Source organism: Phascolarctos cinereus, unplaced genomic scaffold (genome assembly GCF_003287225.1).
Source record: "Phascolarctos cinereus isolate Bilbo 61053 unplaced genomic scaffold, phaCin_HiC Scaffold_3;HRSCAF=262, whole genome shotgun sequence".
Taxonomy (NCBI): Eukaryota; Metazoa; Chordata; class Mammalia; order Diprotodontia; family Phascolarctidae; genus Phascolarctos; species Phascolarctos cinereus.
Genome location: NW_027555736.1, coordinates 232,952,395 through 233,207,727, shown reverse-complemented (window position 1 = coordinate 233,207,727; position 255,333 = coordinate 232,952,395). Strand labels below are relative to the sequence as shown.

General features: G+C 39.5%; 1 protein-coding gene across 6 annotated transcripts; it reads right to left on the bottom strand.

Annotated features, from left to right (window-relative positions):
• Positions 1–14,559: 14,559 nt before the first annotated feature.
• SMOC1 (SPARC related modular calcium binding 1) lies at positions 14,560–220,616 on the bottom strand. 6 transcript variants are annotated; one of them, XM_078151493.1, is made up of 13 exons: positions 220,206–220,616; positions 115,498–115,663; positions 112,069–112,223; positions 87,937–88,036; positions 86,130–86,177; positions 68,958–69,047; positions 66,785–66,865; positions 33,893–34,085; positions 33,088–33,170; positions 30,298–30,403; positions 19,751–19,998; positions 15,434–15,487; positions 14,560–14,721 (listed from the first exon to the last, which is right to left on the bottom strand). In XM_078151493.1, exons 1-13 carry the CDS (start codon positions 220,302–220,304, stop codon positions 14,645–14,647), a joined length of 1,500 nt encoding a protein of 499 aa, XP_078007619.1. In that variant the 5' UTR covers positions 220,305–220,616; the 3' UTR covers positions 14,560–14,644. The 6 variants fall into 6 exon arrangements, with proteins under 6 accessions (XP_078007619.1, XP_020842044.1, XP_020842045.1 ...); XM_020986385.2 differs by having other exon boundaries at positions 14,560–14,945; positions 220,206–220,615; XM_020986386.2 differs by having other exon boundaries at positions 14,560–14,942; positions 220,206–220,615.
• Between the last annotated feature and the right edge of the window lie 34,717 nt (positions 220,617–255,333).

Below are 255,333 nucleotides of genomic sequence, written 5' to 3'. Positions count from 1 at the left end.
ATAGGATGTAGAGTTGGAAGGGAATTCATCAAGTCATCTAGTTCACCACCTTTATGTTACATGAGGAAACTGAGGCCCAGAGAACGGAAGGGACACACAGGTACCATGTGATAGAGCAAGGCTCCATCAGACTCTAAATCTGGGATTTTTCCCACTGGACTATTCTGCCTTCCTAAAATCAACCACCACCAAGATTCCTATTCAACTCAGGCATGGCCAAGACCTAAATTTGGTGCTCAGCCACCTTGGCAGCTCCATAATGTTATAGTCTTTGAACATGTATATCCCAATGAAACTTACAGTCCATACAACTCCTACATAAACTTATTTCAGGACTGGATATACGGAACACCCCATTGTACCTTTCATTTGTGTCTTTTACACATTCTTCTTCAAACGTTATCTCATTTCTAAACTTTGTTTTGTTCTTCTAGCAGATGCATTTTTTATGCCTTCCTATTACCCCCCCTAAAGTGTGTACATGGAATCACAGAATTGGAAGGAACCTTAGGTCATTTAGTCCAAATTCCTTTCCAGTTCATTCATACTTTCACTTAACAAGCATTTTCCCCCTTTTAACAATTCTCTTTTTAAACATGAACTTGACACACAATAAACATGAACGTTCAATAAATAAGCAAAGAAAAATGGTTGTATTCGAAACTATAAACTTCTATAATGTACATTTTTAAAGAATGTATATTAAATTTAACATGATAGTAACAAAATTGACCTGCTTGTCTGTGTCCCCTTCTGAATTTCATTTGGCTCTCTTCTGTGTATTTTTAAACATTTCCATTGATGTTCATCCATTTCTCTCCCTCCCTCCACCCTCTCCCCCATCCCTACCTATACCCACTAATTTCCCTACCCCCATCTTTATCCATACCCCTGAGCAATAGATGGCCTCCCTTTTAATAAATTAGTATAGTCAAGCAAATGAATCCACATATTGGCCATGTCTGAAGAAGAATGTATCATTCTGCACCGACAATCCATCACCTCGATGCCAAGAGGCAGGAAGTATGTTTCATTATGAGTGTTCTGAATTCATGATTGATTGGTTATTACATTGATCAGAATTCTTGTCCTTAAGAATTGTTTTCTTTTACATTACATAAATACATTAATTACATTACATAAATTACATAATTACATGGTAACATAAATACATAAATAAATTACATTACACAAATACAATTGTATTTATTATATACATTTTTTTCCTGGTTCTACCCATTTCACTCCATATCAATTCAGAGAAATCTTAGATTTCTCTGAATCCATTTCTTTTATTATTTCATATAGTACAATAATATTACATGATGCTACTACACCATAATTTGTTCAACCGATCCCCACCTGATTGGCACCTCCTCCCCTTTGCTGCAACACAAAGGGCTGCTATCAATATTTTTGTACGTATGGGTCTTTTCTTTCTTTGACTTCTTTGGATTTATCTCTGGTCAGTAGGAGTGTCTATTTCCAAATTGCTTTCCAGAGTGTTTTGACTAATTCTTGGCTCCACCAAAAGCACATCAGTATATCAAGCATTTATTAATAACCTACTGTCTTCCAGACTGGACACTGGGATACAAAGATAAAACTGAAATATGAAATAGTTCCTGCCCTTCTTAAATTCGAATGAGAGCAAAAAACATAGACACAAAAGGAAATACAAAAGATGTAGAGAGTTAATATGGGGGGGGGCTACTAACAACTAGGGAGTTTAGGAAATGGGAGACAGGCACTGCAGTATGAATCGACCCAATGCAAGAATCTCTCCTGTAGTGTGAACGAATGAATGAAAAAGTATTTATTAAGCTCCTACTGTGTGTTGGGTACTATGCTAAACAAAAGTGAAATAATTCCTGCCCTGAAGGAACTTATATTCTAATAGGGGAGATAGCATATGCAGGAAAGACATGGCTAGGAAAAGTTTGATCTGGGCAATCACAGGAATATTGAGTGGAACTACAGGGTAATTAATAGTCAGACTCTTTCCAGAAGCAATTTTGTTTTGATTACTACTGCAGAAGAAAGTAGGGGGAAAAGATTGAAAGGAGGGAATGTGCATGCAGGGCAGGTGGAAAGATGTTCTGGGTAGATGGATGTGAAGGATGGTCTTGGGCTGGCTAGATATAAGGGGTGATGTGGGCATCCCTGACAGATGGTCATCCAGTTTATGCTTATACAGCCCCCAAAACAGGAAATTTCTGTCCCATTGTTGGACAACTCTAATTAAAAGGCTCTTCTTTCAACTGAACTCTTCCTCCCTGTGCTTCTCACTCACGGCTCTCAGTTCTGTTCTCTGGGACCACACCAAATTAAGACTAAATCTCCTTCCACGTATCAGTCCTCAAAATATTTAAAGATGACTTACATTTGCCCCACACTTTCTCTTTTCTAGGCTTAAATATTCCCAGTTCCTTCAACTCTTCCTTATGTTGAGGGGGTTTACAGTCCCATACTCCCTTGGTTGGCTCCCCTTGGGTAGGTTCCAATTGTCCATTTCTCTCTTAAAATGTGGTAACCAGTACTAAACCCAATACTCCCCAAATGGTCTAACTAAAGTAGAGTAAAGCAGGAATAGTACCTCCCACATTCTAGACGCATACTTTATTCATGCAGCCTTGAATTATGTTCCTTTTTTTGGTTTTGATGTCAAAAAGCTGACATTTATATAGGGTTTTAATGTCCCCAGATATCAGAATACTCACCTGGCTAGCTGTTCACATAATTTTCTCTAGGTGTCTCATTATATCTGCCCACTTACACATTTGTCACATCATCTCATTCTCAGGCATTATTCTCCCCAAATGCACTTTTCTGTAAATGCTACTAACCATTTTCTGTACTAGGATTCAAAAAACCTGGATTCTCGACCTGATTCTGGCACTAACCAGCTATTGACTTTGACACATTACTCAGATCATAGATTATGGAAAGAATTGTAGCTAGCGCCAAATTTAACCCTCTCATTCTATCAATGAGGAAATTGAGGCCCAGAGAGGACCTGCCCAAGATTGCAAAAGGTTTAAGTGGCAAAGCTGGGATTCAAACTAAGGTCCTCTGAGCCTATATCCAGCATTCTTTGGGCCTCAGTGTGCTGATAAATGTTTAACAAGCAGCTCTTCAAAATATAAATGCAAGACATACTTTTAAGTTTAATCAGCATTATTAGCATTTTCTCCATCATTCTCTCAAGTCTAGACAACCAACAACACAATCGATCAAGCCCTGATGTGTTGCATTTGCCAATGTTCAAGGTGCAGACTCTCACACTGAAAATATCCTCATCTTTAAGTGAAGGAGCTAGACCAGATATTCTCAAAGGACCTCAGATCAAGAGCGGGAAGGGACCTCAGAAGACATCTAGTCCAATCCCCTCATTTTACAGAGGAGGAAACTGAGATCCAGAGATGTTAATTGACTTGACTTTGTTGTTCAGTTGTGTCTGACTCTTCGTGACCCCATTTGGGGTTTTCTTGGCAAAGATACTGGAGTGGTTTGCCATTTCCTTCTACAGCTCATTTTACAGATGAGGAAACTGAGGCAAACAGGGTGAAATGACTTGCCCAGGGTCACATAGCTAGAAAGTATCTGAGGCTGGATTTGAACTTGGGTCTTCCTGACTCCAGGTCTGGCACTTTATCCACTGTGCCACCAAGCTGCCCAATTGACCTGACTAAAGCCACACAAATACTAAGTGGCAGGGTCAGAATTCAAAACCCGATCCTCTCAATCTAAATCCATCACTCTATCAGCTTTCATTTTTCCATCTACTCAAGCAGGAGACTGTCATTACAGCTCTGTAAATTGGCCCTTTGAGGCATTTCTTGCCATTTACTATTTCATTTCCTATTTCACTCTAACTTTCTATACCCCTGTGCAGTTCATGATGTCACTGAATCATTCATCTCTTTCCTCAGAATACAGCATCAGACATTTAGAGCTGAAAGGGACCTTAATGGTTATCTAGTTTATGAGTGGGGAACCTGTGATCTCGAGGTCCTCACGTGTGGCCCTTTGACTGAATCTAAACTTCAGAGAACAAATCCCCTTAATAAAAGGATTTGTTCTGTAAAACTTGGACTCCGTCAAAAGGCCATACCCAAGGACCCAGAAGGCCACATGTGGCCTCCAGGCCTCAGGTTCCCTACCCCTGATAGTTCAAATTCCTTATTTCATAGATACTCAACCCTCTCACCTTGCAGGTGAGGCAGCAAAGTCCCAGAGAGAGAGACAATGTCCTTAAGGAGCTTAGGGAGGTTAAATAAATTCACGTTGATCAGTGTGCCACAATCAATTGGTCTGTGTGTGGATACAGCCTTGGTGCCTCTCACTCATACGTGAGTCCCCTGAAATCTGCACCTGGGTTCAAAGCCTATTTTGCGTAAGCATCGATCTCTAAATGAGCCCCCACTGATGTTTGTTTTAAACACTCCAACCAGAGGACATTAGTTCAAAACAAAAGACATTAAACAGCATAGAAAATAAGGGACATGGAAAATATACCACACCCAACTAAAGGGTATGTTCTCCATGGTTGGTGGAAGGACACCTGGACTAGGACAATTCATGCCCTTCAGGCTGCATCTCCCTTGGAACCACTCTCTGGCCCAGAGATGCAGCTTGCTTCCCGGATAGCCAGCAATGTCATCGGGCCAGTCTGGCAATGTCATCAAGGCTGCTTTCTCCATTGCTTCAGATTGCCAGAGGTCTCAGTTGGAATATTCTTTTTGCTATTGTGACATCTACTGGTGGCTTTGCTGAGTTCTCTGAGGGTTCTTCACTGAATTGGAACTTCTACTTAGCCTTGTCCTGTGGGGGGAACAGGCTCAGCTATTTTAGTGGATCACCCAGGTTCTATCAGTTCTTTTGTGACTCAGACCCCCGTAGTTAGCTAGCTAGGTAGCCACCCAGCCATTTAGAGAAACCCTGGAATGTTAAGCCTGGCTTTTTAACTGCTTGTCTTCTGCCTAATCTACTGTTCTTTGAATTAAGTCTAATCTCTAAGGGTGAGAAAATTCTTTTTGTCTTCCATCATGCCCGTGGTCACTAACTTGAGTCCATACGGTCAGTGCACCTTTGCCCTGCTTTCTTACCAGCAGTGAAATCACTGCTGTCCCTACAAAGACATCAATGGATATGTGATCTCATCAGCATGGGCATTCTCTGCGGAAGTACAGACAGGTACTCACCAACACTAGTTCAGGCAATAGAATCTTGTCTAGTACTCTCACAAGTCTTTTATACGGATCTATCCAGCGTACCAAAGGCCTTTCTCTGGGCTTAACGCTTCATAGAGACCATTGCTGATGTAAAGTGCAAAGAGTTATAGCTTCAGTGGGATTGGGTTCAGATCCTTTCTCTAGCACTTCCTGTGTGACCATGGGCAGACCCATCTGGGTCCAAGTTTCCTCATATGTAAAATCTTATGACCTAGATGACCTTTGATGTCCCTTCCAGCTCTAGATCACATTCTTATCCCTCACTCTGGCTATTTTCTAATCATAAATGTCCTGGATGATGCCATTTTTTAGCACACTAATAGTCATTAGTAACAGGTTGCAGCCTGGTTAAACCCACTACATTCTCTTCCATTGTGCTTGGGTCACTTGCCTCAGTCATGGGCCTAAATGTAAACTTTAAGTGTTAGTTAATAAACATTTATTAAGTGCCTACTATGTGCTAGGCACTGTGCTAATTTCTGGGGATATAAAAAGAGGCAAAAGACAGTCCCAGCTCTCGAGCTCCCAATCTAATGCGAGAGACAATGAGCGAACAAGTGTGTACAAACACGCTATATACAAGATAAATAGGAAATAGAAGAGGGAAGGCATGATAATTAAGAGGGGTTGATAGCAACTTCCGGAAGAAAATGAGATTTTAGTTGGGACTTCATTGTAGTTGTTCATCTTTCATTCTCAAAGAGGACCAATGACATCAGAAGGTGATGTCTTGACTTGCAAGTGAATTGGATTGAAATGAGGCAGGGATGTGCAAAGTCATCAGCCTCCAACTCTCCTCCAGAGTCATTGGAGTCCAGTTGTAAGAGATAGAGACATAGGTCAAGACGACTGGTGATGGCCTTGGATGCAGTGGGAGACCTTGGCCTTTTTTAAACTAAGGTCTTTCCAAGGTCTCAGTTTGTATGAGGGAATACCCATTCAGTAATTAAAGGCTAGGTAAGAATGGAGGCAAAAGATGGCCTATCAGCTGAGAGGGGAAGACCCTCAGAGTTTGTGGCCAGAATAGAAACAATTGCTATTTACATTCACTCAGCCATCAAAATCCATTTATTGCCACAGGGGAGGTTTGGGCTGGGATCTATTATTGGCCAATCAGTGAGAGCCAGAGTGATTTGAGTTCAAAGGCATAGTCAAGTAGCTCCATTTGAACCCCAATGGGCTTTTATGATTTCTTGAGATATAGCTCTGGAAGCGACTTAAAGAAAGCCAGGGGAGGCAGTAGGTGGAGCTTAGGAGGAAGAGCATTCCAGGCATGGGGGAATAGCTAAAGAAAATGCTTGGAGCTGAGAGATGGAGTGTCTCACTCATGGTCCAGCAAGGAAGCCAATGTCCCCAGATCAAAGAGAAGGGGGGAGTAAGGTATAAGAAAAGGAGAAAAGGTGGTGGTAGGATGGCTCAATGGGAGATTACTTGAAAATACAAGATCCTTATTCTGCTTTTGGCCTTGATGTTCTGGGTTGCTTGAGAGATTTGGTTTCAATAAGTTGGGGGCACTCTTTGAAATCTCCTCTAAAAGCTTACAATCCAATTCATAGAGAACAGGAGGCCTCAGAATGAGCTGCCCCTGTGGGAAGGAGATCTGGACATTGTGATGATGATGTAGGGGAGAGCAAAGCCTAAGAGGGATTAGAAACAGGAGTAGTGGCTGCCCTGTTTTCCTTGGGTCCCGGGGTGAAGTAGACAAGATAGTTGCAGAGAGGTCTAGAAAGTGTTTAATGTACACTTTTAAGTTTAATTTGCATTTTAAACATTTTCTCCATCAACTTTCTTAAGTCTACCAGGGGTGGGGAACCTAAATCAGTCAAAAGGATTCAGTCAAAACTCTGTACTTAAGGATTTAGAAGGCTACAGTTTCCCTACCCCTGGTAGACAATCAACAAAATAATAAATCAAGCTATAATTGTTAGCTTTTGCTGAATTCTGAAGTGTAGGTACTCACAAAGAAAATTTAACAATGGGTTAGCTTGAAAGAGCTGGCTCCAGCACACCCCTGGATGGCTGTGTGCAACTCCCAGGGAAGTGTGCTTTCTAATACAGCTTCTTTGGGACCCAAACACTCAGGGAATTGGTGATGCTAGTTGAAGCAATTCAGGTGACTCTAACAAAGACCAGCTGGCTGACTAGTTCCAGGCACAGGGCATAAAAGAAAGATGAATGTGCAGGTTGGTTTCTTCTAGGTCTCCACCAATGTTCCTACACAACAAAGGATTTCATTCCAAAATTCGATGCCACTTTTAGATATGTCTTTTGGGGGAAGAAGAAGGGAGGTCTATACTAGACCACATCAGCGTGTTGCTAGACTCTCTGTTTGTTTATCCTGTAATATCTTACTGGATTTGGTCTTTACCTTCTGAAGGGTAGTAGGAGGCCTTCCATAGAGGATGCTTCTAGTAGGTCTTGTCACACCTAGTAAGGTCCAATAGGGACTCTTGAATTTGGGATCTGGGGGTAGGGGTTGATGAGTGAGAGACACTAAAGACCAATGAATGAGAGCAAAAGCCAACACAATTGCACTTTTGGCTTCCATGCCCTTGTTTACTCACTGAAAACAACAAACTAGTTCCTCTGAGTCTGTTGTTTTATAAAGGGGCTGGGGAAGGGTCAAGGGGTTCTTCAGACCAAGAGACTATACCACTGGGAGCACATTCCCTAGAAATCCTAGGATGACAATATCAAGGTAGGATGACCTTTTTTCTCTGACTTGCAGAAATGATAGATACCATTAGATGATTCCCAAATTATTTCAAACTGAACTAAAAATAATGCAGTATTGAATAGTGTTTAAAATCAGGGGGCTACCAGTTAGAGTTTAGAACTTTTTTTTATAAAAGGATTGTAGTCCATCACGGTCCATCATAATAGGATTTGACCTGTGAAAAGAGATTTGGTTAATGAATTAGCAACAGAGGAGTGGGACCAGAGTTAGGCACCAGAGGCTGTTGAATCCTGGGAGTGGTATCTGGAAGGGTTCCGTTCATATGTCATTGTCTCCAGGAAAGCCTGACAGTCACTTTCTCCATACCCACAATATTTGTTCATCTAAACTTCACAGAACAAATCCCCTTAATAAAAGAATTTGTCCTATAAAACCTGGACTCAGTCAAAGGGCCTCCCTCAAGGAACTAGAAGGCCTCGAGGCCACAGGTTCCCCACCCCTTGCCCTAATCCCTTACTAGCTCTAGTTTTCCAAGTGAGAATGATGGTATGTAGAGTTGCAACATCACAGCAGCAGGCTTGTGGGCTACCCTAGTTTGGTGTGAAAACTTAGGGATGTATATATGGTGGGGGAGGTAGAGAAGTACCAGCATTCAGAACCATAGTTGGGAGACCAAGGATATGGCCTAGAGAGAGGCTCTCAGGAATAGGAATAGAATGGGGGCTGGAGGGAGATTTGTGGTGAAACTATTCCTGCCCCAACAAATTTATTTTTTAAAAAATTATTTTTTTCAATGAACAAAACTCTTTTTTTTTTTCCTGCAAATGTACCTAAAGCCTTCATTTTTGTAAGAGAAACAAAACTGGTCCCATAAACCAGGAGAAAGGGGTTGGGAAAATCCTGGGGCATCATATTAGAGGGGATTTTCATTGCTTCCAAAATTCCACTTTTCCCAAGAAAGTTGACTAAATAGAGCCTGTATTACTTTTCTCCTTCCTTGCCCCTATTTACTGGTGTCAAATGCATGGATGGGGGAGGGGAAGGATGGGCATTGTGCTTCCTTGGCTCCATTGAAGAAAGAGGGACTAATTTATTAACAATAGCTAATGTTTACATAACACTTCGAGGTTTGCAAAGCACTTTACAAATATGATCACATTGGATCCTCAAAACAACCCTGGAAGGTTGTGCTTTTATGATTTTCATTCTGCAGTTGAGGAAATTGAGGCAGACAGAGAAAGAATGACTTATCTAGGGTCACATAGCTAGTGTCTAATGCCCGATTTTAACTCAGGTTTTCCTGACTCTGGGACTAGCTATGTTCTGTAGCTGACTAGAGTGATAATGGGGGACAGGGATAGAAGGAACTAGATAATGTTAAGCCAGGGTAGGTTAGTAGATTTGGGGGAATTAGACTGGAGTCTTTTTGATTCTAAGGAGTCACCTAGGTAAAGATAAAAATCCAGGGGATGAGATCTCCACATTTTTATCAGTGGCTTGGATAAATGCATAGATGTCCTGTTTATCTCATTTGTAAGTGCCATAGAAGTGGGTAGGATAGCTACCAGAATGAATGAAGGGTATAGCTCATACTAGATGGGGCCTCTGAGGTCACTTCCAATTCTGAAATTCTGTGATTGACTCCTCGAAGTAGTGTTACAATTCCAATTGGAACAAATGGAGAGCAGAGAGGAAAGGCTATGGCTAGGAAAGACAGTAAGCTTCTTGGGTGTGGGTGTCATGGGTAATGTCATATTATGGATAAGATAAGCCTGCCAAAGCTTGTTGGCAAGAGCCATAGCTTTGAACCTAAGGGTCAATTATCTGATTCTCTTCCCCCAAGAAGTCCCTCTGGTTGCCAAGTGGAAAGCAGAGGTGCACATTCCATCCCTATCCCCTCCCCCCTCAGGATGTTCTGAAAATGTGTTTTCCACGTAGTATATTCAATGGTAACAAACCTCTTGGGGGAAAGGCAAGCAAAAAATTCAGGAATTCCTCCAGCTACTAGTAGCTCCTCCTCTCAAAATGACCTTGTATTTATTTTGTGTATACTTATACATGTTGTCTCTCCCTATAGAATGCAATCTCCTTGAGAATAGGGGCTTTCAGCCTTGGTATTTGACTCTTCAGTGTCTAATGCATAGGAATTTAATAAATATCTGTTGACTGATATAAAGCTCAGACTGCGGACCTGGGCTTCTTTCATTAAAAAGCTATAGTTAAGTGGAGATGAATGGGGTGGGGAGCGTAGAAGAAACTTTACCAGTATGGTTTTTAGAAGACCAGCTCTTCCTCATCAGCGAGGGGATGGAAGGTTAGTGGACAACCTGGGTATTCAGGCTGAATGCCTACCATGGATCTGCTAGCTTCACAGGTGACTGAAAACTAAAGAAGGCAGGAAAAGATCTTAGCATCATAGATTCAGAACTGAAAGGAACTTTACAGGTTATCTATCTATCTACCCTAACGCCACCTCTCTCCCTTTTATAAATGGGGAAATAGAGGCTTGGCAGAGCCAGGAGTTCAAACCTAGGCCCTCCAAATGCAAATTCAGTGTCCTACAAATGTATTATACTGCCTTCCTTAGAAAAGGAGTTAAATTTTAAAAAAGAGAGAAAAGGAGTTAAATTAAAAGATGTCAGCAGCAAATACTTAATTCTTTGGTAATGGCACTTTGGCTAGAAGTCTAGCCATGAGGGTCATAGTGCAGTGGGGAGGGCAGCTGGCAAGAGGAGATACATAACAAATGGAGAATCCTGGAGGTGTTGATCAGGTTGGCCTTCCTTGCCACATATCTCTCATAGATGACAGCAGGAGAACAGGATGCAGACATCCCTTCCAACCCGCAGGCTGGAGGTGAATCTGTTCTCCAGAGAAGACCCAGCTTCTTGGTGCTTGCACACTAAATGATTTTCAGGTCTGTTGGTTGTAACTTAACGTGCATACTTGGAATTTGCAAGTGTGAATTATATGGAGATAAGTATACTTAAATATAGCTCAATTACATCAGGAGGACTTTTTCGTTGACTTGCCGGCAAACATTGCCATCTTGTGGCCATATCTTGGTTTTCTTGCCAGTTCGTCACAGAAACAGAAAGAGAAGCAGGACAGAATCCCAAGGCTCCAAGGTCACAGTTGGGAAATTTCAAGCCAGCCTAGAAAGATGGACTTTCTAGGAAATAGGAGGGACACAGAGACAAAGAACGCAGACACTGAGATTTATCCATTTCTTTATTTTAAAAAGTGACCAAACCCCTCTTTCCAATACACAAATCACTCAAACCATTGCTGAGTGTAAAGCTCTGAAGTGCTGTCTGTATCCTGCCTTCAGTCCACAACCGTGATTCCAGGGAAAAGTGCAGTCTAAAAGTCAGAGCAGGGCGTCATTTAGATAAGGAGGGAGCCTGTTATTAACCTGGCCCCTTGAACTCATCTTGGAATACACATCCTCCCTCCAGTCAGCCTCTCCAGGGAGGCCAGAGGCACTTTGGGTTTAAATCAGCATCTTCACAGCTCCATCACTCCCAAGTCATTCTACCCAGGTCTAACAGCACACTTTTGCCACACTACAGGCTGCTCTATCTTTGTTCTAAGGTGAGAGATGAGTGGTACATGGGGTCCCCTCAATCCAAAGTGGCTTGGGCTTTACAAGAAACAACTATGGTAAATCTTTAAGCTGGGTGTTCTTAATCTAGGGTGCTTGGATAGATTTCAGGGAGTCTGTGAACTTGGATGGGGGAAAATTATATCTTTCTTTTCACTAATCTGTAACTGAAACTTACCATTTCCTTCAATTACTTTTTTAAAAAAGCATTATTCTGAGCAGGGGTCTGTAGCTTTTACCAGGTTACCCAAGAGTTTCATGACACAAAAAAGGTTTGTTACTGTTCAGTTGTTTTCAGGTGTATCTGACTCTTGGTGACCCCGTTTGAGGTTTTCTTGGCAAGGATGCTGGAGTGGTTTGCCATTTCCTTCTCCAGCTCATTTGACAGATGAGGAAACTAAGAACCCCTATTCTAAGCCCCCTTATCTGGATAGTGGATGAACTTTCTCTAGGCTTTATCAGTGTTGTTACTAGAAGATCAAGGGGGAAAAAAAAGGAGGGCTAATGGACAAACTGGCTAATTCACTCTGAAGTAGGACATAGTTTGACCATTTCTTACCCAGAAATTAAATGCAACAAAAGCCCACCTGACCTAAGTAAAGGGAAGCCAAGCTTTGGATGGTTCTCTTGGGCTGGGAGAGGAAGATGGTAATGAAACACCTCAAAGGCAAGTGTGTCATACCCTATGAACACGTATAGGACTCTGTAATTCTGGCTTCATCTCTACATTTCTGGGAGAGTCAGGAATGATCTAGTGGGAGGACAGGGGCTAGAATGTGAATTAACTTTATGTGAGAGGTAGGCTTTCTTGTTCCCTAAATCCTAGCCTAAAATAAACATAGCCGTTTGAATGACAAATTAAGGCCCTCTCCTTTAAGACCTTGAGAACTAGCATGGCATGATTGAGGACTGGACTGAAGTCAGGAAGAGCTGGGTTCAAACTTGCCTCAGCTACTTACTGTTGTGACCCTCAGCAAGTCACTAATACCTCTGAACCACAGTTTCCTCATTGCCTACCTCATGGCATTGTTGTTAGGATCAAATGAGACTACGAAAAATTTTTCAAAATTTTTTTGTGTTAGTATTGGGAATTCCCTGGGAAGAAGCTCTTTTTTACCAATGCATATTTTGCATTTGCTATGCAACTTATGGGTGGCTGAGTGGCACAGTGGATAAACTGGAAAGACTCTTCTTCATGAGTTCAAATCTGGCTTCAGATACTTACTAGCTGTGTGACCCTGGGCAAGTCACTTAACCATATTTGCCCCAGTTCTTTATCTATAAAATGAACTAGAGAAGGAAATGTCAAACAACTCCAGTATCACTGCCAAGAAAACATCCAAAATGGGGTCATGGAGAGATGGACACAATTGAAAAATGACTTAATAAATGCAACCTATAGTCTTAGAGAGGTTCCTGGGGCACTGATAGTTTAAGTGATTTGCCCATGGTCACACAGCCAGTATGTGTCATAGGCAGGACTTGAACTCTACACCATGCTGCCTTTGGCTAATTATACAGAGCTTCATAAGTGTAGACTATTATTATTGGTCATTGTGTAGAGGTGATCCTGGAGGGGCACAGACTATGCCGATGGAGTACAAAGACTGGATGGTTTGACCATGGGCTTGGAGATGAACTTTGTCATTCCAAGCTCAGCCTACACAGAGACTCATCATCAGAGGGTTGGCTACCCTGTAATTAATTATTTTGACCATAGCAACTCAAGAAAAGTTGTCAGACTCATTGCCATCTGTGTATACCCACATCCACGGAAGATATAGGAGATAGGAGACATACCCACATCCATGGAATCCCCTATCTCCTACAGAAGTTCAGACAACCTGTAAATTAGGCAGCTCCTGCAAGGATGGCTAGCTGAAGCCACCCATTAATTCTTCACTTTCACTTGGGACAACACTGCATTTAGTGAGTATGTAATCTAAAATTTCCTAGATTGACACTCATTTTAGAAGACCATATCAATGGACTGAGATTATTAATATATTGATGACTAAGGGTTTCCTAAGTTTGTAGATATAGGAGTAGTTCTCACAATTCCTTATGTTTTCCTCTTGGTGATTAAACACACACAAAACCTTATATTGGTTATTAACCCCCTTGCAAGAAATTCGTTGTGGGTGACTAAGGCCATGACAGTAGGGGCAGTCACTTTCTGCTTTGACCCAATAACCACTTTTCCCATCTGTGCCTATTCTCCAAAACTAGGAAGAGGAAGGAGGAGACTTTTAAATCCCATCCCTGTTGCGAAATGCTGCTGCCACCAGTACCCTCCTGTCTTATGCATTGGAAACCTACCCCATACATAAATTTCTATCACTATTTCCAGTTCCCTGAACCACAAGATGTACTAGTCCTGGAGAAAGTTGGCATGTTCTTTCTCTCTCTATCCCTCTCCCCCATTCTCTTTATATCCACTCCTCCAATCAATTGCATTCAGCTCTTCCTCAGTCCCAATTGGCTAAAAAATTGGTCTTACAGAAATATAAATAAAGCCTATTTAAAAATACCTTCCCCCCAATTAGGAAGTGCTAAATCTCCTTCCCAGAGGATTCTAGAATGCTAAAGAACTAGACTGCAGTGAATTTATTTCCCAGAGAAAGGAGGAAATGTTTTCACCCAGGTGCTTGCTAAACACTTCTACCCTCCATAACCTGATAAAGATTTTAGGGTCCTCTCCCCTCCCTGTGTTCCAAGTTGAAACCCAAACAACCTTCTAAGGAGGAAACACTAAGAGCCCAAAGAACTTGCCCTAAGAGCTACCAGGTTAGGCACTGTTTCCATTGGGTCAATAGGGACACCTGCCTCCTCTAGTAAGATAATCAGCAATCCCATCAGGGCTACTACAATAGAAAAGGTAAGACTCAAGTCTCCATATACATTATCTAGGAGAATAATGAAGAAAATAAAGAGGGAGAGTCAGTCTCCAAGCAGAAAGAGGAGAGATTATGAATCATTGGCTTCCCCAAAGGCTTTAGTAGGGCGAAGGAAAGAAAACATCAACTCTGAAGCTTGTACAAAAGAACTGTACAATTCACATATATATTTATATACAGTATATAAATCTCTTTCTTTTCAAGGCTGAACAAACTCCAACAAAACAAAACTCTAAAAGTTGTCAGTAGCTGATTCAAAAAAGAGAGAAAAGTTTTCCTTTTTTTTTCTTTTCCTCTTCTCTTCTCCCACTGTGGTATTCAATAACAGTGTTTAAAAAAAAAAACAGGACCCAAAACAAAACAACACACACACACACACACACACAAATGAGAGAATGATTTAAAAGTGCAAACATTTTGGGCACCTCTCCTGTTAGGCGGGATGTGACTGGTCAGGGTCAAAGGTCTCTGATGATCCATTCTCTCTGCATGAACTCCCCACCTGCCCTTCTGCTCTTAGACCAGCTGTCCTACTGGAAATATGGATGGGTGAGTACAGAAAGAAGGAAGAAAATACAAATAAAAGGCAAATGGAACTTCAAATAAGGTGGTTGCTGGGGGCAGGGTTTATGGGGGAGGGAGAGTAGAGGGCTGAGTCAAGAATGACCTTTTAACCTAGGCTTGCAAATAAACACAATTTACTAGCCCACTCTTGCCTCTGGAGGAATCACTTTGTAGATTAGAATGTGGGACTTCAGTGTTCTTCTCTGCTCATTCCTTCCCCTGGGAAAATGTTTGCCATCTGATAGGCACAGGGTGGTTATGTATGAGTCCTAAACTCAACTATTGAACTGCTTATACTCTCTTTTTTGGGACAAGGTGGGGAGGAAGGAAATAATAGCATTGGCCTACAATTTCCTTCGCACCCTCTCATTGAGAAATAAGAGAGGGCTAGAATAAGTTTTCAGAGAGGATTTTGAAATAGCCAAGGGAAAATGAGGGAAGGAGGGAAGTGACTTACTGAATGGGTTAATGCCTTGTCTTTTTCCATGAGGAAAGCTGCCCATGCTGCTACCTGCAAGGAACAAGAACATGAAGGCGATCTGTCACCAAAGGAGAGGGAGGGGGCAGCTGTTACTGTATCTGGTCTTTTGTTCCCTAATCCCCAAATGTGGGTGTGGGAAACAGGTAGAAATTGAGTGGCCATGTTTCTTTTCCATGAGTATTCACAGCTCTTGGGTGCCTGGTTGAGAAATATCTTGGACTTGGAGTCAGGAAAAGCTGGGTTGGAATCTGTTGGAACATTTAGGAACTGTGTGATTCAGTGTGAGTCTCTTGGAGTTTGTTTCATCTGAAAAATGGGAATATTAGAACCTCTCTCTCTGGGTTGTTGTGAGGATTCTTATTTGAAATGCAGAGGGCTTTTGATTTGCAGAATGGTCCAGGGGCCAAGTCTAACTTGGACTAAACTTACAACCCTAGTCAGTACCTTCTGCATGCCCTCTCCCACCCTGCCACCCACCCAGTCTGCTTACTGAGCCTGGGGTGCAAGAGATCTGGCTGGCTCCAATGCCCCCATCAATCAACTGGATGGCCTTGGGACAAATATGATATTGGATAAGTCATTTCTCTGGGCCTCAGTTTCCTCATCTATATAATGGGATTGGATTAAATGATCTCAAGAAGTCCTTTTCACCTTTAAAACCTGTGACCTCACCTCTGTTTCATTCATCTCATCTGGAAAATATTATCTGTCTTACCTATTTAACAGGAGGCTCTAGCAACACCTGGGATTTATATAATACTTAAAAATTTTGCAAAGTACTGTGTGTGTTCTCAAGAAGCCTATAACAAAGATATAATTAAGTGGGCCTAAAATAATTCCTATTTTATGGATGAAAAAGGTGAGGCCCAGAAGGATTGATTTATCAGCTCATAGTTAGAAATGGAAGGGACTTTGGGAGAGAAGAGAAAGGGAATAAGCATTTATTAAGTGCCTGCTATTTGCCAGGCACTGTGTTAAGGTGCTTTATAAATATACAAAGTCAAAAGTGTAATGGACACTGCCCATAAGAAGCTTTACATTTTAATACAGAAGAGGTAGGAACAATATTTATTTTGGGTAGGCTGGGCTGTTTTGCTTTTAAGGAGATGGAGGCCATATTTGGGATTTGATCATTGGATTGACCCAAGTTAGGCCTGGTTCAGAATAAGGTAAAGTCAGGGTCTTCATATAACTATATTCAAATTATAAACAAGATAAATATAAGGTAGCTTTGAGAGGGAAGCCACTAGCTGCTGGAGGGACCAGGAAAGGATTCATGTAGTACGTAGCACTTGAACAGAATGCTGAAGGAAACTATTCTGAGAGACAGAGATGAAAAAGAAGTGCAATCCAGGTATGAGATCAGCTGATGAAGAAAAGCTCTAGAGGTGAGAGATGAAGTATTTTGGGTGAGGTAAAGCAAGAGGGTCAGTAGGTCTAGACTGTAGAGTGCATGGAAGAGAGTAACATGTAAGAAACTCAGAAAGGTAGGATAAATAAAGCCAGGTTGTGAATAGTTTTAAATGCCAAATAGAGGAGCTTCTACTGGATTCTGCAGGTAATAGGCAGCTACTGAAACTTACTGAATAGGGAAGAAAACAAGGTCAGACCCACCCTTTAGAAAGTCACTGAAGACTGTATGGAGAATGGTTTGAAGTGGGAAAAGATTTGAAGCAGGGAGACTAACTAGGAAAATATGGTAATAGTCCAGGTAAAAGGGCATAAGGACCTGAAGTTAGGAAGCATGGTATGGACATTGACTCAGGAAAGGAGACTGAGAAATACCCATTAGACAGGTGGACAGCATGCTCAATGATATAAAATGCTGCAGAGAGGACATGAAGTATGAGGATTGAGAAAAGGCCATTAGGTTTTTTTGGTAATTAAGAGGTTACAACTAACTTTGGAAATAGCAGTTTCAGTTGTTTTGAAATTAGAAGTCAGATTGCAGAAGGTTTTTTTTTTTTTTTAAAGAGAGTGAGAGGAGAGGAAACCTAGTATAGGCTGCTTTTTTTCCAGAGTTTGGCTGAGAATGGGAGAGATAGAGGTGGATGGCTAGAGGATGGCAGACCTTATCTCTTCTTCACTTCTAACACATATGTAGAAATACCTGAGCAAAAACACTGTCTTTAAAATGGGGTAAAAGAAAAAGTAACAATCATTTGTCTGAAGTGGCTTTTTTGTTTTTCCTAAAAATAAAGGGATAAACCTCTGAAAACATCTACCAGCTCCTGGAGTCCAGAGTATGGACAATAAGAGGATTAAGTAAAAAAACAGGAGTCAAGAACAGAATCGATGCCATCTTTTAGCACCAAAACCCAAACTGCTACCAAAGTAGAAAATGAAAAGGCATGTGGGTGGGAGTGAGGGGGAAAGAATTGAAAACTCCCAGCTGGAAGGGACGATAGAAGCGAGCTAGTCCAGCTCCTCATTTTATAGATGGGGAAACTGAGGTTCAGATACAGTGACTTGACCGGAGCTAGGAAATAGAGCCGGACTGCAAAGTTCTGTGACTTCAAAGCTGTACTGTTTCTGACATCCCAAGATACCTCCAAGAAGACAGGCACTGAGAGAAGGAAAGGGGGAAGAGGAGAAAGTCACCAGGAGAAAGAAGGGGGTAAGAAGGTTAAGGAGCAAAGGGAGTGGTAAAGACAGATGGAATGAAGAAAAGATGATCTATCTCTATGTGTACACACATACATACATATACACACATATAAATATATACATATGTATCTGTCTCTGACTATCAATCTCTCTGTCTCTTGACATCTGTCTGTCTGTCTTAGAAACTAGAGGAAAAATAAACTAGATATGAGAGTCATATGAAAACTGAAACCAAATGTGGGGGTCTTCTGATAAACACAAGGACGAAGTCTTGAATGTCACCTAGGAAGCCATTTCATTGTATCATGAAGGGCCAAGGACTCAAATTCTAAGAAAATTAAAGGAAGGGTTTACTTTTAAAGCATCAGTTTGTAGATATTGTACCACTAAAACCTCTGATTTCCTCTCTCACCGTTCCTTATTTGCCTTTCCACCCACATATTCGCTCTTTCAGAGATCCCAACAGTTAGGATCATAGCTCCAATTCAGACTCCACTTATATCTGGTGTACAAGCCCCAAGAAGTCCACCAGAGGGAGATATAACCTCCACTTGGGATGGCCATGGCCATTACAATGTCTCTGTGTTTCCCAGACTTTGCTGTTTTGTTTTGTTTTTTAAGCAGTCAGAGGCAATAGTTCATTGTGCTGCTCCCCTTACTTCACCTAGCCTTTTGCACTATCTTTCTTCCCCCGTAATACAGGTCCCCGGCCCTTCCCCCTGTCTTTGGCACCAAGGGTTTGGGCTTTTACTTTCCACTAGATAAACTTTCCATCTTGGTGGGTGTTTTTTTCAATCACTCATCAGGTCACTATAGAAATTATGTTTTATAGATTCAACAGGAGTGCTTGCTTATTACTATTATTATTTATTATTAGCAGAAGGGGCTCTAAATTTAATAGGAGCAATAAGTTTCGCAGATTCAAAGCATAATAGAAAGGAGGCAGCCCAGATGGTAAAGTAGATAGAGTGCTGGGCCTGGAGTCAGAAAGACTCCTTTTCCTTAGTTCAAATCTGGCCTCAGACACTTACTAGCTGTGTGACCCTAGGCAAGTCACTTAACCTTATTTGCCTCAGTTTCCTCAACTGAAAAATGAGCTGGAGAAGGAAATGGCAAACTACTCTAATATCTTTGCCAAGAAAACCCTAAATAGAGTCACAAAGAGTCAGGCATGACTGAAATGACTCAATGACAACAGACATAAGAAGAACCTTAGAAATCTAGTCCAATACTCTCACGTTACAGATGAGGATACCGAGGTTCAGAAAAGAGAAGGGAAAGCATACAAATACATCTTTTCTGCTGACAAGGATATTTTTCTGGTTAGTGACATGATACCCCATGGAAGCCAGTACTCTGTACTGTACAAACTGCTGAACCCCTGCCCCTTGTCTGCTTTCTACAAGAGAATGCCTGGTATCCAGCTGAGCTCATATTATCCTTTAGTCTGGTCACCAAAGTTAGATAGTCATCTAGAGAGTGAAGACATTCTCAGGCCGTGAGGATGCCCCATTGTTATTTGTCCCTCTTTAAATGGAGCTATTCTGGATTATAAAAGAAAATCAAGGTAAAGCAAGCCAAGAGCACTTGAGACTTGAAGCAGCAACCTGAAGAGGCTCAGGCTGTCAGGCTGCCATGCCCAGCGACCCCATTAGTAAGGTAGACAGGAAGAGAATAGCCACTTACCTCCTTCCTTTCTCACTCCCAGGCAGCCTTTCAGCTCTTGCAATGAGATGGATTTGTCCTTGTTCAGGTCACAGTAGTCTGTAAAACGCCGGGCACATTTCTTGGGTTTGGCCTTCTTCTTCACGTATCTTTTGAAGGGCTTCATCTCCCTCTTGCTGATGTCAGTGCTGCCGTTGTTATCAAGCTGACTAAAGTACCAGTGCACCACCCGCTCCTCCAGAGTGTGGCTTGGATCTGGCTCAGAGAACCTAGGCCCAAAGAATACCCATCCCACCGCTCAGATCCCTCAGAAAGTCTCCCAAGAGCATAAGTCAGAATCATATAGGATCATTTCTGGAGAGCCAACGACTCACAAGGAGCTGGATTAAGTAAGGCCGTGGCATTGCTCCTGTCCCAAATCAGACCACTGAAGACTTCTAATCCACCCCTCCCCAGTATGAATCTAAAAAGTAGAGGATTTGTTCCCTCAAGAACCCAAAAACTGAGAACCTTGAACAGAACAACCTGTCTGACCCTGAGCTAGACAGGCCTGGAGATTCCTCGCTGAGGCTCCACAGGAAAAGTGGGAAAGTAAAGATAGAGGAAAGATTACACCTCCTTCCAGAACAGGGATTTTAGCCTTCTTTGTGTCATGGGCTCTTTTGGCAGTCTGGTGATGCCTGCGGACTTCTCAGAATAGTATTTTTAAATGCAAAAAATAAAACTCAAAGGATTACAAAGGAAACTAAATATGTTGAAATATAGTCATCCAACTATATTTTTAAAAATTGAGTTCACGGACTTTAGGTTAAGAGTCCTTGTTCTAGTTCAATGCTTATTACTAGATGTATGTGTATGTTTGTATGTGGACACATGTGTATATATAGGTATGCATACATATATAGTATGTGTGTATATGTATATACACAAACTCTTCCACAACTGTGTAATCACTCCTAAATATCTGAGTGGCTACTACGTGCCAGCTTCTGTGTTGGGTATTGTGGGGGATACAAATATATAAGACGTGGCTCTTCCCCTCAAAGACCTTGCAATCTACCTGAGGAGACACGTTTCTAACACATATAACAAAGTTAAATGCTAGCTGTTTTAATTATCTTGCATTGCTGGGAGTGTGGGAAGGGGAGGGTTGGTAAGGTAATGAGGCACAGTGGAAAAGCACAGGGTGAGAAGTCAGACAACCTGAGTCCAGGTCCCCACTCAGCTGCTTGGTGTCTTCCCCTGTGAAATAGCATTAACTATACTTGCATTGCCTGTCCCTCAAGGTTGTTACAGGGAAAGCATTTTGTACAAAGGAAGGTGCCATATAAGTGTGTTTATCGTGTAGTAAAAAGTGTTGAAAAGTAGTAAAAAACCAAAAGTTCAGGGAGGGGAGAGATGGTCATGGGCTAGAAGAGTGAAAGGAGGCTTTATAGAGGAGTTAGATCCTTGGGTGTCATAGAACTGCACACATCCCCATGACCATGGCTCTAGGCTCCCTCATACACGCAGCTCATGGAAATTATTCTTGGCTTTAGAGGCACCTCATATAACTTATTAAATAACTGCAAAAGAAGGGACCAAAGATATCACCACCCTTGCATGCATCCAATTGAATAGATGGACTTAGATGGACTTCACTTAGATATATATAGACTGTGCTGATAAGCTGAGCACGAGGCTTCCATTGGATTAGTTAGGAAAGGGTATGAGTATGGTTTCCTGATGGAGTCTGACAAAACCCAGTAACTTCTAATCCCAGCTGTGGTCACCAACTCATTAAATGACCCTAATATCATCACTTGCAGCTAGGTGGCTCAGTGAGCCTGGAATCAGGAAGACTCCTCTTCATGAGTTCAAATCTGACCTCAGACACTTACTAGCTGTGTGACCCAAAGCAAGTCACATAACCCTGTTTGCCTCAGTTTCCTCATCTGTAAAACGTCCTGGAGAAGGAAATGGCAAACCACTCCAGTATCTTTGCCGAGGTACTTGAGATTTCTCCCAAAGAGTCAGACATGACTGAAACAACTCGGCAACTGTAGTCATCACTGTCTTTGATGTTACTGGGCTAGTGTCTTCTGAAAAGAAGTGTGAGGAGAAGTCTACAATGATTGGCCGACAGTTTCCAAAGCACTAGGACAGAAGATTATCATAGGTAAACATTTGACTAAGAAGGAGAGGAGGCCTTATGAGATCTGGTACTCTAGTAGAGTTTCACTATTGAATCAGAATCATAAACTTGAAAAGGACCACCTTGATAAGTTATCATCCAGTTTTTACTAGAAGATCTTCAGTAATAGAAATATTATTACCCTTCCCCCCACAGTTCCCAATTCCACTTTTGGTCAGCTCTATTAAGAAGTTTTCCCCCTATATCAAGCCTAAATCTATCTCTACGCAACTTCTAATTAATGCTTCTAGTTCTGCTTTCCACAGCCAAATTAAAAAAAAAAAGTTTAATCTACTTTTCATATCACAGAACTTCAAATGTGTGAAGACAATGACATCTTTCCTTCTCTTGGCTAAACAACGCCAGTTCTTTCACTTCATAATTTATAGTTTGGTTTCTAGCTTTCTAACCTTCTTTCTTCTCATCTTCCCACAGATGTGTTCTAGGCTGTCAAAATCTTTCTTTTGATGTGGCACCCTAAATTGAACACCACACTCTGAGCTGTGACCACCATCCAGACCAGGGCAGTTCCATCATATGGTGGAACTATATGGGCTTACAGTTTTTTAAAAAAAATTTTGGGCATTATGCTCTTATTAGTGAAATTTTTTTTTTGGTGGATTACAGCACTAAGCTTATAATTCATGAAGATCCCCAGGCTTTGTTTTTTTTCACCTAACTTGTTATTTGGTCATTACTTTTCCATGCTGTATTTCTGTTTTTAATCCAAGATAACACTATTAACTCATTTTATTAGATTCATCTACAAATTTAACAGGTATCTTTTGGAATCCCAAATTTGTTGCCAGATGTGTTAGCTGTCCTTTCTCTGCTTTGGGTTATCTACATATTTGATAAGCACAACAGATATCAAGGGCATTCATCTACAAGCCTTCCTCTAGGGATTATTTACCCACAGATAAGGATCAACTGGTGGATGGGAAATTTGATCTGATAGATCTCCAAGCCAGGAAGAGTGACTAGAAAAAGGATCCCTCCCCAGGGTCAAAAGAAAGAATAGAATAAATGGGAGGGCAGAATAGGATTAAGGTAAATAGTTAGTTTTTCACATGTCTACTATGGACGTGTTTTGCATAACTGCACATGTACAACCTCTATTGAGTCGCTTGCCTTTTCAGTGAGGGTGGGTGGGGAGGGAGGAAGACAGAAAATTTGAAAACTGAAGTTTTAAAAACATATGTTTTAAAAAAAATGTTTTCACATGCTACTGGGAAATAAGAAATATAGGAAATGGGGTACAGAAGTCTGTCCTGCCCTACAGGAAAATAGAAGGGGAAGGGGAGAGAGATAGAAGAGAAGACAGACTAGGGGAAGGGACATTCAGAATGCATGCCATCTTGGGGTGGGGGGAGATGGGGTGAAAATTTGGAACTCAAAAACTTGTGGAAGCGAATGTTGAAAACCAAAAATAAATAAATTTATGTTAAAAAAAAAAAAAGGATCCCTCCGTTCTCTTTGGTTTGCTCACATGCCCAACAAAGGGCACTATGCTGGTGGCAGTGGCCCCTCTCCTGCTCAGAAATTTTTCTATGGCTATCTAGGTTTGTTTCTATTGATCCTTTTAACAAATTAGAGGAATAAAAAAGAACATCTCACAGAAAGGTTGGGGTATCTTTGCTCTATAATTTAACTCATAACTGTGTAATTCAAAGCCTACTCTGAATAGAATCCAAAAGGGATTAATATTTAAATGCCAGTAAGACCTCATTAAAGTTGTCCTTTGGGATCCTAAAATGATTCCATAGTGACACTTGGGTTTATTATCTGTACAGGCTTTATACAGTCCTGAAACATGGAAGTTTTCTAGGAGAGATAAAAAGTTTGAAAATTAGGTGAAGGCAGACTTTTGTCTTTAGCGTATACAGTGATCAATTTTTAAGTATTCTACTGCCTTTGTTACAGGAATAAATGGCATGGTTGGTTCCTGGCACCTGACTGTACCAGGTGGGCCCTTGAAAATAATTTCTATTGAGATTACAGCATGTGGAGCTTCTTGTGGAGGGAAAGAGAAAGACTGTAGTCTAAGTTACGGCTCCAAAAATGACCCAGCCAACTGGCCTAGAATCTCCCTACACACCCAATGAGGAGAGGACACTGAGGAGGGAAGACAGAAAGAGTGGTTAGATGCAACAAGAGAGTCTGACACCTTCTTACTCATCAGAAGCATTTCTAAGAAGGAGGGAGAGAAAGGCTGCTGACCCTGAAGCAGTGAGGTTTACTGTCTGTCCCTCCCTTGCTAGGGGGAGGTCATGGGATCCCCAGGCAAAATGAAGCTTTTCCTTTAACCTTTAGGATTAGCATAACGTAATGTCTCACCTAGAGGATGGAATAATAAAGCCTCAGTCGGGGAAGATGGAAAAGAGTGGGTCATCCAACCCACTGATCCTGCCAAGGAATGATTGCTCCCTCCAGCATGTGCTCCCAGGGCTCCGTCCTGTCCAGTTTCAGCTGCTCAGTCGACAGAGGCTTTCCCTACCTTCTCTTAGGGCTTTTCCACAAGAATAAGTCATCTCTCTCTTTCCATCAATCGGCAACTCTTCTATACCTCTCCCATATCCTTAGGAGTTAACATTTCTCAAACCTTAACAACCTACCATCCTCAAATTGAGTCTAGCTTCTCAGTCATAATTTAGCTTCACTCAGATTCTTTTACTTGATTTAATCGCTGCTCTTCCCTCCCACACCTCCCTTTTCTGCAATTTGTTGGTGAAGGGCCCTGCCCCCACATAGTCTCACTAGGAGCCTATACTCCAAATCATGAAACCGCTATGACTTCTATTTGCAAGAATTCCAGCACCCAGCCCCAACCTTTAGGCAAGTCACTTCCCCCAGCCCTAGTTAGTATGAGCAATACACACTTGGATGTTTTTCCACTGCTTATAAATTAATGCCTTATTAGATCCTTATAATGTCCCCTTAACAGATGGTATGAAGGCGTGGTGCCCTGCTTGACTAGTCCCAAAAGAGATTAAGACTCATCTTAGGCTCATACAGAATGTGGAACTCAAGCGTCCTCACCACCATAATCAACCAAACCAGATACAATGGTGCCTTTTTACTGTCCTTCTGCCCCCAAGAGCAAATGTAATCCTAGGATAAGGAAAATTACTTCTAAGTGATAAGGCTCCTGTTATTGTTGAGAGAAGAGATTAAAAGCAGGTGTCCTATCTAAGGACCTAATAATCTGGCAGTCAAGACTATTAGCGCTGTCAGAAGGAAAGAAACCTCATGGGGTAGGGAAGGGGAAGGAAACCCAGAGCAATATTTAAGGATAAAAATAGTTCCCAAGGAAGTTGGGGGAAGGCAGAGTCTGGGGAGAGTAATTGTTATACCTCTGTTGTTGTTGAGTCACTATTCAGTTTTTGTCCAACTCTTTGTGACCCCATTTGGGGTTTTCTTGGTAAAGATACTGGAGTGGTTTGCCATTTCCTTCTCCAGCTCATTTTACAGATGAGGGAACTGAGGTAAAACAGGGTTAAGCGACTTGGCCAGGGTCACACAGCTACTAAGTTTCTGAGGCTGGATTTGAACTCATGAAGATGAGTTTCCCTGACTCCAGGCCCAGCCTCTATCCACTGTGCCACTTAGCTGCCCTGTCATACCTCTAAGTAAAGCATAAAGAAGGGAGAGTCATAAAAGTAATTTGAGTGAACAAATGAAAAGGCATTTATTAAGTGCATACAGCTAGGCACACATCTACAAAAACAAAGACAGTCCCTTCCCTCAAGGACCTTATATTCCACTGGGGAAGACAATACAAAAAGAGGAGTGGTAGCTAGGGAGGGGCACTTTTATTAGAAGAGTTAGAGGAATAGTGAGTAGGACCTCAGGGGAAAAGAGTGATATTGTTAGACTGTTGGCAGGGGAGGTCCTAAAATCCAAGGAGAGGTACTTACTCAGCACAGCTTATGCAAAATCTGATCAAGGTTGAAACCTATCAGGGTGGTGGTTAAGTTCTCCCAAGCCAAATCATGAGAGTTAGATGTGCGCCCTTCAAATGGAACACACATATAGATCTAACACTCCAGGAAGAGTCGGCTAGTGGGAAGAAAAGATTTTAGAGCCAGAGGACTTGGGTTAAAATCTCACTTATGATGCCTACTACCTGTGTGACCTTGGACAAGTCACTCACCTGGGGGCTCAGTTGGTGGTGTCTCTTCGCTTTGTCTATGATCTTAAGTGAGAGGCTGGGGGCAGGCCACTCCCCAAAGGAACACGGTAGAGGGAAGGTCAAGGAAAACATCACCAGTACCTTCCAGGAAACCTCCCATGCTGCCATAGACCAGAATCCCTTTTATCTTACCACCAGCTCTTAGATCGATGCTTTCCAATTTGTTAAGAGTTGTGATTCATTGATTTCAAATCTTGATCTTGTTCAGTCCCTCTTTTCTCAATGACCCCTTGCCATTAGACAAATATGATTGGCAGCCGCTTCTCCACAAAAGAAGCCATCACCTTGTACTCCTCTGATGACTGATACCAATCGGCAAACAAAAGACTTTAAGGATGTTACAAAATTGATTTTCTTTATTAAAAAGTTAGGGATTCCTGTCTGAAAGCTATGGAAGTATCCTGGAGGTCACTATAGTATCCTCTATAGCATTCATGCCAAAGGAGAAGTGAGGAAGAAAACAAACATTTGTTAAGCATCTACTATGTGCTAAGTACTGTTACAAATATCTCATCTGATCCTCACAATAATCCAATGAGACAGGTGTTAATATTATTCCCATTTTACAGTTAAGGAAACTGAGGCAGATAGAAGTTAATTGACTGGCTCAGGATCACACAGCTAGTGTCTGTGGCTGCACTGAATTCAGGTTTTCCTGACTCCTAGCTCATCACTCTATCTACTGTGCCACTTAGCTAATTAGTAGGAGAAACCATGAGGTCTTTCTGATATTCCAGAAGACTAAACCCATTTGGATAGGGTCTACTCTCGATATTAAATTTCAGGTTTTAATTAGTTGTATTATAGTCAAATGATAATTTTCTTTGTGTCTGTGGTTGAGCAACCTTCAGGGAGTTCTTGTCTACTTATGATGGGGAATCTAAGCAAAGACTAGTGAAGCCCCTTTCTAGAGGCTTTCTCTGAATTCTGAAAGAGGCAAAATGTCACCCCTCTCTTCTTATGTTTCCATCTTTAATTGCTGCCATAGCCTTTGCAAACTCTAGTTGGAGTAAGTAACATGAATGCCAGGAACTCTTACTTCAAAGCAACCTGCTTCGGCCAACATCTCAGGGCCATTTCTGCTGCCCCAAGCACTTTTCAGGAAGGTGTAAAGGGTCAGCCTGAATGTTTTAGCCTAGCTAAGCCAATCTTCTAAATCTCCAGAGACTTACCCAACTCAGCTAACTGTGAAGTCAGTGGCACCAGACACTTGAGAAACACCACATCAACCACATTCCCTGTCTTACTGATGCCTTCCTTCAACCCACCATTACATATGATCACAGTCTCAGACCAGATACTTGACACTTACTAGCTGTGTGACCCTGGGCAAGTCACTTAACTCCAATTGCCTCACAACCCCCCCCAAAAAAAACCCCAAAACAAAAAACAAAAAAAAACTGCCCAGGTTTCATAGAAGCAGAGGGCAAAGTTAAAAAAAAAAATCCGTGAGTCACTTCTTGAAAACTCTTGGAAACATTATAGTCAAAATCCAGAGCAATATCCCAGTACTAGGCATGGAAGTTTTGATCTGCCTTATTTCTTACCTGGACTAGTTTGATCCTCCTTAGCGAGCCTTGTGGCCCCTGCTCTGGCCCTTGCCAGACTTAGTACAGACACCAAATCAGCTTTAGCTCTATGGAGAATTCTGGGGCCCTGTGATCCGCCAGCCTCACCATCTCTAGCAGCAGGGATTACCGGCATGCACCACTGTACCCTACTCCATGAAACCTTTTCTGATACCTTCAACCAAATCCTTGGTTTGAGGGTATCAGAATCTGCCTCCAAATCCTTTGTAATGCTCTTATATATTATAGTTACATAAACCTTTCTACTAGGTCTTAAATTAATTGAGGGCAGGAACCATGTCCTACTTATCTTGACTCCCACACCACTCAGTACAGCACTTTTCTCAAAGTGCTGTCTCTCTCTCTGTCTCTCATACATGTATATATACTGTACACACACATATGTGTGTTTATGTGTATGTATGTGTTTAGTTTAATTGAACTCAACCTCATGCCGTGTTCCCTTTTTTAATTCTAGGTACCAGACCAAAACCCTGAAACCATTGAATTATAGAGCTTGAGGCAGATGGCATGAGATTAACTGAAGACAGAAGGCAGACCAATTTGAATTCTATGCTGGGGATCCTAAGACTTTTGTCTTCCCTAGCAAAGAAAATGCTTTGCACAGGGTGAAACAGATATGGTTAAGAAGAGCATGAGGCAGTAATAGAAGCACCTGGCAAGTCTAAATGAGTTTGTCTTTAAGCCCATGTATGGGTTTATCCCAGAACACTGAAACATACAGATGAAGTCTCTAATTGCTATTCATAACCACTGAGGAATTGTGGAGAATGATAGAAGTACGGGAGACAGACAAGGCCCCAATTTTCAAAAAAGCAGTAGAAAGGTAGATTCCGCAATCCACAGACCAATGAGAGCAATTCTCCAGGAGACTAAGTAAATGACTTGTTAGCATTCAGAAAGAGAAAATAGGAATCATCATGGATTTACTAAGAAATCAAAACGGATGGACTTCTACATTCTGCCTAAGCCGCTGGGTAGAGAAGTGTTTTCAGGGCATCACATATCCTCTGTTCAGTCTCTCATTTTCCATCCTGGTACTTCTGAGGTAGCCCCCACAGACTCTGATTGCCGAATGCAGGAGTGGGGAGCCTGTGTCCTCTAGGCCACATGTGGCCTTCTACATCATCAAGTGCGGATTCAGTCAAAGGGCCGCCCTTGAGGACCTAGAGGGCCACATGTGGCCTCAAGGCCCAGGGTCCCACCCCTGGCCTAGTGCCCTTTGCTTTCTTATCCACCACCTCCACAGAGCCAGGACAACCTGATATACTTGAGACTCAAAATGGGAGCAGTTCCAAGGGAATCTAAAGAAGGCAAAGAACCCTGGGGTTTTAGTCATTAGTAGTCAGGCCCCAAGCCCCAATATCACATCCTCTTATGCTAAGGGGAATGTGTTTCTGAGCCATGTTACACAATAAAACAAGGCCAAAATGAAAACCTCTCTATATAAGCTACAGGATTTGGGAATTGCTTTTAAAGATCTGAAAACTGTCCTTTTTCTTTTCCCAATAGCCCCTGACTGAGAATTTAAAATCAGTGAGATCTTTGCTTTAGGGACTTGGAGTTTTAGTACACCACTATAGTACTCAGCTGCTATCTTTCGGTCTGGGATTCTGACCCACTCCCCAAATTTAAACAATATAGATGACTCAATGATAAACTCACTTGAACTTAGAACAACTCATTTCTCAACTAGAAAAGAAAAAATAACTGGGGGCAGCTAGGTGGTACAGTGGATAGAGCACCAGCCCTGGAGTCAGGAAGACCCGAGTTCAAATCTGACCTCAGACACATGATGTTCACTAGCTGTGTGACCCTGGGCAAGGCAATTAACTCTGATTGCCTCGCCAAAAAAAAAAAAAAAAGCTTTCACGGCAGTGGACATACAGGAAGGGATTTTCTCATGCTCAGTGTGAAGGCAGAGAAGATATCTAGTACTTGGCCATGTGGGGCACATCTCGTAAACTAGCATGCTATGAACTGTGCAATCCTGAAGTCCAACTATATGTGGAGGGCAGAAGCTGTTGCTTGAACTGATGCACATAAAAGGCAGATAGATCCTGGCTTGCGGAGTGGGAGCTCCACATTCCTGTGCAAAGACAGTTTTAGATACCATGTCAAAGAGGTAGCAGACTTTGGGTCTGGCTATGAAAGTATCAGACGCTGAGGTCCAGAGTCCTGATTCACTGACTGGTCCTTTGCTGTTTCTGATGTAAAAAGTCACACCAATATGCTGGACATATACTTAAAATTGTACCCCATACCCTTTTCTCCCATAGTTCTACATAGCATCTCCCTGCTCTCACTAATTACATCCTTTCCACCATGTGCCCTTCACTTCCATTTGGCGCTCCCCATGCCTTAATGCAACTATTCTCATTCTATACTGTTTTACCAATGAGCAAGGAGATATTTGGCCTACAAAAAGAATACTAAAAAGCTACAGAGCAACACATTCTGATAAGTCAGGAGGAGAGAGAAAAAGGAAAGTTTTCAACATTATATAGTCATATAATGAAAGGGAAAAAAAGATTTACTCTATCCCTAAGCCTTTTCCTCCCCAAGCCTCTCTTACACTCTCCTAAGGTTCCCTGGTTGAAAAAACCATGCTCACCTCCCTCCTCCAGTGGGTGCTGCCGAATTAATGGCCTGAACCATGTCTGTGGTGAGGGCATCTAGCAAGCTGGTGATAAATTCCATTTTCTTTCCTTCTGGACAGCCTACAAGAGGGAATGAGAAGGGAAAACAGATGATAGATATCAGCTAGACAAGGAAACTTCCTCTCCCAACTAGCATGGAAGAATGTTTGCATTAGAGGAGCATTAGAAATCAGCTGGTCCGACCTGTGATCCTATGAAGGAGACCCTACTACAATATTCCTAACAAGTGGATGGGATGTGGCAAATATCTCTAATGACTGGGAACCTTTCTGTAGAGGCGGTACATTTCATTTCTGGAAAGCTGACTATTTGGGAGGTCTTCCTTAAATTGAAACAAATCTGCTCATCCCTGTTAGTCATGGTTCTTGCCTACCAGGAACAAAATGAATGTCTTCCCTTCAGATATTTGAAGAGAGTGATCATGTCCCCCTTAAGTATTCTCTTTGGCAGCTAGGTGCTGCAGTGGATAAGAGTGCCTGTCCTGCAGTCAGGAAGACTCATTTTCCTGAGTTCAAATCTGGCCTCAGACGTTTACTAGCTGGATGACCCTGGAAGGGTCACTTAACCCTGTTTGCCTTAGTTTCCTCATCTATAAAGTGAGTTGGAGAATGAAATGGCAAACCACTCTAGTTTCTTTGCCTAGAAAACCCCAAATGGGGTCACAAAGAGTCAGGTACAACAACAGTGAGTGTTCTCTTACTCAGGTTAAACGTTTCCAATTCCTGCAACTGATGTTTGTCTGCCATGATATGATTTCATGGCCTCTCACCAGCTTAGTATCTCTCCCTTAGATGGACCCCAGTTTGTCAGTATTCTTTATGAAATGTGGCACCCAGAAATAAACACGTCCTTTAGATGAGGTCTGTCCAGGGCAGAAGAGAATGGAACAATCTCCAGGTATACTATGCCTATCATATTACCACATCTCTCCCTACCCTTCCTTGGTCAGACAGTTTTGCTTCTAGGATTTTTCCTATCTTCAAATGATTTTGTGCCATTATAACGTTCTTTTGTCCTCCATGGGTGAGTAGGCCAAGTTGGGACCCCAAAACTCTGGTGTTCCTGCCAAATTAGCAATGTCAGGCTTTGTTTTCCCCTCAATTCACAATGCCAGGAGCATAGGGTGATTCCTATATCCTTCCTTTGGAGATGCTAAGTATAAACGCAAGCTATTGATAACTCTATGAAAGAATGTTCCAACTTATTACTAGTAAGAGAAATGAAAATTAAAATAACACTGAGGTTTCTGTCATCAGTTTGGCAAAGATAACAAACGAGGAAAATAATAAATGTTGAGGAGGACTTTGAGAAGACTGGGACATTAATGCACTATTGGTAGACCTGGGAACTAGTCTGATTATTCTGGAAAACAATTTGGAATTATTTTAAAAAATCATTAAGATGTATATTATCCCCTGACTCAGTGAAATCAGTACTAGGCACATACTCCAAGGAGGTTAAAGATAAAGGGAAAGGAATAATATATACATACATATACATATATATACACATATATACACACACACAATATATTTATAGTAGTACATTTTGTAGTTGCAAAAAGTTGTAAGGAAAGTAAGGAAACCTATTGATTGAGGAATGGAAGAGCAAATTGTCGTAAGTGAATGTAATAGAATATCATTTTGCCTTAAGAAATGATGAACGTGAAGAATGTGGAAAACTTTGGACTATTTGTTGTAGGAACTGATACAGCATTTTACTGATCAGCAGATGGACAATTTATACATTGATCACCATAATGCAAAGGAAAATAAGCATTGAAAGATATCAGAATTCTGATCAGTGTGGTAACCAATGGCAAGTTCAGTATAGTGAAGCATGCCTCCCCAGAAGGGGGTTGGTGGACTAGCAGTGTGGAATGAAGCATACACTGTCAGATATGGCAATGTGTCTCTTTTACGAATTGTAGTACTTTCTTATTTGGCGTGGGGTGGAGATAAGGGATTGGAGTATGTGTGTGTGTATGTGTGTGTGTGTGTGTGTGTGTGTGTATGTACGTAAAGAAAAAGGGGAATAAGGGGCAGGGAATCTCATGTTACCTTTTCTACATTCAGATTGACTCTGTGTTGCCTATCATGAAAATCTTTCTAACACTGTACCAAAAAGCCAATTCTAAAAGGGGCTCATCTTATGATATACATTTCTGCAGTCTTTGCCTGGATCCAAGAGTCACTGATACTAAGGAAAATATGCTTTGTGTACAGCTTAGAGCCTGCAGGGCTGGTACCATTAGTATTCCAAACCACATGTTTCTGACCTTGTTGCAAGACTGGAATGCAAAAAGAGTCAGGTGAAAAACTGGACAACTACCACCTCTGGAAGCTGCTGCACTTGCCAGGATATGCACATCTGAGTCCAATCCCACTTTATTTGACATAGGGAGAGTCAACTTGTTACCTACATAGTAGGTGGCACGTCCATAAAATGAGAGGCTCCTCCTAACCTAAGTCTGACTGATATATTTCGTGCAAGCCATGTGACCTATTTAAAAGAGGACTTATTTCAAACTGAATGAGTCACTGCCACTTTTGCATTAATAGACCTCCTTTCTCCATTGGGGTCCCAAAGCACTCTCAGTCATCCATCCTGAGGTAGGTCAGTGGATAGGTAAGTAGTCAGCATCCATACTTGTGAAAACTGGGGCACAGAAAAGAGGAGAGGTTTTTCCAGTGAAAGCAAAAGGAAGGAAAAAACATCCAGTTAAGAGACAGGTTCCATCCCACCTGGTAGTTCTCTCTCCTTAAATGGATCATCCATCTCTGAACTCTTCGACCTGGCATCACTCTCACATACAGGAGTCTCGTACCTGTAGAAGACAAAGATGTGCTTCTGTTAAGACTGATTAACAATCCACAGCTTTGCTGTTATGGTTTAGCATTCATAACAGAGTATCCACTTGTTATTTTTATAATCATATGTAGAGTTGTGAACTAGCCTGATTATTTTAGAAAACAATTTGGAATTACAAAAAAAAATCACTAAACTGTATGTTATCCCCTGACTCAGTAAACTCATTATTAGGCACATACTCCAAGGAGGTCAAAGATAGAGGGGAAGGAGTCATACATACAAAAATATTTATAGGAGTACATTTTATAGTTGAAAAGATCTGTAAGGAAAGTGGGTGCCCATTGATGGGGGGATAAGAAAGGATGAATATAAAGAATTTTGAAAAGCTGGGAATATTTGTAGGAACCAATTCAGCATTTTACCAATTATAAGCTAATCACAATAATCTCCAGGAAACCACAAACTAAACAAATATCATTAGAAATTATTCCAATTGTATCATTTTCATTGTCCTTTTTCAATGGGATCACAAAAGCACTTTTTAAAAGATTATTATCCTCATTTAGACAATTTAACCATCAATAAAGCACCCACAAAACCCAGGTAGCAACACTTGTGGATACCCATTATAAAAGGAAAGCTGGTTTTGGGGTAATATGAACAGATCTCTCATCCTTAGCCTTTTTCTAGTCCAAGTTTCTAGTTCAAGACCTATAGCAAGCAGCTTGCCAGTCTTACCGAGTGGAAGTGCCAGGAAGTGGGCGTCCTGTGTCAACCAGGACACACCAACAATAGCCAGTGGACTGGTGGCACTGTACTGGCTTATAGAGCCCTCCAGGGGCACATTCTGGGATAACGATGCCCTCCCGGGGGTTCTGACGAGCCTCTTCTAGCGCACTCTGTCTTTCCTGGTCACACGAATGGACTTTCTCTAGAAGAATCAATAGAAACAGATATCTTAACACTTCAAGGATCTACCTACCAGGCCAATACTCCAAACTAAAAGAGGATCTGGCCCAGACACATGAAAAGGATACATTTATCAAAGAAGTACCATGGACATCTTCAACATGGGATCTGGTTTTTCTTTCTTTTGCTAACAACAGTGGCGCCTACAAGCACGCTGTTCTAATATCTGCCAACTTAGCAATTATTTTGTTTTTAAATTTTTAATTAGATCTCCCTATTTCACCCACCCTGGAAGTACCATGGCCATTAATGGGCCAGATCCCAACAACAATAACGAAGGCAGTTTAATCTGCTTGATTTCTTCCAACCTAATGAGCCCCTCATTAGGCAGCCTGGTGGCCCTGTTCTTCTGGGGGCCCACCATAGTAGTGGTAATAATAATAATAGCTACCATTTATATAGTGTCTACTATGTGCCAGGCACTGTGCCCAGTGTTTTACAAATATTATCTTGTTTTGTCCTCACAACAAGCCTGAGAGGTAGATGCTGTTTTACAGATGAGGAAACTGAGGCAAATGGTGTTTAAGTGACTTGCCCAGGGTTATACAACTAGTTATGTTTCTGAGGCTGAATTTGACTCAAGTCTGACTCCAGGCCTAGCACTCCCAGTCTTAATGTGGACCCCTCATCAGCTTTAACCCTACTGCAGACCAGAACTCCCAAGCCCAAGCGATCCACCAGTCTCAGCCTCCCCAGAAGCAAGAACTACAGAATGCACTCCCATTCATGGTGGTCTCTGTATTTTTTCCCCATTTAATAGTATTTTATTTTTTCCAATTACACGTAAAGATCGTTTTCAACATTTACTTTTATAAGATTTTGAGTTCCAAATTTTTTTCTCTCTCCCTCTCCAAGACAGCAAGCAATCTGATATAGGCTATACATGTACAATCATATTAAACATTTCTAAACATAACTAAACATTAGTCATGTTGTGAAAGAAGAATCAGAACAAAAGGGAAAAACCATGAGAAAGAAAAAGCAAAAAGAGAAAGAAGAGAGAGAGAGAGAGAGAGAGAGAGAGAAGAGAGAGAAGAGAGAGAGAGAGAGAGAGAGAGAGAGAGAAAGAAAGAAAATAGTATGCTTCAGTCTGTGTTCAGACTCCATAGTTCTTTCTCTGGATGTGGATAACATTTCCCATGATGAGTCTTTTGGAATTGTCTTAGACCATGTGTATTGCCGAGAAGAGCTAAGTCTATCAAAGTTCATCATCGCATAATGTTGTTATTCAGTATTGTTTTTAAAGCCATAGAGTGTGATTCAGGAAAGCGTATGCTGTAGCCTACTGAGGAATTTTGTCATGACAACTTATTTCTCTACCTTACCTGTAAGACTATGGTCCACCCTTTTTTTAATGCTAAAAGTATACATCTAAATCCAAAAACTAGTGTTATTTGCAATGGGGAAACACTAGAAAATTTCCCAATACATATGTAGGTATAAAGCAAGGATGTCTCTATCCCCACTATCATTTGACATATTTGTAGAAATGCTAGACATAACAATACGAAAAGGAAGCTAAAGGCACTAACATCAACAAAGAGCAGAAAATAATTATCCTTATTGTTTGAAGACATGATGACTTGCCAGAGAATCAGTAAAGAAACTGACAGCAAAGAAACTTCATTAAAATAGCAGAATATGAAATAAGTCCACAAAAATCATCAGCATTTCCATATAGCAATAACAAAATGTAGGAGAAAATAATAGAAAGGGAAATTCCGTTTTTAAAAAGCCCACAAGATGCATAAGACATCTGAAAGTCAATCTAGACTTAAGACACATTTAAGACATTTAAATGCAATTACAGAGAACTCTTTAAAGACTGTGGCCTGTCAACTTGCATGACCTTCTTAAAGATGGTGATTGTGATAATGGTCTTGAGAATCTTGTAGAATTCTTAGCCTGCCATATAAAATACACTTTATCATAATAAGAATATGAAGATTACTGTAAGGTATACAACAAAAATGAACTAATGATGGAATTTTATTCAAACCTGTTTCAGTCTATGGCAACTAGTAGAAACCCCTAAGACACCACTATTAACCTTCTTTCTTTGGGCAAAAAAGCCCTTGGTTACCAAATCAGTGTTATTTCCAGTCTTCAAGATCTCCTATCCATATTTATCTTACTCTTTCTAGACTGAAGAACATTTTTCTTTAACAGAGAAAAATGAGAGCAAAGTGCCTAGGCATCCTAGAAATGCTGACTCTAGGTATAAAACCACCACCCATCAGTTCCTATGATGCTTGAGAAGAATGGCAAAAAAGAGTAGGTGGAAAGTCAGCAAAATTGACTGGGGTCTTGATTTCTAAACTTAAGTCTCCAGCTAAGAAATCTTCGTGTTACCTTAAAAAGAAACCTTGAATACTTTCCAAGGTTACCTAAATCCAAAGATATTTTTTTAAACTTATTTTCCTGACTCACATTTTATGACACAAAAAATGAAACACAAAAAGAGAGCACTGACCACCCCCCACAACAACAGCTTTTTGTTAACACCATATACATGGAATATATCATCACTGACATTCTCTAATGTCTCCTTGTGGTGAGAAGGTGATGTTGGGCTCTCCAGTGTTATGCCAGTAGAGTATAAACTTTGGCAGGTCTTTTTCCAAGCAAAGAAGGCTTCAAGTACAAGCCTTGCAATAAATGGAGTGACTATTTGCCTAGGACCAGTCTAGCTAAATTGCAAGAGGCTTATCGCCAGAAGATTGGTCACCAGGTGATAATTATTTTTGGCTACAGCAGCCCATAAAGAATGTCTAGTGCACAAAAGGGCTCTATCTACATCAGTGGAGGTGGCGTTAACACTGATGATATCATAGGTATTTTTAAGTGTTGAAGTTTATGTAATATAACTCTTTGACTGGAGCTTTAAATTAATGTATTATATAGGCCACATTCTTAAGTAATAAATATGACTGAAAGAAAAACCAGAAACTGGAAGTTAGAGCTTTTCAGACAGAATAAAATATGAGGGATATAAATTTCCACCATCACAGTCCACCATCACTGTCCACCAGCTCTTGTGGACGTGTGGAATAAAGAATAAACCACCTTACTAAAAGATAAGAAGAACAATGGCTTTACAGTTTGGACCCTTATTGGGAGATTTCTAGAAATTATTTACAGTGATTCTCAAATGTTTACAGAGAGCTTGGTGACTCACAAGTCAGTCAAAATGTCATATACTCAAAAAGTAGTATAGAAACTGAAAATATAAGAACAGAAGACTTAGTTCATTTAGCCTAGAAGCTCAATCTGAATTAGTAAAAAATGTAAACTGTAGAATGCTTTTAAAGAAATTTAAGGTTCATTGCTTTCAACTCATTCAAACTTGGTTTATAGCACTTTCAAGAAGAGACCCCTCTTTAAGAATACCTAAGCATGATTTGTATAATTTGCAATATTAGCTCTTTAAAATAATAAAGTTTTTTAAATATATAGACTAAAAGGTCCCTTTTAAGTTTTTTTATTACTGTTATTTTGCTCTGAAAAATTTGTTTTTTCCTTTATGAAATGGAAACAATTTAATCTCAGTCCAAATTAAATTATTCTATATTACTTAGATCCAGATTAGGAAGGGGAAAGGAATATGCATTTATATAGTGCCTACTATATGCCAGGCACTGTGCTAAGTGCTTTTATAAATATTACCTCATTTGGTAGAGAGGCAATGAGGTGCAATAGAAGGGGTCCAGGAATTAGAAGCAGAGGAACTGAGTTCAATTCTGACTCTAACACTTGTGTGACCCTGAACTTTCTCTCTTTGGGTCTCAGTTTCCTTACCAGTCAAAGGAAGGCATCCAGGCCAGATAATTCTGAAGTCCCTTTCAGTTTTAAATTTATGATCCTATGGAGCTCTACTATAAAGAGAAATTAAATGCTTCCAAAAATTCATTTGCTAGTTCTTGTCTAAAGGTTATGCAATGATAAATATCTTATTTATAAAATGAGATAATATTGGTAAAGCACTTAGCACAGTACCTAGCATGTGGTAGTGACTATATAAATGCTTATTACTTCCCCTTCCCCACTACTCCTATTTACAACTATCCCAGTTACCAGATAGAGATGATAATTTAGCTTAACTCCTTTCTGTGCAGATAGAACGTTCCCTTTCTTTCTAAAACTACCTGAAAAAACTGGATTTGATCTGTCCTATACCTAAAGACCTCAATCCTAGCTACTTTTGGATTTTCCATAATTGAACTGTCACATTCCATCCTCACTCTGTCCTCCACAAAAGGACATACGTATCCTTTACCTGTCCATACCTGTCACTTTCCTAAGGATAATGAAGTTGGTTCCAAATGCCATGAAGATATCTACCCACTTTGAAGGTCTATGAATCACTTGTGGCTTGAAAAAGCTCTCTAGAAGTAGGTACTATTTTTGAAGGCCTGCTTTTTCTTGGAAGGGTTCAGAAAAGGGCAGGTATGTCTCATAGTGGGAATCAGGACCGTAAGTGACACTAAGGGTAAGTGTTTGATATAGGAATAAGGATTCAAAGCAAATCACTTTCTTCTCTTGGGGACTTTTTTTCTAGTCAAACAAAAGGCATACAGTGAGTACCCACTATGTTCCATCACTGTACCAGGTAATACAGGTGATAGAAATGATACAGAAGAGGTCAAACAACAATAATAAAAACAAAAACACATCTTTTTTTTTTAAAAGGAATTTACCATGTAGCTGGACCAGAGGAAATCACAGAATAAATCACATAACAAAGGAAATAGTATATAATCCTATTCATAACAAGTGTAAAGGATGTACCAGACTTGGGTTCAAATTCAATCTCTGATACTTACCAGCTGTGTGACCTTCGACAAGCCATTGAATTTCACCAAGACTCAGGCAACTTTCTGCAAGGGTCTGCAAACTATGACCAGAGGGCTAGGTAGAAGGAGGGGGGCTTGCAGGGCTATACAAAAACAGGCATTTTGGCAAATTTAGCCCTCGGGTGGTAATTGGCCAGCCCTTGTCCCAAGGCTATATAAGTTTATGAAGTATCCTTGATGTTTTGTCTTTTAAAATTCAGCTCAAGTCTCACTTTCTGACCACTTCCTACCCCATCTCTCCTCTGAAATCCTAAGGCCTGTATCATCGTCAAATATCTGATATTTGTCATAGGCTACCTTCTGCAGGACATCTCTCCCCTGTGGATCTTTCTGAGATTAGCTTCTATCTACTCTTATAAAGCTTTTCTGAATATAGTTGTTTGTATGCTATCTCCTCTATTAGAATGTGAATTCCTTGAGAGCAGGGACTTTGCTTTGGGTTTTTGCTTTTTTTTTTGTCCATAAGGAAGCTTAACCCAGAGTTTAGCACAAAGTAAGCACTTAATGAATGCTTGTTGACCATTGTCAGTTAATTCATTTACATATGTCATATATATACACTAAAATATACAGATACACATTTATTTTTGTTTGTTCTCCCAACTCGAGAGACATCAGGCAGCTAAGTAGTTGCAATGTATAGAGTAGTAGGCCTGCAATCACGAAGACCTGAGTTTAAATTAGCTGTGAGACCCTGGGCAAGTCACTTAACCTCTGTTAGCCTCAGTTTCCTCAATTGGAAAATGAGGATAATAATAGCAACTGCCTCACAGGGTTTTTGTGAGGATCAAATGAAATATTATTTGTAAAATGCTTAGTGTAGTGCCTAGCACACAGTAGGAGCTATATAATTGCTCATTTCCTTCCCTTCCCAACTAGATTGTAAGCTCAAAAAGGGCAAGAACTGTTCTCATATCATGTGTTCGCACATCATGTAGATATGCCCTGTAACAGTTAGCAAGTACATAGATCATTTGTTGGCCAATTACCAAGCACTCAATTGTTTGAGTCATATTCCAAGAGCTCAGGGAGCAGGAAGATTACCTGCTGCTGCAGAGATTTTCCTAAAGCATAGGTCTGACCAGGCAGTCATTTTAATGAAGTTGGAAAGGTACGCAGGGGCTAGATGGTGAAGGGCTTTAAATACAAAGCAGAGATCTTAAGAAGTGATAGAGAACCACCACAGTTTAAGTCTCTACAGTCAGATTTGAACTTCAGGAAAGTCATTTGGGAAGATAGACTGAAGTGGGGAGACATTGAAGGCAGGGACGCCGACAAAGAAGCTATTAAAATTAGCCAAGAGAAAGAGGTTATGTGCTGCTGAATGAAGCTGGAGAAAATAACAAAACTGCCAACTGGATCCACTACAGATTTATGTTATATAGTCTCAGCTGGGCCCTCACTGCAGCAAGGCAATCCCTTTACATCTGTTTAATTAACTTACTATTCCACTCTGCGCGGTGGTTCTTCTAAACCTTTTTATCCCTATTCAAAGCTCCCATGGACTTCATTCTGCCATCCCTTTAGCTGGTAACCTTGCCTCACATTTTACTGAAAAAACAATTGGGGTCATTTGCTGAGAGCTCTTTCTTCCCTCCTATCTATCTCAAATTGCCCAGATACCTTCTGTCACTATATCCTTTTCCACTTGTCTCACAAGAAGAGATAGTCCTTCTCCTTGCCAAGGCAAACACCTCTACATGCATATGATCCTATTTTATCCTTCTTCTCCATAAGTTTGCACCCTTTATTATCCCTCTCTTTCACTTGTCTTCAATCTCTCCCCACCTACTGGCTGCTACTTCCTGACCACCTAAAAAACTTGCTTATATCTCCGCCATCCACAAAAAAACCCATTTGATCCAACCATCCTCATTAGCTATCATTCCATATCTTTCTTGCCTTTTGGGGCTAAACAACCTTGAAAAGACCATCTATAATAAATGCTTCCACTTCCTTTCTTCTCACTCTTTTTTTTTTTTAACATCTAAAGTCCAACCTCATCATTCAACTGAAACTGCTCTCTTCAAAGTTACTAATGAACTCTTGTCTTATCTAATGGCCTTTCCTTAATTTTCATCTTTCTGACTTCTCTGCAGCCTCTGACACTGATGATCATTCGTTTCTCTTTGATACCCTCTTCCTTCTAGATTTTCATTGATGCTACCCTGTTTTAGTTCTCCTCCTTAATCTCCCCTGTTTGCTCTTCATCCAGGTCATTCCCACACTAACCATAGGTGGGCCCTCTTCTCTCCTCCCTCTGTACCGTTTCACGCAGTAATTTCATTAGCTCCCATGGATTTAATTATTAGCTCTATACTGATGAAATTTCACACCTACTTATCCAGCCCTAACCTCTCTACTGACCTCCAATCTCCCATCTCCAACTACTCATTAGACATTTCACACCGGATATCCTGTTGACATCTTAAACTCAATATGTCCCAAACTGAACTCATCTTTTCCTTCTCTCTTACTGGGAAGGGTATCACCCTCTCCCCAGTCATCCAGGTTTATAACCCAGGTGTCATTCTAAACTCCTTCCTCCATCTCACCCTCTACATCCAATCTATTGCCAAGGCCTGTATATTTTATCTTCTTCACATCGCTCATATATGGCCCCTTCTCTCATCTGACACTAATACTACCTTGAAATATGGCAGTAGCCCTGGCTGTTCTTACCTCAAATTTTTCCTCCCTCCAAACCATCCTCTACTCAGCTGTGAAAATGATCTTTCTAAAGCAGACTATGTCATCCCCTCACTCAATAAGCTCCCGAACATCTCCAGGATCACATATAAAATCCTGGTTAATGTTCAAAGCCCTTTATAATCTGCCCCACTTAACTAATTAGCCTACACTTTACACTCCCCACTTCATACGCTAATCCAGTCACATTCGTCTCCTTTCTGTTCCTTGAAAAAGACACTTCACCTTCTCACTCTGGACATTTTCACTAATTGTTCCTCATGTTATAGAGTACTCCCCTTCTTCATCTCTGCCTCCTGGCTGCCTTCAAGACCCAGCTAAAGTCCCACCTTCTACAGGTAGCCTTTCCTAATCCTTCTTAGTCCCAGTGCCTTACCTCTGCTTATTATTTCCCTTTTATCTTGTTTGTACATGGTTGTTTACATATTGTCTCCCTTATTATATTGTAATCTATTTGGGGACAGGGACTGTATTTGGCCTTACTTTGTAACCCCAGGGCTTTGGCACAGTGCCTGGAGCATACTAGGTACTTAAAAATATTTATTGACTGACTGACTGAATTAGGGTGGTGATGGGGTAAGTAGAGAGAAAGGCACAAATATTTAGAGATGCCTCTGAGGCAGAACTGACAACATTGGCAACTTATGGGCAAGGGAATGTTGGAGAATTAAGAGTGACGCCGAGACTATAAATCTGAGTAAATGTCATCCGTGACAGAAGTAGGGAAGTTCAGAAGATGGGTAGATATAGGGAGAGAAATAATGACTTGTTTTTGACATATTGAGTTTGAGATGTCTATGGAATATCCAAGTTTGGAGTGTCTAATAATCAATTGGCAATGCTGAACTGAAGTTAAAAACAGATACCACAGCTAGATATACCATCAGCAAGGCCATGACACACTGAAATAGAGGGAGCAGAAGGAAAAGAAGACCCAAGACAGAACTTTGGGGTACACCCACAGGTAGGAGGTAGGTTTATGAATATGGTCTTAAGAAAATAAAGGAAACATTTAAGCTATGTCCCCTGCAATTAGTCCTAACCTCATCCGCTAATCTAATCCCCCTAGACTCCTGGCAAAAATGAACAAAATATTGAAGGCAAACCCAAAGTAAAGACTTTTACAGGTTCTTTTTACAACTTTTGGGATTTCTGGTGACATGAAAGTTCATAAAGGAATCTAGCAGAGAAAAAATTAGAAAGGTTATAATATTTGAACACTTAGAAGGGGCTAAATGATTATTAAGTGCTTATATTCCAATATAGGAGAATAAAGAAGTGTCTCTTCAGAATTTCAGGCTCTTCAAGGGTCACAGAGGAAGTCTGGAAAGACAAATATAGGGCTGAGGTGTGGTTTTGGTCTGTTATGCTGTTTTTAAAAGAGGAAAGAAAAGGGAGGGAAGAGGAGTATACTAGGGAAGAAATGAGGAAGAAGAGGAAGTTACTATTTTTTCAAAATTGGAATGTGCCAAAAGAAGACTACACAAACATGGAGGAAAGGTTACTCACAAACTTCACTCTTATTTAAATCTGATGAAGAAAAGACGAATACACAAGATATACATCGATATAGGGTTTTGGGTAGAGACATTAAAAACTCAATAGGGAAAACATATAGAGAGGGGGAGATGTTGGTTTTAAAAGGAGGGTAGAATTGGGAAGGCTATAATCACTGACAGTAAAAACTTCAACTTCAGAGAGTAGATCATAAGTTGGGGGGGGTGTCAGTGAGAGGAGGTTAAAAAGAGACAAATCATAAGAAGCAGAGACCAGGGTCTGGGCTAAGTGAAATGAGGAACAGCACGGGGGTAGGAATGAACCATTTCAGTTGTAAATAATAATTTGATGATATTCCTTCCCTTTCTCTACCTCCTTCTTCTTTCTAAAAGGGTCAGGGCAGAAAGGAAAGTGAGGAAAAAGGATAAGAGGATATGAATAGGTATAGGAATAGGAAATGGCACTTCTGATTTCACTAATATGGGGAATACTAAGAAGATGAAACTCTATCTATCAACATAATCACCTTCTCTGCTGTTTATACTTTATACTTTATAGAGTTGTCTAGAGTAGTAACAGGTTAGTGAATTGCCCAGGGTCACAGTCGATATGTGTCAAAGGAAAGACATGAACTCAAGTCTTCTTGGCTTCTAAGACCAACTTTCTATTCACTACATCACTGCCGCCTAAACAGTATATTTTGGGTGGTAGGTGGGATTAGAGAAATGCACAATTAATGATCATAACCATGAACATAAATGGAACGAACTCACCTTTAAGACAGAAAAGTGTAGTAGAATCTAACCAAATAGTGTCTAAAAGGAAGACACTTGAATCATAAAAGATTCACATAGAATTAAAATAAGGGTATGGAAGAGTATTTATTATGCCTCAGGTGAATCCTCAGAAAGAAGGAATGACAATCATGATCTGAGACAAGGCAATAGTAAAATGAGCATAGTTAAAAGAATTAAGTACGGAAATTGTATAGTACTTAAATACACCATAGCTATTGAAATAAGTACAATGCTTTATATATGTATATATGTGTGCATGTATACATATGTGTGTATCTAGAATGATATGGCATCTAAGTACCTAAAAGAAAAGCTAATCAAATAGTAGAGGAAAATAAAAGGAAAAACTGTAATATTTAGGGACCTAAGTGTGTCCCTTTCATAATTAAATAAATCTAACAAAAAGATAAAGATGTGAATAGAATTTTAGAAGAGCTAGATATGATAGATATTTGGTGATTACTGAATGGGAACTAAAAGAAGCATGTGCATGACATATTTATAAAAATTGACATAAAAATTAAATATAACTATAAAACACTCTTTCTAAAAATAAAGACTTCACTGCATAGATGTGCATATATATATATATATATGTATATATTCATTGTTGTGACAAGTCAATATAAGAAAAATGACAACAAAAATGAAATTAATTGACCAATTCAATATCATCTCAAATTACTCAAGGGTTATTTTGAAGAACTAGACAAATAAAATAATTTATCTGGAGGAAGCTCAAGATGGATAATGAAAAAAACTAGGAAAGAAGGGATGCTAGCAGTTTTACATCTCAAAATATACTGTAAAGCAGTAATCATCAAAACCAGTTGGTACTGGTAAAAAAATTAGAAAACATATTCAGTAAAACAGATTATATGCATAAAGATACAAGTCAACAAAACATAGTAACACAGAATGATAAATTCAAGAATTCTACCAAGATAAGTATTTACTAAGTGACTAAAATTTCTGGGAAAACTGGAAAACCATCTGTCAGAAATTATGTCCAGATTAACATATTATATTATATATGGCAATAAACTCTAAATGTTTATATGGCCTAGTTATGAAATGTTCTATCATAAACATATTAGTACAGGGAAGGGAGCATTTCTTGGAGATGGATGGGAAAAGAGTTCTTGACCAAGAAAGATTTTATGATTACATAAAATTGAATTTTTCACTCAAAATCAAAGGAAAATAATCAATTAGGAACATTTTTTTTTACAATGGACTTCTCTGATTAAGGTCTGATATCCAAGATACATGGGAATCTATACAACATATACAAGTAGAATAGTCAAAGGCATGCTATCAATAACCATGTAAAATACTTAAAAATCACTAATAATAAGAGAATTGCAAATTAAAATAACTCTGTAGTTCTGCCTCATGCCCATTAGATTGGCCAAGATGATGAACAATTAAAAGAACAATTGCAAAGGAGTTACAGAAGAATAAATACAATACATGCACTGTTGGTAGAGCAATGAATTGATCCAAATATTCTGGAGAACATTTTAACTATATGTAAAAAGTCAGTAAACTTCATATGTTTGGACCCAGCAACACCACTACTCAGCTTACACCTAAAAGGAACCAAGAAAAGAAGAAAAGGATCTACATGAACAAAAATATCCACAGCAGTACTTTTTGTTGTAGCAAAGAACTGGAAACAAAGGAGGTGCCAATATAATAAGACGAATGGCTGAACAAATTATGGGTTGTTACTATGCCATAAGAAATGATATAAGTTATAGATTCAGAGGAAACTTGGAAGACTTGTATTAACTGATGAAGAATAAAGTGAGCAGAGCTTGGAAACCAATTTATGTAGTGATTAGAACACTCTGAAGGAGAACAATTTTGAAAGATAATAACTCTTGGTCAAGTGGATTGACTACCCATGAATCTAGAAGATTGAATGAATTTTTCTTTTTTTTAAATAGTATTTTATTTTCCCCCCAATTACGTCAAGATGGTTTTTAGCATTCATTTTTACAAGATTTTGAGTTCTAAATTTTTCTCTCTCTCTCTTCCCTCCCCTGTTCCGAAAGTGGTAGGTAATTTGATATGTTATACATGTGCTATCATGTAAAATATATTTCCATATTAATCACAGTTGTGAAAGAAAAAAAAACAGATTTAAAGGGGAAAAAAATACAGGAAAAAGAATAAAGTGAAAAAAATATGCTTTGATCTGCATTCAGGGTCCATTAGCTCTTTATCTGAACATGGATAGCATTTTCCTCTGTGAGTCTTTTGTACTTGTCTTGGATCATTGTGTTGTTACAAAGGGCTGAGTCATTCTCAGCTGATTATAACACAGTGTTTTCCTGGTTCTGCTCATTTCACTTTGCATCAGTTTGTTCAAGGTTTTTCTGAAATCTGCTTGTTCATTATTTCTCAAGGGCCACACTTGTGGACCTAGAGGGCCACATGTGGCCTTGAGGCCATAGGTTCCCCACCCCTGTTCTTGACCTTTTGTTCTTTCAGATGAATTTTCTTATTATTTTTTCTAGCTCTATCAAATAATTTTTTGGTAGTTTGATTGGTATGGCACTGAATAAGTAAAGTAGTTTGGTCAGAATTGTCATTTTTGTTATATTGGCTTAGCCTACCCATGAGCAATTGATATTTTTCCAGTTGTTTAGATCTGACTTTACTTGTGTGAGGTGTTTTGTAATTGTGTTCATATCGTTCCTAGGTTTGTCTTGGCAGGTAGACTCCCAAGTATTTTATATTGTTTATGAATCACACTTTCTTACTCTTGGCAGTGAGGTGATAGGCTAGAGGAAGAGAATGAGACATGTTTTCATATATATGGATTTGTTTTACCTGACTATGCTTCTTATAAAGAAAGGGCTTTGGAGGGGATGAGGAGGTAGATAGCTGTGATGTAAAGTGGAGAGGAGAGTGATGCAAAAGAAAAGAATGGAAAAGAAAAGGGAATCAATGAAAAAATTAGTACTCAAAAGAAAGCAGAAGTGAGTCTAAAAAGGGATAGAAACAAGCAGGATAATGTTGGAATTGCCATTTAGTTTTACTTTAATATAGTTTTTAGAGATTTAGCATAATTTTAAAAAACCCTGTTTGTATATAATAGAGATTGATATTTTCATAGACAATCCTTTTTATATTCTTTGTTTATGGAAATGTTCATGTTTGTTGATTTCTGTCAAGTTCAAAATAATAAAAGAAGGTTAAAAATAAAATCAATTGCCTGAAACTGAAAGAGGGGTTGTTGCAGCACCAACAAGATGGTAGACTAGACATTTTCACCAGACCCCATTCATTCTTTAAAAAAACCCAAACCTATAAATGAGTAATTATGCACCAGAAGTAAAACAATTATAGCTGAATCAACAGGACAAAAAAGAGATAACCTCAACATGGTAAAGTCTATATGAATTAACTCACTCAATACCCCCCTCCCCACCAGCATTCATGCCTGGAATTCAGATGCACAAAATGACCTGAGTACTTGTGCCAATGGCCCATATTGGGATGCCATCTTGTTACAAAGAGTTTTTCAGAACATCTTTCTCATTATATTCTCCTCCTCCTGAACAAGCAGGAGATCCTGACTATTCCTAGAAGCATGAAGAGGAAGCAGGAGAGAAAGTATATTGCCTTCTGCCTAGGGCTGCCCTCAAATTAGGGATTCTCAAGGCTGAAGACACTCTTCCCAGAACACATTCCTTGCCTTAACCCAATCCTTAAAAAAGAGGCATATGCTGATTCAGTCCAAAAAGGAAAGGAAGGAGAAAAGCCAAGAGAACTGAGGCAGGGAGGCAATGTGTATAGCTGCTCCTAGCCTGAAGAAATGAAAGCCCAGCTGTGGTCAGTCTTGTCATCCTAAGGGAAACTCAAAGTAGGGACCTAGGTCAGTTAACCCTCTAAACCCTAACTCAGGAGGTGGATGAAGTAATCTGACTCTGGGGTATAGCAACAATGCAAAGGTGAAGAAGTCAGAGAGCTAATAATAGGAAAATATAAGGCTAAAGCACTAAAAACTTCAAGAGGAAGAAAACTCAATAAAAACCTAAAACCTAAATAGACAAATCAACAGAGATCATGTTAAAATCAGAAAACAGCATGAGTATTAAATCTTCAAAGAGATTACAAAAGTATCATTAAAAAAAATAAATCCAAACTTTATTTTAAACTTAAATACCAAATATAATGCTCATTATGAGCATTTCTATATACTAAGTAGAGCAGAAATTGAGGGAGAACAAACATGAAACCATGACTCTCTAGCATGTACATTTTGCCTTTTCTTTTTAAATATATAATAAATTCAGTGTTACTTTCAAAGCCATCCTGCTTATCTATTTCCTTCTAATTTTTTTTCCCTTCTCTGCATTAAAAAAAAATTCTTCAATGACCTGCATTACTTTATTTTTTTCTCTTTTGACGTTATTAATGCTAATGCCCCTTCCAACCTCTTCGATTAAAATAAAAAGGGAAAAAAAATCCTTGTAACAAATATGCATAATCAATCAAAAGAGACACACAAAGTGGACATAACAAAAATGTACGTCTCATTCAGTACCTTAAGACAATCACCTTCCTGTCAGGAAGTGGGTAAACATACATCATTATTGTTCCTCTGAAGACATGGTGGGTCATTTCATCAAATTTCTTATGTCTTTTAAAGTTGTTTTTCCTTATGATATTATTATAAAAATAATTCTCATGGTTCTCCTCATTTCATTCTATATCAGTTCATACAAGTCTACCATAATTTGTTCCAACTCTCCCCAAATAATCATTCCCTTAGTTCTCAATAATTTGCTAAAACATATAAATCTGCTATAAATATTTTTGGGCAGATTGTTCTTTCCTTTTTTTTTTTTTTTGTTTTGGTCTCTCTGAAATATAAATCTATTAATTGCTGGGTCAGAGGGAATGGATAGTTTGTTACTTTTGGTATATTCCAAATTGCTTTCCAGGAAAGCTGAACTAATTCAGAGCTCTACCAACAGTTCATTAGTGTGCCTGACCTCCCATAACCTCTCCAACAACTGTCATTTTCCCTTTTTTTGTCATCAGTGCTAATCGGATGGTTATGAAGTGGAATCTGATGGTTATTTTAATTTATATTTTCTCTAATAAATATTCATGATTTGGAACATTTCTACATGACTACTGGTAGCCTTAGTTTTTGTTTTATTTTCTTTTGAGAATTGCCTGTTCATATTCTTTGACATCTCCTTATATATCTTGGACATGAGACTTTTATCAGAGAAATTTGATGCAAAGTTATTTCCTATTTTTCTTTTCCAGTTTTGACTGTATTGATTTTACGTGAGTGAATACTTTTTAATTTTGTTCTTGAGACAGCACAGTAGATAAAACACTGGAGTTGGAGTCAAGAAAACCCAAATTCAAATTCTGCTGCAGGCATTTAGTAGCTATATGACCCTGTCACTTAATCTCTCTCAGTTTCAGTTCCTTCATTTGTAAAATGGGGGGGGGTACTAATAGTTTTTGCCTGAGAGGGTTTATGTGAGAATCAAATGAAATAATGTATGTAAAACATTTTGCAAATTTTAAAGCATTATATGAATGTTAGCTATTATTATTACTATTATATAATTTTCTGAACCTCTCTATTCCTTGTTTGGTCACAAATTCCCTAACTCATAATTGCAAAAACGATTTTCTTCCATGATTTTCTCATTTGTTTATGATATGACATTTTATATCTATTAGGTATCTATTTGGAGATTATTTTGGCATATGGTGTGAAATATTGTTCTAAACCTAATTTCTGGCAGATTGATTTCTAGTTTTCCTACAAGATTTTGCACATAATGAGTATTGACCCCAGCAATTGGAGTCTTGGGTTTTATCAAACATTATGCTATTACATTCTGTTGATTCTGGCTCTAGTGTATTGCATTGTATGTTCCAATGTGTTCCACTGATCAACTTTTTTTATTTTTTAATCAATACCAACTAGATGATTTCTATTTTGCAGCATAGTCTGAGATGTGGAACTGCAAGGCCCCTGTCCTTACCTTTTTATTACTTTGCTTCCCTTGAGATTCTCTGCCTTTTGTCCCTCCATGTGAATTTTATTATTTTTTTCTAGTTCTACAAAGTAAACCTTTGGTAGATTGATTGGTAAAGTGCCGGTAAATATTTTACAAGTGGTTCTCATAGGACAAACTTAAGTTTAATCCACAATATTTAACTTTTTTTCTATCACTTTTTTAAAGTCTAGACAACCAACAAAACAACAAATTAAGCCCTGATTTGTAGTTTTTACCAATATCTGAGGTGTAAATACTCAAACTGAAAATCCAACAATTGGCTGTTGTGAGTCATTAACAGCTGGCTCTAATATACCCCTGTGTATCACTGAATAAGTGAATTTGTTTTGGTTTTATCTAATTATCTAAGTATGGCCTAACCATTAGCAATTAATACTTTAAAAAATTCTTTAGTTTTATCTTTATTCTTAAGAGAGTTTTGTAGCTGTATCCATTTATTTCCTCTGTGTGTGTGTGTGTGTTTTGGTTGTTAGACTCTCAAATACTTTATTCATGCTGCAGTAATTTTGAATGGAATTTTTCTTTATATTCCATATGATTGGTTTTATTAACTGTATATAGAGAAGCTGATGATTTATGCGGGCTTATTTTATATCCTGCTACTTTGCTAATGTTATTCATTATTTTGATTAATTTTTCGTTGAATCTTTAGAGTTCTTTAAAATAGACAATATTAACATGTGCAAAAAAGCAATGGTCTTATTTTCTTTTTCCTCCTTACTTGTTCTTTAATTTTCTTTTTCTTCTCTTATAGCTTTTATTTTTACAACTATATGAAATAAAAATGCCAGTAATTAATATTCTTGTTTTTTTATTTTAATTTTTTAAATTTATTTTATATATATTTATTTTATTTTTTAATTTATTTTTATTTTTATTTATCTTTAGAAAGGCCTCTAAGCACTTTTCTTTTCCATATAATGTTGGTTTCAAGTTTTAGATGGCTACCATCTACCTCATTAGAGGAAAAGTCTTCTTTATTCCTATGTTTATAGTATTTTCCTAAATAGAAATCAGTGCTTTATTTTGTCAAAAAGTATTTTCAATAGCTACTGATACAGTCATGTAATTTTTCTTATTATTAATATGGTTTACTAATATGTATTAAATAAGGAATAAATAAGGATATGAACTACAAACAGAATACTATTTCAAATAGACTAGAAGGAAAAAGAATTAATGAAGAGAAAAAATCAAAGAAAAATTTCTTTCTTTTTTTTCTTTTTTTAGGCAATTGGGGTTAAGTGACTTGCCCAGGGTCACACAGCTAGTACATGTTAAGACTTTGGGGCCAGTGCTCTATCCACTGTGACATCTAGCTGCCTCTCAAAGAAAAATTTCTTAAAAATACATTCAGCAAAACTACTTAACTGAGAAGTGGAAAAGAGGAAAAACAATTAAACAAAAGAAGGAAAAATAAATCACCAACATAAGTAAAAGCCCTAAACTAAGCCCAGGATTACCAAATAGGAGCAACAGATGCGAGAAAGAAGATACCTTGTAGGAGAAGGGTTGCATCAGACTAGTTTAAGCAAACTAATCATAGTTTAAGTATAACTAACCAAAAAATCAAAGTATTGACTTAAAGAGGAAGATCATTTTTTTTTAAACGACAACTGCACAATGTTGAAAATCCAATGGAGGAAACATAAACCCAACTTTCATAACTTTAAATGTGAATAGATGAAACATTCCCATAGAATGAAAGAAGGTAGCAAAATGAATAAGAAAACAAAACTGCATAACATTGTTTACAAGAAACATATTTAAAAAAAGCAAAGATGCCCAAAATCAAAATGAAAGGTTGGAATAAAATGTGCTATGAATAACGTGAATAAAAATTTTAGGCATCCCAATTATGCTATAAAACAAAGCAAAAATAAAAGTTCACATCAATAGAGACAAATGACCATGTTACATGAGACCTAGAAGAACAATAGACAATGAACTGACATCAATATTAAATATACGTGCCAACTGGCATAGCACCTAAATTTATGAAGGAAAAATTAACTGAATTTAAAAAATAGTAGCACAACAATAACAGATGATTTCAATGTTTCTTTCTCAAAGATGGAAAAAGCTAAATGAAATATTTAGGAAAGGTCATATATAGAATTGAATATACTATTAGAAAATTTAGAACCAAATGATTTATGACGCTTTCTGGATGAACCCATTTGTGTGTGTATACACATTACATATACACATTTTTTGGTCTATTTTTGTTGCTTATTATTTTCCTTGATTTTTTAAGTAATAATAATCTAATAGCTAGTATTTACATAGCATTTTAAGATTTGCAAATGTTATCTCATTTAATCCTCACAATAACCCTGTGAAATATGTGCTGTTATTGCCCGCATTTTATAGATGGGGAAACTAAGGCAGATCGCCATTAAGTGTCTTGTCCAGGCTCACATAACTTATAAGTATGTGAAGCAAGATGGCAATTCCAGTCTTCCCAACTCTAAGTTGAATGCTCTTACCAGTGTGTTAGCTATGTGAGATTTCTCCATGTCCATACTTCTCAATATCATATGGGACTTTTATAAAACAGATCGTGTATTAGGGCATGGAGAAATTCAAAACAAATATAAAAAAGCAGAACAACTAAATATGTCACTTACAGACCATAATACAATAAAAATACAAAGCACAAGCAAAAATATAAACCAAAATGAAGACATATACTAAACAATGAGTGGGCCCAGAGAACAAACCGTCAAAATGACTGATAACGACTTGAAAGAAAAACAATGATAATAACAAGACAACGTACCAAAATTTCTGGGATGCAGCTAAAGCAGTCCTCAGAGGAAAAATTATATCCCTAAAAACATATGTTAACAAAATAGAAAAAGAGAGGATTAATGAACTGACTATGAAATTTTAAAAATAGACACCCCCAAAACAAACCCAAAATAAGCAGAAGAGAGAAAAATGTAAAAATTAAAGGAGAAATAAGTTGGAAACCAAGACCACTGAACTGATAAAGAAGAAAATCTTGTTCTTTAAAAAGACTAACAAAATTGATAAACCTTTAGCCAAACTAAATAGAGAAATGATATTAACAAAACAAAAAAAAATCATCCAGATAAAATTAGAATGAAAAGAAACAAAAAAATTATTAGAAGCTAATATACACACGTATGTGTGTGTGTGTGTGTGTGTATCCTCAAATTAACAAAGCACTTTTAAATACAGATCTTAAATAATCTAATCTTAGAAAAGGAAATTAATGTAACTGCAAAGCAACTACCAAAGAAAGAAATTCTTGGTTCAGATGGATTTATAGAAAAATTCTATTAAACTTTTAAGGGAAAATTATAATTAACGCATACTAAAATATTATTCTCAAAAACTGAGAAAGAAAGTGCTCTATATTCACCTATATGAGGTGAATATAGTCCTAATGCCTAAGCCAAGGAAAGATGAAGCAAAGATTATAATCTAAATTAATGAATATTGATAAATTTTTAAATTTTAAAATAAAATCCTAACAATACTACAGCAATTTATTTGAAAAAAAAAATCAGTGACTGAAGTTATACCAGAGGTGAAAGGATGGCTCAGTATTAGGAAAATAATTATCATAATAATTTATTAAAAACTAAAATATTTTATACATGTTTCTATCAATAAATTTTTTTAAAAGTACCTTTCTTTCATAGAAAGGTCTTTCTACAAGAGGTACTTTTTTAATATGATAAAAAATACTACCTAAACCCAAAAGCTAGCATTATATGCTAGGGAAACATTAGAAGCCTTCAAAATAAATATAGGGTTAAAGCAAAGATATCTTCTTTCCCTGATGTTATTTGAAAAAAGTCTAGAAATTCTAGCAATCGCAACAATATAAGGAAAGAAATGAAGATGTACAGGTAGTACTGAGAAGAATCCCATTTATTTGTTTAGCTAAACATGGTTTGTTTGTTTGTTTTTTACACCTATGGTTTTAGGCTATGCTATATTGTGTTACTTGAGTTCTTCACACGTTTAACAGTAGGGATTAGCTAGCTTCCAGTGGCTTCACTATCTTCTAGCTAGAAGAGAAGGCCAAGGTTTTTCTGTTCCTAAGCTGTCCTTCACCCGCTCCTACCATATCTATCACTCTGGTTCTTACTTAGCTGGCTTGTTATCTCCAAATTTCAAAATCCAAACAGCTGAAAGTCATTTGGGCGTCAGGATTGGAAGTAAACCAGTTGGACCACAGCTTCAATGTTCTATGTCAAAATAAAGTTGACAGGGGCAGCTAGGTGGTGCAGTGAATAGAGCTCTGGCCTTAGAGTCAGGAGGACCTGGGTTCAAATCCAGCCTCAGACACTTAACACTTAATAGCTGTGTGACCCTGGGCAAGTCACTTAACCCGATTGCCTCACCAAAAAGCAAAAAAAAAAAAATTAAAGTAAAGTTGAGAAAATATTCCTAGAGGTCAAAGGCAGAAAGGTACCTACATACGTGGAGATTCTTACAGCAGCATTATTTACAGTAGCAAAAAACTGGTAGGAAAGTAAGTGAATGCCCATCAACTGGGGAATGGCAAAACAAATTGGGACACATGAATGAAATGGGATATTATTGTGTCATAAGAAATAGAGAATTAGGAGCAGCTAGGTGGTGCAGTGGACAGAGCACTGGCCCTGGAGTCAGGAGCATCTGAGTTCAAATCTGGCCTCCGAAACTTACTAGCTGTGTGACCTTGGGCAAGTCACTTAACCCCATTGCCTAGTAAAAAACAAAAGCAAAAAAGAAAAAAAAAACAAAGAAATAGAGAATGTGAGAAATTCAGAGAAAGTTGGGAATAGTCATATGAAAGAATGTAGAGCAAAGAAAACAGAACCAGGAGAATATTTTACACAATGACATCAGTAAGGTAAAGGAAGACAAGACTAGAAGACTTCCATACTCTGATTGATGCAGGGACCAGTTATGACTTCAGAAGGCTTGATGGTGAAGCATGCCAACTGCTGAATGGTGGTAGACCATAAGATGAGCCAATGATTGGATTTATTTTGCTTGACTGTATTCATCTGTTACAGGAGAAGGTTCTATTGGAGGCAGGGGGAACTAATGGGAAGTAACAATTTCATATGTACATATATAGATGAATGTATGTATGTCTATGTCCATAAATATTTAATATGAAAAACAGAAAGATTACATCTCAGACATGTATTCAAGAGAGAATACCAAAGATAATCATTAGTCAACCTCCAAGATACAGTGAAGGTAGAAATCCACAACGAATACACTATCAGAAGTGGTGGCCAGATGCATGTCTGTGTGGTAGTAGATAGAGAATGGGGAGGGATATCCAAGTGGTAGTGGGGGGAGGGTGATGGTAGTTACCTTTGTACAAAAGTTATCCCCTTGAAGCATATACACTACCCCCAGAAGATACCAATTATGTGCTAAATGACTTGGGAAAAAGGGAAAGGGGGGAGAGGTAAATCTGACCTTTTCTGGCTAGGAATAAATAGGCAGGAATAACAGTGCCCTATAACTCATTAAAAAAAAAACTTTTCCTTTTAGTTTGGCATTATGGAAATTCTCCTCACCAATTTTATGGAGAGTTATCTCTTATTAGTCTGCTGGCTACATATTCTCAGGAAAGTCACTGACCAACATTTGAATTGTGATTTCAGTTCAAAGCAATCATAATTACCCTTTTTCTTCTACCTTTTTCATAAGGTGTCTTAGTGCACTCAGTCTTAGAATAGGAATGCAGAAATTTTAGTAAAGGTCCCTGTACAAAAGTACATGAAGCTGATTTGGAAGATTGAGAATGGAAGAACCATGATATGTAAACTACACTGCTCTATGAAGAGAATGGCCATCTTAGTCTGGGTAGAGAACTCCCGACTCTCCCTCCCCATGTCCTAATCTCTCATTTCCATCGCTCTCCTGTACATTGCCGTCTGATTGTCACTGAAGAACCTTAATCTCAGTACATCCAAACTGACGTCATCTTTTCCCCAAAATCAGATCCTCCTTCCCTCTTCATTACTTGTGCTACTATTCTGCCTTGGGAGGGGGAGAGGAGAGAATAAATTAAAAACCCCAACAGTTTAAGACGAATAGTAACAAAAAAAGCCAAGCAGTCTTACCAAAAACTTGCATGAATTTTGAGAACAAGTCTGAGGATAAGAAAAGATTACAGTTATACCTTTCATATCATGATTTTCCCTATCATGGATTCAATTTATCACAGGTCAGCATCAGAGATTAAATGGAAATTTTGGGGGAGTTTTGTGGAAGCAGCAGACAGCACTCTGAAGGCCAGCAGATGACACAGAACCTGTGACCAAATACTTAACCTGAATGGGCATTGTAAATCCCCCATAAAAGAAGAAGAAAAATTCAGACTGCTCTGGTATGGAGAGGGCCAAACAATTTTTACTCAGATTTTCAAGATCCCAGGGGACGGTGCCCCTAACCCTTGAGATGTGGAACGGATAACTGTATCCTTACTGATAGATAGTATTAAAGTCATAGACTACTAGGTTTGGAGTCAGAAGACTTAACTAGATTCATCTCCTGATGCTTGGCTGGCTGTGTGACCTTGGGCAATTTACTTATCTGCTTGGATCCCAAGGCAGATGGGTGCTTGGAGCAAGATCCCACACTGACAGAATCACAGTTCTTTGACACTAACTGGTAATAATTCTAGAACTTGAAGAAGCTAGAATTTAGTTATTATCATTTCCCCTCCCTCACAGCCTCCTGTCTAACTCCTCTAATAGGGAAGTTTGGACTTTCCTATTATTATTGATGGCACCACCACCCTTCTGGTCACCCAGGCTCAAAAACATTGGTATCATCCTAAACTCCTCACTCTGTCTCATCCCCCATATACAATCAGTTGACCAATCGTCTTGTTTCTACTTTTTATTTGGCTTGACATTGATATAGGGCTACAAAGTCTGAAAAGTATTTTATTTACATTATCTCATTTGACCCTTGCAACAATGGAGTGAGAGAGATGCTACAGATATTATTATCCCCATTTTATGGATTAGAAAACTGAGGCTGGTCTTGAGGCTCCTGTTAGCATGCTAAGGTCTGTGAGGGCAGAGACTACATCTTATTTGTTTTTAAATTCTCTATCTTCCCCTTCCCCTTCTTGTCTTCTATGCAGATTAAGGCATGTAGAAGGAACAATTTATGTGTACACTTTTAGGATTTATGCCCCACCTACCTAAAAGGTGTCATAAATGTTATGGTTGTTCAATGATGATTTGAGACTAAAACAGAACCAGGAGCAGACCAGCTAAAGTAAACTGAAGAAATACATTTGTTTTTTCAGCTTTCTAGCAGATGAGACAACAAGGAAACAGTGGATTTTGTAGTTTGCATTTTTTTTCTGAGAGTAGGAATTGTACAAATTAATCTGCAAAAACCAAATTTTTTTCCCTAGAGAAACAAGTTAATGAGGCTGGAGCATGTGCCTCCCCCATCAGCCCTGTCCCACCACTCATCCATGGATAGGATCAGGGAAAGGAGGTAGCAAAATCAACTAGGAAGCCTAATTTTAAAACAGGGTAAAAATGGAATGAGAGAAATAACCACACTGGTGCCTCTAGCCTTGTTTACTGCTCTATTCTGCAGAGGGAAAACTTAAGAGAGCAAAAGGGGCTTAGTGGTTCTGAAGAAAGCTACAGCCAGGATGGCCTCTGGATTATTCTTCACACTCTTCTACCATGTTTCTTCTTGCCATTCTCCCTCCAACCATTGTGGAACATAACTGGATCAAGTCACCTGCATAGGGTAGGCAGGCAGCAGTCCAGAAATCTGATTCAAGAAATAAACATTTTTTTTTTCAAAGTACATGCACCCAACTGGTCCTCAGCTGCTAACGTTCATGGATTACTCATTCTTCCTTCCAATCACGTCATGTGCAAGTCTCCAGGTGGCTGCGGGGTATTTGCTTACGGTGACTACCACTGGTTTCCCTGAGAGCTGTTTATTTTTCCAGACCTCAACTTATTACATCACTCTGTGGTTTTCCTGCAAGCAGTCAATGCAGACCAACGGAGTTTAGGGGGTGAGGGAGCACAAGGGTTACACTCAGCAGTCTTTGAACCATCGAAACCCAAAGACAACAGATTCCCTGTCAGAGGGAAGAGAGGTCTATAGTCTTGAAGATCTGATACCATCGTCAGAGATTATATAAGGAGAGTCCCAAATCCCAATGTGCTTATGCTAAACAAAAAAAAATTATATAACCCTTAACACATATAGATCTAGATAAAATTAAGCATTGTCATGTCTATAAACAAGTGAGAAACGTTCTCAAGATTTCTTACAACTTGGGAAGAACTACGCTTATACTTATTGGTAATTACAATATCACTAAGGAAAGGCATGAGGAACTTAGGACTCTTTCTGTACATGAAGACCAAGGGACAGTGGAAGTCAAACTGGTGAAGAAAGAAGTCACGACCCTCTTTGATTTAACCCGTAGAGTCTAGTTCCAGAAATCCTTGTGCTAAAGAGTGTCTGTATTTTACCCTATAAGGGATGGGGATTCACTGAAATGAATGGCATGTGTAAGCACTTCTGTTCCTCTATGACCTTTCCTATTTCCTCTATTCCACTTTCTCTCTCTTTATACTAAAAGATATTAGTTTATGGCATCACCCTATAAAGAGGCCATATCCCTTGGAAAGCTGAGCCAGGTGTACATCAAACCAAAGGTAGAGAAAATGAAAAAACGACTCAAGCTAAAGAGATGAAAGCCAAGCAACCTTACCAAAACCAAAGAGTTCAAAGGAAAAGTCTGGGAGTAAGAACAGAGTAATAACTGACATCATTATGACATAATACAACATGACATGACATAATGATTTAAAGTTAAAAAAAACATTTTACATATATTATTTCATTTGACCCCAACAACAATGAAATGAGATAGATATTGCCAACATTATTTTACTGAAGAGAAAACTGAGGTTCAGAGAGATTATTAAGTGACCTGCCCTTGTAACATGGTTAGTAAATGTCAGAGTCAGGATTCAAACACAGATCTTCTTGACTCCAAGACAGGAATTATATCTACTATACCCTGCTACCTTTCTCCATGGCAACTGTTTAGTGCTTCAAACACTCATATTCTATTTAGTAGACACAGGAGGATTCATGTGAACATGTCTTCCATTGTCAGGCCACTTCCCAAAGATAAGTGGAGATAAACGCTACCATTTAGGATATACAGGAGGAAAAAAGGACATTGAAAAACAGCCCCTAGGGACTTATCCTGGCACAACGGGGTCTGGGAAGGGTGAATAAATGTGTGTCAGGGAGCAGAATGAGCTCTAGGGAAGTAGAAGCAAAAGAATGTGAGTTCTAATCTAGACTTTGTTATTAAATCATTGTGTCATTGATGTGACTCTAAACCACTCACCTAATTACTTTCTCCTTCTATAAAACAAGGTCCCCAAATTTTGTGAAAAATGATAAAATTCTTCAAAAAAACTCAAAAGATTAAAAGTAAGAGATAAGAGACCTAGGTCAAAACTTGGCTGTGGGAGAAGCCAAATCCCAAGTTATAAAGCATTATCTAATTGGATGCATCACTTTTCTTAAAAACAAAGACACCTCTTGAGGGACAGGGTTAAGGAGGCTCATGGGAACACTGATCTAGAGCCCTAAGATACCACAAAGGTAATCGAGTTCAGGGCTTCTTAAAACTTTTTCCACTCACGACCCCTTCAGCACTTCTTAAACTGTGGCTTGCCACTTCATATTGTACTTAGTACAATCCTCTTATTTTACACATGAAGAAGCTGAGGCCCAGAGGCAGGATTCACACTTAAGTCTTTTGACTCCAGATTTAGGACTCTTTCCATTTCACCAAGCTGCTTTCCATAGTAAATGAGGGAGAAAAAAGAGTATTTTTTTTAAAGGGAAGAAATCTGTCAAACACCCAAAAGATGATACAGAGCATGGTGAGTATATGACAAAGCCTTGAGGATTTGAAAGACCAAGGTACCTGGGAGGGAAGAAAAGCGCGTGAGTGTCGGGGAAGGGTAGTACATGGGGGATGGCAGGCTAAGTCTGTCTGAACATGTGTCATGCCTTCCAAAACCTTTAGCCACTTTACAAAGCATTTCCAATACCAACAATTCCCAGTCCAACAAGAAAAAAAACAGGAACATAGGGTCTGAGCATGGAAAAAAATAAAGGATGTTTGGGTGAAAGTGAAGCTGGGATGTTCGTTTGGTCTCTTGTAGAGGGAAGAGAGAAATCACTCCCAAGGAGATCATACTCAGAGTTTATCACCAACAGGTAACTTCTCTTATTCCCACTGTGAGCTTCCCAGGATGGAAGGATCAGAGATACCTGAGAGCTAAAAGGATTTCTACAATCAAATCTTCACTAAAAATGAAACAAAACACACTTTTACCAGGTACCTGGCTGTACAAGACAGCCAGTATCAACTTCTAGCTACTTCACTAAGTGGCTTCTCTCTTTTACCCCAAGAGGGTATCACTGATGTCACCCTCGCCGTCAGGATGGAAGTTAAACCTCTAGGTTCCCACCAAACTTTGCAGACTACTTCTGAGAGGCTATCATAGGCATACAACTGAGAAACAAAAGAATCATAGGGTGGTTTTTTTGTGTGTGTGGTCTCCTTTTTGCAGGGCACTGGTTTCCCTGGGTTAAACTAAGAAGCATTTCATATTTGGAAGAGAATGCTTAGTCTTTTACTAAGACTTCAGTAAGTATCTAAATGTCTACTGTGTGCAAGATGCTAGGAATACAAAATTAAAAACTGACCGGCTTTGCCCTTCAAAAAGTTTACAACCTTTTTTTTTTTTACTGTCTTTGTACTACTTGACCTTTCTGTGGTTTTGGACAGTGCTTTTTGATACTTACCCCCTAGCTTGATTTCTTAGTCTTACTCTGTCCTGGCTCCTCACTTACCAGGTTGGTCATTTTTCCCCCACAGTCTTCTTTTTTGAGCCATCACTCAATTAAGTGTGGGTATCCATCCAATCGTCTATGCTGGAAATTTCATCTATTCCAAAGGGTTTTATTACAGTGCCCAAACCTATGTATCTGATTCTTTCTCCTTAACTCTAGCCCCATATTACTCACTGACATCCATTCATTCATTCTACTTAGGTAGTCCATTAGTAACTCAAACCCACATGGTCCACGACAAAATTCATCACCTTCCCCCTGCTCCCCATACCAACTGCTTCTCCAGAATTTCCTATTTCTATTGAAGATGTCAACATTTTCCCCATTACTCATTTTCATAATTTCAGTCATCTTTGATTCTTCATCCTCTCTTACCCCTCCCCCCACATCCAATTGGGTCACCAAGTTGTATCAGTACTGCCTCCATGACATCTTTTGTTTCCTTCTCTCTATTTAACAGGGCCTCAACCCTAGTTACCTGAACTACTATAAAAGCTTCCTAATTAACTTCACCTGCTCACCTCTACCCTCTACAACTTCTCCCTCATGCAACTATCCAAATAATTTTCCTAAAGCTGGCCATGTGATTTCCTCTACTCAAAAGCCTTTAATGGTCCCCACCCCTCAGCCTTTAGTGTAGAATAAAATACAAACTCCTGAACTTGGCATTCACGGCCTTCCATGATCTGTCGCCATGTTACCTACCCAGATTTGCTTTCTCTATCTCTCTTTCACACTCTTTACATTCCAGCCAAACTGGACAGCTGGCTCTTGCCTACACTTACCTCTATGCAATTTCAAAACCCCCGCCTTGTACCAGGAATGCACTCTCTCCCCTGCACTTTTTTTTCTTCCTTTTCAGATCAGTTGAAGTGCCACAAGCAGCTGTGGGGCAGTTGGAAAGAGTGCTAGACTCAGAGGAAGGAAAACCTGAATTTGAATCCTGCCTCGGTCACTTATGGGCATTTTACCTAACCTGGAGAAAGGCGATTGGTTTGGTGGACACCACACTGGACTTAGGGGTCAGGAGGATCTGAGTTCATACACATACAGTTTGTATGACGCTGGGCAAATCACTTCACTGCTCTGTGCCTCAGTTACGTCATCTGTAAAATGATGGAGTCACATTCCATGGCTTCTGAGGTCTCTTCAGGATTCAAAATCTGTGGTACTCCAAACATATACAAAACTTGTTCTACAGGGATACACCTCTCTTACTCGTACTTTTCTCAAGTTTTCCTAATTAAATAACAGCTAATGTTTATATAGCACTTACCACGTGCTAGACACTGTGCTAAATGCTTTACAATTATTATCTCATTTGGTCCTTACAACAGGTGTTATCCCCATTTTACAATGAGGAAACTGAGGCAAACAGAGGTTAAGTGACTTGCCTGGGGTCACACAGCTACCAAGAATCTGAGGCCAGATTTGAACTCAGGTCTTCCTGACTCCAGGCTCAGTGTTCTATCTATTGCACTACTTAAATACTTTGTCTAATTGCCCCTTTGTCCAATTCACTCCCTAACTTGTATTATGTTTATCTGAGTACCTGTTTTTATTCCTTCGGTAGAGTGTAAGGTCCTTGTGAGCAGGTCTGTTTTGTTCTGTTTTTCTGTCCTCAACAATGAGGACTGGGCTTTGCAAATAATATGTGTTCAATACATATTTATGAAACTGAGTTGTTGATTTGAAGCAGTGGCACCTGAGCTAGCTAGCCTTCAAGGAAAGAGAGAGAGAAGGAGAGAGGGAGAGAGGGGGAGAGAAGAAGGGGAAGACAGAGGGAGAGGGAGGGAGAGGGAGAAAGTAAGGGAAAGGGGGGAGGGAGGGGAGAAGGGGAGAGAGGAGGGAGAGAGAAAGAGGAGAGAGAGAGAAGAGAGAGGAGAGAGAAGGAGAAAGAAGGAGAGAGGGAGGAGAGGGGGAGAGGGAGGAAGAGGGGGAGAAAGGGAGAGAGGAGGGAGGGAGGGAGAGAGGGAGAGAGGGAGAGAGGGAGAGAGGGAGAGAGGGAGAGAGGGAGAGAGAGAGAGAGAGAGAGAGAGGGAGAGAGAGAGGGAGGGAGGGAGAGAGAGAGAGAGAGAGAGAAGAGAGAGAGAGAGAGAGAGAGAGAGAGAGAGAGAGAGAGAGAGAGAGAATGAGAATGAGAATGAGAATGAGAATGAGAATGAATTCCTTAAGGAGAAGGAATGTGAAATTAGTGCTTTCTAGACAAAGGGGCTAGCCTGTGCTAGAATTCAGGGAAAAGAAAACAATTTTCACTGGCAAATCCCCAGAACACCCACCCACCCTTGAAAATCAGCGCTGGTTTCAATTCCATTGGGGGAAACACCATTTCAGCCCTCCCCTAAAGCTCTTTGCCACATCCCAAAGCAGTCAGCATAGTGACCTCATTTATACTTCTTTCAGACACAACCTCAGGTCAACTGAAGCAATGCAAAGGGACATGGGAGCCAGCAGCAAGGGCTTAGCTCTTTCTAGAAAGAATCTTTGTACCTTCCTTAAAGAAGGGCGGTAAGGGAGATCTAACTGCCACGCTACCTGGAAAAGAGCAAGGCCGCCCACCCTGCTCCTTTGCTCAAGAACCTATGAGGGCCTCTGTGACAAAGTACAAACTCCTCAGCTTGGCATCTCAGGTTTTCACAATCTGGTTACAATGGAATCTTCTGAGATTATTGCATATTACTGCCTTTTCTCACATTCTGCATTCCGGCAACATTCCCCACTTGTGTGTTTGCCCTCAGGCTTTCCTCCTTTCCTGGAATATGTTGTTGTTCAGTGGTCCCCAACTCTTTGTGACCCCCATCTGGGGTTTTCTTGGCAAAGATCCTGGAGGGGTCTGCCATTTCCTTCTCCAGCTCATTTTACAGATGAGGAAACTGAGGCAAACAGGGTAAAGTGACTTGCCCAGGGTCACACAGCTAGTAAGTGTGTGAGGCCAGATTTGAACTCAGGTTTTCCTGACTCCAGTTCCAGTGCTCTCCTGGCTAACTGCAGTATACTCCCTCCTTAGAATTCCTAGCTCAGCTTATGTGTAACTTCCTATAGAAAGTCTGTGCTGATCCCCTTAAGTGTTAGTGCTCTTCCTCTTCCTCAAATTATCCCATGTAAACTTATCTGTTGACAAGTTATACATCCCCACTCCTACCCCCTAGCAGAATACAAACCCTGGAGGACAGGGATGTTTTTGAGTTTTTCTTTGTATTCCTAGGAAAGTGTCCATACATTCTGAGGCAGAACCTCATTAAATGCTGCTTGGCTTGGCTTGGAATGGAATGGGCCCAATTACCTGGGCCATGGGATAAAGGCCTTTCCAGCATTAAGGGTAAAGTGATTTTCTCCAGAGGTTACCTCTGGGCACTCACAAGATGAATATTCCCTCAACATTTCACCACCATAAGAGGTGACACAGAAAACCAAACTAAGAAATTGGCTTTGAGGTCATAAAAACTTGAATCTTTCCCTGAATAAAGAAATCCAATTCTGCCTGACTCACTATCCTCCTCCTCCTCCTCCTCCTCCTCCTCCCTAATTCTTCCCCCCCTATCAACAATATAAACTACACTGGGGCAGCTAGGTGGCACAGTGAATAGAGCACTGGCCCTGAAATCGGGAGGATCTGAGTTCAAATCTGGCCTCAGACCAAACACTTGACACTTACTAGCTGTGTGACCCGGGGCAAGTCACTTAACCCCAATTGCCTAAAAGAAAAACAAACAAACAAAAAAACAAACCAGAAAAAACCAATATAAACTACACACACAAGTAAATTTCTTACAATTTCATCATGGTCACACATAAACCATAATTATTTGTTTCCCCGTTTGTAAGCATTGACATACTTGGATTTCAGAAGTATATATGAATTGCACGCATTTTACACTTCCTCTGACATTCTCCACCTTTAGTTAATTTTCACAAAATCACACATGTCAAAGCGATCTTCCTAAAGCATAGGTCTAACCATGTCAGCCCCCCAACTCAGTAAACTTTCAGTGACCCCCAAATATAAGATCCTCTGTTGGGTTTACAAAACCTATTAAACCTTTCCTCCATTTCATCTTTCTAGTCTTCTTAGATCTCACTCACCCCCACACGCTGTATGATTCAGTGACATCAACCTCCTTGCTGTCTCTCGAATGTGACAATCTATTTCCTGACTCCAAACATTCTTCCACTGGCTGGTCCCCAAACCGGGAATGCTTTCCCTTCTTATCTCCACCTTCTGGCTCCCCTGGCTTCCTTTTCACCTTTTACAGAAAGGTTTCCCAATTCCCTCCTAATTCTAGTGTCTTCTCTCTCTTATTTCCAATTTATCCCACATACAGCTTGTTTGTACAAAGTTGTCTACATGTTGTCTCCCTCATTTGGCTGTGAACTTCTCAAGAGCAGGGGGCTACCATTTGCCTTTCCTTGTAGCTCGGAACACAGTAGGCACTTAATAAATGCTTATTGACTGACACTTTCGAGAAGGATAAACTAACAAATGATTACACTTCATAATAGAACTACAATGAATTAATTTGCTAATTAATTTCCTAATTAATGATTTTGCTAGTAGCTATTCCCATTTAGAGGCTATATGGATAGTGATTAAAGAGCTGACTTCAGAACCAAGAAGACCTGGGGTTCAAGTTTCTACCTCTGACACATACTGGAATGCTGTGTGACTCTCAGTGTTCTAGTCAACTCTGTAGGACAAGGATTCTTAACCTAAGGTCTATGAGCTTTAAAAAAAAATTGATAACTGAATTTCAATATGATCAGTTTCCTTTGTCATCCTATATGCTTTGTTTTATGCATTTTAAAACATTATTTTGAGAAGGGGCCCATAGGTTTTACCAGACTCCCAGAGGGGTCCATGACACAAATATGATTAAGAATCCCTGTTCTAAGTTTGTAAGTTACAGAGAAGGTGGTGACTTGAATTAGTAGAGTTTCCTCAATTCCTTATATCAGAGAAATCATAGTTCTAGCTTTTACCTCTATCCCAGTGGTTCTTAAAGTGTGGCCCAGAGAGTCCTGGGGATCCCTGAGACTTTTTAGTGAGTTCCCAAAGTAGATACTATTTTGATCATCATAATAAATAATCTGATGTTTTAATTTCTAATATGCAAATACTAGAAATTTCTAATATCCAAAGACATAAGTCATATAAACAAAAACTCTTCGGGTCCTCAATAATTTTTAACAGTGTAGAGAAGTCCCAAGACCAAAAAATTCTGAGAACTGTTCTTATCCTATTCCCCATTTATGGACGATGGCCCAAGGTTAGTCTTCAGGTTAAGGAAAGTAGACAAAGAGATTTTCCCCAAACCAATTAACCTTCAAAGATTCACATTTGTCCCACCAAGTTCCTAATCATGGAAGATTCAACCAGTGCCAAACAGAGTCCAAACTGACCAGAAATAATATACACTGTCAGCATCCAAAGACTTCAGTGAACAGTTTTAAGCTGGTTGTAGCTTAAAATGGGTCCAGGATTAGGGTTTTAAGAGTCCAATGGCTGATATCTTTATGAATAGCTTTGCTTCTTTCAGATTCTGGGCTATTTGGTATGGCAGCTAGAAGGTAAATAAAATTAAAACATGAAGTTAAACCACACATATCATAGAATGTTCAATTTGGAATAGGCTTACAGGTCATCTCACACATGCCTGTCACATAGTAGAAGCTCATTGACAAGTTAGTCAAACTTCTCATTTTAAAAATGAGGAAACTGAGGTCCAGGGTGGTAAGGTCACACAGCTAGTTAGTAGCAAAAGATAGCAAAGGATATGGGATAAAGAATACTCTCCCCAAAGGATCATTTACCTGAATTTCTTACATTAGAGTTGTTTAGTTTGGAGTCTTTGATTACCAGGTGCTTAATCCACAGAGTGGGGGCTGTGATTTCTAAAGGAAAAAAAAAGACAAAAATAAAGGGTTAGAGGTTAAATGAAGAGGAGAAAATTACCACATTCATGAAGTCAGACTCTGACCTTTCACTCCTTGATTCTGACCTGGGTACCTGTTCTAAGAGCCTGTGGTATTTCCTAAAACCTATGAGGTGATACCTCCTTCTCTTCCAAACCTGCCGTCATCTCTTGCTTTCTCCCTTTCTTTTCTTCTCTAAATCAGCTCAAAGGCTCTGATTCAGGATAACAAGTCTAACTCCCTCCCCACCCTTCAGTGATTCCATGGGGAGACATCTGCACTGGACAGTGGGGACCCATCCACAAAGTGGTCAGAGGCCAGGGGCCCTAAGCCATTCTGACCAGAAATCAAAATATTATCCCAGGAGTTGAAGAAGGCTGGGCCAAGCCCACTTCCTCTCAGCTGCTTCCTTGGGAGAAGATTTAAAGGGGATAAGTCAACAAAATGAGATCCAAACAAGCCGCAGAGACCACTTTAACTGGGAACTGCTGAGACTTTACCCAACAAGGAATAGAAAGTGAAAGAGTCATATAAGTTCTCTCTTGTTGTCCTTCCAATCAACCAAACTCTCAAGGCAGGCCTGATCCAGACTGGCCTTGAACGATTCCTTTGTCTTACAGGCTCCAAGGAAACAAGGTTGGTTCCAGGGCCCCTAGTTATTTGGGTCTCTCAATTGACAGTCCAGAGGTTTGGAATTCATTCCTTTCCAGGGGCATCTTGAACCTACTACAGGGTCATCTGAATTCTCAAGTTGTCCCCCACCCCACCCCAAACTCGATTGGTACTCACAGGGAATTTAAGACTGCCAAAGATCTAGGACTCTTTGGAGTTCTCAAGGTGCTGAGCCCAGGAAAGCCTCAGCTGAAACTCAGAGAACTTTGCTAGCCAGTTATTCCCAAACACCAAATCTAATAGGTTAATCAATACTAGCTCATTCCCATTTAAAGATGGCATATATAGGTTTGAACATCTGCTTTAAGAATCAGAGGTCTCTCCCATCTATTGCTATTTATTAAAAAAAATCTCATACTATTATTTAACTTTTCACGTGCACTTCTTGTCTTATTTATTAGGCTATTATTAATTCTTTGAGGCAAAGAACTATGTGCTCTACTTCCCCTTGCTCCCTATGGTAATTAATCTAGTGTATTACCTGAGAGGTGCTTAAATAAATCAAACCTTTATTAACTACTTGTTATATTTAAGATACTTTGCTAGGTGCTAGGAGAGACAAAAAGGTCAATGAGACATAATCCTAGTTCACAAGTAGCTCATGATCTAATAAGGGAGGTGAGACATGCACAAAAATATAATATAAATAGAATATGCAGTAGAATGAGTGAATGAGAAGGGTATGAGCAACCTTCCATGCATCTTGACTGGAAGAGGAGGTGGCTTCCAGCCCTGAGAAGATTATAGGGTGGGTGGAGAGAAATATCAGCTAAGGCTTCATAAAGAAGGTAGCATTTGAGCTGGACCTTGCAGGAAATTGCGCCCAGAGGCAGCAACCTAGACAGATGCCAAGGTCCCTAGGGATGTGGTTGGTGGATTCTAAGAATCTATTGTGCCTGGAGAATAAGTACATTAAAGAGAGGTATGTGAGATAAGACTTAGGTATTAGGTTGGAGCCAGATTGTAGACAGCCTTGAATAACAGGGTAAAGAGTTTAGACTAAGTCAAAAATCAGTGAGGATTGACATGGAACTTATAGGAACATTGAGGAAAAATGCTTACCTACCGATAGCAGTACGGAAGATAAATTGGAATAGTAGAGACTGGAGGCAGATTAGGGGGTTGGTTTGATAAATTACTTCAGTCAAGTAGGAGCCATCTCTTCATCAGTAGATTATAATGCTCATTTTTATTTCAATAATAACCAAGATCCAGAAGAGGAAGATGCCGAATAGGGTCTCACAGCAATCAAAACTAAAACTCAGGTGAAGGGGTTACCTGCTTCTTAGAATTAACTCTTTTTAAGTTTAAAAACTAATATTTAACTCTATGCAAAAAGGAAAGATCATTCTCCAAATCTAAGGTTCTAAGTAGAATGAAAAGAAGGAACAGCTCTTACCATCTCCATCAAACACCAACTGTGTCTCCATCGTGGGCGTCGGCTTAGACCCATCATCTGAATTGAGGGTTAAAAAGAAACGAAAAGACACTACCATTATTGAGGTAAATTACTATCTACTCTCCAGAACTGTTGAATGGTTGGGGTTTGCACATGGCCTGGCCAAGTCCAGAACGAGGGCAAGGAGAAGGAAAGCATAGGTGAGAAGACAAAAGGGGCAAAGTGAGAAAGACATCCATCAAAACAAATTCCTGTACTTGCTGTTTCAAGGGGAGTGGGGGTGAGTGAGAAAAGGGAAGTGGGCCTTCATTTCTTGAGAGACTTCTACTCCCAAGTAAATTATGGCATGGGAAAGAATTCCCTCACTTGCTGTCATGTCTCCCCATTTCAGACACTAGAAAGAATAGTAGGCATGGTAGACAAAATTTAATTAGAGCTAAGTGTGCCCCGTGATATCTATTTTTTGCTCTCATAGAGAACAAAGGAATAGTATCATCAGGATAAAGGCCTCACTCCCTTGTGGCTTCGCCAATCTTCTTGTGACACTTACCAACACAAAACCTGCCCCAGTGGTTTCGTAGCTGTGGACAAATAAAGGATTAAAACAGTTCCTGATAGTTCTGCCCTCATGGTCCTTGGCTACAGCCTCCATTTCTGGTGCTCAGCATTTTGAGAAAACAGAAAGGTCCATCTTGCCATCATCTAAGCCCTCTATAGTATTCTTATGACTTGGAGATAGTGGAGAACTGGACGTTTTTTGTTGTTTGTTTAGCTGTTTTCAGTTGTGTCCAACTCTTTGTGACCCCATTTGGGGTTTTCTTGGCAAAGATACTGGAGGGGTTTGCCATTTCCTTCTTGAGCTCATTTTATAGATGAGGAACCTGAGGTAAACAGGGTTAAGTGACTTGCCCAGGGTTATCCAGCCAGTAAGTGTCTGAGGTCAGATTTGAACTCAGGACTTCCTAACTCCAGGCCTGGTGCTCTATCCATTGTACTACCTAAACATATTTTACTTTGACCTCTAAAGCATCCATCTCAGCATGGACTACAATGTTAAAGAAAAAAAAAGATTTCATTTTGTTTATGTCCTTAACATGGAAATGGGAACAAAGATTTTTGTCATTCTAACCCTAGTCTTGGGGTAAATGTTTGTTCTCTTTACAGAAGTGGTGTCAAAATCAAATTAGGAGTCAATAATCCGTACATAAGGACCCCCGTGACTTTATATCGACTTAGTTTTAAAATGTAATGTTATCTGTTTTATTGTATTTTTAAATTTATTTTGTTAACTATTTCCCAATTACATTTTCATCTGGTTCCGCAGCACTTGGGGAGTGTGGTGAGCTGCATACTGGTTGGTATGTTGGACATCTCTGCTCTATAGGACAGGAAACCACTTGTTTGAAGTGTCAACAATTGCAGGTGATTGGGGCTGGAAGACAGAGGTAGGGAATAATACGTTGATCCTAGACATCTGTGTTATCTCCTTCTCTTCAAAAGCCTAGCTCATAAAAAAAGAAAATTACTTTGATGTAATACCATATTAGATACCAAACAGCTCTGTGATCTCATTGATTTGAGAAGTCCTGACAGTGACACAGACTGCAGTTCATCCATGCCTAGCAAATGAGATATCTGTAGAGAACTAAGTGCAGTGCCTAGCACAAGGTAGGTGCTTCCGAAATGCTTTTCCCTTCCCTCCTTACCCTGTCCATCCTGGACAGCTCCGAAAAGTTCACCACTGGGGGTTCACCCAACATGCTGGAAACCTTCCTTGCTTTCTCCTTATCATGAGGGTACCAGAGGAGCACTGGAAATATCCTATTATACATATATATATATATATATATATATATATATATATATATATATATATATATATATATATATGTATATATATACACACACACACACACACACACACACACACACACATATACATATATATATACACACATACATAATATATACACACATATCTATATATAGATATAGATATATATATACACACACATATCTATATATATATATACACACACACACAGATATATGTATATATATATATATATATATATATATATATATATATATACACATATATATGTAATACTATAATACCATATAGTAATGTTAAACAAGTTGGGATAGAGAACACTGCTTTTCAAATGTTGCTTAGAATAGCAGTGAATTCATTAATAATAAAAGTCAACAATTGGAACTTTCAGATCCTTTGACCTAACTAGAGCTGAAACTAGGAATTCTTGCAAACAGAGTAAATTCAAGGGTTACAAACAGTATAGAGAACAATTGGTCTTGGACATCAGGTGCCACAGAGGAGTCAGTGTGTGACTCATCCCCCAGAGAGTCTAGTCAGCACTCCCATGACAATGCTAAATAACCCCTGACCTCTTAACCCCTGAAATCAGTCAAAGAAGATGTGGCAAATTGAAAAGGATGCAACAGTGGGGAAAGATGGAGCCTTGAAAGAATGGTAGTACAGTGAGAGGATCCTTAGAGTGGTGGCCTACCAGTCAGGTGAGGAAAAACAAAATTGGTCAGCCCCTCACTATAGGGCTTAGTGGAAGAGCATAAAGAATGGGGACAGCAGGACAGGGGATTAGGACAGGTAGGACACATTCGCCAGATATTGGTGCCCTGGGGCAAACAGGACTCTACCCTAAGCCTAACATTTGATCAAAGTAAAAGGAGGGAATCTGATTACTGATTACATTCTTAATACCCCAGATTACTTAAGGCTATCTACCCTTCTAGAAAAAAAAATCAGCTGTTTAATTCTATTGCTGGGCTGATCCCTATAGAGGTGAAGGCCAGTCCTATTGATATGAAATAAAAACCCAAATCCTTTATTTGCTGACACAAATAAGCTCTCACTCCTACTTGACTCACAGGAGTCAAAGGGATACAGAGTTGTCTATGGTAACCAGTCAGATTCAGACTCCCAGGCAGTATATGTGTGTGGAGAAGTCGGGGTGATATTGGAAGTTGGAGGAGAGGAGGGTCAAATGCCAGAGCAGTAAAAAAAATAAGAAATCCAGCTGCATTTGCATGTTTTAAGCAGACTCCTGAAACAAAGATCTTTTGACTCCCAAGCTGCCCAAGGTTGATCTGGAAGTCATTGAGGGAAAATAAACACAGCCCAGAGCCATACAATGTCATTTTTATAGCATCACTTCCCCTGACTCTATTAACACCTCTTTCCATTCAATTCAATAAACCACTGGCTGCGCCAGCATACATCTGATTGCTTTTGCTGGATATGAAGATATAAATACCTCTGTACAGTCACCCTGTCTGCCAGTCAGGGTTTATTGTCCTAGCCCACATCTATCCCCATGTAACGAAGGGCGTGGTAGGGAAAGGAGAGTTTCAAAAGCAATAGGGTATATAAGTAGAATGAGCACTGGATCTGCACTTTTTAAGAACCTTGGTTCCAATCCTAGCTCTGCCCTTATTCTACTTATTTGCCCCTAGGCAAGTCACTTAATTTGTCTGGCCTCAGTTTACTCAGCTGTACAATGAAAGAATTGTACAACACGATTCCTACTTTAAAGCTATGATCTTATCATATTACAGAAAGACCACTGCATATGACGTCAGAAGACCTGGATTAGAATCCTATCTTTTTTTTTTTTTTGGAAGGAGGTTGGGGTTAAGTGACTTTCCCAGAGTCACACAGCTAGTGCTATGTCTCTGAAGCTGGGTTTGAACTGAGGTCCTCCTGCCTCCAGGGCCAGTGCTCTATCCACTGTGCCACCTAACTGCCCCCATGAATCCCGTCTTCTTTACTAATTATGTGACCTTAGACAAATCTCTCTGGATCCCTGTGTCCCAAACATTAAAAAAAAAAAAAAGGAATGTGTTGGGGAGAACTAACTCAGATCTCTACAAAGTTCCTTTCAGTTTTAAATCCTTTGGTCCTTTATCAAGCAGAAAATAAACATCCCCAAAGGAACTGTGAACAGTGACATACAAAACACTTCAGGTGACTGACCGTTTTGAAACAGAGTGTCCCACCTGGGCTTATTCAGAAATGTGACTTCTTGTGCCTAATCACCACTACCTGGTGGCTTTAAGCATTGATTCACAGCACAGCCTCTGTTACCAGGCTCTGGTCACCCAAGAATCTTCATGCCCTGTTACCATGTTAAGGTCATATAGATTGAAAACCGGGACCAGTCTGCAAGCTCTGAAGGACTTGGGGGATGAGGATGAATGTTCTGGCTATCCATTTCTCCAGGAATTTTCATCAACTTCATACTGGGGGTAGGATGACTCAGGGCATTTTCAAGATGCCCAGGGAACCCATAAGAAAACCCTTTTCTCTTTCATGACTTAAATCTAGATTGCTCAGGGCAGCTTTAGGCTTTTGGAACCTAACTAGGACAAAATATGAAAACACATTTCTAATAATAATGGCTGGTTTATCAGCTCTTGGCAAGTAGCGAGAAATCCCTAAGGGGATTTGACTCAGTGTCATCTCATACACACAAACATTAAAACATATGTACTCAAATTGAATGAAATAAAATAAACCCACTTAGAAAAAAAAAGAAAGAGGATATCCCAAGTCTTAGTGCAGTTGTAAGCTTTTAACAATTTTTTTTGGGGGGCTAGGCAATGGGGTTAAGTGACTTGCCCAGGGTCATACAACTAGTAAATATTATGTGTCTGGGGCCACATTTGAACTCAGGGACTCCTAACTTCAGGGCCAGTTCCACCTACCTGCCCCACTTTTAACAATTCTTAAAAGTTTACAACTGTAGTAAGACTTCTGGGACACAGTGTATGCCCCTTATTGTCAAAGGTGCTGATAAGAAGTGTAGTTTTTCTCAAGTGGAAAGAGAGACTAAGAGATCATAGGAGGCAGAAGCCACAAAGGATAGGGAAGCTACAAACATTTGAGTCCCACAGGATGGCTTGAGGAATATGCAGAAGAATGTCAGTGAAAGGACCATCAGCCTGCTGATTGTAGGAAAAGGGGCTGCTACCCTGTACTGAACATAATTATGAGCAGTTGAAGCTTTGTCTGGCTCACTGACCCACTTAAAGAATGACCTTTCTGGACAGAAGTTGCTGCCAAACTGGGTGAGTGAATTTATCTCCTCTTTCTCCACTTCTCTCTCCCTCACTACTGCCTAGTGAATTGACATTTACTCTGAAATCTTGTATATTTGATGTTTATACTTTTATCATGTTTTTTTCCCTCAAAAGATAAGCTACTGAAAATTTTTTTCATTCTAAGAGATTGATTATTATAAAGGAGAGGACCATACTCTGGGCAAAGGACAAAGGGGAACCTCTGGTCAAATATCCCTACACTTAACCATGAGCTTCTCCTCTCTCTCTCTCTCCTCTCTCTCTCTCTCTCTCTCTCTCTCTCTCTCTCTCTCTCTCTCTCTCTCTGTCTCTTCTCTCTCTCTCTGTCTCTGTCTGTCTGTCTCTCTCTCTCCCTCCCTCCCTCCCTCCTCTCCTCTCCTCTCCTCTCCTCTCCTCTCCTCTCCTCTTCTCTCTCTCTCCGGATTTTTACATAGTCAAGATCATAAAATTGCAGAATTTAGAATTAAGAAAGACTTTTGCAGTTGTCTAGTTTCTAGACCCCTTGTTTTGCAGATGAGGATACAGAGGAGGGCTGAAGTGATTTGTCCAGAGGCTTACATCTAGTAAGCAGCCAACCTGAGATTTGAATCCTGATCTTCTAAATCCAGTGCTCATTGCACTAAGCCAGGCTGTCCCTATCAATGTTAGTTCTTACTGACTCATACTGCAACCCAGGGTCACCACCTTGTTGTTCAGTCATTTCAGTTGTGTCTGACTCTTTGTGACCCCATTTAGGGTCTCTTCTTGGCAAAGATACTGGAGTCATTTGCCATGTCCTTCTGCAGCTCATTTTACAAATGAGGAAACTGAGGCAAATAGGGTTAAGTGACTTGACCAGGGTCACACCGATATCGGTCTGAGGCTAGATTTGAATTCACAAAGTTTTCCTGACTCCAGGCTTGGTGCTGTATCCACTGCACCATCTAGCTGCCCTTTGAGAGACAGAGAGATAGAGGAATGGATGGATAGAAAGATAGATCGATCTTAAATATTATACAAATGTGATTGGGAAAATATAGCTTCTATATAAACTGCTTATTTTAACTTAGTAAAATTAAAACTTTTTTCAAATGACTTTGTTTTAAAAAAGGAAAGTCAATCTGGAAGAATTTCATCTGGAGGTTAAGAATAGCAATATTAAAACTACCACTTAGGATAGATCTTGTTCCTTTTTCCCCATTCTCAATGTACTTGAGGCACAGTTTTATCCATTCATTCTCCTAACCACCTGGGGAAAGAGGCAAAGGACAAACATGGGCAGAACTGAAGTACAGAGAATTTGAATGATTTGTCCAAAATCCTATAGTAGGTCAGCAGCTTCAGAAACTCAGAAGTAATTTCTTTTTTAGACAATTACGTGGCTGGTCTTCCAAAATTCAATGTCTAGTTCTCTCTCCTTTCAAAGCCTTGTAATTCCCTTGCAGGTGTTTCCCAGAGGAAATCGTAGCCCCCAAAGGGCTCTGTGGGCCAATACAGACAGGGGGTTTATGTAATAGCTCAATTCCTAGCCTTACAGGAAAGCCTGGCCCACACTCAGACAGCTGGAAGTCACTTCGACCCCGATGACACTATTCAAAGCCTTCTCTGTTTGGCTTTTTGATTCCTGATTGACATTCAGTGGCAGGTGGAGATAAATGTCAGGCAGAGGGACAATGTTGATCTGCTCTGACTATTCTCGGGAAAGACTTTTCAGAATAAAACAAAACAAAACAAAAACCAAAAAAAAAGAGATGTGCTTAAGAGGCTGAATAGAGTCTAAGAGGTCCAGAGAAGCAGGGCTGGGGTTTTCAAGGCACTGGCAAGTCAATTGAAGAGTTAATTGTTTGGGTGTACAATGAGTTTATTCTGACTACATACAAAGAGCTTTCTCTTCCAGGTCCTTCAAAAGCAAATGTGTCAAAGGGGCTGGAATAGCATTCTATACTAATGGCACCTCTTGAGGTCTCTAAGATCACACAGCCTTGGAAAAGGAGGAAAGAAAAGAAAACCACTGCCCCTTCCAAGATTCACACACATACACACAAAGGCTTCTCGGTGATCCAAAGTTCCCCTTTACATCTCTTCTTAAACCACTTCTTTCTGTAGACACCTTTCTCCTGGAGTCCATTATGACTATTACTATCCCCTAATAAATACATACATCGATATGTGCTTATGTATACAATCAAGTTAAGAACTCCTGTCCTGTATGGGGGTAAATAGTAGACTAATTCTCCCTTGGGAGGAGGGAGAGAAAGTTCCTGCTTTTCACAGACAGAGGGCTGGGACTTCCAATAAGTTATGGTCCCAAGGTGTGCAGTGTTGGAATGATTTTTCTCAAGCTTCTCTTTGACAAGGAATTGATAGCACCTGTGTGCAAAAGTCCTTTGTGAATCTGGGAAATATACCGCAGAAAGGTAGTTATGGAAGATTAAATCTTAGCCTACTTCTCTATCTACCATGCTGGGCTGGATTTTGTTCAGGTCACCTTTACCTTGAACATTCTCACTCCACTTAGACCCATAAATGCCATCATTCTGATCCCTTCATTTGAAAGTGTAAGTGTTTTGGAGAGGGGAAGAATGGAAAATAAGGGAAGTTATTTTCTAATCCTCTATACTGATCCTGTATGGATATTCCCACTCTCTTAAAAAAAGGCACGAAAACAGATTGAGATCAGTCATTCACATTCTCAGATGTGCATCTCCTAGCTCCATAAAAAAGGAGGCTGGGATAGTGCTTCTGAGTCAGATTAGGGATACCAGAGAAAGAGCCAAAACTCTAAAACTAGGCCCAGATAAAGGACCTAGAAGGAAAAAAGAGCAAAAACTTTTTGCTGTGTCTCAAGGCTGGGGTGCAGTACTTTAGGGGTCCTAAGATCTTTCCACCATTAGGTTCATGATCCCGGCTACTCTTTACCTCTCCCTGGAACAGTATGCAGATCTAAATCCACATCTAGATTTAGAGGTAACGTCAGGCACAATGGCCGGTTTTCATTGGTTTTTCTGAAACCAATCTCCCTCATCTGTTCCCCTGCTGTCCCATTAGGAATATGGAGCTGAATGTTCAAGCTGGTTTGGATATTGACATGCCAGGCTATGAGGGTGGAAAGAAAAGGAAATACTGTCCAGTCCAGTGATGGGTTTCACATGTGGATCTGTGCCTATGCAATTTCTGCTAATCTCAAATTCAATTCAATTTAACAAATATATATGTAGCAACTGCTATGTGCATCATCATAGGCATTAGAATACAAAAGTAAAAATGAAAAACTTTCTGCCCTCCAGAAGTGTGCCAGTCCTTCCTTCAGAGATAGGTTCCTTCTTTAGGGATAGGCCTTGTTCTGAGACATGAAAGCCAATTAGACAATTGTAATCTCTCTTGTCTCCTTCATTCTTTCTACCTACTAAAAGAAACTCCCATTTTGGTAACACTTTACTCTTTGTAAAGCACTTTCTTCACATCACCCCTCTCTGGTGTTGGCAAATGGTCTCCTGCATTAGAATGTGAGCTCCTTGGGGGCAGGAACTAGCTTTGCTTTTCTTTATGTCTCTCAGCTTAGGACAGGGCCTGGTACATAGTAAGTACCTGTTGACTCACTGGTAGAGAGCATTAGTTATGGTTGTACCCATTTCACAGAGGAAGTTAAAAAAAACTCAAGTGAATTTAAGTTATTCAGTCACATAGTTAATAAGAGGATGAGCTGGGATTTCAATCCAGATCTGACTCCGAGTCCCACACCCGTACACATACACATTGGGATTCACTCTGATCAGCAGACACCCTTAAGTCACTTCTAAAGTTGAGACAATGGTTAAAAAAAAAGACATGTCATAGGAGTTCAGAGGAACCACTTACTTGCCGTCTTTTTCCCCCAAAGAGAACCACATTTGGTACAACTAGAAAAATTTTCTACTGCTTCAAGAGTATTTATTTCCCATCTGCATCTGAAGATGAACCATCACCAAAAAGAGGAAAAGAACAAGGTGCCAAATTTCAATTTCTATCACAACTCAGGGACTCCATAGTCCCCAAGATCCAAGAGCCTTACCTTGACTCCCCATCTTAGGCATTTGAGTCCTACTTCCTATGCTTGGGACGTAGGCATTTGAAAATGCTCTTCCCCTCTTGGAACGGGAGAGATAATTGGGATAGAAGAGAAGAGGACCCCTTATCTATAGTTCTCCCAAGGGCAGGGGAACCTGAGGCCTCAAACTTTCAGGTTCCCCACCCCTACAACATAAACCATAATGCCTGTCTTTCTAAATTAACTTACCAGGCTCTGAAGTTGGGAAAAGACAGGAAGAGCCAATATTTTGACAGAAGCTGCAAGATAAGAGCCAGGATAGGCCTTGGTTCATATCCCATCTCCAGTAATCGCTCTGTGGCCCTGGGCACAAGTCACCTAATTTCCTGGAGTCTCAGTTTTCCTTTATCCATTCTAATCAAACAAGCATTTATTAAGCACCTACTATGTACAATGCCTTATGCTAAGTTTTGAAACACAAAGACAAAATGAAAAACAGTCCATGCCCTCAAGGAACTGAGAAGTAAATGAATGTAACACAGGTAAGTACCTACATGATCATTTGACAAGGAGGGGAGAAAAAGCACTCACAATTAAAAGGCTCTGGAAAGGATTCCTATAGGAGATGATGAATAACATAAAGCTTGAAGGAAGTTAGGCATTCTAAGAGGCAGAGGTGAAGAGCAACTGCATGCCAGGCATGGATTGCACAAGGAGACGGGGAATGGAATACCGACTTCAAGGAAAAGCTAATAGGCCAGATTGGATGGAATGCAAAGTGTGTGGAGTTATTTGCAACAAATAGGAAAGGTAAGTAGGGGCCAGATTGTGAAGGGATTTAAATGTCAAGCTGTTGAATTTGCACTTTATCCCAGAGGCAACAGGGAACCATTGAGGTTTCAAGAGGAGAGGAGTATCCTAGTCAGATTTATGCTGTATTAGAGGAGGCAGAGGGGGAGAGGGGAAGAGAGGAAGCTTGAAGGCCAAATAAGTGACTATTGAAATTGTCTAGGTGAGAAAAGATGAGGGACTGAACTGGAGTGCTAGCCATTTGACCACTGGGAAGGGGAAAGGTGCCAGAAATGTTGCAGAGGTAGAATAAGACAATAACTGATTGACAAATGAGGCTAATTAATAATACAGTACCTATGTTAGAGGTCTATGGTCCTTTTGAAAGTGCTCTAAATGGAAATTACAGCTGTTGGCATTTTGTCAGTCTTTTTTGGAGGATTAAATGCCTCCAGAAGGGCCACTTCCTGTGAGGAGGAGAGGGTCAGTGACCTTACTGACTCCCTCCATGTCCTATAACAGGACTTGTGGGAAGGTGGGAACAAAGAGAAAGGGGCAGAAGAAATAGCTTGGAAACTGACAGCATTTCAAAGACCATCCATTTGGCTCTCTCCAGCAGAGTGTCCTCCACCATCCCGGTATCACAGAAAGTCAAAACTACCATGGAGTCAAGCTCTACTATTTCTTAAATTCGGGTCTAGAGAACCAAGAAATCCATGCTCCAGGGTCTGTATTCTCACATGGCCACTGCCATGGACTCTTTGCCAGATCCTCTTAGCTTCAAGAAATCTTCTAAAATGTTCCCAATTGTGGCTTCCATTTCTCTTCTGAGGCAAATATGGTTAGGCTGTTGGAGAAAAGAGTCTTCCCCTCTCAACTCCTCTGTTTCCCCTCACCCTCCCAAAATGAGAATAAGTAACTAAATATAGTTGACAAGGCAGACACGAGGGGCCTGATCAGAGGAATGATATTAGCCAGAATGGACAGTATTTAACTCTAAACCAGCTGTAAACCACATTTCCCTCTGGCATAATTGAAACAATACCGATGACAGTTTATATTCATTCACGTAGCTCTTTGAGGTTAACAAAGACAGAAGATCTTCCATGACAATACTAATCTAAAGATGGTGATTTAAAGACAGTCAACTTTATATCACCCATTTGAGCCTAGTCTGGGGTAATAATGTTAGAAGCCCTATCAAATAACAAAATGGAAAGGGGGGGCGGTATGAACTACTAATTCCAACTCTGTCTGGTAACCAGGGGAAGACACTGAGCAAATTGCTTTTCATTTTGGGAGTCTCAGATTTCCTACCAAATGAATATGAACTGCTCTTCCTTCAGAAAGAGACTATTAAAGGTAAGGACCCTATCAAGAGGTGAAGCAGCCATGAAAACAAAAGGAAACATTGCTTTACTGTGGCTGTGGATGATACTGACATCAGTGAGACATGGTACAGCTGCCCCAGTCCTATCATATGAGCTTTTCTCAGTTGCTAGCATAACCATCCCTTTGTCAAATGCAGTATGGCTACATGGAGAGAATATGGGATATGGAGTCAGGAAGACAGATTCAAATCCTGCCACTGATACCAGCCATCTGTGACCTCTTTAAGCCTCATTTTTCTTATCTACAAAATGAGGGTGGAAATACCTATGAGGTAAGTACTGTAGTATTGTTGCAAAGAGCAAATAAGTTGAAGGATGGCAAAGCTATTACAAATTCAATCATTTTAGTCCCGTCCTGCTCTTTTGGACTCGATTTGGGGTTTTCTCGGCAAAGATTAACTAGAGTGGTTTTCCATTTTCTTCTCCAGTTCATTTTACGGGTAAGGAACTGAGGGAAACAGGGTTAAGTAACTTGCCCAGGACCACTCAGCTAGTAAGTGTCTGAAGCTGGATTTGAACTCAGGAAGATAAGTCTTCCTGACTTCAGGCCCAGCACTCTATCCACTAGCTACCCACACATATTAATGCGCCACATGTTAACTACTGTTATTATCCAGTTTACCAACTACTCATCCTTCTCTCCCCATTCCAACTGAGAACACAGGGCCACCCCTCCTGAGCACCGTTACAACTGGAATTTGAGTGAAGAGGTATCGGATCTGACATTAGTCAGTGTTCTAGGTCCTAAAAATAAAGAAGAAAAAAGGGACTTTGAGAAAAAAGTTCTCACAGCCCTTCACACTTGAAGCTATATTGAAAGCCTGTGTTTATATTGCAGTCCCATCCTGTGCTCAGGATGAGAAAGCTGTGAGGATGCAGGAAAGCCTCTCAAAACAAAATGGTTCTCTTGGTCTAAAAGATCTTTTCTCCTCTGATACTCAGCATCATTTGCCTAGAAAAGATAAAAACTTCTACATAGAATTCTGATGGAGTTTTGATTTTTTCCCCTTAAAATTTTCTCATCTGCCAGTTATCTTATGGAAAACATGCCAAAAAGTAAATTGAAGTAAAGTTTCCAAGAGTCGCATAATTTGCTCCCATCTATTTTGTCACAGCAGGAATGAATGATTTGAGCTCCTCGGTTTTTGGAAAAGATCATTCATCTTGCATTATTATCGCTTTTCTTCTTAGATATTTCATAGTCTTGTGCCCACCTGTCATGTGATTCCCTATAGAAGACACTAACTCCACAGCATTGTGGGATAATTGAAATAATACTGACAACAATATATTTTTATTTAATTATTTAAGGTTAACAAAGTTTACTGCCCCCCCCAAAAAAAAACCTCTCTCCATAACAAATTTATGAATGTAAGTATTTTCTCTATCAGGGTAGCTAGGTGGTGCAGTAGATAGAACCCTGGGCCTGGAATTAGGAAGACCGAGTTCAAATCCGGCCTCAGACACCTATTAGCTGGGTGACCCTGGGCATATCACTTAACCTTGCTTGCCTCAGTTTCCTCATCTATAAAATGAGCTGCAGAAGGAAATGGCAAACCACTCCAGTATCATTGCCAAGAAAACCTCAAATGGGGTCACAAGGAGTTGGACACAAGTGAAATGACTGAACAATGACATTTTCTCTGTATTACAGATAAAGAGACTGAACTCAGAGAGACTATTCCATATCCATGGTCCCATAGCCAGTTAGTGTCAGCGCCAGGATATGAAAACGACTCCAGTCCAATGCTGTGGTTGCAAAGAGAGAGACATAAGCTGGAATCACAGCTCTGACACTGACTCACTGTGTTACTGGGCTGATCACAACTTCTGTGAGATGCAGTTTCTTCATCTGTAAAATGAGGATATCACCTTAGAGGAATGTTTGGGGGATCAAATGAGAAAATGCATGAGAAACAGGGGTCATAAGCCATAAACTGCTATACAAATGTCAGGTGGCACTGCTAAAATTAACTAGAGAGTGTGTGAACGAACACACACACACACCCACCCACACACCCACACCCACACACACACACCCTTGAAGCAACAGGCCCTAAAGGGAAGAAAGGCAGGCAAGTATGTGATCTTTCCAGATCAATTGTTGTTTGAAATTCAAACATATGGTACAAGACCTAATATAGCTTGTGTTAATTACCACACATGTGCCCCATAAAAGAGTCTGTTAAATCCTCAGAGCACAAAGAACAGAGAGGGAAAAGCTATTCTGAGAGATTAAGTAAACAGTCTGTAGTTTTCACCCTTCTCTCTTCCCGCAGGTGTCTCTGTATAAGATAACACTGCTGGTGCCCCCCCCCCTTCCTTCCTTCCCTCAGGCCTCACACCTGGGAGCGAGGGGACCCTGGGGGCACTTGGAGATTCCCTCCTGGGGCCACAGCACATCAAACTGCTATGACCTTGTAAGTGATTGTCCTTCTCTCTCTCTCCCTATTTCCATGGGCCTCTTCTACTTGTCATTCCCCTCCTTTCCCTTAAAGGACTAATTCCTGGTTGGCAACCAGACTCTGGTCTACAATACAACTTTTCATTCCTCTCAACCAAAGAGAAAGAATCCTTTTCTGGTCCTGTCAAGAAGTCATACTCACAGGGGTAAGTGGGAGGAAGGAAAGTTATATTGGATCTGAATCCAATCTACCCCCCTGCACATACCACACAGACTTTAGACAAGCCCTCCTCTTAACCTTCTTCCTATACCTCTCCACTCTTTCCATCCTCCATGCTCCTGATGCATTTTTGAGGCTGACTACAAAAACAACCAACTGGATCAGGAAGGAGACATGTCCTATGATTACACTAGGCTCTGGTATAGGAAAAGCAGACCCCATGTGTGGGCACTGACTCTAACAAGGAGTCTTTTGTCTTTTTCCCACCTGCTGCCCTCCAGAACACATTCCATTCTTAAGTGGCAGCTGAAAGAGGAACCTTGGCAGGTTGATTCAGGATATTACAAATGCCCTCTCCCACCTTTAGGGCACCAGTTCAAATTCAGTTTTCCTGGACAGGTGTGCCTGAGGGTGGTCATTTCCACCAGGTGGTCAGGGAGGGAGACACCGGGGAGGGAGACTTTACATTCCAAGGACACCAGCTCCTATCTCAAATCTACCCAGACAGGCAGAGGAATACATTACCTCCTTATAGTGGTTTTCTCATCAGAGGCCAAATAATCCCCCAGATTCTCCACTGCTATTGTTCTGCCAAAGACACAATCCTCTCTGGTATTACCAGGAAAATCCATGGAAATTAGCACTGGAGGGTGCACCAGAAAGGAAATTGCTAACAATTCCCTCTTCAGAAGCTTTGATAGTCACCAGCAGATTTCATTTTCCGTGCCGCTCCAAATCCCCCAACCAGGGCAGGACCAATTGCTGAAACACCTATTAATGCTAATGAAATACACAGGAACCATGGCTCACCTCAGACACCCTCCATAGCTTTATCAACAGCTTAGTGAGGCGACATTTCTGCCATTTGTTTTTCCTAGGGTGAAGGTATCCTAATTAACCTGGAAACCTACTGGGTGGTCTCTTCGTTAGTTCATTTTAAAAAATAGATAAGCAAACCCTACGACCCATCTTTATTCCTTTTATGTGGACTGCTCATGGGTTTCCACTTTGCTCCCTTTTAGTGGACGGGTAAAAAAAAAGCCAAAGTAACTTGTTTTACGTTGTTGTCGGTCAGTTTCACTTGTAGGACCTATTCTGAAGAAACAACGTGTATTTTTATAAGGATTTCTAATGCTTTAAGGAAATCGAAAAACTCCCCCACAACCTCAATTTCCCCAAAGTTCCTCATAAACCACCCCAAACCACATCAACATAATAAAGTTGTTTGTGCTGTTTGTTTTAAATTATCGATTATTTCTTGTTCTCATTCTCTCACCAAAATAACCAGGACAGGGCAATTAAGACTTTGCTTCAGTGCACTGAAGTTTAGAGTACACCCGTGACTCCTTTTGCAGCAGTTTAGAAGAGCTAAGCTTATGATTTAGTTAGCAAGAAGAATTTGTTGAAATAAAGAGCTGCTAGATGGGACTTTCTCTTCTCCTGCTGCCACACTTCACTTCAAATCCTCTGATCCTCTGCTCCACCAACATCCGAAGCAGTTTTCTCCAGGAAGTGGCTTCTCCCACCAGGCTCATCTAATCAGCTATCCACTAGAAGTGATTCTCAACAGGGGCAGCTAGGTGGCCCAGAGAATAGAGTGACAGGTCTTGAATCAGGAAGACTCATCTTCCTGAGTTCAAATCTGGCCTCAGATATTTACTAGGGTGTGACCTTGGGCAAGTCACTTAACTCTGTTTGCCTCAGTTTCCTCATCTGTAAAATGAGCCGGAGAAGGAAATGGCATACTATTCTAGTATCTTTGCAAAAAAAACCACACAGAGTCAGAAATGACTGAACAACAATTCACAGGATGATTCTGAGCAGGGCACTTGAACTCATGTTCCTTGATGAGGGTCCATTTATTTCTACAGTACCTCTCTCGGACAGTCTTCTAGGCTCTAACCCCAAAGGCATGAGATAGGGGAAAACTAGAAGCCATCACTGAGATGGCCTCAAGAATACCTGGTGTCCTTGGTTATATTGGGATGTATAATGGGTGATATAGAATAAGGGATATTCAGAGAGACACCAACAGCAGTGTAACCATCTCTGATATCTCTTAACCTCCCTGGAGATTTCCTTTTCCGTAAAAAATTAGGAAATTAGACAAGATAGCCTCCGAGTTCCCTTCCAGTTCCAGAGCTATGATCTTATCTATTACATTCATCTGTCCCCTGCTTCAGTGCTGGACGTATACACATACAGGAGATACTGAACACTGCATTCTTATTGAATGAAAGACCGAATCATCCCACAGTGGGTGTCCTGTATTGCTCTGTCCTTGCATTCACGGTGTGTTTATTATATGACTGACAATCAAGGCTCTTGTCTGGGGATTCCAGGTGTTTGCCCTCATACGCCTGGGCCTGACCAAGATTTCTGTGAATAATTATTTGCTTTAAAAAGGAGGGGCTGGGGAGAGTGGCAAGGCCTCTCCAGGGGATAGCTCTAGGTTTCACCAGAGGCTGTTTTCAGCTTGACTGTTTAGGAATGGCTTAGGAACCAGGACTCACATTTTTATCATGTAAGGAACTCCTTCCACCAAAGTAGATGACAAGCTGTTGATGACTTAGTGGGTCTACAGAGTTGCTAAAGATGTGTCAAGGTTAAGCAGACTGTTGAGGGCCAGTTAAATGTCAGAGGTTTACCTACTCTCAAACCCAGCACTCCGTTTGCTGCACCAGGGGTTCTCAAACTTTTTGGTCTCAGGACCCCTTTACACTCTTAAAAATTATTGAGGACCTACCCCAAAGAGCTTTTGTTTATGTTACTGTTGTTGTTGTTCAGTCATTTCAGTTGTGTCTGAATCTTCATGACCCCATTTGGGGTTTTCTTGGCAAACACACTAGAGTGGCTTGCCCATGTTCTCCTCCAGCTCGTTTTACAGGCAAGGAAACAGGTAAGCAAGGTTAAGTGACTTGCCCAGGATCACCCAGCTAGTACCTGAGGCCAGATTTGAACTCAGGAAGATGAGTCTTCCTGACTCGAGGCCTAGCACTTTATCCACTGTCACCTAGCTGCCCTTTCGTTCATGTTCATAATATTTACTGTATTAGAAATGGAAACATTTAGTATTATTACCAAAATAGTTTTGGCCTCATAAATCTCTTGAAAGGGTCTCAGGGACACACAGGGGTTCCCAGACCACCCTTTTGAGAACCACTGCACTTATACCATATTACCATTATACCACAATACCTCTTAGTGGAGATAAACACTGAATAAATCACAAAACTTCACTCACCTTTCCTTCCTGAGTTACCATGGCCTGAGGGTTTATCTGTGACTGAACCTTTGTTGGGGAAGGGAAAAAAAATAAACACATCAGGATGTATTCTGGGTAGACTTCTTTTAAAGTCTTTGTAAAACTTGATGGTATAAGCCCATGGAATGTAAATGTTTTCTTTATACACAGGATAATCATATATAATTTTAGTACACAGTCCCATATGAGAGATTTTGCTTCATGCCAATATTCTCAATATCCAAGTGCTATTGAAACGTTCCATGGTTTTCTCATTTCCCTAATTCAAAGTATCGCTTCCACATTACTATCCCTATTCGATGCAGTTCCCTCCCTTAGTTACCCCTACTGTGTGCTAAGTAGCATCCCAATCTGGACTAGGTTATTTCTTCAGCAAAACCAGCTAAAAAGAAAACACTTCTGTCATCCCAGCTGCAATAACTGACATCTTATTGGTTAGGGCAGGAAATCAGTGATTTTCCAATTGCATTAACTGGAAAATAGTTGGTCCAATCATACTGAATGGGCAAAAATGGCCCCAGGCATGGAAACAATTTTCCACTGAGTGGGCTTGTCCCTTGAGGGAATGGACATCAAGCACACTTGGCTAAACATGCTGCTATATTCATCTGGATGTCTCACACAGACCTGTTCTCCCACTGAGGCACCTGTAAGCTCTAGGCAAGCCATATCTATAAAATGACAGAGTGATAGAAAGACAGACACTATCATTAACTCATCTCAAAATGGCATTCAGGGAAATATATTCCTTTAGATATACCACTAGATCCTCTTGAAAAAGATAATAACATATTTTATATTATATATTATATCACACGGAACTGCGAATCCTGCAATATCATTTTGCTCCAAATATGAGATTTAGGGGAGAATTCACTTAGTTTGGGCCTATTTTGTTTTACAGAAAGCTGTCCAGGATAGTTTATAAGATGTCCAAAGCCAAAGAAGTCTTGGTTTCTCTCTAAGTAAAAGTTTCCAATTTCCCTTTAAAGCTATACAAAAGCAAACTTTCCTATTTGCCTTATGGATTTAGGTATTCTATTGCTTATATCCCTTTCTATTCACTTTCTCTCTCCCCTTCTATCTACAGGGACCATGAAAAAGGTGAACAATCCAAAGTGTTTAGAGAAAAATTCACTACAACAGTGGTATTGGAATGCATTAAATCCTGGTCAAAGAAAAAAAATCCAGCCAGGGTGGCATTCAATCGCTTCTGTTTGAAATTTCCTTGGGAATGGGGGAAGAAGTATTAATAAAATGGAGGGGAAGTAGGTTATTCATTTCTGGGTGACAATAAGCTCTTACATCAACCTTACAAGGCCTCTATCTTTAGTTTTAGTGTGGAAATAAAACGTATTGATTTTGTCACTTCCACTGCATCCCACCCCAACTATCTAAAACTAACCCAAGCAGAATTTTTGCCCACAAAATTGGAAACAGAAAAATAGAAACAGGTACCTCTGTCACAGATCACCCAAAGGGTATGGTTTTTACAATCCCATATATTCATCTGCCCTGAATAATGTGGCATTTACAAGATAAGAAACAAGGGGCTGGACTAGAACCAAAGCCCATCGATTCTAGTCACTTGGCATCATTTCTACCCAGGCTGAGGCATGACCTATTTGAGCTGGATCTTCCTCTGTTAGGACCAGTAAAAAGCTCACAATCCCCACCAACACTCCCAAGCATCTCAACTCCCCCCATCCTTGTCCAGCCGGTATCAGACCTAGTGGGATTTCTCTTTCCACCCACTGATTCCTCCCATATCTCCACCCCACAGTACCTGAACATACAGGAGTTTTGTTCTGCACAGAAGAGCCACTTATGGGCTTTCCGTCAGTAGTGACACACCAGCAGTACCCAGTATAAGTATGACACTGCACCTGTTTAGAGAAATAAGCAAAGGCCATTAGACTCAGATATTGCTTCAGTAGGGATGGGTCAAGTTGGCTTGTGAAGGTAGATATTGCACCTGGTACCTGCTGTCAATCCCCTCCATTCCCGCACCTGACTTCAAAGTGTATTCACATGAAGAGATCGGTCATTCAATACCATTTATTAAAAGCCTGTTACAGTATGTCACATTGCATCCTGGGAATAATTATGGATACTGAAAAAAATAGTAGAGACATCTGCTTTCAAATGTAATTCACCTAAAATAAGGCTTAAAGAAACTTCATGTAATATTAACATCATCCTAATTGAGGATCTTCATGTTGAAGGAATACAGAGAAATGGGATTTACTGTCAGATTGGGTCAATCAGGAAGATTCCTGGAGGAGAAGGACTTAGAGCATTGAGGATAGCAACAAAAGGCTTTGCTTTTGGGAGGATGGCATTCACGGATCAAAGAGGTTACTACTTTTACTCTCCTCGGGTGAAAATAAGATAAATTAATTAATTAATATAAATCATAGGATCAGAGGCATAGAGCTGGAAGGGGCCTCAGAGGAAATCAAGTCCAACCTTTTCATTTTTACAGATACAGAAATTGAAGTCCAGGAGGAAGAGAAAGTGATTTCCCAAAGTCACACAGGTAGTGAGCTTCAAAGGTGAGATTCAAAGTCTGGTCCTTTGACTCAAGAGCTAAATTTACATTCTAGCTTCATTTCATTTATTTGTAACCTTATGTATTAGGTTAAATAACTTGCTGAAGACCACCGAGATAGTAATCACCAGATCACATCAATGATTCCTCCATGACAGACACAAGCCAGAAGGCATTCTATGTAATTAGCAAAATGATCACCACATAATAAGCAGTAGAAGGACTATGGGAACAGTGGAGCATGTGGTTCGTATTGGAGAACTAATAATAATAACTAGCATTTATATAGTGGTTTAAGCAAAGCACTTTTCAAACAGCTCATTTTATCCTCATAACAACCCTGAGTATGGTATTATTATTATATATATACTATTATATATAATATATAGCATTACGTATATTTATAGTATTATTATCCCTATTTTACATATGAGGACTGAGGCAGACCAGGGTTAAGTGACTTGCCCAGGGGTCACACTGCTAGTGTCTACAGAAGGATTTGAACTCAGGTCATCTTAAGTCTAAGTCCAGTACGCTATCCTCTGTACCACCCACATCCAAAGCTCGTAAAAGCAAAAAGGCCCGTTTGATTACTCCAGTGATTTTTGTCTTCCCCTCATATCCTAGGTGAGAAAGTACATCATCTTATCTCCTTAACTATCCTGTGCAGGATGATATGAGGAAGTTTCTACAAGTCAAGAAGCTGTCAGCCCTCTACAGAGGCTAATGCATGGCCCTGCCATCCCCCTTCCATCACTGCCTCACAAGCGATGCAGCTAAATGATCATCTATCCTCAAACAGAGCTTGGTACCTTGAACCAACAGCAATGCTGAGAAGCTCATTGTATACAAACCCTAACACTGAACAAAGGCTTCAGATGGGAGCTCAACGTGCCCAGCTGAGCTGAAGTCCCATAGTGCCATACTGGGCACTGACCCAGTTCTGTTCACTTTCAGCTGGGTAAAGAAACATCTCTTAGACTAAGAGTGGCAAACAGCCAGAGCTTCTCTAAATCCCTAGACGTCTCCAGCCACACTTCTTGGGTGGGAAGGATGGCTGGAAACTTGGAGGGGACCCCTCTAGATTTTGTCAGTACCAAAGGAATAAGCTCATGCAGAAATCATCCTTCTCTGACAGCTGAGATTTTAATGAGATCTGGCTGTTAACTTTCCCCTCCTCTGCCACTAATTATCTTTATAGAAAGATGTGTCTGGGAGACCATGCCAACCCATTTGACTCCATCTGAAGCTCTTGGACTCCTACTGCTCCATGAAGCAGTCTCTTACCAAGAAGGCAGTGCCAACCAAGCCTAGTACCCTGGGGTTGTTCAAGTTTCCTTTCCAAAGGAATTTACTGTTGAATTTAGAGAATAGATTTGAAAAAAATGGGATAAAAGAATAGATGCCAAACCAACTCTAAAGGTTCATGTCAGATTCATGCTACTTATGGAAGAATTTGCCTCCACCCAGACACACAGTGAATAGCCAAAGTCAATACTATCTCCTGGTGCTGAGGGACAGAATGGGGCATCTATATTAGCGTTCAACAATGTAATACCAGACTTCCATTGAGTTATGGTTTAGGGGACTTGATCTGACACATGGTCTCCCCAAGTCTGTATAGGGGAAAGTTAGTGTATTGGGGTTAGAGTGCTAGAGTTGGAGTCAGCAAGGCTTGGATTTGAATTTCATCTTACTAGCTGCATGAATATGGACAAGTCAGTTAAAATCTCAGTTTTCTCATCTGTAAAAGGGGGGTGGTGGGGAATGACACCTTTGGTCCTTACCTCACAAGGCCAATATATGGTTCTAATGAAGTCACATGTCCAAAGCAGTTTATGAACTTTTTTTTTCTTTTTAGGCGATTGAGGTTAAGTGACTTGCCCAGGGTCACACAGCTAGTAAATGTCATGTTTGGTTTGAGGCCGGATTTGAACTCAGGTTCTCCTGACTTCAGGGCCGGTGCTTTATCCACCAAGCCACCTAGCTGCCCCAGTTTACGAACTTTTAAAAGGGGTTATATAAACGTCAGTTAGACCAGATGCCTTTAGAAATCTCTTTCCACTCAGAGAGTTGCTGACTCTCTATATAAGCCTATTGTATAAAACCCAGGTTGGTATGCCAGGATCTTCTCCCATGGATGGGAGGAGTCAAGCAGCACACAAGACTCAAAATTAGCATTGGATTTTGCTGCTAAACAGAGCACCTTAGATTGGAGTACTATAGTACAGCTAAAAGCTAATGAGAGACTGATTCCTAGTCCAATGAAATAGAAATAAGAAGGGGGGAGAAAGAGGAGAGAAGAGAGGAGAGAGAGGGAGAGAGAAGGAGATGGGGGAGGAAGGGAGGGAGGGGGATAGGGAGGGAGAGAGGGAAAGAGGGAGGGAAAGGGAAGGGGAAAGGGAGGGAGAGGGGGAGGGAGAGAGAGAGATTGTCTATCATTTTCTTTGGAGCATGTAAAAATAAAACTCACACCCTCTTATAGCATTTAGATGTACAGAATCACTCCACAGCAGAATTCCTTAGGCAAAGAACAAAACTGAAGTAAACCTGGGTCAGACCAAGTTCAAGGGGCAGGTAGAATTATTTAAATGAATTTCTTTTTCTGTGAGCATTGCCTTTAAACATGAACAGCATCTAACTTAAAAAGCTAGACTTTTTTAAAAAAAGTGCTTTTTAAAATTTGTTGTTGTTTCTGTGAAATAAAGGATATGCCAGAAAATGTATGATTTATTTTCCAGGGTGTTTTTTTTTTTAGCAAACTGGCAGAAAGATGTTTTTGCCTAAAAGATACAGCAAATAATAACTGGCATTTATATAGCTCTTGAGAGCAAAGACTTCACATACATCATTGAAACCTCACAAGAACCTTTGATGTAGCAACGATTAGCATTATTATCTCCATTTGAGAAATAAGGAAACAGTCTGATTGTAGCTGTGTGACTAGCCCAGATTCACACCACAAGTAGGTATCTGAGATAAGATTTAAACTCATATCTTCCTAGAACAACATCAAACATTCTATCCTTTATGTCATGTTTTTTTCTTAGCAAATTGCTTGCGTACTGATATGCAATAGATCCTCAACGCTCTGATGGGGATGGGGAGGACCAGTTTAAACTAGTAAAAATCTTATCTAGCTTTCTTTTAAAAATTAAATTCATGAAATTTCATGTCATCCACTTATATTTTCCTGTGTAGATGGTAAGGCTTCATTCTTTATTGTGGATATTATCTAGCAGTTTAATGACTATCATTCAGATGACGTGCAGTCCTGAGAGTTTGTTCATCATTACATGTATCTTGGACAAATGCTACAAATGGACAGTGAGCTGGATATAGAATTAAAGAGGAGGAGGAGGGCGGATGAATTTATTGTAGGAAATGGCAAAGCTCCTTTAATGGAGCCAACTTCTCTCTGAATCAAAGCTCCATCTTTTTAACAGCAATAATCTATTGCAGGTTATGTATATCTACAAATGTTAAAAGACTCCAATCTTCAGAAGAATTCATGGGGTCTTGCTCTAAAGTTCGGGACCTTGGAAGTCATCAAATCTGACCCCTCTCATTTCATAGATAAAGAAACGGAGGCTTATAGATTTAAAGTGACTTATTCAGGGTCCCAGACCTAGATTTTCACTACTCCAAATGCAATACTCCATCCTCTCTCTCTCCACCCCCCCATATATATATACACACACACACCATATACCATATATATGTGTGTGTGTGTATATATATATATACATATATGTACATATACATACATATATACATACATATATACGTACACACACACACACTATACGTTGCCTAAATTAAAAATATCACTCCAAGGGCAACGGAGAGGGACATGCTGGGTATGAGCTGTAAAACATAACAAATGTACAACTATGGAGAACTGGAATAAAGAATTAGTCACTAGGCATAATTAAGCACCTCCTATGTGCCGGACACTTTGCTAGGTAAGGCTAAGAAAGGCAAAAACCAAAACAAAACAAAAACCAAACCAACAAACAAAAAACCCCCAACATACAGTCCCTGTCATCAAGAAGCTCATATTCTAATGGAGGAGACAACATGCAAATAACTATGTATATCTAAGATAGGAACAGTGGAGAAGGAAGGTCATCTCAGAACAAAAACCCTATGGAAAATTGTGAGGTAGGGTGGGGGAAGGAAAGGAGGGATTTGAGTTGAATCCTGAAGGAAGGCAGAAAAGTGAGGAGGCAGAGGTAGATGGGGGAGAGTAAGTACAAAGGCATGAAATTAGGAGTTGGAGTGTTATGTGAGGAACAGTAAGTAGGATAGTGCAGGGGAGATAGAGTATAAGAATACTGGAAAGGTAGAACTAGAAAATGCACAGACAGGCAATTCATGAATACTTGTGATATTCAAGCAGTACTCTCTCATAAGCAATAGGAATAATAAATTAAATCTTCAATAAAAATATTTTAATCGATAATTGAAGTATAAACATAACTACAATAAGATTGCTAATGGCTATTCCCTGATATGGACATGAGTAGAATACATAAACAGCACCACAATATCTAGTACAATTATAGAAGTTTAGAGAGATAAATATATTTTTATATAGTAGATAGGGCAAATATGCCTAAAATGGGTATATTTCGGGGTTTGGAATAGGGAGGGAAAAGACAGGTGATAAAGAAGAAAAGTAAAGGTTTGGAAGTTAAGGAACCAACTGGAGTTGTCTAAAAAAAATGGAAGTGCAGTCACCTGAATTTTAAAGAAGATGTTGATTTGGCAACAGTAACATGGAGACACTGAAGGGAGTGGGAGGAAAGGGGGCGCCAGGAAATACCCATAAAAGGGGAGGCTGGAGAGGAGGGAAACTTAGCCTAAGGCCAGGAAGTATGTTTATCTGTCTTGAGTAAGAAATAGTCAAGATGTGGTGAAAGAGAAAAAAAACAAAACAAAACAATTTCTGTCCCCAAGAACTCCACAATAGACTAATCCAGGAAAAAAAAAAAACACAACCCAAAGACAACTATGCTATCCATAGGGTAAAATGCCCCAAACAGGTAAGCAAGTTGGTGCTGGAGTGTAAGCAGCTTGATAATCAGTTAAAACTGCATCTAAGGCAAATTATTTTTTGGGAGGAGGAGAAAGAAAGGGACAGAGAGTGTGGCACTGTTCTGTACTGTTCCATAAGGGGTGCAGTTACATCTGGAGGGGGCAGCCCATTTCCCAGAGATTCCCAAAGGGGTGAGTGTATGCCTCACCCACCTCCAGGGAACCATGAGGCTAAGTGCCAGAATGACAGATATTTCAGGGTGCTCTCTAGAAAGCATGTATTGCCCATCTTGAAGCACTAAAACCCTATTCACCCTGTACTAGATTATGGTTTAGAACATGAAAAAAGGCTTTGGGGAAGATAAAGAATCTAGTCTTCTACAGAAGGGGGAAAACTATATTCTCATAACTGAGGTGTGAGAAGTATAGAAACATGGAGTGGTGGGGGGGAGGAAAGTGAGCATCTCTGAAAGAATATGTGAGGCATCTACTATTAAAAACAAGTTGCCTGTAAAATAGGCTAAGGAGAGAGAATTTTAAAACCATCAAACTCTTTAAAACCATAATAAATTAAAAAAAAAGTGGATACCATATTTCAAGAAAGCATAAAATAAAACTACCTAGATCTGTTAGAACAAACAGAAAATAGAGACTCTACCAGTCACCTCCTATAAGAAATCCCAAATCAAAAATACCCAGGAATGTCACAGACCAAAATCCAGTACATCTAGGTCAAGAAAATTACTAAAGTGTCCAGAAAGATAAAATTCAAGTGCCAAGAAACCAGACAGATCACACTAGATTATACCGCAACTCCTAAAATTGTGGGAAAATATTAGAACACAAAATACCAAAGGACAAAAGAAAAAAAGAGGCTTACAACAAAGAATAAATTGTACTGCAAAATTGGGTATCATTTTAAAGAGGAAAAATGAAACATTAATAGGATAGAACTTTAAAGAATCCCTGATGAAAAGATGAGAGCTGAGTGGACTCACTGCCTCCTTTGCTGATGAAAGTATTTAGAAATACAAATTTTACCTTAATAACTGCTTTGGTTATACACCAAAAGTTTTGATATTGTGTCTTATTATTGTCATTTTGTTAAATAAAATTCTTTTGTTTCTATGATTTGTTCTTTGATTCACATATATTCTTTGGGATATTAATTCTCATTTAGGTTTGAATCCTTTCTTCAAAGACCTTAATTGATTGAAATTTTATTGTATTTTGTTAAGTAAAGGAAATGTTTAATGTTTCTGCTTGTCTGCCTCTATTTTTATGCTCTAGTACATGGTCAATTTTTGTAAAGGTGACATGAAAACTTAAGAAACATGTGCAGACTTCGGGAAGCTAAGATGGCAGAGAAAGCAGTAAATCATTGTAAGTACTATATTCACTTGCAAACAACCATAAAATAGCATCCTAAAACAAATCCTAGAACAGCAGAATCAGTAAAAAGATGAGGTGAAACAATCTTGTAGCCTGAAAAACTTGAAAGATTGACAGGAAAGGTCTGTCTCACTCAGGTAAAAGGGGAGCATAGTCCAGGAAAGGAAACACCCCAGCAAGCCCCAGCAAGCTCCACTTTAGCAAGCCTGTGGGAGATCCTGAGCCCCCATATGGTGGAGCAGGCAAATGCCAACACCAGGACCACCCATGAGCCTTACCATAGCCAGGGGAATGGGCAGACTCCAGCTTAGAGAACCACCACTTGCTTCAGCATAGCCCTGGTCAAACAGGTAAACATCAGCCTTATGGGGTAAAGGACCTACATGTGCAAAAGTATTTATAGTAGTACTTTTCATGGTGGCAAAATATTAGAAACTGATTGGGAAATGGCTGAACAAGCTGTGGCATATGAATGTAATGAAGTACTATTATGGAATAAAAAATGATAAACAGCCAGATTTCAGAAAAACCTGGAAAGATTTGTATGAAATGATGCAAAGTGAAATGAGCAGAACAAGGAAAACATTGTACACAGTATCAGCAGCACTGTGTGACGATCAGCCATGACTGACTCAGCTTTTCTCAGCAATGCAATGATCCGAGACAAGTACAAAAGATTCACAAAGGAAAATGCTATCCACGTGCAGATAAAGAACTGAGGGACCCAAGCAGGGCTTGCCTTTGGACCTATTGCTGGCCAATCAATGAAAGCCAGACTGGGCTTAAGGCATGGGTTTTTTTTTTTGGCTAGGCAATGGGGTTAAGTGACTTGCCCAGGGTCACACAGCTACTGAGTGTTATGTGTCTGAGCCCGGATTTGCACTCAAGTCCTCCTGAATCCAGGGCTGGTGCACTATCCACTGTGCAACCTGGCTGCCCCTTAAGGCATGGTTCTTAAAGAAATGTAGCCGACAAACCCCAAGACATGAGGTTTCAGTGATCAAAATTTATATTCCTTTGGGCAGAGTACCTGCAGGTAAGGGTATGATACCCTATGTGGACAGAGGGAGGGGAGGAGAGGGGAGGGAGGAAGGAAGGAAGAGCTTTGTTGCCCAACTGAGCAGTTCCAGTTGGGTCCCCAGTGGGGAAGCTCCTAGTACTGCTCATAAAGGTTGTTGTTTGTCCTTCTTTCTCTTAGAAGACCATGACATCAGGGAGGTGATGCCATGACATGCAAGTGAAGTGGATTTAAATGAGGGAGGGTTGCACAAAGTCACCAGCCTCACTTTCTTCTCCAGAACCTTCTGGGTCCAATGGTAAGATATAGATCAGGATGACTTGAGATAACCCTGGATGCAGTGGGAGACCTTGGCTTTTTTAAGCTAAGGTCTTTTACCTAGTTAAAAAGAAAAACAATCTGGGAAACAAAAAAAAATCAATCTGGGAGGGAAAGACCATCAGAATTTCTGGCTAGAGGGGAAGCAGTTGACAGGCAGAGATTGAAAATAAGTGAGATAATGAGGATGAAAGAGATGTCAGTCTTTTGGAGAACATGAGATGGAATGTGAGAGGAAGGAGAAACACTACCTTCTCATGAGATAGCATGGAAGAGGAAATAGTGGTAGAAGGCTTCTAGGTGATGTGTGATAAGGAGGATCATAGAAGAGGGAGCTCTTGCCAAATGACTTCAATTTTTTTTTAAGTAAAATATGAAGCAAGATTTTTAGCTGAGAGGGTCACAGTGGGGGGATATGGAAAGTATAAGGAGGGCTGAAAGGGTTTGAGGGAGCTGCTGTGTGGTGAGATAGTGAAATAATTAGGGAGGTGTTGAAGGTTTGCCTAGCAGCAATGATAGCCCAACCAGGTTATTATCTTTGTAGTGGACTCAGTCAGGATGGTTGTATAATTTTTCTCCACTCTCATTCAGCAGCACATGTATAAAAGCAAAAGCAGCAGATGGTGGGAGTGGCAGGAAGGATATAACAACATATTTTTTAAAAAAAGATTATACATGATAACCAAGTTGGATTTGTGGATTCAGTGTTGCGTTGATTCAATATTAGAAAAACTATAAATACGATAGACCTTACTAATAACAAAATCAATTAAATATATATATATATATATATATATATCAATAGATACAGAAAAGCTTTTGACAAACTATAGTATTCTTTTTGTAAAAATAAAACAAAATTAGAAAGCATAGAAATTAGTAAAACTTTCCCTAATGTGGTAAACAGCATCTATGAGCAATATTCTTTGTAATAGAGAAATACTTGAGGCTTTTCTAATAAGATCAGGGGTAAAGCAAGGTTGCCCATCGTCACTATTATTGGATACAGTTGTAGAAATACTAGATCCAGCAGTAAGATAAGAAAAAAAAACCAAGAGAAATAAACATGGGCAAAGAAACAAAACAATCACTTTTTGCAGTTAACATGATGTTTTACTTAGGAATCCTAGTGGTCAACTAAGATTTAATAGAAACAATCATTTCATTAAAAGAACAGGATATAAAATAAGCCCAAATAAATCATTAGCCTTTCTGTATATTAAAAAACAAAAGGGAGGAAAAATTCCATTCAGAATTACTACAGAATTGCATATCTGGGATTCACTGTATCAACACACACAAAACAACCAAGTCTTATGGAAAGCTTAAATTGTAAAGAATGTATCTGCTCATGGCAAATATAACAAATAGTGACAATACTACCTAAATTAATTTATAGATTCAATGGCTGAACAAATTATGAAAGTAGTAAAATATCATTGTAAGCAAAGAAATGATGAAAAGGATAGATTTAGAGAAGCCTGGAAAAACTTATATTAGCAAATACAGAATGAAATTTGTGGAACAAGTAAAAGTATTTATACAATGACTGCAACATTGTAAAGGAAAATATCTTTGAAAGACTTAAAAACTTGGACCAATCACATCCAGAAGATTGTTAATGGCTCCCTCCTCTTGGTGAGAGGTGATTGACTACAGCTACTGAATGAGATACACCTTTCAAGACAAGACCATTGCAACATCGTTGCAACATTGCATATTTATTTTGTTTGACTATATGTTCATTACAAAGGAGGTCTTTCATTTAGGAGAATTAAGAGGAGAGTTAAGGGGATAGGGATAGTGGGGGGAAAAGGAATCAAAACAGCATCAATGAGACATATTTTAAAAACACAGACAATGACATAGTTGTGAGGGGAACACAAACAGGTAGTACTGGAACTATCACACCAAATACAAATGTATGCTTTTTTAAAAAAAGCTCTATAAAGTTGATGTTTCATGTACAATCCCTATTTCTGACCTTTGTGTATGGAAATCTTCATATTTGATGATGATTTTCTAGCTTGTAATTAAAAAAAAAAAGATTTGACAGCAGGATGGCTATTCCTCCCCTAAGGCTCAAAGATTCTCTTTCACAAATGGTGTTGTCCCTGGGCGGGGGGAGGTGCAGGTGCAGAAGAGGAGGGTGGTGAAATAACATCAACCTCAAAGTAGGACAAATATTATCTTAATGTTAAATTTGGAGATTTCTTCCTTACTCAATTACAGCAAAGCAGCTTCTTGTCCAACAGTGAGGCCATTTACCACTTATGCCCATCCCTCCACATAATAGACAAGCAAGCACGGTTAACAGTGTGATTGTTTGGGGGGTGTGTGTGTGTGTGTGTGTGTGTGTGTGTGTGTGTTTTAAGTGAACATTGTACATTATGTAGGGAGCCCCAAGCAGGGGTAACAGCCACAGCCACACACAGAAACAGCTTTGTCTCTTGTGCCCAAGGGAGCCTGATATTCTCAGACACACTCAAAACGTTCACACACACACACACACACACACACACACACACACACACACACAGAGAGTAATCTTAGGAGGAAGAATTGTGGTCAGGTTCACCTTCTTTACTTGACTAGAACCTAGTTGTGTTTTTTTAAAAAATCATTATTAAATTTTATTTTTAACTGATGTAATAAAACAAGTATTTCTATAATATAGTACAATAAAAAAGATAATTGCATGTGAAAATGCAAATCTACTATGCACCATTTGTTATTCCTTTCAAATATACAAAATTATCATGTAAATGTCTTATTTTCCTACCCTCCCCCCACTCTCCATGTTCCCATTTTCTAGGATAGCACTATGCTTTAAAAATGTTTATTGAATTTAATTACAATTTTTCCCCAGGTGAGTTTTTTCCACATCAAGAAAGACATACAATAGTAAACCAAACCTTACTTTTCAAAATCCAGACATTTCTTAAATGCCAACAATGTATAAGACACCCTGCTGGGCACCAAGAATATGAAAAGAGAAGCAAAACAGATTCTGCCTTTGAGGTACTTTCCACTGATTGCGGTCAAGTTTGGGGAACTTATAGTTCATTTTGTCTTGCTTTGGTTGTGTTTTTAATTTCTTTGATTAAATGAATGAATACAATCATTCTCACCCAAGCAAGCTCACTGCTGCTGATTAATCAGCATAACTAGTAGTATTAATCCTTAGTATAACACATGGTTATATCATTTTAAGGCTTACAAATCAATTTACATATGTTATCTTATTGGATTATCATAACCTTGGAAGTTAGGCACTCCAGATATCATCATTTCCACCTAAAATGAGGAAAAGAGTTTCTGAAGAACTATGTGACATGCCCCTAGTAACTCAGGCATACTCAGGTAACTAAAGGCATATTTCAACCTCATATGCTGGAGCCTGCCCCCATCAGCTCCTGAGAGATGATTATTAAATCTTCACTGTGAGTGTTTACACCATGGAAATCACAAGGGCTACACACCAGAGTTTGATTTACTGCTCTGTTAATTGTCCAGACTTAAGAAGCTTATGGAGAGAATGTTAATAATTTGCTAAACTTAAAGGTGTGCTGTGCATACATTTCTCTCCTGGTGCCAGTTGTTAAGCACTTACCAACACACCTCTGGTCTCACCTAACTAAAGATTCAGTGCTCATTCTGCTCATTTATTTTGCCAAGGGTTCACAAAACTTAACTTCATAATTAAGCACTATTAGTGAATAATAAATATTAAAAATGCCTCCTGAAAAGGCTATAAAAATCTTGTTTATCAACTTCCCAGGGGAAAAAAAAAACTAGATAGGAGCTACTATGGAATATTTTATGGAGAGAGAGAGACACACACACACACACCACACACACACACACACACACACACACACACAGAGTGAGAGACAGAGACAGAGGCCAACAGAGACAGACAGAGAGACACAGAGACAGAGAGAGACAGAAAGAGATGCAGATAATCAGAGACAGAGACAGAAGCAGAGATACACAGACACAGAGACAGAGAGACAGACAGAGACAGATCCACAGGTATACATACAATCCTAAGTTGATTTTCCTAAATTCACAGAAAAAGCAAATTAGAGAACAAAAAAATTGTAGCCAATAACAATAATTATAAAACCTTCTATGTGTCCAGACTGCAGTCAGTTCCGTCCCTTCCCCACCCCCACTCCTAACTGCAACTAACCCCTCCCCAAAGGGAAAGACAGGACAAGAATTAATTATTTCTTTAAAATGTGAGTTCCCACAGAAATTCTCTGTTCTGTGAATTTCTTAACTAAATTTATGCAACCTGAATGTTTTTGAGAACTATTTTAAAAGGCACCCCTGAAAACTGTTCTTAGAGAGCAGGAAAATATTTGTTTCTCAGACTATTTGTTAGTTTGCTGTTTGTTTGGGGCTCAGTCAACAAGCATTCATTGCTGTTCAGCTGTGTCCCACTCTTTGTGACCTCATTTGGGGTTTTCTTGGCAAAGATACTGGAGTAGTTTGCCCTTTCCTTCTCTAGCTCACTTTACAGATGAGGAAATGGAGGCAAACAAGGTAAAGTGACTTGGCCACGGTCACATGGCTAATAGATGTCTGAGGCTGGATTTGAACTCAGGTCTTCCTGATTCCAGGCCTGGCACTCTATCTGCTGTATCACTAAATGCCCAGGCACTTATTAAGAGTTTACTATGGGCCAGGCTCTGTGCTAGGCCCTGAGAACACACTGACAAAAGTGAAACAGTCCTTGACTTGGAAGAACATGTAAATAGCTCTATACAAAATGGATTCAAGGTGATTAGGGAAGGGAGAGAGGGAGAGGAGGGGAGAAACTTTCACTTCACTACTCTATCAGTTTCCTCATCTAAAGAGTAAGAAGGTTATACTAGATGATTTCCAAAGGGCCGTTCTAATTCTTACAAGGTCCTTTGGAGATTTAGGTTCTGATTGAGTTTTCTCTTTTGTTTTTTTTTTTATGATTTAGAGTTTTGGTGGTTTTTTTTTTTTGGCTAGGCAATGGGGTTAAGTGACTTACCCAGGGTTACACAGCTAGTAAGTGTTATGTGTCTGAGGCAGGATTTGAACTCAGGTCCTCCTGAATCCAGGGCCGGTGCTCTATCCACTGCATCACCTAACTAGCTGCCCCTAGAATTTTTTTTTAACATCAAATGGCTACCTCAGTAGATCCTGCCGCAAACCTTAGACTCATCTTTGTCCCTTTTTGTCACTGTTCAGTAGTTTTCCAGTCATGTCCCATTCTCCATGACCCCATTTGGGTTTTTTTTGGCAAAGATACTGGAGTGGTTTGCCATTTCCTTCTCCAGCTCATTTGACAGAAGAAGAAACTGAGGCAAATTGGGTTAAATGACTTGCCTAGAGTCACACAGCTAGTAAGTGTCTGAGGCCAGATTTGAACTCAGGTCTTCCTGACTCCAGGCCTGGCATAGGCTAGATGACTACTTGCTGAGTATGTCTTTGAGTAATGATATTTAAGACAAATATAAATGGCCACTAAACTATACAGAGAGATCCCTGCAGGGCACAGATTGACTTAGAAAACCACGTATTAGTATCATCTATATTTATTGTATTTTCATTTATTTTGTTAACTATTTCCAGATTATATTTTAATTTGGTTCACATGGCACTCGGTAATGTTACGGGCCATGTGCAGGCCTCAGGGGATATGTCTGACACCTTTGGTGCAGAGGGTACTCTTGGTCAGGTCTGGATTGAACCATGCAATCCTCCCAACTCTTTGATTCTTTGCATGCACAGAGTAGATCCAGAATCCTTACCTTTTATAACTTTGAAACTTGGAATGCATTTCCCCACTGAAGCAACTAACCAGCTAGCACACAGTAACATTTTTTTCTTTTTTTGCTTTTTGGTGAGGCAATTGGGGTTAAGTGACTTGACCAGGGTCACACAGCTAGTAAGTGTTAAGTGTCTGAGGTCAGATTTGAACTCAGGTCCCCCTGACTCCTAGGCTGGAGCACTATTCACTGTGCCACCTAGTTGCCCCTTCATATATTAAGTTAAAAAAATGACTTATTCATTAACCAAGTACCACCTATGCTAACTTGTATCAGCTGTTTTTTCATGTGTACATGTCTCATCTCCACAATCAGATTATCAACTCCTTGAAGGCAGGGACCATGATTAATTTTATTTCCCATGACACCTTATGTCATGTTTTGCATCTAGAAAGCACACAGCAATTTGTCAATTAATTGATATTATGGAGGGAGAGAGGAACAGTATCAATGAATTACATCAATACTATGGCCACTTTAAGGCAATACATGAATTTTCCCAGGATACTTTAATTCCTTCAGTATAAATCTTCTTTTGGAGCAGCTAGGTGGAGTAATGGATACAGCACCAGCCCTGGAATCAGGAGGACATGAGTTCAAATCCAGCCTCAGACACATAACGCTCACTAGCTGTGTGACTCTGGGCAAGTCACTTAATCCCATTGCCTAGCCAAATATGTGTGTGTGTGTGTGTGTGTGTGTGTGTGTGTGTGTGTATACATACACACGCATATACATGTATATATACATACACACATATATACACACACATACATATACATACACAGACACACACACACATATATGTATATATGTATATGTGTGTGTGTATATATATGTATATATATATGTGTGTGTATATATATATATATATATATATATATATATATATATATATATATATATATATAAACATGTTTTTTTCCTCTGATAACTGCACAAGCCAAGAGTTTGGCCACTTATTCCCTGTGTAACCTTGGGCAAGTCATTTAACCTTGTGGGACCTAGTTTCCTCATTATAAAATGAGATGACCTCTGAGGTACCTTAAAGCTTTAAATTGATGATTCTGTAATGGTGAAAATACCATGTGCCTCATGTACTATAGACAGAATAAGCTATGGACGATGCATAGGAATAATCAAGGCACTTGGGCTTGGTAGAACCATTCATTCATTCCAAATTTACAAAATGCCTACTCCACACAGGGCAATGTTTTAAGTAATCGAGTAAGGCATGGTGTCTACCCACTAGTAGCTTAGCAGCTAGTAAAGGGGGAGAATGAAAAGTATACAAAAATAAGCATAAAACATAAATGGCTCAAGAAAGATTCTAGTACTGTGAGTATTCAGTGTATTTCATGGTATATTGGACACACTAAAAACAAAAAAAGCCAGGAACCAAATATAAAACGGTAGAGTACACAGTCCGTTCAAACCAGCTTTCCACACCGTGCTACTCTGCCATTAGGGAGCATTGTAAAGCACAAGTCTTCAGACATAAGGATGGGAAAATCCACAAGTGAGAGGAGGAGGCACATAGACCATTTTTTCCTTAGGTACAGGGTGGGGTGGGGATGGAGGCAAGACCACAAAGGGAGAAGTGATGGATACATGTGGTGCTGGCTCCTGCCGGAATCCCATGAAAGCCAAGTTACTGTCAAAAGCCCCACGCAATGCTAGGCAAATCACATCCATCTGGGGTCCTTTCATTCCCTCAAAAATATCGATATAATTCTAGCACATAGTAATTTACATACAGCTAGGCATCTTAAAGTATCTTGTCTTAGATCTAGCTACAACTTGTGTGTCAGATTCCGACTCAGCAGCAATTCATTGTAAAGGTCATACTCTTCCTCTTCAGAGAGGGAGAAACTAGGATAAAACATTAGTGTCTATTCTTCCATAAACTCTAGAACTGCTATAGATCTTAATTCTTACAGTCCTGGAGAAACTCACTGCCTGTGGGTTTTTCTTTTTTAAAAAGGAGAGAGAAAAACAGACATACCGACACACGCAAAGACGTTTATGGAATAAATTGGGGGTGGAAGAAGAGGCAAGTCTCAAAGGACTCGGCAGCCATCAACATAATTGAAGCAACACGAGAAGAGACAGCCTCATTTCAAAAACTTATTGCGATGTCTTTGATCAAGGGAAAAAGCAAATTCATTCCCATCACTTTAGCTGAAATGGGCCTTCAATCTAGCTGTCTGTCTGCCTACCAGGGTAATCAAACATCACCGACTGAACAGCACATGGTAGTACTTATGATGTCAAATGAAAGAGGCAACTCTTAGCCATTTTTTTGTGCCGCCACCTGGGTCCGCCCCAAACTTTTCTGCCCTCACAGTTAACATTTCAGTTCCTACCTAGTTTGAATGGCTGCCTTTCACAGCAAACCACTGTCTGGTTAGGTTTTACTGACCCAAAGCAAAAGCAAATAGGCACATTATAGCAAGAGCTTTGCTACATGAGCTCAGAGGCCCTACCAGACTGTAAGCTCAATGAGGGTAGAGTCCATATCTTAAGTAAACTTTATATCTCCCCCAGTACAATGACTTAATGTGTCTGTTAATCTTGTTCAGTCATTTCAGTTGTGTCTGACCCCATTTTGGATTTTATTGGCAAAGATACTGGAGTGGTTTGCCATTTCCTTCTCAGTTCATTTTGCAGATGAGGAAACTGAGGCAAACAGGGTTAAGTGACTTGCCCAGGGTTGCATAGCTAGTAAATGTCTGAGGTTTGATTTGAACTTGGGAAGATGAGTCTTCCTGACTTCATGCCTGGCACTCTATCCACTACACCAGCTAGCTGCCCCTGTTCTTGCTTCAGTCAATTAAACAAAAAGCCCCATGTCATATCAACATAAAGAGAGTTCTACACTATTTCCAAAAGCAATCTTTTTCCTCCTCAACTGCCTCCATACACATACTACTCTGGATCACTGAAATTGTCATCTTAGGAATCAGTCTAATGTCAATCATTATGCAATGACATATGAGACCACTGCCACAGGAAAGTAGGCACCTTTATGTTGCCTGGTGTGATCATGACCTTCCCAGGACCTGAGGCATAATATCCTCCTAGTCATGAAGACTGAAAGGAAGGCTGTGTTGAAAAGGGACAACCATACGCAAACAGACAGGGAGAGGCTTATTTTTCCCCAGTCCTAATTTAAACAGAAAAGCTGATGCTATGATTTTTCCTTCTTGTCATCTTCACCCTGTGTGTCCCAAACTAAATGAGATAAAATTATTTAGGTCTTAAAATTCCCCAACTAGTATAGTGCTTTTGGAGACATTTATACAAAGTGCATCTATATTTTATTTATTAATACCTTTTAACCCAGCTATAAATACCACTTCAAGGCCTACGCACCAACAGAAGGAAACCAACATTTATTAAACACTTGCTTTGTGCAAGGCACTGTGCTAAGCGCTTTGCAAGTATCTGATCTTCATTTGAGCATTTGATCCTCAGAACAACCCTCGGAGGTAGGTGTTATTAGCATCTCCATTGTACAGTTCAGGAAACTGAGGTGACCAGAGGTTTGCTCAAGGTCACACAGCTGGAAAGAATCTGAGTCCAGATTTGAATTTAGGTCTTCCTAACTCCAATTCTGCGGCTCTATCCTCCGCATCACCAATCTGCCTCTCAAAGTGAAAGGAAAAGTTCTGCTATGTTTCAAGAAAGACTTTGTTCAGTCGTTTCAATCACGTCCAGCTCTTTGTGACCCCATTTGGGATTTTCTTGGCAAAATACTGGAGTGGTTTGCCATTTCTTTCTCCAGCTTGTTTTACAGGTGAGGAAACTGAAGCGAACAGGGTTAAATGACTTGCCCAAGGTCACATAGCTAGCAAATGTCTGAGGCTGCACTTGAATTCAGGTCTTTCTGACTCCAAGGCCTGGCACTCTAACTATTGTACCACCTACCTGCCCTAACAAGACTATAGCAATTCTTTTTATAGTAGCCAAAAATTAGAAGCTAAAGCAATGTCCTCCTTTGGGGGAATGTCTAAACAAATTATAGCATATAAACATAATGAAATACTATGCCATAAAAATGAGGAAATGGACAGTTTCAGAGGATACTGGAAAAACCTCTATCAATTGATGCAGAATAAAGTGAGTATATATAGATCTATGTAATTATCTATGTAAAGATAATAACAGAGAAAAATAACTTTGAAGGACTTTAGAACTCTGATCAGCACAATGCTAAGTCACGAGTCCAAAAGAACAAAGATGAAACATCTCCTGCCATGGAAGTGATTATCAACGTGGGAATTTATTTTGCTGAAGTATGCACATAAACAAAGAGGACTCTTTCCATTTAAAAAAATTGTTGCCTGAGGGAGATAGAAAGGCCAGATTAAAAATGAAAGGTTAGACTAGAAGGCCTTTTAGGCCCCTCCCAACTTAGAAGAAAAAAAAAAGGGAAAATTTCCCACACCCTAATTTATACCCCCCCAAAAGTTTTTTTTTTGTTTCATTGCTGCCTTTTTTTTTAAATACTGCAGGCATTTCCCAGTACCTTCTCCCATACACATAAAACTCTCCTATGTCACAGGAAAAAAAATCAACAAAATTAACCATCACCAACAATCATAAGTAACAGAGTATGCAACATTCAGCACTCAGTTATCTACCCCTCTACAGAGAGGAATGAGGAGTTTACCATTTTCAGTTCACTGGAATCAGGATTAATCATTGCCTTGAATCAGAGTTTGTGCAGCCTTTGCTTTATTTATTCATTCGCTCATTTATTTACTTATCTACTTATTTATTTATTTAGCTTTTTGGTGAGGCAATCTGAGTTAAGTGACTTGCCCAGGGTCACACAGCTAGTTAACCGTCAAATGTCTGAGGTCATATTTGAACTCAGGTCCTCTTGACTCCAAGGCTGGAGCTCTGTCCACCGTGCCACCTAGCTGCCCCTGCCTTTGCTTTTATTTATGTTATTGCAGACATTTACATAGTTATACTGTTTCTGCTTTCACTGCTTTGTATCTGTTTACACTACTCTTCCAAGGGTTTTTTCCTGAAAGACATTTTCCCCCAGAAGTGAGAAGATACTTAGCCCATTAAAGATGCTATTTCCCCCCCCCCCCCCAAACACTAGTTTGGGAAAGCTGTCTTTGAATTGAAGACACCAGCTTATCAGTATGATGAAAGTAATATGGAAAGCTATCTCCAGCTGCTCTCCTCCTTGCCCCAATTCCAGAGCCTCAATTTGAGTCAAAAGTACGTCCGCAAAGTAAGGACAATATAGCAGTAGTTAAGGCTCAGAGAAAAGAACATAAATGCTAAGAAATGATAGAGAGCTACATATGTGATTGCAACCCAGCCCTCATCTGATCTGTAGGGGAAATTTTTTTCTTCTTCTATGCCTCCCAGTATTCCAACATACTCAGTGATTCAAAACGTAGAATATTACCTCTGACCTGGCAATGCTAAAAATAATATTTTCCCTCCAATACCTTAGATTCATTAGCCTCTTCCTTCAAAAAAAAAATTATTGATAGCTTCTGTTAATCACCAAAATGTTTCCAATACCCCTTCCTCTGTCCACTCCTGTCTCATAAAACAAATAATATTTTTAAAGCATGAAAAGAGAAAAAATGAGTAAAAGCTGATGAATACTTTGAAAAAAGCCTGAAAATATATGCAATATGCCACACCCGTGGACCTCCCACCCAAAGGAGTTGGGTAGAGGTGCCTGATAGGAAGACTCCTAATGATCATTTAGCACAACTTTTTTATTTTACCAATCAGGAAACTAAGCCCCAGAAAGAAGTGCCTTACCTAAGATAACATGACTAGTTCGTTTAAAAAAAAAATGACAAGGCCCAGGTCTCTAAATCTAATCCTTTTTTCAACTCTACTGAACTCAATAACCTCCTTGGCAGAGCCCAGAAATGGAACCCTGTAGTCCAATCAGACCACCTAATATAATATGTTCTTTTATTGGGGTAATCAATTTTTTTTTACTAAAACTTCATTTTTTTGGCATTCTGTACCTGATACCTTTAAGCATGAACATTTCCATACGCAAAGAACAAAAAATGAAGATTGTGTATGGAAGTGCAATTTGGTTTTGCTGAATCTATATCTTTGGTCATTTCTTATAGTAGTTTTTATTATGGTAATATAAATTTAATATATATTATATAAATATATATTTATTATTCATGCATAAAATATAAATATATTATATAATGTATAACAAATATATAGATATCAATTTCTTATAGTAATAACATTTCATACATTCATATATCATTATTGATTAGGCAACTTCCCAATTAATGGGCATCTCCTTAGTTTTTAGTTCTTTGAAACATTATTAGTCCACTGCTTTAGATATTTTTCCACATGTGGGTCCTTGTCCTTTTTTATTTCTTTGGGGTACAGACCTAGCACTAGTATCAGTGAGTAAAAGAGCATTCAGACTTTAGTAGTTGGGGGGGCATAGTTCCAAATTGCTTCAGAGATTGGTTTAATCAAACTACAGGTCTACCAATACTGCATTAGTGTGCCTGAATTCCCACGTTCTCTCCAACAACTGTCATTTTCCTTGTCTTTGACAGTCTGATGGGGGTAAGGTGGAACCTCAGAGTTGTTTTAATTTGATCTCACCATTAGTGATTTAGAGCATTCTTTCAGGATGGTTGTTGATGGCTTGCTTTTCTTTTGAGAGCTGCCTGTTCATTTCATTTCACCATCTATCTATGGGATAATGGCACTTTTATTTACTTAAATTGCTCTCTATGTATTTTGTATATCATACCTTTATCAGAGAAAATTCACAAACAGTTCCTCCTCCTCCAGTTAACTTATTCTTTCATAATTTTAGCTGCAATGATATTTTTTTTAATCAAAGCTTTTAAGTTTCATGTAAACAAAATTGCCTATTTCATGACCTGTGATCTTTTCTACCCCTCGGAGGGTCAAGAAGTCTTCGCCATCCATAATTTCAAAAGGTACCTCCTTACCAGGTCTTCCAATTTGTCTGTGGTGTGACCTTTTCTATCTAGGTCCTGTACCTGGTTGGAGTGTCTTATGGTATAAAATGTGATATGTCAGTCTAAATCTAATCTCTGCCAAACTGCTTTTCAGTTTTGCCACTGGATTTTGTTGAAAAGAGAGTCTTTACACCAACAGTTGGTATTCCTAATTTATCCACCAATCAACTTTTCTATTTTTTTAAAACAAGTATCTAATAGATTTGATAATTACTGTTTTGTAATATGATTTAAGATATGGTACTCTTCGGCCACCTTCCTTCCACACTGATTCTGTTGCACAAAATAAAGCATCAATATCTGGGCTTAGTAGAGAACTTACTCAATAACCCACAATAAGAAATATCAAGTGAAATTACTTCTGTAGGGAAAAAAAGGCAATTGAAGGAAAGTGTTGAGGTCATCCCTATCTCCAGTCCTCTCCAGGCTCCCCTCCTGACTTGCTAGGCTTTCTACACACTGCCATTGCAGCTTTCTCACCCTGGAAGTGTACTCTGTTCCTGCATTTTCCTCCCCTTGGAAGTTCAATCCATCCCTGGCCTGCTCACACGCAAAGCACACTCTGCTCCTGTGGTCCCTTAGTCGGACTGGTCAGCTCCTTCCAAAGCCTCCATTGCTCCTGTGGTCCCTTACTCAGACTGGTCAGTTCCTTCCAAAGCCTCCATTTTAAGGAAAGTGCCTGGACTAGCCACGTCTTCATTCCTCTTTTGAATTGCTCAATTGCTGAATGAATTGCTACACTTTCTCTACCATACGCCCACCTGGATACTTTCCTACCTTCTTTTTTGTGATATTCCACCCGCCCCCACCCCCCATTAGAGTATAAACTCCTTGAGAGCTGGGCCTTTCTTTTTTTTTTATGCTTTTATTTGTATTCCTAGAACACAGCAAGAACTCAACAAATGTTTATCGACTTTTTGAAGTGAGACATAAAACTGAAAGCCACAGGCTTGCTGAAGATTTTTTAGTTTGCCATTAACATAAAGGATAGAGCACAAATGTTTATGCAGTCATTTTTCAGTCATGTCCGACTCTTCAGGATCTTGACTGAGATGTCGAAGTGGTTTGTCATTTCCTTCTCCAGCTCATTTTACAGATGAGGAAACTGAGGCAAGCAGGGTTAAGTGGCTTGTCCAGGGTCATACAGCTATAGTGTCTGAGGCCAGATTTGAACTCAGGAAGATTAATTTTCTTGACTCCAGTCCCTGTGCTTTATCCACTGTACCACCTAGCTGCTCCACAAATATTTCCCTATACATGTGAGTGTAAAGGGGAGTATAACAGATGTGTTTATCTGCACATTACATTGGGTTGAAGGCCCATGACACTGCGGAGCCTCCTTATTAAGGCTCATAACTATTTTGGACCTCAGCCTAACAAGCCACATGAAAAACAAAGTTGATGATGAATATCTATTCTAGATAATAACACGCAACTAGAAAGAAATTTCATTGAACTTCTTCATCATTCCTACATCTTGGACAGACAGTACAGATGGACAATGTGCTAGATCTACAAACAAACAGGAGAAAATAAGTTTCTGGAATGCATTTGGGAAATAGAATGGTGCTTTCAAGATCCCTAAGCATCTACGTGGGAAAAAATTCCATCTTTTGAACATCATATTTTTCTAGTGATATTGTGAATCATATAATACCACAGTCTCCAAAGAATCAAAACTTCAGGTCATCCAAAGGGCAACAGAAAAATACAGGATGGGTACACTGAATCAAATTATAAACAATGAATTCCCTGCAAAAAGCATCATAAAAGATATCAAAGAGATGCATGTCTGGGAAAAGAGGGGGACAGGTTGTGAACTAGACCATCAATGAGCCATCGAAATAATAAAGAGAGGTAGCATAAAGTACTGTATGAAGTCCTAGGGGAGAGTGTGAATAAATGTCATTACTGACAGAAGAGAGATCAGGAAAAATTGGCCTTGCCTAATGACCCTCACTAATTACATGAAGCTGTGGAGTTCTTGCCATAGAGGGACACAATACTAGATTCACCCAACTCAGTTCTTCTATCCTTATGCCAATCTCTCTGCTCCAGCTAGGTTCCTAGGCTTATGTCTGTCAGATACACTTTTGCGAAGAGGTGTGGCTGCAGACAGAATAAATGCTTTACCAAGAGAGCATTGAATTGGTCCACCACAGCACAATGTTCTGTAAATACTCCATGCCAACGTCAACATAGCCAGAATACCTCCACACAGAGCGGTAACCCGAGGATTGCTGGACATACAACCTGCCCCACCCTCCTCCCTTCTCCAGGAAACAAGATTCCTATTGAACTCAAACTGGACAATGTTTCACTAGACCTTTGGGTCTGGGACAGAGTAAAGAATTGTAACAAGAGAAGAAAGGGAAGTGAGGAGAAGGGGGTAGTTGAGAGAAAAATTCCATGAAAATTGGCAAAGTATGAGAAAAAAAAATCAGCCGACACTTGACAGGGGAGAAAAATGAAGGTCTGGCATTCAGAGGAGACAGCCAGCAGGGAGGATGAGGACTGAGAAATCCAGGTTTCCTGGCTCCCCATTTCACGCATCTCTTAAAAAAATCTATTGCCAGCTGGCAGAGTACAATGGGAAAGGGGGGAAGAAGAAGGAGACAGAGATGATCAAGAAAGCATCGCAGAGAGCAATCACCCAGTGCCTTATAAAATAGGAAAGGAAAAAAAGGTCTGTTCTCTTCTCCAGAATACAGAAAGCATCTCCCAATCCAGAAAATGAACCTGTGAGGAGTGATGGTAAAGGGCTTACCTGCGTGAAAGAGCCATCCTCATTGCATTCTGGCACAAACACGGCCTCTTGGGGTTTCTTGGCTTGCTCCAAGGCTTGAGCCCTCTCCTGGCGGCACTTGCTTTGGCCAACATCTGAAAGGGGAGTAGACCACACCTCACTTGGATCAAAAGTACCTCGAGACAGAGAGGAAAGTGAGTTTGGGGGAACCCATTAAAATAGCCACTCAATTAAACGAGTAAAGCTCATTAGTTAAGACGACCCCAACGACCGGCTCCCACCAGAACAAGCTTAGGGGAAAAATACTGTTGAGAATCTTAGAGGGAAATTGATAAAATGAAATAATTGAATAATGGAAATTATTGAATAATTGAAACAAAATGAATGTAATTGATACATATGGAGGAAGGTAGAATGATGGAGTAGAAAGAACACTGAATGTCAGTCTAGGACCTGGGTTCACATTCTGCCTCCACTACTAATTATCTGTGTGGCCTTTTTCTCATTAGGCCTCAATTACTCCAAATGTAAATTGATGAGGTTGGACTAGGCGAGAGCTAAGGTCCCAAAGCATAGGATCGTGTAATCGAAGAATCCCTTCTGTCAGAGTTGTGGTCTTGAAGGTAGCTGAGAATAGGTGACGAGGAGACATTTGGGAAAGGAGGTGATTTAGAAAATAGTGAAAATATCTCTTCTCCCTTATTCCCCACCCTTCCACCAAAGTGAGAGTGCTTAGTTCAGCTGTGAAATGGTCAATTAGGGCCCAGGGGAACTGGTACACATACACAGAATGCCTACACATTTACATCCAACTCAGAAATTACTGCTTCTTTTGTCTAATTAAGTTGAGGTTGTGTGGTATGAACACCAGACTAGAAGTCTGAGCTCTGGTCCCAGTCTGCTGCTAAACTAAGCATAGCACAGGGGAAACATTTCTGGAATTGGGGATCTTCATTTAGGACCCTACCTGTCAGACCGTTAGGAAGTCACAACCTCCCTGGGCCTCAGTTTTCTCATCTGTTAAATGAGAGATCCAGACTAGATGGCCTTTGTGGTCCCCCTTGATCCTGCTAAAGTGATGACTTCTGAGTTTGACATAATTGGTTTCCTCATTTCTAAGATGGGATTTATCGCTAGCAATCACAAACCCTTCCTTATAGGGCTATGGCGAATACAATGTGGATGCCCAGGAAAGCACCTTACAAACAGTAAATACTGTAAAAGTACTAGACAGCGATTAATAAAACCAAGAGGCAGCATTGCAATGAGGCTAGAGAGCAGGTTTCAGAGTTAGGAAGACCCAGGGTCAAGAACTGCCCCTGACAGATGACAGCTTTCACTTACAAGTCACTTACCTCCTCAGAGCCCTGGGAAACTCTCTAAGACTAAATTTCAAAGTAGATTGAGAGAGTTTCCTCAGTGGTAGTTTCCTACACCAATGAAGTCACCGGTCCAATTCAAAAGTATGTTAAATTGGGCAATGGTCTAGTAGGTGTTATTTTCTCCACTTACAGATGGGTTCAGTAGGCAAAAGTCCTAGGTTAGGGGTGGGGAATCTTTGGCCTCTAGGTCCTCAAGTGTGACCCTTTGACTTGAGGACCTAGAAGGTCACATGTGACCTCGAGGCCACGAGTTCCCCATTCCTGTCCTAGGTGGCCAGACCTGGAGCTTGGGCCAAATCAGGTCATCTTTGAGGACTGGGCTGAGTAGGGGTTAAAAACAAATAACAAAAAAAAACAGCCTTCCAACAAGTCCAAAGGCTGTATTTATTTTTGCTCAGGGCGTCACTTAGGGGTAACAATTTAAAGTTCCTTAATGCCAACTAGCATTGCTAACCCTGAAGATCAAGGGTGGACGAGGGAAGAAAGGGAAAGGAGGCCTATGACTAGCTTTTGCATAGCAAGAACTATCCCTGGACCAGAAAATAAGGGTCCTGAGTTGGTACAACCCTTGAAGTGACATCATCCAGGCCTAATCAAATCACATGAAACAATTTTCACCTTGATTTCCTTACATGTGGGGAAAAAATGGCTGTTTAAGTTTTCGTAAAAGATTTAAGATGCTGGAGGATGAGGGTGATGATAACAGATCCAACTTTTAGCATTCGTATTAACAGAAGGAAAATGACATAGATATTCTAATTCATCAGACTTTTTGCAGCACGTTGATAACCTTTTGCTTGTCGTATATCATGAAGAAGGTCATGCTGGGGAGTGTAAAAATGTAAGATAAAATCTAATCTAAGATGAAAAATGTCTTGCAGACAACTACATTTAGACCAAATGCCCTACTTTTTGGTTTCATCTGAAGTTCAATGACTTTGCAAATAGAAAGGGAAAAAAAAATCTGATTGATTTTTGTCATCCCCAAATAATTCAAGCCACTCATAAATGGAGTATTAGAGCAAAATGGGACCATAGAGGTTATGTAGTACAAACTTTCACTCCTGAAATGAGACTCAGGAAGGCGTGTACGATGGTAATGCTTACATCTTAAGAATCGTCAGCACATAACCAGCAGATTTCCAAGACAACAACAATAAAAAAAAAAGCAATGTCATCATCCACACAAAGTTTCCTCTTGGTGTTAATATTTAACAAGGAAAAAGAAAGGCTCATCTTTCCAAAAGATTTGAATGATTCCCCAATAACCCTCTGGGAAAAAAACCTCTCCTTCATGGTTTTTACTTGAGTTTCTTATGAAATAGTTGTCTCAGGCTTTTCAAAGATGCTTTTCTACCCAACAATTATAAGCCATTTATTTTATATACCAAAGGGTTTGTAACAATGTATTTTTAGCCAGCAGTCAGGAGCTTGTATTTTATATATCTCAATTAAGAAAAAATGAAGTAGGACAACAGTTTCTCCCCCAATCTTTTTGCAATGGTAGACTTATCAGAAATGAAAGAGTTGCTCATTCCTTCAGATGAAGGAACTCTCTCTATTTTGACTTTATTTCCTTAGATGAAAGCAAAGGAGGAGAAGGAAACACATGCCCAGGGCTTTTGGATAAGGTACTGACAAAGAGGAGACTGGGACTCTGGGAGACAGTGTCATAGAGAGGAAAGAAGACTGGTCCTGGAGTCGAAGAACCCGAGTTCAAATCCTGCCTCTGACACCACACCTTTGAACAAGTCATTCCTGAGCCTCAGTTTCCCCATTTGTAAAGTAAGAAAGTTGTACTAGACAACCTCCAAAGTCTCTTTTTTTTTGGGGGGGGGGGATTGGCTAGGCAATGGGATTAAGTGACTTGCCCAGGGTCACACAGCTAGTAAGTGTTATGTGTCTGAGGCCAGATTTGAACTCAGGCCCTCCTGAATCCAGGGCCTGTGCTCTATCCACTGTGCCACCTAGCTGCCCCAACTTTCTTTTTTTTAGATCTCTAATCTTTTATGATCTATGATTCTCTGATTCCCCCACCCCAAGGATATTCAGAGATGTCCACACTTACCTTTACACCTGCCTCGATGTACCACCCCCAAGGCTGCATCCCTGCACTTGGCTCTCTGGTAGTCACACATGGACTCATAGGTCCTGCCATCTGAAGCGCAGAGTGGCTTGGGCTGAGACCGAGAACAGTGAAGGTTGCACTGAGGGTCACGCTCACTTATTAGAAACTAGGCAAGATGGAGAGAGGAAAGGGAAAAAGAAATTATAATAAATCCATCACGTACAAGATCAGTACTCAAGGTGGCAATGGACACAAGGTCGTAGAAATAGAACTAGAAAAAGCCTTAAATGTTATAATAAATTGTTGTTATTGTTCGGTCATTTTTCAGTCACATCTGACTCTTTGTGACCCCATTTGGGATTTTCTTGGCAAAGATACAGGAGTTGTTTGCCATTTCCTTCTCTAGCTCTTTTTACAGATGAGGAAACTGAGGCAAACAGGGTTAAGTGACTTGCCCAGGGTCACAAAATTAGTAGGTATCTGAGGCCAGATTTGAGTTCAGGAAGATGAGTCTTCCTGACTCCAGACCCAGTACTCTATCCACTGTGCCACCCAGCCGCCCTGATGTGGAAGCCGAAACTGAGACAAGGTCACACATCTAAGAAGTAGGGCCAAGGCATGAACCCAAGAATTCTCTTTCCTCTTTTCTCCATTGTTCTTTCTGATAAATCTTCCCTCTTCCTGCTTCCAGTGATGGAAAAATTAGCATTATAAGATCATAGATTCACAGCTAAAAGGCATCTAAAACCAATTTTACAGTTGAGAAAACTGAGGTCCAGATGGAGGAAATAATTTGCCCATGGTAACAAATTGCCAAAACTAGAGAAACGTAAGCAGAGTTTTGTCCCAGGATCCAAGCAGCCAGAGGAGGCATGCTTTCTCTTCCACCAAAATTAGGAACATCCCCACCTCTGGGCCAGGGATGGATTGGGGCTTGGAGGGTTTCTCTCTTGACATGTTAAAAGAGATGCCCTGTGGTTCTCCATCAACCCATCCCAGACAGCATGACCCTGCTTCCTTATCCAATCTCAGGCTGCTGAACCCAGGGTCCCATTTCCAAAGCAACCTTCTTTCAGGACCCATTACCATTGACTGTCATCTGGGCTGCCACCTCCCTCCTCGAGGCAACTTTTTGCCTCAGCCTGGCTTCTCTGAGGCCGTTTCCTCATCTTTAACATGGGGATAACAATACTTGTGGAACCTATCTCACAAGGTTACTGTAAGAATCAACTGAGATGGTACATAAGAGGGGTATGCAACCTTAGAGCATTACATTTTAAAATTATGACCAAAATAATATTATTAGCCATAATAGTAGCAATTATTATTTTAGACAATATATGGATATCCTTTTGCTGACTCTGTCAGTGGAATTTGAGAGCTCCTCTGGAATGATTGGGACATTTGGTGTCGTTCAGTCCTAGGATCTCCTTCTGATCACATGAGAAAGTATTATAGACTCTGAGGGAGAAGATCAGAGGAAGGTAGGCAGTTCTAGCCCTAGTCAGTATCTATGACCACTGATTATCACATGCTGAGATTTGAGTGTTTTAGTCCATCACAATCAATTCAATGTGAAGCATGAGTGCAATGAGGTGCTTTGGCATTTGTTGGAACATATCTGCTGTGTCAAAACAAAAATGCATCAACTCTTTTTTAAAGGCTTTAAAAACAGAATCCTGATCATCAAAAAGTAAAAATCCCACTGTATTCTCTGAGTCGAGCAGGCTACATATGAAACAACTGTGTTCGAGTCTAAATTTTAATAAACTACAAAACTACAAAAAATAAACTGAATTTTCATAAACTACAAAGAACAAATTAAAAATTTTAGCAAATAAACTAGAATGTAACCAAGATTGTGAGGAACCTGGACACCATGCCAAAAGAAGGATGATTGGAAGACCTGAAAACGTCCTCAGTCATTCCAAAAAGGTGACTATCACCACAGGCTAGAGAAAAGAATGATATCACAGCCCGTTGCTAAGCCTTGCTTCAGATATCAATCTACAGCCTGAAAGAACATGAGACTAGGAGTCAAGAGGGCAGTTAGGTGGTACAGTGGATAGAGCACCAGCCCTGGAGTCAGGAGGACCCGAGTGCCTCAGACACTTACTAGCTATGTGACCCTGGGCAAGTCACTTAACTCTGTCTCAGTTTCCTCATCTATAAAGTGAATTGTAGAAGGAAATGGCAAACCACTCCAGGATCTTTGCCTGAAATGGAGTCACAAGGAGCTGGACACAACTGAAACAAGTGAACGACAGGACCAGTAGCCATGTAGCCTTGGGCAAGTTACATAATTCCTCTTGGCCTCAGTTTCCTCATCTGTGGAATTTGGATATTGGACTAAATGATCTCTAAAGCGCCCTTTCATCTCAATATTCTATCACTTTATAATTAAGCTGGCTTTCATATCAGATTCCTAGAACTTCCTCAATGAAGCTTACACTAGTAGTTTCCCACCTGGTGACGCTTGGAATGGCATGTAGCACATTGATGATAAAAATCAGATAAATTTTACACAAAGATCACCCTCATTTAAGAAAAGCATTGAAAGAAATCAGAGCTCTGATCAATGCAATCATGATTTCAGAGAACTGATGTTGGAGCATGATTTCAGTAGGGAGATTGCTCACCTAGATTTTTCTTAGTTGTTGTTGTTTGGTCATTTCAGTTGTGTCCAATTCGCTGTGACCCCATTTGGGCTTTTCTTGGCAAAGGTACTGGAATGCTTTGCCATTTTCTTCTCCAGCTCATTTTACCAATGAGGAAACTGAGGCAAACAGGATTAAGTGACTTACCCAGGGTCACATAGCTAGTAAGTGTCTGAGGCCAGATTTGAACTCAGGTCTTCCTGACTTCAGGTCCGGTGTTCTATCCATTGCACTTACCTAGACTCTAGGTAAGGAATTAAGCGTGCACTGTAAGATAAGGTCTATGTTGTTGCAAGGAAGGGTTTCATTTGGAAGTGGGGATAGATAATTGAGAGTGACAGCAATGTTAAAAAAAAAGCAATAAAACACTTTTAAAAAATATTAACGATCTACGGGTCTAGACAAAAAAGCTTCTTCTCCCTACTCCCTTCCACCTGGATGAATCCTTATACTGATGCTCATTGAACTACCAGGGCACCTCTGAGCCTTAGGTCCAAGTCTGTAGGTGAGGATCACTGAAACTTTAGCCATAGAAACTAGTTAGCAGAACAAGTCATACAGCTTGCTATACACCTTCTCTTTCTTCATCATTCTGGATGACATGGTGGGTGAAGTGCTTGACTTGGAGTCAGGGAGAAGCAAGTTCAAATCCAGCCTCAGACCCTTGGCAACTCACTTGAGCCCTGACTGCCTCAGTTTTCTCACGTGTAAAATGGAGATAATAATAGCACTTATCTCCCCAGTTCCCTGATCAAATGAGATAATACTTGTGAAGTATTATATAAATATTAGCTGCTATTATTAGTTATTATTCCAAAGAGAGAATAAGACTTAGATGATGAATAGGGACAGAAATTAATCTGTGCTCATGACTGTAGCTTCCAGGTGGCACAAAAGAGTGTTAGACTTGGAGTGAGGAAGACTGAGTTTGCATCCTGCTACATTTGCTAGTTGTATGACCCTGGACAAGTCACTTAAACTCTCAGCCTCCTCATCTGTAAAATGGAGATAACAATACCTAGTTCATAAGGTTGTTGTGAGGATCAAATAAGATAATACGTGTAAAGGACTTTGCAAATTTTAAAGTACTATATAAAGGATAACTATTATTATTGTGGTGGTTGTGGTTGTTATCATTATTATTAGCTTGGACTCTTATTGCCTGTGGCAGCACTTACCTAACCATACCTAGCTGGGCAAGGCTCTGGGCAAGCCTGGCTTTTCAAGCAGTGGTGCTTTTCACTCATGCAACAAATAGCTCTCTTACGTAACTTATTTCTGAGACTATCACCACCTACATTTTCTATGCTTTCCATTTCAAGTAGGGTCCTTCCTTTTACTTTGACGTACAACCAAGAATGAGCTGGTAAATGTTTAACAACCAGCTCTACAGAGGGGAAAATGCATCCATGATATACTTTTTAAAGTTTAATTGGCATTATTAATATTTTTGTCATTGTTTCCTTAAATCTGGGAAATCAACAAAATGATAAATTGAGTCCTGATTTTTAGCATTCACTGATTTCTAAAGTATAAATGCTAACAATAAGAAGTTAACAATCAACTAGCTGGTTGGGACTGGCTCTAACACACCTCTGAACTCACTTTGGGTACAGGTGGTCTGCAGTTTCTGGTGTAAGTCCCAACCCAGCATCGAAGTGTTTGAGCCAAGTTTTCTGTATGAGTCTCCTCTTCTGTCACTATCCCCTGTGAGAGCATAGCCATCCTCTGAAACTAATAATTTCCATCATTCATGGAGGTGGGGGAAGGGAGGAAGCAACAACATCCCTTCTGAATTGCTGGCTCAAACTTGGACATTTAGAGGTTCAGCACAGAATAAAAACTAATGAGAGGCTGGTTATCTCTAGGGCACGGTACTGTCGAGTTTTCAAAAAAACTAAGGCTAAAATCAGGAATCCTCCTTCCTGCTTATTTCATCCACAGTTCTATTCCTGATGTCTCCCTGAAACCTGGATCTCAGCAGTCCTTCCTGGTTGCCAGCAGCCTAGAAGAGCCAGGAACTATGGTGTTACCTGGCAAATTGGCAGGGATTTATAGTCTTCTCTCCTCCTATGCTGGAGCCAACCAATGGTTGGAGAGTTGTCAGGGAAATGTGAATCACTGCTATAATCACCTAAGTATATAAGTCTCACTCTTTCCCCCTTTTTTAAAGGTTAGAGTTTAAAAAAAAACCAACAACCACAAAACTCTTGCTCAAGTCAGGTTCTCTACTGATTTTAATTTTATTTTATTGATGTCTTTTGTATTTAAAGAGCCTTCATTTCTGAGTATACTTATTCTACCTTTCTACCAGAGGACTACCCTTTAACAAAGATTGTTTTATAAAGGGGAAGAAGAAATGATAGTTCACCAAAACTAAATGATATATCAACTGTGTCTGACAGCACAAACCATATTCCACATCCATGGCCCCGTCACATGAATGGAATTAGGGAGGTACATTTTTGATTCTTTTCCCAAACCAAGCTTAAGCAATACACAAGTTTCATCCTATTGTTCTTTCCAATTACATTGCTGTATAGACTGCCATACTGTGTCCATGTGTATATTGGTGTTACTGGTTCTAACTTCATGATATCACTTCAAATAACTTTTCTTATGTTTCTCTGAATTCTTTTTATTTTTTTTCTTTGGAAGAACAAAATTCCGTTATATTCTTGTGCCATAGTTTGTTAACCATTCCCTAATAAATAGACATCTATTTTGTTTCCAGTTTTTTCCCACCAAAAAAAGTGCTACAAATAATAATTTGGGGGAGGCAGCTAGGTGGTACAGGGAATAGAGTGCCAGAACTGAAGTCAGGAAGACTCATCTTCCCAAGTTCAAATCTGGCTTCAAATACTTACTAGCTACATAACCATGGGCAAGTCATCTAACCCTCAGCTCCTTATCTATAAAATGAGCTGAAGAAAGAAATGGCAAACCACTCTAGGATCTTTGCCAAAAAAACCCTAAACTGTGTCATGAAGAATTGCATACTATTTTTTTAAAATTTTTTAAAATTTTATTAATTTATTTTGATTTATCAATAATCACTTCCATATGTTTTTAAATTTAAATTTTTTCTCCCCCTTCCTCCCCACCACCCTCCCCAAGATGACACACAATCTGATATAGGCTATACATTTACATTCCTATTAAACATATTTTCACATTAGTGGTGTTATAAGTAAAAATTAAAACCAATAGGAGGAACCATCAGAAAGAGGAAACAAAACTCAACAGAAGAGAAAAAAAAATGATAGCGATTCAACTTTCATAATTCTTTCTTTGGATGTGGATAGCATTTTCCATTGTGAGGTCTTTGGAGATGTCTTAGATCCTTGTATTGCTGAGAAGGGTTAAGTCTATCAATATTAGTCATCACACAACGTGGCTGTTATTGTGTACAAAGTTCTCTTGGTTCTGCTCACTTCACTCAGCATCAGACCATACAAGTCTTTCCAGGTTTTTCTGAAGTCAGCCTGTTTATCATTTTTTATAGCACAATAGTATTCCACTATATTCATATACCACAACTTGTTCAGCCATTCCCCAATTGATGGGCATCCTCTCAATTTCCAATTCTTTGCCACCACAAAAAAGAGCCACTATGAATACTTTTGTACATGTGGGTCCTTCTCCCATTTGTATGATCTTTTCGGGATATAGCCCTAGAAGTGCTATTGTTGGGTCAAAGGGTATGCACATTTTTATAGCCCTTTGGGCATAGTTCCAAATTGTTTTCCAAAATGGTTGGATCATTTCACAGCCCCACTAACAATGCATTAGTGTTCCAATTTTCCTACGTCTTCTCCAACATTTATCATTTTCCTGTTTTGTCATGTTGGCCAAGAATTAGAGGCTATTGAAATGACCGAACAGCAACAAAAAAGAATATTTTAGTATCTGTGAGATGTTTATGTCTTTGATATTCTTGGGATGTATGCCTAGCAGGGTTATTTCTGGATACCAATTTTAAGGGTATCTCTGGGTAGCCCATTTAAGTGAAATGTAAGCCCCCCCCTTTTTTTTGGTTCAACATAATTCCAAATTGCTTTCCAGAAGGAGTGGACCAATTTGCAGTTCCACCAACATTAGTGTGTCTTCTTCCTGCACCCACTCCAACATCAATTGTTTTCAACTTTTTTTTGTCTTTGACAATTTGCTGGATAAAATTTCAGAGCTGCTTTAATTAACATTTATATTATTACTGATTTGGAATAATTTTTCACAGTTCGCTGATAGTTTGCAATATTTCTTTTGAGAACTGTTTGTAAATAACCTTTGGAAAAGGGCTCTTGCTTTTATATATTTGTGTTAACTTCCTATGTATCTTGGAAATAAGGTACTTATCAAAAATATTTGATTCAACAATTTTTCCCCCAATCAACAGATTTCCTTCTTATCCAATTTCTTTGGTTTTGTTTGTGCAAAAGCTTTTCAATTTCCTCTAATCAAAATTCTATATTTTCTTTTTTTTTTTTTTTTGGTGACCTCCTCCATCCCTTGTTTTGTTTTCCCCTAGCTACAGTTGGAAAGATATTTTTATCTATTTGCCTCCATTTTTAAAGATGATGTGACCTTTCAGGTTTAAGTACATTTAGAATTTATTGAGGAATATATATGAGAAGTTGGTCTAGAACCTTTAAAAAAAAACTCCTTACAATTTTTCCCAGCAGTATAATAGAGAATCCTCCTCCAGACAGTTTATGGTCTTTGGTTTATCAAATTTTTATTATTCATTAATATTTATCCAAATGAACTTTGTTAAAATAACAGTTAACCCTTGTTAGTTAGATTGGCATAGGACTAAATTGTAAGCTTATTTCAATAATACCAGTACTTTAATATATTTCTCATATTGGCTCAACCCAACCATGAGAAATGAATGCCTTTCCAATTAATTAGCTAATTAATACTTTTAAGAATGTTACATAGTTGTATTTATGAGAATTGAGTGTCTTGTTAGATTGATTCCCAGTTAGCTTATGAATTTTGTAATTATTGTGAAATGAGATTTCCCTTTCCCTCATATCCTCCTGGTTTTTTATATTGCTACAGAGAAATGCTGATGATTTCTGTGGATTAATTTTGTATACTGTTACTCTAAGGAAGCTATTAATTATCTCATTTAGAAAACCTCAGAGCATCAGTAAAAGAAACTAAGTAAACCATAATGTTATCTGCAAATAGGGATGTTTTTTCTCTTTTATGCTTTTTGTTTACTTTGACTTATTGCTATCACTGATGTTTCTAGAGCTGTGGCATGTAATATAGAGGAGAGGGAGAATGCTTACTTTACTCTTACATTTATTGGGAAAGCTTCTAGGGCTTTCCCATTACAAATAAGGCTAACTTCTGCTTTTTATCATTTAAAAATTACTCCTAAAATGACCTCTTTTGTGTGTGTGTTTTTTTTGGGTGAGGGAGAGCATAAGTTAATATTATGCTCTGTTAGAGACTTTTCATCATACAGTTTTGGTAATTTGTGTTTTTAATATGATTTACTATACTATTCTCTTAATGTTGAATCATCCTTGAATCCCTGCTATAAATTCTACTTGACCAATGGGAATAATTTTTTTTTCAATATAGTGCTTTAGTGTTTTCTGCTAGGGCTTAATTTTTTGCATAAATATTTATTAGGGATATTGGATATAATTATATTTCTTAGCATTGTCTTTCCTAGGTTTAGGTAATAGTACCTTATTAGCCTCAACTGTAAATTTGAGGGTTTTTTTTTCCTTTTTGCAATTTTTTAATAATTTGTTCAATTTCATTTTCCAAGTCTGAATGGAGACCATTTCCATTTTCTCTTAGATAGCTTATATTTATATACATAATAGTCAATTTTCTTTAAATTCTTTACTTTGCTAGCACATAATTGTACAAGAGGTCATATTAATTATTTTCATTTTTTTCTCTTTCTTGATTTTACCTTTTGGGATGAGAGAAATTCTAGACTCATGAGCAACAGAAAGACAACAACATAAGGAACGAACATAAATATAATCCGTAAACTGGACATTTGATTTACCTCTCTCTTTCACTTTTGATGAAGGTAGCTAAAACTGTACCATTTATTTTAAACTTTAAAAAAACCTTTTTAATATTATCATTTCTACAAGTCTTTATTCATTTCTCTTCTAATATTCAAGATTCCTTCTAATATACAAGATTCTCTCTTCTATGCTTATTTTTGATTTGTTTGTTGACTGAGTTTTTTTCTTTTTTCCCCATTTTTAAAAAATTTTATTAATTTATTTTGATTTATCTACATTAACTTCCATATGCTTTTGAGTTTAACATTTTTCTACCCCTTCCTCCCTTACCACCTCTCCCCAAGACGGCGTAAAATCTGATATAGGATACACATTTACATTCCTATTAAACATATTTTCACATTAGGGAAGTTGTAAGTAAAAATTAAAACCAATAGGAGGAACCATCAGAAAGAAGAAACAAAACTCAACAGAAGGTAAAAAAATGATAGCGATTCACTTCCATAGTTCTTTCTTTGGATGTGGACAGCATTTTCCATCACGAGGCCTCTGGAGATGTCTTAGATCCTTGTAATGCTGAGAAGGGTTCAGTTTAACAATATTAGTCATCGCACAACGTGGCTGTTATTGTGTACAAAGTCCTCTTGGTTCTGCTCACTTCACTCAGCATCAGACCATATAAGTCTTTCCAGGTTTTTCTGAAGTCAGCCTGTTCATCATTTCTTATAGCACAATAGTATTCCATTACATTCATATACCACAACTTGCTCAGCCATTCCCCAATTGATGGGCATCCTCTCAATTTCCAATTCTTTGCCACCACAAAAAGAGCTGCTATGAATATTTTTGTACATGTGGGTCCTTTTCCCATTTGTTTGATCTCTTTGGGATATAGCCCTAGAAGTGCTATTGCTGGATCAAAGGGTATGCACATTTTTTAGCCCTTTGGGCATAGTTCCAAATTGTTCTCCAAAATGGTTGGATCATTTCACAACTCCACCAACAATGTATTAGTGTTCCAATTTTCCCACATCTTCTCCAACATTTATCATTTTCCTGTTTTGTCATGTTGGCCAATCTGATAGGTGTGATGTGGTACCTCAGAGTTGTTTTGATTTGCATTTCTCTAATCAATAATGATTTAGAGCATTTTTTCATATGACTATAGATGGCTTTAATTTCTTCATCTGAGAACTGTCTGTTCATATCCTTTGATCAATTGGGGAATGGCTTGTGTTCTTATAAATTTGTCTTAATTCTCTATATATTTTAGAAATGAGGCCTTTATCAGAGAGACTGGTTGTAAAAATTCTTTCCCAATTTTCTACCTTCCTTCTAATCTTAGTTGCATTGGCTTTGTTTGTGCAAAAACTTTTCAATTTAATGTAATCAAAATTATCCACTTTTTTTTCATAATGTTCTCTATCTCCTGTTTGGTCATGAATTCTTCTGTTCTCCATAGATCTGATAGGTAAACTATTCCTTGTTCTCCCAGTTTACTTATGGTATCAGCCTTTATATCTAAATCATGAACCCATTTTGACTTTATTTTGGTATATGGTGTGAGATTTGGGTCTATGCCTAGTTTCTGCCCTCTTTTCCAGTTTTCCCAGCAGTTTTTTTCAAAGAGTGGGTTCTTATCCCAGAAGCTGGGGTCTTTGGGTTTATCAAATAATAGATTACTATAGTCATTGACTACTGTGTCTTGCATATTTAACCTATTCCACTGATCCACCTCCCTATTTCTTAGCCAGTACCAAGCAGTTTTGATGATTGCTGCTTTATAATACAATTTAAGATCTGGAATTGCTAGGCCACCTTCCCCTGCATTTCTTTTCATTAGTTCCTTTGATATTCTGGACCTTTTGTTTTTCCAAATGAATCTTGTTATTATTTTTTCTAACTCTATAAAATAATTTTTGGTAGTTTTTGGTATGGCACTGAATAAGTAAATTAGCTTAGGTAGGATTGTCATTTTTATTATATTAGCTCGGCCTACCCATGAGCAACTGATGTTTTTCCAATTATTTAGATCTGATTTTATTTGTGTGAAAAGTGTTTTGTAATTGTGTTCATAGAGTTCCTGGGTTTGTTTCGGAGGTAGACTCCTAAATATTTTATAATGTCTACAGTAAGTTTAAATGGGATTTCTCTTTCTATCTCTTGCTGTTGGGCTTTGTTGGTAATATACAGAAATGCTGATGATTTATGTGGGTTTATTTTATAGCCTGCAACTTTGCTAAAGTTGTTTATTATTTCAAGTAGTTTTTTACTTGATTCTCTAGGATTCTCTAAGTATATCATGTCATCTGCAAAGAGTGATAGCTTTGTTTCTTCTTTGCCTATTCTAATGCCTTCAATTTCTTTTTCTTCTCTTATTGCTAAAGCTAACATTTCCAGTACAATATTGAATAATAGTGACATCCTTGTTTCACCCCCGGTCTTATTGGAAATACTTCTAGCCTGTCCCCATTACATATAATGCTTGCTGAAGGTTTTAGATAGATGCTGTTTATTATTTTAAGGAAGACTCCATTTATACCTATGCTTTCTAGTGTTTTTAATAGGAATGGGTGTTGTATTTTATCAAAAGCTTTTTCTGCATCTATTGAGATGATCATGTGGTTTCTGTTGGTTTTGGTGTTGATATGCTCAATGATGCTGATAGTTTTCCTAATATTGAACCAACCCTGCATTCCTGGTATAAATCCTACCTGGTCATAGTGTATTATTCTTGTGATAAGTTGCTGCAATCTATTTGCTAGTATTTTGTTTAAAATTTTTGCATCTATATTCATTAGAGAAATTGGTCTATAATTTTCTTTCTCTATTTTGACTCTTCCTGGTTTAGGTATCAACACCATATTTGTATCATAAAAAGAATTTGGTAAGACTCCTTCTTCACCTATTTTCCCAAATAGTCTATATAGTATTGGAATTAATTGTTCTTTAAATGTTTGATAGAATTCACATGTAAATCCATCTGGCCCTGGAGATTTTTTCCTAGGGAGTTCATCAATGGCTTGTTCAATTTCTTTTTCTGAGATGGGGTTATTTAAGTATTTTACTTCCTCTTTGGTTAATCTGGGCAATTTATATTTTTGTAAATATGTATCCATTTCACTAAGATTGTCAAATTTGTTGGCATATAGTTGGGCAAAATAATTCCTAATTATTGTTTTAATTTCCTCTTCCTTGGTGGTAGCTTCACCCTTTTCATTCTTGATACTAGTAATTTGGTTTTCTTCTTTCTTTTTTTTAATTAAATTAACCAAAGGTTTATCTATTTTATTGGTTTTTTCATAAAACCAGCTCTTAGTTTTATTTATTAGTTCAATAGTTTTCTTAATTTCAATTTTTTAATTTTTCCTTTGGTTTTCAATATTTCTAATTTGTGTTTAGTTGAGGATTTTTAATTTGTTCTTTTTCTAGTTTTTTTAGTTGTATGCCCAATTCATTAATCTCCTCTTTTTCTATTTTATTTATGTAAGCATTTAGAGCTATAAAACTTCCCCTAAGAACTGCTTTGCTGCATCCCATAAGTTTTGGTATGTTGTCTCATTATTGTCATTCTCTTGAATGAAATTATTGATTGTTTCTATGATTTGTTGTTTGACCCAATCATTTTTTAGGATTAGATTATTTAGTTTCCAATTATTTTTTAGTCTATCTTTCCATGGCCCTTTATTACATATAATTTTTATTGCATCATGATCTGAAAAGGATGCATTTAATATTTCTGCCTTTCTGCATTGGATTGTGAGGTTTTTATGCCCTAGTACATGGTCAATTTTTGTGTATGTGCCATGTACTGCGAGAAAAAAGTATATTCCTTTCTATCCCCATTCAGTTTTCTCCAGAGGTCTATCATACCTAACTTTTCTAATGTTCTATTCACCTCCTTAACTTCTTTCTTGTTTATTTTGTGGTTAGATTTATCTAGTGCAGAGAGGGGAGGTTCAGGTCCCCCACTAGTATAGTTTTGCTGTCTATTTCTTCCTGTAACTCCCTGAACTTCTCCTCTAAGAATTTGGATGCTATACCATTTGGTGCATATATGTTTAGTAATGATATTACTTCATTGTCTATGGTGCCTTTTAGCAGGATGTAGTTTCCTTCCTTATCTCTTTTGATTAGATCTATTTTTGCTTTTGCTTTGTCTGAGATCAGGATTGCTACCCCTGCTTTTTTTACTTCAGCTGAAGCATAATATATTCTGCTCCAGCCTTTTACCTTTACCCTGTATGTGTCACTCTTTTTCAAATGTGTTTCCTGTAAACAACATATTGTAGGATTATGGTTTTTAATCCATTCTGCAATCTTTCCGTTTTATGGGAGAGTTCATCCCATTCACATTCACAGTTATGATTACTATCTGTGTCTTTTTCTCCATCCTTTCCCCCTTTTATGCTTTTCTTTCTCCTTTCCCCCTTCACTAGTGTTTTGCTTTTGACCACTGCCTCCTTCAGTCCCTCCTCCCTTTTATTATCCCTTTCCCTTTTCTTCCCCTTTACTCTTACTGCTTCTTCCCTCCCTTCTTTCCCCTCCCTTTTCTTTCCCCTTTTCCCTCCTACTGCCTATAGGGCAAGTTAGATTTCTATACCTAACTGATTATGTTATTCCCTTCTTGAGCCAAATCTGATGAGAGTAAGGTTCAAACAATGCTCCCCCCTCCTTCTTTCCCTCTGCTGTAATAGGATTTTGTGTCTTTTCCTGTAATGTAATTTACCCTTGTCTGCCTCCTCCTTTCTCAGTACATTTTCTAAGATCAGATTGATCCACTTATTTGGATCCATTTAACCCACTTGATTAGATTTTTTTTATCATTACATCAAAGTCAACTAATATCCACCCCTTTATGTATACTCCTTTAACATGGTGTAATAACAATACAGTTCTCAAGGGTTGCAAGTGTCATATTCCCTTGTAGGGGTTTAAACAGCCCCCTTATTAACAACATATTGTATCTTTCTGTCCCATTTACCTTTTTATGTCCTTCTTGAGTCTTGTACTTGAAGATCAAATTTTTTGTTGAGCTCTGGTCTTTTTATCAGGAAAGTTTGGAAGTCTCCTATTTCATTGAATATCCATCTCCTCCCTTGAAAAATGATGCTCATTTTTGCTGGGTAATTGATCCTTGGCTGCATTCCAAGCTCCTTTGCCTTAGGGAATATCATGTTCCACGCCCTGTGGTCTTTTAATGTAGAAGCTGCAAGGTCCTGTGTAATCCTGACTGTGGTTCCATGATATTTAAATTGTTTCTTTCTGGCTGCTTGCAGCACCTTCTCTTTCATCTGGTAATTTTGGAATTTTGCTATTATATTCCTTGGCATTTCAATTTGGGATCTCTTTCAGGTGGTGATCGTGGATTTCTTTCTATGGTTATTTTCCCTTCTGGTTCTAGGACTTCAGGGCAGTTTTCCTTTATGATTTCCTGAAAGATACTGTCCAGGCTCTTTTTTTCATCATGATTTTCAGGTAGTCCAATAATTTTTAAATTGTCTCTCCTGAATCGATTTTCCAGGTCGGTTGTTTTGATGAGGTATTTTATTTTTCATCTATTTTTTCATTTTTTTGTTTCTGTTTGACTGATTCTTGCTCTCTCATAGAGACATTAGTTTCCATTTGTCCAATTCTAGTTTTTAACAGATTGTTTTCTTCTGTTAGTTTTTGTACTTCCTTCTTCAATTGGCCAATTGTGTTTTTTAGGGACTTGTTTTCTTCAGTGTATTTTTTTTCCAATTGGCCAATTGTATTTTTGAAGGACTCTTCTACCTCTCTCATTTGACTATTAAAATCCTTCTTGAGCTCTTCTAAGAAGGCTTTTTGGGCTTCAGACCAGTTCATATTCCCTTTTGTTGTTGCAGATGTGGGTTTGTTGACAATGTTGTCCTCTTCAGAATTTCTGTCTTGATCTTCACTCTTCTCATAATATGAATCTATGGTACGTTTCTTTTTATTCATGGTGTTCCTTTATTCCCTGGCCTTTAAAGACATTGAGCTCTCCTTCTGGGGAACAGAGGGCACTGACCCAAGCTTCTTGTGTTGGGAGCCTAGGTCTTGGTCACTGGCTTTGTGTGCTGGGGCCTCTTATGTTGGCAATTGGAGGCTGTAGGTTTCTGGCAGCTTACCTCGTGTGGGCTGGAATCAGCAAGGCTGGAACTTTCAGGCAATTCTAGGTTGCCTGCTTTTCCTTTCCTTTAGCTTTCTTCAGCTCCTTTTAGATGGGTGCTGCAGGGTGTTTATCTGCCTGGGGCCCCTGCAGTGTTGTCTCCTTTTCTGCTAATGCACTGGGAGATTCCTTTGGTAGAGTGCAGGCACCTGGTGGTTTTCTGAGCTGATTTCTACCAGTTCCCACTGCCCTCACTGAGGGGCTCGGAGGTCCAGGTGTTGGTGTTTGCCTGTTCTACCACCTGGGCTTCAGGATCTCTTCCTGGAGGTTGTAGGGTACTGACAGCTTACCTGGTGTTGGGTTGGAATCACCAAGGCTGGGGCTTTAGGAAGACTTTAGTTTGCTTTCTTCAGCTCCTTTCAGATGAATGCTGCAGGGTGCTTATCTGCCTGGGGCCCTTTGTAGTGCTGCTTGCCTTAATATTTGCTGGGGCACTGGGAGACCCATTTGCTGGGCTGCTGCACTGCTGCTCCCTGTCTTCTAGTTCTGACTGAGTTTTTCTAATTGTATACATAGTTAATCAATCATTCTCCCCTTCCCTTTTTATTTTTCTAATGAATATTTTCACAGGAGAAGCTGCATGGTATAAAGGATAGAAAACTGACCTTGGAGTGAAGAATCTTTATGCTAAAATTCTGCCTATGATAAATACAATCCAGAACCTTACAAGTCATTTCACTTCACAGTAACTCCAAGCATTCTGTAAGACTACAAGCTGTAGAACAGTTGGGAATCTGTATTGGTAGAGGGAATTCTCTCACTACACAGCTGAAATTATTGATCTAATATTAAAAAAGCTTTCAGAGATATAGTTTTTCCTTTGAGGTCTACTTTAACTTCATCCTCAAGATTCTGGGATATTGTCTCAGCATTATGACTCTCTTTCAAGTGGTTACTGTTTTTATAATTTCCTTTGGAATGCTCATTAGGGAGCTATTATTAAAATTTTTGCTTGTGTTTTCTATTGTCACCGGCATCTAATCTATTAAGACTAATCTATTCTGCCAAAGTGGAATGAGCATAAACAAATAAACCATTAGCAATTTAAAGAGGGAGGAAAACCAAATTTTTAGGGGAAAAAAAGGAAACTTATAACAAATGAAAAAAGGAAATTATTATAAACTTTTGCCCAACTATATGCCAACAAAACTATTTAAATGCAACAGATGAATATATTTAAAATACAAAATATCAAGGCTAACAGAATAGAAAATTTAAATCAGCTAGTCTCAGAGAAAGAAACTGAAGAAGCCCTAATGAAGAAGGGTGAAAACAACAACTACAGGAAGAGATGGATTTACAAATGAATTCTATCAAACATTCAAATAACAATTATTTCCGATACTACATAAACATTTTTGGGGGAAGATAGGAAAATAAGGAACCATATTAAAATTCCTCCTGTGATACAAATATGGTCTTGATACCTAAACCAGAGAGAAACAAAACAGAGAACAAAAACTATAGACCAATACACTTAATGAATAACAATGCAAAGATTTTAAATAGAATATTACCAAAGTGATCATAGCAACATTAAAATATAAAACATTTGGCAATTCTCCTACACATAGGAACTGTACAAATATAACTACAAAATACTCTTTACCAAAATAAAAACAGTCTTAAATGATTTTAGAGAGCAATTGCTTTTAATTTGGACATATCAATATAATAAAAAATTATTTAATGCCATACCAAATCACTAAATGATTCCTTTATAGTGTTAGAAATATATGAAAATATTCATCTGTTAACAACAACAAAAAAAGATCAACAATATTAAGGAAAAAAAATGAAAAACTGGAAATGAAAGGGATCTAGCATCACCAGATTTTACACTATACTACAAAACAATAATCATCAAAACTTTTTGGTATTAGTTAAAAAATAAAGAAGTTAATCAATGGAATAACTCAGTATACAGTATTTGGAAGCAAGTGAACATAGTAGTGTACTGTTCTATAAATCTAAAGGCCTCAACAACTAAGGTACAAATTTACTGTTCAACAAGAGTTGCTGAAAAAAACTGGAAAGCAGTCTGGCAGAAATTAGATTTAGACCAACACTCATACCATAAACTAAGACAAGATCCAAATGGATGCATAACTTAGACCTTAGACATTAAAGGCTACATCAAAGACAAATAAAAGGATTCAGGAAGGAAATGCCATTCACAACTATGAATAGGGAAAGAATTTATGACCAAATTAGTGATAGAGAGGATCACAAAAGATAAAAGGGAAAAGTCTGATTCCATAAAACTAACAAAAAATTTTTGCACAAATAAAACCAATGCCATTATAATTACAAATGAAATGGATAAGTTGGGGGGGGGAAGCTCATTTCTCTGACAGAAGTCTGACATCCAAGACAGATAAGGAACCGATTTAAAGATATAAGAACAAGAGTCATGTTCCAATAAATAAATGGTCATGGATATGAACAGGCATTTGCCAAAGTAAGAGAAACACTATCAATAATCATATCAAAGAATGCTCCCAATCACTAAAATTAGGAAATCACGTGTTAAAACAGCTCTGATGTTCGACCTCACACCCGTCATATTGGCAAAGATAATAAGAAAGGAAAATGACAATTTTTAAAAGTGCTCTACGAAAATAGACTGATGCACTGTTTTGATGGAGCTGTGAATTGGTCTAGCAGATTTCCCCACCCCTGCCAGTCCAGGATGGAATTTGTAACAATGCCCTTAAAATGGTCTATCCCCTTGGACAGCGCGATACCCCTACTAAGCTTAGGATCCAAAGAGATAAGAGAGCAAAGGGATTTATTTATAAGACTGTTTATAGCATCTATTATTATTATTATTATTATTATTATTATTACAAAGAATTGGAAACCAGGGGGATGCTCAGTTAGGAATGGCAGAACAAGTTCTGTTAAATGAATATAATAAAATTATTATTGCACTGTAAGATATGACAAATAGGAAGATTTCAGAGAAAATACTAGAAAGATATATATGAGCTGGTGCAAATTATGGTGAGCAGGACACACTGAACAATTTATACAATAACACTGCAAAGAAAAGCCACTGTGAAACACATAAGAACTCTGATCAATGTAATGATCAAATACAGTTCCAGAAGATCATTGATGAAGCCTGCTACCCATCTTCTGACAGAATTGATGGACTCACCAAACAGAGTAAGATATACATTTTTGGACATGGCCTATCTGGGAATCTATTTTGACTGTGCAGTTTTGTTAAAAGTGTTTTGTTTTCTTTTTTTAAAACTTTTTTTGCGTGGGGATGATAAAGTGGCAAGTTGTGAAGGAGAAATCTAATGACAGGGTAGCCAAAAAAAAAATTTTTTTTAAAGAAGAAAATGTCAAGAAAGAGAAGGTCACTGGACCATTTAAAAAAATACATAAATGATAACAGAAGAAAGGCCAGAAGTAAACAGAGAACAAGGAAAGCTTTAAAACTAAAGTGCTGAATTTATTATATATCTAAAAGAGAAAAATAAGCTGTGTGTAAGAGTGCCATTTTATACATAATTCTCTTTTTCTGCTATTTTTTGCATATATAAGTGATCATTTTATTTGTTATTTGGTCCAGAATTAAAAAAAAAAATTTAATGATTGGCTCTTGATCACTCAGGGTTTGGGGTGTTACCCCAAGCTCAGCTTCCAACTGTTGAAAGGGAGAAAGACAAGACTCACAAATGAAAGTTTCTATTACTAAGACTCTTACTGCCTTGGTATTTGACCTAGAGATGATTTTTATTTTTCCTCACAGAAATATTAAATGTCTTTATTACTATTATCTAATCCAAGCCATACTTGAATCAGGGATATATTCTGTGATATTTCCAACATGTGCTTCTCTACTCTTCGTTTGAAGATCTCCAGTAATGAGGAATACATTCCCTCCTTAGGTAGCCCAATGGATATTTTTTGTTGGCTCTAATTGTTATGGAGTTTTTCTTTACATCAAACCCAACTTCATTTTCTTTCAATGGCTACCTATTGCTCTTACCTATGCCCTCTCTAATGTGAAAGAGAACAGATCTAATCTCTGCGTCACATGACAGCCCTTCTTGATACTTGAAAATACTTACTATGTCCCTCTGTTTCTTTTCTTCTCCAGATTAATGTAAAGCATTCATGGAGTAACCACCCTTACACCTCTCACACAAGGGTGTGTGGACCCCTACTCACTCTCTGGGTTGGCTCATCAGTCCAATATGTTCTCACACTCATAGGTTTAGATTTCCAAAAAAGAACCACTATTACCCTTGAATTCTCTAAAAGTCCTATGAGTAGCCTTGTTATAGGAGAAATACATTCCCCTTTGCCAGTCTGGAACCTGCACCAATTTTTTTTCCCCTTTACGCAAAACCATCTACTCACAATAGTGTTACTTTTAGGTTTTAAACGTAGTCATACACTTAACAAGAAGGCAAAAGAAATGATAATCCAGATACTCATACATAAAGCAAATGCGAGAATAATAAATGCATCACAATCCACACCTAAACATTCTCCCACCAAAGCACTCAGTATCTGTTGGGGAGAGTTGGCACATGCTTGTATAAACCTGCCAACAAGGTACATAAGTGAAGAAAAAACATGTATCTAGATTAATTCACAGATTTGGAAATGTATCCTCTTTCCATCTCAGGAACTTTCTGTAAAAGACCCTTTGTGGATGTGGCTTCTGTGTTAAACAGATGCTTCTACTGTTAATCTGAGTTGGCCTGCGTTTTGCCTGGTCAACACTTGCCTAGGTACAACGACTCAGACAAAGTAGTGAGTCCTCTCTGTCACTTCTCTGATTTCATGCTTTCAAGTGGCTCCCTTGCCCAGTTTGACTTATTCAAAATTAAGTGTCGTATTAATCACTTCTAGTTTCAAACTTAGCTGATAAAGTTCTGAAACCTGCCCTTTCACCTCTACTATCTTGCTGAGCTCATCTTCAGTCCCTTCTGCAAATGAACCTACCTAAACTTATGGTTAGTATGCACATGGGGTGTTCAGCAGGACCAGCATTGCTGGTGGAAGGGCTTACTGAGCCCTTTTTAAGGCCGCTCGTCCATCTTTGGTGTCCCCTTGATTCACCCACCTGTCACCTATGGCTCCAAGAAGCAGTAGCGTGCGTGGTGGCCACACTGGTAAACCGGCTCAGCAGACTGGATAAACCAGGTTGAGGGTATTCGACAGGCCTCAAAAACCCATCAGCGAGTTAGGGGAGGTCTACTCCAAATATATGAAGATTTCCCCTGGTGGAAAGGGCAGATGGGAACAATTTGTTCCAATGGCCATGAAGGTAACTGAAGCAGGCACTGTGGAGTGCTTAGAGCTTGCTCAGACCTCGAAGATGCCAAGGTCATCTACTGCATTCCAGGCCATCACCAATTGTTTTGACTTTTGTCCTGCCACTGGACTCAATGACTCAGGAAGACAGAATGAGGTTGCTAACTTTGTGCAACCTTGCCTCACTTAAATTTAATTCATGCATGAGTCAAGACATCACCTATGATGTCACTGGTTCTCTTCAAAAACAAAGGGCAAACAACACATAACATATGGTTATTAATCAAATTTTCATCTTTTGTCTACAGTCAGCTAAATTACATGTCCTATAATCATAAACAGTTATAGTAAATATAAAATTGACAATATAACATATTACACCTTATTGTTGTTGTTGAGTTGTTTGCAGGTGTGTCTGACTCCTTGTGACCCCATTTAGGGTTTTCTGGGCAGAGATCCAAGAGGGGTTTGCCATGTTCTTCTCCAGCCCATTTCACAGTTGAGGAAACTGAGGCAAACAGGGTTAAATGACTTGCCCAGGATCACACAGCTAGTAAGTGTCTGAGGCCAGATTTGAAATCAGGAAGATGAGTCTTCCTAGCTGCCCCAACACCTTATCACATTAAAAATAAGCAGCAATAGTCTTAGAACTCTAAGTCAGAGCAAATGTTTGTTTTAGATCCAAGAGAAATACTATACCCTAGACAAGTAAACTGTCAAAGCAAACAGCTCACCAACAAACTGTTCATAGATAAGGGGACCATCTTAAATGGAAAGAGGCTTACACTAACATGACTAGTTGCTTCAGCTCTCCCTAGTAAAACATCATCTCAAGACCCTTCATCATCTCTGGATGTGTGGATATCTTTTTTTTTTCTTTTAAGTTGACATAAGATCATTCTTTGGGTATGGCCATTACCAGTTTGAAATCTGTACTGTCGTCTATCTAATATCTCTACATCTTTTCTGCAAGGGTAACATGACAGACTTGGTCAGATGCTTTATTAAAATAAGCTATATTTACAGCATTTCCATTACCTACCAGTCCAGTAACCCTGTCAAAAAAAAGAATTAGGTTTAAGCTGGCATGCCGTGGTCTTGAGTAAGCCATTTGGCTCCTTGTATAGTAAGATATTCTATAATTTAGCCAGGAATTAAAACTCGTGCTCATTGGCCCATGTCTTGTAAACTCCTTTTTCTTCCCTCGCCGTCCTACCTTGCTTTTGGAGGCAATGGGGTCACACAGCTTGTATATGTCTGAGGCTGAATTTGAACTCAGGAACTTCTCACTCCAGGCTGGGGCTCTATCCATTTAAGCCACCTAGCTACCCCTCTCTTCCCTTTTTTGAAGGTCAGGATATCTGCCCTTCTTCCAACATGCAATTTCTAGAGTATTCTCTATAATCTTTCAAAGAGCACCTGGAAACTTAAATTCACATATACACCTACCCTACTTCCTTTCTTCTCCCGAGTATTTCTTCCTTTCCCTGTATCAGCTCTAATTCCTCTCTTTCAATTTCTCAAATTCTCCCAAATTCAATCTTTTTGGGTGATCCTCATAATGAAAAATCTCTCCAAATTTCCTTCAGAATTTCTTTTCCTGCTTCAGCTGAGGTCTTTCTCCTGCTACTTCTCCTACCAAATAGAAAAGCAGATAAATACATACCACAAACATACACACACACACCCACATACACACAAAAGAGAGCACAGTGGTTTATCCATACTGTAAAAAACTTCTGCTTCTGGAAGTGGAGTAATATAAATGCCAACATGGAACTCACGAAAGACAAAACATCTTGAAAATGAAATCCATTATCCCAGCTGAAAAGCAACAGCTATATATTGCCAGAGACAAACTTCCCAGAAGCAGAAGGGCAATGTCTATAATCCCACAGACTCAAGACCTTCCCAGAAAACATTCATCTTTATGAGAAGGCTTAATGTTTCCTCTTCCTCCAAATTAAAAATTCCAGAATAATTCATACATTCAGCTGGGAAATAGGAATTTCCCTAAACCTGGGAGTATAGACCTCTCCCTCTCCCTCATAGCCTGGAATTTTTATTCCTCAAGTGCTAAGACAAACCAATGATTTCCTGATCTCCCTTAATGCTAGTAGGACCTTTCCTCTGTCGATTACCTATGATGTATCTTGTAGACATAATTTTGTATATGGCTGTTTTCATGTTGTCTCCTCTAGTAGACTGTGAGCTCCTTGAGAGCAAGGATTATATTTTGCCTTTTTTTCATATTTCCAGGTTTTAGCACATAGTAGGTACTTAATAAAAGCTTACTCACTGACCGATTCAAACTCCAATCTCCTAGATGAACAAAAAGGCACCCTGTTCCCTTAAAAGGGAAACGAGCCCAGTCTAAGGAAAGCAGATGCCACTCCTAGTGTGTTCAGGGCCTGGCCACTTAGTGCTCAAACAAAGCCTTACACCAACAGTCTGAGTCACCCTGCTGGAATTTGAACCTGCAGTTCCTGGGCGTCTACTGTGGCCATTGGAGTTGTGGGGCTTCACATCACCACACCACAAACACTAAGCAGTTCTCTCAATGGAGAAAAAATCAATTCCATTTATAACGATGTTTGTACACACTCCTCTCTCCCAGACAAAATCACAAAGAGAAACATTAACAATAACTATTCAATAAGATTGCACAATGGCGAACCACACAAAAGGGAGAAAACAAAGTTTTCTCCTCCCCTCCCCACTTGCAGGAATGAATGACTCCAAGGCAAACTCAGAATGCTTTGTCCTAGGCTCAGAATTGTGTCACAGAACAGATGCCAGAAGCACATTTTTATCCTCATAAACAATCTGTTCTTCCTATTTGGAAATTGAGGTACAGATTGGTGAGTAATGTTTTCAGCCATGATTACCTTCCCACATGGCTGGCAAGAATGTTCAACCAATATTCCCTTGTACATTGACCCCCTTGGCTTTCATTCACAGCCACAACTTGTGACGGTGTCCTGCTATTTGCTACTGTCTCTAAGCTCCAGCAGTTTGCAATGCTACTATTTGACTGCTGTTTCCCAAAGAAGTCCCTGACTCTGGAAGGTGGATCAGTATGAGTGAAATGTTCCATCTCAGAGAACATTTCATTTCTTATTAAGAAGATTAGGTCTTGAATTAGCATTGGGATTAATTAGCTGTTAAGTGTTATTGCCCAAGGATTCAGAGAGCCATTTTCCAGAAACATGTTTTCTTATCTGTAACATGAGGAGATTGGCCTAAACCAACAGTTCTCAAGTGTGGTCTAGAGACCCCTAATACTCCCTGAGATCCTTTCAGGGTCCCATGGGGTCAAAATTATTTTCCTAATATGATTTTTAAAACAATTTCTAATATGGTAAGTATAAGTAGATAAAACCCACATTAATAAAAGTTCTTGGGGGAAGGGTCTTCAATTTTTAACAGTGTAAAGTCCTCCTTAGATGAAAAAGTTTGAGAACCACTGTAACAAATGACTTATAGATTCCCTTCCACTTGGGGAGCTAGGTAGTTCTATGGCTAGAGTACTGGACATGGAATCAGGAAGACTTGAGTTCATGTTCTTCCTCAGACTCTTACAGTGTGACCACAGGTAAGTAATTTAACTGCCATCTTCCTCAATTTCCCCATCTGTAAAATGGGGATAATAATAGTATCTACCTTCCAGGGTTTTTGCAAGTATAAAATTAGATATTTTTCAAGTGCTTTGCGGACTTTAAAGCACTGTGTAAGTGCTAGCTATTTTTATTCCTCTTCTAAATCTATGAGTTGAGGACCCCCCTCCTTGGGGATTAAGGGTGAGGGTAAATAAAAAGAGGGGAAAAAGTTGACTTGTCAGATCAGTGAAGAGATCCCTTAAGTCAGCTAGAGAGGAAAGGATAGAAATAAATTAGACCAAAGTCCTGTCAAAGAATTAGGACTAAGCGTTCTTGGAATCTGTTTCTAATCCTTCAGTTCTCATCATAGATTATCAACAGCAGAAAAACTGCCTAACTTCCTAATTATCCACAAAGTGAAATGGGCTACTTCAGAGGCAGGAGGCTCTCCTTCCCTGGATATCTTCAATGTTGAGGATCTTACAAAGGGGATTCCTGCTTCAGTCTTGGCAAGAACAGATAATTTCTGGAGGTTTCTTTCCAGTAAGAGTCTAATTTCTTAAAGAACCTCAATAAGTAAACATCGTGATCGTTTCTGAATTTACCTCCAGGTCTGACCAGTCTCCAGATCCCCATTCCAAATGCTTGTAGGCTATTTGCACCTAGATATCCCACTCAAAATCAGTATATGTTCAAAGACGAGCTTAAAATCTTTTCCTGTAAATCTGCTCCTCCTACCTACATTCTAGTTCCTGTCCCCTCTTCCCCTGACAATGAAAGGATTTTGAAGACCCTGCCTGCCCAGTCATCCTTAGAAATATTGTTTTTTGGGTTTTTTTTCCTCATGGTTTTTCCCTTTTGTTCTGATTCATCTGATTCTTCTTTTGCAAGATGACTAATATGGAAGTAGTTTTAATATGATTGTACATGTATAGCCTATATCAGATTGCATGCCACCTTGAGGAGGGGGGAAGGGGAGGGGGTAAATCTAGAACTCAAAATTTTATAAAAATGAATGTTGAAAACAATAAATTAAAAAAAAGCAATATAAGAAGTTATGAATTTACACTCGTCAGTGACCAGCCAGGGGCTGCTATGGTGGTTGAATGCTTCAGAGGAGCGAACCAAGGAGAGGTGTTTATGCCTATGAAGAAAAGTACTTATTCCCTTATATGAGAGATTATTGTTCAATTGTTTACAATCTTGTCTGACTCTTTGCGATCCCGTTTCGGGTTTTCTTGGAGTGGTTTGCCATTTCCTTCTCTAGTTCATTTTATAGAGGAGGAAACTGTGGCAAACTGGATGAAGTGACTTGCCCAGGGTCAGACAACTATTAAGTGTCTGAGGCCAGATTTGAGCTCAGGAAGACTCGTCTTCCTGGCTCCAGGGCCAGCACTCTGTGCGCACCATGGCGCCACCTAGCTGCCCTCATAAGTCTAAAACTAGTCCTTAAACAAGGCTCTTTCTGCATAGAGGTAGCCCAAGAACTTAGAGTCAAAAGCCTATGAAAGACTTCCTTGGCATTATGTTCTACTGTGTAGATAAGGGCAAGATACTCTAAGGGTTGGTACATGGAACAGGGGGTAGAGAATGCATACTTCAGATTTTTCATCTGTGCTATCAGAATTTAGCTTTCCCACTACTAAGACCTATTTCAATGGGTGGAAGAAGAGCTAGAAAGGGAAGGCATTAAAAGAAAAGTTATTTGTTGGGTCTTTCACAGCCTGATTAACAAGGCAAAACTCAAGAAAAAGAGAATTAAAGAGAATTTATTAAAAAATACATGAAAGTAGCAGCCCGAAAGAAATGCAGGGGAAGGTGGCCTAGCAATTCCACATCTTAAATTGTACTATAAAGCAGCAATCATCAAAACTGCTTGGTACTGGCTAAGAAATAGAGTGGTGGATCAGTGGAATAGGTTAAAATATGCAAGACACAGTAGTCAATGACTATAGTAATCTATTATTTGATAAACCCAAAGACCCCAGCTTCTGGGACAAGAACCCACTCTTTGAAAAAGACTGCTGGGAAAACTGGAAAAGAGTAGGGCAGAAACTAAGCATAGACCCAAATCTCACACCATATACCAAAATAAAGTCAAAATGGGTTCATGATTTAGATATAAAGGCTGATACTATAAGTAAACTGGGAGAACAAGGAATAGTTTACCTATCAGATCTATGGAGAACAGAAGAATTCATGACCAAACAGGAGATAGAGAACATTACAAAAAGCAAAATAGATAATTTTGATTCCATTAAATTGAAAATTTTTTGCCCCAAAAAAAGCCAATGCAACTAAGATTAGAAGGAAGGTAGAAAACTGGGAAAGAATTTTTATAACCAGTCTCTCTGATAAGGGCTTCATTTCTAAAATATATAGAGAATTAAGAAAATTTATAAGAATACAAGCCATTCCCCTATTGATAAATAGTCAAAAGATATGAACACATCTTCAGATGAAGAAATTAAAGCCATCTATAGTCATATGAAAAAATGCTCTAAATCATTATTGATTAGAGAAATCAGATTGGCCAACATGACAAAACAGGAAAACGATAAATGTTGGAGAAGATGTGGGAAAATTGGAACACTAATGCATTGCTGGTGGAGTTGTGAAATGATCAACCATTTTGGAAACAATATGGAACTATGCCCAAAGGGCTATAAAAATGTGCGTACCCTTTGACCCAGTAATCCCACTTCTAGGGCTGTATCCCAAAGAGATCATACAAATGGGAAAAGGACCCACATGTACAAAAATATTCATAGCAGCTCTTTTTGTGGTGGCAAAGAATTGGAAATTGAGAGGATGCCCATCAATTGGGGAATGGCTGAGCAAGTTGTGGTATATGAATGTAATGGAATACTATTGTGCTATAAGAAATGATGAACAGGCTGACTTTAGAAAAACCTGGAAAGACTTATGTGGTCTGATGATGAGTGAAGTGAGCAGAACCAAGAGAACTTTGTACACAATAACAGCCACGTTGTGCGATGACTAATATTGTTAAACTGAACCCTTCTCTGCATTACAAGGATCTCAGACATCTCCAGAGGCCTCGGGATGGAAAATGCTGTCCACATCCAAAGAAAGAACTATGGAAGTTGAATCGCTATCATTTTTTTTTCTCTTCTGTTGAGTTTTGTTTCCTCTTTCTAAAGGTTCCTCCTCTTGGTTTTAATTTTTACTTACAACTTCACTAATGTGAAAATATGTTTATTAGGAATGAAAAAAAAAAAGAAAAAAGAAAGTAGCAGCCCGTCTCACTACCTTGACATATTTATTAATAAACTTCTTTTAATTCACTTTTTCCCCAAGCTTTGCCTTGTTTATCAAGGTGAAACCTGGAACAAAGAATTTTCCTTTTAACAAAGGGAATAAACATTTCTATGAACCAGAAACTGAGCTAAGTGCTTTTTACAAATATTATATCAACCCTGTGAGGTAGCTGCTGCTATTATTCCCATTCTATAGTTGAGGCAGCTGAGGTAAACAGGAGTTAAGTGACTTGCCCAGGGTCACACAGCTAGTAAGTGTCCGAAGATGGGTTTGAACTCAAGTCTTCCTAACTCTATCCACTTGGCCGCTAGCTGCCTCAATTCATCCAGGCTCAAAGTTGGAAGGAATTTCAGAGGTCATCTTCTTTAACCCTTCTGTCTGCCAAAATTCCTTCTAAAACATTCTCAAAAAAATGAGCCAGGTTGCTTGAAGACTTCCAGTAATAAGGTCCATCTCCCAAGGGAGACAGGAGGGGACTGAATCCTTTGAAGCAAAAACCATTAAGTTAAGCACTCCCTACCCCTCCCACTACCACTGCTATCTAATCTGCAATTTGCATTGGAAATTTGAATCACTATTTCTGCTATTAACTCTAACCCTTCCCTGACCCCTCTGTAAAGGCATTTACACAGGTGCATGGGAGATTCCCTAACTTGGCTGGCTTCAGACTGAGATTTGTGGAAGATTGAGGAGGCAGATAAGAGAGGTCAAAGGGAAAGAGAGAGCTGCCCGCAAAAGCCACATCTGCTCTTCCCCACACCTCCACTGCCTGGATTGACAAACAGCAAAATACTGATTAAAGCTCTCTTCATTACACTGTGGGAAAGCAGACTCCCCTTCCAGCTGCTTGGCAGCTGGAACTACTTCTGTTGTTTTAGCCAGGAAAAGGTCTGACAAGGGATCTGGTGGTCACTCTGCCCAGTCTGCCCATTCCTTCTCCTCTGTGTGTTCACCATAGTTTTGTGAACTGAAGAGAAATGCCAAGAAATCTGGCCGCTTGTGTGGTGGGGTTACGCACTGTGGAGCTGCCAGGAAAGAAAATGCACCCAGTGTTTAGATTCCTGGGCCCAGACACTGACCATCACTCAGAAAAGAAATCTTGCTCAAAATCTTGAGTCCAAAAGAGGTCCTGGGTCCCCAATCCATCAGCCAGCCTCTTGAAAATAAGTGCATAAGTGAAATTTAGGCCAAGACTCCGGAGTCCCTGGGGAGTTAGCTAAACAAGCTGCCAGAGTTTGTTTGTTTCCACAGGCACATCAGAGAGACTCCATAGGCAATTTCTGGTGGCCCCTGCTGGATCCTTCTCTCCCTTACCCCTCCCCCTCCAATCACCAGATGGACCTCCTTTCTCCTCTCCTCTCCCTTCTCCCTCCCCGCCTCCTCCCTTTCTCTCTCCTTCCTCTCTCTCTTATTCTCTCTCTCTTATTCTCTCTCTCTTACTCTCTCTCTTACACACTTACACTCACTCTCTCTCTCTCTCTTCCCCCCCCCCCACATACTACCTCCTCTTCCTCCCTTCTCATCTATCCCTCTGGTCTGTAAAGCCCACAGAACTTACCTAAAGGTCTAGAGGTGATGCTCTACATCAAAGAGGTTGATAATTTTCTCTGAGAATGTGAGTCTCTTCAAGTGATAACTGGCTTACCAGACATTCAAGGACCTCAACATTCACTAAAAACATTCTCCTTAGTCCTGCCCCCCCAAAGATATTCTACCACTTTTAATATGTCCATACATCGCACTTGGGCCTAGTCAATCATTTAGACATTTGAGCACTGTGCTAGGTTAAGTTGTATCATCTAGGTTAGAGGCTCTTACCCGACATCTATGAACTTGTTTTAAAAAAATATTTTGATAACTATTTCAATATAATTGATTTCCTTTGTAATCCTATTTATTTTATTTTATATATTTAAAAATATTATTCTGAGAAGGGATCCATATGCTTTATCCGACTGCCAAGGGAGATGATGACACACACTGTCCTCAGTGCTTATAATCAATGACAGAAAATAAAAGGTTTAAGTAGAATTTGATAGAGAATCAGGTATTTCACTGTCTCATATCAAGAGACCTAAAATGAGGAGACTGGAAACCATGCCATAGAAAGAACCATGGAAGGAACTGGACATAGTTAACCTGGAGAAGATAAGGCATGCTAAGTAGCTATCTTCAAATATTTGAAAAAGTGTCAAATCAGAGGACTAACTCTAAAGGGCAGTAGAACCACCAGATAGAATTTGCAGAGAAACACATTTCAGCTTGGCATAAGGAAAAATTTCATTGCATTTAGAACTGGAAAGAGTAGCCTTAGAAGGGTAGTGAGTTCCCCATCCCTGGAAGATTTCAAGCAGAGGTTATAGAACCACTTCAGTTATTTTAGGAGAGATTCATGCTATAGTTGTGTTTGGTTTAGCTGACCAATGAGATTATAGGATTTTAAATGTACAATTTAGTAGGAGAGGCTATAGAGAGGGATAAGAGAAGCAGCTGGTTGAGGATGGTAGTAGAAAGATCACAACGAGAAGAAAGGGGCAAATATTTCTCTGAACTAATGGGCTTGCCCAGTGCAAGAAAAGTATCTAATAGATTTTTACCTTTTCTGATGTAAACCTCTGGCAAATCAGATGGAACAGTAAGTCTAGAAATCTTTCAGTCAGTATTTGAAGTCTTTGCTTGTTTGCCATTTGGTACAGATTAAATGAACACAGAACATATGATAGATAGATTTCATAAAACACATCGATTTCATAAAATCAGTTCTGAGAAAGCCCAACCCCCTTCTCCCTCAAATTTTGCCACTGAAAACCACTAACTCTGAATCATAAGCAATGCCCAGCAAAAGTTTAGGGAATTCTGAGTATTAGCAAATGCTGAAACATACATACACACAGGAGAAAAAAAAAAGTAAGCTGAGAATAATAAAAGGGTCAAAGTTATTTTGTATTCCCTATTCCAGGTTCTTTCAAAGCCCTGGACAGGATGTTAAAGGTCATCTAGTCCATTTTACCGATGAGGAATATGGTGCCCAGATTGGTTTAAGTGATTTGGCCAAGGGATCACACAAGCAGAAAGAGGCAGAGTCAAGATGTAAACCCAGGTTGTTTGACTGTAAATCTAGTACTCTCTTCCCTGCATCCTGGATAGGGCTTAAAGGGCAGGGGACAATCTTCCCTTTATTCAGAAGTCTGATTTTGTTATGACTAGTCTGCCCTTCATCCTGGTTATGGAGCTAAAGGCTCGTGTTGAAATTCCTTTGCTACTTACTCACTGTGTGACTTTAGGCAAGTCACTAATTTCCCTGGGCCTCAGTTTTCTTATCTGTTAAATGATGAGGTTGGACTGGATGACCTTCAAAGTCCCTTCCAGGCTGAAATCTATGATTCTAGCATCCTATGAGTTCAGTAGTAAAATTCAATAAAGTAAATTTTTTTAAATTTGCCCAGCAGAAGCAATCTTATTCATCTTCGGCAAAGGCTACTTAAAAGGCTCAAGATTTGAAATAGAATTTATATATCATCATCATAATTTACATATCATCATTATAATTTATATATCATAATATATCACAATAATATCATAATAAATAGAATTTATATATCATCATAATAATATCTAACATTTATGTAGCTTTGCAAAGCATTTCATCTGATTTTCACAACAATCCTATGAGGTATGTGCTATGACTATCCTTTTATGGACAAGGAAACTGATGCTGAGGCAGGGTAAAGAATTTTAAAGGTCATTTAATCCAGCCTCTTCATTTTACCAATGAGGATTCTGGTATCCAGACACATTAAAGTAACTTGGCCAAACTAGGCCAAGGCAGGTAGGTGGTAGCTCTGGACTTGGAGTCAAGAAGACCCAAAGTCAAATTCAACCTCACATACTTACAACCTGTGTGACTTTAGGCAAGTCTGTTTGCCTCAGTTTCTTTGACTGTAAAATGGGGACAATCATAGCATTTTGCAGGGTTGTTCTGAGGATCAAATGAGATAATATTTATAAAGCACTTAGCACAGTGACTTGCCCATAGGCACTATCTAAATGCTATCATTATTATCATCATCATCATCATCTAAGGTGGTAGTAGTATGAGTGGAGTTCAGGGGACAGAAATAAAAGATATTATGTAGGTAAAATCAGCTGAATTGATATGGGGAGGAGTGGGGAGGGAGAAAGAAGAGAAAAAGATGACTGCATAGTTATTAACCTGGGTGGGAAGGATGGTGGTGCCCCCTGGACAGAAATAAGGAAGTTTGAAGGAAAGGTAGGCTTAAAAGCAAATATGATGAGTTGATTTTGTGGATATGTTGAAATTGAGGTTCTGGCAAGACATTCAGGCATTGGTGATGCTGTAGGACTAGCTGGTGATGTTGTATTGGAACTCAGGAGAAAGATTAAGCCTGAATATTTACACTATGGGCAACTAGGTGGCAAAGAGGATAGAGTGCCAGGCTTGGAGTCAGGAAGGCCCAAGTTTAAATCTGACCTCAGACACTTCCTAACTGAGTGACCCTGGGCAAGTCACTTAACCCCATTTCCCTCGTTTCCTCATCTGTAAAATGAGCTGGAGAAGGAAATGGCAAACCACTTCAGTATCTTTGCCAAGAAAACCCCAAAATTGGGTTATGAAGAGTCAGATACAACTGAAAAGACTGAACAACAATGTGCTAATGTGTGTGCGTTAAGACCTTTACAAATATTACCTCACTTGGTCTCACAACAACTCTGTGAGGCTCGCACTATTATTACCCCCAATTTATGTTGAGGAAACCAAGGGAGATCAAGGTTAAGTGACTCGCCCCAGATCATATAGCTAGGAAGTGTCTGAGGTTAGATTTGAAAGAAAGACAGGTTAAGAAAAGGATGTGGAGTCATTGAATAAAATAAGGATGGAATAGTTAGAGGTAGGAAAATGTTGTGTCTGAAGGCAAGGGAGAGTGCGATCACTGTCATATGACGACAGAGGTCAAGGAAGAGAAGGCTTGAAAAAAAAACCCATTGGCATTTGGTGATTAGAAAGTTACTGGTGACTTCTGACAGAGGAATTTGGTCAAATGTTGGAGGAATTGAAGAGTTACAATTAACTCTAACAAATCCTCATCACTAGGCAAGTCTTAAACATCTATTCCTATTTAATTACTACCAGGACAACAACATACATTTATATAGCACTCTGCAAACCTTAAAATGGGCAGCTAGGTGGCACAATGTATATAGAGCACAGGGCTTGGAATCAGGAAGACTCATCTTCCTGAGTTCAAATCCAGACTCAGATACTTATTAGCTGTGTGATCCTGGGCAAGTAACATAACCCCTGTTTGCCTCAGTTTCCTCATCTGTAAAATGAGCTGGAGAAGGAAATGGCAAACCACTCCAATATCTTTGACAAGAAAACCCCAAATGGGGTCACAGAGAGTTGGACACGACTGAACCAAAACTTTAAAATGTTTTCCTCACAAGCATTCCCATTTTACAAATTGAGAAATTGAGCCTGAAAGTGGTTAAGTGACTTACCCAAGGTTATTCAGCTAATAAGAGCCAGAGCCTAAATTAAACAAATGATTTGTGACTCCAGATCTAGTGCTCCTATCACCATGTAGCACTGTCTCAACTCCAAAGTGCCCACATTATCAGCCTCCCTCACAAGGCTATCACTGCCACATTCCTTTCAGGCAGAAACAGGGATAGAGGGAGGAAGAAAGTCAATTGTCTCAGTGATGGCCTCTTGTTAAGATGTTCCCTACCTAAACCTGCTAAACCTTTTCTATGGCTGTGGTGGCCACAGGAGACAGATCCTTATTCTGGCCATGTTTCAGCCCTGTTTAAAAAGAAAAAAAAAGTAACTACTCCAAGAAGTTGGTGTAAAATCTTGTTTAATCAAGTCATTTCTCTCAGCCTCTGTCTCCTCACCTGTAAAATGAAAGAGTTGGGCTAGATTACCAATAACAATCTGAGAGGGATGTTTTGCATTGACTCACCTCGATTTTTATACTATGACCACCATCTCACAATTGCTTAATGCATGAAAACATTCAAATCTGTAAAAATTATTCTGGTAAGATATGGTATACGTGTGAGAGACAGCAAAGCTGCCTCAACACCAGGCAGAGCTGGGCTTAAATGTTGCTTCCTTCATATGACTGGTCATGGGACGGATACTGGGCAAATCACTCAATCTCCTGGTATTCTAGGTCAAAGGTATCAAACATGCAGCCCCAAAACACTCCTGAGTGCAGCCTGAATAAGATTAAAAAGTAATTGTGCAGTATTTAACAAAAGAAATAAGAATATGATAAAACATAGGCAATGCTAATATGTGGTTTTCTAAGTCAAAATGCGTGGCAACTGTGCGCTGTGGTGGATAGAGCATCAGACCTGGAGTCAGGAAGACACGAGTCAGACATGACTGGAAGGCTGAACAAGTTGTGCCCTACAGGGGATCCTTATGTACTGTTTCTGTTGTTCAATCATTTTACTCATGTCCATCTCTTTGTGACCTCATTTGGGTTTTTCTTGGCAGAGTTATTGGAATGGTTTGCCATTTCCTTCTCCAGTTCATTTTACAGATAAGGAAACTGAGGCACACACGAGTTAAATGACTTGCCCGGGGTCACACAGCTAGAAGTATCTGAGGCCGTACTTGAACTCAGGAAGATGAGTCTTCCCGACTCCAGGCCCACTGCTCTACGCACTATGGTGCCACCTAGCTGCCATAGCTTCCCACTTCCTTTTGGGTTTGAGTCCATTGATCTAAGCCACCCTGTAAGACCACTGCATAAGGATAGAGGGAGTTTCCTCACATGATAAATGCCCATACCAATGAAACTGAAATCACAAAAGTCCAGACCCTGTCAAGCGTTTATCCCTATAGTTTAAATGCAGCCCATTATTATCCAAAATTTATCCTACAGCCATTTAGAGGGAGGATGGAGATAAATGGGCAGAATGAAAACAAAGGAATCTGAGTACTTCTGCTATTCTCTTCCCTCTCCTAACTCTACAGCATTAAGCTAGGAGGACGAAGTTGGATTAAACAAAACCTAAAAAGAAATCCCACAGAATCGTTGCATGATCTTCATGCTGTGCTGATACTTTATGTATTTGTATTGGGAATTTATTCTGTGAGCCACTACCATCCTGAAATCTAGTCTTACTGCTACCTGATTCCGGTCACATACACACTCTCCCTCTCTCTCTCTCTCTCTCTCTCCCCTCTGTCTCTGTCTGTCTGTCTGTCTGTCTCTCTCTCTCTCTCTCTCTCTCTCTCTCTCTCTCTCTCTCTCTCTCTCTCTCTCCCCCCCTCCTTTAAAGTTGCCCTCAAACAAAGGAAGCACACACTTTGTTTCATGTGGACACAGTGTAGTATCTAGAACCTGGCAGAACCTGATTTGTCTCCTCCTCAAAATCCCTGTTGTGTTTCCTTGACCAGGACAGATTACTCCTCTCCGAGGCCCCCTGGCTCATAGGATATTTCCCACAAATGTGGGGCTGTTTAGAGCAGAGGAGAAAAATCCTGCTGCCCTCCTACTGGCTCAAGGAAAGGTAAATAAAACCATGGCAAATTCTGCAGGTACAATGTAGGAAGCCAAGGCAAACCGAACTCACTCTGGAGAGAGAAAGTATAATTCTTCCCTCTTATACCCTTAGATTATAGGCGTGAGAGGCAGAAAGGCTCTTAAATATCATCTAAATCATCCGATCCAATCCCTTCATTTTATGGATAAGAGAACTTGGGCCAAAGTGATTTGTTCAAGGTCACATAGTAAGTAGCAGAACTATTTCCACTTGACTCAAAGATTTTTGTTTTAGCTAAGGTATAACAATAATATACCCATAATATAATATATAATATAATCATACCTATACCAGAACTCTTATTATTTCAGAAATCTGTAAAAATTCAAACCTAGCTAAGCATAACTTTAAATTTTCCCTGAACAGGTTATGCTAAGCAAAGGGTATGTATGAACAAAGTTTACAAAAGGCGTGTTTAACCTACCAAAGAAAATCAACTCATTAAGGACACTGACATTTATAAAATATTGTGGCTGTAAAAGTGCATAGAAAAGTGAAAAGCACTATGTACATATTAAATATTAGTCTTATATTACGCTAATTATAAAAAGGGGCGGTATGGAGTAATACAAAAATACCCAACAATTTGGAATGGAAGAACTTGGGTTTTAATTTGGCTTTACTACTCATAATCTACCTAACCTTGGGCAAGCTATTTTATTTCTAAGCCTCAGTTTTCTCATCAGCAAAATGAGGGGATCAGGCTATGATCTCTGGGGATCTCAGTGGCTCTAAATCCAATGGTTCTATGAGTTCATGTTATTCATTAAAGGTAAAGAATCCTATATTTAGTGTATGAGCTTTTAAAAAATGTCATAAAACTATCTCCTTTAAAAATATATTTTGTAACTCACACAACCTTTCCTTATTTCCAGTTGGTCTCAATCGGTAAAGCTCTACTTCAAATTTTATTGCGTAAGATTTACAACAATCTTCTGTCTATAGAACTTGAGAAAAAGGAAAATGATTGGAAAGTCACAAGCTATTCATCAAATCCCTGTAAACTAACTTGAAAACAGTTATATATTCAGGATTTGGCATGGGAGACAGAAGGGGGGGCAGGAGAAAGAATAAAAAGGTATACGAGAAGCAAAATGATTTGCCCCAAGTCCAAGCAGCAGAGCCAGGAATAGAAGCCAAAGCTTCCTGACCTCCAGCCAGAAGTACCCCAGGGGAAGCAGCCTATTTTCAAGATGCTATAATATTGTAGTAGACTTCTAGGTCTGCTAAGGCAGTAGGGAAACATTTATAGAATCCTAAGCAATAATACAGCTACCCCAAGGAAGAAATATCTCCTGGCCACTTTCCCCAAAAGCTATGGGATAGCCAAGGTTACAGTTTATTTCAGGAAAAAAAAACCACATAGTCCTGCTTAAAGAAAAAAAAAACTCACTTCACTCTGCATTAATCCTCAACATAGTTGACTCATGACTTGTTCTGGTTGAACCAGCCACGCTTTGTTTGCTTTGTGCATTTGCCCAGGTACCAGATGTGTCTAGCGGGTCATAGTGGCCCAAAACTCCCTGAGAAGCTTTGCTGAAACACATGGCCCTTCACCAAGTCCAGACCATAAGATAGTAAATTCAGACCCCTATGTTACCCCCTAGACTAGGCACCTCATCTGCAAAATGGGGGAAACTAACGGTGGCTACTCAGGGTTGTGAGGAGCCAATAAAATAAAGAGTAGAAACCACTTCACAAACCTTAAAGCAGAATCTACTAATCTTTTTATTATCTACTACTAATATTTTTATTATAATTATTTTAAAATTATCTCTCCATAGGAGAAACAAGTGCTGGTCCTTAAGCCCAGTGAAATCCCCCTAAATCTAGACAAGATTCCATCATTGACTCTCAAAGCACTCTGGGGTCTCGACCCAAAATTCCTCTAGAATGGGGTATATGAAATGATCACCAGCTAAGGGCTCATGAATGCAGCCTTGGCTATAGTTTTAATCCCCAAGCCCTCAAGTCAGCCATGGTCACACTCTTGCCGAGACCCTAATCAAGGACATTTACAATCAAGGATCTCCTTGATGCAGAAACTCTTCTCCAACCCAATATCAAAAACAAGTGTTCATTACATTTAAACTTTGAACATAACATAATGCTGTGCAAAGAGATGGACAAAATAGTGTGTGTGTGTGTGTGTGTGTGTATACATATATATATATATAGACATATGTGTGTGTATATGTTTGTGTGTACAACTGTATCTACGCATGTACAACTGTATCTACGCGTGTACAACTATCTATATCTATGCGTGTATCTATAACTATATCTATATATAACTAGGTATGTATATATCTGTGTATGCATATACAGATATGGATATGGATGGCTTGGCTACTTTCCACAGAGGTATGCATGGCAATCCATTCGCCAAATGGAATCTAGTTGGGCAGATAGAACACACACATTCCACTAAACAAACATTTCTTGAAGACCTACTATGTACCCAAAATGAACTATTCTCTCCTTCAGGAGCTTACATTCTATATTCAACATATACACACAGAATCCAATACAAAATATGTTCACAATAAATTTGGAGATGGAGAGAGCATTAACAACTTGACATTTGAAGCCCTTTGCAATCTGCTTTAGTTTATCCTTTCAGATTTATTATACATTTTTCAGTACAGCAAAACAGCTACCACTGCTGTCCCTTCCACATGACCCTCCTGTCTCTGTACCTTTTTTACTCATGCTTAGAATGCACTCCCTACTCATATTTACCTCTTAGATTCTTGTGTTGCATCCCTAAAATGCTAAATGCACAATTTACTTTTTGTCCTATGAAGTTTTCATTTATGATTTCTTGAAATACAGCTCTGAAAAAACAGGCTTTTAAAAGTCCATTGTGTTTCAAATGGAATATTTGACTACTCCTTTAAACCCAAATCACTCTGGCTTTCATTGAGTGTCCAGTGATGGCACCCAGCCCAAGCCTCTGTGCTCATTGTTTAGGTTTTAATAGCTTAGAATAAGCGTAAGTACCAATTGTTTTCTGTTCTGGCCAGAAACTTTGAGGGTCTTCCCCTCCTAGATTGATATTTTTTATGGTAAACTAGACCATCTTTTTGTATCAATTATCACTTAGCCCTTAGCTATTGAATGGGCATTGCCTCAGACTAACTGAAAAGACTGTGGTTTAGAAAGGCCAAGGTCACCCACTACATCCTGGGCCATCCATGTTCTTAACTTTTTTTTCTTAACTTTTATCTTGCCACTGGACTTAGATGACTCTACAGGAGAGAGTGAGGCTGACGACTTTGTGCAGCTCTGCCTCACTTAAATCCAATTCATGCACAAGTCAAGACATCACTCCATAATGTCCTTGGTCCTCTTCTAGAACAAAAGATGAACAACAGTAACAAATGCAGGGGCAGCTGGGTGGTGTAGTGGATAGAGCTCTGGCCCTGGAGTCAGGAGGACCTGAGTTCAAATCCAGCCTCAGACACTTGCTAGCTATATGACCCTAGGCAAGTCACTTAACCTCATTGCCTAGCCAAAAACAAACAAACAGTAATTAATGCACAATAAAAGTAATACTATACTTCGACAGACAGAGAAGGAGGAGGTATCAGAAAAGGTTTCAGAAAGAAGATGGGACCTTGTACCTGGGCAGTCCCATCAGCTCTTTATAAGCATTTTTGGTTCATGTGCCAGGCAAGGCCTCTAATGTTGACCACCAAGGCCCAGAGAGTACGAAAAATAGACATGATTCAGGATGAACCAGCTTTTACAGAATGTTAACATTTGAAGTGTCTTAGCACCTATTTAGTCTAACCCCATCTTGTGATTTTACAGATGAGAAAATCTCAGCAAAAGAATGATGTGCCCAGATCCACGAGGCAAAACTAAAATCATACAAGTTCCTACCAATGGAGCCTTTTATGTATTTGGGACAGATACCACTTCTCTAAGCTGAAGAGATGTCCATCCCAAGGCAGAACAGATAATCAGGGCCTCCCAAACCAAAGCAGGAGTTCTCAGCTTGGGGTCCAGGGAGCAACAAGAGGCTCACAGATCGATTTCAGGGGAATCTATGACTTCGAATGGAAAAAAATACCCTTTTATTTTCACTAAACTCTAACGGAAATTTAGCATTTCTCCCAATTATTTAAAAACACTGAAAGGAGTCCATTGGCTTTACCAGATGTTAAGAACCATCTTTCTAAAGCAAAACAGTGCCTTAAATCTCATCAGTAAATTCTTCATATTACCTCAAGCAAATCCTTGCACTGGTATAGTATAGGGCTATTCAATGGAGGGGATAGGTCAGGCATGAACATAAAGAGGAAACCTTTCCTAAGACTCCTTCCTTTTCCTTCTTCAAGTGCTCTAACAAGTCACCCTCCATCCTCTGCTTGTGCTCATCTCTCTACCTGCCCCACAGTAGAAAACAACATTTGACCACGCTAAAGAGTCAGTCTGGAAATAGACCAATCTGACTGTGATGTAGCTTCTGCTATATCAGAAGGAGTAAGCTGATAGCTCTCCAACAGCTGCAAAGTCATCCCTTGAATAACAAATCATCAGACATCATCATCATTCCCATCTTACCATGTTCTGCAATTTCAGCAGCAAGTCTAAGCAATTTTAGTTCCTTCAGACTGAAGAAATTCTTGTTTTCACTGTCAGACCAAAATACAACCTTCCTTGTCAAATGTAGTTTCTGAATGAGGAGTATCAGAAACACTCAGGTGTAACACTGCAGATTTTAAGACAATGGGCATCAAACTATAATACTAAGAGGGAAGGTGGGGGGGAAATTAACTGGAAGCATAGAATGAAAACAAAAACCAAAAACCAAAAAACAAAAAAAAAAGGAAAAGGGGAACACCCAACTTGAGGGGTGCAAAGAAAACAGGAGAGTCTACGATATGGATTGCTAAAGTTATCTTTGCTCCTGAAAAATGTCTTAGAATAAGCATTTACATAAGTCCTATTCAGGCTTTCACAACCAGTTCATGGTATCATAGACTTAGAGGCCACTGAATTCAACTACCTCATTTTACAGAGAAGGAAACTGAGCTTAGAGAACTCAAGTGATTTGGCCAGAGTCAAATAGTAAGTGTCTGAGATAGGATTTGAACTCCAGCCTTCCTGACTCAAAGCTCCAGTGCTTTTATTCATTACACCTCTAGCCTCTACCACTTGCCTCCCTAAAGAAGTCAGTCAACAACTCTCAAGTGCCAACTCTGTTTAGAGAATACTTTTGATTGTAGCTCTTGGACAACACCCAGGTAGCGAATTAGGATTACTATAGTCAGTCAGTAAACAAGAATTTATTAAGCATGTACTGGGTGCAAGGAACTGTACTAAGTTTTGGGGATATGGAAAAAGGCAAAAACAAGGTACCTGCCCTCAAGGAGCACATATTCTAATGGAGAAGACAACAGGCAAACAGCTATGTACGTACAAGATATATACAAGGTAGATAGAAGATTTAATTTCAGAGGAAAGGCACTAGCAGTATTGAGGGTGGGGGCGGGAAGCAGTTGGGGAAAGTCTGGGCTAATATATTCTAATTTATATAAGACCAAATTTTAGTCCCCGAGTTAATCCAGGATGACTACACTAAAGGCAGATCCAGAGATCCAGTTCAGTTTGGAACCCAGGAGGCCATCCTGGAGTAATCCAAACTCCCCAGACCACCTAAAGACCCTTTCCCTTGGTCCCTCCAGAGTCCTCGGGACTGACAACAGCTTGAATGGTACCCATTCCTTTCTGGTTCGGGTTCAAAATATTAACCTCTGAGGAGGCATAGGATTCACGGATCAAGCGTTCCAGCAAATGGCACTAATGTTATAATCTTTCCCCTCTAGGTTAAACAGTACAATCGGGAAATCTTGAAATTCCTTATTTTGAGCAGACCACATCCTTGTACTGCCGGCACTGTTTATAAGAGGAAAGGCAAAAGATTTAAGTTCCATAGTCTCGCCTTACAACAATGGCAACAAAAATGACTTTCAGTATTTACCAGATGTTGACCTACATGAATGCTGTCGCTCTCAGGGAACAGACACATCTGTTTGACTCAATACCATACACCACCTAACAGAACACTACTTCATTGGGTATGGTGAAGCAGCAAAGACCCTAACCTAGGGAAAGGGTTTGCAACAGCAATGAGTTGCTTTTCAAAACCAAAGACTACATGAAGGAAAAAAGAGTTAAGACACTTTATCTGTGCTTGTGATCTAGGCAAGATGTGATGTTCACAGTTGTTACACCTCAAATTATGGTTGTGTTCATGGACTTATCCAAAAGGAATGGGTAAAACAGGGAGGAGGGTATTAATTATTCCTTTTCCTCTCTTCAGTATAGACAATGGTAGGAGAAAAGTTAAAAACAAGAAAAAGAAAACCCAAGCAAAAAGTTCTGCCCTTTTCCTAGGCTATGATACCCAATTCATACTAGAGACTCTTAACCTGGAAACAAGGATCTCTACACCTGTGCTTGCTTGAAATAGCTGAACTGAACAGAGCTGACCTGTCCCATCACTCAGGGAAAGATACTACTAAATGCAGTTATAATTGAGAATATTTTATTACTAACATAGGAAGGAATGAGAAACTATGCCTGTTACATATAGATGGGCGAGAACACCAGCACAAAGTGAGTGATTGGATGCATCTGTCACTCAGGTATTCTATCTTCTAACAGAATCCAGATCTGCCTGCCAACTTAATAATTATCATAGAATGTGGGACCTATGAATTCACTCTCTAATGGGCTGCCTTAAATCTATGAAAAATTTGTATCAAGGATTTATGATTTTTAACATCTAAAGATTCCATAATTTCTAAAGGCTAGAAAAATTCCTACTTCTCTAGTTCCATAGCTCAACCCAAGTTAGAACTCGCCCTTTGGATGAATGAAGAGTTTAATCACTACTGCCCTTTCAAACCTTCCCACCACTGCCTAGGGATCTTGCTGCTACTACAGTGGCTCCCATAAGAGCCAGCAGAATGAATGCCATCCTTTCCTAAGGCTACCACAAGGTGCCCACATCCCAGAGCCAGCACCTCCTCAGCTGTGCCTGGCAGTGTGCTGGGGAAGAAGTGCCTCCAAGCACAAGGGTAGGTCCCGAGTTCCACAATGCAGCTAACTAATGAATAGTGCAGAAAGGCAGGCTGGTACAAAAGCTGAATAACACTAATCTGCCCATTGAAAGTCAGGATGAAAGGACTGCACCTGTATTAACAATGCTGAATCTGAAACCCGAATTGGTACCCCAAAGGTCTTTGCTTCACTTCCATCCCTCCTTTTCTTCATACCCCTATATAGTTCTCTTTGTTTCTTATCTTACTTGCCCCACTCCTTTTTTTCTCTACCTACCTACTTTGGTTTACACAAGGGAAAGAAGAGTGCCCTTGCTTAAGCAAGTAGTGTTGAAACTAAGTCTGGGGTTGCTTTTCTCGGTTTGGCTGGCATAAACTATTAATCCAGAAACGGGGAGGAGCGAAGAGTATTCCTGTTCATTTAAACAGAAATATGAGAACTGGGGTGTTTACATCCGTATCTATTGGGTCAGTATTCACTCAAGCACTTTTAAGTGCCTACTCTGTTCCAGGTAAGGGTAGTTAGGTGCTGCAACGGACAGCGCACTAAGCCTGGAGTCAGGAAGATCTGAGTTCAAATCTGACCCTCAAGTAAGAGCTGAGCGCCAGGTGGACACTCTCTGTGGATGAGTACCCCTGAGAAGGGCTCCCAAAGTTTTCACACCAGAGGTGCCAGTCCTCCTGAATACCCCATACGCATATTCACAAAATAAATGCTTACTGACTCTCTGACTACCATTTGAGCTATAGAAGTAGAAAAGTAGGAATTTTCCTAACCTTTTGAAATCATGGAATCCTCACTAAGGTAGAAGTTTAATAAGACACATGCTCACTGTTACCAACTTGGCTCCTCAGAGACTCCAACTCATCTTTAGGACTTTCCACAAGGTTCCTGGGAGTTGCTCATAAATTCACCACAAGAAATAAGATTATAGTCGCCTCATTGAAGAAAAGTGGTTGAAAGTAATGAGTTTGTGTTAAAAAGAAACTAGAGTAGTGTGTAGGCACACATATGCTTCATCAATCTCCAAAAGGGTTAAGATCTTGGCCTTTTTTGCCACTCACTCCCACTCCCCCCCCCACCCCATCCAAGGGTCATTAATCACTTCAGAAAAATTCAGGCTTCCACAGGAGTGAGGCTGGTACCCTACCATACAAGTTATGTGCCTCACATTTCTGCCAAGGAGGGAGACTCATCTGTTCTGGAGTTTGAAATTCCAGATGTACAGTAAACCTGGTTATAAAGGTGGAAGCCAGTGAAAGCCTAGATAGTCTCGGGGTTATCTTACTACAAATGATAATTAAGAGAAAGATAGAATTGTTGTATTGGTTATGGGAAGACAGACATTGATACGTTGTTAATAGAGCTGTGAATTGGAAAACGATCTGGAATTACGTGATTAAAGTCACTAAACTGTGACTACCCTCTGATTTGCTGCTAGGCCTATAACCCGAGGAAGGCAAAGACAAAAAGAAGGGTCCTCCATGTAAGAAAAATTCATAGCAGGATTTTTTACAGTGGCAAAAAATGAACAAATTACAATCAGAGTGGATCCTTCCTGATTGGGAAATAGCTGAACATGTTGTGGTTTATGGATGTAATGGAATATTACGGTATCGTAAGAAATCATACATCCATATGTATATATGCATATATACGTATATAATTTAGAACAACATGAGATGCTTTGTAGAATATGAAGCAGGTTGAAGACAGAATGACAATTTCACAATGACTAAAATAACATGAATTTAAATAATCCTAAGAAGCAATCAAGATCAAATTAGTTACAATGACCAATCTTGATCCCAAAGAACAGATGATGGAGCACACTTCCCTCTTCTTGGTAGAGAAGTGGAGGGCTACAGATATAGAATGTCGCATATGCTATCACTAGGCTGCTAAGTTACGCTCATTTTATTTTTTTGCAAGAAGGGCTCATGGAAGGGAGGCATAGAGGGATGCTATGTTACCACCATCTTCCTGCTCTGCAGCCAGACTTACTGAACACCTAAAATTGGGGTAAATGTTGTGGTGGCATGAAAAATAAAAGATGTCCAATAAAATTGTTTTAAAGGAAATTAAAGGAGCTGGCACTAACAGAAGAAAAAAGGAAGTAGTAACCCAGTTAAATAGAGTCTATAGACCACTATAATGTATGAAAATGTTGTGGCAAAGTATTTAAGTTGTCTTGCTTGGTCTGTGTTAGAAAGGCAAGGATGAGGGGTGCTTCCTAAAGCAGTTGTAGTTTGCCCGCCATCTTCAGCCCCTCCTCAGATTGTCACCCTGATAACCCTGTCAATAAGTGGCAACATTAGGTATAGAAAGCTTCTGCCAAATTCTTGTTGAGGTACAAAGTGCAGTCTCCATTCCTAGAATCCACAGAAGTTACTCTGTGCATCAAATACTGAAAGTAGATTTTTTGTTGTTTAGTTGTCTTCGGGCACGTACAACTCTTTGTGACCCCATTTGGGGTTTTCTTGACAAAGATACTGCAGTGGTTTGCCATTTTCTTCTCCAGCTCATTTTATGGATAAGGGAAACTGAGGCAAACAGGGTTAAGTGACTTGCCCAGGGTCACACAGCTAGTAAGTATATGAAACCATTTCAAACTCAAGAAGATGAGTCTTCAGGCCCAGCAATCTATCTCCCATGCCACCTAGCTGCCCTGACAAGTGAACCTTAAGTCTTCCCTAACCCCACGTTTCCCCCAGATATATTGCAGGATCCAAGCCCCCCTTTTGCTTCCTTTTTCCACGTCCCCTTCATGAGTTATAGCTCATTCGGCTAACAATTTGTCAAATACTGGTTGCTACCAATAAAGAAAGTCCACCTGCATTTAATTTGGAGTAGCATGTTATTTGCTTACTAACATTTTTTCCCCTGGAGGTGGCTTCTCTCCCCACAGACTCTTGCGACCATGGTTCTCAGCTGTAATCAGTGGTTCCTGTATTGAATTATTTACCACCACCCACACACTGCCTACACAGTATCCTTTCTAGGGACACAACACTATTTAATACTTGGGGTACAGAGGAGACCTATCCCCAGATTGCACTAGCTGGTTTCTTTCTCTCCCTCCACCTTGTGAATGGTGAGTAGTGAGTAACTTCTTTTAGTTCACTGTGATACCAGGTGCTGCAGTCCTTGGACAGCCCTCTGAATAGCACTAAATGGTAGCTAGAAGCTACCAGAAGGAAGGAAGAAAATAAGCATTAATTAAGCACTTACTATGTGCCAGGCATCATGCTAAGCACTTTATAAATATTACCTCATTTGACCCTGGCAATAACCCTGGGAAGTAGTGCTATTATCATCACCTCCATTTTACAGTTGGGGAAACTGAGGCAGACAGAAGTTAAATGACTTGCCTAGAGTCATATAGCTATTAAGTATCTGAGGCTGAATTTGAACTCAGGTTTTCCTGACTCCAGGCTCAATGCTCTATGCAGTGGAGTATTTAAAATTTAAATACCTCATTGCCTCTAAAACATAACAGCAGAATGTACCACAAATTACACAGGGCAGCTAAAGGTAAAATGAGTCCCCCTTCCCACCCATTCATCTAGAATGAAGACACTTTCTCAGGTGAGATCACTTGCTACTCTCAAGGCATCAGAGCCACAGGCACAGGTTACACAGCCCTATACACTAGCATAAGTAGCAAATAATATGGGTAAGATACATCACCTCTCCCCATTGAATTTATAATTTAGGGAAAAAATAAGATAAAATACAGATCTTGCCATACAACCAATCATTTGTATGCACATATTACAGAGGCCATTCAGATTGGCATCTATACTCAGTTGTGAACATTAACTTGCATGGAGAGGTCATTCTGGGTTAAGTAGAGTTCCCCAAATTGCTTTTTTTGAGGACAAATCCTCATTTCTCTCTCTGACTTTGTAGCCAAGAGTTGGTTCAATAAAGAAAAGTACAGAGTGGTCCTTTCTGATTCTGGCTGACCATGTGTTCTAGCTCAGTCCTTGAGCAGCTTTGTGGATGACAAAGCCTCTGGCTGCATCCAGTGCTGAAGAGTGCTTTGGGGATGAAACAGCCATTTCCTTACTGGCCACTGAACAGGAAGAAGTGTTGACTCAGTGGGCCTTTAAAAAGGGAGTGATTGTTAAGGAAGGTGGCCTAACAGTTCCAGATTTCAAACTAAAATACAAAATGGCAATCATCAGAAAAAATGTGGTACTGGATAAGAAACAAAGTGGTGGATCAGTAGAATAGATGAGGCACACAATGCTGTTGTTCAGTCATTCAATTGTGTCCGACTCTTCATGACCCTACTTTCCATGTGGTTTTCTTGGTAAAGATACTGGAGCGGTTTACTGTTTCTTTCTCCAGTGGATTAAGGCAAACCGAGGTTATGTGACTCACCCAGGATCACACAATTAGTGTCCGAGGCTGGATTTGAACCCAGGTCTTCCTGACCCCAGACCCAGTGCTCTATCCACTGAGCCATCTAGCTGTCTCTCGGGTACACAATACATACTAGCAAATAACCATAGTACTATAGTCTATGCTTGATAAACCCAAAGATCCAAACTTCTGGAGTAAGAATTCAATTGACAAAAATTACTAGGAAAAATGGAAAGAAATTTGGTGGAAAATAGGCATAGACCAATATCTCACACTGTATACCAAGATAAGGTCCAAATGGGTACACAATTTAAATATAAAGAGTGATATAACTAAATTAGAGGAGCATGGGAAAATGTACTTGTCAGATCTATGGAAAAGTAAAGAGTTTATGACTAAACAAGACATAGAGAAGATTATCAGAAGTGAAACTGATAATTCTGATTACTTGAAATTTTAAAAGCTTTTGCACAAACAAAGCTAATGCAGCCAAAATTAAAAGGAAATCAGGAGACTGGGGAGGGAGGGAATTACAGCAAGATTTTCTGATAAAGGCCTCATTTCTCAAATACATAGGGAATTGAACCCAAAGTTATAAAAATAAAAGCCATTCCCAGTGGATGAATGGTCAAAGCATATGAACAGGCACTTTTCAGAAGAAGAAATCAAAGCTATCTACAGTCACATGAAAACATGCTCTAAGCCACTATTAATTAGAGAAATGCAAATTAAAACAACTCTGAGGTACCACCTCATACCTTTCAGGATGGCTAATATGATAGAAAAGGAAAATGACAGATGCTGGAAGGGATGTGGAAAAATAGGTACACTAATACATAGTTGATGGAGTTGTAAAACTGGTTCATTCATTCTAGGGAACAATTGGGAACTACGTCCAAAGATCTATAAAACTGTACATAGCCTTTGACCCAGTAATACCACTACTAGGTCTGTATCTCAAAGAGATAAAAGAAAAGAGAAAAAGAATCTGTTTGTACAAAAATATTTATAGCAGCTCTTTTTGTAGTGGCAAAGAACTGAAAATTGAGGGAATGTCCATCAATGGGGGAATGATGAAACAAGTTGTGGTATATGATTGTGATGGAATGCTATTGTGTCATAAGAAATGATAATCAGGATGGTTTCAGAAAAATCTGGAAAGACTCATATGAACTCATGCAAGGTAAAGTGGGCAAAACCAGGAGAACATTGCAGTAACAGCAGTACTATAAGGATGATCAGCTGTGAAAGACTTAGCTACTCTGATCAAGGCAGTGATCAAAGACAATTCCAAAGGACCCATGATAAAAGATGCTATCCACCTCCAGAGAGGTGTGCGACCTGGGGCAAGTCATTTAACCTTGTTTGCCTTAGTTTCCTCATCTATAAAATGAGCTGTAGAAGAAAATGGCAAACTACTCCAGTACCTTTGCCAAGAAAACCACAAATGGGATCACAAAGAGTTGGACACAACTGAAAACAACTGAACAATAACAGTCTTCAGACAGAGAACTGATGAACTCTGAATTCTGAGTGAAGCATACTTTTTTCACTTCTTTATTTTTATTGTTTTCTTTTGCAATGTGGTTAATAGGGAAATGTTTTGTATAACTTCACATGTATAGATGATATCAAATTGCTTTCTCTAAGAGGGAGGATGGGCAGGAGGAAGGGAGAGAATTTGTAACTCTAATTTTAAAAAAATGAATGTTAAAATATTTTATGTGCCACTGGGAAATATTTAATGAAATAAAATCATTTAAATGATGCTTCTAAAAAATAAAAAGTGAGTGACTGTCCCTGTTATTCTTCTTTTCATACCTATAAGTGGCATCATGTTTTTCTAGGACTTTCTATGATAGGTGGGAGAGGTTTAGCCCTTTTCTACCCCTGGCATCCTGGCAACTAGAGCAGAGGAATTCAAATAGACACACTTGGGCTATATTTTTTGCTTTGGGTTTCCTTTCCTAAATCATCATACACTAATCACCTAGTAAATGCATCCAGGTTTGAAGAGGACATTGTAAGTTTGAGAGGTCCCGGCATTATGGGACTAGTAGATGGAACTGACTGGTTGCAGGGGAAACTTCTACATCATAAAAATTGGCCACTGACGAGAGGTCAGAGTGTCCTGGCCCAGCCGGCTAGTGAATGTAGAATTTGAGTCAACAGTGTAGAGCCACAGTGAATTGCAACAATACCTGCTTAGCAGTTTCAAAACCGGCCACAGTGGACATTTGTTTTGATTGACTATAGATATTTGTAATGGCTTTTGTTTTTCTTATGTTCTCCATTGGGAGAGGGGAGCAAAGGCAGATTGCTTTATATTCCGATGAGATTTAGGAATCAACCTCCTGAGAGAGGAGAAATGCAGTTATAAAAGATTACTGAGTCCTGTTTGATGTCTATCCATGTGTGTTCATGACTGTACCTTTCTACCAGTACCTCCCTCCTCGGAAGACCTAGACACGAGCTAAAACCTAAGCTTTAAATAAATCGTCTCCAGGGGACAGGGCTGGGGGAGACAAGTATGAGAAAAGGGAGACTAACTTTTCTCATTGGAGGCGAGTTTTCCCCCAAAACTGAATGCAGCCAGATTGAATACATGGGAGCAAAGGGATGGCTGCCTTAGCCCCTTGGGCCTAGACGTAGTTACTTAGACCCTGGGGGAGCTCAGGGATTTTAAGGAAGCAAAGGGAGGTTCACAGATAATCTGGGCAAAGCTGTCCATGAGCAAGGACTAAGACAAGGTGGCTTATTAGCAAAGGCAGGAGAAGTACTCAGATCCTACCTCCCCATAGTAATTGTGAGGACCAAATGAGATAATAATTACAAAATGCTTAGTGTAGTGCCTGGCACATCAGAAGCGTGTTGGAAAAAATGACGATGGATGAGGATGAGGATGATGGCGATGTTGTTGTTACGTGCTTACACCACTCAGGCAATAAGTAGCAAAGCAGAGACTTGATCCTAGGTCTTCTGTCTCCAAATTGTATTCTTTATGCCACATTGTACTCTATAACTTTGTATGTATGTGTATACACACACACACACACACACACACACACACACACACACACACACACACACACACACACACACACACCCCCTAGCCATCCAGAAGTTGATTGAACTTGATCCTGTTATCTAGGTAGGTAGCTTGGACTCGAACCCAGGGAGAATAGAGTTCTATTCCCACCTCACAGTCCTTTCTTGGCCTCAGTTTCCTCATCTGTAAAGATCGGGATAATAATATCACCTTCCTCACAGGTCTGTTGTGAGGATCCAGGAAGATTATAATTTGTAAAGTGCTTTGTAAACCTTAAATTACAGTTCAAATGTAGCTGTTTAGCTATTCATATTTGGCAGTGAATTACATGGAGGTGACTCAATAGATAGAGGGCTGGGCCTGGAGTCAGGAAGACCTGAGTTTAAACTCAGCCTGAGACTTTTACTAGTTGTGTGACCTTGGGCAAGTCACTTAACCCTCCGTTTGCCTTAATCCACCGAAGAAGGAAATAGCAAACCACTCCAATATCTTTGCCAAGAAAACGCTATGGAAAAACTGGAAAAGTGTATGGCAGAAACTAGGCATAGACCAAAATTTCACACCATATACCAAAATAAAGTCAAAATGAGTTCATGATTAAATATAAAGGCTGATACTACAAGCAAACTGGGAGAGCAGGGAATAGTTTACCTATCAGATTTATGGAGAACAGAAGAATTCATGACCAAACAGGAGATAGAGAACATTATGAAATGCAAAATGGATATCTTTGATTACATTAAATTGAAGAGTTTTTGCACAAAGCCAATGCAACCAAGATTAGAAGGAAAGCAGAAAAATGTGAAAGAATTTTTATAATCCGTGTCTCTGATAAAGCCCTCATTTCTAAAATATATAGAGAATTAAGTCAAATTTATAAGAATACAAGTCATTCCCCAATTAATAAATGGTCAAAGGATATGAACAGGCAGTTCTCAGATGAAGAAATTAAAACCATCTATAGTTATATGAAAAAATGCTCTAAATCACTACTGATTAAAGAAAAACAAATCAAAACAACTCTCAGGTACCACATCATGCCTATCAGATTGGCTAACATGACAAAACAGGAAAATGATATGTGTTGTAGAAGATGTGGGAAAATTGGAATACTAATGCATTGTTGGTGGAGTTGTGAACTGATCCAACCATTTTGGAGAGCAATTTAAAACTATGTCCAAAGGGCTATAAAAATGTGCATACCCTTTGACCCAGTAATCCCACTTCTAGGGCTGTATCCCAAAGAGATCAAATGAACAGGAAAAGGATCCACATGTACAAAAATATTTGTAGCAGCTCTTTTTGTGGTGGCAAAGAATTGGAAATTGAGAGGATGCCCATTAATTGAGGAATGGCTGAACAAGTTGTGGTATATGAATGTAATGGAATACTATTGTGCTATAAGAAATGATGAGCAGGTAGACTTCAGAAAAATCTGGAAAGATTTCTATGGTCTGATGCTGAGTGAAGAGAGCAGAACCAGGAGAAAGTTGTACAGAGTAACAGCCACATTGTGCTGTGACTAATATTGATAGACTTAACCCTTCTGAGCAATACAAGGATCTAAGACATCTCCATAGGCCTCCTGATGGAAAATGCTATCCACATCCAAAGAAAGAACTATGGAGTTTGAATGCAGATTGAAGCATAGTATTCGCTATTTTTTTCTTCTTTTGTGTTTTGTTTGCTCTTTCTGGTGGTTCCTCCTATTGCTTCTAATTCTTACTTACAGCATCATTAATGTGAAAATATGTTTAATATGAATGTACATGTATAGCCTATATCAGATTGCATGCTGTCTTGGGGAGAGAGGTGGGGAAGGAGGGGGAGAAAAATTTAAAAATCAAAAGCTTATGGAAGTGATTGTTAATAAAGCAAACTAAATTAATAAAAAAAAAAAGAAAACCTCATAGACAGTATTGGCATGCTATGGTCCATGGGGTCAAGAAGAGTAAGACATGAATGAACAACAATAAGAGAAAATGTTTTCCTGAACCCCTTTTGGTTTGGGGAAAAAAAGACATGATTGAAAAGAAATATGTTCCCTTGCTTTAACAGTACTGATGGCTTGGGATTTGCTGCCTCATGTTATGTTTTACCAATGATCCTAATTCAAAGTTACAAAGATCAAGTCTCAGTGTTGCCATGATTACCTTTTTGCTTAGAATGTGCCCCTGAGACCTGAAAGAAATTAAAGCTATCTCCAAATCCAGAACAATCCCAGCCTCCTCTGAGAGAATTCCCAGGTGGTCTCCTCTGGGGAAACACTTCTTTTAGATAGCTATAGAAATATATGAAGGAGTATGTATAGACCATCACTTCTGCCTTCCACATATAATCTTTATACCACACAATACCCACAACTGTGTACGTACATACACCCACACACACACACCCACACCATTTTTTTCCTTCTTACTGTTCTCTTCCCCAGCATGCCTTCAATGCTCAGGCAATGAAAACAATTTACATACATTTCAGCAAGCATATCAATACAAGCACAGCCTTAATGATGACCAAATGTTGACTTGGAAGTTCAAATCTCTAAGTGTATTCTGCCCCCTAGAAAGGACATTTGTGACAGTAAGCATTGTGTTAAAAGCTTGGGGTGGCATGGGAGTGCAGTAGAGGAACCATGAACCATAATGGGGAGAAAAACCTCTCCAGGAGAAAAAAACCTAATCTAGTCTACATGGGATGCAGGAATTGCATCTACCATATTTGTAACAAATGGTCATCCAGCTTCTGCATAAAGAAGACCTCCAGCAAAGAAGGAACCCAGCGCTTCCACAGGTTACCCATTCTAATCTTGGACAGTTCAAATTGTTAGGAAGCTTTTTCCTTACATGGAGCCAAGCCTATCTCAGTACAACTTCTACCCGCTGCTTTTCATTCTGCTCTTTGGGGCTAAGCAGAACATGCCTTCCACCAGGTATCCTTCAAATATTTAAAGACTCATCATATCTCCTTTAAGCCTTCTCTTCTCTAGTCTGTTTCTAGTTCCTTCAATTAGGCCTTGCTTGGTATGGTCTCCAATTCACTCATCATCCAAGATTTCCTCTCTAGACACATTCCAGTTTGTCTATGTCCTTCCAAAAATCTAATTCCTAGAAAGGAACAGAGTGCTTTAGCTGTGACCTGACCAGGGTGGTGCACAGTGGGACTATCACTTCCCTCTCTGAAAGATAAGAAAGGAATATACTCCAGGAATAGGGTACAGCTTGTATGATTTCGCAAGTGAAATGTAGAGTATGTGATGAAGAATAATGTGAAATAAGGTGGAAAAGTAGCCCAGTGCTTCATTATGGAGAACTTCTAGTACCAGGATGAGAAATTTGTATGGTAGAGACCTAAAATGAGCATCAGAATGAATAAGGATAAAGAAATCCAAAGAGTTCCTTCCATCTAGTGTAGGACTATACAATCAAAGACAGCCACAGTCCCTCAGGAACTGATAAAAGTGGCCCACTGGGGAAGCCAGCACAAGCTCAAGTCAACAGGTCTGAAAGCTGCCAGAACTCTGACCAGAGATGTTCCAGGGAGATCAGTAGTCCACAGCTCTCTGGAAAATCCAGAGAAAGTAGGAAGGGCAAACAGTGGAGGAGGTAGCTTACCAAATACTACAGTTAGATATATCAGGGAAGGTGAAAACTACTAGCATGAGTTCCTAAAATCAGAGGCATTATCAATCCAGCTTGACTACCCCATTCAAGAGTTCAGGAGGAGGGGAAGCCTGAATTAGCCCAAAGTCCCAAAGCAGGAAATGAAGTTGTTGGCTTAATGTTCTTGCCATCTTCAGAATCTCCAGTTAACATCCTAATGACATCTTGTTTTCCAATCTTCAAAGGAATGATCATAAAGGTGACTATAGTTAAGTGATGGTTTAAGCCTATAAATTCAAATCCCAGGATTTATAAGAAATCTGTTAAGATGTAAATGATAAAGATTAAATATGAGTTACTTCAGGGGAAAATTTAAAAAAAAATCCTCTCATACGAAATGGTAACTTGGACCTCTGGGACATTAAAGAGTAGTTTGGACTTGACCACATACAGCTAGATTTCACATAGAAAGAACTCATTCCTGGACCCAAGTGTCATCATAATGAAGAGTTTTCACACTTAGGAGGTGTCATGCCAATTAGTCAATAGAGTGAGCAGATTACTTCCAAAGTAATCTTTGTTCCCGTTGAGTGTATTTTTACCTAATGGCCTAAGGCAGAAGGACATGGCTAAGAAGGAGAAGAGATAGGTATTATTTTCTTCTTTCACTATTTTCCTCCCAAGGATCTTTAGAAGAAACTGTATAAAAACAATAACAACAACAACTAATTTCTAGGGACTTTTTCCCAGATAAAATCAAGATGGGGCCCTGGGTTTACAATGGATATTTCTAGCCAACTCCCCTTCTTCCCCCACTCCTTTGAAAAAGTGGAGAGTCCACAGGTATAGAACGCTGAGTGAGACATGAGATTTTTCCGGTGTTGATCAGTTTAAAAGCAAGTTCCTCTTGCTTTTAAAAAATTCTTTGTTTTAAGAGGTGAATCTTTGGGAGAGGAGGAAGGGAAGGGATATAAGAGGAACTCTAGGTGATGTAGAAACAAAAGATACTGATAAAATCTATTTTTAAAAATAGGATATTTCATAACTATATAGACTCTTCTTGTCCATTTGTATCCCTAGCAGACCTGAATTGCTTCTCCCAAAAAGCTCTTTAAAAAGAGACCTAGTAGGGCAGTGTCACAGTGGATAGAGCACTGGCCCTGGAGTCAAGAGGACCTGAGTTCAAATTTGGCCTCAGACCAAACACTTGACACTTACTAGCTGTGTGACCCTGGGCAAGTCTCTTAACCCCAATTGCCTTAAAAAAAAAAAGACACAGCCTGGCATGGGGAGTATAAAGTCAGTCTGTGAGCCAGGAACACCTGGGTTCAAACTATACCTCTGACACATCTGCATGTGACACTGGGCAAGTCCCTGAAGTACTCAGAGAGAATGCCCCAGGCAACTCAACCTCAGAGTAGATAGAGGCAGTTTCCTTACCTTGGAATCCCCTTTACCAATGAAATCATAGATTCAGAAGAAAAAGTAAATAAAAGTTTCTATTCTCTACCCTCTGCTCGATCTGCTTTATAAATCTAAAGCCTAACACAGGGGCAGCTAGGTGGTATAGTGCATAGAGTGTCAGGCCTGATGTCAGGAACACTCATCTTCCTGAATTCAAACCTGGCCTCAGACACTTACTAGCTGTGTGAGCCTGGACAAGTCACTGAGCCCTGTTTGCCTCAGTTCCTTACCTATAAAAATGAGCTAGAGAAGGAAATGGCAAACTATTCCAGTATCTTTGCCACAAAACCCTAACTGGGGTCACAGAGAGCTGTATACAACTGAAAGTGACTTAAAAATAATAATACACATTAAGAAGAAAGCCATCCATCATGCCCCCAAAAGTTACTAAACTGCATATCCTTTGACTCAGTTATGTCACTACTAGGCCTATACTCCAAAAAGAGTAAAGAAAAAAGTAAATGACTTGTATTGCACAAAAATATCTCAAAAATATCTCTAGCAGCTTGCCCCAAACTGGAAACTAAGCAGGTACCCAATTAATGGACAACAGCTAAACAAACTGTGGTATATAACTACAATGGTGTATTATTATGAGGTAAGGAATGTTGAAATGGACAGCACAAAGGAAACTAGGAATATCTCTGTGAACTATTGAGTGAAGTGAAAACAAGGAAAATAATTTATTCAATGTAAAGAAAAACAACTTTGAAAAATTTTTAAATTTTGATCAATACAATAATAAACTCAAAACCTAGAGCACTGAAGATGAAACATGCTACCAGACAGAGTTGAATGAGGTAAAAGGAATGAGACATCAAGAAATACTAAAGCAAGGTCAAAAAGCTGAAAACATAGAAGAAAATATGAAATATCTTAAGGAAAAACAACTTGCCTGGAAAAATAGATCTGGGAGACAGAATTTAGGAATCATTGGTATAATGAAAGTCATGAACAAAAATAAAAAGGGCCTACAGATCACCTTTCAAAAAACCATAAAGAAAAATTGCCTATATATCTTAGAATCAGAGAACAAAGTAGAAATTGAGTCTACTAGTCACCTCATGAAAGAAACCTCAAAACAAAAATTCCCAGGAATATTATAGCCAAAATCCAGAACACGCACATACATACATACACACATATATACATATTTATATCTATATCTACATACATACATACGTATATATCTGTATGTGATATTTTGGAAGGCGAAGGATTTAGTTTTCCAACCAAGAATAACCTACCCAGCAAAACTGAGTATACTTCTACAGGAGAAAAATAAATATTTAATGAAATAGAGGACTTTCAAGCATTCCTCATTAAAAGACTAGCACTGAAGAAAATTTTGACATTCAAACACAGGACTCAAGAAGAGCATAAAGGTGAGAACATACAGGTGAGAAATCAGAAGGAACTTAAAAGGAATCCTTCCATTTTATGGGGAAATAATACCTATAAGCCCTCAGAACTTTATTATCACTTTATTAGATCAAGGGTCTTATAAACAGGAATCTAATTAGACAGAGATCTAGGGTTTCATTCTATTACATTTGGATGATCTCAAAAGAAGAATGGAAGAGTGAAGAAGAGGAGTGCACTAGGAGAAGTGGAAATGGGGAGAAGAATGTAGGAAATTACATAAATGAGGCAAGCAAAGAAGAATTTATACAATGAAGATGGCAGTGGTGAGGAGAACTGGGTAACACTTGAGCCTCATTCTCATATGAACTGGGGCGGGGGAAGAATACACATACACAGTTGGGTATAGGAATATTTCTTACCTCATTTTCTTACAGGGAAATAGGAGGGAAGGAAATTAATAGAAAAGAGGTAGGGAATAAAATCAAAGATATATTAAGGGAGGCAGTGGTCAGAAGCAAAACCAACTCAAAGAAGGTAGAAGGTTGATAAAAAGAAAACTTATAACTATAATAAAATAGGATGGAGAGAGATAGTTAGGAATCATAACTGTGAAGTTAATGGGATAAATTCACCTATAAAATAAAAGAGACTATCAGAATGGACTAGAAATCAGAATCCAACAATATATTGTTTACATTTGAAACAAAAAGATATACGGAGTTAAAATAAGGGGCTGAAGCAGAATCTGTTATGTTTCACTAGGAGTAAAAAAGGTGAGAGCAGGGGGAGAACATGATCTCAGATAAAGCAAAAGCAAAAATAGAATTAAACAAAATAAATAGGGAAACTAAATTTTGCACATAGACAATGAATATCAATAGTGAACATATGTGCAAAAATGATATAACATCCAAATTCTTGAAGAAAAAGTTAAATTACAGGAAGAAATATACAGTAAAACTATACTGGCTGGGAACCTCAGTTAAACCTTCTCAGATCTAGATACATTTAACCATTAAAATAAACAAATAAAGAAATGAATAGAATTTTAGAAGAGTTAGATATGATAGCTCTCTGAAGAATATTGAATGGAAACAGAAAGGAATTTAGCTATTTGACAGGTGAGCAAGGTACCTTCACAAAAAAGTGACTTTATACTAGGGCATGAAAATCTCACAAACATGCAGAAAAACAGATATATGAAATGCATCTTTTTCTGACCAGAATGAGACCTCAAACTACACTACAAAGCTATAATCATCAAAACAACTTGGTACTGAGGCAAAAACAGAAAAGTTAATCAGTAAAATAGATCAGTTATACAATATATAGAAACAAACAATCACACAAACCCAGTACTTGATAGACTCAAAGAAGTTTATCAATTGGAGCAATAATTCAAGATCCAATAAAAATATTGTGAAAACTGAAAAGTAGTCTAGCAGAAACTAGGCATAGATCAACATCTCACACTGTATACAAAGATAAGCTCAAAATGGATACATGATTTCAACATAAAGGGAAATGTCATACTCAGACTAGTAGAGCATGGAGGAAATTACCTGTCAAATCAATGGACAGGGGAAGAGTTCATGGCCAAATAAGGGATAGAGAGGTTCACAGGAGGTGAAATGGATCATTTTGATTACATGAAATTTAAGTTTTTGCACAAAGAAAACCAATGCAGCTAAAATCAGAAGAAAAATAGGAAACTGAGGAAAAATCTTTGTAGCAAATTATTCTGATAATTATGACAATAAAGTCTCACTTCTAAAATAATATATAGGGAATTCAGTCAAAATCTACAAGAATAGGAGCCATTTCCCAATTGATAAGTGGTCAAAGGATATGAATGGGCAGTTTTTAGAAGAAGAAATCAAAGCTATCAATGGCCATATGAAAAAATGTTCTAAATCACTAATAGTTAGAGAAATGCAAATTAAAACAATTCTGAGGTACCATTTCACATAAAACAGATTGGTTAAGATGACAAAAAAGGAAAATGGCAAATGTTGGAGAGGATGTGGGAAAATAGGTATGTTAATACACTGTTAGTAGAGTAGTGAACTGGTCCAACCATTCTGGAGAACAATTTGGATCTATTCCTAAAAAGCTATCGAACAACTGTGCATACCCTTTGACCCAGTAATACCACTAGAGATCAGAGAAAGAAGAAAGGAGCCCACATGTATTATTTACAATAGCTCTTTTGTGGTAGCAAAAAATTGGAAACTAATTGGATGCCCATCAATTAAGGACCAGCTGAACATGTTATGGCATATGAATATGATCCAATACTGTTGTGCTATCCGATGAAGGGGGTGGTTTCAGAAAAATCTGGGAAGACTTATGTGAATTGATGCAAAGTGAAGTGAGTAGAACCAGGAGAACATTTTATACAATAGCAACAACACTATAAAGATAATTAACCTTAACTCTGGTCAATACACCGATTAATCACAATTCCAAAGATCTCATTATGAAACATGCTATCCACCTCCAGAAAGAGAATGAATGGACTCAGAGAGCAGATTGAACCACATTTTCCATTTCGTTTTCTTGCTCTTTTCCCCCCTCAGAACACAGCTAACACAGAAATTTATTTTGCATATATTTATACATATTTGTAATGGATTTTATTTGTATTGCTTTTTTAATGGGGAAGAGAGAAAATTTTCAGAAAATTGAAAATAAAATAAAATTGTATTAAAAATAAAATAAAGATGAGGAAGAAAATATTTAAAGATCAAATCAAATCTTTCTAATCGAGTTCATGAAACCATGAAGTACATCAAATATCTACAGTTACAGATACCAGCATGGTGGCTACCTGAGCACATAAAATCAATTTCCCAAGGAAATTCCAAGTTGTTAAGAAGGTTCATTTAACAGTAGGCCACATTCTAATGCTTCCCATAGCAGTGGTATAAGGTCTAGCAAAGGTCTAGGTAAGGTAAGTATAATATCATAGACCAGAGCCCATACTACCTGAGGCTAAGTAGGGGGGAAAAAGATAATCCACGAGTTAGCTGAAGTCCTCTTTATTTTTTTTTTTAATGAATAAGAAGAGAGAATGAAATGTAGCATAGGTCTGAGCATTACATTGCCACAGCCAGGCAATAATTCATACCACCCCACCATCTGTGTTTCTCTAACACCTAGCACTTCAGGGGCCCAGAGACACTAACTCTTGACTAGCCAGCCCTCTGCTGTCTTACTCTATCCTAGTTTCTAATTTATTCTTAACCTGCTGTTTCTGGCTCACTTCCATGAAAGCACTAGCTGTTCCCAAGACTTCTCTGACCCTTTTATGAAAAATGCATGATAAATTTCAGCTCTGCATCCAGCTGTACAGCATTGTAGAGACCACCCAGTTTAAGGGTACACCCCATCTCTTGGGATGATAGTCTTTTTGTTGGGAATACAAGAATGAGAATCCTCCTTGGTACTTATACAACTTCTTGCCAAAGTTCAAAGTCTTTCACATAGACATGATCTCATGCATCCCTCCCACAGTCTGCACTATAAAGGAAGAATGCATTGTCTCCATTTACCAGGATGGGGGAACCAGAGGCACAATTCAGAGACAGTAACCTGTTAAACTCTACTGTAAGCAAGGTAGATCTGAAAATAGAAGTCCAACTTTACGAAGACTGCTGTCCTATCAACCTGACCACAATGAATTCCATGCCATAGCATACACTGGTTCTAGATGTGCCAATTAGATGGCCACTAGCCCCAAAAACCATATCAAAGATCAGGAGGTGTGATAACCAAAAGGCAAGGAAGGGTATGGGCATGGGTTGTAGAATAGAGACTGAATAGAAAAAATCTCACATAATAAAAGTTTCCCTCCCTTTTCATATTATTGACTCCATCCTCTTCAAACTGTGAGATAAAGAGATCACACTCTACTTTAGACACTCTGCTGATTCAGCTTAAGTTGGAAAAGTGTATTCTGAAGCACACCTTCTTCCTGCCTCAAAATTACACAAGGTAGAGACAGAACTGGGGAGAAGCTTTCCACAACAGAATCCCACTAACATATCAATACGTCAAGAATCTAATTCCTACAGTGTGGGCAACCATCCTTCACTGATAAGAGATTGATATCCCCTCTATAATGTCATAGATAGTCTTCAAGAATTGTCACAGCTGAAAAATTTGTCAGCATGTAACCAACCTGGTAATAAGACTTTTCAAATTTTTGTTGTTCAGTTGTTTTCAGTCATGTCTGACTACTTGTGACCCCATTTGGGGTCATCTTGGCAAAGATACTGGAGTGGTTTGCCATTTTCTTCTCCAGTTCATTTTACAGATGAGGAAACTGAGGCAAAGTGACTTGACCAGGGTCACACAGTTAGTATCTGAAGTCAGATTCGAACTCAGGAAGATGACTCTTCCTTAGTCTACAGCCAACTCTCTATCCACTATGCCATCTAGCTGCCCCTTTCAAACTTAGCTAGCCAGAAATTAGACAAGGGTATATATGCATACATATTTATATGTATATGTATGTATTACACACAAATTTGTATATATACATGTGCGTATATACATATACACATATATTCATATGTGTATGTGTATATTCTATCATGATGCCTACTTATTAAAAGCCTTAAAAACTTGATAAGATGAACCAAAACTAGCACTTCATTGGTACTTTTCACTGGTGTACTTCACTATACTTTTGGGACCAGGCCCAAATGGGGATTGGTAGGGTAAAGGGAAAGGAAAGAAGGATGGAGAAAAAGAAAGGAGTGATGGGGAGAGAAAAGAGAAGAGAAGGATAACTAGTTATAATTCTTGTCTCAAGTAATTTTGTGCATGGTTTTTTAATGGGATTTGGGTTTGTTTTGTTTTTAAAGTCATTTTTTTCCAGAGGACATCATTGAATCTTACCTGAGGAGCTTCCTATCAATCCTGTCATAGCTATGTGACACAGCAATTGGGATATAATTGTGGAATGCTTACTTTATATCAGAAGCTCTCAGTACCATGAAAAGACTGATCCCCTTTCCCCTACCCAAAAAAAAATCCAAAGGCAATTCCCTACTCCTTCGTATGAACAGATATGGAGAGTTACTAGTTAAAGGGAATAGCCAATAAGCCAGACGCTCAAATGCCAGAGGATCATAGAATCATTCAGTTAGAATTGGAAAAAAAGAACTTTAGGGGTCAACTCAACCAAACCCTATGTTTTACAGAAGAAGAAATGACGATCTAGAGGTGTTAAGGGACTTGCCTGATTTTTGTTATTGTTCAGTCATTCAGTTGTGTCCAATTCTTCATGACCACATGGACCATACTGTCCATGATGTTTTCTTGTCAAGGATACTGGATTGCCATTTCCTTCTTCAATGGATTAAGGTAAACAAAGGTTAAGTGACTTGCCCAGGGTCACACAGCTAGTACGTGTCTGAGGTCAGATAGTAAGCATCGTAACTTACACTTGAAGTCAGATCTTCTGAATCTACATGTTCTGATTTTTCTACTGTTTCACACTATAGAACAGCCTGAGGATCAAGCCTGGCACTTGCATAAGATTCTCCTTATTGGTGGAGAGAAATGATTACTAAAACAAATGGGAAGCAGAGAAGGTGACAGCTTCCAAGAGACTTCTCTTTCTGGCTTGGCTTTGAGAGAGGACACAAAGTTTCATGCCCTCTCAGAGGAGAATTCCTTGGTGGTAAAGAAAGACTCTTGAGAAGAAGCCAACAAGTTTTAACTGAAAGTTCCTCTACACTTCCCCATATCCAGCTTGCTACACTGGAAACTTTGGAGAGTATTTCCTTGGGTAAGATCCAAGACTCCCCCTTGAAGAGCTGTCTCAACTCCTTGTCAGAGAGCTCATTCACCCTGTGCTGTCTGCTATATTTGAATCATACTTCTCTGTATAATTTTTGCATAATTTCTCTGACTTCTGTTTTTCATCAGCTTGGACAAATGGGTTTATTTCCTATTCAACATGTATGATGGTCTTTGTGTATCTGAGATCGGACCGTAAGGGAGATCATCCTTCAGATCCCCAGGATCCATGATCCTAAGCCCATAAAGAGATTTCAAGGAATTCAAGAACTTGGATAGAAAAAATTACATCTTTATTTCAAAATAATCAATTTTCTTTCAGTTTATGCATTTAAAAACATTATTCTGAGAAGGGATTTATAAGCTCCGCCAGACTGACAAAGGAGTTCATGACACCAAAAAAGAAAAAAAAGTTAAGAACAGTTACAGCTCAGCAGAGTATTCCAGCTCCTGGAATCAAGAAGACCCGAGTTAAAATTTGGCCCCAGATATTTATTAGTGACCCTGGGCAAGTCACTTAACCCTGTTTGCCTGCGCTTCCTCCTCTGTAAATTGAGCTAGAGAAAGAAATGGCAAACCATTCCAGTATCTTTTCCAAGAAAACATCAAATGAGGTCACAAAAAATTAGACACAACTGAAAAGTGACTTAACAACAACAACTTCTTTTGAGGAGAAGTGAAGAAATGAGTTAAAGCTCATTTCTAGTTAAAGTAAAGATCTTCAAAGAAGACAACTAAGGACTTCCTGCATTTAAAACTCAGCTCTGATTCTTACCTGCATGACCTTGGACATTTTTCTGGGCCTCAGTTTCCCCATCTGTAAAATGAAGGAGTTGGACTACATAATGTCTAAGTTCTCTTCCAACTTTATATCTCTGATCCTATGAGATAATATGGGTAAAGCATCTTGTAGAATTTAAAGCACTATATAAATGTCAATGATTTTATTATTATTATTAACATTTCTAAATTCTACAAAAGTCATCAAGGTTTCCCAGACTACTTTTTTCCAGTAGATCCAATAATTTTCCATTTTTCATTCTATTTCCTCCCATTTTTCCAGCATCATAGCTTCATGTTTGCACTAATCCTGCACCATTTACCTGTGGCCTTTATAAGTTTCTTGAAGGCAGAGTCCCTGAATTTCACAGCAATATTTAATTTATCCTGCATAAGTAAAGAATGAGCTCAATTTTCCAGTTCAATTAAATTTGTTCCTCTAAGTACTACAATTTGTTTTAACCATTCTGATGAATTTTTTCCTTAAAATACATCACATATTTTCCTTCAAACAGAACATATAAAATATAAGTTAACCTCTTGATTCAGAGAAACATGGGGAAGGCAAATATGAATTGATATAGATCGGAAAAAAGAGTACCAAGAGGATAATATAAACAATCACTAAATTAAACTGAGATGAACTCAGATTAAATATAATGACCCATATTGAATTCATAGGAATGATAAAACATTTATAAAATCACAGGATCAGATTTAGAGTTGGAAAAAATTTTAGAGACCATCTAAACCACGTTCATCATTTTATACATGAGGAAAATGAGGCAAAAAAAGGCTAAGTGACTTGCCCAGTATTATAAACCAATGAGTGTCTGAGGCAGATTTGAGCCAAAGCCCCCTGATTCCGAATCCAGTACTCTGTCCATCATGCAAAGTTCCTCTCTGTGGACAGAGTGAGAAGGAGGTAGAGAATGTGATGTTGAATGTGACATAGGTAGACATTGATATTGGTCAATTTTGCTGACCCAGGGTTCTGATAGGAGGAAGGGCATATCAGGAATGACTAATGTAAAAAACAAAACAAACCCACCATTAAAAAATAATTTAACCATTTGACATCCCACAAATATCCATTCTTGATTATGTATATTGCTTGCCTTTGGTAAAAACAGTAATTTCCTTGGTATCGGTACCCTCTCCACCAACACAGGCCCAAAATCCTCCTGTTGTAGCAGATGGTCCAAGTTGCTGGGACCAAAAATGTATGTCATCTGGTAGCCAACCTTTGATGGGACTTTACCAATTTAACTAGACTGGTCTTCAGATAACATGCACAGTCCATTGTAATTGAATGTCTTATAACCAAGTAGAACCTGTTATTAAAAAAACCCAGGAAGCCAGGGTTACCTTTATTTTGTGAGGCAGCTAGTGGCACAGTGGAAAGAATCCTAGGTTAGGAATCAGGAAGACCCAAGTTCAAATCTGGCCTCAGATAACTTGCTAACTGTGTAACTCTGGGCAAATTACTTAATCTCTCTAAGCCTCAGTTTCCTCAATTGTAAAATAGGGGTAATAATAGCATCCCCCTCCCATGGCTGTTGTAAGGATCAAATGGGATAATTTGTAAAAAGCATTTAGCATGGTGCCTGGTACATAGTAGGCCCCATATAAAGGTTTATATAGCGCTCTTTGCACCTTTTCACTTCTCTATTAATAAAAGAACCTCAAAGGAGTATTTGAGTGAAAGAACAACAGAAACAGCACCAAAGCTCGTGCTTATGTAAGCCTATTGTAGGTCAACTCTTTCACAGAGACTTTGGACATCGTTACTGTCTCTTTAAGAAAGAAGGAATAGAATCTTGAGAAGTTATAGTTTATCAGCCATTTTTGGAAAGGATCTATATGAAGAACAGAAAAGATCGAGAGAATTTCTTTCCTGAAAGGCTGAGCAAGTTAAATGTCTTCTTTGAGAAATTTTGAAGACACATTTGAGAGATCTGAGTTTAACCCTTCTTTTGTTGAGAAGATATGCTGAGGAGAAGTTATTTGGAAGAAAAGATCCTGGTGAGATGTTGACTGCCATGCTGGAAGGGGTGAATGGTGGGACTATAAGCTATAGTTAGCAAAAGGAGACACCAGAAGCCTGAAGGTACGAAGAAGGAAGATTCAACTAGAGAAGCCAGTACAGCACTCAGGGGTCTTCCAGCTCCAATAGCCTTAGAGTGTGGCAATCAGGAAGCCCCTGGACAGTGAGGCATGCCCTACCTGTGGAGGTCTGCAGATTTGTGTGCTCCATAGTTAGGTAATTTAGAGCTCTGGGCCTAGGATGGAAACCAGTAATGCTCCTACCAAGAGGACAATGATCAGTCCATGTATGCTTAGGGCTCTGAAAGTTTGAAGCAAGCTGACATGAGCTGCCTCTAATAGTCTTAAAGAGCTTGGACATTCAGGCAAGCCTGAGACCTGCCAGTACTTTGTGGCAAACAGACATTAGTAGAAGAGAGAGAGGGCTAATAATCAGGACCCTAGATGATTAAAAATTGGGACCATAAAGAGTTCCACTATCCTACCCAAGTATCCAGGAACAGAGTCTACCTTCAACCAAAGGTTCCAGTAATTCAGGAAGTAAAGCTGGAAATTTGGATAAAGAGAAAAAGACATCAATGATTAAGAGATTTAATGGATCCAGGAACATCCAAAATACAAGTCTAGAGGAAAAGACATCTGAGTTTACTTTACAGTAACTAATGGGAAGACCCTCAGAGGTATGGTTTTACCAAAAATTATATTAGAATTCTAGAAATGATGAAATAAGCAATTTTTAAAAAGTTATCATAAATGAAATGAGAGCTCTAGAGGAAAGGAGAATAAGCAACTTAACACAAGAGGGGCAAAATCTTACCCAAGTAACTGATTTCCTGACAATAAAGATGGACAAAACAGAAATCAATAACCTCTATAAGACACTAAGAAATACTAGAACAAAATCAAACAAAGAGGCAGACAAACACACACGGAGACAGCAAGGTAGACACAGAGAAAAACACAATGGAGTGGAGGTGGGGAAGGGATGACCAAATTACCATATCAAAACTCAAAAAGAAAAACTCCCAACAAATTAAGAAAAAGTAAAGGACATTAAAAAATGTTTTGCCCAAACATATGCTAACAAAACTAATAACAAATTAAATGTGTGAAAATTTGTCAAAATATCCTGATTAACAGAAGTAAAACTAGAAAACTTATATAATCTGATTTCATAAAAAGAAAATGAAAAAGCTATATATCAATTCCAAAAGAAAAAAAAGGACCAGATGGTTTTACAAATGAAATCTGTCAACTATTCAGAAAAAACCCACCAACATTATATAAGTAGTTTGCAAAAATAGAAAAAAGAAGGAATTCTACTAAGTTTCTGCCATGAAATAAATATGGCCCTGATACTATGACAGGCAAAGTAGAGAATGCATATGTGTGTATAGGCCAACATACCTAATGAATAATAAAAACAAATATATTGAATGGATATAACAACACATTCTACATATATATATATATATATATATATATATATATATATATATATATATATATATCAATTACTGTATAATCTTTTGAATTTAAAATCAGGTTGGATTTAGACCTAGAAATATCCAATAAGGGTTATCTGGGAATCCATCGACCAAGATACACACGAATTACATTAGTACAACAACAAACCTCTCTTTTTATAGAAAATTTTAAAAAATTATTGTAGAGATATTCATTGAGCATGTTTGGGCCATGCCACTATTAACAGCAAAGGCAATACTGCCTAAATTAATCTACAGCTTGAATATCATAACAAATGACTAAGAAGTAACTTGATAGAGTTATAAAAAATAACAAAAATTATCTATTGAAACAAAAGGTCAGTAATGTTAAATTTTTTAAAAAGGGATAAAAAAGGGCAGAAATGTGGCCTTGTAATACAGTATCTCAAACTTTACCGCTAAAGAGTATTGTTAAAAACCATATGGTACTGGTTAAGAAGTAGGAAAGCTGACAAGTAGAATACTTTAGTTATAAAAGCAATCAAAATGAAAAATTGTGTTTGAAAAAAACTCAAAAACTCCAATTACTAGAGTAACAAGACACTTGTCACTACTTGGCAAACATTGATGGTAAAACTGGAAAGCCTAGACAGAAATTAGGTTTGGACCATCATCTCATACCACCTATAACACAACAAGCTCCAAAATGATATAGACCCTAGATGTAACCCAGGCTTGTCTGAGTGTACCCAGATGAGCTGACATGGTAGGTCTCTGTGTCCCCTACCCTATGGGCTGGCGCAGTCTCCTTTGATTGGCTGTCTAATCAGAACAGGTTTCATCTTTAACACTGGTGAGACTGAGATGGTTGCTCTTCCTATCATGCTTTAATAGTTTGTGCTTTCTCCTGCTACATCCAAAGGGTAAAGACCACAGTTTGCACACCACACAGGTACAGTGAACTGAACTCGTTAGAAGGGAATGGCTTTCTTCCCCTACTCTCTCTTTTATCCCAGTTCGAAAATAGGCTTAAGGACACTCATGTTTGTTCCCGTTCTGTCATTTGTCCTTTTCAGTTTCAGGTACAGATAGGATACTGAACCCAGGAAGTTTGAGCCATGGTGACCTTGAAGCCAGGATTCCTTGGTGATATGGGTTGGGGATATAGATACAGTCAGCCTAGCTGGGGTTTCTGTTTCTCAAGCCTAAGGGGAAATTTGGACTTAGACGGGACTAGGCTCTATAGGAACTGAGCTAAGTGGTAAACCTAATCCTCTTCCCTACCTGAGAAAATGAGATGATATAGGGAAACGGGAGATTATTCCTCCAACATTTTGGGCAGTAAGTTTATATATTTAAGATTATACCTTGAAGTAAATATTTCTTTGCAAAAGTGAATTCTACTGTCAAGTAGCTAAATGGAACTGGGGTTTGAGGAACCATATCCTACAATTGGGAGAACACCTAAACCCCAGAAAACGCTGGGAGAAGAGTAAAATGTGGCATAGCTGATCTTTAGGCAATGGGGGTCAGGGTGGCTAGTGTTACATAGATGTAGAACAGGCCTGCACAACCTGCAGCCCACCAAAGGATTTCGGACAGCCGGCAAAAAATGTAGAGGATGTTTGTGATATAGGTTGTGCAGGCCCGATATAGAAGGTCATAGCACAAGCAAATAAGAGGAACAGGGAAAGAGATTTCTTTCATAAGTATGGAGAGGGGATGAGTGCTTAACCAAACAAGGGACAGAGAGGATCACAGGAGAGAAAATGGACAAATTTAATCACATAAAATTGAATGGTCTTTGAACAAATGAAATCAATGCAGTTAGAATTTGAAGAGAAACTGTCAACTGAGGGAAATCTTTGTAATGATGAATTTCTCAAATAACAATCTGATATCCAAGATAAATAAGAATCAATTCAAATATATAAGACCGAGTCATTCCTCAATAGATAAAGGATGAAGTTGATTCTCAAAAGAAGAAAAGCAAGCTATGAACAACTACATTAAAAAAAATGCTTCAAATCACTAATGACAAGAGAAATTCAAATTGAAATGAACCACTCTGAGGTTCCAGTTTTCAATCAACAAAGCTGACAAAAAAGGAAAATTAAAATTGTTGCAGGGGACGTGGGAGGAGAAGTACACTAACGTACTCCAAGCTGACCTATGAGTCAGTTCAACCATTCTCTAAAACACACTAGCTGGGCAAGTTACTTACCTCTATTTGCCTCAGTTCCTCATCTGCAAATTGAGCTGGAGAAGGAAATAGCAAATCACTTTAACATCTTTGCCAAGAAAAGCCCAAATGGGAGTTACAAAGAGTTGAACATGACTAAAACAACTGAACCCAACTGAACAATAACAAGAAGAGTGAAGTGAGAAAAACCAGGAAAACAACTTACACAATGACTACAACATTGCTAATGAAAACAACTTTGAAAGGTTTAAGATCCTTGATCAAGGACCAGTTGAGAGTCTGGAAGACTGGTGAAGAATTATGCTGATCCCCTCATTGGCAAAGAGGTAAGGAGGGCGTAAAAGTACAGAGTAAACCGTTCATTTCAGGTATGGCCAGTGTTTGGATATATTTGCTTGACTCAACTTCTTTGTTATAAAGGAGGGTTTTTGTGGGGTTTTTTTTTTTGGTGAGACAGGGAATTACCAAGTATTTGGTGGTGATATTGGTGGTGATATTGCTCCCCTCCCCCCCCAAAAAGAAAAGGACACCAAAGAAACGTTTCTAAAAATATACACAGTAGAGCAGGAGGAATTCCAGAAAGAAACACAGGCAAGCTTGGCAGTGGTAGAACTAGTTAGTCAAATTTAATATGTACTTTAAAAAGCCAGCCTATACAAAAAAGATTTATGGTGTTTTATATATAATCATCCTTTTCTGTTCTTTATATAAGAAAATACTCATGTTTTGTTGATGTTTGTCACATTCCTAAAAATTAAGAAAGATAAGCAATAACCATGTGAAAAATATTTCATATCACTAATAATTAGAGGAATGTAAATTAAAGCAACTTTGAGTTTTTTACTTCATATCCATAGGACTGGCAAAGATGGCAAAGAAAGGAGAATGACAAGTTTGGGAGGGGCTGTGGGAAAACAGGCACATTAGTGCCCTGCTGGTAGAATTGTGAATGAGACCAACCATTCTGGAAAGCAATTTAGAACTATGCTGAAAAGGTTACTAAGCGATGTCTCCTTGACCTATCTCTAAAGCTACTAGGCCTATCCCCCAGAGATCCAAGAGGAATGGGACCTGTATGAACAAAAACATCGATAACAGCTCATTGTTGCATAGTAGCTCCAAACTGGCAAACTAACGAGGTTCCCACTTATTGGTGAATGACTAAACCAATTATGGGATATGAACATAATGGAATATCATTGTCATTAGAAATGATAAAATAGACAATTTTAAAAGAAACTGGTAAGATATTCTCCAGGAATTGAGGTAGAGTGAAGTGAATACTACGAGAAAAATGTATACAACAACAGCATTATAGAAAACAACTTCGAAAAACTTTAGAACTCTGATCAGTACAAACATAAACCACGAGTCTGGAGGACTGAAGATGAAACATACCACCCACTGCCTACCAGAGAGGTGACGAACTTAAAATGCAAAATGAAACATACCTTTTTGGACATGGCCAACTGGATGTTTACTTTGCTTGGCAACCGATATTTATGAGGAGTGTTTTGTTTTTCAAGTGTTATTCAATGGGGTTTGGAGTGGTGGACCAGTAGTGTGACAAAAGAGGAAATCTCCCCTACCAATGCAGGGCAGCACCTTTTTTGCAACATATAGTTTTAGAAAGCTTTCTAGGGAATTGAGAGGTAAAATGATTTGGCCAGGGTCAGCCAGCCACGATGTGCCAGAGGCAGGGCATATAATAAAATAGAAAATAACTTAAAAACCAAAATAAGCTATACCATTTCAGAATTATATTATATATTATAATGTATTAATAATATATCATATGTCATATTATATATTCAGAATTATATTCCATCTCATCGCTCTAAGTCTCAGTGATGCCTAAGCCACATTTTCCTCCTTGCATTAGTATTTCTAGTTGACCTTGCTTGCTACCCAAAATTTGTGCATACATATATGAGGCCAGCAGTTTTCACAAGGACTCGTTTGAGGACAAGGATTACATTATTTGCTTTTTTTTTTTTGAGGGTAGGTAAACAATTAATACTCAAATATTGAAACATTTCAATCAATTTTGTAAGATACTTGAAAGTCAGAAGTAATGAGGAATTTTTCAAAAGCAATCTTTCAAAGTCCTTTGATAACAACATACTCTATACATGTCAATGCATAAACATCTGTAACAAGTTCCACAGTTGCTCTTTTCTCATTGGTTTTTTTTTTTAACCTTTTTTCTCCCAGCATTTGAGAATTTGCCCAGGTTGACACCGATTCTGGACACGATTCAACATGTCAGTCCTAAATCTATTGCCCCAGATTTGGAATCTGTCCTTGGAAACTCTCTCTGGAATATCTATATAAACAGAACCACTCCTATGAAAGTCCCTAGTTTCAGGCTTTACAAAAGGTGTCCTGGGTGATGCCTTTTCATCATTTGGAGGCCTTCCATCGACATTGTTCTCAACTACATTGAAAGTATTGGGTGCCTGAATTGGCAGGACATGGCAAATTCATCTGCGTTGGATTTCTGGCAAGTAATGCATTTGACTTGACACCTCCTCAGTATAAACACAGTCTGTCTCTTTTGACCTCGCCCAGCTGCTAAAGCTGTGTGGTTTATTAGAAGTTAGGTACCCAAGGCTTACTGCAATAGCAGCATTTTGTCAAGCAAATAAATAAATAAATAATCTTTTAAACATAAATCATTGCTACTGCCCTCCACATCGCTGGCATGCAAATCTTGGGAAACAAAAGTAAACAGAGCCTGTCTTATGGACTTACTGTGCCAAGGCAGCTTTGCCAACTCCAAGCCTTTCACTGCAGCCATCCCAAAAAGATTATTTTTTTAACTTGTACAGGACAGCTGCTACATGGCTGCCTGTTTCTACTTACCTACTAGTTGGGGTTCTCATTTGTTCCAATGTTTCTAATTTAAATAGTGGGCAATTTTTCCCAACAATGTGAGAGCCCCATAGAAACCTAAAAATTCTGGCTAATTCATAGGCAAAGATGAATGATGGGGGCCATCATTGGGGATGAGGATGATTCCTCCTTTAGATTTAAAGAACCTGGTTAAGAGGAATGAATAATTGGGAAGGAAGAGGAAAAAGTCAATTAGCTATCTATTTCTTCATAAGGGTGATAAGTTTTGATTTTGTCATCTGGACACTCCAAATATGGGGTCCTTTGTTTAATTTTCCAAGGCTGTTAACCTTTCATATCAAAACAACTATTACCTAGCTCCTCAAATCCCTCAGTCACATTTTATTGGAATCCCAGGATCAATAATTAGCTTTTTTTTTTAAGTTTTCTGAAGCATGAGGGAGGCAGGCCATTATTTCCAGAGTTTTACTATTCCTAGTTCCTATGGTACCTTGACATTTTTTGGAAAAACTCTCTTCAAAGCATAATTTAAAACCAAAAATGTTTTCAGACGGAAAATGGCTCTTTGCAAAAAGGAGTCGGAACACATATTTTAAAAGGACCTCACAACCTTGAAAAGTTTTTACGTAACATCTGGCTAGGAACTATTTTTCCTGATGATCTTCTCCCTCCCAGCTAGATTGCTTCCCCCCTCAGAATGTAGTAGTGAAAGATTCATATGCCCACACTTGAAATGTCATTCTGAAAGGATAATAATAGCTAGCTTTAAAGTTTGCAAAGCCTTTTCCATGTATTTACTTATTTGATCCTCACAACAACCCCTGTGAGGTAGGGTGTATTACTATCCCCATTTTACAGATGAAGAAACTGAGGCTGACAGCAGTTAAATGATTTGCTCAAGAGTAAGCACAGGAGGCAGGATTAGAACTAAGGTCTTCCTGACTCCAAGTCTGAGTACTCTATTGTTATCACCAATCTGACACAGAAACACCAGGGAGCCATCTTATAATTCAGTGATCTCTAGTTCAATCAAGGTGGATATTTCTTCCATCAATAGAGGTTGCTAACATGCACTGAAGCAGCCAGTCTAAATGAATTGCTGGTGATCAACTACGGTGACCCAGTGGGAAGAACACTGAACTTGGAGTCCCGGGACCTAAATTCATTTGGGCTCTGCCACTTAATACCTGTGTGACAACTCACTTAACCTCTAGGATCCTCACGTTTCTTCATCTGTAAAAGGAAGGGTTGGACAAGATGACCCCAAATGTTCTGTCCTGGCTTTAGTCTACAATGCTAATTACTTAACTTCTCTAAACTTAGTAAGGTTAGTCTTCCAAGTGAAGGGGTACAGTCCATCATTGCACAGATACTTGAATATTTTCCAGCTTGGAAGTACCTACAGAAAAGTAGGTTTTGATGGGGAGGGAGGGTAAGACACCCAAAGGTTTAACAAAGTAACAGCTACTGTAAGATGCCAGAGGAGTAGCAATGTGGACAGGGTGGGAATAGTCCATTCTGTATGAGCACAATAGAAAACTCGACTTTTCTTTGCTAGAGCAAGTCCTCCCCTACTGGTTTGTACCTGACAATTGTCACATCCTGCTATGTTGAGGAAGAGCTGAGATACAGTTGCCCCATCCCCTTTTACTGACCTCAACCTGTCTGAATTATTTTTATCTCATTATGAAAGTTATCAGTAAAAGCTGGCCCCTTCTTGAATCCCTTGCTGATCTTACTGATCTGTCAACATGTTGCTACCTTGACATACTTTTAATAAACTCCCTTTCATTCTTTTTGTCCTGAGTTTCGCCTGTCCTCATAGCCCCCAAGGACCTCCATACCATAATGAAATACTGACCAATAACTTTGGTGAAGAAGATGATGTCAGTCACCCGGAAAATATGACCTCTGGCAAAGAGGGAAAAGATGTCTTACAATTTCATGCTATTAAATGTAGTCAGTCACATCATATAATGGCAGACTAATATTCTTAATAAAGTAAAAACCAACATAAATTCCAAATTCAGAGAGAAAGACCATGAAAACTTTTCAGAATAAACACATTCTTCTCTGACTAATCACAGTTTTAATACTACGGTACTGGTTAGGATCAGTAGATATTTACGGAGCACTAAGTTTATACTTTTGTCGGGTGTCAGTGAAACATAGTAGGTTGTAGGGATACAAAGAGGTTAAAGAAACAGGTCCCTGTACCAGCGTCTTAACAGTATATTGCTAATACACATAATTTAGCATAATTGCTAAAATCCTAATGTGAGGTGAAGGGCCTGGACAAGGGTGAGGTGGGGAATGGAAAAAGGGAAAGATGAACATTCTTCTGGTTCTTTCTTCAAAATGTCTGGCAAATACAGGGTTTGCCCTCAATCAGTGCTGAGTAAGCATTTGTTGAATAGAATTGCACTGGAGAAGGGAATTCTTTAAAAACTTGTAAGGCTCTGGCTGCAATGACACTTAAGCTTAAAGCCAGGAGAAAAGGCCAAATCAACTTCATCGACTTCTCCCTCACTGTGTCTCTAAGAGCACACTGGTTAGGTACCAGTAGAAGTTATCATAACAAACCAGAACGATAGTTTCACTGAATCCCACAATAGCATTCATAATACTTGTGGCATCATCTCAATGAGAAGGGGAAGGGAGGGAAGGAGACAGGGTGGGAGAAAGGAAGAGAGGGGAAAAAAGGAGGGAGAAAGGGAGGGAGGGAGAGAAACAGAGACAAAGATGGGAGAGTGGGGAAGGAGGGAGGGAAGGAAAGAAAAATTACTATATATAAATGTATTTTTAAAAGAAAGAAAAAAGAACAGTAGTAGGACAAGAACAGCAGATATAATGTCTAGTCCCAACTCCAACATCTAGTTTCATTTCCTAGCTACATGTCTCACTGACCTTCTACCACCACCAGGGAAATCTTTTGCAAGGTGTTCTATAGACTTCCATTACCACAGAGTCCATTTAAGTTATCTTGAGGCATAGGCTCATAAGTGACTGATTTAGAGCTGGAGGGGAATCTTGGAGATCATTTAGTCTAAATGCCTCATTTGATAGATAAGAAAACTGAAACCCCAGAGAGATTGAGACTTTTCAAAGATGACGCAGGTAATAAGTAGCAGACTCAGAATTTGAATCCAGGTCCTCTGACTTCAAATCCTGGACTTTACTGTATTACATTGCTTCTCAACTTGTCTCTTTTTCCTACTAGACTATAAGCTCTATGAAGGCAGGGTTCATGTTTTCCCTAGATAAGATATGTCTCTTAATGACCATCGTAGGGCACTGTGCCATAGCAGCAATGCATTGTTTTTAAATGTCTGCTGGCATACATTATTTTACTGTTAAGTCTAGTGCCCTCTCCAGGCTACCCTTCCTTCGACAACTCACAGGTTGGATCTCCAGGCAGCAAACTAACCCAGGTTCAAGGTACTCTGTAGGTCAGGACTCCTAAACCATAATTCACAAGCCCCTGCAATGTGTTCATCTTCAATGTTGTTGTTCAACCATGTCCAGCTCTTTGTGATGCCACAGACCACAGCATTGCCAACACTTGGCAAAGATTTTTGTAGCTGTTGCTGAGTCATGTCTGACTCTTTGTGACCCCACTGGGTATTTTCCTGGCAAAGATACTGGAGGGTTTGCCATGGGACTGTCTTTTGCCTCTTTGTATCTTCAGCACTTAGCACACTACCTAGCACATAGTAGGCACTTAATAAATGTTTGTTGATTGGTCCACACTGCCTATTCCTTACCACCTTTATCCTTCTCGGACTTCACAACACTTTGTCTACACCTTTTGTACACACTTATTCTGTGGCATTGTAGCTATTTCCCTTGGTGTCTATGGTACCATGAGGGCTGAAAGCATGCTTTGTTTCAATTTTTTTTATCTCCTCACCTGGAGGGACACAGCATTCTGCAGAGTAGGCAATTAATAGATGTTTGTTGAACTCAACGGGAAACATATAATCTTAAGGGAAAATAAGCTTCATTGTCAAGGCTAGAAGTTCAATGAAGGGCCTTTATTTCAAATGAAGGCAAGGAAGATAGCTCTTCTCTATGGTTACTTAGGTGGATCAGTACAAGATGATAATTTATCAGAGATTTTTTGTCAGATTATTATTTTTATCAGATTATTTTTATATATAATATAATAATAGATAATAAATATAAATAATATATTATTTTATCAGGTTATTATTATCAGATAATTTATCAGGTATCAGAGATGATAATTTACCATTTTCCCCCCATATCTAGGCAATGGAACCATGATGATTTATTAGCATCTATAATCAAAAACACAATGATGATAAGATATCCCAGTTATAACTTTCTTATCTACTATCTTATCTTTTTATGTATACTTTCCCCAAGAATTACTTTAATCTCAGCAACTTTGTGTGGAATTTGTGAAGAAGCCCTGCACAAAATCCAAATAAAGCAAACCCTCTTCATTGGCAGGAAAAATTCTCAATAGATATTATTATTTGGGATCTTTCTTTCCTTCCTTTCTTCCCAATTTCTGATTCCATTGGTATAGGGAATGAGGGAATTCCTAACAACTCAGACTGTCACATGTTCTTTGACTTATGGTCTTTAGAGAGTTGCCTGGGGCACTAAGGACTTGCCCAGAGTCACAAAGCTTATTTGTGTTATAAGCAGGGCTTAAACCCAGGTTTTCCTGACTTCAAGCCCAGCACTCCATTTGCTACACCACCCTTTCACTTACAGGTATTAATTAGATACTATGAGAGGCAATCTGGTCTAGTAGTGGATAGACTTCCGGGCTTGGAATCAGGAGACCTGGGGTTCACCACATTCCATCTCAAACATTTAGGACTTACTTTTTTGATTATGAACAAATCATTCAACCTCTCAGAGCCTTTTTCATCATCTATTAAATGGGAGATATTTGTACTACCTACCCCATGGGTTACTATGAAGAAAGAATTTTGCGAATCGTAAAGTATTATGTAAGTTACTACTACTGCCATTTTATAGATGGGGAGACTATGGCTCAGGTTAAATGACTGTCTCGGGGTCACATAACCATATTATCTTGAAGATGAAATAAGACAATTTTTGGATGTCAGCTATTTTTATTATTATATAATATTATATATTAGTATGTTAATATCATGTAATATAATTATTATATAACAAAATGAACTACATCACAGATTATAAGAGCTAGAAGGCACCTCAGAGGCCATAAAGTCCAACCTCTTTATTTTACAGATGAGGAAACTGAGGCCCTGGGAAGCTAAATGACACATCACAGTCACACAGGTAGTAAACATGAGAAGTGTGATTCAAACCCAGGTCCCTTGATTCCAGAGACAACACTCTTTCAATCAGTAAAATCAATAAACACTTGTTGAACACCTTGAAGGTAACAGGCACTATGCTAAGCACTGGGGATACAAAAAGATGCAAAAAATAGTCTCTGCCCTCAAGGAGCTCACAATCTAATGGGTGGGGGGGCTGGAATGTCTCATTTGACCTTCACAACAACCTTGAGAGGTAGGTGCTATGTTCATCCTTATTTTACAGATGATGGGAACTGGAGCACAGAGAGGGAAAATAACTTGTCTAGCATCATGTAGCTGTACCACTGTGCCATCCAGCTACCTGAAATGAGATATTATTTGTAAGGCACTTAGCACATTGCCTGGCACATCATAGGTGCTATATAAATACTTACTCTCTTCTATTCCTTCTTTCTACTGCATCTAAATTTGAGATCTTAATATAATGAGGTAATATGGGATCTACTCCTTAACTAGAACATTTCCATGGAAATGGAAAGGTATAGCCTATTTTTTTAATCAGCCAAAAATGGATGGTAGAATAACATTGTATGTAGAGAAAAAGTATTCTTGTATGGAAATTCATAAACTTAAGAAAGCAAGAAGGTAGAGAATGTGGATGAAGCTTAAAGGAGGCAGAAATAGATCATGGGAGTCAGACCACCTGACCCAGAAGGAAGAAATGGACGATGAATTTATGATGTATATCACGAATCTGGCACCAAAATATAGTTGTGATGGAGAAAATTCAACTCTGGACATTTGTCAGATGCCAGATGTGTGTCTCTGTCCAAACCAAAGTTGCCAATAAATTATTATTTTGACTGGCTAATGTATTCCCAAACTCTGTCTTACTTTTCTTGGTCGCATAACTCAGCAGCCCAGCTTTATCCTAGACATCAAAAATGGCAATTTGACTTGGTTTAGGTTAAGAAGCAGATGGAAGGGGCAGCTAGATGGCACAGTGGATAGAGTACTAGCCCTGGAGTCAGGAGGGACCGAGTTAAAATCTGGTCTCAGATCAAACATTTGACACTTACTAGCTGTGTGACCCTGGGCAAGTCACTTAACCCCAACTGCCTAATAATGATAATAATAAAGAAGCAGATGGAAATCTCCAGATCCAGTTTAATTATGCTTTTTTGAGAAGTTTATCTGAAATCAGTAAATGAGGAGTTTGTGGCAACTACAGAGACTAAGACTGTTATGTCATGGCTGTCCCCGAGTCTGTCAGTTCAGAAGGGAGAAGAAAAGCATGATGTCACATATAACATTGGGGTGAGGGCACATGATTAGAAAATCATTCTTTACAACATGACTAATGTGAAAATGTGTTTAATAGGAATGTATATGTAGAGCCTATATCAGATTGAACACTGTCTTAGGAAGGGAGGTGGGAAGAGAGGGGGAGAAAATTTAAAACTCAAAAACTTATGGAAGTGAAAGTTGAAAATTAAAAATACATAATTTAAAAAAAAGAAAAAAGTCGAGAACTATGCTTACAAAAAAAATCATGTTTTTGCCTTTGTCTTTGTATCTCCCATACTTCATATTTATAGGAGACATGGAGTCTACTGAAACATCTTCTCAAACCAATATAATTTGTGGAGAGACTGAGGTTCATAAGAACCTCAAAATGTATCACCAAAGCAAATAGGCTTTGTTGTTAAAAAACAGAAATCTGGGTTAGGTGGATATGAAACTGACCTTGCCTCCTTAGCTTACCTTTTGGCCTGACTCAAATTAATTTGCATGCTAAGCCAGAGAGGCTCTTGGGAATATTTAAGAACATCTAAAATTTAACTTGATAGTTATCAGGGATTGAAAAAAAAAACATAATCTTAGTCAGGGGTCATTCTGCTTTGCTTTTGTTAGCTGAGTGCAGTGGCTATGACTAAAGAACTTTCAGCTACTCTTACCAAAAAGGGGCCCTATCAACAATATCCTAGCAGACTGAAATTGAGATGGCCAATGGTTGGCCCTAAAGAGATTAGCCTAGAACTAGAAGATTGTAAAATTCAATAGCTACCATACACTGAAGCTATGGGACCAGTAGATTGAACAAAACCAGGATTATAGTAAAGCACTGTACTGAAAGAGAGATAGAGAAGACATAGACAGACAGACAGACAGACCATCTGCCTAGCTATTACTATAAAGCTAGGAATGACCAAGCAACAATGTCCAGCAAAGACCCCACATCTAACTCCAAGCATTTCCATTGAGAGGAATGCAGTCCCTCTTCACACTCCTCAGATGTGGGTTCCCTTTTGAGTGATCCATAGTGATGTAAAGGTAAACACACCAGTGGAGGCTTCTGAGGGGTGGTTTAAAAGTAACCCACAGAACGCTTTGAACTTGTAGGAGAATATGGCCTAGGTTTATTGAGGGTAATGTCCTATAACAACTCTTCCTACTAGGTTATTCCTTTAAATGCCTTTGCTCTAAACTAATGGTGTTCTCTGGATAACTGGAGAAAAAGCAAACTTATCATTGGGTACTCAGTGAGCTATCGTTTTAAGTGGATGTGGAGCCATATAATACCTTTGATAGAAGATGCCTATTCTGGGGGATTCTACAGACTACAAATTCTACTAAACATTTATTGAGGCCCTGCTATGTTAAAATATATTAGGTACTAGGGGGTAAACAGTTGTCCTCCAGGAGCTTACATTATATTGGGGAAATATAACATGCTCACAGATAAGTAAATAGAAGATAATATGAGAAATGAGAGTACAAGTGGGCAGCTAGAATGAGATAACACCTGATCCAAGTCAAAGAAAGATAAAGATTAAGAAAATCCCTTCTAAGCATGAACAATGAACAAACCTGAACAATGTAGGGATACAGGTGGCAGAGATTGAATATCATGTTTTAGGAAAAACTTGCCATCAAGTTTGGCTAGAATGTAGAGTGTATGAAGGTGGATTCTGCAAGATAAAGCTGAAAAGGTAGTTTGGAAACAGTTTTCTGGTGGCTAAAGGCAACATGGAGCCACTGAAGGTTTTTCAGTAGGGAGTATCATGGTTAGTGATAACCTAAAAGTCATAGCCAAAACATTCTTCATATAAGGAGACGGGGCATCCAAGAATGTGCAAAAGAAGGTGAGAGTTGGGGGAGACTAGGGTTAGGCTTCACAATTCCTCTTGAAAGTATTTGGAGCCCCTTCAAAGCAGCTACAAAAATTGGTATATGTCCAACAACCCATTCTTAGTCATTTTATTTTTTGCCCCAAACAAATTCTAATCTGCTTTATTATTATAGAAACTCTTCTGGACAAAACTCAGTTGAATGTAAAACATTACTTTTTTCTATGGTGTTAGGCATTGTAAAAAGTCCGTTAGTCATTAGGTTCTGAATAACTTGAGAAAAAGATTTAATTTAATTACTATGTATGAATATCTTTTCAATGTCTACACCCAGAACTACCTCAGCCTTCACTTCTTCCCTGACTTTTTTCTTTAAAAAGTCAGAGGGAGAAAAAGCAGTGCCATTTCATAGCCAAAGCCTTTACATTTTGCCAAACCAGGTGTTCCATTCATTTTGCAAAGTGAGAAGAGTTTGAGGAAGAAAGAATAACACAGCCATACTGAGAGTGGGCAAAGTAGTTGCTTCAGAATTTTAGCCATAAGTTCCAATTTCTGTCACAGTATCGGCCAAAAATAACTCAGAAACATAATCTTCCACTAAAGCGTAAACCATTTTCTCCCCTCTTCTGAATTTTTGCCATATTCCCTACTATTCCAGTAGATTTTTGAGAGGTTAACATTGGACCAAAGAAAATAGAATGAATATTCAAAAACCCAGGGTTCTAGTCCCAGCTCTCCCCCCACAAACTAGTTGTATAACTTTGCACATTTAACATCTCTCGGTCTCAGTTTCCTCATCTGTAAAATGAGGTGGGTTCGATTAGAGAATTTCTAAGATCCTTTCAGATCTCATTTCCCTCTTCTTTTTCAGATTGGCTGGCTCTTTTAGAATTGGCTCTACTTATTCTTCATTCTACAATTTTATTCTCTACCTATTGTACTTGTAGCATCATCTCAGAGTTGGCCTTGCTGATTAGGTCCTCAACAAGGTGACTACCCCCAAGTTCAATGTTCTCTGTGGGGTTGTACTCTCAAAAAAAAAAGCCATACTTCGCAAGCCCCTACTGGTGTATTTATTTTTAAGAGTCAGCCAGATTACATAATTACTCAAAACAAAGTCATTTGCTGAGATAGTACTTTAAGAACGGTAGATACAACCCATTCTGTCCCTAGACCCGAGGTATATTCTCCTACAAATACAGATAGTTTGAGGGGAAAAGTGAACAAATATACAGAGAACATCAATAGAGAGGTATACACTTAGGGAATACTTGTGGGCAAAAGGGCTCATGTTTCAGGGTCCCAATGTCCTTTCTCCTCTCATGGTATCCTAGTGCTGCTCCTCCCCTCACTCCCTCACCCTCAGCATACCTGATGGATTCTCTAGGCCTACTTGTTGCTGGACTTAGTGTCTGCTACTGGGCAAGTACCTCTGCTCCAAGGTCTGATGGGGGTAGGAACCAGGGAAGAAGAAGTAATCTTCCCCAGAGTCAATGAATGATTCCCTTTCAAGGGTTGGGTCCTTCCATAACTGACTATCTTCTTAATTTATAGATCTCAGACCCCTCAGAACTATTTCCTACCTCAACTGACTCCCAAAAGAGCATATCTTGCCTTTTAAAGAGACACCAAGGACATAGCTAAGGCTTTGGTGGGCCAATACTAGCTACCCTCTAATACCTTGAAATTTGGTCTGAGACCTTATTCATACCTCATAAAGTGATAACAAAATGAAAATACATCTTAAAGCTTCATACCTTATTGTCTCTGTTACCTTCCCCTTATAGTCTATATTTTTATTCAACTAGCCTGGAGGGGAATCAATTGACCAGGAGCCATCTGCTCAACTTCTCCACCCTATCAGCTACTAATCCTCAAATCTGCTTCATTAACAAGAACCCACAGCTTTCAAAACAGTTCTACCCCCAGAGACTTATTTCAACTGTGGCCATGAACTTGTTCTTTCTACTCCAAGCCAGAACTGTTTTTTCTTCTTTAGGCTACCAATTGAGAGTCCAATTTTTCCTTTTCAGCTCAAAGGCTCGTCTATCAAGACACAAGTCTTATAACGGCAAAGAAACTCCACATGCAACATTGTGCTACCATTTCTGCTTAAGACACATAAAAATAGTGAAATCTCCATTGAAGATGCCAAATACTAATAGTCTATGAGAAATTATGCAAATCTATTTTAGGCAGAATCATTTAAAGTACAAATTATTCCTTATTTTTTTTAAAAGGACACCAAGATGGCAAGTCTTACTTTGTAATCCCCTGCCTCAGTGTCAATGTTGACCCAACCTACTTATGTAGGCAATTCCAGAGAAGCAACCAAAAATCCAAGTGAAATAATTCTTCTGCTCACAGCAGTCAAGTTATAAGGTAAATAAAAGGCCCCAAGTCAGGTCCTAATACAGATCTTTTCAATTACAGGAGTACCAGCTCAGTCTATCATCCCCCTCTCTCTCACTGCATGATTGGGCCACATCCTTTTCTAGTCCCACATCTTACTCTAGTCCTTACGTTCATTCAAGCAGCCATTGGTAATATTCTAGAGCCTATTTGCACACACAAAATATCTTTCCTTTTGGTGACCCACAATTCTGATGATGTGAAGAATGTGGTATCCATGCATCAAACATCACTAGTAGAATACTGTAGATTATTAAAAGGATGGGTTTATGTGTCAGAGAATAGGTTGAAATTATTAAAATTTCTGCACAATTTCTCACATGTAATTCAGTTTCCTCTCTCTTTCTTATTTAATTCTGATCCCAGTTCATTGCCCATCTATAATGTGTGTCCAATATACATATACATATACACTAATGAACTTCAATGACCAATCTATCAACTGCATATCACAGCCTAGACAATAGGCATTCTTAATCTACATAGTTTTTCCCTTAGCAGATTGTTAGAATTCTTGAATAGTTCTGAATCTCATTTAAGAGGCTCTATAGTGCTCTCAGACTTGATACAATTGGCACAATATCATCTAATGAACAGGAGCTTCTATAAGATTTCGCTATTTATAGAGAAACCAGCTTCTATTTGAATGACATGCTGGATATATTCTGGGACTACGGAACTTTTGGGAAGTATACATCTCCCTGCATTACTCCTTGATTGATAATGTTAAGCAGAAGGTATCTCTATGTTTGCATCAATCTAGGTATCTTATATGGTCTTATTATATCCTTGGGAAACACCTTATTGAAGGAGACCCTTTAAAGTTACATTTTGCATTGAATGAAATGCTTAAAAACAAATACTCAAACAATGAGCAGTGAGATCCAGTGTATCTAATCTTATATTACCTCTGTACCTTTGAGTTAATTTGCATGACTGTAAAGATACAGTCTGATGTAGAATATAATCTGTGAAAGTCAACCTTAAAAACCATTCTTAACAGGTAGCTAGCAGATTTGGTCCCGGGCAGTAGTTTGCAAATCCCCTTCACTAGGGCACAGCTATACTAGTCTCATGCTAGTTATGGCTTTGATTTTATCTATAATACAAATACAGACTAAGTCCTGAGGTTTTTTGTCTGTTTATTTTGATTTTGTTCATTCTTAAATTTATAGCCTCATTTCTTACTTTATGGATCTGATCTTATCTAATATTCCCTTCAGCATACACACATAAATACTCATAATGATTCTGTGGTACTAAGAAAGCAGGCATAGGAGTTGATAGTTATTGGGGGGGGTTTTCCTCCCATAGGAATAGCTCCCATAATTTTTTTTTCTGTTTTGTGCCTTCTCTTCTTTCACATATTTTGAGAACTGGTCATTCAAAGTCCTCAAAATTTTCATCATCTTCATAGACGTTCTCTGTAAATACTTTTTCTAGTCCAGTTACTCTTCCTGTCCATTTTCTTTAGTGACATTTCCACTTCCTGAAACATGGTTATTAGGGTCTAAATACAATAGTTCTAGTCTCATTGATGGAGAAAATGTAGTTGTTACATTCATAAAATTATTAACATAGGCAGGATTTGAGCCCAGGTACTCTGATATCCAAACCAGTACTTTCTCCTTGAGAATGCAAAAGAATAGAGTGACTCAGTGTTAACATGTGATAAGATGGGATTAAGTCTATCATAGCTTTTAAGTCACACCTTATACAGAGCTTTAATGGTTTAAACAGAGTTTTAGTAGCTTAAACTACACTAAGACTTTTTGGACAACCTATATTATAAACTGTGTTGTTAATGAACCGAATTCACAAGTGAAAAAGAAACAAATTACTGAGTGGAATAGAAAACAAAACCTAGCAATTTACTGCTTACAAGAAACTCCTTGAGAGCAAGGAATTTATACAAATTAAATGTGAAGAACTGAAATAAAATCTATTATACATTAGCTGAATCCAAAAAGGTATAAGTTGAAAGTCATTTTGGACAAGGTGATAGCAAAAAGAAATACTGTTAAGAGAGATGGACAGGAAAACTAGATTGTTATTAAGAATAACACATATAAGAACCAGTAACAATATTAAATACATATACACCAAATGATATAATAGCCAAGTTCTTAAAGGAAACATTGACTGGTTATTAAAAGATTTAAATAGCAAAATTTTCTTGTGTTTTTTTTAATTGGACCTGTGATTTCATTGGAAAAGGGAAAAGGGAACATTGATACAAAATTATCACAAATTCTGGGAAAAAGTTATATCAATCTCCAACAAATATTCATTATAGTAAAGTTGGATTTATACTATGAATAATTCAGCATTATGACATTAGTATAATAAAACATATAACACTAGTTTAGACAAAAAAAAACATTTGATTATATCAATAGATATAATTGAAACTCCTCCACCAAAACATAAAAGTGTTAACAAACCTCATAAAACTAAAAGGGAATTTTCTTGACATGATTAAACGTATCTACCTAAGAGCTATCAATACCTGCAACAGAGAAACACTGGAAACTTTCCCACTAAGACCAGGAGCGAAACAAGGATGCCCACTGTCACCATTATTATTTGGTATAGTACAAGACAAGTAACTATAGCAATCTGACAAGAAAAACAAATTAAGTAATAGACATTTACAAAGAGAAGCAATGTGACATAGTAAATAAAGTGCTAGACTTGGAGTCATGAACCAATCAACGGTATCTTACTAAATATTTAGTCTATGCAAAACACTAGAGATTGAAACACAAAAGACATGTGGTAAGATGTGGTAAGTTTACATCTAGTGGGATAGAACATTATGAAAAGAGAATCTAGACTAAATAAATACAATGATTTGGGGAAAAGGCATGTCACTAACAAGTTAGAGAAATTGGGAAAGACCTCTTAAAGGAAATAGTATTTGAACTAGAAGACTTGGATTCAAATCCTACCTTTTATGCATTCTAACTATTAGACCATGGGCAAGTTATTTAACCTCTGAGCTTCAGTTTATTTATTTGCAAGATAGGTGTTAATAGGGTAATTGTGAGGCAAAAATGAGATAGGACATATAAAGTGCTTGCAAATTTCACAGCACTATATAAATGTCAGTTGTTTTTTTTAAAAAGAGGTAAAATTCTCTATTTGTCAACAATATGAGGGTTTATTTTTGAGATAGTCCAGAAAAATCTCTTGTTCTAGGCCTAATCTTTCTTGTGTAACCAGCCTTTGGGCAGAAAGATCTGGGAGAAGGACTAAGCTTGATTCCCAAGCTTGCCCCACCCTTCCTTTTGAAAACAAGTTGTAAGAAGAGACAAGAGAGTTAATCAAGCAGGAAGAAGTGACTGAAGAGCTAAACATGGACTTGGACAGCATGAGATACAGTAGAGACACCAGAGCCAGGAATCCATAGGTCCAGGGCATTAAGAGTCAGCCCAAAGGATGAGACAAGTCTGAGATCCCTTCTACCCACTAGCAAAGCTATACCCCTATTCCTTTGCCGCTTCCATTTAAACAGGTAAACAAGCTAGTCATTTCCTTATCCCTTGTTTTGAATTCAGATCTTATTTGCCTATTATAAAACTCTGTTGGCCAGTAGAAATGGTAATCTCTGTGTTATTTAGGACTTATGAACAGAAAGTGGGGATTCTTTTTTCTAGAGATGAAAAGTATGAATATTGGGAATGATCTAAGAGTTTTGAAAATGATTGAGACAAAGGAGTGTGGTAGTGGACTATATAAGCCTGGCATATGAAATCAAGGTTTAATTACTCCTGAAAACAAATCAGGAGCTGATAAGATTGGAAAAAAAAAGAGTTGGGAAGAACTCTCATCTTCAAACCACTGACAGCCATTCTTGGAAGGTTGGGTTTGGTTAAAACAAAACAAAACAAAAACAGAAAAGCATTCCATAGAGGAGGAGGGAATGGAAAGAAAGTTATGCGTCTACAAAAGAGGGGATTCTCTGTCCCCCATTCTTCTCTAGCCCACTGGAAGCTCATGTCTAGCTTGCTTGATAGTACCACCTGCTGCCTACACTTGCAATAGGTCACCCTTTGTCTAAAACTTGATAACCTTTGAACATTCCATGACCACTAATTGACCCCTCCCTGCTTGACACCAGATACAGGAAACCATCTCCATCTGAGTGATACTCCACTGCTTCATATAGAACACCTAGCCTTTTTCTAAACTAATTAACTATAATATGGAAAACAATGCAGACATGCCTAAACAGAACTGGAGGGAGTATAACCTACATGCCAAGTCAGAAGGGTCACTTTTCACTGGGTCATTCACGGCACCCCCCCTCTTCCTGCTATAACCTGTAGATCATCTCACCAGGGACCCCTGTTGCCTAAATTGCAAATGTATTATCAGGTGGAATTTTTGTCTTTCCAGTGACTGTGATGCAGATATGTCCTTCACCTCCACCCCACCACGACTTCCCTTTCTCTTTATACCCTCTCTTCAGATGTCTTATTAAGCACCTCTGTTTGTACAAGTGAAAACATGCCAAATCAAGAATTGTTTGCTTTTGGCATTGTCAGCCACTTTGCTTCCTCTATGGAAATCTCCAAATGGAAGTAGAGGAAGGGGAAAGCAAACATAGTAGATGGCACAACTTAGTAAAGCTGGTAGAATAAACTGAAAAATTAATCAAGATAATAAATAGTTTTTAGCAAATTAGCAAGAGAGAAAAACAAATGCACAAATCGGTATGTTAGTAACAAAGACCGAAAGACAGAAAGAGAAATTAAAATAACAAAATGCTTTCAACATCCTGGAATTAACCTAGTAAAACTTATATAAATACAACTGCAAAAAACTATTTTCATGTAAATAAAAAATGATTAAGTAGATAGTCAATGTTCATGGCAAGGTCATGTAAAATTGCAAATTTATTATACTACCAAACAAATCTACCAATTTAATGCCAAAATAATGCCTTATAAATGGAATATTTTCCAGTATTAGATCAAACAAAACTGTCAGTCAGTTAACAAGAATTTATTGCACACCTAATATGTGCCAGGCATTGGTTAAGAGCTGAGGCTACAAAGAAAGGAAAAAAACAAAACAAGCAAAAAACCGAGTTCCTGCTCTCAAGGAGCTCACAGTCTAATAGAGGAGACAACATGCAAACCACTATTACTAATAAGATATATACGGGATTAATTGGAGGTAATCTCAGGGGGAAGACACTCAGATGAAGGAATACTGGGAAAACCTTGCAGGAGATTAAAACTTGAAGACTTGAAGGAAGCCAGGAAGCCAAGAGGCTGACATGAGGAGGAGAGAGCTCCAGACATAGAGGACAGTCAGTGAAAATACCTGGAGTCCAAGATGGAATGTCTTGTTCAAGAAATGGTAAAGAGGCTAGTGTCACTGGATCACAGAGTACATTGTGTGTGTGGTGGCGGGGGGGAGGGGGTGTGGCAAGCAAAAGGAAGAAGAAGAAGGTGTAAGGAGCCTGGAAATATAGGAAAAGGTCAGGTCAAAAAGGGCTTTAAAAGTCAGAGAATTTTATACTAGAGGTTATAGGTAACTACCAGAGTTTATTCATATGGAAAGGTGGGGAAAGTTCAAGAATATCTAGGGAAATGATGGGGAAAAATAACAGGAATGAAGGAAGTTTGATATAATCAGCTTTCAGATTATATTACAAAATATATGTCAAAACTATATATGCTGGATAAAAAAAATTGAAAAGCTGCTGAACATTTGATTAAGATTTAAAAAGAAATGCATTTAGTGCTCTAATCTTTGATAAATGTAAGAATACAAAGTAGTAGGGAAAGAACTCCAAAAATTACTATGAAAACTTGCAGAAAAATAGACTGAGATCCACATTTTACATCATATACCATGACAAATTCAAAACAGATTAATTCCTTAAAAATAAAAAGTGGTGCTATTAAAAAGTCCTATAACAAAAAAAATTCTCTTTTGTAATTGTGGATAGGGAAACATAATAGATAAGATAGACTACTTAAATTAGATGAAAATGAAAAGGGTTTTGAAGAAATAAACTGGAATAAAAAGAAAGGATATCGATTAAGGAAAAAATTTGGTTCTCTAGTAAGAGGTTGTTGTTTACTTGTTTCCATCATGTCTGATTCTCTGTGATGGATTGTTTGTTTGTTATAAATTTATTTTACAACACTTAAGGTTGTATATCCTTATATACAAGGGATAAGTGACTTGCCCAGGGTCACACAGCTAGTAAGTGTCTGAAGCCAGATTTGAACTCAGGAAGATGAATCTTCTTGACTTGAGGTTCAGCACTCTATCCACTGTCCCACCTAGCTGCCCTTCTATGTGGGTTCAAATCCTGCCATTGATAATTAGTACCTGTGTGACTGTGGACAAGTCACTTCAACTTCCTGGACCTTGGTTTCAGCTGTAAAACGAGGAAGTTGGTTAAGATTGAAGTCTTTTCCAGCCCTAAATCTAGAATCCTTTGATTTTACATAAACTATCTGATAAAGCCCCACATATAAAATCTACAGGAAATTAACATAAACCAAGAAGATAAAAGTAATTTCCCTACAGATAAGTGTTCAAAACCTATAAACAAAAAATTCTCAAAAGAAACACAAACTATCAGAGACCATCTGAAAAGGTGTTTGAATTCACTACTAACCAAAGAAAGGTACACCAAAGCAATTGAGATCATTTCACATCTATCAATGATAAAAAGATTCAACAGTAGGGATGAGGGAAACCAAGCACATTAATTCACTGCTGGTGGGGTTGTGATTTGATCCCACCATTTTGGAAAAAGATTTGGAAACGTAAGAAGAGTTATAGAATTGTTCACTTAACAAAGCTAAACTGCTAAAGAGTTTATGCTATTACCAAGGAGATATTTGACAACAACCAAAAAGACTGATCTCTACGAGAATATTCATTAGTAGCACTATTTGTAAGAGCAATAAGTCAGAAAATTGTGGATCACAAAATTTGGGAATAGCTGAATGAATCATGATATGTGAACGAAATAAAATATGATTGTGCCATAAGGAATGACAAATTGAAATTTAAATATAGGAAGACTTGTAGGAAGTGATGCAGAGAGAAAATAGCAGAACCGCAAGAATACATATCTAATTACAATTACATAAAAGAGGACAATTTTAAATGGGAACCAAAGAAATTCAAAGACATTCATGATACTGGGCGATTCAGTTGGAAGAACATTGGGGTAGTGGTGGGGGAGGAGTATTTGAAAGATGCTTTGAGGACCATCTTTCATTCCTCTCCTGGTTCTGCTTCTGACTCTCCAGACTTCACCACCATCCCTTAGCCCCTGTAATTCTCTTCTCCCACTGAAGAGAAGGCCCTTCTTGGGCCTCCATTTTGGGAAGGGACTCAGGATGGTCATCCTGCATTCCCCATCTGGTTCTGCTTTTGACTTTCGGGACTTTGCCACCAAGTCTCCCCATGATGGTACTTTCCACTACCTCTGGTTTTTAGTTCCCTTCTATGTATTGTCTTCTCCTGTTAGAATGTAAGCTCCTTGGGGGAAAAGACTGTCATTCTTTTTACTTGTATTTGTATCACCAACACTTAGCACAGTGCCATACTTAATAACTGCTAGTTAACCAACTGAAATCAAATCAATAAAAAAATTTTAAATTAAAACTGACATTTATAGCACTTTAAAGTTCACAAAACACTTTGTATACATTATCTCATTTGATTCTCACAACCAACACTAGTGAAACTCAGGCAAGTTAAATAATTTGCCTGTGGTCACACAGCTAATAAGTGTCAGGGGGGAGATTCAAACCAGATCTTGCAAATTCCAAGCCTAGCACTCTATCCATTATGCTGCATTGCCTTTGGTAAGAAAAGAGTAAGAGAGGAAAAAGAAAAAACACAAGAATAAGGAGAGATGGAGGTTAGCAAACAGTAGAGTTAGGTGGATTCCAAACTGCTTGAATGACCAATGGTCCAATGTTAACTTGGAAGAAGGCCTTTAGTAGGATACTCTAGGGATCTGTCTTTAGCCTTGAACTATAGGGCTACTTTTTTGTCAATGACTTGAACAAAAGCATACTGTCCATTATGGGATTCATCAGATTTACAGATGACACAAAGCTTAGAAAGATAGATAACACTGGATGCTAACCAAGACCCCAAAAGACCTTGACACACTATAATGATAGGGTGAATATAAATAAGGTAGAATTTAATAGCAATAAACTCACATTTAAAATATCAACTTCTCTAGTACAAGAAAGAGAAGCAGTGGTTAGATGATAGCTTTTAGCGGACTTAAAGCTGAGTCAACAATGCTACGCGGTAGCCGAAAAATGTTCATTGAGAGAATCTTAGCATTCAAGACTAGGGAAGTGACCTCTCTATTCTACTCTGCCCTGGTAAGCTCCATATATGAAACATGGTTTCAGTTCTGGCTACTACCTGTTTGGGAAGGACATTAAGAAGTTAGAGAGTATTCAGAGGTTGATTGGGATTTTAAGGGTCCTGAAGACCAGGTAAATTTAGTATAGAGTAGTGAAGACTTGGGGCAGTACAGACAGAGTGCTGGGCTTAGAGTCAGGAAGAGTCATCTTCCAGAGTTCAAATTTGGCCTCAGAGATATACTATCTGTGTGACCTTAGACAAGTCACTTAACCCTGTTTGCCTCAGTTTTCTCATCTGTAAAAGGAGCAGGAGAAGGAAATGGCAAACCACTCCAGTATCTTTGCCAAGAAAATCCTAAAAAAGGTCATGAAGAGTCAGACATGATTGAACAATAAAAGTCAAGACTTAGAGGAGAGGGGGACCCATTAGCCATCTTCAAATATCTAAATGCTTGCCATGTGTGACAAGGACTAGATTTGTCCTATTTAGTCCTGGATAGCAGAGCCAGGAACAATGGATAGACACTGCAAAGAGGTAGATTTAGACTTGATGTGAAGGGAAAAACTTCCCAACCCACAATGGGGTAGTAGAAGAAAGGACTGAGGTCTTTGAGAGAGAGGGTGTATGGTCACTCCTTGGGAAGCTGTAGAGGAGAATCCTATAGAGGTACAGGCTGGACTAGGTGGTCTCTGGGGTTCCCTTGCAATCCTGTCATTATATAAGCACTAGATTTAGAATCAGAGTGCCTGGGCTCAAATTCCCAGCTTTCTACTTATGGCCTTGGGCAAGTCACCTCCCCATGCCTCAGCTTCCTTATCTGTAAATTGAAAGGTGCACTCGATAATCCTAGGACTCTCTCATAGAATCCAGATATTTTCCCCAGTGACATCTCAAGGGTAACTTGAATTTGGGAGTTGGAGTATTAGGCAAAGCCATGAATAGGAGTAAACAAAGTAGAAAGTTAACAGGGTTTTAACACAGCACGTTTTAATAGTCTTCATAAATGCATATTTTTAAAGTCTTAAAATACCATCTTTTACAGGACACAGGCACTGGCAATGAAACAATTCAAATGTGTTATCAGACTCAAAGCCTTAGGAGAGAGCAATACAAAAGAAACAGGAGGAACAGAATTTCCCAACCTTGCCTACGGTTGGGAGGACACTCCAGCTGTGGAGTCAGGTGAACAAGGGATAGTGCTCTGGCATCCCTAGAGAGTGGTGTGGGATTTGCCCAACATAGTTCATGAAGATATCTGGCCAAAAGGTTGACTGAAGTTTGAGAAACTCCAAGAGTATTTGTGGCTCCACATAGAACTGCTATTGATCTTTCAGAAAAGGCCTAGGACCGATGATTTAATGCAATGGTTCCCAAACTTATTTGGCCTACCACCCCCTTTAAAAACAACAAACAAATATTACTTAGAGCCCCCCCTGGAAATTTGCTTTCTTTAACCCTTTAATGTTTTTTTAATTGCACCATTTATATATATATATATATATATATATATATATATATATATATATATATATACATATATATATACATATATATATATACATATATATATACATATATATATATACATATATATATATACATATATATGTATATATATATATATACATATATATATACACACACACACACACACACACACATACATATATACATATCTATCTATATATATACACATATATATAGATATTTAAAATGATGCATCTTAAATTTAATAACTTATTTTAAATTTGTGGGTTTTTTCCTGAATTGAAATTTTGATAATTCAATATTGCATCATGTAATCATATATTATCATATTGTAAAGAAGTTATTACACACATATTCCTGCCGATGCATGCTGGACTTCCCCACAATGCATGACACACTTACTGCCAACACTTGTTTGTTAAGACCTGTCAGTAGACTTGACCATTGATGGATTATAAGTTGCATTTTATTGGTTTATTTGGAAAATAATGTAATCACTACAACCTTAACTTTAACTCTTACACAACAGATGAAACATGAAAGAATGGTTGTTTAAAATTTTCTTATCTTCTCTTTTTTCCTTATGCTTCCACCACCCCCTTATTTTTATTTAACACCCTCCAATTGTACCTGAGGCTACTACTGCCCCCCACCCCAAATCATACCAGCACCCCCCCAAGGGGGAGGTATCTCTTACTTTGAGAACCTATGATCAATGCTTCTAATAAGTGTCTGGCACATACCAGTGAGATAATCCTAGGGAAATGGCTTCACTTCTAAGTGTCTCCAGTAACATTAAGACTGTATGCTAATCTACATTAGTAGGGGATATTCCCTCACCAGGAGTACTCTAATCCAATTAAATCATAGGCCTGACTCAAATGTTGAAAAATGAAATGTCTATTAGGTATGTTTAACACAAGAACCTCAAAGGAGATATATGAATATTACAGTGAAAATAGATATGAAAAGTGAAAGTCAACTAATTGGTACAATGACCTTAATTTGGGGGAGTGTAAGAGAGAGGGGGTGGAGGGAGGAAGGGAGGAAGAGAGAGAGAGAGAGAGAGAGAGAGAGAGAGAGAGAGAGAGAGAGAGAGAGAGAGAGAGAGAGAGAGAGAGAGAGAGAGAGAGAGAGAGAGACACACGTTGCTTGCCTTTTTGAGGGATGGGGGATAAAATGGAGGTGTTAAATGGAGATCCAATTTTCCATCTGCCCTGTAACTACTCAATCTATTCCACCTTGAATCATGATCCCTGCTGAGCAAATATTGTACAATGCTAACCCTGTTTGGCAGGCCTTGGGAGCTGCACTGATCGATTTCTCTTCAGCAAATCAACCATTGTCCTTCCTGAAACAGCTCTGTAGTGACAAATGTAGAAGGAGGGGCTCCAAGCCGCAATGCCAGAAACCTGGCTAAGTGAACAATTAAACCTCTATGCGATTCAGAGAGAAAAAGGACCTGTACCTGCTAAATGGGGCTGTGGCTGCCCCTTCCCCCAGCCCTTCGGTAAAAAGGAGAGGTGAGGAGGGGGAAAATCAGCTCAGAAGCAAATCTTCTGTCATGAATCTTCTAACCAGCAGCTTTTGACCTAATCACCTGCTAGATGAACAGGTGGACAGCTATATTCAGTCCATGTTATCATTAAGATTGCCATTTGAATCAGCTAATGGTATTTTCACCAGGGCCTTGCATGTGCATCTCAAATCAATCGATATTTATTAAGCATCAACTAAGTGTCAGGCCCTGTGCTAAATACTGGGGATATAAAATGAGGCAAAAGACAGTCACTGTCCTGAAAGAGCTGACAATATAATGAAAGAGAAAATATGCAAACAAATATATACAAAGCAAGTGCTCCTCTCCCCCCTCCCCGTGTGTATTTGACACCCTCCATACACACACACACACACACACACACACACACACACACGATAAATAGAAAATAATTAACAGAAGGAAAACGTTGGAATCAAGGGGGGGTTGGGGAAGTTTTCCTGTAAGAGGTGGGATTTTAGTTAGGACTTAAAGGAAGCCAGGGAGGTCACAGCAGAGGAAAGAGAGTGTTCCAGGCTTGGGGGACAGCTAGAGAGAATGCTTGGAGCTGAGAGACGGAGCGTCTAGTTCATAGAGCAGCCAGGAAGCCAATGTCACTGGATCAAAGAGGTAAGGTATAAGAAGACTGGAAAGGTGGGAGGAGGCTAGGTTTTGAAGGGCTTTGAATGCCAAACAGAACACTTTATATTTGATCCTGGAGCCAATGGGGAGCTACTGGAATTCATCAGGCTGAGGAGCGACGTGATCAGAGCTGCACTTTAGGAAAATCGCTTTAGTGATTTAGCTGAATGGAGGATGGATTGAAGCGGGGAGGCTTTCGAGGCAGACAAAGTGTTCAAGTTAGGCCCCTCTACCTTTCATTCTCTCTCCCATTTTTTTTTAGGCAATTGGGGCTAAGTGACTTGCCCAGGGTCACACAGCTAGGAAGTGTCAAGTGTTTGGTCTGAGGCTGAATTTGAACTCAAGTCCTTCTAACTTCAGGGCCAGTGCTCTATCCACCCCACCACCTAGCTGCCCCTATACCTTTTATTCTCACCAGGAGCTTCTCATCCAAGTCTCCTCATCCTGCTCCCACCTTTACAAGGCAAGTGTCAGAGAGCCTCAAGGCACAAATTCAACTTCCTGTCCCCATTCCCACCTTTGAGGGAGACAGAATACTTGAGAAGAAAGTCAGAGTACTAGACTTCCAGTTCTTAACTTCTTCATAATCACTGGACTCACCAAAGTCCTTGACTATTGGCTGATTGGAAATCTGCTATTGAACTACATGATAGCAGAGTCATAACATGACTGAGGTCCACAGAATATGCAAATGCAAATGCTTTCTATTCTGTTATATAAGCAGGATTCCTTTTAAATTATAGAGCAGCACCATGATAAAATGAACATAGGGTTGGTCTTGGAGTCAAAAAAGACCCAGGTTCAAGTCTACTTCTGAAACATACTAGCTGTGTGACTACAGGCAAGTCATTGAACTTCTCAGTTCTCTCCAGATAATTCTATAAATTATAGACAATTGGCTTATTTACATCTATGGAAGGAACTTTCTTTCCTAATGGAATTACCATCTTAGACCAAGAAAAACAAAAATTGAGCTACCATAGCTAGCAAATTATGGATATTGAGGGTTGGGGGGAGGAGGGAAGAGAAGGAGCAAACCATAAAAAAAGAGCAGAATTGAAGCCAGTTTCTCCCCCTCCAAGTTTCGGGACATTTAATACCCTAAGTTTGGGTCATATTCTTGGGTGTGACTAAAACTGGAAGTGTTTTCATAGAATTTTAATGGAAGATAAGAGCTAACCCCCACTCTTGACCCTTTTAACATTCGTCAGAAATTTTTTAAATCTTCTCACCCACCACCTAATTTAGAGTTCATTGCCCATAAACTGTGGTTTGCTTTTTTCCACATGGCATCTGGGTAATGGCCATCATGTGGGAGCCACCATTTTCTTTTTTTGTTTTCTTTTTTTTTGGTGAGGCAACTGGGGTTAAGTGACTTGCCCAGAGTCACACAACTAGTGAGTATTATGTGCCTGAGGCTGGATTTGAGCTCAGGTCCTCCTGACTCCAGGGCCAGTGCTCTATCCACTTCTCCACCTAGCTGCCCCAGGAGCCACCATTTTCTAGATGCACTTGGAATTGCTCCGTAAAATTATCCTCTTTTATTCCCATACGAAGCTTCTCACTGGAGAAGTTCCAGAAAATTGTATTGAACTAAAGAAACAGTAAATTTTCTTTTACTTTGAAGAATCCTAACATTGCAAGTATCTGCCCTGAATAGAGACCCTCTTTGCCTCCAAAAAAATCAAGGACTTCCTATAGAACAGATATAAATTTGACACTTCATAGTCACTGATGTCCAATGTCAAACAAAAGTCAAGAATTTCATGAAAGCACAAAATAAATGGAGCAAATATTGGGGATAAATTCCCCTCAAGGGAACTTAGTGAGTCAGATAAAGTTAAACCCAAAGGGCACAGCCTTGATTTCCTAGAAAGTCTACTAAAAATGCCAATTTTTTGTTTACTGTCACTGAAAAGATGAACCAAAGATATACGAGGATGCCACATAGGAAAACTGTGACAAGCCAGATATCTTTTCTTACTCTTATCACATTGCTACTCTTGGTCACCCTACAATCATTGAGTAGATACAGAAAGAAAGCAGAGTCTTTGATAATTATGAGACTCTAAAGATGACAGGTTAAATATCAAGGAGAGGATAAGACAGAAGAATTACCTACTTCCTCCTCCATGCTTCAAAAAACCAGCTACCCCCCTCCCCAGACTTGGTTGGCTTCAGGGGACTAAGACTTGAGCCATTAAGGGGGTTTTCCTGTTGCCTGAGGGCCATCTATGAAGAGTCAGCATCCCTCAGACTTGGTAGATGATCTACTGCCATGCAATTCTCCACTTCTTGCTGATAAAATGTATTTATCTGTGGAGACAAGGGGTAGAGGTGGGAGAAGTCTACCTTAACCAGTCCTGTACCCTTGCTGAGTATCCTTTCCATTCTATGGTTAAGTAAACCTCCTTTTGTTAACTGGTAGATTGTCTATGTATAGCTAATTTTATTCCAGTCTAGAACCTGAGCTACCAAACTGTCTGATTTAGGTACGGTCAATTACTTTTTGGATGATTACATCAGGATTAGCTCCAAAAGGCACCATGGTTGAATATAAGGAAAAGCTAAGAAAATGCAAAGAATGGCATAATCAGGTAGCCAGATGCAGTAGTAGTGCACTATATGGCAAAAACCCTTCTGCTAACATATGGAGAATTCTTTCAATGGGACAAAAAGAAGAACCCCACTGACCAGAAGGAATTAGTTTGTTTTATTCTAAAGGAAGTTGACGTGCAGTTTAAAGATAGTGCCAGGGGAAGCACACTTTGGAGGTTGTTAACAGCTCTAAAGAAAACAAAGTGAAACCAAAAAACAACCTAGTCCAGTACTTTTCAACAACTAAGGACAGAGCTCTTGGTTTTTAAGGATCATGACACAAGGGCAGAGGGACGAATGATGGATTTATTAACAGTACAAGTGAGAGGGTCATGCTTATGGGGACAGGGACTGTCCAGCTACAGGCAGGACATACGGTCTCTGACCTAGAGGTTTAGCTGGAAAAGGTATTAGATCCTGTTGAGATTCAGGCTATAAAGTAAGAGAATAGGAGTCAAAGTGAGGAGAACTGGGAGCTATAACTGCTGGTACAAAAGCTTTGGGCATATATTATTACTATTTATACCTCCCCATTCAGGGTTTGGGGGGGGATCTGGGGGAAGGGGTTACATTTATTGCCAAGCATCTAAGGATTTTGCAGAAGTTTAAACAATTTGATGAGTCACTGGAACAATAGTAGTTGAGGGTTGTGGTCCAGTGGAGGAGCCATTTTGGAGCTCTCCACAGCTGAGTTCCAAAGACTTGGGGAGCTTACAGAAGACTTACTTTTGCAAAGCAAATTAAAGAAGTTAGAGACCTTATAAAGGCACTATTATTTGTCCCTTTTAGGTAACTGAGAAGAAGAATTGTACATACCTGGCCCCATAAAGATGAATCCCCATTGTATCTGGTTCCCTAATGTGGATCTGCAAGGGAGGAGGTAAATTTCCTAAAAGAGATGAGTTTGGTAGACCGAATCTATGTGTCCCCTAAATCCTACCCCAACACAAACACATAGCACACCATGTCCTATAATCAGCTTGTGTAGGAGGCAAGTAGATCCCATCTTTTGGGTGGAACTTGGTCCAAAGGGCATCAGGCTTTAGCTATGGACCTATGCATATCAACGGGTGAAATCTGAGTAGAAGATCAGGACAGCAGGGGCTAAGTATAGCTGTCAGTGCAAATAGTAATTCTGGAAATGAGCAGAGGATGCATGTGCCACAGCTGAGGTGGAAATTTTCCTCTCCTAGAGGGAGTTTTGTTATGGCTCATGAAACTTAAGGTTGATAGGGAGATTGCCAAATTATGTGAGTGCTAGTAAAACTGTATTCTGATATCTGAGATCAAGTAGGTAAAGACCCTTCTGCCCCACCCAAGCTTAAGGGGTGCCCTCAAGCCTCTACTCACTTGAAGTCCTGAACCACTCAAGTCTCCATACCCAGACTTGAGGAGTTTCAAGGACAATGGCCAAGGCCAAAGTTCCCTTAAGGCTAAGTTCATCCTAACTGTAAGACTTCAAGGGCATCAGAACATATATGTCCAAGTCACACTTGCTTGGAAAGGGAAGGGCCTTCAAACATACAAAGGGCTCCTAGACACTGGTAGCCAGATTATACTATTATACCAGGGGGCCCTTAATGGGATCATAAAGGCATCCCAGTTTCCATGGAAGGTTTCAAGGGACAGATTACCAAGGAATATTGGAAGATCCCATCAGAATAGCCATTATATCTGGAAATGGGCACTACGAGTTTTTGGGAATCAATACCCTATATGATCCTTTTGGCAACCTCTAAGCCTGTTATTGTGTGCCGAGTCAAATGGAAACACTCAGAATTGCCTGAACCATCCCACATAGGTAAGACCAAACAATATAAGATCTGGGAAGGCAGAAAGGTGAAAGATATTTCCTCCTTAGTGATGGATGTGGGGCAGCTAGGTGGCACAGTGGATATAGCGCAGGGCTTCAATCAGGAAGACTCAAGTTCAAATCAGGCCATAGACACTTACTAGCTGTGTGACCCTGGGCAAATCACTTCACCCTGTTTGCCTCAGTTTCTTCTTCTGCAAAATGAGTTGGAGAAGGAAATGGCAAACCACTCCAGTATCTTTGCCAAGAAAACCCCAAATGGGGTCACGAAGAGTCAGACATGACTGAAATGACTGAGCAACAAAGTGATGGAGGTGAAGGAGGCTGTGTTGCTGTTGAAAAACAGGCAAATGATACTTAGAAAACCGTGGACTAGAGATAGCTGAACAAAGTTTTCCAACTCTTCACTGAAACCATTCCTGACTTCATCAACACAGGAAATCTGACAGCCCAGGCAGCTAGTAAGAGACATGAAATTATTGAACTCAGAAATGCTTCTCCCTTTATTCTTGTAGCTAAAACTAGTCAGAAGTTGTTCATTTTCACCTGGAAAGGAATCCAACATACTTTCCCCATCCTTCCCTAGGGCTGGCTACCTGAATTCTCTGCATTCTGGGGCAGTTTGGTGTGCAGAAACCTGAAAGACGTTTCCCTTCTTGAAGATACTGATATCCATCTCTGCACAGTAAGACCCATGCCCTAGGTCAGGCAGGAACAAGAGCTGGAAAATCATCCCTAAAAACAGCCAGGTACCAACCCACTCAGTCAAGTTATGGGGAAAGAATGAATAGGAAAAACTCAGATGATTCAGGACAGTCAAGAATAAACTACTAACACAACTGCATCCCCACCCTCGAAAATGAAAGTCCAGAGGTTTATTGGGCTCTTTGGGTTTTGGAGAACCCACATTTTTTATCTGGATGTACTGCTGGCCCCATTTACTAAGTCACCCATACATCTACCGCTTCTGGGGGGGGAAGGGTCAGAACAGTTAGGAAGATCTGTATCAGGTTCAGGTTTTTTAAGGTTTCATTTCATATGAGGGAGAGGATGGAACCTTTAGCAGGCATCTCGGCATGGCCAAACCAAAGGACCAGTAAGCTTATGGCTTCTAGCATTTCTCCCAAGTGACCATTCACGATACCACTTTTGAAAAGCAGCGACTCAGCTACTACTAGGCCCAAGTTGCTAATGAACCAATAATTTTGGTCATCCTATCATTCTTTAGCAAGAGTTGTTTATTAAGAGTTGGGTGATACAAGATAGTCATTCTAACAGAGTCAGAGCACAAGATACTTCTGTTAAATGGAAATGGTCCATTAAATATCTCACCTAGTTCCTTAGGTGTTAGTACCTTTCAGAAACAGGTCTTGGTTCTGCCAGAGACGGGGACTTCCCATCCAAGTCCCAATACCCTGACTCCTCCACTAACCCAATGGGCCCCTATCTATGAGGACCCAGATCTGGAGGAATACCATTTTGCCTGCTTCCCCAAGAGCACCATCTGCTACTAGAGAAGCATGCTCAAGTGGTTCAGTGGCCATTAAGAAAGGAAGGAAAGAAGGCAGGAAATAAGAACTGTGTGCTAAACACTTTCCAAATATCATCTCATTTGATTTTCACCACAACCCTATGATATTGGGTTATTATTACAACCTAGTAATGTGGACATTATTATCCCCATTTTGTAGATAAGGAAACTGAGACAAAAGTTAAATGACTTGCCCAGGGTCATATAGCTAGTATATATCTGAAGCTGGATTTGAATTCAGATCTTCCTATAGGCTTAGTACTCTACCTACTGTACCACCCAACTTTTGCTGTCCACTCATTTCAGTTGTGTCCAACTGTGACCTTATTTTGGTGTTTTTTTGGCAAAGATACTGGAGTGGTTTGCCATTTCCTTCTCTAGCTCATTTTATACATGAGGAAACTAAGGCAAACAGGGATAAGTGACTTGTCTAGAGTCACACAGCTATTAAGTGTTTGGGGTCAGATTTGAACTCAGGAAGATGAGGCTTCCTGACTGTAGGCCCAGCGCTCTATCCAATGCGCTACCAAGCTGCCACCTACCACTAAGCAGGTAATGAGGGATATCCTGCAGAATAGGTGTCCAGTCAGATCCTCACTGGGGACTCAACTGTGGGGCCCTACAGAGCTTTGAGGTAGATAAAAATTTCATCTATGATTATTGTTGGCAGTAGCCATGGGACTGCCTAAGTGGTCTGAAGCCTAGAAAGAACAAAACTGGACAATCTAAGTTTTTTCTATTTCTGGGGGTCAGTTCCTAAGGGTCAGAAATTATCCTGGTGCCTTCTCCTAACACACAATTGTAGGACGTCAAGGCTCACCAGACACATCATATACTCTCGGCTAGAGGCTGGGTACTGGAGCCAAAGTCAATCTGGACATGGGGGCTATGATGCCATCTTGCAACAGGTGTGACACCATACGATTCCCCTAAGAATGAAACAATGGTGCTTCTCATACCAATCGGTGCCCACTTCCAAATGATACTGCATGGTTCCCCACTTGCCACCAGATTATGCTGGCCTCCTTCCTTCATCTCAAGGCAAGAGGTTTGCCCTTTTTAAGCATATGCTCTCATTGTGCCAGTCAAGTCTGTCATTGTGGCAGCCACCACCAAAGTTCTCACAGAACATATCTTTCTTCCTTGACATACCCCAGCCCTGAATCATTGCCTTTGATCAGGGCGCCTACTTCATCCTCATGGATGTCTATAATTGGACATCACATCTCCTGAATTTTAACCTGTCCTCTACCATTTCCATCCTGCTTTGAGTGTCGAACATGTGGATGGGCTCTTGAAACAATAGCTTTGTTATTATGTCCCTATTTGTCATAGCTCCCCGTCCCACATCCCGTAATCTATGTCTTCAACAAATTGACATAGTCTAGGAAAGGAGAAGGATAGGCTGACTTTAGACAGTATCTTAGTTGCTTCCTCTCAGGCTCTTTCTTATTCTATCTCCTGTACAGTTTCCTGGGCCTCAAGGTTCCAGATCCCTCAGAGGAGTCTATGCAAGCTGAGGAAATGACTCACTCAGCAGATCTCCTTTCCTCCAGGACGGTTCACATATCTTCTAGGGAAGCGTTTCAGGGACCATAGAGTAGAACTGTGAGGTGTGTTGGTTTCTAACAATATGTGGGAAAGTAAAGCTGTATCTGCATAGCCATGATCATTGAAAATTTACCACAATGAAAGATCCTTTAGCTAACTTGGTGGCAAACCTGAGCCCCTGGATGAAGATGAGAGCAAATCTTTACCAAGCTCTTGTGGAAGTAGGGAACAGCCCCTCAGCTAAGGCCTCCAAATGGGCAAAAAGTTGATATCTTTGATACGATAGAGCTCCCAGGGAAGGGGAGATTTGGGATGATGGGCCAAGGAACAATGACTGAATGGTCATTCAGGAGGAGTGTAAGGATCACCTCAGCTCCTGGGACAAATTATAGACAAGAGAGTTATTTGACTCCAGAAGACTTTGAGCCATGATGAGAACCATTGGCTGGGATAAAATGTCCCGTGTTGTCGTTCTGGTGTTGTCACCGCTCTATAACAAGAAACCCACTGTGAACCGCAGAGATTTGGTGTCACCCACCACATGGGTCAGATCTTTAAGATCTGGGGCTTGGTCCTTTCATGGGAGGGGAAGGTGAAACCTAAGATTTCTGCTCTTTGTTCTCTTTCGTGTTCTGCCACTTCTTCTGGGGGCCCTCGAACTGCTTGCTTGTAATTTGTGTAGAGCTTTTTTGGGCTGTCTTCTTGTTAGTTGTCCATTTTGTTTCTCCAATGCTGTCTACCCTAAGCTTCTTGTTTTCCAAAGATTCGTATTGCCCAATACAGGCCCCAAAGCCATTTAAACAGTGAACGGTCTGCTGGAAGACCTTTAGGACCTGGCCACCATTATATGAGATGTGAGAAGTACAGTATCTACCATGGTCCCTGCACACATGGAAGGCTTTGAATCAAGTAGACTCAAGTTCAAATCCTGCCCCAGAAACTTACTAGCTGTATGACCCTGGGCAATAACTTAACCTCTCCCCACCTCAGTTTCCTCATCTGTAAATGGGGATAATAGTAGCACTACCTCATAGTTATGGAGATTATATGAGACAATACATATAATGTACTTTGTAAACCTTAGAGTATTTTACAAATCTTAGCTGTGCTAGTTTTTTTTTTCCCCCTAAAAGCCAAGGAAGTTATCCTTGAGCCTTGATTTGTCCAGAAAGCCAAGGCTTGAGCCATTGATATGATTTCCTGGTTGCTTAAGGGCATTAAAAGAAGCCAACCCACAGAGAGGGGCTCTGAAGCCCCTCAGACTTGGTGGAAGCCCCACTGTCACACAAGCCATCACACTCTGCTGACCAGATCCATTTCTCTACAGAGACAAAGGGGGCAGCATCTACCTGAACCAGTGCCGTATCCTTTCCATGCCATGGCCAAGTAAATCTTCTTTTGTTAACTATTAGATGGTCTCCTTTTATTTCAGTCTCAAATTTGAACTTCTAGGACAATCTGAGTCAGGTTTGGCCTATAAGACCTTTAAATAGGTACAATTTCAATGCTTAAAATCTATTAAGTAACTTAAGACAACCACAAACTCAAACAGAGGATTTACTCCTGGTACAATTTTAAATATACCACTGGTTCACGTGTTTGAGGGGTTAGGAGTGGGTGCATGTGAGTGGAAGGCACAGAAGCCTATTCAATTTATTGTTTATGTACCACCACTTGTATTGAATTGATGAGCTAAAGGAGCTGGGGGTGGGGGGAGAGAGGGGGAGATTCATCAATTGCTCAATTCACTTACTGAGCAATGATTTATTAAGAGCCTACTGTGTATAGAACATAGTATTAGGCACTGGGGGAAATACAAAAATACAAATAACTGTGGTACAAAATAAAAGACATAATAGCTACATTTCTCAAAAAATGTTTTTATTCTAAGTAATAAATGAAGAGAGATGACTTACAAAACTAGGAATGCAAAGCAAGATTTCACCCCCAAACCATTTGTTAGATAAACTAATCTTGGCCATCATGGTGGGGAGGCTGGCAACTTTATTTTATTTGGGAGAGCTCTAGTCTATTTCTCCAGTCTTTGCTGTTCCTAATTAGTTGGAGGAAACACCCTTGCTCACCCAACCCCTCAGTTTAAGAGGCTTTCATATCACATCAAGTGGCTTCATTTAAAAGGCATCCTCATCTACATCCATAAAAGTCACTCACACAGAGAACCCTTACTTGCTCTAAACTTGAAAATTCTGCTGCCAAGGCTTTAGGACACACACTGGGTCTAATCGGCCACATTTTAACTGCTGCTGTTACACATCTGGTCATAAAAGCAAGGTACAGCCCAACACAGACAAGCACTTTTCTTTCCTAGAGTGGCTAGAACACTGATCTCACAATGATAAAGGGGCTTCAAACGAAATTACTATGTCTGATGAGTGATTAAGTCTCTCCATTTTCTCTTCTTTCACACCCAGGCTACCGCTATAAAGATGATTCTCATATAGCAGTGAGGGGTTAAAAAGATTCTGAGATTTTAAAACAGATACAAGAGAAAAGCCAGGGAGATTATCTAGCAGAGCACACACTGATAGAAGAGTCAGTTGGCTTTCATAAAAATCAAGTTTAGGTTTTTTTTTTTAAACGTCTTGAACATTCATATTGACTTGGGATAACAGCTATTCCTAGGTACAGATGAGTAAATAGTTCATCTCTGGGCTGGAGATGGTCTGGAGTTTGCAAAAACTGAACTGTTAAAGACTACAGAATGATTTTATTTTACTTTAAACTTGTAGGAGGGAAACCTATAAAGGAAATTTACAAGTTGTTTGTCGATATAGTGCACCAGGGACAATCCTGTTCTCCGAATAAGAATTGCATTTTATCCCTCTTCCCAAACAGAGCAAAGGTCAGAATCATACAATTTCCAAACAGAGCAGTGTTGGAAACATGCAGAGTTGCTACTTCATGCTGCACATTTTTTCTTCTATTCCCTCACTATATAGCTATTCGCTACCCCACCCCCAGCATTTCAGTCATGCCCTACATATGAACACCAAGATTTTGTTTTGATTTAATTAGAAATGTTCATTTAAAGAAAAAACCCACCAGATTTTGTTTTGCTACTGGTTAGATAACTTAAAACTGTGTGGGGGCGGGGAAAGGTGGGGACGAAGAGAAGCACTGTTCCCTGCCAGAGCCCCTAGCACTGAGGAAGCAGTTGCAGGTTGTGACAACAGGAAACCGATACGTTAGGTGAGACTCCATAAGCAGGAATCAGCAGGAATTGGGGCAATCAGCAAAGTTGTGGAAAGGAAGGATGCTAGAACAACTGAGGCGATAATGAAACTAGTAATCAGCCACAAAGCAGGAGAGAACGCCGAACACCTTTAGATCCAAATACTTCGGGAGAAGGGAGGTGGGGGGGGGGGAAAGCCCCATCTCTAACTTAGCTGTAGTAACCTGACAGTCCCAGAGAAGCTGCAGCAAAGTAAGAGGAAGCAGCTGAAGAAAACCCGCTCTGTTTCAGGCTCTTCTCAAATTAAGTCAGCAAGAGCACGGACTGGAAAGCGGGGAAAGGAGCAGACCTTCGCTCTTTTTTAAGAGGTAAGGAGAAATGCCATTGGAACTAGGCACAGCTGCCTCTTCCCAGGTGGCAGTGTGAGCGGGGGTGGGATGGAGGAGCAGAGGCAGGGCTTCGCCTCTGCGTCCCTCTGCCCGCTCCGGGGAGCCCGCACTTACCCGGGGTCCGGTAGCTCTGTGGCTGGGAGTCTGTGGGAGATGCACCAGCACCAGGAGCAGCTGGGAAGTCACCAGCCGGCCCCAGCGCCCGGGAAGCATTTTGACAGCGACGGTCGTGGGGTGGGTAGCAGGCTCCGCACACACCGCCTCCCCACCCCCTGCTTCTCCCCTGGAGGAGACTCGCGGTTCGTGGGAGAGGAGGGAGGTCCCGAGGCGAGTACTCCTGGAGGCTGCTTTCAAAAAGCACGGTCATGAAACAGGGAGCAGGCGTGGGATGCGGAGGCAGGCGGAGAGCCCGGGCTGCAGCCGACCGCGAGCGCGTGCTCTTCTGCGTGGGCTCGGCTGAGCTCTGCCAGTCCCACCGAGGTAGCAGGTTAAAAGCCTTATCCCTGGGCCATGAGAATCCCCGTTATAAACTCTGGGAGGGGCGGGACTGGGCAGGCCTGATGGACGGCCGGGAAGGCCAGTAGCGGTCGAAACCATGGCAAGGAGAAGCCAATGGGAAAAGGAAAGGAGGGGGAAGGGTCGTTCCTCCCTCCGCATCTCCCCGCCTCACTTCTCCGCCACTTCGGTGGACTTGGTCAAAAGGACTGGGTTGCCCAGCCTAATTCTTGAGCAAAGAGGATGAAAAGAAAAGCTCTGCTCTCTGCGTTTCTCCCTTGACCCTCTCACCCTCAACTTGGACAGGGTTTATACAGCCATTACCCCGTGAAAAGCAGTAACTAATGGGCAATTGTATAATAGTCACACAAAACGCTTTACCATTATTGAAGTACTTTTACATTACCAACGGCCCTATGTGCTAGCAGGGTAGGTCTTAACTGTTCCCATTTTAAAGATGAGGAAGCTGAAGCTAAGGGAAAGTAGTAACCAAGGTCTCACAGCTAGTGGTGTCAGACGCAGGCCTCAAACCCTCCTCCCTTGATTGTCCAGTGTTCTTTCTACTAATTTCTGTAGCCAGTAATACTAGAAGGTGAAACAAGAAGAAAGGATACTGTATGTGCATTCTTGGGGGGAAGCAAAAGGGAGAAGGAGAAAAGGTTGTTAATAAAAGAATAGAAGGACTAGAGTGGAAAATTGATTTAAGCACTAGAGAAAGTAAATTACACAACATGAGAGTATTTGAGCAGAGATTTGGCTGAGTGCTGACTGGCAATATCCTAATAAGGAATTAATTTATTGGATGGGGTTGGATTAAATGAACTATAATACTCCTTCCAGTTCTAAAGAACTGACTTCTAAGGTCTAATGCTCTCAGGTGCTAAATTCTAGTTTCCAGACCTGGGATTCTCCTCTTTCCTTATAAAACACACGGCTTTCTAACAAGCTCCCTATATCCAACCGCTCTCCTGTCCAATCAATTAGAACACAGGATTTGAAGTCAAAGAACTTGTGTTTGAAAATCAGCTCTGTCACTGATAATCTGTGGGACCTTGGGCAAGCCAGATCATTTCTCACTGCCTCAATTTCCTTAATTTATAAATCAAGGGGGTTAAACTGTTGTTATTGTTCAGTTATTTCTGACTCTTCTGACCTCATTTGGAGTTTTCTTGTCAAAAATACTGGAGTGGTTTGCCATTTCCTTCTCCAGATCATTTTACAGATGAGGAAACTGAGGCAAACTGGGTTAAGTGACTTGCCCAGGTCATACAACTAGTAAATGTCTGAGGCTGGATTTGAATTCAGGTCTTCCTGACTCCAGGCCCAGCACTCTATCCACTGGGCTACCTAGCTGCTCTCTGAGGTTGCTTCTAGTTCTAAATCTATTTTCTTAAATCATGCACAGTCCTGCCAAAATAATCCTAATACACAAGGATGAAAAGGACAGGCTCTTCAGTCAGAGCACCTAGGTTCAGCTCTATCCAACACTTACTATCTATGTGAGGTTGGGCAAGTCTGATGAATGACACCATTTAATTGCCATAGGCCTCCATTTCCTCATCTATAAAGTGAGAGGATTTAGACTTGACGAATTATAAGGCCTCTTTCATCTGTAGATCTATGATCCTATGGTTCTTCTCAACAACTTACAGTGGCTCTTTATTGCCTACAGTAATAGACTCCATGGTAGGGGCTGGGACCCCAGGGATATATGACCAACTGATCACATGGGAAGTTGAGTAACAGTCAATCCAATTATTGAGCATTTACTACGTGTGAGGCACTGAGGATACAGGTAATAACAAGGAAAACAGTTATTGCTTTCAAGGAGCTTACAATCAAAAGGGAGGAGATAATATACAAAAGGAAATAGGAAAAGGGCAAAGGGTTAGGGGGACACCCGGTGGCATCTTGTTCTCTGAAGGTAAAACCCGGCAAAGAAGCAGATATAGAAGGGAGTAAATTGTCAAGATCTAGTTTCCACTTTCTATAAAGGCAAGTATTGGTAAGAGGTTGGTACTCCACCCTACCCCCACCCCAGCCCTTCAGCCTTCTAGCCCCCAAAATCAGAGTGGAGAGGAGGCCAACATAGGTGCTATCAATCAAGGCTTGAGTTAGCAGCATGGTGATGAGATTAGAGGTGATGAATTTAACCTGGGAGGGGCATCGTGTTCTTAGGAGTTTGGGGGTGGAGTAATTGTGGAGTTTGTCTCCAACACCGGAATTCTTACCCTTATTTCCCAACACTCCCCCATTCATCACCCTCCCTCCTTTTAAGAAGCCGCCAAGCTGCTCCTAGGGGCATCTAGGTGGCGCAGTGGATAGAGCACCAGGCCTGGAGTTAGGAGGATATATCTTCCTGAGTTCAAATCTGGCCTCAGATATTAGCTGTGTGATCCTGGGCAAATCACTTAACTCTAGTTGCCTCAGTTTCCTCATCTGTAAAATGAGGAGATGGCAAACCACTCCGGTATTTTTGCCGAGAAAATCTCAAATGGGATCATGAAAAGTTGGACACGACTGAACAACAACACCACCTGTCAGGAATTTGAAACATTCATGCCATCAAAGCATTTTGAAATGTAATAAGGGTGGGGAGGTATAAGTTATATGTATATATACCACAATAACAACTAATATTGATATAGTGCTTAAGGTATTCAAATAATATTATTTACATTATCTTGCTTGATCACCACAAGAACTTATTAAGGTAGGTTCTACAGGTATTATTATCCCCATTTTATAGATGAGGACACTGAGATTCAGAGAGGTTAAGTGATTTGCCTATGGTCACAGAGCAATTAAGTGTCAAAGACAGCATTTGAACCCAAAGTTTCCTTAATGGGTCCTAATCATCCTAGTAAACAAATAAGTATAAGATAGAATGTGAAAATGTCAAAGGGGAGATCTGGGCAAATTGCTTTAAGGAATTTGAGGAGAAGCAAATCACCAAGAGAATCAGGGAAGATTGCATGGGAGAGATGGCGCCTGAGCTATACCTTGGAGAAAGAGGATTTCAACTGGCAGAAGGATGGAAAGAATGCATTGGGGATGGACTGTTTAAAGAGGAAGAACAGGGAGAAGCAGAGAGCAGAGTGAGATGAACTGGTTCAAATTGTTTGCTGAGTAAAATGAAGCAGTGAGAATATTGTGGAATAAAGCTGGAAAGCCTGGAGGCTGACTGAGGATCCTTAAATGCCAGGCTAAGGATTTTGTATTTCATTTGCTAGGCAATGGGGAGGCATGGAAGATTTTTTTTTTTTTGCTTTTTGGTGAGGCAATTGGGGTTAAGAGACTTGTTAGTAAGTGTTAAGTGTCTGAGGCTGGATTTGAACTCAGGTCCTCCTGATTCCAAAGCCACAGATGCCCCCATGGAAAATTTTTGAGGTGGGACATGACATAGATACTTTTATTAGGAAAATTATTTTAGTGGCTATGTGAAGATGGGACTGGATTGGAGACAGATTAGAAGCAGGTAGAGTAGTAAGAAGATTATTTCAATGGTCCGAATAATACGGTCTCAAACTAGGGTAGTAGCCAGAAGAAGAATGGGATTATTATATACTCATGCAGATAAATCACTATCTAACAAGGAATCACACGTAGCAAAGGATTGGGAGACATATACTAACCCAGGCACGTGAGGAGTTTTAAGATGGCCCCCAAATAGTCCAGATGCTCAATTTTGGCATGACTGAAATGATCAAGTGTCCCTAAACCCAATAGAAATCAGGTCAGACAAACTGAATAGTCTGTCTTGCCATCCTCCCTGAGTAAGGGAGTTACTTTGAGTTTAGACCACACAATCCGGCATTTAAAACATAGTTTTGCATCTTTCCTGTGTCACATAGCTTGTCTTGCCAATTATGCTATAGTCTCCTTGGAGGACAAAGGCTTTGTCTTTATATTTCTTCTATATTCCTCTGCATCCATAGCACAGCATAAGTACTCAACCTCTGCCATGATGGACTGATTGCTTTTCCATAGAACTGATTATAGATATAATCATTTGGTGTCAGTATATAATCAGCTGTTGTCACCTGATCAATTATAAAGCAACATCCCATTCTAGGGACCATAACTATTAGTTGAGTTTCAGAAGAAGTACCCTTCTTTCTTTCTTTCTTTTGATTTTTAGGCAATTGGGGTTAAGTGACTTGCCCAGGGTCACATGGCTAGTAAGTGTCAAGTGTTTGGTCTGAGGCTGGATTTGAACTCAGGTCCTCCTGACATCAGGGTCAGTGCTTTATCCACTGCACCACCTAGCTGTCCCTACCCTTCTTTCTTGTTAAGGTGTTTGCCTCCCAGGGGCATCACACAAAACATATATTCAAATTAATTTGGATACAGGAGGTGGAGGGACCCTGGGGAAGCAATCACTTTTTATTTTAACTTTTTGTTATTGTTCAGTCATTTTCAGTCACATCTGACTCTTTGTGACCCCATTAGGGATTTTCTTGGCAAAGTTACTGGAGTGGTTTGCCATTTCCTTCTCCAGCTCATTCTGTAGATGAGGAAACTGAGGCAAACAGGGTTAAGTGATTTGCCCAGGGCCACACAGCTAGTGTGTGAGGCCAGATTTGAATTCAGATCTTCCTGACACCAAGCCTGGTACTCTATCCACTGAGCCCCCTACTTGCCTAAAACCCTTGCTATCCTGACCAAGTTATGTCTCAGAGGCTAACTTCTCCATATCCATACTCAATCCTATCCCTTCCCAAATCTGTTAGATCTTTTCTTCACTAAATATTCTCTTGTTCTTTCGCATCTTTATTTTCTCCAACAATACTGGCTCTTACCTGTTTGCCTATAAATATACCTGTTTCTCCTCCCCACACTTCTACACATATGTTTCTCGATTTCATTGGTGTAAGGAGCTGCCAAATGAAGAAGCACCCTCTATTAAACGCAGACCAGCAAATGCTCTGCAAGTTAGAGCTTAGTAAACTGAGAGGTTTAAGTGAATTGCCCAGGGTCACAAAACCAGTATGAATAATGGGACCAAGGCTAGCTTTCTAACTATTGTGTCGTGCTTTCCTTCTTACTTCCTCTAGTCTTAAAAAATTTTCCCCCTAAATCCTTATTTTTTCCTTAAACTACAATCAGCTCATTCTGTCCGGTTCCTTGCTAAATTCCTCCCAAAAAGTCTATACTTAATACTCACCGCCTCTACTTGGTCACCATCAATTCACTCCTCAGGCCTTGGCAATCCAGATTCTATCCCCAGCCCTCCTTAATGAAAGTATGCCTAATCACCAAATCTAATGGCTTTTTATCCATCCTCAACTTCCTTGGCACATTTGGCTTGATTGACAATCCCTCCCGAAATCTACTGTTTCCTCCCTTAACTATCCTGACATTGTTTCCTTAGACTTCTCTCTTTCTCCCTCCCTCTATAACTGTTTCTCTTGTTACTTTCTTTGGCTGTTCCTCCTAATCCTGATTTTAAGGGCTGACTTTCTTCAGAGTTCTATTCTTGAGCCAATTCCATTATTATGTATCTTCCTTGGTGATCTCATCCATCCCTACAACTTTCTGGAAACCACTTCATGGCTTTATTCACTTTAAAGCGTCATAAAACCATAGAGTTGGAAAGCATGCCTCAGAGACCATCTAATCCAGGGGTGGGGAACTTACGGCCTTGAGGCCACGTGTGGACTTCTAGCTCTTTGGGTGCAGCCTTTTGACTGAATCCAAGTTTCACAAAACAAATCCTTTTACTAAGGGGATTTGTTCTGTGAAGTTTGGATTCAATCAAAGGGCCGCACTTAAGGACCTGGAGGGCCACATGTGGCCTTGAGGCTGCAGATTCCCCACTCTGACTAGTCTAACACACTACTTTTACAGATGAAGAAATAAAGCCCAGAGGTATGAAGTGACTTGCCCAAAGTTATACAACTTAACAGATCTAGGACGATTCTGATTACCTTGTTAAGCCATTTTTCTATTCAGTTATACTGTATCCTGTAGAGAAATAATATAATTAGTATCATAGCTAGGTGGTACAGTGGATAGAGCCCTGGGCCTGGAGTCAGGAAGATCTGAGTCCATATCTGGCCTCAGGCACTTATGTGAACCTGGGCAAGTCATTTAACACTATTTGCCTCAGTTTCCTCATCTGTAAAATGAGCTGGAGAAGGAAATGGCAAACCACTCCAGTATCTTGGCCAAGAAAACCCCAAATGGGTCAAGAAGAGCCAGACGAAATTGAGCAATCACTGAACCACAAATCATAGATACAGAGCTAGAAAGTGGAGTGACTTGCCCAGGGTCACATAGGTAATAAGCATAAGAGGGGTAATTTGTACCCATGAACTCTCAGAGTTACTGTACCACGCTAACTCCTCTGAACTCCCATGACATTTTCTTTGTACTTTGCTTTTACATTCTATCTTGCACTATAGCTACCTATATTTTATCTCCCTCTTCTAAGCTGTAAAGTCTCTAGGGTAGAGACGATACCTCATTCATCTTCACATATTCGGTCAGGTTGACAGTAAGAATCATATTTAGAAGACAAGTTTTCCCTTATTGCTTCCTCTACCCTTTGAAGGATGAAATTATCATTAAGGCCAATTAAAAAAATATTAGCTGCTTTGTCCTTGGCAGATAGAGAGTTCTAGCAGAAATTTAGATAGAGTAAGTCTCCTATTAGTATTCTACCAAATCTCTGTGCCAGATTCACGATCCATTTCCCTACCTCCTCATCTATTTCCTCTTTTTATCTAGGTGGTCTATAGTACAGTTTGATAATAACATCATTCTGTTTCTATCTTCATTGCTCTTCACCCAAATTCTCTCCACCAAGAACCTATGTATCATAAGTTTCCTTACCCAGATGCTCCTTAGGGTTGGGAGATAAAGAAGACTATAAGTTGAGTTCCTCCCCATTCCCTAAAAAGAATATTCTTCCTATTGTGTTTTAAAAGATTTACTATAAAGTACTATAAGGATGAACCTTAAGCAGAGAAGGGCATAACAGCAGGTGAAAAGGATGAAGTTTTAATTTATAATGGTTTGTATGAATTTTGGTTCTATGTGCCAACTATTTGACATGACTGTCTTGTTCTTCAATTTCCTCTTGACTTTTTCTCAGTTTTGTCCCTAGTGTTAGGTAAATTCTAATTGTGGACTGGGTTAGCAAATCCGATTTATAGACAAGAAGGAAGGAGAAGGGAATTAAGCATTTATTAAGTACCTACCAGTACCAGGCACTAAGCTAAATGCTTTACAAACATTATCTCCTTTGATCCTCATATCTCTGTAAGGTAGGCACTATCATTATCCTCATTTACAGTTGAGGAAACCGAGACAGACAGAGGGTAAGTGACTTGCTCAAAGTCACAGAGATAATAAGAGTCTGAGGCTAGATTTGAACTCAGGTTTTCCTGACCCAAGACCCAGTAATCTATCCACCACACTACCTACCTACCTCTAAAAAAGAGACATGGAACTTTTTTTTCTGTTCCCTCAAACATTTTCATGAAGATACTTGCCAACATTGACCAAGAATGGTGAAATACTTATTCCTCCCCTTACCAAAACCCATGCCAGAATTACTCTTCTTTGTCGTCCTGTGTTATTCTTTTAAATTTCTGGCATAGCCCCTCTTACTTGTCCTTGGGAGATTGCCATTTTCTGGCCCAGGTATGATTCATCTTTCTCTTACCTAGTCTGGTGCTCTCTATCCCTAATTGTACCGCATGAGTAAAATTTTGATGGACTTATTACAATGGGCTGTCTCTGTCCTTGGTACCAAAATTCATGATTCTACCTTCACCCTTCTGCCCTTGGCTAGGGACTCATTGGCAGATCATAGAGCCAAAGGCTATTGAACATCCTTCTTTGCTCTTAATTACCTCCAACCATGTCTTTGACTCAGCATGAAGAATAAAGACTTATCTACCCCTGGGGATAGTTCCCCCAGAGAAAATATTTGTAAAAATATAATTGTAAAGTATAATTAAAACTAAAAATGAACAAATATCATCCTATTCAAAACTTCGACATCTATATCCCAAACTTGGGCAAGATCACACCAGACACTACGAGGTTTCTTGGAAACAGTGCTAGAATCTGGAATCTGAGGCCCTGTGTTTGAATCCTAGACTACTCCTTAGAAGCTTGGGTAAGTAATTGCCACTCTTAGGACCTCAGTTTCCTGATCTGTAAAATGAAGGGGGTTGATGTTGTCGATCTCTAACTCTAAAACTCTAATTGCAAAATAACATATCACTAAAAGCAGGTTCTGATTAAATGAGGTTTTAATAGTTATGTGGTCTTGGCCAAGTTACTTAGCCTCTCTAAGCCTGCATAAATGTATATATAATTTTCGTATTATTCATTGCTTTAGATTGTCTGTACTTTTTGTACACCCCCACCCCAAACCCCATTCCATATTTAGTCATTCAAGCAGATCATTTGAAAGTTAACTTTACCTGGACTATTTTTGTACTACCTACGTGGCAGAGATAGGCTATTGTGTAGTAAATGGAAGTGGTAGACTTGAAATCAGGGACACCTGGGTTCAGTTCCATCTTTGATGGTAACTTTGTTGCTCTGAGCACATAACTAAACCTCTGTTTGTCTCAGGTAACTATCTCCCCAGGACTTATCTATTAAGCCATGGCGGGCTAAGACCCATTCTCTACTTCTACAAGACATTTACTAACAATTAACAGTAATTTAAAGAATGGTAGATAGGCAAGACTTTTCAGATTTTTCTTTGTGAGTAAAAGCAAGCACTAAGAATATAACCTACTTCTCATAGGACTTTGCAGCGATTTTATTCGGCTTTATGCAATGGACCACAGCTATGATTTCTTGAAGGATCTGGATAAGCAATGCTGACCTACGCCACAGCATAGATTAGCCCTGTGTCCAAGTTCATAGCCTTCACAGAATTCGATTTACAGATTTTAGAGTTGAGAAAGACCCCAGTGACCGTGTTGTCCAATCCACATCCCCAAAATAATTCCTACTACAATATACTTGGTACTACGTCTAGCAGAAGCTTGGTGATCTTCAATTAAGGGGAATGTAATATCTCCCCCCCCCAAAAAAAAAACCCTTTCATTCTTGGGTAGCTCTAAGTGTTGTTTTCCTGACCCCAAGCCTAAATCTTCTTTGCAACTACCACTGTTCTTATCAGTTTTGTCCTTTAGGGCCAACAGAACAAATCTAATCCCTCTTCCATGTGACAGCTCTTCAAATGCTTGAATTCAGCTATCAACCCTTCCCCTCAACCCCAGGTCTTCTCTTCTGATAGAGGAACTTTTGCCTTATCTTGCCCTGAATCAGGCTTCCACTTCATTTCTGGGCCATCATTTCCAAACTATGGCTCCACATGCTTACTTCCCAATCTCTTTCCAGTTCCCCTTTACGGTTTCTCTTCCCCCGTCAGAAGATAATGGAAAAGACTTTCTTGTTTTCTTATATTTGTCTCCCCAGTACTTACTTAGCATACAGTAAATGGTTTTTAAAAAATCTAACTGTCCAACATGAACATGCTCAACCTGTCTTCATATGAGATGAACTCAAGGCCCTTCACTATCCTGACTGTATCCCTCTGGTTGCTCTTCATCTTATCAGCACCCTTCCTAAACTGTGGTACCCAGAACTGAACATAATTCCCCAACTATGGTCTGACAAAGGCAGAGTACAGTCAAACTGTTGCTGGCTTTCTTCTACGAGCTAGGTTTCCCTTAATGCCTTCCAAGATCCCAACTGCTTTTTTGGCAGCTCACTTGCAGTACTTTCTCATATTAAGTTTACAGCCTACTAAAACCCCCAGATATTTTTTAGGCCAACTGTTGTCTAACTATGGCTTCTTGCTTCTTCTACTCATGATGTTCATTTTTCAGCCCAGTACTTTGCATTTATCCCCATTAAATTTTTATTTAGTTCAATATTATAACCTGTCAAGATCTTTTTGGACCCATAATCTATCATCCAGTGTGTTAGTATTTCCTCACAGTTTCATGTCATGTACAAATTCGATAAGCCAGTCATTTCTATCTTCAAGCCAAGTACTGATTCCTGGTGCAGTCTGCTGGTGATCCCCTGACATTAAACTTTAAGATCTCCTCTTTGAGACCAATCATTTAATAATTTCTAAACCCAGGGCAGCTAAATAGTGCAGTGCATAGAGCCCTTATAAATTGGAATCAGGAAGACTCATCTTCATGAATTCTTATCCAGCCTCAGACACTTACTAACTGTGTGACCCTGGGCAAGCCATTTAACCCTGTTTGCCTCAGTTTCCTCATCTGTAAAAAAGAAAAATGAGTTGGAGAAGGAAACGGCAAAACACTCCAGTATCTCTGCAAGAAAAACCCAAATGGGGCCATGAAGAGTCAGACATGACTAAAACAAGTGGATAACAAAAATACATCTAACTATACACTGTTACCTAGCCACATGTACTTTTTTCTTCACAAGAATAGCATGAAAGATTTTATCCAAAGCTCTGCTAAAATTTAGATAAACTGCACCTATAATATTCTCTGATCTAACAATTTAGTAAACCTATCAAAAAAAGGAAAAAAATATTAGTTTGGCATAACTTGTTCTTTATAAAGCCACATTAACTCTTTGTGATCATTGCTTTCTCTTCCCTTCCTTTCCCTTTCCCTTTTTCTTTCCCTTTCCCTTCCCTTCCCTTCCCTTCCCTTCCCTTCCCTTCCTTCCCTTCCTTCCCTTCCCTTCCTTCCCTTCCCTTCCCTTCCCTTCCCTTCCCTTCCCTTCCCTTCCCTTCCCTTCCCTTCCCTTCCCTTCCCTTCCCTTCCCTTTCCTTCCCTTCCCTCTGTCTTCTGCAAGAAATCATTCCTAGTCCTCCTTCATCTTAGTACCTTGCCTCTGAGATTACCCCCAATTTATCCTGTATATATTTTGCTTGTATATAGTTGCTTGTATATTCTGTCCCCCATTAGATGAAGAATTCCTTCAGAATAGAAACTGGTTTTTGTCCTTCTTCATATCCCTAGCATTTAACACTGTTGTTGTTGTTCAGTCAATCAGTCCTGTCCAACTGTTTGTGACCCTGTGGACTATAAAGGGCCCCCTCCCCAAGTACTGTCTGTGGAAATTTCTTGTCAAAAATTTATCATTTCCTTCTCCAATGGATTAAGGCAAACAGGTTAAATGACTTGACTAGGATCAAACAGCTAGTAAGTGACTGAGGCTGCATTTGAACTCAGGTCTTTTTGACTCCAGGCCCAGTGCGCTATCCACTGATACCCTGCTACCTCTGCCTAGCAAATAGTAGCCACTTAACAAATGCTAGTTGACTGACTGACTTATTAACCATTTTTCTCCCCCAGGAACTAAAGTTAAGCTCTCTGGCCTATAGTTTGCAGACTCCATTTTATTCCTTTTTTTTTTTTTCTGAGACAACATTGCCCTCCTCCAGTACCTCCCCCATTCTCCATGATCTTTTACAGAGGTATCAAACATGTTGCTTATGGACATCCTTCTCAAGTGGGACCAGAACCAGATTAAAATGAAATTGGGAAATATTTAACAAAATAAACAAGAGTACAATAGAACATAGATGTGTGGTTTTCTGAGTCAATGCGCTTGAAGATCCCAGTGGGGATCTTCATGTACAGTTTCATGGTCTTGTTTCCTGTTTTGGGTTCGGTGCCACTGATGTAAAGGACACAATAACCTAATGATGTTGTCCCAGGGTGGACTCTGATTGCATAAACACATAGTAGTGGGAGTTTCAAAAAGGACTCTGGGAAGATGATGAGAGAAGAGGCAATGGTGTTGGAGGACTGCACACACCCCAGTTGGATCGGTAATTTCCCAACCTTGAATCTAATTCACTATATTCCTTGGGAGTCCTGTGGATTGACCAGATGTCATAAGGTCCCATTCATCAGCCGACAGATTGCTTTTTCTTGGAATATCAGTTGGGCAGATCGTTACCACCAAGTTGGCCAATGTCTTGTTAATGGGGTTATTGAGAAAGAGACTGTGGCAAACGCTTTAAAATGTGCTAGAGAGGACAATCTTGTATTTGGCAGGAGAACAGCAGGCATAGAGTAGATTGCGATAGTCCTTTCCATCCTTAACATCAAATATTACCTTCCAGGCAGAAATCTTATTTCCAAATGGTTACTACGCCAGAAGTCTTCATTGTTCTGGATCTCACCCATGCAGCCTACTTTAACACATGACCAATTGCTTTCCAATTACTCTACTCACCAAGTATTTTATTTCTCTCTGGTTGGCATAGGAGGCTTGGAGACCTTTTGTAACCATGGCTGCCATTCAAACAATGCATTTCCTTCTCCTGAGTCCTACCAAGCTCAGACAAGGTTAGAAATTCCAGAGAATTCAGAGCCTCACAAATCTTCCTTCTGCCAGGCTTTCTCAAATCATCCGAATTAGAAAGTGAAGCCAACAGGGACGTTCTTTCCCTTGAGGTTAGGCATATTCTCCAAAAAATAGTTCATCTAAGCTGGCATCTGGTTTATCTGGTCACATTAGATTCTTGTTTCTATGTGTCTTTTTCATCTAGAAAGGGAAAAAAAAAGATTTGTGTTTCATTCAGGCAAATTTTCCTAAGAAAAAGTTCTTTTGTGAAGGTTTTAGATTGTTTTCCACATTGCCACCTATGTGAATGAAAGAAAAAGCATTTATTAAGTTCTTACTATATACAGATAAATTGTTGAACTTGAAGTCAGAAAGACTGGGTGTATTCCCACCTCATATATTTATTAGTTCAATGGCCTTGGGTAAATCCCTTAAGTTCTATTGGACTGGTTTCCTCTTCTGTAGAATAGTCTTTAATGATATCCATAGCACTGAGCCCACTGTTGTGAGGATCAAGTGATATAAGGTAGGTAAAAGACTTTTTAAACCTTAAGGTATTATATAAATGTCTATAATAATAATAATAATTGTCACCATTATTATTATTATTATGTAGTTTAGTTTAGCAAACGTGAGTTTTACCTACTATATTGTAAGTACTGTGCTTGATTCTACGGTTTACAAATTACAAGAGGAGAACAAAGTCTCAGCCTTCAAAGTGCTTACAATCTAGATGGAGAGAATAATACCGACAACTGACATTTATATAATGCTTTGAGGTTTGCAAAGCAATTTCCATACATTGTTTCATTCTGATTCTCCCAACAACCCTGTGAGATAGTTATTTCAGATAATTATCCCCACTTTGCAGATGAGGAAACTAAGGCTGAAAGAAGTGACTTGCCCATAATCATGCAGTAAGTGATCAAGAAAGATTTTAACTCATTTTTCCTTATTCCAAGTCTAATTATCTACCCATTCTGCATGCAGATGATGGTAAAAATAATTGTCAAAGAAGGGTACTGATGATATGTCCCATAGGAATCAGATAAGGGAAAATCCCCTGTCACCTCAAATAATTAATGGAAAAGTTAAGACTTGAGCTGAGCCCTAGAGACCAAGTGTGTCTGGAATATGTGTCCCAGATTTGTCGCCCACTGCAGTTTTTCTTAGAAATGAAAGCAGGTAGTGACTAAAGTCCTGTGCTATATTGAAAGATACCTCTGTGCTCAGGAACTTAGAAGGCATGACCTCCTGGTTTCTTTTTCTGGACATACGTGCCTAGCACCACAGCAGGAGCTTAATAAATGCTTGTTGATTTGACAAGACTTGAAGATAAAAGAAAATTTATAAATTTATGTAACATAAATTTTACTTTGTACACGTGTAGCATGATAAATACAGTCTTAACAAAATTAACAAAGCTTGCTCATTACATGTGAGGAGCTAATCTCAAAATACGTCAGACCTTGAACTCGCAAAGGATGCAACAAAAATGTCAGCTCTTATCGACAAGAAACTCTGCATGCCTGAGTTTCCTACCAGTCTGTAGTCTCCAGCTCAAATCTCCAGTGTGCTGGCAAAGAACACTTTGCGACGGGAGAATCACTCATAGTCTCCTCTCTATACACTCTGGTTCAGTGATCTGGCTTTCTTGCTTTTCTTTCAACAGGAGACTCAATCTCTCAGCTCCGGGCACCTTCTCTGACTGCCCTCCATACTTGGAATTCTCTCCCTCATCTCTGCCTCCTGGCTTCCCTGGCTTCCTTCGAGTCTCAGTTAAAGCCCCACATTTTTCAAGAAGCCCTTGCCAGTTCTCCCTGATCCCTCTGAGACTACCCCATATCCCATCTGGTTTTGTCTCCATCACTGGACTGGGAGCTCCTTCCGGGCAGGAGCTGCTTTTTTTTTTTTTTGCCATTTTTTTGTGCGTCCGGCACTTAGCCCAGTGCCTAGCACATAGCGGGTTCTTAACAAATGTTTGTTGCCTTGCCTTGACTCCTTTTAGCTTTAAAGCTCTGTTTTAGCAGAGCTTCTAGCAAAGCCAGCCACCTGGCTGAGGTCAGGCACTCCCCCACTAACTCCCTTTTGCTGAATCCTTGAGGGATTCACCTAATGGCTCTCCGAACTATGCCGGGGGGGCCACTTTTGCTTTCATTAGTATGGAGTCATGGTGGCCAATAGTGGCTGTGCCTCTGTTATAGAGAGATGCATCCTGGGTTGTTGGCAGTTGTCTTGACTTTTGCCCTGCCACTAACTCAGGAAGACAGAGTGAGGCTGACTACTTTGCACAACTCTGCCTCTCTTAAATCTAATTTGCCGCAACTCAAGACATCACCTATCACACTGTGATGTCACTGGTCTTCTTCAAAAACAAAGGACAAATAACAGAATGTCTAACCTGTTTTTCAGCATTCCTACCTCCAGAACTCATACCTGTATTCTGCAACTTCTAAACTGCTATGTATTCCTTAGATTACCTTAGGAAGTTCCCCCCTCACAAAAAGGTCATCAACCCCCCCCCCAAAAAAAAGGATCATTTATCAGGGATCTCCAAAGAACCTTCCAATTCTGAGATGCTATGATGCTTTGCAGTCATTTCCTTTTCAGTGCCTCAGTTTCTTCATCTGTAAAAGGAGTCAGGTAAGATGATTTACCTTGAGGGTCCTTCCAGTTTTAAATATAGGTTATCAAGAAAAAAAAAATCAATTAACTGCTATGTAGTCCTGACAACTCGACTGAGGAAGTATGAAACTATTACTTTTATCAGGTGCTTTGAGTTCCTCAATGAAGGGTCCTCTCAGGGCTGCTTGAGCCCATAGTTACTGCCTAAGGACAGAACATTTTGATGAGGAAAAGCTGCCCCCAGAATTGCTTCTGTTATCCATCCGTTTAAGGATTTTCAACTCATAAGGAACTGAGAACAGCTTGGGATGGAAGCCAAGTCATTCTGTGGGAGGATGGCTAGAAATCACCACAAAGAACAAACCAACTGCCAGTTGCTATCACTGGGAATTAAGCACATACTTGTGAATAAGTCCTTAGCAATTTGCTTCTATTCACTTTGTTTCTATTATTGGACTGGCCCTTTCCTCTGCTACTGCCCTCCCCCAACTCACCCTTACCTCTCCAAGGCCTTCAGAGAGATTGACTCCTCCAAGCAGGTTACTTGTCTGGAGTCTAGCCTAAGACATTCAATGACTCGTTCTAACTTTGACATAATAAAAGTCCTCACGCTTTAATTAGTCATCATAAAGTTACAGAAACTTAACATATGAAGGATATTATCTACTTTGCTTCCCTCGCCTGTGGATTTCACAATTTATCCACTCACTTGTGTCTTTCTTTTATCTGTCTTTTGGTGACCTAATTAAGATGGAAAATGCTTGGGCAGGCAACTCTTACCTATTTTCCATGCTAATGTGTAATAGGAAAAAAATAAGAGCTGTGAGGATTTTGTTCTGCCTGGGAGTCAAAAAGTACTCCCAATTCCATTCAGTTCAAAATGTATTAGGCATCTTCCAAAATGTACAAAGCCAAAGGGGATATAGAAATAAAAGAACAGTGTCTGTTATTAATCAATGAATGAGTTTTTATTAAATGCTTACAATGTGCCTGCCACCGTGCAAGGTGCAGAGAATTAAATAATTCCTACCTTCAAGGAGTTTACAATCTACTAAGAGGAAATAACTTATCTGCTGATAAAAAAAAAGTACAGTTAAAAATTGCTTTTGCGCAACTAGGAAATAAGATATATAGGCGATGGGGCATAGAAATCTATCCTGCCCTACAGGAAAATAGAAGGGGAAGGGGATAAGAAAAGGGGGGGGGTGATAGAAGGGAAGACAGATTAGGGAAAGGGGTAAGATGGGGTGGGGGAGGGGCAAGATGGGGAGAAAATTTGGAATTCAAAATCTTGTGGAAGTAAATGTTGAAAACTAAAAATTAATTAATTAATTAACTGAACTAAGCAAAAAATTGATACAAAGTGATTTCATAGTGGAGGTATGCACTAGGTGGATCATGTAGGAGATGGAATATGAACTGAGTCTTGGAGGCTGCCAGGGATTCCAAAAAGCAGAGGTGAGGGGAGAGAACGTTCCAATGTATCATTGCCTTTTGTGGAAGGAGTCATATCTGTCACTGACAGAGGGCGGGGTCTGGAGTTCAAAGACCTGAGTTCAAATCCAGCTTCATTGCATGGCCCTGGGTAAGTCACTTAACCTTTGTCTGCCTCAGTTTTCTCAACGGCAAAATGGGAATAATAATAGCACTTGTCTCCCAGGGTAGTCACAAGGTCCAAATGAGATAATATTTATGAAATGCCTAGCACAGTACCTGGAACATAGCAGGAATTTAATGAATGTTTGCTTCCTTCCTTCCATCCATAAAGTCTAGACTGGTTTTTCCCTAAAAGGTATTGAAACCATCCTTAAGACTTAATTGGCTTAAGAGACTAACCCTTGGGCCCTTGATATAGCTTCTTGGTTGTCTAAATATAAAAAACAGCCAATGAGAAAGCAAGAGGCCTCCCTTAGGCTTCAAGCCAGTGTGTTCAACTGTATCAATGCTTTATCATTCCTAAGCATTCTTTGAATGCTTTGCCTAAGTAAACCTCCTTTTGTTAAATGTTACATTGCCTGTAACTGTCTCATTTCATTCCATTTCTGAACTGTAAGCATCAGACTGGCCCTAATTAGGCCTGACCAAACAAAAATATTGATATACAACAAAAAACCTTCTGACGTAGGTTCAGATCCTGTCTTTAACACTTATTAACTGTGTGACCCTAAGCAAAGTACTTACCTCTCTGATCATCAGTGTCCTTATCTGTAAATAGTTATGACGCTGCTTGACTACCTACTTTATAAAGTAGTTGAGGGAAAACATTTTATAAACCTTAAAGTGAGATATAGATCTGAGCTGTTATTTTGACTAATAATCTTACGAGAGTCAGTGTAGTATGGCGGATAGAGATCTCGTTTCCAAGTCAAGATGACATGGGTTCGCATCCTGGCTCTGACACATGCTGTCTACATGGGTGAACCACTAAAGGTGCTGACTTGCATGGGTGGAGGAAGTTTTCCTATCCTGAGGTTTCTTATGTCAGTGAAATCATAGGTTCATTTTCTATTCCTTTCCCTATCCTAAATCTTGTAAAAGTAAACAAAGCAGGCACAAGTGAAATTACACTGGTTTGGCTCCTCTAGGATTGTATGGCTAATTCTAACAGGCTTGGGGTTGCTATCACTGGCCTAGACAATCAGCAGTGGTGCCAATTAAACAAGGGAAGAAAACAAAAGAAAATCAAAGTGTAGCACCCCCTCTGGACTAGTCCCAAAGAGATTAATAACCATAACAATAACAACAACAACAATAATGATGATAATGATAAACACCTGACATTTATATAGAGCTTTGTAAGTGCCAGGCACAGTGCTATAAGTGCTTTACAATTACTATCTCATTTGATTGACACAAAAACCCTCAGATGCAGGTGCTGCTATAATCTCCATTTTACAGTTGAGAAAACTGAAACAAACAGAGATTAAGTGACTTGACCAAGGTCACGCAGATAATAATAAGTATCTGAGGGAGGATTTGAATTGCTGCATCAGGTTTCAATGGTACACCTAAAGGGACCGTTCTAAAACTATAGCCCAGGTATCTTTCCTGGTCTGTTTAGCCTTCAATAAATGGCTCTCTTCTCTGCTGCCAGGAGCCATGCTCCTCGAAATTGCTCCTGGCCTCATGACTACCTGTCTCTATCTGTGTCTGTCTGGACAGTAGGAATCTTCTTGATCACTGGCTCCTTCCTGAACTTTCTCAAACTGATGGACTATGAAAGGGGAGAAGTATGTCTCTTTCAGGGTGAGTAACTGATAGAGTTGGGGACAGAGAGAAAATCCTTCCTTTCAAAAGGTGAAGAGCTAGCTCTCTCTGACTAATTAAACAGACTGGATTATTTTTTAAGGGTCACTCATGGCCATAACCAATCATTGTTTATCTCATGGTATTACTCCTTTACTAAAATTAGAAAAGGGGTATTTACAGATTATAAAGTAATCACTTGACATAGTGCATTTTTACAGTTAAATACCTTATTATCAGTCCTTTTCATGACATATAAATCCACTATTCATTTAGCATTCCGTGCCCCACCAATCAAACTGTCTCCTCCCTGGGGGCCCCGTCAAGGGGATAATACCAGGTCTTTGTTCCTTTAAAGGCCTTCTTCTGTGGGGGCTGAATAAAGACTTCGCAATATCTTCATCCAATGTCACAGAATTGCCACCAAGTAGGTTAAGTAATCCCCTTTCTTCCAGGTGAATTTATATTCCCCTTAATTATATAAAGACAGTTTTGCCTCCCATATGTTTTTAGAAAGCAAAGAACTCCCTAACAATTCTATCCTTTTTAATCTGGCAACCTTTCTGGGAAGGAGCTATCTATAACATACTGGGGAAAGGAATGGGAGGAGGAAAGAAGACTTGCTAGTCAAGGGAGAGAACCTGAATCATTTCCCAGGGATATGTAGAACCTTCTGGGGAGGAAAAATCCTTAAGACCCAGGGGACTACGAGCAAGGGAAAAAATAAGGCAGGGCTGGAGAGGGTCAACCTGGACTATTTCTAAAAATAGTTCATCCTTATCAGTTAAGTTTTCCTGGAGTTCAAATCTAAGAAACTGCTGTACTGGAGGGCCTTTCCCCTTCCTGGAGTAGTGCTAATTTGTCCCAGACAAAGCCTTTGTGAGTTGGAATATCCAGCCCCTATAACCAGGGGTTTAAGGTTGAAACTATTCTTTCAAGAATCTATTCCAGCATTCAATGATGTTGAATACATCATTAGCACGATTTTTAAAAAAGGATTAAAATACTAGTCGGTGTGACAAATGTAGGTTTAATCTTGGACCCTCCTTTGCAGTGAAATAGGTACCCTAACCAGAGTCAATAGTGTGGGGCATGGGGTTGGGCGTGAGGAAGAAGAATATGTTTTGTAAGAGATTTGATGATGGTTTCCTTGGTAGAGAAATTGACTGGCATTGTAAAGCAATATCTTGAACAAGTGTTAATTGCAGCAAGGGCAAACCTCTTGCCCTGATATGGATTAAGAGGGTCAGTATAATCAACTTCCCAGTCAGAAACAGGTTAAGAAAGATCATGTCATCCTGATCTCTCAAATGTGGATGCTTTATTCGGTGTAAAGATCATTGTTGAAGATGAGATACCTAATCTTTAATTATGGCAATCATATGCTCCCACACCCACTATGCCGTCTCATCATAGCTCCCATGTCTAAATTAGATCAATGACAGACCCAGTCTACAATCTCTACCATTCTTTTAATGTCATCTTGATAAATCAGCTCAGAATTGAGCGTGTGGTCTCTGATGGATGTGGACATGCTTTGCATACAGCTGTTTTCAATGGAAAGCTTCAGCAAAATTCCTCTAACAGTTCTAGTCCAAAAAAGGAAGAACCTTTGATTCTTCACTTCTATTCTTCCCCATGGCCCAGGCCACTCAGCCAGACACATGGCTATTGCCTAGGCATTAGTATAAATGAAGATGTTACCTGCCCCATCCTTGAAGCATCTTTCACATGTCTACCATGTGGCTAGCAGTTTGGCCCACTGGGAGGATTTACAAAGACCCCAGAGTATCCCTTGTCACTGGATTAAGGACCTCCAGGGTCCAACTGAATGTTTCTCGCATAGTGGGCAGAGATAATAGTGAAGTAGGTAAAATGGTTTTCCTTAAGTGCCGAGTTCCTTACATAGAGCATGAGGTTTAGTGTCCTTTCACTGTCCTTCCTCAGGGTTATTTGAATTCCTCTGTATTGCCAAGTTGGTGGCCAAAGACTTGAAAGAGGCCTTACTTCATAAGGGTATTGATCACCACCATGTTGATGATGTAGATGTCTGGCAGAGGAATCAGAACATTGTAGATAGGATTGGAGGTGTCATTCTCTAACAAATCACAAACTGTTCATGAAGGTCACCAAGGCCCACAGAGCCTGGGGAACATTGTCTTGAATACATATATATATATATATATTTCCATTTAACAATGGAAGCCTTCTTTGATCTTGTCACATTACCCTATGGGAATGGATATGGATCAAAGATGATGGTATGATACTGTGCTATCCACACCTCGAATAAAGTACCAGCTCTGAAATCAGGAGAACCCAAGTTCAAATCTGGCCTTAGACATTAGCTGTCTGGCCCTGGGCAAGTCACTTAATCCTGTTGGCCTCAGTTTCCTCATCTGTAAAATGAGCCAGAGAAGGAAATGGCAAGCCACTCCAGTATCTTTGCCAAGAAAACCCCAAATGGGGTCACCAAGAGTCAGACACAACTCGTTGACTAAACAACAAGAAAAACCATGACTAGATGATGCTTCGAGGAGCTAACAGCTCCAGAAGCATAATGCTCACCTCTTGGTGTCTACCAAAAGCTCCACTCAGCCTGGTCCTTACAAACCAAGCCTTCTGAAAAACATAGTCCCCACATCATCATAAGGACTCACAGGGAGAGACTTCTGTATGGTCCATTTTAGGCCCTCTAGGGCTATGGCTTATCCTTAGCCCCACTCAAAAGAGGTGTATTTGCAAATAACTCGGTAATAATAGCTAACATTTATGCAGCCCTATGGTGCTAGGTGTTAAACTAAATACTTTATAATTATTATCTCATTTGATTCTCAAAACAACCCTGGGAGGTAAATGCTATTATCCCCATTTATAGATGAGGAATATGAGGCAGACCAAGGTTAAGTGACTTGCCTAGGGTCACACAGATAGTAAGTGTCTCAGACCAGATTTGATGGGGACCATCAAAATGGCCAATACTCCAGAATTTGAAGAGTCCAATAAGTCTTTGGATTTCCTTTTGAAACTGTGGATGAATACCCGCCTACAGCTTATTATGGAATACATTTGGAATCATCTGGGTTTTCCCCATCCAATGTATTTCTCCAAACTCAAATGCATGAGCTGGACCCCAAATTTGCTTAGAGTTGATCTCCCAACCCTTGTCTCTCATCTGACTGAGGGTCTCTGATGTTCAATCTTGCATCATCAATACATCACCAAAATAATGGTGGACCTTAGCTGCCTAAGGAAATGAAACCTCTTTCAAGTCTCCACACACCAAATAGCGGCAATATGAAGAAAATAACCACGAGGAAGGACAATGAAGGTCTGCTGTAGTCTTTCCCTTGTAAAAACAAACTGCTCATGATTAGTCAGCAGTGGAGATCAAGGTAAAATTCACTGGGAAATTCGTACCACTCACCTAGTTGGCCTACCCAGTCCACCATTTTGACAAGGTCAGCAACTGGCTTCAGCAGCTGGCATAATTATTCATATTTCTATAACTCACTTTATCCCTTCAGTACCATACATCTTTTTCACCAGTCACATGCAATTATTATAAAACGAATTTGTGTGGTGAAATATTCCAGCCTTCTTCATCTCCATCATTATGGAGGAGATAAATATCTTTCAACCTTCCATTCTGGAGATCTATTATTGTTTAATATGAACTAAGTAGGGTGGTCTAGGAACTCCAAGGGTTTCCATTTGACTCTACCCATAATAATTAGAAGTTGCTGTATATAACTGTACCAGTACTGACTCCCCCAAATTTATAATATTCATTCTCACAATTCACTCACCCTGATTATTCACCACAACTGTTGCCCAGATGGGTGGTCTTCCAAACACCACCACCCTCAGTCATCTTTTCTTCAAAATCCCCAGTAGAAACTAAGATGCTTCTATGAACCCATTGAGGGTCCTTTGGTAGTATACTAATTTTGCTACTGATTCCTAGCAGCCCCTTATATATCTGTCCTTTCTAAGCCACCACAATTCAGGGTTATGGCTTCAAGGACCCTTGTACTCCTAATTTTAGAACAATCCAAGCTTTAAAGGGAAACTTGGTCCTTTCCCTAGGAAGATTCATCCCATGAGTCCCTGACATCTGGATACAAAGACTCGAGTGGCTCAGAGTTATCAAAGTGGGTGAGGGCCTTAGGGAATAACCTAAGTTTGAGAGGGACAGAAGGACCCTTACTGCCTCTATTCCAGATATTACATTACAGTTTTTATCAATACCTCCCACAGATGGTCAGTTATCTTTTCAATTCCATACTTTAAGAGCCTAAAATAAGGCTTCTTATTGGAAAAGATATTGTCACCCTTTACCCACCTAACATGGCAGCAAACACAGTGACATTCCCATCATCGCCAGACCACCTATTGGTGTGGATAGCTGCATTTTCCTGGACAGCTACCATGTATGTTCCAATTTCCCACTCAAACTTTACCAATTGATCTTTCCATGTCTATATAGTGCTATACCAGTGCTATATAGTGCCATTCCGCCCAAAAGATAACACCTAATTGTTTATGACACAGGCAGAGGATTGGGGAGTGGAAATAAATCTAATCCACCAATTGCCTCTTTTAGGAATTTATCTCCCTCTTCCTGACCCCATTGGAAAATCATCTGTGGAGAAAATTCATCACTATGGGGTTAGGTATGTAAATATTCCCACCTTAGCAACCTTTATTCTGACCTAATTGTGTCAATTGGCTGACTACCGAAAATAAACCCATCGTGGTGGGCTCATGAACTACAGTTTTAGGAGCGTAGGCCCACAGAATCTCTTGAAACTGAAGTAGTTATTCCTGAAGGGAACCAACCTATGAGTACTAGTTGAAAATTTACCCAGGAGGGGCACTAAAATTTAAGATATCTGAGGTCAGGGATAGCCTTACTTTTATATTTATATTCCACTATCCAGCACAGTACCTAGCATATAGCAGGCACCTTAATAAATACCTGTTCGTTGACTCTTCGAACATGCAAATTCTAATCCAGTCTTTGGCACCTGTTAGAGAGGTCTATAATGCATCCTTCAAGGTTTCTTTCAAAACAGAAAAGTTTGGGGGCAGCTAGGTGGCGCAGTGTATAGAGCTCTGGCCTTAGAGTCAGGAGGACCTGAGTTCAAATCCAGCCTCAGACACATAACACTTACTAGCTGTGTGACTCTGGGCAAGTCACTTAACCCCAATTGCCTCACAAAAAAAAATAAATAAAAACAGAAAAGTTTGCATATGCATTAGGGTGTCAAAGGCACCACCCTTACGTAGGATAGTCATAAATTCAGCAATTTTCTGGCCTCTGGATTGTAATAAAGAGGCAGGGAATGAAAGAGGAGGAGCTGAGGTGAGAGTGAAGATGAAAGAGCCCGAGGGCAGGAAAGGAAGGGATTGTAGAGGAGGAAGAAATCCAGAAGGAGGGATTGAAAGGATAAGAAACAGCAGCAAGGAAGTACATTGAGTACATGGGAGACACAGAGCCAGAGGCGGAAACTCTGAAAGGACAGCAAAGACAAACCTAATGGATGTTGGAGAATAAGGGAAGGAACCATTCACGTAGAGATAGACCTGAAAGAAGAAGAAGAAATAGGCATGCTTCACTCTTACAATGTATTTCCCTAGGTACTACTCTTTAATAGGTTAAAAATTGGATTTACACAAAAAGCCAATTTAGCCAAAAGATTTACAATCTTATTTCTTTAAATGGAAAACTCCTTGTTTAACATACATTTTAATTTGTTTTTTGATGTTCAGTTATATCCAACTTTTCATGACCCCATTTGGGGTTTTCTTGGCAAAGATACTAGAGGGATTTGCCGTTCCTTCTCCAGCTCATTTTACAGATGAGAAAACTGAGGCAAACAGTTAAGTGACTTACCCAGGCTCACACAGCTAGTAAGTGTCTGAGGCTAGGAAGATTAGTCTATTTGACTCCAAGCCTGGCTCTCTAACCACTGCACCACCTGGATGCCCCTTTTAATTTGCTAACATCCTGCATTTACTCAACCTCCCAGGGTTATTATGTAAATCAAGGCACAGCTATAGCCTTCAATGCTCTTGCTCCTATGGACCACGAAGCACTGTTTCATGCAAACAGACTCCATTACTTCCTAGCACCTAGACCACCTCTAGTCCCTATCAATGCCAGGAAAAGTCAATCCTGCTTGATTAAGTCCAAATCACCAATAGAAGCCTTACAGGGACTCTGTCTTCCTCCAAGTCAGGCCTTAGCTTTAATCTCTGACAGAAAAAGCCCAGAGGCCTCATGCCCATTCTGCTCCTGCTCTGTTTTAATGGAAGGAGACCAGTCACTGACTACCCTGAAAGCAAAGACCTAAAAAGGGCTTTGTCTATTTAAAACCAAACACAATTCTCCTTCTGCGGCCCTAAACTGATTAAAAGCTGGAGTCTTTCCGTTTTGTTTTGAAAAGTGCCAAGGTTTTATGTTGGGGTTTTTTTTCCCCCTCTTCACTATTTCCAGCTGTTGAGGCACATCAATGTGAAAGACCACACACCAGCAGCCACAGCATTTCAGAGGCCTGGTGGAGATTAAACACTCAGGCAGGGGTTTTGGGCTCAACAGAAGGCTGGTGGCAAGGCATCCCTGGAAACCTGGGAGCAGAAGGTGGAGAAATGGGGGGTGGAAGAGTGGGGACAAGCCATGTCAGGGAGGGGAATCCAAGCGGGAAGCAGAGGTAAGTCTAAGAAGAGAACATTTAAGATGCCTGCCATCTGATCGCCCATTCCCAAACCTTCACCGACGTCTTCCCCATCCTCTGAAGTCACTAAGAGGAAATTTGAGAACGACTCTAAAAGGAAAACGATCACAATTAATAAGTCAATTTAAAGGTGTCTTCGCAGCATCAGATTCAGAGCTGGAGGCTACCAGTTCCAACCTCCTCATAGGTGAGTGAGAAAACTATGGCCCAGAGAGGTTAAGTCACCTACCCAAGGTATTTTGTTGTTATTCAGTTGTTTCAGTCTTATCTGAATCTTTGTGACCCCATTTGGGGTTTTGCTGGCAAAGATACTTAAGTAATTTGCCATTTCCTTCTCTAGCTCATTTTACAAATGAGGAAACTAAGGCAAACAGGGTTACATGACTTGCTTAGGGTCACCCAGCTTGTAAATGTCTGAAGCCAGATTTGAACATCAGAAAGATGAGTTTTCCTGTCTCCAGGCCTAGCACTCTATCCGTTGCTCCACCTAGCTGCCCTAAATGACCTGAGGTCACATAGGTAATAAATAGCAGGACTAGTGTTTGAGATCAGGTTCTCTGAAAAAGCAGAATAATTTTCACTGCCCTATGTTGCTGCTCACTTCGAGAACCTTAACTTCCTTCTATGCTCAGCTCAAGTGCCACATTTTACAAGAAGCCTTTCCCGAGATAGTGCTAGTTTCTCCCATCCCCCAACTCCAACTTCAAAAAAAAGTAATTTTATCAAGTTCATTCACATTTATGTAAATTAAAAATTGGAGGAAATATTGAATGAGAACCATTTTAGACATATAAGAGAACCGAGGACGCCATCTTGATATTTTATAGAAGTTTAATACTCAAGATTTTAGAGATTATATTGCCCAATCCCCTTACTTTGTAGATGAGGATACTGAGCCTCAGGCAGATGAATGACTGCCCAGGGTTTGTAGCAGAGTTAGGACCAAAGCCTGGGTCTCCTCATTTCAATGCTTTAGTCTTTGGTAGAAAGTTCTTCATGAATAAATCCCTCCCTTCTACTTGTCCCATTTTCTGCATTTGTGATGCAACAGGACTTGGCCAACAGGGGCCAATGTATTCGTATTTGAAATGTTTCGAGTTCCTTTGCTATCTCCTATGAAAAAACTCAATGGGAAAAAAGGAGGGGAAAAGAGGAAGTAGCATCCCATCTGGGGCTTTCCCAACTCCCACTTGCATTGGTGGGCTGAGTCTAGAGAAAGCAGACGACTACTACTCTCAAGGTTCTAGTGATAATCCTGAGGGCCTGGGTTTCTAGTACTGTCATACATTAGCCCCAACCTATATGCTTCCCACCAACAATCAGACAGACAATTAGCTTTTTAGGAAAGGTATTTACTAAGATAGTCTATCAAGTTATAAAATGTTACAAGTTTCACCCCCAAAGTCTGGAACATACTGTTCCCACAAATACACACAGGTACGATGGGGAGAGTAGAAATATATTTAATATACAAAGGTAGTAAAACACATGTAGAAAACAAACATAGCAAATGGATAACTCACAATTTCTGGTTACTGGGAGTCTTTTTTCTCCATTTGTAGAGTCCTCATGAAATTCTCCTTCAGCATAGCTCACTGCTGGTCTCTCTTTGTAGAATTCACAGCTATCTTTTCTCTCCACAAGAGGAGTCACTAGATTTCTCCCTGAATCTACCTTTCCTCCTCTAACTTTTGTGACTATTGCTCCCAGCTGGAAGTATTGTCTCATACTGACCTTGATTCATTGATTCCAACTGGATGCACTGTCTACTACTGGTCCAGTCTCTATAATGACATGTTTAATAGTCAGAGGGGATGAGGAGGAGGACAGGAGAGGAGGGGGGGGGGAGAGAGAGAGAGAGAGAGAGAGAGAGAGACAGAGACAGAGACAGAGAGAGAGTGAGTTCATCCTCAAGGGGTTAGCTCCAAGTCCTCAAATGGATCGGTCTTTCTTCACTAGACTTGTTCACCACCTCAGTGGCAGACTCTAAACTCTCTTATATATGGTACAAGAGGCACAGCTTGATTTCAAACAATAACAAAATGCTTCCTGCATAGGATTATTGGCCAATAACAATTATCCAATGACACAGGCTCTATAATCCTCCCAAATTGATTAAAGACTTTTTGACACCTAGTTTGAGGTGTGCGGGTCTTCAATGATTAAATGAATTGGAGTGGACGTGAAACTCTACCCTTGGATTAACAAAATGTTAGGGTTTCTCTTCACTCTTTCCCTTTGCCTTTAGGACCCATTAATAATAACTGATACTTACAAAATACTTTAAGATTTAAAAAGTGTGTTACCTATATTATCTCATTTGATCCTCACAAGATAAGTACCATGCATATTATTATTTGCATTTTACAGACGGGGAAACTTACACTCAGAGCAGTTTAATGACTTGGTCGAAGCCACAAAGCTTAATAAAGCTTCAGAGTCAGTAATTTCTTATGCACATCTTTTGTATTTAGATTATCAGGAAGGGAAGAGAAGAATAAGCATTTATTAAGTGCCTACTATGTGCCAGGTGAAAATGTGTTAAATGGTTTACAAATATTATTTCAGCTGATCCTACCCTGTGAGATAACAGGTGCTATTATGATCACCATTTTACATTTGAGGAATGAGATAGAGAGGTCAAATGGCTAGCCCAGGGTTATACAGCTAGTAAGTGTCTAAGGCTGGATTTGAACTCAACTGTTCTTGGTGACAGACCTAATGATCTCTCCAATGCACCACCAAGCTACACTGAATAGAAAGTCTACGGAGCTATGTAAAAAGCTTGTCTTAGTTCCCTAGACCAGTCTAGTCTCACCAACGGTTTCATGGTCTTTTAGGAAATCACTAGTCTAGACAGAAATTTAGTAGATAAACAAATAGCCTGGCAAGAAATTTAGTATCCTCCTACTACATCCCACCTTTTGGCAACAAAGTCCTGAAGCCACTTGCCAACACTTAAGTGGCTTTGAGACTATTATTGGATAAACTTGGCATAGGCAGCACTGAAGGAACAGCTTAGATCAGTAGGAGAAAAACACAAACGAAAAGACAAAAAAATTTAAAAAAGAGACAACAAGCAGCTTCATGGCAGAATGGATAGAGCGCTCGGCCTGGAGTCAGGAAGACTCATCTTCCTGAGTTCAAATCCAGCTTCAGACGCTTCCTAGCTGTGTGACCCTGGGCAAGTCACTTAACCCTGTTTGCCTCAGCTTCTTCATCTGTAAAATGAACTGGAGAAGGAAGGCAAACCATTCCAGTATCTCTGCCAAGAAAACCCAAATGGGATCACAAAGAGTTGGATGCAAATGAAATGACTACACAGCTACAGCTCCTTGATGGGCCGACCAAAGTGAATGAAGGCCAGAAATCTGAGGTTTTCCTCCCCCTTCAAATGACTGAACCTTGAATCTTAACTATCTGGTCCAAAGATGATAAATCTTTGTAGTTCACAGTGGGTCCCACTATGTAAAACAATAATGAGGAAGGGGTGCAGCACCAGGAACATTACGGCCACAGAAAATGACCCCTGGCACAGTCACCAACCTTTTTCATGGGTTAGGATCATCTTTTTAGCAAAGTCGCTGAAAGACCTTTACCCTATCAAATAAAAGGTAAAAGGACTCACGTGTACAAAAACATTTATAGCAGCTTTTTTGTGGTGGCAAAGAATTGGAAATTGAGGGGATCCCCATCAATTGGGGAATGACTGAACAAGTTGTGATATATGATTGTGATGGAATACTATTGTACTATAAGAAATGACAAGCAAAATGGTTCAGAAAAACCTGGGAAAACTTATATGACCTGATACAAAGTGAAGTAAGCAGAACCAGGAGACATTGTATGTAGTAACAGCATCATTATAAGGATGATCAGCTGTGAAAGACTTGGCTACTGTGATGGAGACAGTTATACAAAAACAATTCCAAAGATCTGTGATGAGAATTGTTACCTACCTGCAGATAGAGAACTAATGGACTCTGAGCACAGATTGAAGCATAGTTTTTTTTTTAATTTTATTCTTCTTGTTTGTGTGTGCGTGTGTGTGTGTTTTCTTTTCAACATGGCTAATATAGAAATATGTTGTGCATGACTTCATCTGAGTTATTGATATCATACTGCTTGCCTTCTCAAGGGGTGGGAGAGAGGTGGGAGGGAGGGAGAAAATGTAGAACTCAATTTTTTAAAATGAAAATTAAAAAAATTTTACATGTAATTCAGAAATATTTAATGAAATAAATAAAAAATATATTTTAAAAAAGAAACCTTTACCCTCTTGTATGCAGCCTATCTCTGTGCCAAGAGTCATTCTATATCACTTACTCAGTGTTACCTAACCCTTCAGCCAGTTCCCTCTCCCTTTGTTGGAAAGCAAGACATTGCCAAATAGTTCTACCTTTTGGTCCTTCAAACCTTGCCTAAGAAGAAATTGTCTTGGCCACTGGTTACTACTGTACTGGCAATAATGTGGAAGAGCCTTAAGAATTCCATGTTATAGTAAAGAAAGAGAGACTTTGGGCCTTCCACATCCCACTGCCTTTGACAGTTGTCCACTCCTTTGCCAAAACCTGAGCATATCCCCATGCGCTTGCTCCACCCCCCCATACCACTATTCCTCTCTACTAATGCCCAAGCTCTGCTCCCCTTTATTGAAACTGAGTCCCTTGTGTCCTCATGTTCAGGCCCAAGGAATGCCTCCCTGTGCCAAGGCTCAAGTACTGCCACTGGCCCCCATGACAGGGCCTGAGCAATATCCCCTGTGCTGAGCCAAGAATTAACCTCCTGGGACAGGACTACACCATGCACTTTGCATTCCCACAGCTCAAAAAATAACCATCTCTAACTTCTACTACTCTGAGAAGGTCAGAAATAGACCCCCACATGATGGCTCAGGTAATTTTAAGAGATTGTGGCCAGCCAGGCAAAGAAGTGGACTCCTTCTATTGTCAGTGATTATTTTCTCTTACGCAAAATAATCATTCTGGTGCCCATCATCTCCTACTGGAAGACTCAGGAGTTCTTGCACACGACTCTTTTCCATAAGGCTAAAGCCAAGGCTAGGAACGTCCGTGTCAGGATTGCTGTTCACTCACCTATACTCAGGGAAATAGACACACATCAGATGAGGCTTGTCTAGGTCAGTAAAGGGGCTGTCACACATGAGCAGTTGCCATTTCTTTCAGGTACGCCGGGTCAGCAACGTTTGTCAAGCCTGAGGAGGAGCCAGTGCCATTTTGTGTACTGGGCTTATTTTATTAGACGACTAGGAAGCTGGTCTTTAACCTGAGCTGGCATTTCCCTTGTATCACTGGCTGGAACCAATCAATTGAGGACACTTGCATTTTAGAGGAAAAACCAGACTAGATAGAGGTGTTAAACACACAGGCTACAGGCCACAACAGTCCCAAGCGCAGCTTGATTCACATTAAAATGTGGTTCCTCTCTGATTTTAATGTGTTGATTTATTAATAAAAAAATATTGAGAGGGATGGCTCCCTAAGTCAATATGTAGCCCACAGGGATCCTTATGTATAGTTTAGTGACCCCTGTTTCTATTTGAGTTTGATACATCAGGTCAATATCCCATTGCAAGGACCTTAATAGATGTTGTTCTTTGTATTCCTCACCTTTGCTTTTAAGAAAAATGAACATAAAAATTTTCCAAATCATCTTATTCCCAATATGGTAATGCACACAATAGAGGCCTGGAGTATGTATTTCAGTTCTTCTTGCACTCACACCCTTTTTCCCTACTTATTTTTTCTCTTCTCTCTTTTCTTCTTCCGTCTGTATTCCTCCTCCTCTTCTCATCTTTCTCAGCGTTCCACCTCCTGCTTTTTCTTGCTCTGACCTTCCTCTTCATTCTTTCCTTTCCTTCTCTTTCCATTTCCCTTTTCCTTTCCACTTCTCATTCTCAACTTTCTCCCCTTTTTCTTCTTCCTTCTTCTCTCTGATACTTATTTTGCTCTCTCTAGTTGGGATTCTAAGGTTTCTAAATATGGAAACCTTCATAATTTCCTCTGATTGGGAAAGAAGGTGATCAGCCACAAGCAGGTCTGAAGTAATGAAAATTCCATGTAACCAAACATTTTCTTTTTTTTTAAAAAAATTTTTAGGCAATTGGGGTCAAATGTCTTGCCCAGGGTCACACAGCTAGTAAGTGTCAAGTGTTTGGTCTGAGGCCGGATTTGAACTCAGGTGCTCCTGACTTCAGGGCCAGTGCTCTATCCACTGCGCCACCTAGCTGCCCCTATAACCAAACGTTTTAAAGCAAGTACTATTTTGGTATATACATACATATAGACACACATCAATATACACATCCATATAATCTGCTGAAACATGAAGAATATAATAAACAAGAATAATTTATAATTAGCATATTCATTGTTTGAACGCAAATATTCTTATTAAAGGCCTTTACCGTTACGATTAATATTTCCCTTGTATGAATTACAAGGTTGATTAAATTTGATAAGTCATATGTTTGATATTTTCATAGATGTAGATAGAATCTTTGTGCAAAGTTTTAGTATAATTTTGCCAAAATTATGCAAAGCTATTTCTGAGGCAGAGACAAAATGGTGGACTAGCATGAAAAAGTACACCAAGCTCCCTTCATCTACTTCCCCTCCCCCAACAATACCTTCAAAGAGAACTAGAAAATGCGTAAGACCAAGTTCTGATCTGGATATCCAAGAACAAAATCACAGTGAGTTTTTTTTCCTGCTCAGGTAGGCATAGGAAGACAGACAGAAAAGTCTGTGGACACTGAGGATAGAGTTTAGCCAGGAACAGCCCCAAGGAGCATTCCAGTGCAAGTACAGGCTGTGCACTAAGGCAAGAAGTGGTTCCAGATCCAGAAGAGGGACCCAGCCTTATTCAGGGTGCATGAATAGATGCCAACTGACAGTCCTATTACTTACTACCAGTTTCAGGTCAAAGATCCAGGGGTAGCATTCCAAGATGAGGAATGGTCACATGAACTAGGCTATGTACCAAGCAAAGAGAAGATTGAAAAGGAAACAGCAGCTCTATGGTTCTTAAGCCAGGAACAGAGCAAGGTCTCAGTTCTAAACTCCTGTGCAATCTGAAATCTGCTGTATAATAACCAGGGCAGAAATCTCAGATCAAAGGGGAATCTGCAGTTCCATTACTCTGAACCGGAAGAGATTTCCAGCTGGCTGATAATGACTGAGCTTAGCAGTAGTATAATGGAACTCCAACTGGGACAAACTCATAGATTTGTTGCTCATATCCAAAAGCAGGTCAGGAACTTGCAGAACCCAAACCAGGAAGGCAGACAGTAGACTCTTCTCTAAAACAAACTACTTTAGAAGCACTGAAAGTTCATAAATTTCTAGCCCAGGCTATCCTTGAGATTCTTAAATAACTAACTCAACACCAGATACTCTAAAAAAAAAAACAGCAAAAATGACGGCCCAGGTACTTCTTTCAGAAGAATTGAGAACCCAGCCCTAACATCTATCTAAATCTAATTATCTATCTAAATCTAACATCTATCACAATCTAAAGTGAAGTAGGCAGGAAGAATGAGTATATAAGAAAGAATCCTTCAATAAAAAGCTATCGTGGTAACAGACACAAACCCAGAAGAAGATAATGACTCCAAAATATCTACAAGCTAAGCCTCAAAGAAAAACACAGCTTCGATACAAATTCAACAAGAATTTTTGGAATAAATAAAAAAGGATTTTTAAAGGAGGTAAAAAAATGTTATGAATGAAATGAGAGCCATACAGAGAAATAATTGAAAAGAAACAAAAGTTATGGAAGAAATATTTAGAAAGATAATTAACAATTTGGTACGAAAGGTACAGTACAAAACCCTGCCCAACCAATAAACTCCCTGAAAAATGAGAATACACCAAAAAGAAGCTTATGACTACACAAAACAACAATATTAAGATAAGATCAAATGACTGGAAAAAAGTAAAAGAAAATATAAGTTCATAGCAATAACAACTGACCTGGAAAATAGTTAATGGAGAGATAATATAAGAATCATTGGTCTACTTGAAAGACATGATCTAAAACAAAGAATACAAACATCATATTTCAAGAGATCAGAAAAGAAAACTGCCTGGATCTCTTAAAGCCAGAGGACAAAGTAGAAATAGAAAGACTCTACCAGTCAGTACTTCAAAATGAAAACTACTAGAAACATTATAGCCCAAGGCCAGAGTTTTCAGGTCAAAGAAAAAATACTGCAAACAACCAGAAAGAAAAAAAAAATCAAGCACTAAGGAGCCATAGCCAAGAGCTCTTTGAGAGCAGGGATTATCTTCTTAACTTTCTGTGTGTCCCCAGAGGTTAGCACAGTGACTGCCACGTAGGAGGCACTTACTAAATGTTTGTTCACTGATTGAATGACGCAAATTAGCAGTCACCACTATAAATGAGCAGACAGCTTGAAGTACGGTATTTCTGAATGCAAAGGATATAGGCAGACAAGAAAGAATAACATCACACAAACTGAATATAATCCTATAGGTAAAAAAAATAAACCTTTAATGAAATAGATGACTTCCAAGAATTCCTGATGAAAACATCAGAGATGCATAGGAACTTTGAAGTGCAAACACAGGAGTCAGGAGAAACACAAAAGGTAAACATGAGCAAGTGACCAGAAGGGACTAAACAGGGAAAAACTGTTTGCATTCTAATATATCCTTATCAGGGGTCATAAAAGGAATCTAGTTAGTGGAGAGTCTAAGAGTAGTTCTGTTGTGTTTTGATGATTTTAAAAGAAAAAAGGAAAAGGAGTGGAAAAGGAATTCATGAAAAGGCAAAAAATAGAGGAAGGATAGAGAAAATTATCTCACATAATAAAAGTATACAAGTAGAAGGATATGTAAAAAAGGAGGAAGGGGTGGGGAAATAGCTGATACTTGAATATCACTCTCATATGAACTGGTCACAGGAAGGAAAAATGTATATATATATCTACAGTTAGGCATAGAAATATATTTCAGTCAACAGGGAAATAGGAGAGAGAGGAGAGAAAAGAGAGGAAGGAATAAAAGGAAAGAAGGGAGGAAGGAAGGAAGAAAGACAGAAAGGAAACAAGCATTTATTAAGTCCTTACAATGTGAGAGGCACTGTGTTAAGAGCTGGATGGTAGATGAAGGGAGGGAGTAGTCCTGAGCAAAACAGACTCAGACTAAGGAGGTACAAAAATATTTGTAGCAGCTCTTTTAGCAGTGGCAAATGGAAATGGAAACAGGGAGGGGAGGGTGCCCAGCAAATGAGGAATGGCTGACCAAGTTGTGGTATAGAAATATGATGAAATGATATTGTGCTATAATCAATAATGAAAGGAGGGGTTTTAGAAAAGCTTGAGAAGACTTGTATGAACATCTGATAGAAGATGTTCCAATCAACAGGAGAACAGTTTACCGTGACAACCAACAACTCTGAAAGACTTAAAAACCCTGGTTATCAGAATGATCAGCCATGATACCAGAAGACTCATGATGAAACATGCTGCCTACCTCCTGATAGAGAAATGGTGCGCAGAGTGCAGATTGGGGCTTTTTAAAATATGGTCAATGAGGGAATTTATTTCACTTGAATATACAAGTTTTTAACAGAAGTTTTTGTTTTTCTCTTTTTCTTAATGAGCATGGGGGTGGGAAGAGAGAAAGAAGATAAGAGGGAGATAAAGATTTTTGTTGGAACTGACTTTGGTTTCTTGAAAGCTATGCCAAAGGGATACAAGTTCTGACAGGTGCTACCAATGTGGAAAGGCTTTGAGCCCAATAATGTATATTTCATTATTGTCCAAT

What these genes read in the sequence shown, in the direction of transcription:
- SMOC1 (XM_078151493.1), bottom strand. Translation starts at nt 220,304, where the DNA reads ATGCTTCCCGGGCGCTGGGGCCGGCTGGTGACTTCCCAGCTGCTCCTG. An exon ending in ACATCGAGGCAGGTGTAAAG is followed by an intron (nt 112,224 to 115,497) that starts GTAAGTGTGGAC and finishes CTCTGTCTCGAG; the next exon opens with GTACTTTTGATCCAAGTGAG. An exon ending in CTCTAATGTAAGAAATTCAG is followed by an intron (nt 34,086 to 66,784) that starts GTAAATGATCCT and finishes TGATTCTTCTAG; the next exon opens with AGAAAGTCCATTCGTGTGAC.